The sequence below is a fragment of the Limanda limanda genome, chromosome 22 (genome assembly GCF_963576545.1).
Source record: "Limanda limanda chromosome 22, fLimLim1.1, whole genome shotgun sequence".
In the NCBI taxonomy this organism is placed as follows: Eukaryota; Metazoa; Chordata; class Actinopteri; order Pleuronectiformes; family Pleuronectidae; genus Limanda; species Limanda limanda.
In genome coordinates, this window is record NC_083657.1 from 5,105,323 (window position 1) to 5,380,715 (window position 275,393).

Consider the following 275,393-nt stretch of genomic DNA (forward strand, 5'->3'; position numbering starts at 1 on the left):
GTTGTATAAATGGATTTTGGTTCAGATGACATGTCCATGGTGAACCCTGCCAAAGGATACGCGGCATAGATAATGGATGGATGGAACTATTTGCTCTTATTTACCGATCCTAAAAGAAAAGATCCATTACTTTTTCAAAACCCCAGTGATGTAAAACCCTTTTTCTTGTCTCGCCGCACATTATTCTGACTTCCAAAGACATTTTGGCGAATCACCTTTAGCCAATCGTTGCCGTGGAGACGCCATCGCTCAGGGAGCCGCTCGCCGAGCTGGCGTCCGGTGACCAGGACAGGTACGGCGTTCGCAGGATCCCGGCTGCAAAGGTCAGCGCCGGTCCCTCCAGGGCGAGGATTTATATTGAACCTGATGGACCATGAGAAGTTCACGAGCTGGCCCCCACCCCACCCACCTTTTCCAAACTCAGCCACCTCCCAGGGGGGACATTTAGATAACATTAGATCTTTTGGAATAAGATCGCCCACCGTTACGTAAACCACCCACTGCCCGGCAAAAAGCCATCTGGAGCCGATTCTGAGGACGGACGTATATCAGGGGTATATTTTGAAAGTATAGAAATGCAGATTATCTAGTCTGTGCCCAAAATAGCTGTAGCACAAGGGAGGGCCACGAAAGAACACGGTGTTCCTGACTGGGTGAAGAGGCGGCCGGGAACGAGATCGGACCAAACTTGATTCTGGAGCAAGCATTGACTTGTCATTCAGGAAATTATGATTACGGCTCTTTTCTTTAAAAATAATATATGCTTCTGGTACTCTTTTAAAAGATGTATTAACCTTATACCGGCAGTTGTTTGCTGTATGTGTTTTACTCCCTCGCCTCCTCTGCTGCTGAAGAGGTAGAGGAGAGAGAGAGCGAGCGGAGGAAGAGGAGACGACGCTGCAGATGATGAATCCCCCTCTGGACTGCATCCTTTCTGGCTGAGTGCGTCCGGTGGGCCAGAGCCAGGTCCTGGAATCTAGCTAATGAGACACACCCCCCCGAGGGGCCCGCGCCGTCCCATTGGCCGAGAGGCTGGCGGCGGCCGAGGCGATTGGCTGATGGCGTCCTGTAGCGAGCGGCTGTCAGAGCGTGTTGCAAATCAAAGTCACAGCGTTCGTATCCAGCGTGGCACACAGTAAGGAAGCTAAATGAGTGGAGGGGAAAGTACAGAGGCTACACTCAAACTTCAAGCTGACAAGTTCCTCTTCTTCTAACGTTACGTCGTTTTCTGAGGGTGATAATTCATTTGAAGTCATTTAAAATGTGTTTTTATTCATAAATATCAGTTTTAACTCTGCAGCAGTCGTTCTGTGTTTGATCTTTCACGTGTTTATCTTTCCTCTTATGGCAGAATGAGATATGACGCCTCCACAAAGAATCATCACCACACTGCTATTTGTTTTAACACAAGACATCATCATGTGACTGCTAACTTCCACCGACTGCTAACTAAAAGAATATATATATATACACATATGGATTTTATTTATTCAGTGCGATATCTGAGGAGGGCTCTTTGACACGGGTCTTTGAGAGCAACATGCTTTGTAACTCGCAGCATGAATAAAATATTGTATTTTTAACAATGTGCAAAAGACCGAGCCTCTCATCTGGAAAGTCCGACAAATATATCTCGTTCCTCAACATGATGTGGACACATGCAACATCCTGAGCCCTGACCCACGTTGAAAATCTTATGAATTATGAGGAAAGAATCACAAATAAACAGTTTTTCAGCGTTTGGTTGAGGCCGAGAGGTGCAAGACGCGTTCGGAGAGATTAGAAAAGTACTGAGGTCCGGCAAGGGACGTGAAGAAGTGAAATCTGCCGCTTCTTCACCCGACATCTTGCTTCTCGGTCTCTGTGGCCCGGGAGCTGTGAGGCGAGTTCAGCTGAAGGTCGGGATGCAAGAAGAGGGGATGACGATCAGTTGTGGTCTCTGATCGGCTCCTGGTGGCTGACGCCTGACGGCTGAGAACAGGCAGGAAGTACAAGGGAGCGAGGGCAGGAAGAGGAGGGGAAACAGAGGAAAGAAAGAAGCCTTGTGGCAGATTTGTGTTCATTTTGTGTTATTTTATCGTAATCTTATGTCTACATGTGTGAACTTTGTGCTTCTATAATCATTTTGCATCACTATAAGATGGTTTGATGATGATTAGACAGGAGACCGTGATGATTTAACGTGCATCCTTTACTGGGTGTTTCACAGGGCAGAGAATACCCAGCATGCAATGCAGATAAACAGTGGGGCATTACGGAGGCCCCGAGGGAACAACTTAATAGAGTAACAATACACAACATTCCTCCCCCTTTACTTTTAATTCCCCCTAAGTAAAAGTAATATTCACTGTATTGATTATTATTTTATAACAATCTTAAACCTTAAAGAACTTTCTTTTCTTTTTAATATAACAGTCCCTTTCTACTTTAACAATATTACAAAATAACGTTTAACAAATTAACATTTCCTGAACTAGGGAAAGAGGGTAGACTGCCTCAATCCCCAGACTTAACCCTGGGGTGTATTCTGCCCCACTGTTGGAGGTTAGTCTCTAGACCACATGTTCAATTTGTCTCTTTTTAGCCTTTTGATCGACATTCCTACAAGAAATGCTTTCAGTCACCCACAGAATGTGTTTTGGGCCCATGGGCTTCCTGATCCTCTGGAACCTCTGGAACCTCTGGAACCTCTGGACCCTTTAGACCTGTTTGTCTACCCTCAGATGATAAACAGATATAAAAAGAGGGTTGATGCAGCAGAAGATATATATTCACACATCTGGAGTCGTGGCTGACGGACAGGAAGCTGCTGTGCGTTTGAATCCTCACAGTCAGAGCAACATGTCGAGCTGCATCCAGCGAAACACATTCACATCTATTACAGCTCCTGTCAGCTCCTCTCCGCCGTCTCCTCCCACGTTCCCATCTCCCTCCTTCTCCTCTGTTTCATACTTTGTCAATTTGGATCACGTCTCGCTCTCTCTCCGTTTGCCCGCCCCCCCTCCCTCCCTCCCTCCCTCGAGTCCGGCGGAGGCTCTGTCCTCTTGCGGACGCTCATGGAGTCAGTTTGTGGAGTTTGCATTCGGCTAATTAATCAAAGCCCGGAACACGTAATAACAGATGTGATGTCGTCTGATTGGCCGGCAGCAGGGGGTCAAAAGTTCACAGGAGAGGAGCGCCCTCTAGTGGCGGACTCGCTGTCTGTACAGTCTGTTCTGTCTGTACTCTGTGGTTTGCTCTTTTATAGAACCACGCATGCATGAACATACACCCCCGGGCCCTTCATATTATATTTGCATTATGCTGTTTAGTTTTTTTAATATTTTTTTTTATCCTTCTCCGCTCTGTACGCCGTCTCTTCTTGTGTGTTCTCTCTCACACAGACAGACACACACAGACACGCACACACACACAGAGCCTAATCCACAAAATCCTTAAATGACCCCCCTCCATTGGCTTTATGTGAGCTACATTATATAAGACGGAGAAGAAGAAAAAAGCTTCATATGACGAACTAGCAGGGAATTACATGGCGGTACAAGCTTATTACTACACACACACACACACACACACACACACACACACACACACACACTTTCATGTCAGCTGCTGCGAAAGAACAAAAGAATATTTTAACCTCGTCTGAACTTTCCCACTTTCTTAATCTGGGCGATGTAAAAAAAAGAACAAGCTCCACAGTGTGTTAGTACACCGTGTGCAGGTTTGTACAGAACAGACTTAACTCCTGACGTCCTGGACAGACGCACACACACACACACCATACACACAAACACACACACACACACACACACACACACCCACCCACACACACACACACGCTCTCTCTCTCTCCAGTAGAATATTCTATTGGAAAACACTTCCTTGCCCGTTTGCAGTACATTTAGGTAGAAAAGCTCGTTCTCCGTCTGCCACCTTGACACTTTTCCTCCGGGATTAAAATGGAAGACGCAGTTATTCCATTTCTATTTTATCTCGATTACCCCGATGAAACTTTGATGGGCCTGACAGAGGAGGCAGGAGCGGCTGCTCTGGAGGGAGGTGATGAGCAGATTAAAGATTGATTGTGTATGTATAATGAAGTCAGTGTTGGAGGGACAACTTGTCTCCTGCTTAGGTCAAAGAGTCTGCAGAGAACTCCAGAAGATGCTGGACTATTTCTAGATTTAAAACAAGGCCTTTTACAGAGTTCCTGAAATAAAACAAGGACACCAACAAAGACAGGAGACTATTGTCGTTGGTAAAAAGCGGTTTCAAGCATCTTAACGTTTTATCCACATTGTTAATTTTGTGTAAACTAAACACACATTTAAATTTGTGCCTTTACATGATGCAGAGGTCAAATTTGAGCCTCACATGGATCTGATGCATTCTGCCTGTAGAAGGCAGATTTATGAAACCCCCTTTACAGCCCAGCAGGATCAGATGAATTCACTGGACTGTGGTTACAAGATTAACTGCGGCAGCTTTGAGACATTTGGAAACAACTTGAATCCACAAAGATTCACAACATGAAACAAAACCTTTGCTCTGGAGCAAAGCCCGGAAACATCGAGCAGCGAAAATAAAGAAACATGATCCGATTGTGTGTTTATTTTCCATCAAGAATGATTTACATCCGCACGGAAGTGAGGGAAGACTCTCAGGTCGGAGGATGAAGCCGCTTCACAGGACACTATCACACTTTACTCTACGTTGCTTCTGATATAAGAGCAGATGGTTTATATGTAGGAAATATTTCTGCAATTTCTACAATAATGCTTTTCTAGCAGAAGAAAAGTCCAAGGTCCGACTCCACACGGTTCACGACTGGTATTAAAACGTTTTGAGTATGATTGAACCTTTTCTGTCGGTAAAACATTGACCTCAATACTTAGTATTCACATATTGCTGCTGTGTTTCAATGGCTCCTCATCCTCTGTTTGTATATATAAAACTATTAGTTCATTATAGTTCCGCCTGAGGCCACATTAACAACACGTTTCGCTCGTTGCATGAAGGAACACAGCGTTGGTCTTCTGCAGAACGCCGTGACATCAACGCTCCGCAGTGAGAGACGGCCATGTGAGAACAGCTGGTCAACTACATGTGTGTGTATGTAGAGCACGGAGCCTGCAGCCTGGGAAGAGCGTGCAGAATCCGGCCCCGGTGGTTACTGTAGCATCGCTGTGACTCACTCTTCTGCTCCGAGCCATTAATGCATATATGCATCCTGGTCTGTCAAATCAACTCCACGGTCGGTTCAGCTTTACACTATTTAACGTACACAACATTACCGCTATTAATTCCTGCCGCGGTGAGATTTGCCGCGGTCGTGGGACCTGTTGCTTATAAAAGATGCACGGCCGCTGAAATATCATCCCGGTTATGTACAGAGGAGGTGGAGACACAGTTTATCCTGCATAGTTTCAACATACATGGTGTGTGCGCTGCTGCAAAAGCCCCAGAGCCCGAGAGTGAAGTCAATTGTTCAACCGAGTCGGCGCACATCATAAAAAATGCATACAGTGGCATATGGTGTGCCAAGCTGCGTTAGAGGCAGTACAGCTTCAGCCCATACACTCATAAATCCATATCCATTACTGCTATTTCTCTGTTTTTTTTCTAAAAGGCAGAGGTCAAGAGTTCACATCCCATCACACAGGAGAATCCCCTTAAACATCTGCTTCTGTTGCCATGGCAACGGCCTGTCACTGCTGCTGCTGCTGCTGCTGCTGCTGCCGAACAACTGGAGGGGGAGGATGAGGAGGACGAGGAGGATGAGGGAAAGGGAGACCGATTATTATTTATTTTTTTCATAGCTGCAGGTGCATTTTTAAAACGTGAGGACACAAACTGTAGAGCAGCGACGGTTCTCGACCGTTCCAAAGGTTTCTCCAGCTCATTGAAAACACATGGAATTCACCTGCGTGTCCAGAGGTGAACCACAGCAGTGCAGACCAACAGATTCAGAGCGCTCATATAAACTAAAGCTCAGGTTGTGTATTCGATGGACTTGTGCTCTGCCTCTCATACAGACTCAGCTGGGATTGGCTCCGGCCCCCATGCGACCCTCAGAGGACGGTACAGATAATGGATGGATGGATTATACTGCTCCTATGATGTAAATACTCAGAATTTCACTCAACACTATCATGTAATACTCAGAAGAATGAGTACAATATTTAACCAGCCTAGAATAATCTGGAGCAGAGTTGGACAATTCTCTTTCAGAACAACCTCTAGAATTGAGCTGAGTAATATTCACTTTCAAAGAGCTTTATTGGCAAAATATTATATTAAAGAAAAATAAGGGATTAAATGAACAATAATAATGAAACCAATACAATTAAATAATTTAGTTTAATTAATTATAAAGTACAAATAATGTAAAAGTATACATGTATAACAATACTCTCTAGAATATAATTAAATCCTCCAGAATTAGTTCTGTTGTAGAACAGGAGTTCTCCTGGATATGTCCGCTCATGAATACTCAGGAGATTTAAAAAATATATAGTTGAATGATTCTTTAGTGCAATGTTCTCTTAAAAAAATCTATATGTTCTATATAAATTTTAAATGTAGCTGCAAAGCGTGATTTTATCTTAACATTTACTTGAATTCAAATCTGGAAACACAACGATGACATCTGAGAAATCCCCCAAAAAACTACATAGAGGGAAAATATCTACTGAGTCATGAACTTAATGTGACCTAATTATGTTTGGATTCTGCCTCACCACGTATTAAATTTCGTTTAACGCTTCACTGTAAGGCACACACTCACCTCCTGGCTGTTTGTACACACACACACACACACACACACACACACACACACACACACACACACACACACACACACACACACACACACACTAATACACACACAGAGATAACACACACTAATACACACACAGAGATAACACACACTAATGCAGCCGTAAGGGCGACTGTTGTGTGTGTGTCACTGCAGTCACAGCTACATTAATATGATAAAAACATTTAAATTAGTAAAATATGAGGGAATAATACAACTCTGCTGCTGCCTTATGTGATGATTAGAATAAAATATTTTCTAGGTTTTTTTCTTAAATAGAGCAAATACACATAAAATCAATACATTTATCAAGATTTGTTATCATTGCTCTATAAATGTTTTATTTCAACATCTGTGGAATCACTTCTCCTCTAGACTGAAATATTGGCATACATTTTTTAGCAAATAAATTGAGCTATTGCACAAATTAATATTTACTGCTGTTAGATTTTAAATTAATTTGCCTGTATTTGTTTTTGAAACTAACAAGAGGGTTAATTCGGGTCTATTTTTTTTATTCTCTCTCACAATAAATTAATTTAGTTTAATCGCACGCACCCGAGCTGGGAATAATGACAATAAGAAGGACGTTAACAGGAACGATAATAATGAAAAGGCACCAATTAGCGTGTGGCTCTGACTGTGTGATGAATTATTTATGAAATCAGAGTAAACAGGAGGGCGATCGGTCAGTGAGGAGGGATCCGTATAAAGACAGGACACTCGGCTGCCTGTTCTCAGAAGACACACGTCTCCTGCTGCTGCTGCAACTGGACTCACAAGGTACTTTTTTAAATTTAACAAATATAATAATGTGTCTTTATAGCCCTGCAATTTAGTGTAATTTTATTTATTAAAAAAATTGCATTGTATTCAAAACTGCCTATTTCACAAGTATGTAGATTTTCACTGCCTATTTATTTAATTTTTGTAATTTACATTACAAAAATACATGTTTTTTATATCCAGAAATTTCACTTGCATCAAGTTGCTTTTTAAAATGTATTTCTTCTAAAATTGTAGAAAATATTAAGATTGGATTCTTATATTTCATAGCCTGCCGCAGCTTGTTAATATTTTATAAATTTGTTAAAAATTTAAACCTTCTCAGAGGCTGTTTGGTCGAGAGGGATTTCACGTTTCCCTTCGCGAGCACAAATTACAGATAAAGTACAATGATGAATTAAAATTTTTTTTATGCTTTTCATTCAGCTGCCTCATCTTACACAGGAAAACTTAGAAATTATTCACAACTCCCTCAACATGGAGGAGGAGGGCGGGGGGGGAGAGAATCTGCCCTGAAAAGCGACGGAGCCCAGGACCCAGCAGCCTCGGCGTGGCCGGGGTCCCAGCGCGCAGTGCATTCACAGTTCACAGGCATCTCGACCTAAATGCGATGTGACGGGAGAACCTTTACTGAAACAAACGAGAATATAGTATCAGGGAAGGCTGACCGAGCTGTGAACCGCGGCCTTAGCACAGAGCAAATTAACATCAGCAGAAAATAGCTCGGTGTTCTCAGATCGCTTCTGTGCCAGGCAGCCAAACGCATCGAGCTCTGCCAGGTCATTTCAGCTCACAGATGTTTTAAGAATGTGAGGTGGGGGTCGGGTGGGGGGGTCATCGTCCTCCAACCTCCGACCTCAGAACCGAACCGACTCCCGAGGTGCTGGAGCTCTGAGTCCCGCGGGCAAACGTCCCTGGCTCTGAGCTTTCAGTCCCACTATCGTCCATCATGAGATCTCTTTCGTGATGTCTCCCACTGAGTCGAGTCGGCTAATGATGCGGATCTCTGCTGCTCAGCAGGAAAGAACGCAGAGAAACTCACTTTCGGGCTGTAGTTAGAGGGTAGAGACCATGGAAGAGCTTCTCCCTGCGTGACCCCTGGACTCTGGTCGTCCAAGGTCAACGTCTGCTGCCTGGGACAGTGGTGCACGGCCGTCAGACCACAGCCCAAGGTTTGGACTGACGGACAGGGAATCACCAGGCTGGACCGGGCTTAGGTCGGATAGCAGTTGTTTGGTTTGGGGAGTTTCATTTGAACTGATTTTGTTGACTCTCAGTAATGGTTTTGAATTAAAGAGGGGAAGGCCTGACGCAAATCCAGAGTGCAGTCGCCCTTTAGAGATGCAAAGATACAGGTCGACCTGAAGACCAGCTTCCTTCAGCTTGACCCCCACGTCAATCTGAACCAGGAAAAATACTAGAGGCCTAAAAATTTGTTTTAAGGCTAAACCGTGTCTGCATGTGGATATGGAGAAATAAGATCGCCCAGAGGCTGATTCATTGTCAGACGAGAGCTGACGGGCTCTAAGATTGGGTTTAGGCCTTCAGTTGTGTTAGTGAAGTCTAGGGTAAGGAGCAAAGGAATGGAACATGTCGATATCGTCCCCAAGAACGTGTGATTCTCAGATTAGCTACAGTTTAATAACCCAGAATTTAAATAGTGATGTTTTTCGCCTCTCGCATTTACACTGAAAAGGACGTTTGGTTCCAAAGGCTCCAGAACTCTGATATACGTCCATAACTTATCCACGATGTGTTTTTAGGGCCAAAAATACAGAGCACAGCCAAATCACAAATTTGCCGTTTTTAGAGGTTCTCTCCAGGGACATTAAACCAAAAATACGAGGGGAGAGACATGCAGAGAAGGAAAGAAAATGGAGATAAAAGGTGAGAGATTGTCGTCGTCCCCCCCTCCTCCTGTTTCACAGCCCATTAGGTCAGAGCAGAGCAGGGAGTGCGGCTCTCAGGTGTAATGTCGGAGGACGAGGCCGAGGGACGGGCCGGGAGGTTTTTAAAAGCCTGTGTTATCGGCCGTGCGTCGGAGGTGAGATGTAATTTCCTCTTGCGCCGCAGGGATATAAAAGGCTCCTCGGCAGCTGCTGACGGGTGCAGGGACCCGGAGGAGAACAGGTACATGGTGAGGAGGAGGAGGAGGAGGAGGAGCAGGAGGAGGATGAAGGTGCTGATGTCTGCAGATCACAGAGATGTGGTCAAATTGAGCTGCTACTGACGGGAATCTGCAGCAGAATTATGTCTCAGTCGCTTGTTCACTATGTGTCTCTGTATCCTCACGCTATCCAGAGATGAAAAGGAAATATACATTTATAAAAATATATTTACCTTCATGTAAGTTTTGCTCCAAATATTTCTTACCCAAGCTATTTCAGGGTCGGAACTTTCGATACAATCATAACTGCAGGTGTTCGGTTGTTTTTAAAAGACCAATTAAGGTCATGTTAAAACAACAGTTCATCGAAAACACAACACGATTACATTTCCCCTTGACCAGAGTCCGACTATAATTTGCTGAGGTCATAGGGAATTATGTGGGAGGGGTGGGGTGGGGGTGGGGGTGGGGGGGGCATGACCCATTACATTTTGGAATGGATCCAGATAAACGGCTGAATCCAGGATGTGTAACAGAGCGTTGGAGGAGGCGTGAACTCTCCGAGCTTCCAGCTGGTTTATACAAATGAAAAACTAAAAACAGCAAAATCAGCTTAATCAACAATACAAATACTGTTTTCACACTGAACTGCAGTAAGCTTCAGTTTCCTCCATTACTCTACACTACAATATTCATGTGTGTGTGTGTTAGTGTGTGTGTGTGTGCACATTAATTATATATATACATCTCCTTCCATGATGTCATGCAACATGTCACAGTAGATCTCCTCTGTTCATATCCATGTACATGTGTGTGGAGATGTGTTCATACAGAAGCTTCTCAGTATATATCTGCACCTCGACGATTTCACGTTGCTTTCATCACTCTGAAACGTTGGTGTTTGAGACGATAGAAGGAGAACGACAACAAGAACAGTCTTTGTTCTTTTGATTTGACGGAAACATCCTCTCAGGATCTTCTCTGATCGTCTCTCCGCACATAAGCATAATCTGAGGTGTGTCGACACCTGAGAGGCTGAGGAGCCAGACTCTGGTCGGGGGTGTGATTTAACTCTGATTTCACGTGCCCAGACTTCTTTTTCACACTTCGATCACGGTTGCGAAAGGCGTCCCCGGGTCAAGCATCTGGAGGTGACCTCGCCCTGGATATGGGAGGGGGGGGGGTGCTGCACTGAGCATGCTCACGGCCTCGTTTGTGGGTCATATCTCTCACCCTGAGGGCGTTCGAACACATAAACAAGAAGAGAGACACACAGAGGAGACAGAGGAGACAGACGTGAGCGCACGAAGGCGTCCGAACAACTCGTTATAGATCATAGAGCCTATAACACACACACACACACACACACACACACACACACACAGCCTGCCTTCCACAGCCATATGGCCCAACACCACATGTTGCAACTGATATTAATGTATATACAAGTGTGACAACAGGGAAACACATGGAGATGTGTGGACGTGTTAAAAAACATGTCTGGTGTCACGGATACAAAGACACACACACACACACACACACACACACACACACACACACACACACACACACACACACACACACACACACACACACACACACACACACACACACACACACACACACACACACACACACACACACACACACTTGAGTTGCACGAGCACAATACACCCAGCCCAGCAGGTGCCCTCGTGCAGGCTGAGAAAAGCAGAGAGAGCCCAAACATGCCAGACGGCATCATCATCCGCTTCTCTGTGCCCCCCCGACGCCGGGACCCCCGGTAAGAGGAGCCGGACGGGAAGGGTGGCAGACCTCGGTGTGGACACTGTGGGGGGATGCCAGGGGAGGTGAGGATCACACACACTGGGCTGAAACACACACACACACACACACACCCTCAGACCTATAGGTATGTGTGAGGGTGGAAGTAACATGAGAGAAGCTGTGGTTACAGAGTCTGAGAAGGTTTTTCACATTAGAGGCGATTACCTTCCCTTTAAGGCTGATCTAATTCATATTTTTATATAAGCGGTGAGTCACGTTAAATGTGATTCACACAGAGATAATCGTTCAGTTGAAGAGGCAGTTTAGTGTCTTTCAGTAAATTCCACATACAGAAAACATCCGTTTACAGCAGAACAACGCTCAGATGAAATGACTGAAAAGCAACTGAACAGCAAACAGACCAGAATGTCCCATGTCCCCATAAATCAAGCTTCTACATGCTCCAAGATGTTTTCATCAATCCATAAATTACTCCCTGGGAAAACAAACAACCTCACAATGATTGAGAAAGTGGAACAAAATCCTGGATCCTCCCCCTGCTCCAGATCCACAGTTCTTCCTTGACCCTTCACACGTCCTTCCACCAAGTTTCATGGAAATGCTTTGGTGGAGGTCGCAGCTTTTAGTATATTTTAAAAAACGTGTGCTAACAGAGGGAAAAAAATAACTCATCACTGCTTGAAACAGCTACAAACTAATGTCATTTTTCATTTATTTTCATTTTGTGGCTGTTAAAACAGAGGAACATGAAGTACAGAAATATTCAAGCATTCTATCGAAGTAAAAGAAAAATCCCAAAAGAGGTGAATCACCAGAAAAAGCACAAATAAACCTTCCAGCTGCTGCAGATGTGTCAGTTAATATCTATAAGAATTCAGCTCTCTATTACAAATCAGACTTCATTGATCATTTGCTTTTGCTGGTTTTCATTCGACTAAGTTCATCTGCTCTTTTCTTTTTTCCAGTTGAAGAACTTAGTTTGAACTTTGTGTCCTCCTTGCTCCGCAGCGGTTTTAACTCCACCAGTGGTTTTGTGTTTACATCTGCTGGATGAAGAATTCCTCCACAACCTCCTGAACTTATGAACCCTTTTCATAATCAACCCCATAATGTCACAAACGCTCGGCTGTCAAAGGTGAAGAGTCAGAATTTTTAGATTCTTCCCTGAAGAGATGGACGTTCTCTCTTGAGACCAACAATCATTTGAATAAAGGTATTTTTTGAAGTACATTTACTTCACTCAGGATTCTCAAACACAAATGAACTATTATATATATAGAAATTAAATATATGCATGTGTCCAGGCTGCAGCACTTCTCATAAAAAAACAATATATGAATTCCACATTATATTAATTTGTCTGATTTACGTGCATTAGAAAATTACCTCTTCGGGGTTAAGTTTAGGTCTATTCCAGTGTCAGTTGAGCTGATAAAACACTCATATGCAGCATCAATAATACAGTGATCATGTTGTACACAGGCTATGAGGCTCCATCCTTTTAGTCCTGTCGCTCCAAATGGATTTCAGTGTCTCTGCATGTAGCTGCCCGCACCGCTGAATTATTTAAGGTGGTAATTAGGTGATTGTGGCTGCTGCGCTGTGCGTCTCCGGAGGCCAAAGTAACTGTCGGAACAATGGTAGTGTTTTTTTTTAGCATTAGGTCATCAGATCAGCTTTCTATCCGTCCATCTGTCCCAAAGACAAATCTCCCTCCGCCCTCCTCTCCCCTGGCGGTGTTTATTTTGGCCTAATTCCAGCTCCCCGGCTTCGTGAAATGAGCAAAATACAAGCACTTTGATTGAATAGATATAAATCCTCGGGCGAAAAACAGCATTTACACTAGAGAGTGCGTTTGTGTGTGTGTGTGTGTGTGTGTGTGTGTGTGTGTGTGTGTGTGTGTGTGTGTGTGTGTGTGTGTGTGTGTGTGTGTGTGTGTGTGCGTGCGTGTGTGTGTGTGTGTGTGTGTGTTTGTGTGTGTGTGTGTGCGTGTGTTTCCCTTCCCATTGGATCTTGTTTATCTAGGCAGAGTGTGCGCACATTTATAAAGTGGCCGACTGTCCCAAAGCTGTTGTGGTATCGCTGTCCCGCTTGCATTTGCATCTCTGCGTCATGTTATCTCTACCCACTCCAGATTTTATGAATATAATTGGGATGCGTGTCAGGGGAACAATGGGTTTTGTGAAGCGTTGCCCCGCTGATGAACCAGGATGAGCCAATGCTCCGTGACCTGGATAGAGGAGGAGAAAACCGCCACATTACGAAGGGTCACAGTGTCAGTGGCAACACACATTCGTGCAAGAGAAAGCAATCACACGCACACACTCACACACACGCACACACTCAACGAATCGCGTGTCGTTGCCTTTAAGTTGCTTTGTGCTCATGCTGCAGGTTAACAGTGCAAACGATCCGTGCTGCTGTCGGGAGCGTGATCCTCCGACAGGGAAACCGGAGCCCGGATGAAGTGCATGTAAATTCCACCTTGTTAATGGTGTCGCCGAGGCAGTTGATCTTTGCAGCTTTACACACAAGCAGAGTGTGAGTTCACACGGCGGCTGAACCGGATGATTCGGAGGTCACGGCCGAGTCCAGAAGGTTCACGTGAGAAAAAAAAGGGGGGAAATGTTCCCTGGAGCTCTGGAGACACTTTCAACAGGAATAGAAGATGTTGCTTTAATGATTTTTTATTTTTCTTAACCTCGCTTTGGTCTCATTACATCACAGACGTGGTTTAAGACGAACACTGTGACAAACAACTAACATCCGGGTTCAATTTCCTGGTTCCTGTGTCGCCATGTCCAATAATCCTCTTATGAATGGAGTCAAAATGACCCAAAAACTCAAATTAGCTTTTCACTTAAATGTCATCATCTGAAAATCTCATCATCTGAAATCTGCAATGATAAGACCAGTACAATGTCATTATTGAAGGAAAATTATTATAATCAATGAATTCATTTTTTATTAAAAGCTCATTCATGGCTTTTATTGTGGCTAAGAGAAGTCCAGCAATTGTCACACCTGATTACAGGTTTTTGGGCATTTAAAGAATATATTTTATAAAGCATTTGTGTATCTATAGTTATTTCTAAAACCAAGATGGCGCTGGACAAAATACCAAAACTTGACACCTTTATAGTATGAAAACTTTGATTTTGCCAGTGATAAAATATATATCTGCCTTGTGTTTAACCATATAATATCTTAAAAACCTACATTAGTAATTAATAAATTATTAATGTCAATTCATTTCAATGTATAAACCCTTGAAGATTCTGTGTTAAGACATTATATTAAAAACAAATGTTGTTTTCCACAAATTCCATATACATATTTCCATAAACTGGCTGCTGCAGTTACTCAACAGAGCCGGTGTCCTGGCACATTATTTAATTTTTCATTCCCCTGCCGTCTAGATTGAGCTCAGGTTGCTCATGGAAGCGTCTGCAGAGCGAAAGTCGTCTTTAATTCTCTGCTGGTAGCTCACACTCATTTATTAAATTAATCCCACAGATTAGAAGCGTATCATATTGTGTGTTTGTGACCTTTTTTCTCTCAGGATGTTCATCACTGCTCATCATGTAACTTGCACCAAACTAGCTCTCACTTGTAATCAGAGTAAGTCCACTACATTTAATCCAAAGCATCTGTGTTTGTGCAACAATTGTTAAAGATTAGAGGACGAATCACAGCGCTGCGGAGCTGGAGGACACCAGCGGTGCAGCCTGTAGGACGATGTGGGGACAGATGGACAGACGCTCCCTCAGGTTGGACGGAGGAGAGACGTGCAGCCTTGTGGAGAATAAGCTCCATTCACATATAAATAAAAAGGGACAGGTCTGCCATGAGCTCTAGAGCATCTCCACCCAAGCGTGGACGATGTGCACACGTCTCTTTTCCTCTCCTCTCTACCTTCCTCACGTTGACCTTTCAGGCCTCCTCTCTCCTTTTCTCACTATCTTATCTCGCGCTCCTTCCCTCTGGTCATTGCCGCTGAGCTGTGAGAATTGAGAAGAATGTGTGTGAGGGATATGGAGAATAAAGCCGGGGATCATGGGAAGGTGTGAAGGCAGCATGCATGTCAGGACCTGGGGGACGAAGAAGCAGGGGGCGGGAGGGGAAAAGGAAACGACTGCAGCAACGGACACGGCTGGAAAACAACTCTTCTTCCTCCTCTTCCTCATATTTGTGACGCTGCTTTCAAGCCTGCACTGAAGTTTGGAACTATATTGGAGGCCGGGTGTGCGAGAACACAAATGTCTGAGTCAGTTGATCCTATGGAGTAAATGCACACAGAAATGAATACATGCGCAAAAAAGATCCACAAATGTATTTGGGGATTTATATATATAGGTGACTCAAAACACAAATACATTTTCAATGCACACACAAATATGTTTCATTCCATTTATAAGTAAAAAAAAATTCACATGTAAAACATAAGATTCATAAACATATTTGTGTGTGCATTGAAAATGTATTTGCGCATGTATTCATTTCTGTGTGCATTCATTCCTTTTGAGACTGTTCTGGCTCCATAGATCCGGACATTTTCCAGAACTTTCCCTCTCATCAAGTAAAATATCCAAGTGAGAAAACAGCAGGAGAATTCACAGTGTTGATGTGAACACGTCTGAGTCCGGATCTTTTTCCAGAGTTCATGTCTGAAAACAGCTAAACTGAGAGATGGGTGGAGGAATCAAACCCTGTTTTCAGACATGAGCTCCAGAAAATGGGAGAAGTTGTAAGTTGTGTGTTTTGGGGGGGGGTAGCTTCGCCGGCACTAACTTTAAAAGTCGAGGTTTTAGCTCAACTGTTTGATCATCAACAGGTGTAACACGTTTATTTTCCTATAAGAGGACAAATACACGACTGGGTGAATAATCCAGTCACAGAAACATTTCTCATGTTTCATGCTCTAAAAGCCGCACACACACAAACGCACACACACACACACACAGTACCTCCTCTGAAACTGTGATAATTAACGTGTGGCACAAAATGTCTTCACAGAGGCCATCTCCTGTGCTTTAACCTTTCTCTGCTGGCAGTTTATCTCACTGTCATTTGATCTGATCCTACCCGTCAGCGTTTGGAACCGTGCTTCATCCTCCTCTTCCATCCCTACACCCCGAACACCCCTCCGACCCATCGACTCCATCCTAAACTGGCCCTGGTAGGTGCAGCACAGCGGCCTGTGTGCATGTGTGCATGTGTGTGTGTGTGTGTGTGTGTGTGTGTGTGTGTGTGTGTGTGTGCATGCAGCGATGATGCTGAGGGAGGTCGTCGTGCGGTCACTGAGCAAAGCCTGGTCGCATTGTGACTCGGAGCTGCAGAATGTGCCATGGTGCATTAGCGCGCTGCCGCCTGGCTGAGCATGAGGCGTGGAGAGGAGGAGGAGGAGGAGGAGGAGGAAGGCAGGATAAAGAAAGAGAAGGAGGAGCTATGAGGGACGGAGAGATCGGGGAGGCGAGGAGGAGCAGAGGAAGAAAGAGGGGAAAGGAGGATAAGAGGAGGAGGAGGAGAAGTGAGGTCATCAGCACACTTACACACAGGCAGAGTTCAGACGCCCCAGGGGCACGGGGTCCTTGTGAGAGGGATCATCAAATATGAAGGAACATGGAGGCCGTGTGTTTGCTCTGGTATCTCCTCCTCCTCATCATCTCCTTCTCTCTCCTCCACTCTCTCACTTTTTCAACTCTTCTTCTCTCCCTCTCTCTCTTCTAGAACACGTTCACCTCACCGCAGTGGAAGAGGACTTTTCTAAATCAGGGGCCTTAAGGGGCCACAATTTACATACACAATAAATAGTTCCTTATTCAAACACATTGTGTTTTTCAAAAAAGCAACAAAAACACAACAAATTATCATATTTATTATTAGTATTATTAATTAGTAACTTAAAAAATGAAGAAAATAAGACTACGCACAGGAAAGGGTCACTTTCCCCCCTGACCCCACCCTTGGATCCACCCCTGCCTCTTGTTCTACGTCCATTTCTGCCTCAATATTCTAATCTTTTCAGGACATATGACAAATGAAATGTGGATTTTACAGTGAAGTCAAAGGGCTTTCATTCCAATTCGAGATCCATTATTGTGAAGCTAAATCCTGACAAAAACCCTGAAGGATTGTTTTTGCTTGGCTCTTTTTTGTAGTAATCCTTCTTACCATCTTTAAAGGCTGATATACAAAAAAATAATGTTCAAACTTAAAAGAAAATAAACGCTATTTGATGGCAGGATGAGATTTTATACAGAACGAGTTATAAAACACGTATGAATGATATTTTCTATGCATGAGAACAGCTGAGTGCATCTCTATCCCTCTTTGCAATGTGACCTGATGGCCAATTGGTCAGGTGCCACTAGCCCGGCAGAAGCCCGTATCGTGCCGCCAATTAAAAACAGATGGGGTGCGATTGGATGATGTAACCGACCAATGGGATTGCCCGCCAGGAGGATGCTGGGACATGATCTCATTTTCATCCTCGCCCTAAGCAGGTTTAGACAGCTCTGATCGTCCCGCTGCTAATCTGCCCTGCACCAACTGCATGTGCTGGAGCTAAAGCACACACACACACAAACACACACACACACACACACAAGCACGTTTCATTGTATTTTGGTTTTTTTTGTAACGTGCATCGTAGAGATGGAAAGATGAAAATCCAGAGCGCACATAAACAGTTGCTCTTGTCTAGATTTCTTGGTGAATGAGCAGCAGGCCGTCACACGTCAGAAAGCTTTTAAGGATTTGGAGCTTTTAAAAAGTACACAATCACATGCAGAGCACAATTGACAGTACATGGACAATCACAACACACACACACACACACACACACACACACACAACTGTCAGAGGAAAGAGGTCATGTCGGAGGTCGGCCTAATGGGACTTGTGCTGAAAATCAAACATGAAAGAGCTCTACACCGAGGGCTCGGTACAACCTCCCTGTCATGTGACCGAGGTCTCAGGAAGCCACTGCTCTTCCCCTGCTAGTGACCCTCACACACACACACACACACACACACACACACACACACACTAACACACAGAAAAGCACTGGGTACACACCAATGTGCATATGCTTACACACACACACACACACAAATTGACACATGGACTCACTCTTTCCGTGTGCTCACATGCATGAGTCACTGACATGTCTGCGTAGCCGTGTGGTGATGGAGGCGAAGGCTCTGGGGGGGGGGGGGGGGGGGTCGCTGGCCCTGGGGGTCGCTGGCCCGTCCTTGACCCTGATGGACACACAATAAAAAGGAAAAGTCACAAATTAAAAGGCTGGAATAAAAAATATACACACAATGTAAAGCGATACATGGCGTCTGAGTTGTTGAGTGCTAATGGTGTTGTGTAAAGAGCAGTAACACAACCATATACTTAATTATAACAAGAGATAAAACTAGCTAGGGAATATTTCTAGGTCATGAATACAAATTTCTTCCTGCTTGTTTACCCCTGATTGGTCTTGTCACCCATGAGTTGTATTTTGGAAATAATCCATTGAAGTGAAGGAAACAATATTACAATCAAATATTTTATTCTCCCCAAGGCGAGGCAAGGCAAGTAAAAGGAGACAAAAGACAAGTTACAGACATTCACTTAAAAAATCCACAAGAAGAACAACAATAAAACACAATAAAAAGAGCTGTTGAATATCTTTTAATGTACAAAAGGTCACAAGCTCATACAACTGCTCTCCATCCCACTCAGTTCAGCCAGGGGTCAATATCTATGACCAGAGAGGCCTGATCCTCCATGAGCCCATCGACCCTCAGCCACACCGACACAGAGAATATGAGGCCTGGCTGCCACGCGTGAGGCATCGAAACAAACGCTCCTGCCAGGCCTCCACGTGCAGCGAGGCCACGAGATCGATCCGCTTTACCACCGCTGCGTCAATACCGATACAGGCCCAGGCAGAGATGGAGGAGGAGAGAGAGGGGTACGAGGATATGAAGTATCTGTCCTGTGAAGCGTGATTGTTTAACCGTTAAGAGAAGACGAGCCGACACTCAGTTTAGTCAATCAAAGTATTTATTTAGGAAAGCAATGAACAGGTTACAGCAAAGCAATGGGCCTCCAGTAGGTTAGTTGTGTCAGAGCGCCACGAACATCCGGCGTCTATCCATTTTTTAACAGTAGCTCTTCGTTCCTCCTCCTCGGAAGTGCGCACCCGTAATCCATCCTCCAGGCTTTTGGAATACGGAAGTAGACAGGGAGACACTCCCAATGACTCTTTAGTGGCTTGGCAACCTGTTTACTTCATAAAAGGCCTTGTCTCAGCAGATGCCATGACGGCCAAAGGTGTTTACAATTGGAGAAAAGATTATTATGTTTTCTGCTTCATCAAAAACAATCCTGACTGTAAACATTCGGATCCTCGAAAACAAAGCAACGAAACAGGATTAAGTCAACAGAGTCGCTCCGTCCGACCTCCAGAACTTTATCAGACAGCTCCTGGAACTCTATACGATGTTGAATGAATCCAAGGGAATAAGCCTTTAATATCAGAAGTTAGAAATGAGAACAAGTGAAAGATTCATTATTAACACTAAGCAGCAACAGTTATTCAAATCATTTGTATGAAGGCATAATATCTAGCCAAAACTACTCCTATCTTTATTTGGTTAAGAGTTCAGTCAACACATAGAGTATAGTTAAAAATTTGAAATCCTAACAGTCGTAAACACACGTTACTGAACACATTAGATCAAAGAGGTGGGGCTTGTATTTTCAGGTTTATCCAATGGGCCATTTCAGGCTGATGAACGGAACGAAGAAGAAGAAGAAAGGCTTGCATCATACTTCGTCTTTGTTTGGTTAATAGGTCGGTGGTAACCAACATCAAGGTGCACTACTACTAAGAATCCATAGAAGTGAAGGTCACAATATTACAATAAAATATTTTATTCACCCCAAGACATTTTATTTTAAGGCAAGTAAAAGGGGACAAAAGAAAAGTTACAGACATTTACTTAAAAAAATAGACTCACAAATGTAAACACACGTTACTGAACACATTAGATCAAAGAGGCCATTTCAGGCTGATGAACCGAACAAAGAAGAATAAAGTTTTGCAATCATACGTCTTTTTCTTCTTTGTTTGGTTTATAGGTCGGTGGTAACCAACATCAAGGTGCATTACCACCGCTACATAGTATGTTTCAATATCCTGCTTATGCCTATATATGTGTCTTTATGGATTCCAAGGATTCTATAACAGTTGGTGCAAGTTTCCCTTTGATGTATAACCCACGACCTCTTTACCTTTGATGCATCTCCATGATACTTTCTAACTTCTAACTATACTAACTTGTCAAAGTGAAGTAAAAGTATCCGTCAGTACCTTTACTGGTGTTGTGGGGTTTCACTCCCACTTGAGGAAACTATCGGGACACTTGCTCCGACTCTGCGAGGGGATGGGGGGGGAGTCAGCGTTGCCACGGCAACCATGGAGCCTGGCAAGAAACACGGAAAACCGAGAGGAAAAAGGTAAACGACGTTCTTTATATCAACTTCATATACGAGACGATTTATCTATATTATATTTATCAAGCTGATTTCGCTGTAGTTGGATATATTTGCGACCATGAACCGAAAAAGTACACCAAAGTTTTTTTAAAGCAGTGATTTTGAGCATTTTAAAAAGTGAACTTACCACAGAACGTGTCTTGTGCCTCATACTGAGGATTTTAATGGTCGTTCGATGTATTAACATCCGGTTTCTACTCGGTTCTGTCAGCAGGGAACTGGCCCGACGCCTCCCCCGGGACAGACACCTGTTCCCGGTTGCTCTTCCTCCCAGAAGCCGGCCCCGGGAGCTGGATCTCAGCGACAGCTCACAGGTACACACCACACACTACTGCTACACAACACACACCACACACTACTGCTACACACCGCTGCTACACACTGCACACTACTGCTACACGAGTTCAGTTCAGAATCAGAATCAGAAGGTATTCATTGCCAAGTTAACACCTACCTGGAATTTGCTCTGGTTATTGGTGCATACAATGAACATAGAAATATAAAAACACAATAAATACACCACACATAAGAAAAACAATAATAATTAAAAAAAATATATATATATATATACTCACTAGTTACTCACTTGTTCTAATATTTATACAAGGTAGCATTTATTTAGACATAAACATATCTATAAAAAAATATATAAAAGACAAAAGATATAAAGATATAAGATATTGATGGAGACACTCAGCGAACTCATGCAAAGTGCAGAAAACAAGAAGCTCCTCAGCTCCTTGAAGAGCAGGTGTGCTCAGATCTTCAGGTGGCAGCTGATTGGCTGAAAATGAATCACTTCCTCTTTCACTGCATTAAACAAACCTGAAGCTGCATTTACAACTCCCCTGGAAATCCAATTTTCCAGAGTTGTGAAGTTGTCGTTCCAATGTTCCCGAAAACAAGGATGCTGCAAACAAAACGTGTTTTATTTGTGTGTTTAGAGCAAAGAACAAATGTGACAGACCCACAATTGTAGTCCCACAAACAGTTTATAGTTCCCAGACACACATGAACTTCACATCAAATCCGAATAACAACTGGACAACTCAGTGGAAACGTTGGTACATGCGTTGCCAGGCTGCTGACGTCATCACCTAGGAACCAATTAACCTAATTAAATTAAAATTTAAACAGATTTAAACAGAACACTAGCTTATTTTGTCAACTTGTCAAATGTTACACACTTGCAGCAGACACCAAACATTTTATTGGAGACGTCATCGCATCAGTAATTCCTGTGCCTTGGTTAGGATCTGTGGAAAGAGCCTATGGGTCATATGGGTCAAGGCAGTTTGACTCAGTGTGAGCTCATGGAGGTTAAGGTTTTACAAATGAATCAGACAACGACACTGAGACGACCCTCTCTCTCTCTCTCTGTGTGCTCTCTCTCCTCCAGGGTCTGTCGGAGCTCCACATGGCCTGTCTCTACGGCCAGCTGGCTACTCTCCAGCGCCTGATGCGCTCCATGTTGGACCGGCTCGACAACGGCGATCCTCTGGGGCGCCGGCCCGTCCACCTGGTCATGTCCTCCTCCAACTTCCGCAACGCCGCCGCCTGCCTCAGATGCCTGATAGAGAACGAAGCCGACATCAACCTGTAGGAGCCTTATTTTGAAATGTTCCTCAGAGATGTCAAATAGAGGGAATAAGAAGTCATTGATTCAGTATAAGACGATGAACAGCCACAAATTAGATAATAACAATGTTTTTTTTGCATTTTTTGTCATTATGACCAGAACCACAGACTCGGGGTTGACGCCGCTGCACATGGCCGCCGCAGAAGGCCTCATGGAATGTGTAGAGATCCTGGTGCAGGCCGATGCAGATGTGTTGGCCCAGGACGACATGGGACACACACCTCTGGATTTGGCTCGGGTCTGGTCCCACAGAGACGTAGGCAGGTAACAAGCTGGAGGAACAATTCACTGCAAAATCCATTTTAAAAGAGTTTCAGTTTCGCTTAAACCACGACTTGTGTGTGTGTAGGTATCTGAGAAGATGCATGTGGGAGGCAGAGAAGAAGAAAGAAGTGGAGGGGATGAGTCAGGCTCGGGTTTTGTACAGGAACCTCGTTGCCCTGGCCAAACTGAATGTGGTCGACAAATCGGTACGTTGCAAATCAGTCAAATAGGATATCACACAAACACCTGAATTCAGGATTTCAGATTTCTAACTTCACTTCCTCTATATGTGCTTTCAGAGTCTCATAGAGAAGAAGATGAAAGAGTGGGCGGCCTTGAAAGGTATTCCCCACATCAAGCCTGCCCGCCCCAAAACCCTGCCGAGCAAGTTCCACACAACGTGCCACTTGTCCAGTCAGGACTGGTCTTATGTGGGCAAGCACGAGCCGAAGCTGAACGAGTCCAGGTCGGTGATTGACCTCCGGGACGTTGTGACGCTGTGGAGGGACAGCAGTGGCCGAGGGCCGCCTCAGTACAACACCAGGTGGGACAGCACGCCGCGGGACGCCCCGGACCTGCCCCTGGCCGTCCTCAGGACCGTGTTGTTCCCCAGAGTGCTGCCGTCCAGGATCAACTCGCCTCAGGACTTCTACACGCGGGACATCAAGTTGGTCCCGCACAGAAAAAGCCCCATGGGGTGGAGCACCTCCCACTGGACGGAGGTGGCCAAGCTCATTGGTTAGAGCTGGAAGAAAGTCAACTGGATGTGTCAAATGCAACTCTAATTAAAACCTACATCTTTTTTTAGCTTCAGGTAGAAATTGCTTCATAGATTGTCACAGATTTCAGGAACACGTGTATCACATAGAGGTCTGACCGAGTCCTAACAGGCATAAATAGACGTTAAGAGCGGGATTATCCTCGTAAAACATCCGGCCATCTCATGACCTCAGCTCCGAGTGACAAAAACACAAAATGCCAAACTCTCCAGAAAGCAGAGGAGGAGAAACCCCTCGGTGAACTGGGTCACCTGTCAGACGTACCCCTGCACTTCCACTGACCCCCCCCCGGGGAAGTGAGCAGGGATCCAGGTGAGGGCTTGTCAACAGGGTGTGTGTGTGTGTGTGTCTGCGAGCTGTGGCCTGTCAACTGAAGCCAGGTGTGTGTGTGTGTGTGTGTGTGTCGTGGTTTTGTCTTGTCCCTTTACTTCATGAAGCACTTCACACCTCAGTGGGGGTCAAAGTGCACACTGGCCTCAGCCTGGTGCACCCACTGTGACCAGGTGACATGGGACTTGGGTTATTTAACGTCATTCAAATAAACAGTCTGACACACACACACACACACACACACATTCTTGGACTTCTATTTCAGTGAGGACACTCGTTGGCATAATACATGAAAATCTTTACATACGACAGAGATACACACTCGACTGAGTTACGTCTATTTCCTTTGACACAACCTGTGAAAAGAACCATTTAATCTTCCAAATTATTTCAACAAAATCTTTTATTTTATTTTACAGTTGTGTGTTTTAACAGGCGACAATTATTCACACTCGAGAAATTGTTAGAAAGAACTTCAGCCTCTTCAATCGAACTTTCCCCGAACCGGTTTGAGCAGCTTAGTCACTGCACAGGTTCGATCTTCAGACGGGGTTTTTTTTCCCATTCGTCTTTGACAGCGAGTGTTTATAAAAAAATCAGTTTGTTACAGTGGTTTCTTAAAAAAAGAGTCCAAAAAAAGGTGGGAATCTGAGGAGTAACGGGAACGAACTCTCACACCGTGCGTCGTGTCCGTGGTGAGACGTCGATGACTTCCTCTCTTGTCGTTCACCGAATTCAAAGTGAAAATGAATCCTATCCAACCACCTTCATTAAGACCCTGTTCATCAAAGTGGTGCGACAGGACAGGGAACTTAATTCATGTCATACTTTGCAATAAAAAAAATGTACCTCCACAGATCAGAAGCTGATTCCTTACAAGTTAACTACAGACTGATCTATGTCATTTTAGGCCAAAGTGCTTCAGCGGCTGATTGGCTGCTTTTATCCTTTTTCTCGGATTTCCAAACCAAAACAACCAAACACGGACGTCAGTATTAAGACAGGAAGCACCGTGAAACTCTCCCAACCTCCAACCCACCTTCTCAACAGTTGTATTACATCTCCTGAACTATTGTCACCACTACTTTGTGTATCGACTCTGATGAGCAGCGGGATGTCGTGTCAAGAAGAAAACTGATAATGATTTATAGATTTGATGTCAATTACAGGTTCTTTGTTGGTTATTAATGTTAAACCTGCATATTTGTATCCTTTGTACCCACGATTTAAAAATGGAGTCACAATAATAAAAGCGATGCGCTAAAGACAAGTTCCCGTTGGCAAATGTCTCTGGTCGAGGTCGTCAGTCCAGACAGAGACAGACAAACGCTGCCTGTGTAAACTCCTTGGCTCGTCCAGCAGAAAACTCTCCTGTGTCCATTGGTCCGTCCTCTTCGCTTCCTCTCCCCCTCCCACCCCCCATTTTGTCCTCTGCTTCGTTTTAGTCCAGTCCAGAAAATGTCACAGTCATTCCAGCCTCCCCCTTAATCTCCGACACACACTCTCACACTCACCCCTGACCCCCCCGAACCTGCACCCAGAGTCTGAGCTCCTCAGTACATTTTCTGCCGGCTGGGCAGCACTGCCTCCTTGAGGAAAGAGAACACGATGAGGATCCCCGACCTCTTCCCCCTCTTGCCCTTCGTGAAGTAATTAGACACCACGTCGTCTGAAAAGGAAGAAATGGAAACCGTTACTAATTATAACACGTGAAAGTAATCTGTTTCCAAGTCTGGAAGTTAGGACATGTAACATGTATGGAGTTACTGGTTGTAATGTGAAATATATTAAACCAAATGACAATCGGCGTCATTGGCCACGTTTGTGTACATTTACAGGTCAGCTGACTCCAGTTTTACGTTGCAAATAATAAATCAGAGTGTTCAGGGGACACAGGGACGGTGAGAAAAGGAATGTGCGCCCAACGTGGGGCTCGAACCCACGACCCTGAGATTAAGAGTCTCATGCTCTACCGACTGAGCTAGCCGGGCGGGTGAAACGTCCCTAATGAGCAGTTCAGCCAGCTAACTAACAGAGTAGACTTTAGCTGTTATAGATATCTTTAAAATTGTACTTTTGATACATATTAGAAGTTAAGAATTGTCTGACTCAATTGAATTCTTATGAATTTAAATGTGTTTTTCCAGGGGACAAGTTTTTCAGCTGCTGTTCACCAAGAAATAAGCTTGAAACCTGTAACTACAAATGTGTAGCTGAAAGAACGTGGATTCAGTCTGAAATCAAAATTTTGTATGTATCTTCAATAGTTTCGGAACCATATCCAAACAAAGATGACAGATTTGGTGTGGAATCCCATTTTTTATCATTTTAATTTAGCCTATGAATTCTTACGTTATGGAAAAAAACTTGTTTTCTGAGGTCATAGTGAGTTCGACCATTTACCAGCTAATTTTAATCACTTTATCCTTAAGTCTTGTACATTTGAGCCACATTTTACGGATTTCCCTTCATATCACGCTCACCAGAATGGGTCGAACACAACATAAAACATGATAATGAATTCCTCTGGTAGCTCGCCAGCGCAGAGGCATAACAATCTGTTTCGCTTTCCCCTGAAGAGACGCTCACCTCCTTGCTGTACGGTGGACGGCAGCACGTTCTCACCCGCTGACAGTGACACGAAGAAGGCGAAGGGGATCACCCAGAGGCAGATGGTGAAGTAGGCCAGCACCTGAGGCCACAAAGGATTAAGTGGAATATGTTTATACGGAATGATATGTAACAGCAGAGCATTTTTCACCATTTCATTAGAAAAAACAGCTTGTGACTGAGCTGATTTATCTGAATATGCGATAAACATATACATGATAATACTGGATACGTATACATTTGAGATGTAAAAATGCTGCCCGCTCCAAATCCTTACCTCTGAAAATGGGTAATACTCTTGTGCAAAGTACTGGAAGGCCATGTAATGGTTCGCCACTATCAACACTGCGGAGAGAGAGAGAGGAAGCTGTTACCAGTTCATCTGAGGTGAAGCTGTTTGCAGGTGCTTTGCTTCTGAGGTTGTCATACTGACCGCAGGAGAGGATGAAGTTGGGGGAGCTCAGCAGGATGTAAGGGAACGTCTGCAAGAGGCCGAAGTACACCAGGTTGGTGAAAAGGCCAACTCCCACCATCAACACTGGGAAGCCGTCAATAATATAGAGGCCGGCCAGCACACCTGTAGAGAACTGGACACAACCACACGCAAAGTGACTTAGCAGTTTGTGATCAGCCGTAAATACGTCATTTGTTAAACTGAACCTACTCACCAGAATCATGTATTTTATTATTCGACTGGTGGCTACTGTGTATTCCTCTATTAGTTCTGCCAGGTAGTACAGGCCAGCAGCTGAGGGAGGACAAGGGATGAACAGGAAACAGAAAAGTCACAAAAAGCAGATGAACAGGATGTACGGTTGGTATCAAAAATGTGCAGAGAATCAATATTTAAGTAAAATAGACCAGGAAGCATCAGTCTAAACAAAGAGCACCGGCTTATGGACAGTTTGTGTCACACTAAATCAATTTAAACTTTCCAAAAGATAAGATGACAGTGGCAGCAAGCCTTTAACTTTCAAAGTCCAAATTTGTCAAACACTATCCCTAAACTTTATTCCTCCTCCCAGCACTTCACAGTTTAACTTTTAAACAACATAGTAGATAGTATGCAGTGATAAATGTTAATAAACCGGTAATGAAACAGATGCTTTGTTGCTCTTTTCTTGAATTTATTGACGAAAGAAAAGCAAATGTAATGTTGGACTAAAGGAAACCGCCCATTTACTGTTCTTATTAATGCACTGGCCTTTATTGTGCTTGTATAAAGTATTCAATCACTGATTAATGTCTGACAACTTATCAATCAACCTTCAATAAAGGTAAATGTATCACACATTACAATGATTACACCTCATGTGTTTTGACCTTTGAGTCACAGTCAGCTTAGCAAAGGTTTAAAAGTGAAGTCGATTTGCATCAGTCTCTTTATTTACTTCTCTCACAGTGACGTGACCGAGCCAGGCAGCAGGGGCCACACCTGTCAGCTGCTCAGTTACGTGGACACACACAGGCTCTTTGCCACGTATCACGCAGACGCTCGGGAAGCGAACCAGCAACCTCCCCTGAACCAAACCCACTGTGGAAGCCGGATTCTCCACAGAATGCATTAATGTAAACACATGAAACCTCCACGCTAACTTTGTGGAAGCAGTGACGCTAGCTTGTGTAACCTTTGCACCGTGCACACTGCCGCCGGGTGCCACTTTAAATCACTTTGCTGCAGACGATGTGAAACACACACACGTTGTTTGCTGACACAACAACTGACTGGCTGGTTTGCATTCTGTAAAAACCAGTAGAACCCAATCAAGGGAGAGATAAACAGCGCTAGCACCAGTTAGCACACATTACTTCAAGCTCAACAGTTGCCAGTGTCATTTAAAACCTAAAAATGAATTGAATAGTGTAGATTAAACACTAATACATGTATTCTACGAATTAGTTTTGTGTGAAAATTAGGTGACGTTGTCATGTTTGATTAAGGGAAAGAGATGCACAACTAGCCAGCTAGCTGACTAACTGCAGAGGGGTTATGTGATTTAACTTCTTTAAACTTTATGAAGTTTAACTTTTTACACGCTTATCTCATTAACAACACAATGAATCAATGCAGAACTAGTTTTTTTAATTTATTGATAACCAGCTGCGATGACGTTTACTGGCCGAACCCTTTAAAAATGCTAGTTCTGGTCCGCTAGCGTTAGCTCTGAGCAGATCTGAGCTAGCCTAGCATGCTAGCACTCGCAGGGCTTGTCACCGCTGCACTTACCGATGGCGAGAGTGACGAAGGAGATGTGCACCACCAGCGACAGCCAGCTGAGCAAATAAATAAACCACATGGCTCTGCGTGAGGAGACAACGCACACAAATAAAACAGAAAGAACACACGGACAGCTAGCCCAATGCTAACTGCGCTAGCTTCCTCCCTCGGTGGTTTCCAGTGCGAGCTGACGAGAGCAGGCAAGAGGGGACATAAGGGAGTGCAGGGCTGGAGCAGGCTTCAGCGCCGCCGCGGGTATGGAGGAGAACTGCAGTTGTGTTACGTGTTTCAAATATACGTTGTGTTGGATAAATTCAGGGGGACAGAATAAAATGGATTAAATGTTAGATAAGATGAGAATAAGAAAATGTATACTGCAAAAATAAAACTTCTGTTTTTTGCTAACTTTGTTCAATACTGAAAATTATGATTTGTTTTGGCTTTCCATACCTGGGATCTGTTATTTTGTTTCTAATTTAACTTCTTATTCTAACCCTAAAACCAAGTCTTAACCCTCAAACAACCCATTGGATGCGGAGGATCAGCCAAAATGTCCTCACTGTGATGGTATTGAACCAACATTGGTCCTGATAACTATAGAAAGGCACACACAGACACAATCACACAGACACACACACACACTAACACTAACACACACACACACACACACACACACACACACACACACACACACACACACACACACACACACACACACACACACATGCGCACACACACGTCTCCATGACATCAGAGGTGATTGACTTACATTGAGTTCTTGGAAACTTACTCGAACCTTGACCATAGTTACTACCTTCCCTAACCTAAACCTAAACTCAAAAATTAACTTAAACCTTACCTTAATCTAAACCTTAACCTTAAAACAAGTCTTTACCTTAACATGTAATGATTTATGTCATAAGGACTTCATTTTTGTCCCCATAATGTGACTGTGCATACAGATGTCGGACCCCACAACATGAGCAATACCCGGACCACACACACACTCGCTATGTTGTGTATGAACTCAACAACACGGAGAAGGTGGCGGCCCCCATTATTGTATCTGAAAAGCTCACACCTTTGAGATTGAGGCGGGAAACGATAAAACATGTATGGCGCAGAGTGAAGAGGCAGCGGCTGCGGTAAAAAGAGCTAAATAAAGTAAATATATAATGTGAAACAGTGTGAAGACACTAAAATGGTGTCGGAGTCGAGGGTGAGAGTAATTTCATCCCCTTTTCACATGCTTTTAACAAAGGCTCAGAGATAAGATAGCCGGCCCGGTGTGAGGCTGTGTGCTCACTCATGCATGCATGCACACATATATATATATATATATATATATATATATATATATATATATATACAGTATCTGTGTGGAGGTGAGAAAACAAAAGGCGACCCGTTGCATTTAAAGAGACTTTCAGGAGGGAGTCACCTGAGGCTCTTATCTCAGCAACACCTCTGGGGTCCGGGTGTGAGGGCTTTAATGGGCCTTAATAAAATGGCAGCCGCCGTCCGTCTGCTGGATCCAGCTTTAAGAGGCCGACACCTCGGGAGAGAAGTGGCCGAGGTGAGCGTATCCCATTCAAGGGTGTCTTTTTTTAATGGCTCGAGCTATTTTCTACCTGTATTCTCCGGCATTGAAATCCCTGTAACTTGCACTTAGATCAAATATAAACCCAAGCAGCCAAAAAGAATGGTGTCGGACATTAACCACGGCTGAGGGAGCTCCATTTCCTTTGACACGCAACAAGTCCGGGCTCTCAGTGGCAGACTTGGGTTAAATGGAATTTGAAAAAAAAAGGCATTTCTTTGTTTCTCTTTGACCATGAATGTGGGTTTGATGGTTGTTTGCGATATGCTCCACCCGTCTGGGGCTCCCAGGGAGTTAAAACAAACATCAAGAACTGTTTTCTGACTGTATCTGATCCAGAGGTGAAATCTGCTTTTAACGTTTTTGACAGAAACAAAGACAAACCACTGGTTTCCTTACGTTTTATTGTAAAGGATCCGGAATAGGGGGGTTTTCAGTGCAAAGAAAGTGTTTATCCTCATAGATCAATAAACACTTCATCATCGTATCGAACATAAATATCCATGTTCCTCTGACTGATTTCAGTTTTCCTGGACGACGACCAGTGTAGATGCTCGGATGCGAGAGTCTCTCTTCTCCCGGTTCTGCCTCAGCCTCCGGAGCACCGGGGTGCAGCCGCTCTCCTCTGCCCAGGGAACGTGTCCTGCTGCTGGGCCACACAGAGCGCCGGGCTGGGGGTCTAATGGAGAGATCAGCCCATCGTCTTATTAGGCACGAAATCCCCCAGAACACAAAAAAGAACTAGCAAGGATGAGCTGAACACATGTGATATAACAAAGCTCTGGTTATAAATATCACTGAGGCTTTTCCCCTGCAGATCAGAGGAGGTTAAGCCAGGAAGTGATCTGATGTTTGTTTTTGATTCTTCTATCTTTTCCATTTAAAACATTTAAGTGAGTGCGTGTGTGTAGCTTTTACAAGTCAAATGTCAGTGCATGAAAACACTGTATATAAAGAGCATTAGTAAATACTAATGCAAACTAATGGAATCGACCTGGTACGACCCCTCACATGTGCAGCACTGTCCTCAAACTACATTTTTCTCAGATAAACTGTATGAATAAGAGACATGAGACCCGACAGGACTTCGTACCCTGTGTTTGGGTCGAGGAGGACGAGTCCATTTTCTCCCCCATTGCTCTCCTCCTCCTCTGGAGCACCTGCAGCAGCTCCACCTCCCCCACATTCCGGCCCATTCTCCTCCTGGACGGGAGTCTGCGGTGCTTCATGGTGTCCTGGTGCGTTAGACGGTTAAAGAGGTTTCAGAATGCAGTCGTTGGTGCCACCACTTTCAGTAGAATGGTTATTATAGTATAGCAGAAGAAAATTAAATTACTAACCAGCATTCCTTTCAACTCCACAACTGCTGATTTTCTGTTTTCACACCTCTGGTCCTGTGATAAGATTTGAGATAAGAAGAAGCTGTGAACAGAATCACATTTATTTTATAACAAAAGCAAAAAGGAATAAAGGTATAAAGATACTGACCCTCCATGAACTGTCGTCCTCCTGTGAGCAGAGAAGGTGAATGGATGGTTATAAAACATTTTTCTTTGTCACTTTAGATTTTGCTCTTAGTGTAGGTTTTGTAAAGAATGTTCTTTGAGACTAAATCAATGGGTTTCATGCAACAACAGTTCGTAGGCTTTCACCAAATTTTTCATATTTTGAGTTTTTCCGAGACATGTCATAGGAGTCACGTGAAATTAGTTTTTCCCTCGTGAATTAGGTTTTTCAAAAACACAACCTTTTGCCCCGTTCGCTAAAATACGCACAGTACGGAGTTCTTCATTGTTTACTCACCGTACAAACACATGTCAGAGAAATTAAAGATATGAGAAATGTTCTGCGTGAAGCTTGAAACATTAATTTCAATCAGAATCAAACTGTTTTTCCACCTGAACTCTTTTCATGGGCCTCAGGACGATTCCTTTTTTTATTCTCTCCATCATTTCATCCACTGCTCTTGCCTTCAGGTTGGGAGAGGGTGCTGCTTCTAAATGTTGAAAATAGATACAAATAGTTAATTTATTATTAGTTGATTGTTGGGGTTTCTGTTCCTCAAGGACTCATATCTCATATCATCACATTCACAGTATTTTTCATAATTTGAGAAAATATCCAGTATGTGACGTTAAAGTAAATTCAGTTAAAGGGGGAATGAGAAACTCACTGTTTGCATCCTCTCTACTGGCTCCAGCTTTCCTCCTGCTCCTCAGGAAGTCAAGTGAACTAGAGCGAAGAAATCCCAGGTGTCAGATTTTCATATTCAGAGGACTGTTGTTTTATAAATGGATATTTAATTTTACAATGTAAGATACTAAATGAACCCCTAACACATAAATGTATTATTTCTAATACTTAAAAAGCCTCTGAAACAGCATCAAAATGAGCAGGTACTGAAACTTCAATCAGTTTAATGTCAGAAGAAGCTCTGAGTTACACGTACTTGTCGACAGTAGTGGGAGGTGGAGGAGGAGGAGGAGGAGGCGGAGGAGGTGGAGGTGGAGGTGGAGGAGGAGGAGGAGGAGGAAGAAGAGGAGGAGAAGCAGGGATGGATTTCACAACTGGTTCATCAGTCAAATTCCTCAGCGCTTCTTGTAACTTTTTCACTGCAGAAGGGGAAATCAAACCAGAATCACAACCTGAGGGAGAAGTCGTCCAGAACGAGCAACATCATATTGAAACGTGTGTAAAAAAACACTTTTATATTAGGATGCATTCACTTTACTAAGCTAAAAGAATGTAGTAATATGCATCACAGATCATTTCCAAATGTGTTGTGAGTGATGGGATCTTAAACATGTCCTCGATGTGTCGTGGCTGTGTTCACACCTGAACATCAAGCTGACAACTTCTGAGCAGATCACTCAGGACAGATGTTAATTCCAGATCTGAACGGAACAAGACAATAATATGTGTCTCCGCTGAGAGAGACATTCTTTCAGGACCACGGCTGCAGACTTGTGCACTTCCTTGCCTTCACAAATTGGTCGTGGAGGTTTTTCCATATAGTCTACTGAGTTGATCCAAATCTGAGCAGTGAGATGGAGCTGAGCTTGATTCTGTTGGAATTTCAAACTTTTAACTATAGGTTGTGTCTGATTGTACTCCAACCAAATGAAGACAGAAGCATTTCATATTAGTAACTGTACTCTTGACAATAAAGATAGGTTGGGACAGAAGTAGTTTTAGCTAGATATTAGGCATTCAAAAAAATGATTTTAATAATAACCTTTCCTTCCTAGGGTTAAATCTACAAATTATGAATGAATGTTTCATTAGTTCTCATTTCTATTAAAGCGTAACTCCCTCAGATTCAACATCATATAGAGTTCCAGGAGCTGTCTGATAAAGTTCTCGAGGTCGGACGGAGAGACTTTGTTGACTTCATTTTGTGACATTGTTTGGTTTTGAGGATCCGAATGTTGACACAGTCAGGTTTGTTTTGATATAGCTGAAACATAATATTCTTTGCTTCGCTGGACAACAATTTTGCCCCACATTGCATCTGCTGGTTCAAGGTCTTTTATGACGTAAACAGGTTGCCTAGCAACTATAGCGTCATTGGGAGTGTCTCCTTGTTCTACTTCCTTATACCAAAAGCCAGGAGGATGGATTACGCGTGCGCACTTCCGAGGAGGAGGATTGAAGAACTACTACTATAAAATAGACAGACGCCGGGTGTTCAGGGCGCTCTGATACAACTTATGTACTGAAAGCCCATTGCTTTGCTGTAACCTGTTCATTGCTTTCCTAAATAAATTCTTGATTGAACAAACCGAGTTCGGCTCGTCTTCTCTTAAAGAATAAAAGAACACGCTTTTCACAATTCTCACCCAGCACTTTTCAACCAGGTTAAACATGTCTCCATGCAGTAGCTCCTCTAAAGCTTCAATGTCTCTTATTTGTGGCCCTTCAACAATCAATCATTTGCTTCTATACTGCAGTTAACATAAACGTGTTTGCTAACTGAGATGTCAGAGCAGTTTCCTCTGCTACCTTCCTCCTGCAGCTGAGTGACGGTTCTGTTGGCCTCAGACAGCTCAGTGTCCAGAACCTTCTTCTCCGCCTGCCTCTCCTCCAGCTGCTGCCTCAGCTTCTGCAGCTCCGAGAGGACGCCGCTCTCTCCCACACTGCTCTCCCTCTCTTTTACCTGGACGAGACAAACAGGGGACATCGTTAAGACAATCCACATACCCACGTCTGTCCCTTTCATCAGGTCCACACACACCTGGTCCTGGTAGTAGCGCTGGATGTCGGTCAGCGCGGTGCTGATGCTGGAGATCTGCTGGAGCGCCTGCTGCAGCTGCAGGCCGGTTTCTGAAGCCTGGGTGTGGGCGGCGTTCTGCTTCTCCAACATCTGAGAAGACATCTTACTTCACTTCCTGACCTCTCAAACACATCGCAACAATTATCTGCTTACGTGGAAACATCAGTGACAGTGAAACACAATATCAGAGGAAAGAGGAATAGAGATCTCCGAGGCTAGTTGTTAGTTCCCTCCACCTCTCTCTCCCCCCCCCCCCCCCGTGAGGCCGTCACAATGCAGAGGAGATGATTTCAAACCGCTGCACGACTCCACAATGACTCGGAAGCTTTGTTAGAATAACTCGTCTGCTTCATTGTCTGGGAAAGTGTCAAGCTTTACCTTGATTCACTGGGGAAATTCTACGCATAGCTCACGGCACTATAAACAAACCTTTTGTTAGGTTTGATGTCGCGTTTATATCGATAGGTTAATGTGGCTAGTGATCATTCAGATGAAAGTAGAAATCTGAATGAATCTATAACCAAAGGAAAACAAGAATAAGGTCAGAATTTATATATATCCAATAAAATGACTCCAGAATCAAGATTAAGAACGTATCATATGTAATATTCAAATCAAATGAAATCAAATCAAATCAAATCAAAGTTTATTGTCACATGCACCAATGACAGCGTCATTAGAGCAGTGAACTTCTTGGGACATGGCAGGCAGCATCTACACAGTAGACGGGCTTTACAAAAATTAAAAAAATTGACATACCATATAACATATAACATATAACGTATAACATATTAAAATGAAGCAGTAGTTTACAGGGTGAAAGTTAGGGGTATATTAAATTAAATAATATGAATATATGTGAGGTAAGTACCTATTAAGTGTGACCTGTGACCTTGTGACCTGGCAGGCAACATCTACTTAGTACAAAAGCAGCAGTTTACCGGGTGAAGGAGTGGGGAATATTACATTTAAAAAAAATATGAATATATATGTAGTAAGTACGTAGTAGTTGTTGTAGTCATTAATCTTCTAATCCTCCTAAAGGGCGTGACTCCGGTGAACTCTTGTGCTATTTGGTTCTTTAATCGTCTCTGTGACGGGTTGGAGGAACGTTTCTTGGGAACCGGTCCAGCATAAGAGAACAGGAAGTGTGAAAAGAAGTGGTTTTCATTTCTGCGTTTCCACCGAGCGCACGAACCCCAAGCAGCCGGTTGGGTGAAGCTCGCTCTCACAACACGCTCGTTGCAAATTACACCACTCTAATCCCTGCTCTCCCTTCAGCAGACACCACTTTTCACACAGCAATTAGTGCAATTATTTAATACATACAAACACACAGGGCCCGGTCGCACACAGCAACACAAAGAGACACACACACACACACACACACACACACAGAGAAAAAGTCCAAATTGTTTCCTGTTTGAGGCCCTGCATCATTATACCAGCGCGCATCACAGAGGAGAGGTGTGAATGGTTGGTGTTTTCAAAACACATGAAAACAGACAAATAGTGGTGCATACAAGAGGCATTCAGCGCCGGGGGGGGGGGATTCTTTTACCATGAATCGAGAGTAAAGGGGCTGAATAGTGTGAACAGTCGGGGGTCCTTTTCACAGGTAAGGACCCCTGCGAGGCGGCCCTTTGTGCGCCTGTCCGGTAAATGGAGGACGGCGCGCACAAAGGCGACAATTGCTATATGCTCGGGCAAAACATAAAGGTGTCGGGCGAAGACAGGTTGTGCTTAACGAGCGCTATTCTCCCTCAGCCGCGGTGATGACCGCTAATTATGGCGAGGGGGAGGGGCCAAATGGGAACAGAGAGGCGTTTTTTTCTGAAAGAAAGGGCTTCATTATGGGAGCAGGTGGGGCGGCAGAAAAGTTTGGTTGTGTGTTTGTGTGTGTTTGTGTGCGTCTGTGTGTGTTTTCCCCTGCCTGCGCACGAGCGGGTTTCAGCTTTTGTCTTTTGTGCGTGAATGCGCACACAGGGTCGGACCAGAGTGTCATCGGTGTGAAAAACAGAGAATGGAGCCCCCTTCTCCCGTCCCAGCACATCAGCCGCTCCCTGACAGAAGCAGTGTGTGCCCCCCACACCTCCTCTCGCCGACGCCCCCGAGCCCCCCCCAGCCCCAGCCCCCTCCCCCCCAAGTGTCCGTCAGCCGCCCGAAGGTCAGTGCCAACACTCCCGCTCCCTTCCTGTGGCCCGACCTGTCACCCCTCCACGTCTATAGGTGTGAATGTACGACAAAATGTTCCGTGCCGTCCTGAAAACACACAACCACACACAACCACACACACACACACACACACACACACGTATATATATGCCCCTGCCATGCACTCAGACCTGGTGGGCGAAGACTTCAGCGTGCTGCCGGAGGCCCTCCTGCAGCTCCAGTCGCTGAGACATCTCATCGAACTCCTCCGTGACAAGCTGGGAGACTGTACACACATTCACACACACACACACACACACACACACATTCACACACACACACACACACACACACACAAAGAGAGAGCAATGTGGTACAGCTGGAGAGGATTCAAAGGGGCTGTTGGGCCTTGGCGGGGGGGGTATGAACTCTACTGAGAGCAGTTCTAGTTGTTTAGTTGTTGTTGTTTATTGTGAAATCCAAATAACATTTCTTTGTGGTTGGGATCAATAAATTATCAATAACCCGAACTAACCTCTTTTCATTTTATTCATGGTCTTGTTCCTTTTGGTCATTTTCCTCAGTATGGCTTCCTTCTCCTCGACCTCCTGAGCCAGCTGTGAGAAGAGATGTCTGAGGTAAGGCACGCTGGTCTACACACACACACACACGCACACACACACACACACACACACACACACACACACACACACACACACACACACACGTACTTGCTCCCTGAGTTGATGCTGCTGTTTGATCAGATCCTCTCGCTCCTGCTCCAGCTGCAGCTTCTCGGCCAGCAGACCGTCCACTGACGCCTGAAGCTCTGACACACAAACACACAAAGATGATCAGTTAAATACACAATCAGTGAGCTCTTATCACCATTAATACACGATCAGAACATGACTCGTCAATCTGAGCCGACCGATCAAAACCTGATTCCAACTTTTAAGGGAACGAACCCTTAAAAGCACCTTGTAATGGTTGTGTTGAAAGTTGTGTCATGATTAATCACATTATTATTATATATTTATTAACGTTTTATCTTTTAAAAGTTTTTTTAATCAGGTGAATTCCCGTCCTGAGTGGTTTGGACTAACCGGCGATCTTGGCCTGACTGTCCAGCAGCAGCGTCTCCTCCTCGCCACCACCGAGATCCTCCGCCTCGCCGTTAACTGCCGGGTCAGCATCTGGGTCAGCATCTGGGTCAAAGGTCACAGCGGCCGCGATCTCAGGCAGCTCGGAGATAAGTGGCATCGGCATCTGGCTCCTCCTCTTCAGGGCTTTGTTCTCCTTGGTAACCTAGGCAACAGAGGAGGCGATGGTGAGCGGGCGAGGATCCTGCTGCTGCTGCTGCTGTTATTTATTTTATTGATATAAAAATGACAAACAAAGGTGAGGTGAGGATAGATGGAAAGGAAAGGAAAGGAAATGAAGGAAAGGAAAGACAATAGACACCTTTACAGCCAGAATCTCAGCGCTCTCCCTACAGGACCGTTCAATCTGGAACTGCAGCTCCAGTACATTCATCTCTTTCAGGAGCTGATTGGAGACTGTAAACGAAGGGAGGCGGGTTGTTAGTCAAGGTCGTCGCAGAAAAATACGGAAAACGTGAATGAATTGAATTAAAATTGCACATAAAGAAGTCAAAACTCTTTAAAAACCTGTATTTTAGGAACTTTACGTGTTAAATCTGAACATCTGTATTTGTTCTACCTTCCTTCCTTCTGTAAATTTGTGTGATTTTCTATGTGAGTGCTTTTCTGTCTGGGAGTTGGGGAAAATCAAATAAGGCAACAGATGTGATTTCTCACCTTCCTCCAGCTCAGACAGTCTGTGATTGGCTTCATCCCGCTCCATTTCCAGCAGCTCACACTAGATTAGATTAGATTCAACTTTATTGTCATTGCACAGTACAAGTACATATACAACGAAATGCAGTTTAGCGTGTCTAACCAGAAGTGCAAAAAAGTGCAGAGTATTGTGCATATTGAAGTGAAAATGTAAATAAACGAGATCTTTACAGTAGAAATATATATGGAATATTACAGTATTAACAGGAATTGTAAGATATAAGGACGATGAATACACGATGAGCAGGATAAAAATATAAATATATATAAATATGAATACCCTATAGGCGGGGTAATACAGTATTAAAAAAAGTAACAGTAGTGCAAATGTACAAATGTTGAAATGATCAGTGGCGGGAGGAGGGTGTGTGGCAGTGTGTGGCAATAAGAAGTCGATGAGTATTGTGCATATTAAAGTGAAAAAGTAATAAATAAGATCTGTGACCAACACACAGGAGAAAGAGATCAGTTCGAAAACCCACAAACTGACAGTCAAGGCTCGACAATCACGTGTATCTCATCTAATCAGATTCGTGCACTTTTAATCTGAAATGTGTTTTATTTACTTTAAACATTAAGTCTTTTCTCTGATTAAACACTGAAGGTTGGGATAAGTGCTGATTGTCTCTAATGCACATTAGGAAGTGGCTTCGATGAACAAGTCATTTACTGCCTGTCACTATCAGTGATACCTGAATGTCTCCCTCGTCCTCGGAGGATGAATCACTCTCTCCATCACACTCTGTGGGAAACAAACAGATGCATCCGTCAAACCGGAGAATGGAGAACACAGAGAGACACAGAGTGGGAGTCCACAGAAGGCTAAGATTCTCATATCCTGTCATGAGAGACTGAAGAGGAACTTCTTCACGAGGCCGTCTGAAGGAGGTGGGCCTGAGGCTTACAGGAAAGGGAAATCCTCAATAAACTTCCACTTTCCACTTTCACAGCAGTTTCCAGTTTCTACCTTCTCCAACTACCTGAGAGCTTTGTAGTTCACACAATGCAACTCCACCTCCGCCTATTTGGATTCAGGCCTGTTGTGCTCATGACAATAACTGTAGGCGACACCACGATACTGGGGCTTAGCTTCAAATGGCTTTTTTAAATGAAAGTGATCTCCTTTCTCCAGATGAACGTTTTAGCTCCAGGTCAGAAATCATCTCCGTCCGTATAAACTGACCTAAAAACACATGTCACATGACTATTCAACACACAAAGTCTGGGGGCGTAAACAGGAAGCAGATTGTCGACTCGGGCTTTGGTTGCTTAGTAGCAGAAACAAGTTAAGGCCGAGGAACAACAAGGGTATTAAAACAAGGCCACAGGTCAGATTAAATATATATTCTGAAAGTTTCTTCTGTGAACTGACTTTGATGCATGAAGTTCCCCCGATAAACAAAACCAATCAATTGACACTGTTGCTCAATTCTAAAACTATATCAACTAATCAACTAAATAAAGACATCTATGGAAAATAGAAATGTCATACTGAACATTTACAAGCACAGAAACCTGAAACACTAAGATATGATATAACAAAATAGTTGATCTAAAACCTCTTCATTATCTTACTTAGATGCAGAAATCAGTCCATAATGAATCATGTGACCTATTTAGACACTGAGAAGTCTTTTAGACCCTGCAGCAATCATCATGTGACTCAAATTAATATCTTTCTGAAGTCCTACCTGCAGCAGCACAGCCGTCGGCCTGGACCCACATCACGTCGCCTCTCAGCTCCTCACTGCACTAACTTCAGCTGAAAAGGGAACCTGCTTTCTCTGAGTAGCTCTGGTCTTTACTATGAGGGAAGCAAGTGGGAATTTCAGTTTACACCCTCCCCCACTGCCATGATTTAAAAAAAAAAGGGAACTTATTACTCACATTGGTTAAAAGACAGTTTTGACCATTGTCTTCTAATGTGGATTTCAAGCTAAACGAGTATCTATGTGTTTCTTTGCTGACGACACGCTACTCTATTGATTGTGTTTGTTTGGTTTTGCTTTGCTCTTGAAGATGCCAGTGAACTCGAAGGGGAGGAGGTGAGTGAACTTTTCCCCCCCCTGTTGTATGTACAGTGAAAAGAGGGAAATGCAGCCTCTGTCCATTCATGTGGTCTCTGAGGGACGACACTGTCTCCGTACTACAAGATCAATGTCACTCAAGCTGCCGGGGCGAAGGCAAAACTGCTTTTTATTCCTCTATCAGCATCTGAGCTCAGAGTTCGCGACCTCGGTTACGTCCCCGACCCGCCATGGGAACCGAATTCTGGGCGATAAATCGGGAGAGGAAGTCGGGTGGCAGCGGAAATGTTGATGACACACATTACTCCACGATGAATAATTTAAAAACTTCGAATTTCTCATCCCTCAATCCTGATTTATTCATTGGCCCACCTTCCAGGAGTTGATCTCTGGGACTTCAGCCAGAGCTCGTACAGAGTTCAGCACTTCTTCTTTGTCGGAGTTGCTTTTGCAAATTAGTTGGAACATAAATGAGAAGAGACACAGCGGCTTTTGTCAGTGAATAATCACTGAGATCAGGGACAACAACCTGAGACCTAAATGGGATAAACCAAACTCATGAGATAGTTTCATTCGTTTAACCACTGTCTTTTCCAAGCGGAGCCTTATTAGCTACAGTTCTAGAAAGTATAGCAGCAAAATATAGGATGTATTCGTGGTAATTAAGGGTTATCGCTTCTTTTATCGTCAATGAACCATAGTCTAACAATTATCCAAGGTTGTAGCTTGTGGAATAAGTTCAGCCAGATGACAGATGACCAAACATTCTTCGTTTGCGCGGAAACATTAATAGCGGCCTTGTATAGCCGCTTTTTTGATATTGGCAGCGAGATTTCTTTATTTGCGACACAAACACGGGACAATTACGATGTGTAATGATTCCCGGTGAGAAATAGGTAATCTAACATAATCAAAAGACCTCATTGAAAGAACGTTGACATGATTTTTGATGCTTTTGAAGCCGAGCAGCCTGCGTTGAAAAGCTGCCGTGAATCATGGCGGTGACGTCCTTGTGATTTAATGAGTCTTTTCTCTCCCAGTGTGTTGCTCTCTTCACAGGCAGCACCTGAGCAGCCGAACCTCCCGCAGCCTGTCACCCTGACCTTTACTAACGATTCTCCATCGTGTTAATAAAGGTGAAATTGTCACTTAACATCAGCTGTTGTTCGGTGGTTCTAGCAGTGGGCAACATTGTCAGGAAAACTCGCTCCTCATTAAGACTGCGGCTCCAAATTTACGGTTAAATAGAAGCAGATTACAAAGGAGGAAGCGTTTGATTTTTGAAAAGACCAAACAAGGTTTCGGTTCTCAGCGAGCTTCTGGCCTTTGATTCTCTCTTCTTGTTTCGTTTGGAGAATGATTAAAAAAATAAAAAAAGGTCTCTCTGCCGTTTTAAAAGCACATCTTGATTGCATTTCATTTAAAATGGTGATTCAGAAACATGCAGGAAACCTGCGAGTCCTTTATAGTCCTTAGCATCTATAAGCAGTGCATTAATATTAAAATTCTCATCATGCTAAAAATATAACATTTATTTATGTATTAGCAGCTATAACTGCTGCTGTAGGCATCACTGGAGGCCGATGCATGAACAGATAAATAACACAAGAAAATAAGAAAACTGTTATATAATCTAACATATGTTTATAAAGGAGTTATAAATGCTACTTTAAAAAATCCTTATAACTGCATTATAATGAGTCATTTGTGTTGTATAATATCGTGACAAAGTTATGACATGGTGCAGATTTCCCATGCTGATTCCATCATAATGAAAATATATAAATAAACCAACAACTTAACATTTCCCCAACCATCATTTATTTAGATTAAATAATAAATACGTTATAATTATGACGTAATAATAATAAATATAAAACCAAATGGTCTATATTTAAATTTTGGGAAATCAAATTAACAGTCTACACAATAAAAAACACTATTATCATTATTATTGCTATTGTTATTATTTAAAATGTTATTAAGTGTCTCGTTAAATAGATTAAAAATAAATTATATGATAAAAGTGACACTGGAACTATTAACAATAACTAATTTACAGCTCAGTGTCTGTGTTGTATTGGAATAATAATCTTTACTCATCTTCTCTGTTTCTGCTAAATGAGCTGACATGTGAGGGTGTGGTGCCTTCAAAATAAAAGCCTCACCCAAACCGATCACAAAACAACACCCTCGATGTTACTGAAAAGCGGAAGTTACCCGCAGTTATCCGCAGAGTTTCTCTGTCACGTGGAGGACGTCATCAGGAGCGAATCAGAAAGAGGTTTTGAGACAAAAAGAATGTGTCAGAAGTAGGATTTGAACCCACGATTCCAGAGGAGACTGCAACCGGGATCAGTCGCACCTGCGCATTCAGTGGTTCGAGTCCCAAAACATTAAAAGAGTTTTATTTGTGTCTAGGCAGCTAGAAATACATTCAACAAATAGAAATAAATACAATAAATCTACTTTTTCCTCCCTTTCTCTCGAGCCTGAGATAAACTACCCGAGACAAAACTATAAAACAGCATTGAGGCTAAACTCCTTCTTGTTTTTAATTGTAATTAACCAGGTAGATTCTTGGAGAGATGGTAACAGACAATATTAGACCCAATTAAAAGGTGTTGGCAACATCTTATTATATTTCCATTTCATTTAGTTTAAATGTTTTTGCACTTTGAAGCTTTGACAGAGAAGCCTTTCTTCAGAGCAGCTGAGATCACGATGTCTCCCTCAGACTCTGCTGTTGCTCTGGAGTCCAACAGAAAAAAGAAGGCAGCCTCATTTCAGCGCCGCCATGACACCCCCGCCGCGTTCCTTTCATCCTGGAAATCTCCATCCTGGCAACAGCCCGTTCATCTGCATCCTCACGTGTTGTTGGCCCAGGTCTCGGTTTTTTAAATCAGAGGTTTTAATGACGCTGAACGCAACCGATCACGGGTGTGACTCCGCCAACGGCATCTGGTTGTTTAATACTCGGCAGCACGATCGCACTGAGGTGACAGATTTGGTTCCAACGCCACTGATCTGATGTGTTATTGCTGCACATGGCAACAGGGGGGGGGGGGGGAGGCTACGATTATCTGCTGGCTAAGTCTCTGGTGTTTGTGTGTGTGTGTGACATGAGCAACAATCTAAAGGAAGATTATGAGAGCGAGAGCAGCACACACACACACTCACCTGCTCCGGCTCTGGCCTACTCAGCACTAATGACTGTGTGATTGGATTATCCGGGCTTTTAGCAGCGCCACAGCTGCAGCTGACAGAGGCGCTAACCTGCAAAGGTCAAGCTGGGGTCAACGAGAGGTCGGCGGGGCCGTGAACTCTGCGCGAAGACGAGAGAAGACGGAGCGAACAGTAGAGTGATAAGAGGAGGGTGGTTTTTATTCATATAGGTTTTAATTTCTAGGGGATTGTGAGAGGAGGAGGAGGAGGGAGGAGGCGGCGGGAGAGGAGGGTCGGGGGGGGGGGCTGCAGCTCGCTGGGAGGCGGGAGACACGATGCGTTGTGACAGAGGAGCCTCGCAGACACTGCTGGCCTCCTGGTGACTCCACTGTACGCTGCACACACAAACAAAGGGGGCCGTCAGCGCCGCTACCACCCACTTTAATGTGAGACTCTCCTGTTTTCTCCCTCACACTTTCTCCCACTCGTAAAAAAAAAAGAAAAGCCTCGACCGACCCATTACGATTTGTCCAAACAAACGGAAACGCTTCTTTGTGCTAACATTTTTTTCTTCCTTTCCCCAAACTATATATTTCCAACCATTTGTTTGGAGCTAGCAGGAATTTTCCTATTAACAGGGTATTTAATATTGATTGATTGATTGATTGATTGAATATTTATTTAAGCCTCAGAAAACACATTGAGGGATAAGACCCTCATTTTCAATGGTGCCGAGGGTACAATAAAGAGTTGATACATTGAAGAGTTAATACATTGAATAAATAAGAATGAAATAAATATGCATATATATATATATACAGTAATACAAGGTATAAAACAATTCGTCAGTATAAAATACTATGGCCAAGTCAACTAGCAGTTACAATCACTGCAGGAGAAGTCAGCTGTACATGAGACCAGACTCGAGAACTCCGTCAATGAAACAAATGAGCGCAACCTTAAAGATTTTTGGACCTCATTCCAAATGTAGGGTGCCTTATAACAGAAAGCTGACTTCCCTAAGTTAGTCTTAACACGAGACAGATATAATGAAAGCCAGCTCTGGGAGCGGGTATTGTGGGTGTTACAATTCCAGCTGATGAGAGAGGAGAGATATAGTGGCAGTAGCCCAATGATTGTTTTGTAAATATAAATCTTCCAATGACCATCCCTTTTTTCAGACAGGGCTGGCCAGCCAACCTTGTTATAAAGAGTACAAGGTAAATATGTGGGCCATGTTTACGGATAGATATTATCTCACCGCAGAGCTTTACAGGGCATTTGTGTTTCACGATTCACTGCTAAGTTGTTCTCACACATGAATATTTGAGGCTGCAGGTGCAAATGAACAAGTCCAGTTGGAATCTACTGCGTCGTCCCTGAGAATATCAGCCAGTGAGTGGATTCTCCCACCGGGCGTTTGATGACCAGGTCGCTCAGAGCGAGTGAATGACAATATTCTCCTGTGATTAGTTGCACGACACAGAGAGCGGAGGGGAAATATTCACTGGCTTCTGCTGCTGCTGCTATTGATCCTGCTACCAACTCCACACAATAACAGGTTCAACAGGTCAATGTGTGTGAGTTTAAATCATTAACATTTCAATTGGATTTCTATGGGATTTGATTCATTTATCTCACTGAAAAGCAGGTTTATTGTCCTTGTTATTTTCTATTAAACGTCCATCATTGTGTGGTGTTTCTAAACCTCACTAGATTTTGTGATTATCAGGAAAAAGTCCTGATAAATGGTGATAAATTGCTCAGAGAAATTCCTGCTCTTGTTCCCTATTTATCTTATCAAATATTAAACATACTGTAACATGTCCCTCAGGTTGCCCACTCCCATGAACCCTTGCAGCCTTTTTATCTTTTAATCCCCACACTCGTAATGTTTTGTATTTTTCACACAGTTTCCGTGAGAATTCATTTATCGTGTGTTGCTCACAAATTGACAAATTCAATATTTTGAATTTAGTTGAATTAACTACGTATGACCGTATTTAATTCGGAATGAAATTCTTGTGATGCCTCTTCATGTTATAGATAATTAATTTAAACTCTGCAGTGAATTAGACGTTTTTGTTATCCTGTTAATAATAAAAAAGGAGATCGATAAAAACATTAATGGTGATGCTGTGGAGTCCAAAATCCAGGTGTAATTAAAAAATTACTCAGTACTGCTTTTTATCTTTGAGAGAGAGGGATGGACAGAAATTAAATATAGTTATTATTATTATTATTATTGTTATTATTATTATTATTATTGAACAGTATAGATCAAATTATAATTTAAAAAAATATCATTAGAATGCCAGAATTAATACTTTTCTAATGCACTCTGTTTTGCCAATAGTATTTTAATTGATGTCATGTTATTAGTTGTTTCTCTGTGAACATTAACCTGACACCTTCAGGCTGTTGATGGCTCTGAACTGAATGTTTTTCCCTCTTTGCTCTGTAGGTGTCGCTCTAACTCTGTCCTCCGACACCTGTTGCTCTGCCACATTCCTTCAACAAGTTCCCTCTGCTCAGCTCAGACTCCTGCGACTGAATGAGGAACACAACTGAACTTGGGGATTCGAATGGGAAAAAAACCTGAATAAGACACAATGCAAATGAAGCAAGTACAATAAGAAAATAACGGTGCACCATTCAAAGTAACGGTGGGATTGTGCTTCCATGTTCAGGACTGTTAATCACATTTAGTCCCCAATAATTATCCACTTGGAGGTAACGAAATAATCAGTGGATTCTAATATTTTTTGTTTCATATTGCACCTCCGTTATTTAATTTCTCTTCTCCCATTGGCCTGAATTCAAAGTCTGGAGGAAGACAAACACACGTCAGCCTGGAGCCAGCAGCAGACGTGATGTCATGGTCCGAGTGCAACGTCACTGAGCTTCTTCTTCGTCTCCTGGAGCTGCAGCTACATCACCATCACCATCCTCCCGGTGACGGTGCAGGAGGCCGGCACCGGGTGGCACAGACCGGGGATCAGCGGCCGTCTCCCGGGTCATGACAGGAGAGGAAGCGGGGTGTCTGGTGGTCGTGGTGGGCAACACACTGTGGCACTGTCCTGAACACACACTGGACACACACACACACTCACACACACTGGACACACACATGATCAGCAGACTCTGGCCTGATACTGATGGAGGCATCTCTCTCTCTGGCTCAATGAGAATTGTTTTTGCACATGTTGAACAGAATAATTTAGCATAAATCTTGTTGCTATGAAATTTAGATTTATTACGTTTCTCGATCAAATCACAACCGTGTGTGTTTCAACACCTCGTCCTGATTCCTGCTTGTTTTCCTCAGCAATTACATGATTGCTATAAACACTTATTTTTCTCCAATCATGTATTTTCATCTCAATTTAAATTGCGAAAAAGTTCCATATTTATATCCCAACCTTTTTCTTATATTGTAAAAGCCAACTTCATTCATTATTATTTAATAATTGGGTCCTAGAGGAAAGTTGGCATCAGGTTGTTATTTGGAATTCTGACAAAAACACACAAAACAGCCCAACATCAACTTTAGTTTTACCAACGAACTTTTAAAACTCTTTAATGAGAAAATCGTTTATCTGATTGTCCTTATTTATCTCATTGTCTCATTCAGATTAAACTACAGGAGATGTAAAACTGTTTAACATTTGTCTGACATAAAGACGTTATTATATATTTATGCAAAACGAAATAAAATGCTCCAACTGTATAAATTAAAGCTGAATAAATTAATAAAATTCAGTGGTTCCATAGTTTAAAGAAAATTATTTTATATCTAAAAATGAATTGACTGAAATCTGCTGTTTATGGACCAATGTATCAAATATTTATTTCTTGAAAGTAAATATGAATAATACTCATTTTACACAGCTTCATTTTTAAATATATAATTACATCATTTCCACTAATGAAAAAATTGTATATACAGGCAAGAATATATCTGTGGCCTAATGTATAAAATACATTATTTTATAAGCTCACATATTCTCTAAACATTCCTCTTTAAGGCAGTGGAATTTATGTAATTTCGTATATTTAACCGATGCATTTAAGCGTTTAGCACGTGAAGAATATAGATATTTGGTATTTTCTGTCATCATCTATATAAAATCCTCCTGTGATCTCACTCAGTTCATCTCCTGTTTCCTGGACTCTCAGAGAACGTACAGAAAATACAGCTTTGCAGAGGGATGTCGCTGTGAGTGACGGAAAAGAGAGATGGACTCCAACGTGTTCATCACCAAGGCCACCCCCCCCACCCCCCTCCACACTCTACTCCTCTCACTATCTCTACATCCTGCCATCACTCCTCCCTCTGTGCCTCCACTCAGTCCCACACGTCTCTCTGACTGTTTCTTTTCTCCTGTCAACTGCCTCAAAATCTTCCACATCTTGTCTTTCCTCTTATATCTTATCCTTATTATCCCTCTTTTCAACTTCCTCTTCCCCAATTACGAGTATTAACACCTTGTTCTCCCTCGAACTCCCTTCTTAAAATATTCTCCCCCAATGTTTTCCATGCTCTCCTCCCTCCGTCACCCCATTTTTCTCTACACCTTCACTTTTCCTCTTTTTCCCTCTACCTCTCTTTCCTCTCCCTTCCTCCTCCTCCTCTTCGTCCTCCTTCATCCTCCTCCTCCTCCTCCTCCTCTCGGAGCAGCTGGTGGAGGCCCTTCCATTAGTCCTGACATGCGGAGGCACTGATTCTGTAAAGGTCGTGACCCCTCGCAGCGGGTTTCGCCAGGGCTTAGTCCTACACACTCACACATCTGCCTGCCCACTGCGTGCATCACTATGCCTCTACACAACACACACACGCACACTCACACACACACTGAGCTGCACCGACAGACACTGTACACATACATAGCAACGGTAAAACGCACAAATACGGATCTACACACATGCACGCACACACAGGTTCACACACAAACTCTGGCCTGCTTTCATCATGCTGACTTAACCTCTGCCTAAACAGCACCAACTGACTGCACAGCTGCTGTGTGTGTGTGTGTGTGTGTGTGTGTGTGTGTGTGTGTGTGTGTGTGTGTGTGTGTGTGTGTGTGTGTGTGTGTGTGTGTGTGTGTGTGTGTGTGTTTGTGTGTGTGTGTGTGTGTGTGTGTGTGTGTGTGTGTGTGTGTGTGTGACATGCAGTAGGAGAAACCCTGGTTAATTGGACCTCTGCAGGCTTGGGAAAGACCCACAGACACTTTCTCTCTCCTAGTCCGTGCTCTTCCTCCACGGTCCTGGTATTGTCCTGCGTCTCTGTGATGAGCTCCAGCTGCAGGTGGGCTGTGGGACCACACTCAAATGTTAAGGAGAAGAAGAAGCTCAGAGGCAAATTACTGATCCTCATCATCCGAAAACTAGCATTGCAAGGCAGCTTCAACGTCCGATTTCACTTTATATCTATTTTTATTTAATTTAAAGCTTTTATGATATGATTTTATGGACCTTGGAACATTATTACTTCAAGTGATGTCTGAAAAATGCCATAGAACAACAAATTTCAATGCAACTGCTAGAACGCTACAGATAGTTGATGATGTTGGAGCCTAAAATTAATTTCAGGGCAAGTTTGGTAATGTCAAAATAATCTCCATTGCACCTGCATAAAGACTTGAGGGAAATAATTACATTTTTAATTAAAGTGGAAAGTTTAAACCTGGGAATCAATAAATAAATGTCGAGTGGACACACTGAGTATACTGATACAATTAAAATAAGAACAATACATTAAAATAATATGTGAATTTGATATGGTATACTAATTCCTTCTAATTATGAACGTGTGATATTTCTTCACAATTGATGGTTGACGTTGTAACTTTATAATCAAATGAGAGTGTTTAATTATTAAAATATTGAAAGTTTAATGTTCCCTTTAGTTAAGAAGTGACAGAGTTGTTTTGATTGATGATGAGCAATAATCTTAAACGCTGTTCCTGTGCATGTGACCCGTCTGTTTAAAAACCTTCACACCCTTCACAGGGTCCCCCCGCCTCCTGGTGTTTGTGAATGAAACCTGCCGACTCTGCAGATTTCCCTCCACAGCTCTTCACCCCCCCCCCCCATCATCATCTCTTCTCTCCACTGAGCATCCTCTTCCTCAGCTTGCATCTCAATCCTCTCCCTCCCTCTCTCTGCCTCCCCCTGGTCTCCTCCTCTCCTCTCCTCTCCTCTCTCCTCCACGGTGTCCTCCTCCGCTCCTCCGCTCCTCCTCCCCCCCCTCCCACTGCTGCTCACTGTAACTGGCAACTTTGCTCCTCTCCCCCCATTGTGGCCGTGACAAAGGGGGCCGCTGCCCTCTCGCAGGCTATGTTACAGGCTGTCACATGAGGCGGACACTCTGGGACGGCCCGGCGTTATCTGCTGTGACAACTCAGATTACTTCCACAGCCTCCCATCTGATCAGCACATCCAATTCAATTAGTGGCAATTAGTCCTGGTCCCCCCCCCTACACTCTTCCTCCTCCTCCTCCTCCTCCTCCTCCTCCTCCTCCTCCTCCTCCTCCTCCTCCTCCTCCTCCTCCTCCTCCTCCTCCACCTCCTCCTCCTCCTCCTCCTCCTCCTCTTCCATCCTCACCCGCCCGCTGAGTCTCTCCCAAAAAAATCTAAAGCTGCCCGAGCTTTGAGCAACTCGCTCAACCTGGCAGGCCGGCTGGCGAACAACTTTGTAGCGACTTGTAGCCCCCCCCGACCCACCCCCCCTTCGTCCTCCAATTACCCTCACACACACTCACAATGACCCATTCACACATTCATACTCCTATGCACCGCCAGAGCACATATCCAAAGTGACACATCACATAGAACACACAGCGCTCTGCACAGAAACTCCCACCGATCCGATACACGGTCATGGACGCAACACACAACCTGCACGGACACACACATTACTAAAGCTCGTTTAATCAATAGTTGTGTAGAAACAATGAATGAAATCGCTCGTGGGCACAAAACCCACGAGGAGTTAACACCTGACGCTGTAGCTCCTGCATCGTTAGCATCTTGTTGTGCAAGAATTGTACCGGATAGATGATCACCACTAAACGGTCAAAGTTAGCAGTTAGCTTGTTAGCATAGCGAAGGACTTAAAGTAAGTTAGAGACCAAAACAGAGTTTATAGGGGATTTATATTTTTATTCTATTTTATTCTATTTTGTTATATATTGTTGTTTTTATATTGTTGTTTTATGTTCAGTGCACCAATGACACCAAGGCAATTTCCTGTATGTGCAAATATACTTGGCAAATAAAAGAATTCTGATTCTGACCAGGTGGTAAAAATGCTAATGTCGTCTGATGGAATTACTCAAATATGATTTGGTAACGGGTTTTTTCCCCAATGTGTACATGTGACGAAGAGGTTTTGTTTACGTCTGCTTTTATTTTGTAGTTTGCAGGATTACTACCACTGGACGTAAAATGACAAAATTTAACTTTCCGATTTTAACATTCCGATAAAGATGGTGTTTTTCAAGTTCATGGGTCTTTTCATTGGGACCTTTTAATTTAAATGTGGTTTCATACGGTATGGCGATGGCCAAGAGGCATACACTTTACAAAGTCCCGGTCAGCTTCTATGTGCGATGGATCTATCTCACCGTCATCATTTCATCTTCTGCATCCGAGCAGTTCGCCGAAAATAATTCCTTCTATCATTAAATCATTTTTTTTTGCGGCCTAAAGAGGCGAAGTTATCCAGAAATTCACATGACCCCTTTGTCAGCCACTCACCCTTTGTCCCCCCCCCCCGCCCCCCTTACAGTGGGTCCACGCACACCTGGCCTTGGTAAATTAGGGGACGGGGGGGCCGGGGGGCTGGGGGGGGGGGGGGTTTGGACGACCGGGGTCTTTCAGCAAATTCCAACGGAGCAAAAAGTTAATGACGGCCCTATTGTGTTGTGAGAAGCCGGCCGGAGGAGAAGTGTTGGAGGGAATCACCGCCTGTACCAGTGAGCAGCGACAAAAGGGGGCCGGCCATAAGCTGCGTTGAGTTTTTGAGCATATTTATATCGCTTACATGGTCACTTTATGTGCCCGGAACGGAAAAGAGCCACCGCTCGTCCTCGCCGCCGCTAGCGAAACAACGGGAGCGAGTTCAGAGCGGCGAATAACGAGCGGAACCAAACGCACAGAGACAAACGGTTGATTCAGGAAGTAATAAAGTACTCGTGTAAAAATGTTTTTATTTCAAATTTTATCCGGTCACTTTCTCGCTCCTTAGCTCCCTCCCTCTCCTCCCTCTCTTCATGAAAGCCGCCCTCGCACGCCCGCCTTCCCTGCAGGCCTTAATGCAGGCTGACAGCTTCCCTCCGTAATTGGTGATCACACCCAGATGGATGCTTCCTTAATTTGCTGTTCCCAATAAAGTCAGAGCAGCTCAAGGGAAAAAAGGGGGAGCAGCAGGGGTGGGGGGGGGGAGTTCAGCTGTGGAGGTGGACGTGGTAGTGGGGAGGGGGGGGGGGGCGCTGATCCTTGATTTGTTGGTTATAGATACAAGAGCAGTAAACACCCTCGGCCGCGGCCCGACAGTTTGACCAAAGCTTTTGTTCACACGTCCGTTGAAAAGCAGAGAGCCCCCCCCCCTCCGCCTCTTCTCCTCCTCTTCTTCCTCAGACCCCCCCCTCCTCCCTTTCTCTTCCTCAATAATCCTCTCTCTCTCTTTCTCCCTCTCTCTCCAGCTCCCTCTGTTTTTTGGTCCGGCCCGGAAAAGAACGCTGCGTGAGCACTGGAGGACGTGTGTGTGTGTGTGTGTGTGTGTGTGTGTGTGTGTGTGTGTGTGTGTGTGTGTGTGTGTGTGTGTGTGTGTGTGTGTGTGTGTGTGTGTGTGTGTGTGTGTGTGTGTGTGTGTGTGTGCGTCCTGGGTCCGAGCCAAGGGCAGGACAAGGAAGTGATCTCTTGTGTGCATGTGTGTCTTTCCCCTTTTCATTGACTAAACGGATTGCTGCATTCCCAGTGAACGTCTGAATGGAGGTGAAGTTCCCGAGGTGAGAGGTTAGGATCTGGGTAGGAACCTTGGTTCATGTGTGGTCATTTTGTCTCCATTAGGGAGGACACAACCAGGGTGACGGACCGGGTTTGAGGCCGAGACCTCCTGCTACTAATGAGGGCAACCTGCCGTGACCCGGGGGGTGGGGGGGTCAAGCTGAGCCTGACGGAATGATCCAAGAGAAAAGCAGAACTGAAGATTTAATATGAGACACCAGCTGCTCGGAAACTAAATGAACATACAACGTACTTTGGACACTTTATTAAAGATAACACTATATGAAACCACAATGGATGAACCACGAAATTATCATTTTAGATTGAAAAACACTTTCTGTTGACTTTGCCAGGAGTTAAATGTAAAATGTGCCTTTTTCAGAAAAATGACAATTTGATGCATTTTTACACCTCAATTAAATTCTGTATCACCCAGATACCCAATTAATTCATGACCTTCCCTTTATTCAATATATTTTCTGCATAACTTGCACTTTGTCTATACTTTACAAATACATATCTATATTTTAATTTCTGTTGGCCAATTAAAACCTGCCAATATGAGCATTTCACATCAGTATTTGTGCTTATGTTCGATGAAAGTGTGACATTTTTTTAATTTAACAGAATAAACACTACAGAAAAAATGTGATTTATTTTAGTTTAAAAAATCATATGTATTTTTTTATATTCTGTATGTTTGTTTGCTTTTGTGTTTTCTTTTTATTCATGATTATTTCTAATTAAGTTTGTGGTTAACCTGTAAATACCAAGTCTCAATTACATTAAACATACATCATGGCTAATATATCAATATCAGAATTTTATCGGCCCCCAAAAATCTATTTCAGATGGTTTCTAATATTTAATCCCTGCAGATCTTTGAAAATGCAGTTTCTTTGCACTTTTATTTTGAAAGCCATGAACTTCAGGTGACCTTTCAACTTGACACTACAGGTACAAACTCACAGTTGTCTTCCATCACCAGAAGAAGAAGAAGAAGAAGAAGAAGAAGAAGAGGAGACAACGTGTTTGGGAGTAGAAGTTCAGTGAAAAGCCGTTAATCTAATCTCAGCCACTTGAAGAGGAGGTGAGACAGGGGAGGACAGACACGTCTCCACATGACAGACAGACAGGAAGGACGCCGAGGTGGATGAGAGGGGATGGTGCCATGCAGACAGATGCCCCGCCCACCTTTGTGATGTCACATGGGGCTCCAGCTGCTAATGTGTAAGCAACAATACCATCAGACGTCAGCTGGGGGAGAACACACAGAGAGGTTTCAGCTCTGATGGGGATTGATGAAGACGATGATGATGATGATGATGATGATGATGATGATGATGATGATGATGATGATGATGATGATGATGATGATGATGATGATGATGATGATGATGATGATGATGATGATGATGATGATGATGATGATGATGATGATGATGATGATGATGATGATGATGATGATGATGATGATGATGATGATGATGACGATATGTGATCACGGTGGAGAATCACCTGAAAACACTTCTAGAAATGATGTCAATCAATATCTGACTGAAGAGACGGTGAATACAGATGAAATCACCTTTAACATGGGACTAAAGACACAGTGAGGAAATATAAGTATATAATAATATAAGTGTCCTCAAGCTTTTAACAAGATACTTAAGTACTTTCTTTTCTCTCCCGCTTCTTCACGACTCGATGCTGCAGCAGCGTCTCGGCTCCTCCTCACCTCACCTGTTGTTTCAGAAGCACTCCTCTCTTGTGCCGTCGAGCTCTGAATAACATCTTCCTCAGCTCCTCTGAATATGTATCGTGGCTTCGCCTTGAAGTCAGCTCCGTGAGACTTGAAGCATGCAATGATGATAAAGTATCGGAGGCACGTGACCTTGCACTCATTAGTCGGGGGAGCACTCTGCTGTGCATTAGCGCTCTACATCGCCCCCGCTGGATGTAAGGCGAGGAAAGGAGAAGGAGACGGAGGACACTATGGAGGATTTAAAAGCCGAGTTTATCAAGTTCCCTGTAACTCGGGAGGAGTCCAAGGTTTCCAGATTGTTTGTGTGGTTAATGGTTGAAACAGGATTTCTTTAGAGGCCGGGTGCATTATGCTCCGGGAGACAAATGAAGGGGCCATCCCGTGTCCTTGAGGTGTTATCACTTTCTGAAAACCCACCGACCTAATCAGCGGAGATAAGCGCAGGAATGGCCGCCCCAACAAAAGCGGCTTTATACCCAAGGACAAGTCTGCCAAGTCGATCTGCGTCTCTGTCCATTGATTCACGGCACAATACAGAACGGCGCCGGAATGTTGCTGATGCACTGGATGCTTGTTTCACATAGTGTCACAGCCGGCCGATATGAATACAAACCAAACGGTCATAGAAGTAGAAGCGGAGGTGAAGAGGTAAGGAGGTGATGCAAAGATGCAGAGACAAAACAGGAGGAGGATGGACGTGTCCTTGAGTCCTGCAGCAGCTTCAGGTCGTGAAAAGGAGATTTAGGCAGCAGAGGTCGAGTCATCAGGGAGAAGAAGGAGAAGGAGACTCGGGCCTCTCCTCCCGTTACACCGATGCTCACAGTCATTGTTCGGAAAAGGCAGAATAAATTGTGTAATCTCCACTTTTGTGTGTGTTCAGCTGCGCTCCTTTGATTGTACGGGGAAGATTCGTCCACCTTTGTGAAGGTTGGAGAAAAAACATGAAAATGGGAACAGAGTCGCAGCACAATGATGTGTTGTCGTGTGTGTGTGTGTGTGTGTGTGTGTGTGTGTGTGTGTGTGTGTGTGTGTGTGTGTGTGTGTGTGTGTCACAATGCCGCACAACACAAGTGTGATGGGTCATCTCAATTGTCTGGTGTAAACGCTTGTTTGTCCACATGTTGAGCTTTGTGTTCAAACCTTCAAAATGAGCACAGAAAATAACACAAAGCTGCTGCGAGTATTTCTGCAGACAACGTTTTATTAAATCAAGATATAAAATATGCTCATTGATAAACATTTAGACTCATTCATAACGACAATATGATATATTTATATTTATAGTTAATTTAAATGTAAACATTGAGTTTCAGTCTTTAAAGGGAAGGTTGGAAGTTCAGGTTGGTTCATTCACTTCCTGTCCTGGTGCTTTTGATCGTGTCACATGATCTTCATCAGGAGACGTAACTCACCCAGTTTTGTTTATCTGCTGTTTCCAAGGTCAAGAAGGAAGTTTACACGTTGTTAAATTTTAAAAAGAAAAACTTTTCAGCCCTTAAATGAACATTCAGACAAATCAAAACGTGCAAACACAAACACAGACGCACAAAAATAAGAAATGTAGATTAAAAAAACACCTCCTCCTCCAGCGAGGATCCGCTCCCCGGCGACCCTGAGAGGATGAGATTGAAAAGAGAAATGATTATATACATACATTTGACTGCAAATGCAATTAAAGGTGGAGTGTTTTCATTTCGATGCAGAACGCCACAAGGCCAAACAATCCGGTAAATGATTGTTTAGTTCTAAAAGTAGAAGTAAAGAGGAGAACTGACTTGTATAGCAGGAGGAACACAGGTGTGACTGGTAATGAACAGTTTTCTATTCATGTCCCCGTAGCAGCTTGTAAAGATGGACGACATGACAGCTCCCAAGAGTGAAGCCAAAGCGTCTGGATCGCCCCCTGGTGGGCGGCTGCAGTAGAGGTCACAGTCCCTGCCTCCTCCATGTTAGTGGACCAGACTAAAAAGTCAAATAAAGTCTCTCAAAGATCTTCCTTCATTTTAACATCTTTCTTATCATCCATGTTGGTTAATGGTCAATGGTCATGAAAGTGAGAGAACATGACGGCACCAGGACCCTGAAACTCGAGGCACAAGGGACTCAACCGTCCGTCCTCTCAGTGGTCACACCTGGGCTCCTCCCACTGTCACAAGTCAACGTGTGTTCGGCCTAAAACCCAAATATACAAAACTCCCTGAAGCCGGTTGTTTCTCTCTCTCTCTCTCTCTCTCCTTCTCTCTCTCCTTCTCTCTCCCTCTCTCCCTCTCTCTCCTTCTCTCTCTCTCTCTCTCTCCTTCTCTCTCTCCTTCTCTCTCTCTCCCTCTCTCTCTCTCTCTCTCTCTCTCTCTCTCTCTCTCTCTCTCTCTCTCTCTCTCTCTCTCTCGCTCTCTCTCTCCTTCTCTCTCTCTCTCTCCCTCTCTCTCCCTCTCTCTCCTTCTCCCTCTCTCTCCTTCTCTATCTCCCTCTCTCTCTCCCTCTCTCTCTCCTTCTTCCTCTCTCTCCCTCTCTCCTTCTCTCTCCTTCTCTCTCCTTCTCTCTCTCTCCTTCTCTCTCTCTCTCCCTCTCTCTCCTTCTCTCTCTCTCTCCCTCTCTCTCTTTCTCTCTCCTTCTCGCTCCTTCTCTCTCTCTCCTTCTCTCTCCTTCTCTCTCCTTCTCTCTCTCTCTCTCCCTCTCTCTCCTTCTCTCTCCTTCTCTCTCCTTCTCTCTCTCTCTCTCTCTCCTTCTCTCTCTCCCTCTCTCTCTCTCCCTCTCTCCCTCTCTCTCTCTCTCCTTCTCCCTCTCTCTCCTTCTCTATCTCCCTCTCTCTCTCCTTCTCTCTCCCTCTCTCTCCTTCTCTCTCTCTCCTTCTCTCTCCTTTTCTTTCCTTCTCTCTCTCTCTCCCTCTCTCTCCTTCTCTCTCCTTCTCTCTCCTTATCTCTCTCTCTCTCTCTCCTTCTCTCTCTCCCTCTCTCTCTCTCCCTCTCTCCCTCTCTCTCTCTCTACCTCTCTCTCCTTCTCTATCTCCCTTTCTCTCTCTCCTTCTCTCTCCCCCTCTCTCTCTCCCTCTCTCTCTCCTTCTTCCTCTCTCTCCCTCTCTCCTTCTCTCTCCTTCTCTCTCTCTCTCCGGCTCTCGGGTGCGCTTGGTTCTCAGGAATGCAGCTGTGAGTCTTTTCGCCCGAGCTTAAGCCGACTCTTGTGTGAATCGTGTCAAAACAAGCGCACATCACTTAGTCCAGGAGAGCTGAGCGGAGCTGGGAGATGCTGAGAGGGGGGGTGGATGGGGGGGGGGCCTCCGCTGAGCTGTCCGGCCCTTAAGGTCACCTGGCAATTAACCTCTGACCCGGCAGCGGGACCCCGCCCTCGTTTCTCTGCATTTCTTCTGCGCTGTCTTTCTCGCACTTGCTCTACTTGTGTGTGTGGATCCTCTCCCACCTCATGGAGACTTTGGTTTTAAAGTCGGAGGCTGGTGCTCTCGGGTAAAAGATGACAGACACCTTCTTCTTCACTCACACCATGCTTCTGCTCTATCCTCTGTGCTTTAAAACACTTTCATGGGCGTCTTTGTTATAAAATGTATAAAATCGACACCTTGCATCTCAGGCTTCATCATAAAAACCCATCTTCGAGTCGAGCTTTTCCCTTTCTGTCGTCTTTTCCTCCTGCAACCCTTCTCCTCGTCTGCCCGGCCAAACTAATCCCCCCCTCCTCCTCCTCCTCCTCCTCCTCCTCCTCCTCCTCCTCCCCCTATCCCCCCGCCACCCCTGACCCCGCGCACCTCTTTGAATGTCACATGACCGTGCAGGTGTGGAGGGGTCTCTGCCCCGGCCGACCCCCAATTAGTGACCCTAATTAGTGGAGGGGCCCCCCCGATGGGCCGCTGAGCTGCTTTATGGGAGGGAGAGGGAGAGAGGGAGAGAGGGAGGGAGGAGAGAGCGTGGGAGGAGAGGGGGGGGCGGCAGGACAGTGATGCATTCCTAAAGGTCTGTGGACCCTCCAGAAACACACACAAACACGTCCGGCGGCGGCTGAAGGAAAACAGAGAGAGCTGGTTTGTTGACGCACAACAAACAGCTCCTGAGTGCTGATCTGGAATTGATCCGGTGGTCGCGTTACACACAAGACTTTCAACATGGGGCCGGTGGAACGCATCAGGTGCACATGCCGGGATAGTTCATGCATCCGTTATTTTTATTCTTTCATTTATTCAGACCCTCCCTCGCCCGGTTCTTCTGTTCTTCTTCACAGAGATGGCATCGAAAAACTGTCTTTTAGATTTACTGCGACAAACTGTTGCGACAATAAGAAATCATATGGAAGTCTCATTTCAGCTCTCTGGCCGATTTTTATTCAATAACCGTGTTTTTTTTAGTTTTCAGCACTGTGGATCCTGTACAACACTCCATATACACTTACTTCACATCATATGTGATATGTGTTCATATACACCATATTGATATTATATATCATTTTATACAATAATATTGTCTTTTGCACACTCTGTCTACATATTCTTAGACTCTTAGTATATTATATTACCTATTGTATAGTCAAATACTTATATTTATACCTCTACTATATATATATCATACTCTCTGTATATTCTTGTTTACGTAAGTCTATATACACATATTTATACATGTGTACATGTTATAATTACTATTATTATACCGCCATTACTATTATATATACTGTTGCTGCCATTATTACCATATACTGCTTTTATATTGGTATAATTACTATCATATATAAATATATATTATGTTATATTATATACTATATATACTGTACTATTCTTATATACTGTCTAACAATACCATTACCATCATATCATCAGTACTTTTACCATCATCTTGCCAATGCACCTTATCTATCTATTTTATTGTATTCTAACAATACCATTACCATCATATCATCAGTATTACCATCATCTTGACACTGCACCTTATCTACCTATTTTATTGTATTTTATCTTGTGCTTCTGTTTTTTATTCTTTCTACCTCAATATTTTTAATTTTATTGTATTGTATTTTATTGTATTCAAATATACCGGCTGCTATGACAACTTAATTTCCCTTCGGGGATGAATAAAGTACTCTATCTATCTATCTATCTATCTATCTATCTATCTATCTATCTATCTATCTATCTATCTATCTATCTATCTATCTATCTATCTATCTATCTATCTATCTATCTATCTATCTATCTATCTATCTATCTATCTATCTATCTATCTATCTATCTATCTATCTATCTATCTATCTATCTATCTATCTATCTATCTATCTATCTATCTATCTATCTATCTATCTATCTATCTATCTATCTATCTATCTATCTATCTATCTATCTATCTATCTATCTATCTATCTATCTATCTATCTATCTATCTATCTATCTATCTATCTAAAAGCAACACAGTTCAGGAGGTTCAGAGAATAAAGGCCGATTTACGCTTCTCCGTTTTTTCTAAAACGGACAGATAAGACCGCCCTATCCGTCGTGGAACGCCCTCTCCGAGCGCCTCGGAGAGCTTTTCGTACACCTCTGATCTTTCTAACTGTCCGTGTTTATTTCGGAGACCCCACGGACAGACCTTGGCTGTGATTGGTCCGCGAACGTCATCATTTCCGTACAACGTCATTTCCGGATTTCACATTTCCGGACCTCAAACTTCCTGCTTCTTTCCCTCATAACAAACACAAACACAACTACGATTCTACGATTAATGTGACGTGTGTGTTAAGCCAGCGGAGTTGTCCGGCTGACGGTGGCTCGTTAGAGCACTGAGGGCATGTGTGCACGGTCACATACGGTTATAACGAGCTTTCAAAACGGCGCTAGCGGGCTAGGCTAGCGGGCTAGCAACCATGCTAACTGCGGTGGTAACAGTGCAAGAACCCGCCGTCACGACTTTAATTCACCTTCTATCATGACACTGTTTCTATAATACCGTCAGGTTAGAAGCAAACACTGGGTAGTAGTTAGTGTCGGGAGTCCCTGCTGACTGTGTGTGGAAGCTGGGAGGGAAGCTAGCTAGCTCCGTGTAGCTGCATTAGCTGTTGCTAATCCCAAGACCGGGGAACCGTTGCACTAAGAAACGATTACATCAGCATTTTGAGCACTTTATTTTATTTAGTTGCCATCGTAGCCTACACTGTGTGTGAGGAAAGTGGGGAGTAAGTAAATAAACAGCGTGGACTTCTGATTACTCGTGAGGTAGGCTTCTCCAAGCTTGTCTTCCGTTGCGCCACCTACTGTTCTGGCGGTGAATTGTTTTCAACACGGAGAGGTATAAATTAAAAAGTATGCGTCCGATCTGTCCGTCCGTTTGTCCGTAACGGATTCGTAGAAGCATAATGGAGCCTTAACACACAAAGAAGCAACACAACAACTAAGAATCTAACATGAAACAGCAATGAACGACAAAGTAAAAACAAGTAATAAAACAATACGAAATTAAATTCTACGAGTGTATTTATATCGATGGTCAACCAGATCTAACGGAGCAGATTCTTATTGGTCCGCTGAGCTGTTGCATCATTGGTGGAAATCAAGGTTTTTAAGTGGTCGATAAATAAGTCATTTTTAAAAGCACAGCTGCCAAACACATGTGGCTCCAGCCTCCAGATATAAATATAAATAATCACTAGTCTAAAGAACTATTTCTATATGTTAAACGGGAGTAAAGAGCTGTGTAATGAGTCATGTCTGTTGATTATCTCTCTGTTATCGTTGTGTAGATTCTATATAAACGTGCAGTTGTGTGCTCCTGTATGTTCTCTTGACCTGCTGTGCTCTGACTGACCAGGATATTGATTGTAATTAATTAATTGGGAGTGGACGCTCTATTTCTCCTCTTGTAATAACGATGATTATTTTTATAATAACATTGACAGAACGTACATAATAAGGCAGCTGATGAGAGACTACAGGTTCAAAACAGCAATAAAAACCCAATTAGTGTGGCTGGTCAGTGAAGCTGTTTACCGCCACAGTTAGTTCCTGTGCTGCGAGGCGGGGGGGGGGGGCTGTTCCTTCTGTCCGTCCCCCTCCCCACCTTTAAAATACAGCCCACCCATCTGGTCTCCTTTCTGCCGGCTCTCTCGCCTTTTCCTCGCTCAAATAAAGGTGCCAATCACTGTAATTGGCTCCCTGCGGATCAATTGTCCCCGGCCCGGAGAAGAAGTAGTGCCCCATGCTGAAGTCTGGACCGGCCTGGTGGTGGTGGTGATGGTGGGGGGGGGGGGGTGGTGGTGTACATGAAGTGTGCTACTTTCACAGGCTGGTTCTCGCGCTGCAGATTATTCTGAATGTGACATGTCGCTGGTAAAGTTGTGGTTAGGAATGAGCAGACGGTGATGCGGCTGACAGGTAGGAGGCTCGGAGCACTGAGCTGAACTGTCCTTTGTCTTTTCACACAATGACGCCGGGCATCAAACAGCCGAGTGGTGGCTGTGGTCACTGTGGTCCGGCCACTTGCCGCTGCATCGTGAAAGGCCGACGCAGACCAGGGCTCGTTATCGTGATACTGAACTTTCAGAGACATTAAAAATGTGTAAAAAGAAATTGAATCCGTCTTTAATTAGTGAAGAAAATCATGTGTTTTTGTTACGAGAGCAACTGGAAAACATAATAACTTTCTTATTGGAGGTTTTTGAGTCAAATACATTCAATTTGTTTATTATTATTGATATGATTTACTTTGAAATGTCACATTTAATCATTTTATATAGAACACGTACAAGTTATATGTCTCAGTGTTTCTGGAGTTAAAGTACACAACATAAACACGATTAAAGGTTGTAAGAGCGAAGGGTTTTCTTGTTGAATTATGTTTATTCTAACATTTCAAACCCACTCCTGCCTCTTGAAAACTGCTTAGGAAGTTTGCACCATGTTGCAGAAGCTCTCAGGGATGTGTTGCACTAATATTTACTCAGTGCTACTTCCTCCAGTGCAGTGTTGTCCTGATAATGCATCAGATGAGGCAGTAACACAATAATTCACTGATGGAGTCGGAGGAACCTGTTGGAATTGTTTGCATTGACTTTCATGGTTTGCTGATAGAAACCTTTTACGTCTTGTATTCATGAGCAGACGTTGCCGGGGTGGATGTTGGTTTAAAAATAAAGATTTTGCTTTTTTTTATCAGAGTTTTTTCAACAACTGCCCCGAGACGGGTCGTCCAACGTGGTTTAGACTAAAGCGCCATAACCACAATGTCCACAGTTTGAGTCTTGGTCTCCGACGTGTGTAGCATGTTTCTTTGTGTGTCAACATGTTAAGAAAATGCTTCCTTTGAGAAAACAATCTTATTTTGCTTTTAAATCATCTTTCAGGTCCTTAGATTTTGTGGAAACTTAATCTTAGGCTTGGGAATAGAAGCCGAGTTTGTTTTGGAACCATTTGGTCAAACTCTTACTCACGTTTGAATCTGGTAAAACAGATTTTTGGTCAAACTGTTCTACTCAAAGAATTTCAATAGAGGAGGAGAAGCAGAACGTGGGGCAGAAGGATTCTGCTCTGAACTCCAGGAGCGACCTCTGGAACCTTAAAACCCACTTTAGAAACCTAAAATTATAATTATTGTGCAATGTCAATCACATTCAGACCTTGTGTCCCTTTACAGGTCATGAAATAAACTTGTAGATTCACCTTCGACATCCTGCCGCCTTTTCCCTAATTTGCCAGCAAACAACCTGAGTCGTTCCACATTCGCACAAGCATATTTTCACATTTTCATCCAATCTCTGTCCCAAGGGCGCGTCGGTTTAGCAATCTGCAGCAAAACAAAAAATTTAAAGTGCAATGTACTAACTGGCACAGAAAGACCTGCAGAGGTGACACGTCCACCGCCTTGCTGTTTGTGCCACGGCGGACAAAGAAGCCAAGGTTGTTAATAAAGCTGCGAGCACGCCCAAACCCAGAGAGTGAATAGAGGAAGCTCAGACATGCAGAAGTCACTCAAACACAAAGAGAATCTCATATTTCCCCTGAAAGGCAGTTTTGGATGAGCAGCTTTTTCTGACTCGCATCTTTATTCCGTTACAAACAGCGAACGTTTGAAATCACATTTTCTTCCTGATTAAGTTGAAAAACGGAGCATCTCCGTGGCCTTGAGGTTTGAGAGTGAGAGACGACAAGAACAGAACACAGGAGGCAGAATACATAGACATATATTTATATGCATATGAATAAAAATACATATACATATTGTACAGTATCTGGGCCGAGCGTGAAAACAGCTCTGTCAGCCCAGAAACAGAAGTAAGCCTCTTTAAATAAGTGCAAAATGTTAATGAGACAAAGAACTGTAAAGCATATAAAGTCTTTTTTTTTCTGAACGTTCCTTCGCATTTTGTTTTTCCTGTTAAAATCACACGGAGCGGACATGGAGATAACTTGTGCAAAGACCCATTTATATATATATTTATATATAAATTTATATCTATGTACATAGAGTTTGTTCATCATAAGTAGTAGCTGGTGCCATTAGCTTGACATTAACTTTTACTGCTCAAAGAAAAAAAGACGTTGCAGAAGTTGTGCATAAAGAAAAAGTGAACCTAGAAGAAGTGTATTTTTTTTTTCTTTCTTTAAATAAAAGGAACATTTCACACAATCTGAGAAGGAGGTGTCCATCCAGAGGGTCGTGGTGTTTCTGAGGTGTCGGCAGAACAAGTGCAGGATGTCACAGATTGCACAAAACAAAAAATAAAGCAACAGAAGAAAAGCAGAACCCAAGAAAAAGAAAGAAGGCTTGTGTTGAACTGATGCAAAGTTTCCCTGGAGCTGGATCCTTCCGCCCGCAGCCCAGGATCTACTTTGTGAACCACCAGTAAAGTGACAGAATGTGGAGACAGTGCTGCAGTTTGAAGGAAATCAAGAAAATGGAGAGACAATTTTTTTTTTGTAACGACTCAAAATACAAAAAACAGTTTCTCGAACATTCTAAACCTCCTCTTGTCCCATCGATTGAGAGACAAGTGGGAACACGATGAATTCCAAAAGGCTCCTTCATCTTCCTGGTGTGGAGAGTTTGGACTTTAAATCAACGCTAAAGCTACAAATCAAAAAAAAAATGGAATATTCCAGTTTAGAAGTCTGTGTTTTGCTCGCAGCTCAGCGGGAAAGCAATTCAGCAAAAGGAAAAAGGAGAAGAGGGTTTGTGAAAGAGGTGCATCCGCCTCACATGAGAAACCAGCCTCCTGACCTCTCGGCTTCATCTCGCCCGCTCAATATTTGATGTCGCAGCGTGTGAATTATGGATGGTGCTTATAGAAAATAATAGTGTTCAACAGCAGCACAGGTGCAGCGCTGCAAAGAGCCGTGAGTCGATAACAGGGGTCGGAACACAACAACAACAAATCTCCCTCCGCCCGCTGCGGCGCTACACGGGCGCAAAGAGGCCCGGGCGAGGGGGGGGGGGTTCTCGAACATTTTCACAGGCCGAGGTCGGAACCTGTCTGTGCACTCTGCGAGAAATGTTTTCACAAAATGGAAACGGGCGCTCAGCGGGTTTTTCGGCGGCGACCCGGCCTTGGCTCGGTAGCGCCTCGGTTTTGAATGGATGTCATAGGAGCGGCCTTTTCTTTTCGAGTCACCTTCGGCAAACGTGAGCGAGCGAAGAATGAAGAGAATGAACTCCAGACCTATGAATCCATACATGGAAATGAAACGGTGAAAAGGGTGGGAATGACTCGTGTGACACGTGGAAGCTGAAGGTCGCGGCAGGTGAGTCGGGAGTTTCTTTGGACGATGAGGAAACGTGGACGTATGGCATCATAAAGGAGAAAAATATAAAACGTAATAATAGAGCTGAAGCTTCCTTTATACGCGTTTTCTGAATCGGAGGTCGATTTCGGTTCAAACCAATTGACCGAGGTCGAAGCTTATTTAACAAATAACAGATTTTTTTTTTTGTATCCAGAGTAAATCCGGACTTTTCCTGATTTCAAATAAAAAGGGAAAATACAAATCTGCAAACATAAAGTGCTTTTCGACGGGGGGGGGCAAGCGGAGGAGAGAGAAGACGGGCAAATCAAAATCTATACGAGAAAAATGGAGCAAACACGAAACTATCAATTTAAGAGAAATAAACGACAAAAGAGAAAGAATGTGTTGCCGACTTAAAGAAGGTTGTTTTCTTTCAAATTAAATTTAGCGAGAGTGTTGATTTATAATTTAATAACTTCGTACAGTAAAAGTTACAAAGTCGTTTAGTTTTATTATGGATATGACCTGAAATATGTTGGATAGCTGCTGCTGTTGTGATGATGACGAGTTCAAAATATACCAGAGAAGAAAAAACATTTGAGATGATGGAACGTTTGGTATATTTCTGCTTGAGAACATGACGGAATACTTCTGTCGATCAATGGAATCATCGTTTGTAGCTTCGGCCCGGAACCACAACTCCGACTCCAAATTTTGTCTCATTAAATACGTAACGAAAAACCGTAAAACTTACGCGTCTGATTTACTCAACGTCTTTCTGGCTGTTCGCTGAAAGAGAAACCGGGACACCCGTGAGTCGTGGATTCACCCGGGGGTTCAAAGGTCGTTTCTCTCGACCTCGACTGACTGGAGGACACGAAAACGCTTTGGCAGTCGAACCATCTTCCTTCCTCCTCCTCCTCCTCCTTGTGTTCTTTTTATATTAATCAGATCTAGATATGTGATTCTGCATCGTTGGTCCAGATCCTACCACATAAACAAACACAACCAAATCAAGAATTTACAAAAACTACCGCTGGACACCAAACAGACTGATATTAAAAATGCTACGATTCTTTTTTTTTTTGTTGTTGTCATTTCTTTTTTTTTCAGTGTTTCTTTCCATTTTGTGATCAGCACATCAACTAAAAAATCAAACATGGCCACTTGAAGAGAAACGTGAACAAGCTGCTGGATTTGAAACGCTGCTGCTCTTCTCCTTCAGATACTGATTCGATCCCAACGTGTCAAGTAATCTTTTTTTTTTCCTGAACAGCAGATGACGGCCTGTAAAGAGAGAAACGAACCACACGTACAAACTCACTGGACAAAAAAAATAAAACCCACTGCGAAGTCATTTAAACCCACTGTGAAGAGAGCGGTGATAACAACGTCTGTCAGCGGTCACGCAACACACACACACACACACACACACGGCATTTTGCAAAAAAGAAATTCACAAGTTTTTTTCTTCTTTTTTTTTTTTTTTATGTGGGAGAGTCTCCGTCACATCGCGTCCTTTCCACCATTTTGTGTCAGTGTGCCGAACAGTGCTGTGGACACAAAATGGTGCCGCAAGGAAAAGCCACCTGGTCTCTTCCTCTCGTGATCCAGGGGGGTGTCTTAGCCCCTTTGCCCCATTCAGTGTCAAACAGGCCGAAGGGGGAGGGGCCGAGGAGGAAAGCTCTCACGAAGACGAGTCCCGGTCCCCTGGCGTCCGCAGAGACGGACGCGTGACTTAAGAAACCGTCTTCTTCCCGCCCAGGTCGGACTCCTTCCTGTCCAGCCGCATGTACGGCTCAAAGGCCGAGGAGCCGCAGCCGTAAGAGGACGTCAGTTCGTGATGAGCGCCCCCCAGCAGCGGCATGGAGAAGCACAGGGAGTGCGGCGGCGGGAGGCCCAGCCGCGGCGATGGCGGGGTGCCGCCCAGGGACGGCAGCGACAGCCCGAATGTCCCCCCCGATAGGCCGGACGGGGTGCTGCTGCTGATGCCGGGGGAGGAGCCTCCGCCCGGGCTGCTCAGCAGGGAGCCGTTGTGAGGCCCCAGCAGGGAGTTGTGGGGGGGGGCGGGGCCGGCCAGGAGGCGACCCTGCTCCAGGAGGCGCAGGATGTTGCAGGTGGCCAAGGACTCGGAGGTGGAGGAGGAGCGTTTGTCCGAATCTTTGGTGGTGTCCTTCTTCTGCTTGGTCCGGCGGTTCTGGAACCAAACTTTGACCTGAAACAACAAAAAGAAATGTTCGTCATCATTTTTGCTCCAAATAGAAACTTTGTCTGCGGTTGAAGCCGTGAAATGAGAACTTAAAAGGAAAGAAATATTTGCAGTAGTGGCCGTCAAAGAAGAAATATGAGTTTTATGTGTTTATTTGTCAGAAAAGCAACAGAATCTTCAGTTTTTATGTCATTTTTTGAATCCTGAAAAGGACCACCAATGGTTCTTCTGCTGCATATGTGGAACCTCATGAAGTATCCACGTGTGTTCTCTTGTTTTTAACGTGCAGATCCTGGATGTTTCAACAAACATTTACATAAAACCATCAGGAATTCTTCCCCTGAACCTTCATATGCCTCAAAATTTGAAGTTTTCCACAAGCTGAACTCTCACATACGTGTACGATTGACTTCTCTGTGACCTGCGCTCGCTGCACATCTCCCGTGTCGCATGTTGAGCGCTGCGAGCGGCGAGAGCACGCAACGCCTCAGCCACAACCCGCTCATACGTGCGTACCTCCGTGCCGAACACGCGGAGATGCTGTAATCCCCCGGCACCAGCCATCGGATCAACGCGGTTGTTTTTCTCTGCACATTTGATCATGGTGGGTCCTGAGCGCTCTCTCCTCTCTCACACTCCACAGCTCTAACAGGCCGGAAGTGCACATGTGGGAGAGGTGGGGGGGAGTCATATACTCGCGCCGATGCATCCTGCAAATATGATGCGAATGCACCAGGAGCTGAGATACTGGTGCAGGAGGCTGCAGAGGTGAGAGAAAATACAAGAACTCATGATCTCCATCGACATCTGCGTCTCATCACGGCAGCGAACGTTGAAGTTCCACCTCCCGAGCCGTCACGCCACCGGCAGCGGGTCGAGAGGAAAGCTCGCTGAACTCTGCCTGTCCTTGTCGGCCATGTTTAATTGATGGCGGCACAGCGTGGCTTCGATGTATAGCGTGTGGTGAAGTTGGTGCTGATTGGAGGGCACGGGGGGGGTCACGGGAGATCGCTGCACGGAGAGCCGCCTCCGATTGGAATCACACACATGAAAAATGGATGCGAGCCCGGGCCGAGTTACAGCGGCCTCATGCAGACTCTTCATCTCTGGCACTGTGGCAGCGGGATAATTAAACGCTCCTCTTCTTCATCTTCTTCACTCCATCACAGCTGCAGAAAAACACACTTATCTGCACCGATGCTCATATTTGAAAGAGTGGACGGAGGTTTTTCTGGTGCAGATAACGTAATGTGGCCTTGAGCTGTGAGGCCTGAATGAATTTAAGGGGACTACTGGGCCTTGGTATGTGTTCTACCGTCTCACGTTGCCATTTTCTCAATAAATCAATTCATAATTTGGTTAAAACAAATGAGAAAAACAGTTAAATAGTGAAACAACGATGTTATTCAGTCTATATGATCCAGATTATGCAAAAAACAGACTTTGAATTACACATTCTCTCCATTAAAGCTGTAAATGTGTCCTATCTTATAGTAAAACATGAATTCATGTCATAAAGCCGTGTCTTTATGACTGGATGTCACCACCTGATCAGCAGGTTTCTTTCCTCTCGTTCCTCTCGTCTTCACTGAGGAAGTTCAACCAACAGTGAACTGAAAGTTATTCGGACGTTTCCATCGACCGCGTCACGATTTCTCACAGAAACCCAGTCGTCTAATCCCTGAGCCGAGGAATTAAAACCTTCAACGGGTTGTTAATTAAAAAGAAACTCACAAGACTGTGAAACATCTCGGGTTTAATTTAATGGAATAAAAAAAACTCGACAATCATCGTACGACGGCGAGACGACACGTGGAAATACACACAAATAAAGGAATAAAGTGTTTAAAGACTGGGTGAAGGTGCAAGGCAAGCACAGCAGGAGTATGAGGACACACACACATTCACAGAGAGGTCACATGTGAAGTGGACACACACACACACACACACACACACACACACACACACACACGCTCGCTGTGAAGTCATCTCACATGACCCCGTGTCTCAGTAAAACCCTCGACTCTGCTCCAGTACTTTTGGATGTAGAGTCAAGTTTTCAGGGGGTTGAGATATTTTAAGGTTTCATTTGCACAAAAGCAACAAACTTCAAAAAGCATCTTAACTTAAATTTTTATTACAAAACACCGGATGAGCAAATTCCTGTAGTTTCCTCTCAGCTCTGTTTTGACTGGAGAGAAGCAAGCGGCCTTCAAGCAGCCGGCATCCCTCAGCTTTGAGTTTAAACCTCTGTGGGCGACACGGGTTAGAACTCAAAGCGTAGCCGTGGATGGCGTTGGGAGCTGTCGGCCCGACCGGTGTTAACCACGCCATCAGAACAGTATCAGTGCGGCGTGCAGGCGCGGCTCAGCGGGCAGTGAGATCATAGCTTCAGCCACTGACCACGACGCAAATAATGGGATCGAAGAGAGGATCCCACGGCTCAGAGAGGAGCACTGACGCCAGCGGGTCTTACTGCCAAGAGCCGAAAGAGGCACAGAGGGGGGGGGTGGTGGAGGTGGAGATGGAGATAAGAGGGGAGGGGCGGCGGGAGGGCGGGGCCAGCGGCGGTAAACCGTCTGCGTCTCCCTCCTCTCGGCCTTCACCTCTTCTCCGTTCACACTAACATCTCCTTCTGCATTGGACATAAAAGGCTCCAAATGAAACCGCCGCCTCCTTTACCCCCCCCCTCGCCGTGGGCGGGGCTCGGCCTCGTGCTCACACCACGGTCCTCCTATCGATTGCTGAGGGGGGGTAGGGGGAATAAGAAAAAAGCTTGATGGTGTTTCACAGGGATTTGATTCGGGGGGAGAACTGATGAGGAGAGAAGAAGGCCGAGCTGCCTCTGGTGCATCTACACTATTGGATGTAAATCCTTTGTAATGGGATCCAGGGTTCAGAGCTGGGGCAGAGATTACCAGGGGAGATCCAGATCTGCTGTGACCTGCATTTGCCCCGACCTCGCCCTCTGCACCCCCTCAGGTGGGCGGGGCTGAGGCGCAGAGGCGGGGCCGAGGCGAGGCCAAGACTCAGGAGGAAAGTGATGAGCAGAGCAGGGAAACAGGAAGTTCACATACTCTCTGTGAATTAAAATCCCTGTTGCTATGTTTGTAGGTCAAACGTCCATTAGTGTAAACAGTAAACGTCCTGTCATCAGTCTGTTGGTGTTAAATCAGTCGGTGACAAATCCCTTAAAAACCTAAACTTACTGTTCGGCATCAGAAACGTTATCTTCTACTGAGGATATACACATACAAATACTTCAAAAAATATACTTTCCATGTATTTTACTGACATATTTGCATAGAATATGTCCATGTTGTATTTTTATCCTATTTATTCTGGATTCAGTTTCTTTTTATATTTTATTCTTACATTTGTGATGCTACTTTTGAGCAGCTGTGATCAATAAAGGTCTTTCTTAAAAACAGTCATTGTAATTTACTACAAAAATTAGGGATAAATAAAATAAAATACCTTAATTAAATGTAAAAATTAAAAATGTTTTGTTATCTAATAAAACAAACTTGGGATCCGTTAATATGAGGGATCAGTCGTATTGGATAAGGGTTCATATTTCATCTTTATAAATTGATTGTAATTTAATTTACAAAAAAAATAGAACGACGGCCATTAACATTGTCAAATAGGAGTAAATATTTAATTTATTAGGATCTATGTCCTGCTGTGGATTAATTCACATTTAATGAACTATAATATCACAGCAGGACAGTGAAATACAATAAACTACAGGCTCCATACAAATAGAAAATACTTCTATATTATAAATTATGAATTTATATCTGTTTTTTTCTCTGAATTAGTATTTTTCTTGACAATAACAAAAATAAAGAATATTACAAGAGAGAAAGAAAACATGTTCCCATTTCTTTCTCATTTATTTGTCTCGTTTTCCTCCTTATTCTTAATTTCTCCAAAGACCTTTAGATCACAGTACAAATTATACTTATATAACAAATATATTCACTGTGTCACAATAACGTCAAGATTGCAGGAAAACTAGGAAAATGTTGATTTATATTTTTTTAAGAAGACATCAGGAATATAGGATGTATGGAACTTTTATATTATTATTGATATATTGATGAAACTAACTTTAATCTAATTGGTTTCTAAGTTTCCTCCGTGTGTTAAATCCCACTCCACTGTTTCAGACCCAGGTAGCTGCAGTGTAATGGAAACACGTGTTAGGGGATGAAAACCCAAATGATGGAGGGTGAACGTTGACGCGGCCGGATGAATTCAAGGTCAGGGCGGCGATGATGAATCCGTCGTCCTGCTTGTAAACACCGCCCAGTCGGGCAGAGGTCAGCCAATCGGAGGCCTGCGCCGCGAAACCAGGCAGCTGCAAACAGAGCGTCGGCGAACTGGGCTAGAGGTAGAGAGGTTAAGCCAGATCAAGACCCAGTGCAGAGAGCATCCATATGTGAGATCCATAAACCAGCTGAGCTCCGCTGTGTCCCAACGTGAACCTCTGATTGGAGGAAGTCGGAATAAAGACGTCGATTTAGATGTTTTTTCTAAATAATTCTCACTGTTGTTTTAATTTGTTTTGTCCCTGTTTCCGTATCACTCGTGTTTTTAATCACTTGATTTCCCTGCTCGGCCTCGAGGCTGAACCGAGCTAAGCCACGACGACGTGAAGCGTCAACATGAACATAAAGCCATAAAACCCCTCCTGCCTGTATGTTTTAATACCCACAATGCAAAGTGAAATGCAGGATTTGAGCGGTAAAGACTTTAAGGAGGACACTTGGTGTCTTTCACACTTTCCATGACCCCTCCAGCCGCTCGGTGATCCCACCCTGACCCCGGGCAGACCCCCTGATCCCAGGCATGTGATGAGCCGCAGCAACACAATGAAAACTCTTTTCCGTGGAGACTGTACCAGGTGGACCAGCGGGTAGGCCACTGTACGTCACGTAGAGGACTGATGGCAGCCGGTGTGTGTTCAGCTGCAGTGTTTGACAAATTTTCATATTTCCTGGGATATTTAAATAAAGTCTCATGAGTCATTTGTGCATTTGATTTAACTTTGGAATGTTTCACCTTTCACCTCATTTTACATCTATTTAAATGTAGTTGAAAACTTCTCTGGACTGACATATTCTGATATTTCTGTCCGTTCTCTCCTGGTATTCTGCTGCTTCGTGACATTTTTTGTTGCATGTTTTTACTTTGACACATTGTTTAGCCTCACCTTGAATCCAAGGTGGGGTTACATCACGGGAATTTGGATAGATTACCTCTATATTTAAAAAAATACATTCAAATATGAATCAAAACAACATGCAGGGTTCTTTCCAGATAATAAAAAACGAGTTGCACAGATAAAAACATAGAAAAATGAACGAATTAAAAAGTGAAATTACAGATGCTCCATCCTTCTCCTTTTAGTATTCCCCTCTCTCTCAGAATCTGAACAGAAACTGTACAAAATGAATCCATGTTGATGTCAGTGTTGGGATTATAACCCTGAACCAAAAACCATCACTGAGGCAACTTCCTCAACAGCTTCCTCAACAGCTTCCTCTTCCTTCCTCCACATCTCTCTCCTTGCTTCCTCTCCTCCTCACCTTGACTCCAAACCTCACACCAAAAAACCATCATCACCACCATCACCATCACCATCCACCCTCCAACCCTTCCACCGCCGCAGCCCCCCCACCCATCACCTAACCCCGCCCGCCTGAACCCGGTCTGGTCCTCCATGGCTGCAGCACATGTCCAGCCAGGTTCAGCCAGGGGTTAACGCCGTCTTATAGAATCGCTGGTAGATATGGCCGCCTAATCCTCCTGAGCACAAAAGCACTTGGGACTGTTATGAGGCCCACCTCTTTCTACGTCCCTCTGCCCCTCCCTCCCGCTCTCCTGTCCATCCCTCCATCCATCCATCCCTCCAACAATCCATCCATCACTTCATCCATCCACAACAACCTATACCTCTGATGAGCTACACTCATTCAATAAATATAGAAACCAAATCACCTTCTCCAAAAAATATGTCTTAACCATAAAATCTCATGATGCATAAAACTCTGTATACTGTTTTCTATATTTTTTATATTTAAAATTGAAGGAAGACAAATACATAAGAGATTCAACAGTCAGAAAATCTACACGTTAATGCCGGACTGATATGAAGGTTTGGGGGCCGATAAATATTATTATTATTATCTAACTTATTGTAAACGAGATCTCTGCCAAGGCCCAACAGTCCACTTATGAAACCATATTAGATCTAGATTTTATTAGGCTCTGCACCAAATTAAACACAATCATAAATATCAGCCCCCTAAACATAACTGATTTTTAGAAATCAAATGAAATGGTTAAAAAAACGAACAATCCCGCAATGTTAAAGAAAGGGATAAAAAATTCCTGGATCTGCCTCCTGAACGGAATCTAATTCAAAATTCCACAGGTTGTCAATAGGCGTTTGTCGCATTCTTCTACCAAATTTCATGGAAATCGGTTGAGTAATTTTTGCAGAATCCTGACTAACAGATGAAGGCTGATGAAAACATAACCAGAGGTAACGAACTATAAATAAAAAACAAATTCAAACAAATATACAGAGCTTGATTAACAAACCAAAATGAATGTGTGCATTTTTTCTCTATTGTTTATTAAATGTGCTTCTTTTCTCTATTATATATTTGATCTTTTAAGTTTTCGTACGTGACATTTTTTGTACGACCCTGGAGGAGGGATCGCTTATGTTTTTGCAAAATATGTGATTTTGTCACAGGAGAAAATTATATTAATTCAATATTTAAATTTTCTGCTTCTTTATACTACATTTTTAAACCAACAAAATGTATCTGATAGTTACTGTGACTTTTTCAGATTCATATTTGACATAAAAATCATGTTCAGTTCCTGGAATATGTTGCAATTGGTAAAATTGTGAATAATTTATATTGTTTAAAAAAAATCTAGAAATAAAATAAAATCCCTTTAAATAGACTTTATTATTGTTTAATTTCATAAAATTTTCTGCTGCATTTGTTTGTATAAATAATCCAAAAATATTTACACAATCTAGAATTGTTCTACATTAATGTTTTGACTCGTTGTGATTAAATACTTGTTCATTTTAAAGGCCTCAGTGTCATTATTCATATATTTTGGTTCCTAACTGATTTTTCTTGTATAAAACTGATACAATATGAAGTCAGACTGATGTGTGAGCTTGTGATTTTATAAAAAGTGGTTCAAGTTTAAAGACGTAAGTTTAAATGAGGACTAAACAAAGACAATATTTGAATTGTAGAAAGGCCTCGATCCAAGAGGCTTCCAACCAGCACTGACTCCAGCAGCTGCAGCGTTTAACTCATCATCCATAACATTTCAAACCTCATTCTGCAGAACAAGACTATTGTTTCTTAGAAATGCATGTGTGAATCATGAAAATATGGACGTGCTGTGTGAACACATGGTGAGGACTCAGACTTCCCTCTCTGCCGGCAGGTGTTGGTAAGCTGCCGCGCAGGTAATCCTCCGATTTAATTGCATTACACATTTTGCCAAGCGAATGACACAAAGTGGCTGCATGGAAAACCTTTGACTGCACCGATGAGGTCACACCCAAGGCTCTCGGTGTGTGTGTGTGTGTGTGAGTGTGTGTGTGTGTGTGTGTGTGTGTGTGTGTGTGTGTGTGTGTGTGAGAGAGAGAGAGAGAGAGAGAAAGAGAAGAAAAATGAAAACCTCTTGTTTCTAATTTTGCTGATTTTCACGTCAGTTGTAGGATTACATGCTCCTCCATATGTTCGAAAATTAGACCATCCTCACACATACACCCACACACTCACTCACTCACCAACACACACACGTCCATACACACACACACACACACACACAAACCTCACTCTGCCAGAAGCTGATGAAACAAGTCAATTCAATCTGAGAGTAATTAAGGACAAACTACGTCTTCATGGCCATTATGTCCTCTGAGGATCTAATCAGCTGATTGACAGGTCGTTTCCTGACCGTCCCTGAGTGGGACTGAAGCTCCTCCCCTCGGGACGACGCTCTGGAAGCAGTCAGAGGAAAGAGTTGGTTTCTTTACAGTACGAAGACCAAACATTTGCTCTGGAGGCACAAGGCCACAAGTGTCTGTGCGTCCGTCAGCGTGTCTGTCTCTCTTCCTTTCCTCTCTTTCTCCATTCACACCGTGGGGACAATCCTCGCCCTGTGCAGCCGCCTCCCTGCTACATCTGCACAGACACACGTCATGGCCGGGTCCTCTACGGCCCAGACGGGTGGCCAGACACCGGCTGTCTGGGCCCATCATGGAGAACAATACACACAAGGAGGACATTCAGTGAACGCAGACCCACACAGGAGCACAACTTGTCCTCTTGTCTCCGGCGTCTGCAGACGGACACAGAGATGTGGGGCCTTCTCTCCAGTGTGTGGAACCAAAACCACGTTTTCCACGACTTTAAATTGGAAACGTTTGTCTCTTTTCTCTTTAAATCAGTCGACAAATTCAAGTCCATCACATTTCCTCTGTTTCTGATCCTTTACATCATATTTTACTAGTGCAAGGATGGATTTCAAACCCTGACAAGAAGCTGTAACGTCTCAACAAAGGAATTCAGAATGATCCTGTTACTTTAAACACTTTTTTAAATGTATTTCTACACTCAGTGGTCATATTGTCTTGATCCATTCTGCCACAGAGTAACCACATGTAGAGGGATGTGAGGCCTGCACCCTGCTGCCATCACCAAAGCTTGGTCTATTGACATTATACTGACAGTGGCATCATCCGCCTACAGTTCACAGATCTGTTCTTTCTTTTACGCCTTTCTGCTGAACATACTAAAAAATATGAGCTGAGAAATACCTGTCAGCCCTCGTCTGAAAGTTTTCACAGCTTCCACTAAACTGGGCCGGAGGCGGTTTGGACTCAAGTATTTGTCGGACTAATAGAAACGACAGCAGGCAGAAGACGAGGGGAAGTGTCAGCCTGATGTCGGGCGACGTAAAGACCTGTCGCCGGGCGGCTGTGTCACATTCAGGTGGGCGGTGATTCTCAGATCAAATCCAGCAGCTGAGTTTATTAACCTAAAATGTGTCGCGGGAAGGTGCTTCAGGAGGTGGATGAACTCTGGTGGCACAAGAGCATCTGTATGCTTTCATTATACGTTTTTTAACACATTGTCAAATTTGTCCCTGCAGGCCACCGTACACCCTCTCTGACTGTCGGCCAGGAAACAAAGAAACTGTTTTAAAAAAGCCCAAAAGAATAAATAAGATCTATAGTAGAGGCCTTATATAAGAGTAAAGTAAGAAATGCATTTTTAAATAAATGTCAAAGGACAGATGTGCAAACTTTAAAAAAAAATGAAATTAGACTATTTTCAAAAAGATCAAAATGTTTAGTTTTTGTTTTTTTTAAATCTATTGTGACAAAATAAGGGGAAACCAGATGCAAACATTCAGCCACATCTGTGCAGCCGGCTCTACATTAAAGATTTAACATGGCCGAGCTCCCTCCCATTTGCTGCAGGATTAAACCAGTTTAACTCGGCGCAGGGGCCATTAAATCCATAGCTTCTCCATGCAAGAGCTGCAAACAACAATGGGCTGATACAATGGCAGCGAGTAACGTCAGCTGCACTCAACTCAGGACGACTGTGGAGGAGCTTAAAGTGACCACACAGTGTCCTGGAGCCTCCTGGAGCCTCCCACTGACAAACCAGTCCGAATAAAGAATGAGAATGAGAAGAGTTTTGATCTTTTCCTACATTTTTGGAACTCAAATGTCCGGCAAAGTTTTAAAATCGATAAGAAAGTTGGTGTTTGGGTGATTTGAACACATTTTCACATGGAACTACATTGAGAAAATGTGTAAAATAAGGTGTGGCTGTTCCACATGTGGTGATTTACTATAAATTCATGTGTGTGGATGTGAAACTAGAGATGAGGAAGGTTCCATTCAGCAGTGAAGGATTCACATGCAACATACCTTCACAATAAGAGCTGGAGCCTCCATGAGCATCCACAGGGTCCCCAATAAGAATCTGTGTGTGTGTGTGTCTGTGTGTGAATGTGTGTGTGTGTGGGCACCCCCACTCCTGCTGTGGTACCCTGTGGGGGGGAGCCACCTTCAGGGATGAAGGGACAGCTCTGAGCTGCAGGTAATGGATTACTCAGTAACCGTTACACCAGAGTGTTAAGTGAAAAAGAAAAAATAAAGTTATATATTTTCTTGGGCAAAAAAGTGTGCATACACATGTTTTATTTATTTATCTGGAGAGTCAATATCATAATAAACCTTCAGTCATGGAATTGAAGAGCAAGTCGATTTTTACTTTTGAATATTTCTGCTTGGATCGATGACATAAACAGAATAAATAAAAGTCTGCTCCATCGAAATTTTTGGGTTTAAAAGCGTTGGAAGATGAAAAATAAAAATTAAGATATTTATTGGAAAGAATTTCTGACTGATATCATCAGAAAAGTAACGAAGAATGAGCCATGGTCGTGTTTGTGGCGCAGTTTCACCTTAAAAGACAAGAATACCGTAAAAATATGACATCATTTCCCCAGAGCAACGTTTGCAATCGACAGTTTATTAATCCAAAGGCTGCGCGTCATGACGAGAAACGCTGGTTCCATAAGTTTAATAATTTATAATAATATATTTTCCCATGAATAAGTAATTTGTCCATCTATTTTCAGAAATATTAACAGGGAAATGTATTTGTCTTAAGCTTCTGCGAAGGAATCTGTTTGCGTGCGTAAAAGAAAGATTTAAAAAACTTTTAAAGTTTCTGTACGAGTCTCTTTTTTACGTGCGTGCGTGCATGTGCTTCCTATGTCTGCTGCCTCATTGCGTGATCCTTTTGAATACCTCACCAAACTAATTGGAGTTACACCATGGGTCAATGACCAAATCCCCAAACATTGTTAAAAAAACACTTAACGATCCAACCTCTCTGTAATTAGTATTTGTCTTTTCAGTCCCAGAGAAAGACGCCTGTCACGTTTATATAGGCTAAGCATGTAGCCTGAGGTTTATATAGTCTAAATAGTATTGTTATATTTATAGCCTTTATATTTGTTTAAAGTGACTTTGGAATTAGTTGGTTGCTATAAACCTTAGAAATAAAAGACGAAATGGGAGTTGAGTTGATTCTGGATTTAGTTGAAATAAGGATCGAATCTTATTGGCAGGATTTGGTTGTTTTAGCGAAACTAAATGAAAAACACTTCACCAGGAATAACATTATCCCACTCAAGATGTTTCCATTTAATCAAACAGACTTAACGAGAAACGAAGGAACATTTTCCCAAAACGTAAAGAACACCGAGCATTTAACAACATGGTAAGAAACGCAAAACTCCAAACTAAACTAAAACAGAAAATCTAGAAAACAAGAGCAACAGGCCTGAAGGAGCTTCTCTTTATTATTAATAATGTTTAAATAACTGAAGACGCTGTTCAGATAGATAGATAGATAGATAGATAGATAGATAGATAGATAGATAGATAGATAGATAGATAGATAGATAGATAGATAGATAGATAGATAGATAGATAGATAGATAGATAGATAGATAGATAGATAGATAGATAGATAGATAGATAGATAGATAGATAGATAGATAGATAGATAGATAGATAAAAAGACGCTTTAAAAACCATTTTAGCGTCAGAATCCAATTAACTGCAGTAACACGCAGAGATGAATCCAAACAAGCTGTTTTAAAAGCATCCACATGTTTTTAGCGTCTCCACCTTTTTCCTCCGTTGTGATTTTCCATCAGTAGATTTGATTTGGTTCATTTGCATGACGCGTGTTTTGTCCCCGAGCAGAAAGGAAACGATAATAAGACACAACTCGCCACTAATGCCACGAAAAAGCCTCTTTGATCGCGTTTAAAAGCTGCTTCGATAGCAACGCAGCATTAAGACGTTTCTGCACAATGGCTCTAATATCTCGCTCCGCCATCACCGAGGAGACTTTTATTATTAACGTGTTGTTCTCACTTGAAGGTCAGACGGGTTTTCATTCAGCCAATCCTCGGCTGCAGCAGCAGCAGGAAGCTGGGGCCCTCCCATTAACACCCCTAGTGTCAGCACTAATGAGGGACACAGTGGCTGCTCTGTGCTCCACACACACACACACACACACACACACAATCACACACAGACACACACATACACACCACCCCATCACCTTTATGTTTGAGTCCTGTTTTTTTGTGTGGTTAGATAATACCGCTGCTTTATGGTGGTGCGTAAATTCCTCCATGTGTTATTTTACTTCCTTCAACAAGTGTTAAAAGAAATGTCTGCAGCACAAAAGGCCCCGGAAACAAAACCCTGCTCTTTATTAGAACGAGTAAGAACAAAATGTGCAAACGTCGAAGCATTTTCGACGCTTTTACTTTATGATATTTTACTTTGAAGGTTTGTTTTTACGAGGTTTTCGTTGTGAAACACGTCACAGTTTCCAAATAGCATTATTTTTCATAATCGGCCCCAAAAGGACATTTTAACACAATATATGATCATAATATAAGCATTAGTTAGTTATAACTTTAAATGGTTCTGTTCTAATGTTGTAAAAAACCAAGACCATGAAAGTGAAGCAGCTAAGTGGAACCAAGCCATCGTTCATTTAATTATTTGTTTATCTGTGCTTTTCCTACTGTAGCGTGTCTGTAACTTTATACAACGTTTTTGTCAGTTATTTTATTTTGTCTACAGACGTGTGAGTAGGTAGAGTGTGTGTAGGTTTCCCGATGGATAACAAAAGTTCAGCGATTCGTATAAAATGCTTTAAATGTTACGTGACGCAGCTGAATGCGCACGATTTACGCTGCTTCATATGAACTCCTCTACAAAACGGAACTGATATTTAAAGGACACAACATATGAACCTACAGTGTGTTGAATAAATAGTTTTTAAATTGTTAAAGACCCTCATTGTCATTAAAATACCGTTTGTGGAAAACTGTGCACTTCAGCCAAATAGAATGTCACAATTATTTATTTAATATTTGTAAATCTAAATAGGCTAAAAATCTAGAAAATAATATATTATTGGTTGGTCTGACACTTCTGGTTAATTGCTCCTGCGTCACTTAACTCTTCTAGGGGTGTCCTATATATAGGCCATAGCGTGTGTGCGTGTGTGTGTGTGTGTGTGTGTGTGTGTGTGTGTGTGTGTGTGTGTGTGTGTGTGTGTGTGTGTGTGTGTGTGTGTGTGTGTGTGTGTGTGTGTGTCCATTTTATGACTAACACAGAGGGGTGGGGCTCGTGGCGCTGCAGGAGGGTTTGAATATGTGTGTTCACACTGAGGAGCAGATACAACAACAATACCACAACAATAACAACAACAATAGCCACAAACATCCAGAACGTGACCATGTATATTTTAGTAAGTGATATACACAGATCTGCTCAGTGTCTGGGAGACTAAATAAGAATGAAAGTGTTTTTTAATTTGTTTTTAGTGGAAACTGATCACTTGTAGGAAGTGGTGATTATTTCCCTCTCATTCAAACATGCTCATGACGTCAGACCTCACTGGAATGACTGGTGCTGCTGAACTGGGATTCAGACGGTGACAGATATTAATAAAGACAAGTTGACTCATCTGATTTTGAGGCTGATGCAACCCACTGGATTAAAAGCGTTTTTTAATAATGTATAAATTCCATGCATGTATATATATATATATATAAATAACTTATTTTAACTTCAAATTCAAACATATATGTACAAAGATTGAAATTGAAAATGCAAAACTATATTATATTAAACTTTAGGCCTCTAAACTGACTTGTTTAGAGACTGAGTTACATTGTTTTCTCTGATTCTCCACCTCCATACAGTTGCCTGTACATTCACATTAAACACACACGTGTTTGTGTTGTTGGACTTTAAACCTTCACTTGTTCATTTAGTAGAGGTGGACAGTAGAAACCTGTGTTGGGCGTGGCAGCTACGTCTCCTGTCTCCTCTCTGATTGGCTGACATGCCAATTAAAGCCTCTGAACGAACCAGAATCACTCAGATAATACATAATAACACCTGATGGATTTGGCACCATAATTCTGAACTAGCACTTTAAACTACTTATGAAAGTTATTAGCTTGTGGCTACAGAGGCCTAATGTGGGTATTTAGGTGAATAAAATAACGGGCTCACATTTGGTGGAAACGTTCTTATTGGTATTAGAATATTTAGAATAAGTTTTTGTATTTCTTGGCTTCTTATCCACAGACAGTTCCCTCAGACGAGTCCCGGTCCCGGTGGGTTCTTACCTGGGTCTCGGAGAGGTTCAGCTGCCGGGCCAGCTCGGTTCTCTCCCGGCCAACCACGTACTGGCACCGCTGGAACTCGAGTTCGAGCCGGTACAGCTGCTCGGCGGTGAAGGAAGTGCGGGTCCGCTTGGGCCGGTCCAGGTCGAGGCCTTTGGGAAGGACGATCTCCCGGATGGTGCCTTTGGCGTCTGTGCAGAGGAGAGAAACGCAGAGAAACACAAAATGTCAGTGGATTTTCCTACAGAAAAACAACAAATTCAGATCATACTCTGCTTATTGTGAGATATATATTATAATACAGGTAGTTGGAGCATTTATAAGAGAATAAAATCAGAAACAATCCAAATGGACGCACTGGTTTTGTAGTTTTACGCACACACCTTCCTCTGGCTGGAGTATGCGAAGGCCTATAAGAGCTAAACTGGTGTGACACTGGGACGATGTGCGTCTTTGAGATACACAAACTACTCATTTAACACGAGGGCTGGTTCAGAACTTGCTCTGTGAGAAAGATGCATATTCACACACGTCAATTGTAAATAGCAGATCTAGTCTGTGGTGTGCTTTTATCAGTGGCTCATACTAAAGCCACAGTCTTGTAGTTAACCGACTTCATGGTCTTAAATCCACGCAGATTAAAAACTGAATCACCGGTTGAAGCTTCGTGGCCAAAACTCAGACTCAGATAAATTCCGCTTGATTTCAGTCACTGGCTACGTTGGGAATTGCACGTCCTTGTTCTCCTGGTGCCAAGTGAAACGGAGTGAAACTAAAGATCGCAGGTGGAAAAGACTTTATCCCAAACTTTATCTGGCACGTCATGTTGGAATGACGATAATAACACTGTGCGTAAACCTGCTCGGTGGAGTCCTGACTGTGAAGCTGTCTGTGTGTGTGTGTGTGTGTGTGTGTACACTTGTGTTCTTGTTATTATTATTTTTTAAATACTCTTCTTCCTTGGTTGAGGCGTGTTTTTGTTAGTGTTGTTGGTTTGTTTCCCTCCAAGTGATCTACTATCAATTTTATTTATTTATCTGCCTCGATATGTTCACCCTGGTATGGTTTTCAAAAATAGCAAAAAAATCTGCTAAATCTAAACCAGTTTAAATAATAGAAAACATTAAAAAGTACAAAAACTACACGTTTTAAAAAATTTAATTTATGATGTATTAAATATTAGTGATCCTGGACGAGGGGGTCAGAAATGACACCCCGCACTGGATCCACAGACCCGGTGCGTATAAAATAAATATGAGAGAGAGAAAATAATATAAAAAATCGTCATGAAGTTTTGCCATAATCGACAAATGACGTCTTTTTACAATAAAAAAAACTCCACAGCAGCCGAGATTTGTTGGTATTTATCACATCGAGGCCAGACACGACCTCCTCTTTGTCCAGGGTTTTGAATTCATGAAATATGCAAATCCAATAAAATATGAAGAGTCCTGAATTAAATATGAAACAATACTGATTGAGCCAAACATCCAAACTGCAAGAGCAACAAACACGGAAAGTTCAAATAGACTTTCTTTATTTATTAACACAATAAAAAGGCACAAATAAAACCTTCCTTATATTCTGTAGTCGTGGAGATAAAAGTGTTAAAACGTAGCAGGAGCTTTGCAGGAAGCTTTGCGTAAAAAGCGTAAAATACGGGAGAATTAAAGCAGATAATGAAACTGTGACTTGCTCCGTTATATTCACGCACTTGTCTCAACCTCTGCGTTGTAGTCTCAAGTGTTTATTTAGCCGACACACGCACGAACCACGCAGTAAAAACACGACAGATCTCCATCTTTACGCACACGCATCACGGCCGTGCGTCATGTGTCCCCATGGGAAGTGTGTTCCTCACTACACAGGCTACAAACCGTCCTCAGATCACACATGCACGTTCATACACAGAGTCGTACATGTTTTAATATTTTTTTATAGTTGTGGCCAAACCCAGAGAAGCTCAAGCTGTGATGGAAACATGCGCAACGAGAGAGGGAGTGGGGGGGGGGGCTGCGCAGACCTGCTGACCTCCCGGTGACCTCGGCCTCTCTGCGGAAAACACGAGCATCCAGACTACAGCTTTAAAAAAAAAAAAAAGAAAAGAAAAGCCCTGACGCTGCAGGCCCTCCAGAACGAGCTGTGCTGTCTGAAACCCAAAAAGCACCGAGTCGTCCCAGGCCAGCTCCTGGTGCATGAACTCCATCAACCAGCATCTTATGGAGTCCCAGCTCCCAGGTTCACAGAGAGGAACCGTGCGAGCACCTGCCTGTGGAGAACCACAGCAGCAACGATAACCTGGACTTTGTTTATGTGGAGAAGGAGCAGGAACGAGGACGAATAGAGGATAAAGCGAGTAAAGGTCTCACTGGTGCAGCAGCAATATCTAACAGGAGTATTTCTAATAATGTGAATAGGGGAATAAAAATAACTTAATATATGTGTATTATTATTATTTCAGCTGCTTCAAATAGAGGCAACATCTCATATGGAAACAAGGACGAATAGAGGATAAAGCGAGTAAAAGTCTCACTGGTGCAGCAGCAATATCTAACAGGAGTATTTCTAATAATGGGAATAGGGGAATAAAAATAACTGAATATATACGTGTTATTATTACTATTCCAGCTGCTTCAAATAGAGGCAACGTCTCATATGGAGCTGATTCCTGCTTTTTATTTTTTCATTTTAAAGCTGCTTCTTCGTCATTTCTCTCGTGTTTCTGCTCCTCTCACACCCACATCATCATCCTCCTCCATTTAAAACCAGCAGTGACATCAACACTACCCTGGTGTCCTGTGCTGACTGAGCTGCTCCTGCATCAGGACACAGCTCCGTTCAATACAAGATCAAACCAACCAGGCAGCGGCCATCGGACCCACAGCGTCCGCCTGCAGCCGGGAATTGATAGGCCGACATATTGACTGTGTCCAATGCAGCCAGCAGCAAAAATAACACACAGCTTGTAATTTAATTTGATCATATTTTTCTTTTTTTTTCTAAATAAACCTTTCCAGGCAATTTTGTTCCTGGAAAATCAAAAAAGGCATATATACAAGCAGGAAACCTCCTCATATATTCCTCATGTTATATATATTCTATGTGTTTCCTCATTTGATCGCTAACAATATTTATATTTACGCGCGTTAAGAATATTAACAAATGTCCTGAATGAAAATAACGTTGTAAAACAAATACACATGTATATAAATATAAATATGTTCTCTTTGTGTTTTTAGAACCTGATGCTTTTTAAGATTTTCTGTTTATATATTTACTGCACAGACTATTATATTTTTTACAATTTAATCTGCTAATATAAAAATACATTTTAAATACCCACAAATATCTAGGGCATTTTAAGGTGTGATGTGACTTTAATAGAATATTTAATACAAAATAAATAAATAAAAACAAAGGCTATAAGATATTGTTAGAGATTATTGTGTGTTTGCTGATTGTATAAATGTTTATCTGCGTAATGTTTATATTTTTGTGTATGTTTCTGGGACGTGGGTTCAACTCAGAGACCAGTGCCCTCCTGCGTGAGGGCGTGGACACTGTACACACACTGCATTAAATATTATTCTGCTGTTCATTAACGCAACGTTGGCACACAAAGGCAATCAGCCACTGACATGTAAAATAAAACACACTCACACTCACACACACACACCCACACACACACACACACTCACTCTCTCTCTCTCAAACACAGATTCATAGTGTTTGCAGATGTGTGTTTTTCTCTCAGCTCTTGTGTTGGTTAACAACACAACGATGAATTTCACTTACTCTTCATCGACTGTTGTTTTTATATAATTCATGTTTTTCTTTGTTATCTCGTTTAAAAACCTACAGAAACATACATGTGCTATTTATAAATATTCAATATATATATAAATGTGTATATTTATTATGAGTAGACACAACAGCAATATTTCAGAGGCTTTATTTAATTATTTTGAATATTGATTAGACCAATTGATTTGTATATGAACAAAAGAAATTGATATAAATGGGACAGGTTGTGCCAAACGATAATTCTGTGACTTCTGCAATTCAGAGAGCTGATTATATTTATTATTTTAATTTTATATTATTGTTTTTTTCTTTAGGAGTGGTCTGTTGTTACAGTTTGGTGTGACGGAAGTGAAAGTAGCTTATTGTTAGCACAGCAGATGCTTGTTGTATCCAGCACCACAGATATTTACATCTTATGTTTGGGAGCTTCAGTCAAAGTTTCACACACTATTTTACTTATTATTCACCAATACAATAAAGCTCAGGATATTTATTATAACAGTCCTATTGTTTTAGTAATATTTAAATGGGTAAAGCAAGGAAATAAATCTAAATAATGTCATTAAAATTCAGTTTTACAATATGTATTTACTGTTTGGGTTTAATCTGTGTGTAGGTAGGAAGTAAAATCCTGCTTTAATTATGTATATCTGAAGTATTAGCAAAGTAAAGTATTAAAAGTAAAACTACTTATTATGCAGAATGGCTATTTTTTAGTAATGTATACTTTACTACATGATTATTTGTGCATTTTCTTGCAGCTTCAGATTATGACCTGTTATTATTTCTTTCATTCTTTAAACCACATTATTGTCTCTGAACCAGCAGTGAATTTAAAAATCTCTTTTGCCATCTTGTGGATTTGAGTTTTTACGCACAGAATCAAACCGCTGTGGGCTTTGTTGTCGCGCACTTACCCCTCACTAATATCCTCCGACAGTAGTCCGGGTCCACTCCCAAAAGTTTGTCGTGCCCGTCCTCGCTGGAGGAGGTCGGCGTGGAGGCGGAGGTCCCCGGGGTGTCGCTGGAGCTCTGCACCGGGGACCGGGACCCGAGCGGAGCGGGTCCGCAGCGGAGGCTCCCATCGCCCATCGTGGTGGCCTGGTCGAACATCTCCAAGTCGGATCAGTCTCTCCTCGGATGCTCGCTCTCTGTCTCTGCTCCTCCTGTCTCTCTCTCTCTCTCTCTGTCTCTCTCTCTTCCTCTCTCTCTCTGACTCGCTACACTTTCTTCTGCATGCCCTCCTCTTCCTCTCCCAAAAGGAAACAAAGTAGATCCAGTTACAAAGGAGCCATGCGGTCCAGGGAGAGCTTCAGGTGTCGCGGCATGATAAGCTGGGTCCGGAGGTCCAGAAGCGAGGAGGAGGAGGTGGAAGGAGGTGGAGGAGGAGGTCGGATGAGGAGGAACCTCGGTGTCCTGCTCGATCTACAGCAGCCAGGAGGAATGCATGGTGCAGAACTGCAAGGTGCAAAGGGGGCAAGCAGATCTATGGAGGAGCGGGGAGGTGCCACAAACACACACACACACACACACACACACACACACACACACACACACACACTGCTTAGAAATTAAGTGAGAGGCGGTGCGCAAAACCCCCCCTCACACACACACACACAGACACACACAGCTGCGGTCACAGTTCAACCTGCACTAGCCAGGAGAGGAAAGTTCCTCCTGGTTCCTCAGGAGCTGCAGCCTGTTACTCCAGCCCCGGGTTCATCCTCTGCTCCTGCGGGGTCTCGGCTGCTTGTGGTCGGTGGATAAAGAGAGAGAGAGAGGGAGGGTCGTGTGTGTGTGTGTGTGTGGAGAGGAGGTCTGGGTTCGAACCCTACAGGAGTGGACCAGGGGGAAAAGAGGGAAATGGTCTCTAATAGAAGCTCAGTGGATTTGTGTGATGGTGTTTTTGCTTCACGTCGGGAGGAGCGAGGCTGGCGGAGGGATCAGCCTCTCGGATCCGGGAGATGTTGTGTGGTGTGGGTCACATTTGTGGTGACACACAGCAATTTACAGTGGCAGGAACCCGGCTACGTCACTTCCTGCCCACGCAGGCTCGCCGCTGATTGGTCCGCGGGGCCGGGCACGTTTTGACAGGAGGATGCAGAGGAGCTGCAGGAACCGGGATCAGGCGGGAGGACATGAGATGATGGACACACACACACACACACACACACGCAGATCTGCATCAAGTCTCTGTTTTCTTATATTGTTGTTGTATGTATGTATGTGTCCTGTATGTGCAAATATACTTGGCACATAAAATAATTCTGATTCTGATTCCACCATGGAGGAGCTCCAAAGCCCAAAGTGCACTCCCCTCAATTTAAACCCTTTAAACGTCTTTAAGGCAAGTTATAACAATCTCCATATAAAAGTATTAACTTGAAAGAACATCACTTGGCAAATGAACAAATACACGTATGCACATCTCATACAAGCCTTTACATTTAAAGATGTGATGGAAGTTTCTACATAAACAGTTTTACAGCCAAGCGGTAAAAAAATATATAATAAACGTGTGTGTTTGCCCTTCATTAAAATAAGTAAAGACCCTCAGAGGTTAGTTTTACATGCTCATATAAAGGGTGGGATATCAGAGGATGTCCTGTGTGGTCAGATGAGACACATTTGTGGGTTTAAGCTATAAAAATAAATCTGATTTGACTCTAATATTCACCAAACTAGGTTCTTCCACAGTACAAAGGTGCAAAATACATAATTCTAGTCTTTTTCATTCTAAGAAATACGCTTACCTATATATCACTTTTTGGTCAGAGTAAAATATGAATGGCAGAATAAACTGTCAGTTTAAAAACAAGTCTTTGAAGCTATTATATATGAACCAATATAAATATATATCCTGGACTGATGTGAGGTTACAACATAAACATAAATATCCATGTGGTATAATTTGTTACTCTAAATTGACCTTCACTAAAATACATCATTAACCAGTTGGTTTACTCTTACACGCACAAATAAAAGGTGGAAGGACGGATGATGTCAATTTCAAATCCAGATAAGATAAATTTGTGCTTTTGGGCTGTAAAGACAAATCTGATTTAAGTTGAATACATTATTCCAGCATCAAAAGGTGTCAAACATTAAAATGAGTGGTTATGATTTGACTTAACTGTCAGTTTCCACTGTGTTTCATAGTTTATCACGTCCCGATATAGTCGTACAGATGCTCATATCCTTATGAAAATAAAATGTATTGCCTTCCTATCAGCTTTTGAAAGATAAATGTCTGAAGAAAATAACAAGCAAGATTGAAAAAACAATAACTGGTTCTTAAAAAGCAACACATCCACTAAATCATATAATCCAACACAATCCACTGAAGTTCTATAGAGGGAACAGGTGTTCCTATTATTTTGTTGTCCCCCCCCCCCCACTAACCACACACAGTCTTGTCCTCTGAAGCGATGACGACACCTCCGGCTCGTACGGACACAAAAATGAGCTGTTAACAAACAATCTGCACATGAAACGTCTCATTCAAAGTCGTTTTACTGTACGTGGGCATGAGGCCTTCATCTCAGTCACTCACACACACACACACACACACACAGACACACACACACCAGTCCATTTACCATCCCAGCAGATTCATGTTGATGCTGCAGCCTGCGGTTTGTTGTGATTGTGAGATAATTTCCGTCGCAGGAAAACGACTGAAACACCGGCTGGAATTTCCTCTTTACAGGTGGAACATCTTTGAGAACACCCAGGGAGGCTGGGGGGGGAGGAGGAGGAGAAGAAGAAGCATTTTACTGCTGGATTATATAATTATAGTTTTGCTGTGTGTGTGTTTTTCCTTATTTTTCTTATCCGAGGCCGTAATTACTGCACACAGCCACGGGTCGTTACTCCTTTCAGCTGGACTAATCTCACACAGGGTGAATAGAAACTGTCAATCAGAGGCCGCACTCAGCAGCAAGACAAGAGGGGCCTGATTGCTGCTGCTGCTGTGACACACACACAGACACACACACACAGACACACACTCCTTCTCCTTCCTCCTTCCCTCCAGTGTTTCCACCCTCTCTGCTTTTTACTGACGCACGACTAAAACCCTTAAAAAGCAGATTTTCTCCGTCCTTAACTTCTCCGAACGCTGCTCATGTTCATGTGTTTCAGTCCGGAGGCGTGTTCAGGAAACCATATTTGTGTCACTCACTCGTTCTGTGTGTGTAGCATCAACAGCAAAAACTGTGGGGACACACACATGTTGCGGCTGCTTTTGTTGCTGTGGAGGATGTTTGATGCATCATGTGACGCCTCCTCATCCTCAACAGCCTTTTTCTTTATGCATAAAGAGAAAATATACTCAAACAGGTTGGAGTGATTCAGAGGAAGACAAACATGTAAGTTTGAGTCACTGAAACGTAGTAAAAGTATTAAAGATTTTCCTGTTTCTTTATAATCATGCCGCAGTTCAGGGTAAAATGTTGTACTTTTTTAATCCCCTGTGTTTATTTACAGGAGAAGGAACCAACTTCTACAGCTTCTTGTTTTCTATACACAAATATATAATATCATTAAATACAAAAATACACATATGTTTTCTGCAAACTTTACATCTTCATTTCCCCACATTATAAGTACTTAATTGCATCCTTACAATGTTTATTTACACTCTTATATGTTCTTATTCCTTATATTTTGTGTCGTTCTGGTGAAGTGTGTTCTTATATCTTTTGTATTTTGTGTAGTGTTTGATTTGTAATAGGAATTTCACATTTCGGATCTGTCTATATATGTGTAGCTGTGCATGTGAGCATTAACACTTAATGAATATAATTATGTAAGGATTTTACACAATAAGAACAAAAGTGTACGAAAATGCTCCAATAATCATGTAGTAAAGTGTTAATTATAACAATAGCCATTCTGCATATAAGTAGTTTTACTTTTAATACTTATCTCTGCTAATACTTGTACTTCAGATATACATATTAAAAGCAGGATTTTACTTCCTTCATATAAACATCATTTTTACATCAGTTAAACCTGTGAATCTCTCCACCATCACAGAACTTTACTGTTCACACTTATAATAACTATTATAAATAAAACAACAGACTAATGAACTAGTCTGTGTTAGTGACTGGGACAGAAGATCTTCTCTGACCACTTTATCACATTTAAATTTGTCTTCATATTATTATTCCTTCTTCCTTCCTTTATATTTTCCATGACAATGAAAAGTAAGGATACAATAACCCACGTATACAACTAATTATTATAATCATTGAATAAGAGTTGTACTATTTCATACAGGTTCTGGCAGAACTCCCTGTATCAGTGAACTTTAAAAAGAATTGTACTAATGCTGCAGAAAGTTTTAATGATGTGAAATCAACAAAATCAGAAGGAAAAACTTATTTATTCTAATCTCATCCTCATATATCTGCTAAGATCTAAAAATGCCACATGTATTAAATCACCGCAGATGAATGAGCACACCCACACATAAACACACACACACACACACACACACACACACACACACACACACACACACACACACACACACACACACACACACACGCACATCTCTGTCTGTATCTGTGCCCACGGGCCAGAAAACGCGAGGATAATAAATTGTGTATTTGCACCAACACACCAACTGCTTCCGCTCCGTGTACTGCAGGCATGTGACTGCGGCTTCGTGCAGATGAAGCTGATCAATCAGATCAATCAGCAGAGATTATACAGTATCCCGGGGTCACGGGGGGGGCAAGAGGTCACGCAGAGTTCACGCAAAGCTGTGGCGGAATGGCACAGATCTGAGCGCGTAGGGGGGGGGAGGATGTATGAAACTGTAAAGATGTTGTATTATTATGATGATTGTGAATATTACGATGATGCTGAGGATTTAACATTAACACCATTTGTATTATTGACCTCATTTCAGAGGCAGGTGCATTCAAATACCTCCAGTGCGACGTTCAAGGCTCCTGCTGGCCAGTTTTTTACAGTTTCACACCAAATCCGTGTATTCACTGATTTCACAACCTTTTATATATCGTATAAAATACCGCTTGGAACTAGTTTCTGTGCCCATTTTCTATAGAAGAGCGCTTTATGTTGATAGATTCAAGGTAAATCGGAGTGAAGTTGCCGTGTGGGCAGCCGGAGGAGGTGCCGGGGAGGAAACTGGACGCGCACACGCAGAGAGGTGTTTTTATTCTCTTTGGGGAGGAGATAGTGAGGAGAAAAATCCAACGCATCTATAGAAACGTGTCGGAGTGAAGCATTGAGGAGGAGGAGGAGAAATGCGGAGGAGGAGAAATGTGCAGGAGGAAAAATGCGGAGGAGGAGAAATGTGCAGGAGGAGAAATGTGCAGGAGGCTGTGCGTAAAAACGTGGGAGATGTGGAATGAATCCAACTTTACGCACCGGTGTGTTTCTGTTTTATTTTGCACATTAACAAACACACTGGGCTTTGTGGTGACATGGTGATAAAAATAAACTGTTGAGAAGAAATTAAGCCTCAGAAAATATTTATTTCAGTCTTGTTGTTTGTCAAATTCAACCAACTTTTGCCTTTGTGTATTTTACAGAATAATAATTTGTAGTTTTTTTGCTTTTCGTCGTGTAATCTGCCACACAACTGAAGTAATGATACACAATACAGGCTGTATAAATAAATCTATAAGTTTATATAACACAGAATTTGTGTTTAAGGGCTAATTTCATTCCAGCCAATGATTTAAAAACCTGCCTGCGGCGACTTCAGCAGAGCCAGTGTCTAAAGAACTGCGAGTAATTTCATCTAATATTAGAAATATATGATTAGTTATTGAAAGAACATTAAGATTAGTACTTACTTCGTGCTGTGGATACATTAGACTCGTGTCACGTTGCTTTTCTCATCTGAGTAAAATAAACAGAAGGAAGTTATCGGCAGTTTGAGTTTATTTTTTTCCTGACGCTGCCGATATCATTTAGGAAAAAGCTTACCAGAGAATTTTAATTTACACTTTTTACACAATAAATAAAGCATATATTCTCTCACTTAAAGTATTTTAAAGATCTGCAAGTTACAAGTTACACGTCAAAATACAAAGATATTTGATCTTTTTACCATTAATTGACAAATTCTCCGTTTAAAGTAACATTTAGGATAAATAACTGTGAAATAAAGTATTAAGTTGGTTATTTTATTTTGTGTTACCTCAACTTCGCAGCTCCGCGTGATAACAATATACATTACAAACACACACAACACGTGAATAATTCAGACGCAACTTAACGTGTGTTTCTGCTGCAACAAGCTCATAGTTAATGTATGTTGTACTTTAGTTTTCTACACATGAACCAATACGGTCACTGCAGTACCTTTACCACCACAAATACTACCATTATTAATAATAATGATACAATAAAAAGGTTTAAAGCTTGATTCAGATACTTGTTTTATAATTTAAATAATAAGGATTTAATTTAATGGCAGGAGTCAAAACGAATAATGCATCTAGATTTTTTTTGGGGGATGTTTGTTCCTATTTTCTTACAGAAATTATTTGCAGTTTATTCTTCAAAGCTACAGACACACGTTCTCCTCCTGCAGCAGCAGTGTGTGGAGGAGGTGGTGGAGGAGGAGGTGGTGGAGGAGGAGGAGGTGGTGTCTGTGTTCCGGTTGAGTTCAGGACACAAACTGTCCCAGAGGAGCAGAAGAAGAAGAAGATCTCTGTGTCCCCAACAACACTTCCTTCAAACTTTACACTTCTCTCTGTCTGAGACCGTCCACACACACATGACGTCACACAGGAAGCTGTCCCTCACTATAGGTTTTATTTCACACACCACTAATACAAAATACATGAATGAAATGTAAAGGTATGTGTGTAGTGGGCTTTTTCAAATTAAAACAACACATCATGATGGAATATTATATTTAAAGAAAACTTTTTTGTGCAGTTGTGTCTAATTTGTGTTTATTAAAAGTAGAGGTTATTTAACATGAGATATATTAATGCTGAAAATGAGCCAAAGAGAAATAAGGACTCTTCACCGCGACTCCAGATCAGTATTTTTGCAGTTTGATATTTAAAATGTCGATCTTTATTTAACTTTTTATATCTAGATGTTGATTAAACCATTTTGAGGAAATGCAGCAACATGACAAACTGTTTCTTTACATGATAATAAAATTAACTTTATCTATATAAACATCCATAATTATCTTTAGACACTGGATTTAAAAATACAATGGATGCTAAATCTTCTGTAAAACTTATATTACTTTAATATCAATACATGCACACACAGACAGTGGTTAGTCTGTCCTCTCCTGAGACTCCTGCTGCTGTGTCCTCCTCTTCATCCTCATCTTCATCTTCCTTATTTAAGGCCTTAAACTGGAGTGACAGTGAAATGGAAAGTTAAAGGTAATTTGTGTAAAAGTTGCTGTTGCTGCACTTCATCAATTTCCACTTATTTATCATTCATGAGGCTGTAAAGTCTCTGTCATTTATTCTGACAAAACCTGCAGGATTTCATTGAAGTTGAATTACTCCTCGTGAAATAAGTTTGAACCTTTGACGACTTCTGATTTCTAATAACTGCTTTTGAAATATAAGTGTTTTTTATGTTTATCCGTCTCTGAATCAAATATTTACATATACAATTTCATACCTTTCAGACGTGGTTTTCCTGAAAGAAACAGAAAATGTGAAATACATTTATATTTACAAAAGCTGATGAGAGACTTCAGCAGCATAATAAAAATGCTTCTCGCCGCATCTCCCTTTGGATATTTGAGGGTTAATCTGAAAGTAAGTTGATTTTTAAGGGGGGGGGGAAAGGATGCGATGTGCTTTGACTGCAAATGAATCTCTGAAAAGCAAAGAGCAGCAAATGAATTCACACTTTATTCATCATCGCAAAAACATAAACCAAAGAATAAAGAATATGTGCAACAGAAACTTTAAATTGTGGTTTCTGATGTTTTATGATTGAATCTTTTTGTGATTGATGGATTTCTGACGAATAAAGACTAAAAAGAAACATCGAAAAGGTACAAATCCATAATAATGATAATTATACTGACGATATTAGTGTGAAATAGCAATAAAAGTCTGTTTGAGTCTCAAACCAACTTATTGGATTATTAAAAATGTCTCTTCCAACAGTCCTCCCACATGTTGCATCCTTTACTTCTTAGGCCTCTGAACATCTAATGAAGAAACATTTAATGTACCAGAGGAGCCATGAGGAGAAGGAACAGGTTGCACAGTGTGTCATGGTGTAGACTGCCCCCTGGTGTTCCTGCACCGAACTCGCCGGAGCTCACAAGAAGCAACACAACTCAAAAGACAGACACATTTTTATTCATCATTTTTTCAAATCAAAACACATCAATCACTCGCACAGGGAGCAGATATCGACACGTGAATTCAACGTTAGCTACAGAGCACTTCAGTTTCACACCGAGAGGGAACAGACCGGGTTCTGACCTTTACACACGCAAGCAAACATCTAATAAACCTGTGAACTCTGTACGACACCAGCAGCTCACAGTCCAACACGGAGAGGAACCACACACAGTCATTTGCTTTAAGGCTGAATGCATTCGGTGGGAGAGGAGCAGAGGAAAGAGAAGGGATGAAACATGAGGAAGAGGAGGAGGAGGAGGAAGATGTCAGTGGAAGCAGATCATGGCACTTGCTCACAGATGTAAACTGAGCCAAGGTGACAGGACGTTACGTTACTGAAGGAACCTGGTGGACGGGTTCCAAGCAGGAAACACAACAAATAAACTGAAACACTTTTCTGTCCCACGTTCTTTCTCTATACACCTGCTCCAAACAGCTGCATGTGTGTGTGTGTGTGTGTGTGTGTGTGTGTGTGTGTGTGTGTGTGTGTGTGTGTGTGTGTGTGTGTGTGTGTGTGTGTGTGTGTGTGTGTGTGTGTGTGTGTGTGTGTGTGTGTGTGTGTGTGTGTGTGTGTGTGTGTGTGTGTGTGTGTGTGTGTGTGTGTGTGTGTGTGTGTGTGTGTGTGTGTGTGTGAGACGAGCAGAGAGATGGTTAAACAACATCAGGCTCGAGTGAGGGAACAGGACGGAGGCGCGAGAGGCACTTATGTCGTGTCTGTGTGTGTGTTTGTGTTTTTGTGTGTGTGTGTTTGTGTGTGTTTTTCGGAAGGCTTCATGAAGTTAAACAAAATGTTGATTGGACCAGCTGCTTTCTCACAGGGAAGAAAAATCCACCAAAACTTTGGGTTAATACATTAATACTTTCAAACGTGTATCAGGATATTCAAAATAAAACTTGCTGATCTTAATTGTGTTCCTACGAGCACGATGGTGTTTTTAAACATCAGATTTTTGTTTCGACAAACTCTCCGAAACAAGAAAAATACTTTTAGAGCTCAATAAGAACTATAGACGCTTTATTTTTCTTGCTTTATATTTTTTGCAGGGGCAAATCTTCACATCCAGTGTTTGGGACTAAAACAAAATTTAATATCTAAGCAGAGGTTTTCAGGGCATGTTGAGATAATGTCCATTAAAACTTCAGACATGTCTTTCATCATGTGAATTCTAGCTATTATTATTATTCCTATTATGAATTGCACAGTTGGATTTTACTATAAATGCAAATTCGCCTGCAGTGCCCCCTCGTGGTGAAGCTGAGACATTACAGGTCCCAGCACTTCCTCTCAGCTCATCTCTATTTCCCTTGTATGTGCAGATGTTCTTCTTTTCGGGTCGTTCTAAATATTTTAAAATTTATAAACCATAATTCATGAGGGATTAATTTCTTCACATCAGGAAACGAGACGCAGCGAGACAGGGAAGCTGAAGCCGCACTGATTTACAGAGCTCTGCTGCCCCCTAGCGGATCAACAGACTAACAGCACGGAGGGACAGGATGGACAGAGTTGGAGGAGTTGCAGAAAGAAGAAGAGACAACACGTCTGTCCTGCTGCTGTCGGTGATGAGGAGGAAGCAGAGGAATGTCTTTGCATCTAAATGCTGTCAGGTCACATGACGTCCACTTCCTGTGACGTCCGGATGATGTATGTGTGTGTGTGTGTGTGTGTGTGTGTGTGTAGATGTGTATCTTCCTATGACGACAGGTGGTTGTGTGTGTGTGTTTAGTGTGTGTTTGTGTACTTCCGGTGGGAAAAGGGAGCAGGAAGTGGGGGTTCAGTCGAATCCCTGCCAGTCGCTTTGCTCGGAGTCGTACTCCAGCTCCACCCCGATGCAGCGCACCCCCTCCAGCAGCATGGGGGTCCCGTGGTGACGATCTGAGGGAAGAGCCACAGACATCTAAGGACACGACGACATCAACCCCCTTTATAACCGAGAAGGAAACTCCGAGCCCCCCTGAGAGACCACATTTCAAAATCACTAGATCTACTTTATGGTATATGCCTCTACTTTCGAACATCAAGCATTGGTGGTTCAGTGGTAGAATTCTCGCCTGCCACGCGGGAGGCCCGGGTTCGATTCCCGGCCAATGCAACTTCCTTTTATCTTTTCTTCCATAAATATATAAAAACACATATTATTACCGTTTTCACCAATAACTGCTCTCTATTGTTTAAAATGTAATAAATATACAACTTATACATATTTAATTCCAATAAACAGTTCCAAAGTCATTAATAAACTTAAATGTTGAAGGTTAAAATGTTACTTTTGAATATATCACAACAATTAAGACAAGCGTTGCACCTGCAAAAAATACAAGCGTATTAATAACGCTTTGGCCAATTGTCGCTTTCTATTGTTTAAAGTTTAATATATATATAATATAAATATTTAATTCCAATAAAATAGTCCCAAAGATATTAATAAACTTAAACCGTGGAGGTTAAAATGAATCAAATTTTGATTGAGCTTTTAAATATTACAACAATTACGACCAATAACTGCAGGAAACGTCTTTTATATTGAAACCCGTTAAACATTGTGTATTCAGAGCAGATGGTTTAACACACAGTGATCAGATCTCTGAGGGTAACGGTTCAGCAGTGAATCATCGGAGCCGAGGGAAATCTTAATCCTTTGATCTGGCTGCCGCCGAGGCCTCAATTACACACAGACATCTGGACAGATGTTCAAGCTCTGCTCTGAGAGTAGAAATAAACCACACAATGCCAGTCGTGCTCAAACAAACACAGACACACATGCAAACCTATAGAAACACACACATGACCAAATGGAAACGCCCCGTGATTCTCCATCTGCTGACACAAGAACCCAGCAGCTAAAGGAGTCGCACTGACACCGATTCAAGTGGAGAAGATGTAAATTAATTAGAGGCTCTGATTAGAGCTTTATGATAACAGACCCCAGAACAACAGAGCTACACTTCGTTTGTTAATGTTGCATCTTTATATTTCCATCCACTGAAAAACCTTTTAACAGCTCTAAAGCAATGATGTAACAATTTGTCTGTTTTCATTATTAAAAAACTGTGTCTGAATAAAATGTAAAAGTCTTTAGTGGTTGTTGATGAATAACTTGTGAATCTGAGGCTAAACGCAGGCTCACCAGCAGGGGGCACCAGTGCTCTGTTGAAGGTAAATTCAGGTCTGTCAGTTTGTCCTTTGAAACTATAACAGGCAGAGATGACTTGTAGTCAATTAAACTCATTGCTATTTTGTTAAATCGATTAATGACTCATATATTTAGGTTTCTGATTTGTGAAGTTTAGTTTTTTTTCTTGGATTCATGTGGTAGTGAATCAAGTATCTTTGGGTTTTTCGACTGTTTTTTTTCCAGGAATGAGGCTAAAAATATTCCAGATATGAAATGATCAGAACTGCCCAAAGTGACAGAAACCATCTTTGAGAAATATAATTTAACGTGTACATTGACTTTTAAGTTGGTGCATGTCCCAGCCACTAAAATGGAGGAGGCAGGATTTAGATTTATGAACTATACTGTCGTTAACCACCAGGTAGACACTCAGACTTCACTTATAAATGACATATATATGGCTACAGTATAAAAAACATAAAAGTAATGTTATGCAAGTCTTTAGCCTCGACCGTGGTGCAATATTCCTGAACAAAAATGAGATCATGTTCACTTTTATTGCGAAACGTGGCCTCACCCATGACTCTGGCCTGAACCTTGACTCTGACACACACGTCCTCGTTGGTCTCGCTCAGCAGCAGCACCTCCTCACACAGAACCCCCTCCTGCTGGGCCATGTACTCGCACGTCACCTTCAGACCTCCTGGAGAACACAAAGAGGAATCACACAGAGGAAACAGATGGATTAGGTTACCTCACTCTTGTATGGGCAAGTTTAGGTCAACACACAGGAACAAGTATTCTTTGTCTCTCTGTGTGCGTGTGTGTGACAATGACTTGATCAAGGATCAGACTCGAGAGGCCACCTGCAGGCTGAAAGAATAAAATGTCTGATGAATCATGAATAAATACAGCTGACATTGAACACACACGTAGACAAACATAGACCTGCAGCTGCCACTTTTAATATCAGCTGACACACACAAGACTGCAGTTTTGCAAACTATGACACAAAAGAGCACAAGATGTTTCCCAACGAAAAGGGGAAAAGGACAAACTGCAGCGGCAAACTTTGGAAGCTGAAGAGATAACTGACAAAGTTGACGAGTTCAATGTTGTATTTGTTTTTCAAAGACTTTAACCTGAACCAGGCCAAAACAACAACGGTCACAATCATCCCTTCTTTCATAATCGATATTGGGAAGAAAAAACAGAATCGGAGACTCACACACATTCAAGTCTGAGGTTTCTTAGCCTTCACAGGTGCAAACAAGGAAAACACACGAGAGTCAGTTTGAATGATTCCTCAGAGACGGATTGCTGAGCCAGCACTTTGAGTGAACTGTCTGATGCGGTCTTCCTCGGACCATCTGGTGCAGCCTGTATCTCTGCTGCTGAGACGCACGTCCACTCAGATCCAACTCCCACAACAAGAATCACATGCTGAACTGGTTTTTACATTTGCATATTATATTTGCCTTGGGAATATAAGGTATTTTGCAGTTTTACATAATAAAATTATGGAGACAAGGCTTTGTTTTCCACGTTCCTCTTGTGATCTTACCTTCTGGTGCAGGTGTGATGTCAGTGATGCGGAGGTGCGGACTGGGCACAGGCGCTGGACACACCTCCTTCCCCAGAGCTGGGACATCGGGCAGGTTGAACACTATTTCATATCGATGCTGCGTCTTCAGGAAGCCGACCTACAGTGAGGGGGAAGGAGATTTAAATGCAAGTACAGACTTAGAAACTTTTAGGAAAGATAATGCTGCTTTCTCCTTTCTATAAATGGACTAATAGGGCCATGGGGAGAGAGGGGTGGGCCCATAAAGAAGTAATGGCGAGAGAGGGATTCATACAGTTAAAAGCTTGGCCTCAGATCGAACTCTATTAGTCCAATACAGCTCAATCAATACAGGATGAATGATTCATGGATAAGTAACTCTCATAAACACAACGCTGCTGCGCTGAGGTTTCCTTGAAGGAATCGTCTAATTGAAATCATTACTTATTTCTCTGGTGGTTTTAATCCCCTCGCTTCAACCAGATCGCCAATTTTTTAGCCTGAGGGGAAATAAAACCTGAATTACTTTTTGGGGTTACACTCGACTTCAGCAAAATCTTTCTGTAATACTAATCCCACGTGAAAAGGTTTGTCGGCAATTCTAGATTTTAATCTGATTCATGGCAACACCTTCTACATCAGGCTGCAGGGGAGACTCTCCAGGAAGTGGGAAAGTTCGGACTTGTGTATTCGTGAGCCACTTTAAACATCACATCAAATTCTGAAAACCACAAAGAGGCTGTATATATTCACTGTCCATCTTCAAATTGACGAATGCATGAGTGATGTAATCACGCTGTATTTACTGCACTTCGCACAAAACATGCAATTCCCTGTACCTATAAAGAAGAGTGAGACATGGGAGAGAAGCCGCAACAGAGAGGAAGAGGTGTGAGGACGAATCTGCCTTGGATTTAACAAACAGAAAAATTCATGAGAGGATTCACATCACAGAGAGGAGCGAGGGAAGCCTCACAGAGGAGACTGGATGAAAAGAGAGAGGCAGCGAGGGACAGGAGGAGGAGGAGACAGTGGGGAAGTGCAGGCGAGGAGAGATAAGCCTCAAGCCCCTCCAGCTAGAGAGAGAAGAGAGAGGGAATAGTGAGGGAGCCGCTGCAGAGAAAAACCAATAACCATTCTGTGAGCGCAGTACCACACTCGTCCACACGCTGTGAACAGCCCCCGAAATGTGATTTAATAGGAAACAAAAAGTGACAACTGATATGAAACATGTCATTTAATAAGCAGAGTTTGAAGTGATTCCTGTTTATGAGTCTGCGAAACTGTCAGAGAGCGACACACCCAGTTCATCCGAAGCAATGGTGTAACTCTCCAGTCAAGTCGAAGGGAACTACCAGACATTTTATGAAGTTGTGTGTCATATCAGTTCCCAGAGGAGGTTCATTCAGTGCATGTTCAAAGAGGAGAGGATGTTGAGTTATGTTTTGTTGCTTTTTCTGTGACTGCCTGTTCGTACAGGCTCTGAATGTCCTTGTATTCTTTCGTTCTTTCTCTCTTCTCAGTTTCTCTCTTGTCGTCTTGTAATTCCTTATCCCAGGATGCTCTCTAGGACCGACTGGAACAACAGTATCGCTCTATGGATTGTCACTGCAAGCCCTGCTTTCAAAATATATATATACTGCTGCTTTTAACTACAATTAAAACCCCAGAGTAGCCTTTTCACGTCTCCCTTTTCTTACTGTAGACCAGAGTTTCCTGCAGCCAACCTCATGTAATCTGGTTACTCGGAGTAATCTGATAATCGAGTGCATGTAAACCTGATACGGTTCTGCAGCGTGGCTGTGAAAACTCATAAGAACGGCCTGTTCTGCGTCACTCGCAGTAATGATCATTTTAAGAAACGTGTGGCCTCTGTAGGCAACACGTCTGCGGTGGATCTCCGAGTTCTGACAGCTGCTCATTTCCATGTCCTGCCATCACGAACCAGAAGGAGCACAAAGACAAACCATTATCGGTTGCAGGACCCACGTCTGTTTGTCAAAGTCTCACAACCTCCCTGAAAACTGCTATTCATACAGCTGCTGTGAGCATGCGGCTTCCGTCCCACGCACTCCCACCTCATCTTTGGTCTGCTGCCCCTCCACCCGGCCGTTTCTATAGCAACACCACCCCCCCCTCAGCTCCATGATAAGCCACGACGCCGGGCTGGCAGTAGCCCGTGCCCACTCTCAAGTACACTTAAAGAGCTTTGAGAAACACACACGCACACAAAATTAAAACGGGCCGATCTGTAACTGTGAAGGTCGCGGCCAACTTTTCCGTCCATCCACACGTGCACGTGCAGCTTGTCGGCAAATTGATTTGGCTGCGAATAAGTTTCAACACTTGGAGAGGCTTCGTTACACCGAGCGTGTTCAGAAATTCCCTTTGGGATTCTGGTGCGATGGAGAAACTGCGGAGGAGGAAAAGGTCGACTGGAAACTGAAAGGCCCCTAAAGGTCTTTATTTGGCGTCAGCACATGAAGTTCTTCTCCTGGCAAAGATTTAACTGCTAAACTAATTTCTGTTCCTGAAAACAGTTTGCTGAGTCACATATATGTATTCTAAATACACCATATATACCAAATAAATGTACCTTTAAAACATGCCGGCCTGATAAATAAAATATAGAAAGGAACGAGAGTCCTTCGTTAAATTGACAAGCTAAAGTGAGCAGGTTCAGTTTATTCAGCGACAGTGAAAGGGAAACAACATGAGTCCTTGTGTAATATTGATATAAAAGATTCTAGGACGCACTTTATCGTCAGGTAAGACATCTTTTCAGAATTGGCTCCGAATATGTGAGCTGCTGCGGATGCACTTTATTTTCTGTGCACTACACTTGGACAGAAACAAATCCAAGGTCTGTTAGATAAATCATGAAGTGGCTCCTCTGCCTGGTGCATAGAATCCTCTCAAACTTTTAGATCAGTGCTCTCGAGGTTTTCCACCTCCTCCATGTTAGTGGGTGGGACATGGCCCCTCCCCAAAGAAAAAGGATAATCAGAGAGAGTTTTTCCACAGGCTCTGATTTCTACAGTTTATGAGGTTATGGAGACTTTGGCACCTGCAGCTCCTGAGCTGAGCACCTCTGGGGTTTCACAGCCGACAGATGAGAAGTCTGATATCATTGTTTTGGGCCTTTATAGCCGACAGAGGAGATTAACAGTGATGAGAAAAGACTTTAATCTCCTCCTGGATGTTTCGCAGATAAAAACCGAGGCTCAGGAGGAGACTGTTACCTTCTAATGTTATACCCACCACTTACAAAGACTGTAACTATGACCAGTTACAAGTCAGTGGTAATGTGTTTACCTGTGTCACATGGTGTAACACACCGCCGGCACACAAACGATTACTGACGTTATAAATCAAGGAAGAAATTTCAGGCACTTTGCCACATTATTATTAGGATCTCTGGAGTTTTCGCTTGAAACTTAAAAAAGTAAGATAAAAGTGAGGAAAGGTCGACAGAAACTGTCGTGTATTCACTAGAGTAAAAGATTTTAGCATGTGTTTAAATATAATGACAGGCTGATATTTATGATGTCTATTTTGGTGACTCTCAGACATTCTCAGAGAGTCTTTCAGCTGTTTATTCAAGCAGGTCTTTCCTTCTTTGGAAGGACCTTTGACCTAGGGAATGACCTCTGACCAGCTAATAGATGGCTGTAGAGGGAAGGTCCTTGACCATTGTATTTTCATCTTCATGTACAAAACACTTCCTTATTAGGAGGCCTTAGGTGAGATGACATGTTACCCGAAGCCATGGGCGGAACTAACCTCTCTATATAATGTGTGTTTGACCATGGCCTGTCAGACCTCACCATTTGGCCTGGGTGATTTCTCCGAGTTCTAGAGCTCGTCCTGACCTGTGAAACCTCTGTGTAATAAACATTATTATACTTGTAAGTACTGGGTCCGCGTTCCTTTCCTTCATCATCAAACTTCTACAACCACATCAACCTCTCGGCTGACCAGAAATACACTTCAAAACAAAAAGAAGTTACCGTGTCTGTAACATCTATCCACTTAGTTTTTAGAGGGAAAAGCAAGAAAACAGGTCTCATTCATTGGCTGTCAAGTGTGAGGCTGATGCAAGGTCAAACCCACCTTGACCATGAAGTTGCCGTCGTCCTCTGGCGTCACCATGACAACGGAGTCATGCAGCTTTTCGTCGAAGTGGACATGAGACGGGGCTCCGGCGGCGGGGGGGACCTCTGAGAAGCGCACGCCTCCCGACTTCGCACAACCTGAGAAAGAGGGAAGAGGGAAGAGGTCAGACTTGGACACACGGACACTCACACTCACTTCTCTACACTCACACTCACTGAAGGGAGAGAGGACGACGTGTCAAGCCGCCGCAGTCGACTCCTTCTAGTGACATAATGGAGTGTACATGCAGCAGAGCACTTTACAATCACTCAAACCTGCTGCTGGAGACTGAACTGAACACACATCGTATAGTGTTCAATGCTTTCATCGTGGGAACATCGCTGAACGACAGGCAGAGGGAGAAAGAGAGGATGAGACAGGGAAAGTGAGGTAACAGTTGGGGAAGAGGAGACGAGTCAAGTAGATCTGCATCTACAGGAGTATTTTAAAATCACAGATGGACATGAATATCTGCTCTTTTGTCCATTGGTAATCAGCAACACAGGCTTCAGAACAATGCTTGAGTGCGGACGTCATGGCTGCTGATTGGAGGAGCAACCTCTGAAGACAGGATTGTAATTATAGCAACATACGACTAATTACACACACACACACACACACACACACAATCCTCCAAAGAGTTTCCATGAGAAATGACCTTTAGATTCAGAAGATGAAGAAGTTCCAGTGGCCACAACCTTCTATTAATAGAAAATTAAACATGTCAAAAGTCGTGTGAGTGCAGCAGAGCTCCAGTATTTCACTGTATTCTTTGAATCTTTGAATTGTTTTCCTATCTGTTCTGCTTCCCACTCCTCTGAGGTCTGGAGAACGATCCTCAATAACAAGACCGGACGCCCTTCCAGCTGAAATACAGACAAACTGTCTGTTGTCTCAGAAAACCATCACCAACGTGGGTTTATTTGGAGAACAAGCTTCTGCTCTCCCACACTGTGCCGGAGAACAATAAATATCAGCACGTTTCAGCGTCATCGGAGAACAGTAAAACCTAAAGGGAAATAATGTGCTCAGCTTGTGAGCCTAAGCCTCTTTAACACCATTACACAGAGGCTCCACAGAGACAATGAGGCATTGAGGACTGTGTAAAGTTATATTACCTGGGAGAGGAAAGTTTGTTAGAACACTGGGTTTTCTTTCAGGATTAAGATCACCTGAAGGACATATAGGGTTTGGTTTATTGGTTTTAAGATTGTTGAGGTGTCTGCAAAACTTTCCTGAACACAAGGCTGATGTAGATCCATCCCTGGAACCAGAAAATACTCCTTTAACTTAAATCATCAGAGGAGAAATGTGACTTTCTCCATTTGATGGAGTCGGAGTCGTCTGTATGAATTATTCAGCCGACAGAAGCGGAGCCTGATCATAATCAAACATTTATCTTGAAGATCAAACCGATAAAAACATGATGAACTAATTGTTCCCAACAACAGCACGTGTATTCTGGGAGTGTGATTAAATTAAACATGTCTTACTCTTAGTTGGAAAGCAGGAGAATGATATATGCAGGTAGAATTACATAGAACTAATCACACCCCAGTGTCTAAATACTCGAAATGTCTAGGTACATTGTGGTTAAAAATAGAGACATAATCCTGTAGTGCATAATTGCTCCCGCCCATTTAAATGAACTCATATGTCCCTGCACTATATGAAGCACAGGCCATGTGGGCGCAGTTCCATTAAACTTATATTCAGACTCATATTAGAGATTAGAAATCCTTCGCTATCAGCAATGTGGGTCACAATAATGAGTTCAGGAGTTATGTCATGTTCCATATGTGCAGGATCACGGGTCAGGAAATAGAAAGTGGGACTGAGGAATGCTACTTGCAGTCTGAAGTGCAGAAAACCTTCAAGAATCTACAAAATCCCTTAATCAAAGCTCTAGTGTGAGATTTGTTAGATGTGAACTTAAAACGGAATTTATTAAAGTGCAAATCTCTTCCATCACAGATCAATGATAACTGAGTCTTCTCATCTGATTACGAGCTTCATTTCAATTGGCTCCGAGTGGAAGGCAAAGAATTTTAGAGCCTCTCAAAACACCACGAGAGGAAGAATTTAAAATTACTCGCAAACAAGAAATATTCAAAGATGTGCCACATAACCACAGCTTCCATGATTTGATTCTGGTCAAGGACTTTTGTTGCATGTGCACTTCCTGTCTTGTCTTTTCAAATCAAATAAAGAAATGAAAGCTTATATAAGGGTGTGTTTCTCCTTCTCAAGAGGAAAAACTCTATATGCAGTCTTAAAGCTTCAAGGTAATGATTTGATCCCAGGACCTAATAATGATAAATAATTATAATTTGTAAAGCGCCTTTCAAGACACCTGAAGACGCTTCACATGCGTCACTGGGGACAAAAAGAGAAAAGATCTGTTATTTCAAGTTACGACTCTAAGGACTATAAGAGGCTCTTTACGTGAAGCAGAGAAGTTCACACAATGGCGCTCGGTGACGATAATTACATTCACTTGGCAAACACCGGGCTGGATAATGACAGGCTTTGTGAGGCAGTCTATCAGTAGCTGGAGTAGAAAGGGGACATTATACCATGTGAAGAGATGAGACGTACGTTTGTAATGAATCCACTATTAAAGGGAAACTCATCAGAAGCATGAACTGAACGACTCGGCCTGGCTCCCTCACAAGGGAGAAACATCTCGATTGTATGTGTATATCTTCAGAAGAAGAATTAAAACACATTCTGCAGAACCAAGGTGTTGCTGCTCTTTTAATTTCTGCATGTGTCCATTTTCAGGAATCGTTCCGATACCAATGTGTGCATAGAGCTGAGAAGAGTTTAAAGTCTTGATTTTAACAATAACACAACACAAATTCACCATGCAACTAATAATCAGTTGCTCTGTCAGTTGAGCTTTCTCAGTCCCTTCATATCTTCTATTGATTTATCACATTTTAAATGTTTACTGCAAAAGAATGTTATGACCCACTTTTACATTTACGATGGCTTTATGTATTTGTCTTATCTGAAGTGGACGTCAGTTTTCCTAACAGTAAAAATCCCTTTTACAAGTTTTGCTTTCAACCTTATCTCCAATGTTGTCGGACAATAAAATGTGTCACAGTTTTATCTGTTCATGTTATGAAGATGGACGACATACTATCCAGAACTGAAGACAAAATATCCGGGAATGGAAAACTGCCATTACTGCATTGTCGGGGTTGCCTCATTATTTTTTCAAAACTCTCAAAGCACTGACTTTTGCTCTGTTACTTTCTATTTGTATAACGTGTGTACTCTCTCTCACTCACAGAAACACACACAGCCAGTATTACAGCTGTGTAGCAGAGATTCTGGTCCAACCCTTTGTGTCTGGCTCATTATCACAAAACTCTGCTCTGTGGCCTTTTAGTTGCCTTTGATAATCCCAGACAGAGCAAGGACACACACCCAGACTCACCCTCACAGTGGCTGCAGACCCACAAACAGACGGACTCACGCGCAAATTAACGTGCACACCCTCCTGAACTGGCTTATTTCAGATTAATCTGTCTGTTTCTGTCCCTCTGCTAATCTATTTGTGAGTGTCTCTGCTTTAGCTCTGCTGAAAATGACAGTTTTCTGTCAGTTTAAAAGCCTTTTTCTCTCTGAACTCTTGATAAAATGAAATAAATCTCTGCCTGTTTGTGCAGGAAATATGAGGCAGTCAGTTCCAAAAAATGATTGACCACACATTGATTGGAATTCGATCAATGCAGCGTTTGCAGCTGAACTTTTTTTACTCCTCTCTCAGCTGTGCCATCATGTGACAGCTTCACCAAAAAATACATTCTCCTGAAACGTTCCAAAGGATGAAAGGAGACTTGCACGTGGAAGACGACAATGAAGACGTCAACAGGACAACGACATTTAAGAGCTTTTGTTCATAAGGGCTGTTCTGTAAACATTAACACCAGATGAGACAGTCCATGTTTGCTGTATGAGAGTTGAAGACAATTTGTCAGTATATTCAAAAACCTTTCCACGTTCACATGCCAAGAAATAAGGGTTTTCAAAATGTGTTTTCGGTTTCCCACAGCAACACATGCCTCCCTCTCCCCGTGAAAAAATAAAGCTTCACTCTTCCTGTGACATTTCAATCCTCCCGAGACACAAGAAAATACAGTTTTTTAAAAATGCCATCAACAGGAAGTCAATACAGCGGCTCCCTTTGCGACAGCCTTCATTCGGTGACCTTATCAAAAAGGACAAAGGCCTGAGGAGCGGTCGTCAAAGACAACAAGCGCCCTTCACTCCACCGGGTAATAGAGGCGACTTATTCATGATTATGATTAGGGCTGGTGTTCTCTTTCAGCTTTTGAGAATAAATTAGCTTACCTCAACAACACAAATCTGTCATGAAGCTGCTGATATTGACTCGCCACCACTTACACACTGTTTTCCCAAGAAACCCGACTGACTGAAGTATTGATCGTGAATTTTAAATTAACCGAGGAACCTTCCAGGAAATCCTCCGACTCGTCTCACTGGTGAAAAGGTTAATTCGAGGTTCTCTGATAAATGATAAATTCATTTTTGCTCTTTCCTTCGATACAACAGTGGATCCCTCCAGAGAAACACTGGACACAGATTAAGGAAGTCTAATTCACCCACAGCAGATTATAGGATAGAGCTTCAAACATCACAATCACCTCCTGGATCTGTAAAAGAGCTTATATGTGAGGGAACTAATCCACAGGAATGCAACAATTCCCTGAACGTAATGCACCTGTAAACTTGAGATATATTCCTGTAAATCACTGCTATTAAAACACAATGCAACTCAGGATATTTAAGTGTAGTTGATTCTGGACTTTCAGATCAAATGTCCGGAGATGTGATGAAAGAATTAAGAGGAGACTGAAGGTCTAAGGGAAATCAGATCTGGGCTTAACAGCTTCCTCTCTGGGGGTCAAGACTTTGAACTCAGGGAAAATGTGCTGAGAATTGAGTTTGCCTTTGACATATGAAGAACACAGCAGGAGATCATCCGAGTTTTTTGTCTGACGCATGTTAGAAACGTTCCAGAAAATGTCCAGAGCACCTTAGTCAGACGTTTGTTCTCACTTAAACCTCCTCTGTAAAATTCCAGGAAAATATCCAGTTCAGCGCAGGTCTGAATGCAGCTTTAAGTCCATTTGTGCAACCAGTTTTCTAGCCTGTGGGCAACAGCTCTGAATTATTCAAGACAAACACAGACCACTTGATCCTGGGACACACACACATTTTGATCCTTGTAAATCTCGGCTATCTTCACCCTGAATAATGAGTTGTGTTTGTCCTGTCTGTCTCAAAGGGTTTCTTCTACTTCCCAAATGCCAAAAATGTTTATGAGAACATTTAAGTTAGTGAATGTTAGTGAATATAATAATAATGTAAACTCACTCTTCTTTGCAGCGGCCATGTCTCGGGGAACGGCTCCGGTACAGACACACTTGGACGCACGCTGTCACAGCCCAGTCATCTCAGCAGCGCGACCTCCGAACGACCCCTGCAAAAACAAAGTTAGGATCGAGAGGACAATGAGGAGAGATGCGTTTGGCCCCCGGACGAGCGAAGAGAGACGGATCGAAACACAATGGGCGATAATTAAATCAACGGAAGGAGCAGGAGAAAATAATGAAGGAGGTGAAGGTTTAATGTGAGAGAGAAATCTATCGGTGGTGGTGGTTGGGGTGGTGAGGGGAGGGGAGGGGGGGGGGGATAACCGCTCGCCACACAGTAAGCTCCACTGGGTGTTTTCACTTTCTAAATCCACGACCCCAGGTTCGCCTGTATTTCAGCTGAGAGGGCAGCTGTGCTGTAACAGTCGAGCCGCGAGCGCCAGAGAGACTCCCGACAGAGACTTCAATTAAAGGAAAAACAACAAAACAGTCTAAGAGGATTATCCAGGGGCTGGAGCTGCGGCTCGTGGGCTTCGCACAGATGGAGAAACGTTCATCACATCTCTGGGAGGTGCTTCATGTAAATATGGACGTATAGAAAACACTCAGTATATTTGTTTGCGGTAGAGTTGCATGACAACAATGTATTGGCAGCAGATAAGTGAAAGAGACAATTCGGGTCGATTTAATCTGCAGTGGAGATAATAAAGCAAGAGAGCACTGTTGCTTTCAGGCTTTACTGTGGTTACACAACACGCTCACTCGGACAAGTTCCTCCAAAGCTTTATATAATTTTAAAAACCAAGGGAAAGTGTTTTATGACCTCAAATTACTGAGCACATTTTTTAAAGCTCCCGAAGTTTGAAAAGCACACACACGGTGTCGTCCGGTCTCGAATGTGATGAATAACGACAAGGACGTTTTCTTTTGTGGAAAAAACATTTTGTAAAGATTTTGGATTTGGTGATTCCATCATGACTTTTTCTTTTCTTTTTAAAAAGTATTCGATGATATCCTTTTGGTTTCTGGATGAGTTGTAATAACTGACACTCTCATCCATAGTCACCAATATTTAGTATATTATAAACTGCTATATAATATATGTTTTTCAATGTCTTTGAACACAACACCAGGGGGGTAACATATCTAAGCAGCCAATTTTTGACCGATAAATTTAAATTATCACTAGGCTCAACAAGGAGGAAAACAAATAACTTCACTATAAATAAGATAAACATTATAACGCAGCAACACAAACAAATAAGACCGTCAGATTACCCAAACAGCACTGTTAAGATTTACCAATGACCTTCTCATGGCCTAAGATCCTAGATCTGTCTCTATATTTGTCCTGCTGGATCTTAGTGCCACACATAGATCATAAGATTCTGTTACAGAGACTAGAACAACATGTGGGGATTAAAGGAACAGTACAAGACTGGTTTAAATCAAACTTAACTTCCAATTTTTAAAAGTAACAATGACTCGTCCATGCACACAACAGTGAGTCATGGAGGTCCACAAGGTTCTGTACATGGAGCAATACTAATTGCTTCCTTAAGGCAGATGACACCCAGCTGTACTTATGAAACCTGATTTATGTAATCACTAGGGCTGTCAGTTTAACGCGTTATTAACGGCGTTAACGCAAACCCATTTTAACGCCGTCAATTTTTTTAACTCGAGTTAAAGCAGAGCTGCAGCTGCAGCTTCAGTATCTGTGTTCGCCTCCAGTCTGACCTGCTCTCGCTTTTTGTTTTAATATTTCGCCACCTAAAATATATATTTTAAAGCTATTGTAGCGTCCCACAGGACACGGAACTTCTTCGTGGTTTAGTAACTGGTATTTTCCTCTACACGAACATGTGCACCTCTCGCTCGTACTCCGTCACTCGCAGACATCAACAACACTTCACTTCCTCATTGATCCCCGATCCCCCCATCCTATTGGTCCAAACAGTCACATGTCCCACCCAGACCCCTTCAGTGACCGTCAGACATCAGAGCGCTCCTTCAACAGTGTTTTACTGAGCATACGTCAAAACCAAACATAAACATAAACCCAGTCCGTTACACTATTAGGCTGCAGCTATATGTTTTTATTTATTTAAAAATAGGGTACTTCTTATTTCATACATTTTCCACAAATATGGGGAGGACTCAAATAGCCCTACAAAGTTCTGTGTTTCATTTATTTCAAAGTAGGCCGACACCTGCCTGTGTATTTTGTTTGTTTGTTATTTGTTGCTTGTCTGTTTGAGTAGCTAAGAAGTAGTAGGCTTACCTTTTATTGGTAACCTAACTGTTATGGTTCATTGTTTCTGAAATAAGAGGACTGACTGCTATGTTCACAGCAAACTTGAAAAAAAGAAAATATTAAGCCATGGTTTAACTGCACTATAGGCTGAGTCCTTGTTTACCTGAAATGTGCACTTTATAATATTATTTTGTACCGCCCTGTTTGGCAATGTTGTTTTTCAATAATATAAAACATTTGCATAAAGCAAGCCAATCCACTTTTCCATGTTGATAAGAGCATTAAAACGAAAGTAAAATTATGGAAAAATAATAAATGAAGGAACATTCTGAATAGATACAAATTTGCGATTAATTGCGATTAATCGCGAGTTAACTATGACAAAATGCGATTAATCGCGATTAAATATTTTAATCGTTTGACAGCTCTAGTAATCACCACTTCAGGAATGTGTTAAAGACACTAAGGCCTGGATTACCCAATACTTCATACTTCTAAGTTCCTTCCAGTTAATGAGGAAGCTTTTCTCTCCACAGGTGCCACAGTGCTTGCTCGCCATCATTTTAAAGTCTCAACTCCACTAGGTAAAGTGCCTTGAGATAATGTATATTATGATTTGGGACTTAACAAACCAGTGATGTCCTTCATGTACTCTGTCATTTACCTACTTCTTTATTCCCAGGCCTGATAAGAAATCTTATTCCAATCCAAACATAGGACAAATCAGATTGGACAGGTGTAAACAGGGTCGTGGAAAGTCAAACTGTGCCAAGTGTGCTGTTAAAATTCAGGTGATACTTTTTTTTGAGGGCATTTCTGATAAATGTTTTTCTTTCTCAGATTTTTGAACAGGAACCCCCCCCCCACATCTGTGAGGCTGGTGACCCCTGGACTCACTCGTGTGACTCGTAGAGGAACATAGAAGCAGAAAACATAGTTTGGCTCCCGAACACAGGAGGGAAGGAGTCTCGCTTTATGGACGAGAAAACTCACAATGAAACATCCAGTGAGAATAGTTTGGAATCAGAGGCTGATCCGTTTTTAGCAGTGTGAAATATCAGAGCTGTTTCGACATTAATGGGTCGCTATGATTAGAAAACCACCCATGGGATTCAAATGAGCTCACACTCATCTGTGGGAGCAGTGATGGAAGAATAACTGTCTTGTATGAATCCTGTTACCAATAGCTCTGCCTGTGCTCTGAGCCACAGCTCACCAATTAAAATGGGAGAAGTCCCAGGGGAAAAGCAACAGGTACTCGTGCCCGGCTCGTGAAAAGTGATTTTCTTTCCTCTGTGTGAAACAGGAACCAATGGGCGTGAGAGGAAACACAACTTTCACTATGAAGCAAACGTTACATAACTGCAGCGATAGCCCAGTACAGTATAGCTTTACCAGTATCTATTTATTGAAGCAGATAATAAGCTGTGGGCTCTTTGTTAATACGGATGAAGCAAATACCTGATAAGTGGATTGACAGAAAATGTATAGCAACGATCGTCTTGATCAATTAATCCACTAACATCATCATATTCAACACTAACACGAGTTTATGATCTATACTGCAGTCAGCCACTAGGGGACGATAGACACGTTTAGGCGTCCAGGTTTATATACAGTCTATGAACTTAACTTATAACAGTTTGTTGACAATAATTAATATTTTATTAATAAAATTGAAAATAACCGAAAATGACTAGTTATCTCCAGTGGTGTCAAAGTGTAGTGTTGCAATATTTCCATGGATATATCAATAAAAATGAGAATACTCCACACAAATTTGGGTAAAATATTTGTGTAACTGTATTTAGTTGACTTTCCACCGCTAGATATAAACATAAACTAAAATTGCGATATTGCCATTAAAGATAAGGAGAGTAAACACAACACAAAGTTGCCAAACGTCAAATCTCCATTTCTCTGTTGTGTTGTTCTTACCTTCGTTCCTTCAGGAGTGAGTCCGTGTGTAGAGACGATACAACACTGCTCCTCTGTGTGTGTCTGTGTGTCTGTGTGTGTGTGTCTGTGTGTCTGTCTGTGTGTGTGTGTGTGGACAGCAACAACACCAGCAGCTCTCTACACGAACACACACTCCCTCTGCCTCACATATACACTCTGCCTGCTCTGCCACTTCCGCATTCGGTCACGTGGTTTGCCCCTGCGTCCCCTCCTTTGATATTTACAGCCTTTTATATTTATGATGATTAAATGTAATAAACGTTTATGAAAGTTGCACTGAAACCAGACGAGGATCGTCCCTCTGGGTTCTGAGCAGATCCGACAAACAGCAGCTGATCTCAGTGAAGCTCCGGCTCCACACACCGGTGCTTTTATTATGGTGGGGATGTGACGCCACCTGGCTGTGAGTTGTGCGCATTGAAGATTTTATAAAAACTTTTCTCAGCCCTCGGTAATACTTTAGAAATACTTAATTTAAACTCACACACTTTTCCTTTTATGTTTATTGCTATATTTACTTAACTAATAATCTGAATTCTAATTTACAATCAAATAGTTTGTTTATTATTAGTTGGTTAGTTATTAGTTTGTTCATCAGTTATGCTTTACCTTAGATTCAAAGGGTTATATCAGTATACAAATTAAAGGAATAAATTACAGAATACAGCGAAACAATTTTGAAAACAATCATCACAACTACACAGGGATTAAAAACAATTAAATACCATTTCTTCCATAATATAACAAAATAAAACACAATAAAACACAATAAAACACATTGAAACTCAATACAACTCAATGTAACATAACATAGCATAACATATTAAAACACAATGTAACACAATGTAACGTCACAGAAAGTTTTTTTTTTAACGTTTGTTTACCCAGCAGCCCACGGTCTCACTCCGCTGCTGCTCCTGGACACAGGATGAAGAAAGTAAATCATCTTTGTGTCGCACTTCTAGGACGTGAGACTTCCTCCAAACGTCTCCTGAAGACTAAATGTGTCCCTCGACTTAAAGACGGTTTGTTTCCAACTCGTTAACACGCGTGTTGTCTCATGTATTAGATCAAACTGTATTCTGTCTAACCAATTAATATTTAATTAAATCTCCGAGTTGCATTGTGACGCTTTTATTTGTGTGTTTTGTGTTAATTGTGTTTTGTTAACGACTGATTGGCAGAAAATTGAGGAAGAGGAAGGGCTAAAGTTAGCTAGCTTATGTTCTGGTTCACCCACAGGGGAAGCTGAGCTGAGGGCTGCAACCTGCAACTTCACCACTAGATGTCAGGGCCGTAAACGGAGGGCCATGGTCATTGGCTGAACGGTTGGCTTTGATCTAGTGACGTCACTTGAAAATGGAGAACGGACTCCACTGATTGGTTCTCCCAGCTCAGAGACGGAGCGCTGTGATTCGACGAGGCGACAGCTAATGGACATAGAGCTTACTGATTGACTGTTAGCTTGAGCAGATGCAGAGACGTGATTGGACGAGAGTAGACACTCCTCCACCACTTTCCCGGATCATTGAGCTTTACTTATGAGGAGCTCTCATGCTATTCATCCTTATTTACCATGAATACCTTTAATCAAAACTCAGCCATACTTAACACTATCTCCTAACTCTCTGCTGCAAAGTTATAAATAACTTAAATAACATAACTTTACCCTTGCAGACTTTTTTAGGTTTTTAGGTCACATTTTTAGGTCAAATATGGTATTTTCTAACAACTCGTTCGTCATAATTACTGTGGTGTATATAAAGTTACTTGTCTCACGGGGAACTCAGCCCGGCTAGCTCAGTCGGTAGAGCATGAGACTCTTAATCTCAGGGTCGTGGGTTCGAGCCCCACGTTGGGCGCACAAAAGTTTTTCTTTTCCACCTAAAAAAGAAGTTTAGAAATGCTGTTTATTATGAAAACGCTTGTCAGTTATTTTCCGTCATGACTTGCCTCACAGTGGTGAAGGCAAAAGGTTGTAAACACTTTCTTTTCAGTAACAGTTCCTTCTCCTTGATCGCGTCTTAATTCGAATCTTTATTGTTTCTCGTTCGTATCATTTTCTGTAAGTAAGCAAGTAGAGAAGCTTCCTGTTTACACTGGCACGGACATATGGAGGACCATACATGACATAAGTATAAATAAATAAATGTAGAAATATATACAGAAATAAATAAATAAATAAAAAGGGAAATAAATTAATAACAACAGAAATAAATAAATAAATACATTAATAACAACAGAAATAAATAAATAAATGTGGAAGACATTTATTTATTTATTTCATTCCCTCATTTCAGTCTATGGTCCCCCATACTTCTCTCTGATCTCGTCCTAATTTGAACCTTTATTGTTTCTCGTTCGTATCATTTTCTGTAAGTGAGCAAGTAGAGAAGCTTCCTGTTTACACTGGCACGGACATTCCTTGTGTACATAGTGTTTTCAAATTGTACTTTGACATAGAAGCGATTCATGCTGACAGACTGAAGACAGGTTCTTGTGCGGGAAAGAGAACTGCTTTGCATTCTACTAACAAGTACACACACACAGATACGTCTCTCTCTATTGACGAGTACAATCTAACATATTACAAATACTAGTTCTATATTTTTAAGTTTAGAGGAAAAGGCTATCGTCCCTGGTTGGACTTGAACCAACAACCTTTCGGTTAACAGCCGAACGCGCTAACCAATTGCGCCACAGAGACAAGTTGAGCATGCATGTGGTTTGCACGATTTTATTCATGGGTTAGACCTGAATAGCTCAGTGGGTATTTACTCATAAATGCGATAGAAACTATGTCCACAGTATAAACAGGCTGGAGAACAGTGTGAGTATAATTACAGTGGAACGAATTGCACAGACAGAATGACCTTTGCTCAGTTAAAAGGGAAACCTGAGAGCACCTGCAGAAATCCAAAATCCATTTCTTAAGCTGTCCCTCCCTTGATCTAGAGGAAGTTACACTGGCACGAGTCCACAATGTCCTGTGTACTGGGGTCAGGTCTCTGTATATCAGAGCTGTGGTACTCACCCCAGCATCAGGCTCATATTGTACGTGTTGACGTGCTCCACGATCCTGTCACGACCTGCTGTCTGTCTCGCCTTGATCCACCTGAGAGAATGTCTCCCCTTGTTGTTGTGATGGACCGATTGGACCAGGGGGAGGGGTGGTGGGGCTAGTGGTGAAGGTGGTGGGGTATGGAGGACCATACATGACATAAGTATAAATAAATATCGCCACACACTCGCGAAAAATAACCTGAACTAACCCTCTGAACTTGAACTAGTTAATTTTAAGTGTGAACCGGCTCAACACTGCAAACAGCTACTGGACACCAGTCAGCATTGAAAGGCAGAAGTAGAAGTGCTGGATCATTGCACTCCTGTGACCAATCCTGCATGAGACTGCAGCTAGGCTCGCCTTTCTCATTAGTATACCAGACTGAAATGAGGGAATGAAATAAATAAATAAATGTGGAAGACATTTATTTAGACATTTCTGTTGTTATTAACGTATTTATGTATTTATTTCTGTATTAATTAATTAATTTTCTTTTTTATTTATTTATTTATACTTATGTCATGTATGGTCCTCCATATGTATGGTCCTCCATAGTAAAGCGCTACATAAATACAATACCAGCGTAGTAGTCGTTCATCTCGCTGTCTCAGTCGGCAGTGTGTCTCCCACAACTGAAGAGCTGAAGTGCGACCAATGAGAGTGCTGGATCACGGATGATGTGTTGCCTGTAGTATGACGTATCAACTCCTTATGATTTATGATGATATATCATAAGATTCATCTTAATCAACATACCTGATGTGGGATGTGGCCGGATGAGTGGAATGCTCTGCACTCAACATATCTGATGTGGGTGGACTACTCAACGCAGTACATAAACAGCCTTAATTTCCTCGTGACCTCGAATACACTTGAAAACTCAACAAATTGTAAACCATAAATTGTTTAAAAACAAATTTTCATAAGGATCAGTTAAAGTAAATCGATGTAAAAACATAATAAATTATTCATTTAAGGTTTGAATACTTTAATGATTAATCAGATGATTAATCAGATGATAAATAGTTTTCTGTCTGATGCTCGGTTCAGGTGTAACCTCCTTTTTTAACCAGTTTCATTTTGAACTGCGTCAACACGAAACTCTGTGTACACTCCCTGTTCTTATTTAAACAAATATGTCTCATGAAAGAGGTGAACAGGATGGACCAGTCCAGAGAGGCGGTGACATAGAAGTATAAAAAGCACAGGTGATTATTCCCTGCAGAGGACACACAAAGTAAGGTCTGTATATTTGTACTCCTTTCTGTCATTGTGTCAAACCTTAGTTTGTGTTTTTCATTGAAGACAAACGCTGAAGACCAAAGAAATCTGTGTCACTTCCTGAATTGTGAATGTGTCTTTTATTGAATTGACTTTGACTTTTCCCGTCTCATATTTGAACATTTCGATCGAATCAATCTGATCAAGGAAACTGTCGAAGTTACAAAGAACAAACCCAGTAACAAAATTCTGCTTTAAGAAAACTCTAAACTCCAAAGAGACAAAACCCAAACAACAACTCAACTTCTCTCAAAGCATTTTTCTCTTCTCTTACTTTTACATTCTTCTCTCTATTCAACTCTAATGTCCTTTTAAATGCTTCTGTTTTTAAATGAGCTTATTTTGCTTTTACAGTTTCTCACGGTGTCTTATATATTTTATGTAACAGCACTTTGAATTGACTTGCTATTGAAATGTGATCTGTGATAAACCTGACGCGCCTTCACCTGAGCAACATGAGGACCAATCATTTGATTAACAAATGAGCTGAACAGGAAGAACTACATTCTACCTCTTACTGGAAACTACTTGTTTGTCGATAGGTCTGAATCTCTGTGTCACAGAGGCAGGATGATTCCCTGGATCCTGCTGCTCGTCATCCTGAGCGCCTATCTCTGTGGTAAGTTCTCACCTTCACTTCATCGAACATAAACTAAAATGAGCAGATAGTTCAGGTCCTCACTTTTCCCTCTGTGTCCCCTCAGCAGGAACATTAGTTGTCAATGTGAAGCAGCCCCACTATCAGGCAGCGGTTGACGACAACGTCACTCTGGAATGGACGTTCACAGCTGAAACCACCAGATCCTCCAACGCTCTCTCTATTATCTGTGATCAGTCGGTGAACCGGAGAGACTCAAAGATCCTGTACCACCTGCACAAGGGCATCGAGGTCCAAAGGTCTCAGGATCAACAGTTTTCAGGACGAGTGCAGTGTGACGAAGACATCCTCAGAGAAGGACGCCTCAGACTTCATGTGTCCAGAATCAGGAGTGAAGACTCAGGCCAGTACGTGTGTGAAGTCAACAGAGATCATCATGGAAACTATGGGAAATGTCAACTCGTCGTCATTGGTACGTTGTTTTAGTAGAACTCAGGAGAACAGTAACATAACACTTTGATCTTCTTTATATATAATCACAGATGATCTTTCTATAAACTCACTGATCACCTTTTTTTACAGAGGCCGCTGCTCAGCCCAGAACCCAGAGACCAGACGTGACCTCACAACCAGAGGGAAAGATGGAACTGTGCATCCCAGTGTTAGTGGCTGCAGCTGTAGGTCTCACAGCAGTTGTGATTACAGCAGCTCTACTGGTCAAACTCCGCCCTGCTTCTATTTGTGGTGGCAAAAAATCTATTAATAAGACAGACGAGCACCTAGCGAGACAAAATGTCAGTCACCCAGAGTGTGGACTTCTCTCTCACACTATGTCTCTTCACCCTGTTGCTCTGTGATCCTGCTCCAGACTCCTCCCACATTGGGTTGGATAAAACTCGTGAATGGGTCCGAAACAACAGGAGAGTTAAGACTCGTAGTGGCAGCTGGGAGAACCACAGGGTGACGGATGAATTAACTAACTTAAATCCAAGATTTAAAGGAAGAAATAAACATTAACACTACAGTGATTTACTAAATCAAAATGAATATGAAGCCTACATGGAAAATAATAAATAGTCTAATAAAATCTATCATTTTGAACAGCAGGATTTCCTGAAAGGATGAAAACAGCCAAAGTGATTTCACTTTATAAAACTGCAGATAAACTACAGACCAGTATCCTGGCTTCCACAATTAAAAAAAATATTACAGAAACTACTTAACCAGGTTTGACCAATTCATAGATGGATACATTATTTTAACTAGCAGTCAACATAGTTAGTGGTGATAAAATGTATTTGCTGTAAATGAAAGTGGGAGTGTCCGCGGCGCAGAGAGCGGCATCCCCTGAAATCTTCAACAACCAATTAGAGAGCAGCCTCAGGTCACGTGGTTGTCAAAAGTATCAGGACCCAGTGTATTCTGTTTGTGTATGACACTATTTTATTTTACTCAGGGAAAGATTTGACACAGGTCCTTGAAAAGGTTGAAAAAGAATTGGACAAAATGAAATAATGGTTTGATATAATTAAATGATCAACGAATCTTGAGAAAACAAACTTTAGGAGTTAGTTACCGATTTAGTTACTAACTTTATTTAGTAACCGAGGCAAAAACTGTGATGCATCAATTAATATGGAAGTAATGGAAATTTGTAGAGTAAAATAAAGTGAGTTTATATATCTTTAAAAATGTTGTAGCACTTAAATGGCACTTACTTATAGCACTTTTCAGTTTGGCTTTCTTTCTTGATTGTCGATGCACTTATTGTGAGTCGCTTTGGATAAAAGCTTCAATAAAATTAAATTTACTTACGTGACTAACTGTAACTGAGATTCTAGGTGTTGTGATAGAACGGGAAATAACATGTGAATTACCTAAAAGTGAAAATATATTAAACATTGTTTGTTTTATAGAAAGTACTCATTTTAAAGCTTAAGAATGCTTTATTTTGCATTTATAATTAAAAAACAATCTTTCAGATCATGTTCTTTTACTGTTTCAAATGATTATTCCATATCTTTTCAATGATATTAAACGGGGACGACTCAGCCCCTGAACCCACAATCACAAGCCTATATACACAAAATATACAGCCAGAGGTTTTCAGGCGATTTTGAAGGGAATTGATGGAATACAAAACTTAGATATTACCAAATATAGCGTTAATTATGTTTTAGCTTTGTTGTTGTGGGTTATAGATGATGGCAAACATACATTTAATTATTTAAATAAATGTCCTATTTCGAGAGGTGAAGGGGAAAGACACTGGTCCCGTCCCCTGATCTGGATCTGCCATGACACTATGTTTACACAGCGCCCCCTAGTGACCTGAATCTGAATTCAATGCAACGCTACATCAACGGTCGTGAGTCTTGGTTCCAATAGCTCATCAAGAGGAAAATGAAACTGTAAACACTCACATCTGTGGCCTCCATGTTTATTACAGACTTCTTCTGCTTAAAAATAAAACTATCCTGTTTCTGCCTTTTAGTCCAGACTGCTGGTCCTTGCAGGATGAGGACATGAGGAGGAGAGTTATCAAGTTGATTGAATCTGATCTCATTCACTAAGGCTGCTCATACAACTAAAATCAATTTGGAGGCAAATGCTGACATCTAGTGGAATACAATAGTTTTTTTCCCAGCTGGATAAGAACATTTTAAATAACTCACCAAACACAAGAGATCATTTATCTGCAGGCTCACATTTAAATAAAATAACAAGGAAAGTAAGTTTTTGCAAAATTAACTTTATTTTACTTGAATGGCTCCAGTGCATTGAATTTTGAATATATACATTTTTGTTCTGGTAGTACAAGCTGGTTACATACATACATACATATATACACTCTATATACACAAAATAGTAGTTTTTTGCAAGCCCAGCTCATGTATTTACATTACAATATATTACATTTCATTTAGCTGAAGCTTTTATCAAAAGCTGCTCACAATAAGTCCATCAACCCTGAGGGCACAAAGCCAGAAACAAAGTGCTATAAGTAAGTGCTGTTTAAATGCTACAACATTTTTTAGAATAACTAAAGTTTACATTTTACCGTGTTACACTGATTTATTTGCAATATATGAGATTTGAAAAAAGGGGAAATATTCCCATTTAACGTTTATTAGTCAATAGCTTTGAACACTAAGAATAACTCTGAATAAACATTGAAGTTGAGAATTTGTGTTTTATTTTACCTGAAGTATAAAGAGAGATGTCGAGATATATTTTGAAAAAATAATCAGACACTGGACAGAAGCTCCGGCCGTCTGTTTCATTCTTTCTCCTGTTTGTACAGGAAATCTTATCTGCTTATGGAATTTCAACCTGAGACACTGACGTAAATGTTCTAAGAATCTGTCAAATGTTTGTCCGTTCAGATATTAGATCAACCACCAGTGCTTCTGTAGATTTGTTTGCAAATCACCAAAACACATGATGGTCTAAATGTTTTTTTAATCTTCGAGAGAGAAGAAAAAACATCAGCCACATTGAAAATATCAAAAATATTGTATATAGTAAGAGTTGTCATTTTGTGACCTTCTGTATCTGCTGATGCTGTCAGACCTGCTCTCTGAATTTGAGTGACAGGAGCCAGAGTAGATGAGGAGCCAGGGAGCTGACAGAGCTGCAAACACTGATAATATTATCGATCCTCCCAACAACAATCCTAATACTGCTGCTTCTGGTGCAGTCGCTGTTGCTACAGCTATTGAATATACTATTACTATCACTACTACTGCTGCTATCACTACTATTACTCTTATCACTACATTAGCCACTTTCCTTCCTGCTGCTGCTGCCATCCCTAATATTATGATTCCTGCTGACATTACAAGTGCACCAAGTAAGATGTAGAACCTTTCCTCACCCTGTGGCTCTGGACTCACAGTTGGAGTCGTATGTTGTTCCTGAGCAACAGTGGCTGTAAAGGAAAGAAAGTGCAAAATTAAAATGTGGCCAATTCAGGTTTAAACCTAATTATCTGTTTTCAGTTGCAGTATATTTTTCTGTGCTCATGAATGTCGAACTTAACAAATACTGAACTCTACTGAATCCTCTTACCAGTGACATTGAGCCAGCATTGGTCATCACTCTGGCCATATCTTGTCTGCACCAGACACTTGTACCGGCCTGAGTCTTCAGTCCTGAGTCTGGACACATGAAGTCTGAGTCGTCCTTCTCTGAGGACGTCTCTGTCCCACTTGACTCGTCCTGAAAACTGTTCATCCTGAAGCTCTGAGACCTCAAAACCGTCCTCTAGATGTAACACTGTAGGGCCTCTTTTGTTTGTTGACCGGTCACACGTGATCATAAGTAGGTTGGGGGATCTGTCTCTTCTGGGTGTGAACGTCCATTCCAGAGTGATGTTGTCGTCCTCCTCTGCCTGATAGTTGGTCTGTTTCACTTTCACAACTAATGTTCCTGCTGAGGAGACAAAGAGGGAAAGTGAGGACCTGAATTTTCTGATTATTTTAGTTTATGGATGATGAAGTGAAGGTGAGAACTTACCACAGACACAGGAGATCATGGTGATGAGCAGCAGGATCATCTTCTAATGTGAAATACAGGGGTTAGGAACCTTCTGTATAGAACACAGGGGACAAGGGAGAGGAAAATAAAAGGCAGAGTCCTGGTTAACAGTTTGGTTAGTGAAACAGTAAAAACGAAATTGTATGTCGCTTCGTGGCTCAGAGAAAGTTTTTTTTATTTTTTATTTGTTTTAGTATGTAATTGTGTTCATTTATTTTACATGACTAATGATCAGACCTCAATCTGAGTTGTCACATCACTTCAGTAAAGAGTGTGTGAGTTAAACTTCCCCACAGACTCGGTTGTGTTCAGTGACAGGGTTAGCCTGTTAGCTAGTTCAGTAAAGTTGGAAAGATTTTCACAGATTCGGACTTCCCCGATCAATAAGTCAGAACGAAGGGGAAGTTAAATCACAAAATGTGCCTGCTGTGAAGATTGCGCAGGGACCGTCCACAAAGTGAAACACCGAAAAAATATATTACAAAACTTTTCAATAACTTCACTCTATTACAGTATATTCTCACCAATATTCTGTCACAGGTCCAGGCTCACCTGCTTAGTTTGCGACAGAATTTAGTTTCGAAAAAATATATTTTGCATAAGTTTGGGTCAAGTCATCAACTGCAGTTATTAAATATTTTTAATAAAACATATTTCCCAAAATTATACAAAACCACATTTCCCCAAACTAAGTACTGCAGCATAGCCGGCAGGAGACCCTAGACCTGTTACATGATTTTGGTGAGAATATACAGTATTACAGTGAAGTTATTGAATAGTTTGTAATATCTTTTTTCGTTGTTGCACTTTGTAGACGGTCCCTGCCTGAACCGGGCTGCAAGTTAAAGCTACAAGTTGCTGTTGAGGGGAAGTTCCTCTCTCTGTGAGGCATGTCTGCAGCGACACGGAGCACAGACGTAAAAGAAGTACAAAAGAAAGACATCGGGGCGGCTGTGGCTGAGCGGTAGAGCGGTCGTCCTCCAACCTTAAGGTCGGCAGTTCGATTCCCAGTCTTCCCCATCTACATGCCGAAGTGTCCTTGGACAAGAGGCTGCACCCTGAATTGCCCCTCATGGAACAGGGTGCTGCTATTAGATGCACTGTGTGAATGTGTGGGTGAATGGGTGAATGTAAAAGTGTACTGTACAGAGCTTTGAGTGGTGATCAAGACTAGAAAACCGCAATATAAATACAATACCAGCGTAGTAGTAGTAGTAGTAGTTCGTCTCGCTGTAGTCGGCAGTGCGTCTGCAGTGGCAAGCTGCTGCAAGCTGATGTCCCACAACTGAAGCTGTGCAACCCCACTCCCAGAGCTGAAGTACGTGTATGTAGTATTTCCACTGTACCATCACGTTAAGATCCTGAGTGTGATGTAATCATGTATGTAACTGTAAAACAGGTTGTCAGGGATGTTTCAGACACTGTCAACGTTTCAGGCCAACACCCAGGTTGGCAAGTTGGCAGGGACACTGTATTTCTAGATATAAATGGGTAGTTGACAAATAAGGGTGTAACAGTGTTTTTTTAAACAAAGATTAATGAGGATTACAGTTCTATGAAATTATAATTTTCAAATGCTGAATTTTTTTAAACTGCTAGTGTTCCATGGATTTTTTGTATAATTTCATTGTGGTGTGACTGGCTGTCACACCGCAGGACATTTTCATCCTTGTGGCCATTTTAAGTGATTGCTATACAAGACTGAACTTAGCTATTATGCTAACTGAATAATAACACAATTTAACCTTAATATGTTTAATTAAAAAAAATGTAAAAAATGTTTGTACAATTTTTTTTTTCCAAATTTTTAACTACAGCCGTCACACCGCAGGACTTTCAAAAAATGACACATTCATTGTCTGACAGAAAGAGTGAAATTTATGAAATAAATCAGAGGTTAACAGTCACCTTTCAACATACACAGTACATTCCAACATCTGGGGGGCTTCCTGGTAGTGGAATAAACTAAGGGCCCCTATAGTTGTCCATGTAACTGCCGTTTCAAAAATCTGATTTTCCATGTCACACCGCAGGACAGCATCTGTGTTACGAAAGTTATTTTGCTGTAAAAGCTAATATACTAGTTTTGTGCATATTAAAACCTAATATTAATAAAGTCATTATATACAATATAATGCCAAGGCAGTTATTACCTGCTCCAGATATTTCTGGTTTATTTTGTTAATATGTAAGTTTAATGCTTCACCTATGTTACGGTCACACCGCAGGACATTTTGCGTATTCACCTTAAAATATAATCAAAACATAACAGATATTTCATACAAAATCATAAGTTTTAAACAAAGTACCATAATATGCATCACATCCATGTGTTGTTTAAGTGGTTAAATACATATAAATAGACATTCACACTTAGTTACATAAAAATCATGTGTCATGTCATCCACCCATATTCCTGTTGCTGATGGTGCAGTTCTCTTGTTGCTGATCCATGATGCAGTGGAACTTTGAACTGCATCGAAAAGTAAGGTGTTTATATTTATACTCTTTTGTGTCATTGTGTTAAACCTTAGTTTGTGTTTTTCATTGAAGACAAACGCTGAAGACCAAAGAAATCTGTGTCCCTTCTTGAATTGTGAATGTGTCTTTTATTGAATTGACTTTGAGTTTGCTCGTCTCATATTTGAACATTTCGATCGGATCAATCTGATCAAGGAAACTGTCGAAGTTACAAAGAACAAACCCAGTAATAGAATTCTGCTTTAGGAAAACTCTAAACTCTAAAGAGACGAAACCCAAACAACAACTCAACTTCTCTCAAAGCATTTTTCTCTTCTCTTACTTTTACATTCTTCTCCTCTCTATTCAACTCTAATGTCCTTTTAAATGCTTCTGTTTTTAAATGAGCTTATTTTGCTTTTACAGTTTCTCACGGTGTCTTATATATTTTATGTAACAGCACTTTGAATTGACTTGCTATTGAAATGTGACCTGTGATAAAGCTGACGCACCTTCACCTCAGCAACATGAGGAACAATTATTTGATTAACAAATGAGCTGAACAGGAAGAACTACATTCTACCTCTTACTGGAAACTACTTGTTTGTCGATAGGTCTGAATCTCTGTGTCACAGAGGCAGGATGATTCCCTGGATCCTGCTGCTCGTCATCCTGAGCGCCTATGTCTGTGGTAAGTTCTCACCTTCACCTTATCGCCCATAAACTAAGATAAGAAGATAGTTCAGGTCCTCACTTTTCCCTCTGTGTCCCCTCAGCAGGAACATTAGTTGTCAATGTGAAGCAGCCCCACTATCAGGCAGAGGTTGACGACAACGTCACTCTGGAATGGACGTTCACAGCTGAAACCACCAGATCCTCCAACGCTCTCTCTATTATCTGTGATCAGACGGTGAACCGGAGAGACTCAAAGATACTGTACCACCTGCACAAGGGCATCGAGGTCCAAAGGTCTCAGGACCAACAGTTTTCAGGACGAGTCCAGTGTGACGAAGACGTCCTCAGAGAAGGACGCCTCAGACTTCATGTGTCCAGAATAGGGTTGCAAAATTCCGGGAATATTCAAAGTTGGAAACTTTCCATGGGAATTAACGGGAATTAACGGGAATATACGGGAATTAACTGGAAATGTTGTGGGTAATTTATACTAACTGTATTTACCTTGTCATATACAGACATAAATATAAACATTTTGTTTTGTCATAGGCTGATTTGAGCCCTGAGGAAACTTTGGGCTGTTACAACCCTGAGGTTGTGTGTCTCCCTCTCCCTCTCTCTCCCTCTCTCTGTCTCCCTAGTGTGTGTGTGGCCTGATTGATGGCAGGTGGGACCTGATGATTGCTGCTCCAGGATTGGCCAGACTGAAGAGAGGAGCCTACAAGAAGCACGGACTGACTGCAGTCTCCCTCTCTCCACTGAATCTCCCACCTCCAACCAGGACCAGTGTTTGTATGCCGTATTGTTCTGTTGTATATATCTGTAGTAAATGAGTGTTGGTAGTAGCCCTGTAGGAGGGAGAAGCCTTTTCTTTTACCCCTGTTTTCTCCTGAGTTTTCCTGAGTAGGAGTTAGATAAGCATTTGTCTTTTTGTTAACAGTTTTGTTTCATCGATAGGAACGTAGGGAATAAGATTGTTTTGTTTGTTGCGTTGCCCTTTCTCCCTCTGAAGCAAATAAAAGCTACCACTAAACCAGAAATCCTTTGTGACACTGGCCTGCTTGGGAGTGGGAAGAATGGGGAGAGCACCACATGGCACGTCTCTGGGTTCCCCTAGACCCGGGGCGTAACAGGGCACTTGACTATATGCTTCTGCATCGTTGTGTCATTCTTAACATAGGTCTTTGCACAGTTTTTGCAAATGTACACAGCCTTTCCTTCTACATTGGATGGGGTGAAATGTCTCCACACATGAGATAGTGCACGTGGCATTGTTCTGTAGAATAAGATGAAAAAAAAGTTTGTAAAAAAACACCAATGCAATGACAGAGATATAAATAGTTAGCCAAACAATTGGAATTGTCTGTAAACATATTTTACAACTGATGGATAAATGAATGGAAATAGGCTAGATGAACAGATGAACAATCCTCAATCAGCATGCTAATATATTTTCCCCAGTAATATCATGGAAACTTACCTGACTAGTCCTGCACACTACAGCAGGCCTCAGTAGCCCTGCTGTAGAGTGAAGGATGCTGGGAATTATCTGTGCATGTGATGGAAGAATGCACAGTGGAGGGTTGAAACTCAACGTGCAGTGTGTGCTGCATTCCATACATCTTTAAAATAGAGTTTTGAATGATGTTTTTATTGCTCAGCGTTTAATTTGCGTAGTGTTTGTTTTTTTCAAAATTCCCAAAATTTTGAAAAAATGCGGAAAGTTTCCGGAAATTTACCGGAAACTCTCCGCCCCTTTGCAACCCTAGTCCAGAATCAGGAGTGAAGACTCCGGCCAGTACGTGTGTGAAGTCAACAGGGATCCTGATGGAAACTATGGGAAATGTCAACTCTGTCATCGGTACGTTGTTTTAGTAGAACAAAAATTTACATTCTTGATTGTCGATGCACTTATTGTGAGTTGCTTTGGATAAAAGCTTCAATAAAATGAAATTTACTTGCGTAACTAAATGTAAACAGCCTTAATTTCCTCGTGACCTCGAATACACTTGAAAACTCAACAAATTGTAAACCATAAATTGTTTAAAAACAAATTTTCTTACTTTGCCTCATGTTCATAAGGATCAGTTAAAGTAAATCGATGTAAAAACATAATAAATTATTCATTTAAGGTTTGAATACTTTAATGATTAATCAGATGATTAATCAGATGATAAATAGTTTTCAGTCTGATGCTCGGTTCAGGTGTAACCTCCTTTTTTAACCAGTTTCATTTTGAACTGCGTCAACACGAAACTCTGTGTACACTCCCTGTTCTTATTTAAACAAATATGTCTCATGAAAGAGGTGAACAGGATGGACCAGTCCAGAGAGGCGGTGACATAGAAGTATAAAAAGCACAGGTGATTATTCCCTGCAGAGGACACACAAAGTAAGGTCTGTATATTTGTACTCCTTTCTGTCATTGTGTCAAACCTTAGTTTGTGTTTTTCATTGAAGACAAACGCTGAAGACCAAAGAAATCTGTGTCACTTCCTGAATTGTGAATGTGTCTTTTATTGAATTGACTTTGACTTTTCCCGTCTCATATTTGAACATTTCGATCTAATCAATCTGATCAAGGAAACTGTCGAAGTTCCAAAAAACAAAGCCAGTAATAGAATTCTGCTTTAGGAAAACTCTAAACTCCAAAGAGACAAAACCCAAACAACAACTCAACTTCTCTCAAAGCACTTTTCTCTTCTCTTACTTTTACATTATTCTCCTCTCTATTCAACTCTAATGTCCTTTTAAATGCTTCTGTTTTTAAATGAGCTTATTTTGCTTTTACAGTTTCTCACGGTGTCTTATATATTTTATGTAACAGCACTTTGAATTGAGTTGTTATTGAAATGTGATCTGTGATAAAGCTTACGTGCTTTCACCTGAGCAACATGAGGACCAATCATTTGATTAACAGATGAGCTGAACAGGAAGAACTACTTTCTTCCTCTTACTGGAAATTATCTGTTTGTCGATAAGTCTGAATCTCTGTGTCCTCTCACAGAAGCAGGATGATCCCCTGGATCCTGCTGCTCGTCATCCTGAGCGCCTGTGTCTGTGGTAAGTTCTCACCTTCACCTCATCGCCCATAAACTAAGATAAGCAGATAGTTCAGGTCCTCACTTTTCCCTCTGTGTCCCCTCAGCAGGAACATTAGTTGTCAATGTGAAGCAGCCCCACTATCAGGCAGAGGTTAACGACAACGTCACTCTGGAATGGACGTTCACAGCTGAAACCACCAGATCCTCCAACACTCTCTCTATTATCTGTGATCAGTCGGTGAACCGGAGAGACTCAAAGATCCTGTATCACCTGCACAAGGGCATCGAGGTCCAAAGGTCTCAGGATCAACAGTTTTCAGGACGAGTCCAGTGTGACGAAGACATCCTCAGAGAAGGACGCCTCAGACTTCATGTGTCCAGAATCAGGAGTGAAGACTCAGGCCAGTACGTGTGTGAAGTCAACAGAGATCATCATGGAAACTATGGGAAATGTCAACTCGTCGTCATCGGTACGTTGTTTTAGTAGAACTCAGGAGAACAGTAACATAACACTTTGATCTTCTTTATATATAATCACAGATGATCTTTCTATAAACTCACTGATCACCTTTATTTACAGAGGCCGCTGCTCAGCCCAAAACCCAGAGACCAGACGTGACTTCACAACCAGAGGGACAGATGAAACTGTGCATCCCAGTGTTAGTGGCTGCAGCTGTAGGTCTCACAGCAGTTGTGATTACAGCAGCTCTACTGGTCAAACTCCGCCCTGCTTCTATTTGTGGTGGCAAAAAATCTATTAATAAGACAGACGAGCACCTAGCGAGACAAAATGTCAGTCACCCAGAGTGTGGACTTCTCTCTCACACTATGTCTCTTCACCCTGTTGCTCTGTGATCCTGCTCCAGACTCCTCCCACATTGGGTTGGATAAAACTCGTGAATGGGTCCGAAACAACAGGAGAGTTAAGACTCGTAGTGGCAGCTGGGAGAACCACAGGGTGACGGATGAATTAACTAACTTAAATCCAAGATTTAAAGGAAGAAATAAACATTAACACTACAGTGATTTACTAAATCAAAATGAATATGAAGCCTACATGGAAAATAATAAATAGTCTAATAAAATCTATCATTTTGAACAGCAGGATTTCCTGAAAGGATGAAAACAGCCAAAGTGATTTCACTTTATAAAACTGCAGATAAACTACAGACCAGTATCCTGGCTTCCACAATTAAAAAAAATATTACAGAAACTACTTAACCAGGTTTGACCAATTCATAGATGGATACATTATTTTAACTAGCAGTCAACATAGTTAGTGGTGATAAAATGTATTTGCTGTAAATGAAAGTGGGAGTGTCCGCGGCGCAGAGAGCGGCATCCCCTGAAATCTTCAACAACCAATTAGAGAGCAGCCTCAGGTCACGTGGTTGTCAAAAGTATCAGGACCCAGTGTATTCTGTTTGTGTATGACACTATTTTATTTTACTCAGGGAAAGATTTGACACAGGTCCTTGAAAAGGTTGAAAAAGAATTGGACAAAATGAAATAATGGTTTGATATAATTAAATGATCAACGAATCTTGAGAAAACAAACTTTAGGAGTTAGTTACCGATTTAGTTACTAACTTTATTTAGTAACCGAGGCAAAAACTGTGATGCATCAATTAATATGGAAGTAATGGAAATTTGTAGAGTAAAATAAAGTGAGTTTATATACCTTTAAAAATGTTGTAGCACTTAAATGGCACTTACTTATAGCACTTTTCAGTTTGGCTTTCTTTTAAAAAAATGTACTTTCTTGATTGTCGATGCACTTATTGTGAGTCGCTTTGGATAAAAGCTTCAATAAAATTAAATTTACTTACGTGACTAACTGTAACTGAGATTCTAGGTGTTGTGATAGAACGGGAAATAACATGTGAATTACCTAAAAGTGAAAATATATTAAACATTGTTTGTTTTATAGAAAGTACTCATTTTAAAGCTTAAGAATGCTTTATTTTGCATTTATAATTAAAAAACAATCTTTCAGATCATGTTCTTTTACTGTTTCAAATGATTATTCCATATCTTTTCAATGATATTAAACGGGGACGACTCCGCCCCTGAACCCACAATCACAAGCCTATATACACAAAATATACAGCCAGAGGTTTTCAGGCGATTTTGAAGGGAATTGATGGAATACAAAACTTAGATATTACCAAATATAGCGTTAATTATGTTTTAGCTTTGTTCGTGGGTTATAGATGATGGCAAACATACATTTAATTATTTAAATAAATGTCCTATATCGAGAGGTGAAGGGGAAAGACACTGGTCCCGCCCCCTGATCTGGATCTGCCTTGACACTACGTTTACACAGCGCCCCCTAGTGACCTGAATCTGAATTCAATGCAACGCTACATCAACGGTCGTGAGTCTTGGTTCCAATAGCTCATCAAGAGGAAAATGAAACCGTAAACACTCACATCTGTGGCCTAAGTGTTTCTTACAGACTTCTTCTGCTTAAAAATAAAACTATCCTGTTTCTGCCTTTTAGTCCAGACTGCTGGTCCTTGCAGGATGAGGACATGAGGAGGAGAGTTATCAGGTTGATTGAATCTGATCTCATTCACTGAGGCTGCTCATACAACTAACATCAATTTGGAGGCAAATGCTGACATCTAGTGGGATACAATAGTTGTTTTCCAAGCTGGATAAGAACATTTTAAATAACTCACCAAACACAAGAGATCGTTTATCTGCAGGCTCACATTTAAATAAAATAACAAGGAAAGTCAGTTTGGCAAAATTAACTTTATTTGACTTGAATTGCTCCAGTGCATTGAATTTTGAATATATACATTTTTGTTCTGGTTGTACAAGCTGGTTACATACATACATATATACACTCTATATACACAAAAAAGTAGTTTTTTGGAAACTCAGCTCATGTATTTATATATTTTTGTCAAACTAAAGTTTATTTTTTTCAGTATTTAACTGATTTAATTGCAATATATAAGATTAAAAAAAGGGAACTATTCCCAGGTAATGCTTATTGGTCAATAGCTGTGAACACGAAGAATAACTCTGAATGAACAGAGAAGTTGAGAATGTGCGTTTTATTTGACCCGTTTGAAAGAAAGTGTAAAGAGAGATGTAGAGATATATTTTGTGTATTTGGATATTTGTATCGGTAAGATAACATTTGTATAAATAAAGAATCAGACACTGGACAGAAGCTCCGGCCGTTTGTCTCATTCCTTCTCCTGTTTGTACAGGAAGTCTTGTCTGCTTATGGAATCTCAACCTGAGACACTGACGTAAATGTCCTTAGAATTCTGTCAAATGTTTGTCCGTTCAGATATTAGATCAACCACCACCACAACACATTGAAAATATCAAAAATATTGTATTTAGTAAGAGAAATTGAGATCTGATGACTGTTTTGGGTCATTCCTGCTGATGCTGTTAGTCTCGCTCTCTGAACATGAGGTGGTACTTTTACAGGGAGCTGACAGAACTATATAAAAAACGAATAAACACAATAATCCCGACGAAAATCCTATTCCTGCTACTGCCACTGCTGTTGCTACTGTTATTAAATATATTACTATCGAGACTATTACTATTATCACTACTATTACTGTTATCACTACTATATATTTTTGCATATCTAGTTGGACTGCTGCCCACCCTAATACTGTTACTAATATGATTCCTGCTGTCGTTATTACTGGAACAAGTGATATGTAGAACCTTTCCTGACACTTTGGCTCTGGCTTCACAGTTGGGGTCGTATGTTGTTCCTGATCAACAGTGGCTGTAAAGGAGAGAGAGTGAAAAAATATAATGTTGCCAATTCAGACTTGAACCTAATTACTATCTTATCAAATACTGAACTCTACTGAATCCACTTACCAGTGACATTGAGCCAGCATTGGTCATCATCCTGGCCATATCTTGTCTGCACTAGACACTTGTACCGGCCTGAGTCTTCAGTCCTGAGTCTGGACACATGAAGTCTGAGTCGTCCTTCTCTGAGGACGTCTCTTTCCCACTTGACTCGTCCTGAAAACTGTTCATCCTGAAGCTCTGGGACCTCAAAACCGTCCTCTAGATGTAACACTGTAGGGCCTCTTTTGTTTGTTGACGGGTCACACGTGATCATAAGTAGGTTGGGGGATCTGTCTCTTCTGGGTGTGAACGTCCATTCCAGAGTGATGTTGTCGTTCTCCTCTGCCTGATAGTTGGTCTGTTTCACTTTCACAACTAATGTTCCTGCTGAGGAGACAAAGAGGGAAAGTGAGGACCTGAACTTTCTGATTATTTAAGTTTATGGATGATGAAGTGAAGGTGAGAACTTACCACAGACACAGGAGATCATGGTGATGAGCAAAATGAAGAAAAATCAGTCTCACCTGTTCTCCGTCTGCAGCGTCTGGTTCTTCAGCAGGTTGGTTTCACATTCACCATCATTTCATGTTGTTATGATTTATTAATGGTGTCACCCACACACACACACAACCACACACCCACACCCACATGATGCTTCCTTCCTAAGGGATTTGGTCCTTTTGTTTTCATCTTCCCCGGGATTTCCCAAGTTTTTTTGTTTCAGTTTCTCTGCAGCTCAGCTTCATCAATGAGCTCATGTGGACTCCAGGGTTTACTTTATTATTTTTCACATTTTCATTTTCTGGAGGGAAACAGATCAGTGGAACATTTACATATGAAATAAATCAGAAATTCAATAGAAATTCACTGAGATGACGTTGATATGCATGACTGATGTCTACAGATCAACTCTGCCTCCTGCTGGTCACACACAGACAGTACAGCCGACAATCTACAATTTTCAGAGCTACAATAATTAACAGAAAAGTACAACATATATATAATGGCTACAGGTTCTTAACATTATTTAATCAATTTGAAGTTATTCTTAATGATGATGTAAATCACAAATATTTCTTGAACCACTGAGGAATCATTAAAGTTAATATATAAAAATCAAACCGACGTCTCCGACCTTTAAGTGACAGCTCACAAAAAACCCAAATGTGTAGTTTGGGCCCTGTGTCATGTTTGTCACGAGTTTCCCCTTTGACATTTTTCAGTTTCATTTTAATAACTGTGGGGTCAAATGTTAAAGGTCATAACATTTACTTTAATCCTTTTTATTGGAGACTATTTGTTAATTCCATGTTCTCTGGATAAAACAGATAATATGACTGAAAATGTTAACTTCTTCCCTCTAAGTGATAATAAAGGAAACAAAATCACAGCGGAAATAAAGTTCTTATCATGGCGAGAATAATAAAAATCAGCACAAACACAAGAGATAATTGGCCAGGAATAGGTTTTACATAAAATTTGAACAGTGGATACAGAGGCGATATGTGTATAAAAAAATACATACAATAAAAGTAAAATAAATGAATCTTATCTTTTCTATTTTGAGCAGATGTTCAAGTTAGCTGATGAAATGTAAAAGGCACTAAATGTACAACATTCCAGTTTTAAGGACGTTAAACAGGCCAAGGTCACTTGGAGATGAACGAAAAACAAAAACAAAAAATTTTCACCACTTTCTAACTTTCTGCAAATTTTGGTAAGAAGTTGAGCATGTTAAAGCCCTCAAAAAGCCAATTCATTTGCCTGAATAATAATAATAATAATAACGAGCACATCCATTTTGAAGCGTTGCATGCTTTTTGTCTGAAAAAACAAAAATAACCAGTTCTGAGAGAGAAAGAGACGTGACCTTTGCAAGACATAAAGTTTCCTTTGATCTAGGAAGACTGAAATCAAAGGATTCATGGTCCATGTATGTCCGCGTTACAGAACATCGTGTTTTAATGGCGTGTAATCAAATTTTGACGCCACGCCACGGTCACACCGTGTGATTAAAAAAAAATCCGTCAGTCAGTTTTTATCTCCATCTTGTTGTGATGACACTCATCTCAATTTGAAGTTGATCCGATGAAAACCCTGGTACAAGTGTATCAAAGAAAAAATGTGGAATATGGCCAAAATGGCCACTAAATACAAAATATCAGGCTTCCTGTTTTGTTTTTACAATTGCACCCAGAGACTTTTTTGTTTGTTTGGTCATGATACACCTGTATATCGATTTTTGTGAAGATAGGTCAATGGGAACACCTTCCGGGGGTCTCGGGGGGTCTCGGGGGGCACCGTTGAGCCATTTTGCGACGCCCATTGAAAATTCCTTCAGAATACGTAAATTTTCACCACTATCTGACTTTCTGCAAATTTTGGTAAGAAGTTGAGCATGTTAAAGCCCTCAAAAAGCCAATTCATTTGCCTGAATAATAATAATAATAATAATAATAATAATAATGAAAAAACAAAAATAACCAGTTCTGAGAGAGAGAGAGACGTAACCTTTGCAAGACATAAAGTTTCCTTTGATCTAGGAAGACTGAAATCAAAGGATTCATGGTCCATGTATGTCCGCGTTACAGAACATCGTGTTTTAATGGCGTGTAATCAAACTTTGACACCACGCCACGGTCACACCGTGTGATTAAAAAAAAATCTGTCAGTCAGTTTTTATCTCCATCTTGTTGTGATGACACTCATCTCAATTTGAAGTTGATCCGATGAAAACCCTGGTACAAGTGTATCAAAGAAAAAATGTGGAATATGGCCAAAATGGCCACTAAATGCAAAATAGCAGGCTTCCTGTTGTGTTTTTCCAATTGCACCAAGAGACTTTTTTGTTTGTCTGGTCATGATACACCTGTATATCGATTTTTGTGAAGATAGGTCAATGGGAACACCTTCTGGGGGTCTCGGGCTGTCTCGGGGGGCACCGTTGAGCCATTTTGCGACGCCCATTGAAAATTCCTTCAGAATATGTAAATTTTCACCACTTTCTAACTTTCTGCAAATTTTGGTAAGAAGTTGAGCATGTTAAAGCCCTCAAAAAGCCATTTCATTTGCCTGAATAATAATAATAATAATAATGAAAACCCTGGTACAAGTGTATCAAAGAAAAAATGTGGAATATGGCCAAAATGGCCACTAAATGCAAAATAGCAGGCTTCCTGTTGTGTTTTTCCAATTGCACCAAGAGACTTTTTTGTTTGTCTGGTCATGATACACCTGTATATCGATTTTTGTGAAGATAGGTCAATGGGAACACCTTCTGGGGGTCTCGGGCTGTCTCGGGGGGCACCGTTGAGCCATTTTGCGACGCCCATTGAAAATTCCTTCAGAATATGTAAATTTTCACCACTTTCTAACTTTCTGCAAATTTTGGTAAGAAGTTGAGCATGTTAAAGCCCTCAAAAAGCCATTTCATTTGCCTGAATAATAATAATAATAATAATAATAATGAAAATTCCTTCAGAATACGTAAATTTTCACCACTTTCTAACTTTCTGCAAATTTTGGTAAGAAGTTGAGCATGTTAAAAACCTCAAAAAGCCAATTCATTTGCCTGAATAATAATAATAATAATAATTAAAGCCCTCAAAAAGCCAATTCATTTGCCTGAATAATAATAATATTAATAATAACCAGAATTTTCCTGTGGTGTCAGGAAGTGGATGAGAAAAGCAAATCAAGCAAACGCTGCCGGTTTGTTGTCTGAACATTAGTAATTGGATTATCGCAGGAGGAAAGCAACTCTGACAACTAGCATCTGCTAATGTTGTGGCACAAAATGTAAGTCTGAACTAAAATATATGAAAATAGAACATTTTTAGGGCTGCAAAGCAGCACTGGGTGGGCCCGAGCACATCCATTTTGAAGCGTTGCATGCTTTTTGTCTGAAAAAACAAAAATAACCAGTTCTGAGAGAGAGAGAGACGTAACCTTTGCAAGACATAAAGTTTCCTTTGATCTAGGAAGACTGAAATCAAAGGATTCATGGTCCATGTATGTCCGCGTTACAGAACATCATGTTTTAATGGCGTGTAATCAAACTTTGACGCCACGCCACGGTCACACTGTGTGATTAAAAAAAAATCCGTCAGTCATTTTTTATCTCCATCTTGTCGTGATGACACTCATCTCAATTTGAAGTTGATCCGATGAAAACCCTGGTACAAGTGTATCAAAGAAAAAATGTGGAATATGGCCAAAATGGCCACTAAATGCAATATAGCAGGCTTCCTGTTGTGTTTTTCCAATTGCACCCAGAGACTTTTTTGTTTGTCTGGTCATGATACACCTGTATATCGATTTTTGTGAAGATAGGTCAATGGGAACACCTTCCGGGGGTCTTGGGCTGTCTCGGGGGGCACCGTTGAGCCATTTTGCGACGCCCATTGAAAATTCCTTCAGAATACGTAAATTTTCACCACTTTCTAACTTTCTGCAAATTTTGGTAAGAAGTTGAGCATGTTAAAGCCCTCAAAAAGCCAATTCATTTGCCTGAATAATAATAATAATAATAAATAACAATACATAAGGTTTCCTTTGATCTAGTAAGACTGAAATCAAAGGATTCATGGTCCATGTATGTCCGCGTTACAGAACATCATGTTTTAATGGCGTGTAATCAAACTTTGATGCCACGCCACGGTCACACTGTGTGATTAAAAAAAAATCCGTCAGTCAGTTTTTATCTCCATCTTGTCATGATGACACTCATCTCAATTTGAAGTTGATCCGATGAAAACCCTGGTACAAGTGTATCAAAGAAAAAATGTGGAATATGGCCAAAATGGCCACTAAATGTAAAATAGCAGGCTTCCTGTTGTGTTTTTCCAATTGCACCAAGAGACTTTTTTGTTTGTCTGGTCATGATACACCTGTATGTCGATTTTTGTGAAGATAGGTCAATGGGAACACCTTCAGGGGGTCTCGGGGGGCACCGTTGAGCCATTTTGCGACGCCCATTGAAAATTCCTTCAGAATACGTAAATTTTCACCACTTTCTAACTTTCTGCAAATTTTGGTAAGAAGTTGAGCATGTTAAAGCCCTCAAAAAGCCAATTCATTTGCCTGAATAATAATAATAATCATTACAATTTCAATAGGGTCTCACCAGACACCTTTGATGTCTGTGCTCGGGCCCTAATAAAGTTTCCTTTGATCTAGGAAGACTGAAATCAAAGGATTCATGGTCCATGTATGTCCGCGTTACAGAACATCATGTTTTAATGGCGTGTAATCAAACTTTGACGCCACGCCACGGTCACACTGTGTGATTAAAAAAAAATCCGTCAGTCAGTTTTTATCTCCATCTTGTCGTGATGACACTCATCTCAATTTGAAGTTGATCCGATGAAAACCCTGGTACAAGTGTATCAAAGAAAAAATGTGGAATATGGCCAAAATGGCCACTAAATGCAATATAGCAGGCTTCCTGTTGTGTTTTTCCAATTGCACCCAGAGACTTTTTTGTTTGTCTGGTCATGATACACCTGTATATCGATTTTTGTGAAGATAGGTCAATGGGAACACCTTCCGGGGGTCTCGGGCTGTCTCGGGGGGCACCGTTGAGCCATTTTGCGACGCCCATTGAAAATTCCTTCAGAATACGTACATTTTCACCACTTTCTAACTTTCTGCAAATTTTGGTAAGAAGTTGAGCATGTTAAAGCCCTCAAAAAGCCAATTCATTTGCCTGAATAATAATAATAATAAAAATGAATAATAATAATAACTAAAATTTTTAGGGCTGCAAAGCAGCACTGGGTGGGCCCGAGCACATCCATTTTGAAGCGTTGCATGCTTTTTGTCTGAAAAAACAAAAATAACCAGTTCTGAGAGAGAAAGAGACGTGACCTTTGCAAGACATAAAGTTTCCTTTGATCTAGGAAGACTGAAATCAAAGGATTCATGGTCCATGTATGTCCGCGTTACAGAACATCGTGTTTTAATGGCGTGTAATCAAATTTTGACGCCACGCCACGGTCACACCGTGTGATTAAAAAAAAATCCGTCAGTCAGTTTTTATCTCCATCTTGTTGTGATGACACTCATCTCAATTTTAAGTTGATCCGATGAAAACCCTGGTACAAGTGCATCAAAGAAAAAATGTGGAATATGGCCAAAATGGCCACTAAATACAAAATATCAGGCTTCCTGATTTGTTTTTACAATTGCACCCAGAGACTTTTTTGTTTGTTTGGTCATGATACACCTGTATATCGATTTTTGTGAAGATAGGTCAATGGGAACACCTTCCGGGGGTCTCGGGGGGTCTCGGGGGGCACCGTTGAGCCATTTTGCGACGCCCATTGAAAATTCCTTCAGAATACGTAAATTTTCACCACTTTCTAACTTTCTGCAAATTTTGGTAAGAAGTTGAACATGTTAAAGCCCTCAAAAAGCCAATTCATTTGCCTGAATAATAATAATAATAATAATAATAATAATAATAATAATAATAATAATAATAATAATAATAATAACAAGATCAGTCAGGCCAATACTTATGACACAGTTTACACATTTCTCCTAAATTGAAAATTCACAAAGATCCCAGTATAAACTTTTATATCAAAATAATAATTAGCTGCATTATTCGATGTATCTCACTCCTCAGCAATTCAAGACTAATTAAAGCCCTCAAAAAGCCAATTCACTTGCCTGAATAATAATAATAATAATAATAATAATAAAATTTTTAGGGCTGCAAAGCAGCACTGGGTGGGCCCGAGCACATCCATTTTGAAGCGTTGCATGCTTTTTGTCTGAAAAAAACAAAAATAACCAGTTCTGAGAGAGAGAGAGACGTAACCTTTGCAAGACATAAAGTTTCCTTTGATCTAGGAAGACTGAAATCAAAGGATTCATGGTCCATGTTTGTCCGCGTTACAGAACATCGTGTTTTAATGGCGTGTAATCAAACTTTGACACCACGCCACGGTCACACCGTGTGATTAAAAAAAAATCTGTCAGTCAGTTTTTATCTCCATCTTGTTGTGATGACACTCATCTCAATTTGAAGTTGATCCGATGAAAACCCTGGTACAAGTGTATCAAAGAAAAAATGTGGAATATGGCCAAAATGGCCACTAAATGCAAAATAGCAGGCTTCCTGTTGTGTTTTTCCAATTGCACCAAGAGACTTTTTTGTTTGTCTGGTCATGATACACCTGTATATCGATTTTTGTGAAGATAGGTCAATGGGAACACCTTCCGGGGGTCTCGGGCTGTCTCGGGGGGCACCGTTGAGTCATTTTGCGACGCCCATTGAAAATTCCTTCAGAATACGTAAATTTTCACCACTTTCTAACTTTCTGCAAATTTTGGTAAGAAGTTGAGCATGTTAAAGCCCTCAAAAAGCCAATTCATTTGCCTGAATAATAATAATAATAATAATAATAATAATTGAAAATTACTTCAGAATACGTAAATTTTCACCACTTTCTAACTTTCTGCAAATTTTGGTAAGAAGTTGAGCATGTTAAAGCCCTCAAAAAGCCAATTCATTTGCCTGAATAATAATAATAATAATAATAATAATAATGAGAGCAAAGGAGGAAACCTCTTACCTAAATGGACATTTAGTAGATACCTATGTACGTGTGGGCGCAGCTGTTAAAAAACTACTACTAGTGAACATTGAAACATTAAACTATTAAATATGCGATAATATGGCTTTATCAATACATCTAAATAAAATACTGTATAGTGTAATATCAGTTTTGTTGGTTGAAGTGTTGCTCTGTGCCATTAATGAAACCTATTATGACAGACTTTTTACAGTCACTGTGTCCTGTAGTTGTTTTGTTAAATTTTAATAACAGCGACGTAGGAACACACTGTTACACACTGGTGAGTTGTGTTCAACTACAATTGCATTAAGAATTTTGACAGCAATGCAACAATAATAATGTCTATTAAAGCCCTCAAAAAGCCAATTCATTTGCCTGAATAATAATAATAATAATAATGAATAATAATAATAAATATAATAGCAGTATATAGTAATAATGGCAGCAACAACAGTATATATAATAATAGTAAATATAATAATAATGAAAATAAAATTTTTAGGGCTGCAAAGCAGCACTGGGTGGGCCCGAGCACATCCATTTTGAAGCGTTGCATGCTTTTTGTCTGAAAAAACAAAAATAACCAGTTCTGAGAGAGAGAGACGTAACCTTTGCAAGACATAAAGTTTCCTTTGATCTAGGAAGACTGAAATCAAAGGATTCATGGTCCATGTATGTCCGCGTTACAGAACATCGTGTTTTAATGGCGTGTAATCAAACTTTGACACCACGCCACGGTCACACCGTGTGATTAAAAAAAAATCTGTCAGTCAGTTTTTATCTCCATCTTGTCGTGATGACACTCATCTCAATTTGAAGTTGATCCGATGAAAACCCTGGTACAAGTGTATCAAAGAAAAAATGTGGAATATGGCCAAAATGGCCACTAAATGCAAAATAGCAGGCTTCCTGTTGTGTTTTTCCAATTGCACCAAGAGACTTTTTTGTTTGTCTGGTCATGATACACCTGTATATCGATTTTTGTGAAGATAGGTCAATGGGAACACCTTCCGGGGGTCTCGGGCTGTCTCGGGGGGCACCGTTGAGCCATTTTGCGACGCCCATTGAAAATTCCTTCAGAATATGTAAATTTTCACCACTTTCTAACTTTCTGCAAATTTTGGTAAGAAGTTGAGCATGTTAAAGCCCTCAAAAAGCCAATTCATTTGCCTGAATAATAATAATAATAATAAAGATAGGTCAATGGGAACACCTTCCGGGGGTCTCGGGCTGTCTCGGGGGGCACCGTTGAGCCATTTTGCGACGCCCATTGAAAATTCCTTCAGAATACGTAAATTTTCACCACTTTCTAACTTTCTGCAAATTTTGGTAAGAAGTTGAGCATGTTAAAGCCCTCAAAAAGCCAATTCATTTGCCTGAATAATAATAATAATAAAAATAAATATATACAGGAGCAGTATCAAATGTGATTCAACTTGTAACAAGAATAATATAAAATTTTTAGGGCTGCAAAGCAGCACTGGGTGGGCCCGAGCACATCCATTTTGAAGCGTTGCATGCTTTTTGTCTGAAAAAACAAAAATAACCAGTTCTGAGAGAGAGAGACGTAACCTTTGCAAAACATAAAGTTTCCTTTGATCTAGGAAGACTGAAATCAAAGGATTCATGGTCCATGTATGTCCGCGTTACAGAACATCGTGTTTTAATGGCGTGTAATCAAACTTTGACGCCACGCCACGGTCACACCGTGTGATTAAAAAAAAATCCGTCAGTCAGTTTTTATCTCCATCTTGTTGTGATGACACTCATCTCAATTTGAAGTTGATCCGATGAAAACCCTGATACAAGTGTATCAAAGAAAAAATGTGGAATATGGCCAAAATGGCCACTAAATGCAAAATAGCAGGCTTCCTGTTGTGTTTTTCCAATTGCACCAAGAGACTTTTTTGTTTGTCTGGTCATGATACACCTGTATATCGATTTTTGTGAAGATAGGTCAATGGGAACACCTTCCGGGGGTCTCGGGGGGCACCGTTGAGCCATTTTGCGACGCCCATTGAAAATTCCTTCAGAATACGTAAATTTTCACCACTTTCTAACTTTCTGCAAATTTTGGTAAGAAGTTGAGCATGTTAAAGCCCTCAAAAAGCCAATTCATTTGCCTGAATAATAATAATAATCATTACAATTTCAATAGGGTCTCACCAGACACCTTTGATGTCTGTGCTCGGGCCCTAATAATCATTACAATTTCAATAGGGTCTCACCAGACACCTTTGATGTCTGTGCTCGGGCCCTAATAATAATAATAATAAATAACAATACATAAGGTTTCCTTTGATCTAGTAAGACTGAAATCAAAGGATTCATGGTCCATGTATGTCCGCGTTACAGAACATCATGTTTTAATGGCGTGTAATCAAACTTTGATGCCACGCCACGGTCACACTGTGTGATTAAAAAAAAATCCGTCAGTCAGTTTTTATCTCCATCTTGTCATGATGACACTCATCTCAATTTGAAGTTGATCCGATGAAAACCCTGGTACAAGTGTATCAAAGAAAAAATGTGGAATATGGCCAAAATGGCCACTAAATGCAAAATAGCAGGCTTCCTGTTGTGTTTTTCCAATTGCACCAAGAGACTTTTTTGTTTGTCTGGTCATGATACACCTGTATATCGATTTTTGTGAAGATAGGTCAATGGGAACACCTTCAGGGGGTCTCGGGGGGCACCGTTGAGCCATTTTGCGACGCCCATTGAAAATTCCTTCAGAATACGTAAATTTTCACCACTTTCTAACTTTCTGCAAATTTTGGTAAGAAGTTGAGCATGTTAAAGCCCTCAAAAAGCCAATTCATTTGCCTGAATAATAATAATAATCATTACAATTTCAATAGGGTCTCACCAGACACCTTTGATGTCTGTGCTCGGGCCCTAATAATCATCTCAATTTGAAGTTGATCCGATGAAAACCCTGGTACAAGTGTATCAAAGAAAAAATGTGGAATATGGCCAAAATGGCCACTAAATGCAATATAGCAGGCTTCCTGTTGTGTTTTTCCAATTGCACCCAGAGACTTTTTTGTTTGTCTGGTCATGATACACCTGTATATCGATTTTTGTGAAGATAGGTCAATGGGAACACCTTCCGGGGGTCTCGGGCTGTCTCGGGGGGCACCGTTGAGCCATTTTGCGACGCCCATTGAAAATTCCTTCAGAATACGTAAATTTTCACCACTTTCTAACTTTCTGCAAATTTTGGTAAGAAGTTGAGCATGTTAAAGCCCTCAAAAAGCCAATTCATTTGCCTGAATAATAATAATAATTAAAGCCCTCAAAAAGCCAATTCATTTGCCTGAATAATAATAATAATAATAATAATAACTAAAATTTTTAGGGCTGCAAAGCAGCACTGGGTGGGCCCGAGCACATCCATTTTGAAGCGTTGCATGCTTTTTGTCTGAAAAAACAAAAATAACCAGTTCTGAGAGAGAAAGAGACGTGACCTTTGCAAGACATAAAGTTTCCTTTGATTTAGGAAGACTGAAATCAAAGGATTCATGGTCCATGTATGTCCGCGTTACAGAACATCGTGTTTTAATGGCGTGTAATCAGATTTTGACGCCATGCCACGGTCACACCGTGTGATTAAAAAAAAATCCGTCAGTCAGTTTTTATCTCCATCTTGTTGTGATGACACTCATCTCAATTTGAAGTTGATCCGATGAAAACCCTGGTACAAGTGTATCAAAGAAAAAATGTGGAATATGGCCAAAATGGCCACTAAATACAAAATATCAGGCTTCCTGATTTATTTTTACAATTGCACCCAGAGACTTTTTTGTTTGTTTGGTCATGATACACCTGTATATCGATTTTTGTGAAGATAGGTCAATGGGAACACCTTCCGGGGGTCTCAGGGGGTCTCGGGGGGCACCGTTGAGCCATTTTGCAACGCCCATTGAAAATTCGTTCAGAATACGTAAATTTTCACCACTTTCTAACTTTCTGCAAATTTTGGTAAGAAGTTGAGCATGTTAAAGCCCTCAAAAAGCCAATTCATTTGCCTGAATAATAATAATAATAATAATAATAATAACAAGAGACTTTTTTGTTTGTCTGGTCATGATACACCTGTATATCGATTTTTGTGAAGATAGGTCAATGGGAACACCTTCTGGGGGTCTCGGGGGGTCTCGGGGGGCACCGTTGAGCCATTTTGCGACGCCCATTGAAAATTCCTTCAGAATATGTAAATTTTCACCACTTTCTAACTTTCTGCAAATTTTGGTAAGAAGTTGAGCATGTTAAAGCCCTCAAAAAGCCATTTCATTTGCCTGAATAATAATAATAATAATAATAATAATCCTTACAATTTCAATAGGGTCTCACCAGACACCTTTGATGTCTGTGCTCGGGCCCTAATAAATATATTTTTGCTCTATTGCCCTTAACTGGGTTCGTTTATGAGATTATAATTGTAAACCAGACACCTTTGATGTCTGTGCTCGGGCCCTAATAATAAATAAATAATAATAATAAATACAAATATACGGAGGAAAACTTCAGTTTGGTTTTGTTGCATTTAATTGAAATTTGAATAAAAAGAAAGGAAGCGAACAAGGAGGAAACAAGGAAGGAAGATAAGAAGCGATGGAGAAAAGAAGACAATACAACATTAATATTAACTAACATTTTTAGGGCTGCAAAGCAGCACTGGGTGGGCCCGAGCACATCCATTTTGAAGCGTTGCATGCTTTTTGTCTGAAAAAACAAAAATAACCAGTTCTGAGAGAGAAAGAGACGTGACCTTTGCAAGACATAAAGTTTCCTTTGATCTAGGAAGACTGAAATCAAAGGATTCATGGTCCATGTATGTCCGCGTTACAGAACATCGTGTTTTAATGGCGATTAATCAAACTTTGACACCACGCCACGGTCACACCGTGTGATTAAAAAAAAATCCGTCAGTCAGTTTTTATCTCCATCTTGTTGTGATGACACTCATCTCAATTTGAAGTTGATCCGATGAAAACCCTGGTACAAGTGTATCAAAGAAAAAATGTGGAATATGGCCAAAATGGCCACTAAATACAAAATATCAGGCTTCCTGTTTTGTTTTTACAATTGCACCCAGAGACTTTTTTGTTTGTTTGGTCATGATAGACCTGTATATCGATTTTTGTGAAGACAGGTCAATGGGAACACCTTCCGGGGGTCTCGGGGGGCACTGTTGAGCCATTTTGCGACGCCCATTGAAATTTCCTTCAGAATACGTAAATTTTCACCACTTTCTAACTTTCTGCAAATTTTGGTAAGAAGTTGAGCATGTTAAAGCCCTCAAAAAGCCAATTCATTTGCCTGAATAATAATAATAATCCTTACAATTTCAATAGGGTCTCACCAGACACCTTTGATGTCTGTGCTCGGGCCCTAATAATCCTTACAATTTCAATAGGGTCTCACCAGACACCTTTGATGTCTGTGCTCGGGCCCTAATAATTATCCTTACAATTTCAATAGGGTCTCACCAGACACCTTTGATGTCTGTGCTCGGGCCCTAAAAATCACAGGGCATTTGTTGTCTTTGATACGCAAGACATAGTGCAGGTTTTACAACAAAACATACCAAACAACTCTCAAATAACACACAACTATTTACCATCGAAAGACACTAAGTATGCACTCCCAGTCCCCAAAACGCTGCGTGAGCTCGGTCCGGTTGGAAATTGTTCATAATTTATAGTTTACGTCACAATTTCTAACGACAGCACTGGAACACGGCAACAAGTCAGGGAACAGGAGCAAAGTGACCAGCAGTAAAAGGTTTGTCGGTATCATACAGGTTTGTTTGCCTGTTGAGTCGGATATGTTTTGAATGTTGTGTTTACTTTTGTATAATGTTGAAAACTCCATAAACAGATTGTCCGGTCATCAAGATCCATGGATTATTCTCAGAGAAATCATGTCAAAAAGTTAAATAAGTGTCCTATTTCGAGAGGTGAAGGGGATAAACACTGGCCCCGCCCCCTGATCCGGATCTGCCCTGACACTACGTTTACACAGCGCCCCCTAGTGACCTGAATCTGAATTCAATGCGACGCTACATCAACGGTCGTGAGTCTGGGTTCCAAAAGCTCATCAAGAGGAAAATGAAACCGTAAACACTCACATCTGTGGCCTCCATGTTTATTACAAACTTCTTCTGCTTAAAAATAAAACTACCCTGTATCTGTCTTTTAGTCCAGACTGCTGGTCCTTGCAGGATGAGGACATGAGGAGGAGAGTTATCAAGTTGATTTAATCTGATCTCAGTCACTGAGGCTGCTGATACAACTAACATCAATTTGGAGGTAAATGCTGACATCTAGTGGACAATTTTAAGAATAGTTTTGTTGTTTTTCCCCAGCTGGAAAACCATATATATATTTTAAATAACTCACCAAACACAAGAGATCTTTTATCTGCAGGCTCACAATTAAATAAAATAACAAGGAAAGTCAGCTTTTGCAAAATTAACTTTATTTTACTTGAATGGCTCATGTGCATTGAATTTTGAATATATACATTTTTGTTCTGGTTGTACAAGCTGGTTACATACATACACATATACACGCTATATAGACAAAAAAGTAGTTTTTTGCAAGCCCAGCTCAAGTATTTACATTACATTTCATTAAGCTGAAGCTTTTATCAAAAGCTACTCACAATAAGTGCATCAACCCTGGGGGAACAAAGCCAGAACAACAAGAATCAAGAAAGTGCAATTTTCTTCGAGAAACGACTACAAAGTCCTATAAGAGAGTGCCATTTAAATACTTCAACATATTTTTGTTTAACTAAAGTTTTTTTTTTCAGTATAACATTTATTTACAATTTATATTTATATATAAATATTCCCAGGAAATGCTTATTGGTCAATAGCTGTGAACACAAAGAATAACTTTGAATGAACAGAGAAGTTGACAATGTGTGTTTTCATTTACCTGAAGTGTAAAGAGAGATGTCGAGATATATTTTGAAAAAAGAATCAGACACTGGACAGAAGCTCCAGTCATCTGTCTAATTCTTTCTCCTGTTTGTACAGGAACTCTTATCTGCTTATGGAATTTCAACCTGAGACACTGACGTGAATGTCCCTAGAATCTGCAAATGTTTGTCCGTTCAGATATTAGATCAACCACCAGTAGTGTGTGGATTTGTTTGCAAATCAACGAAACACATGATGGTCTAAATGTTTTTTTGGATCTGCGAGAGAAGAAAAAACATCGGCCACATTGAAAATATAAAAACTATTGTAGTTAGTCAGGTGTCATTTTGTGACCTTCTGTAGCTGCTGATGCTGTCAGGCCTGCTCTCTGAATTTGATTGACCGCAGCCAGAGCAGATGAGGAGCCAGGGAGCTGACAGAGCTGCAAACACTGATAATATTATCGATCCTCCCAACAACAATCATAATACTGCTGCTTCTGGTGCAATCGCTGTTGCTACAGCTATTGAATATACAATCACTACTATCACGATAACTATGAACATTATTCCTGCACCAAGTAAGATGTAGAACCTTTCCTGACACTTTGGTTCTGGGTTCACAGTTGGAGTTGTATGTTGTTCCTGAGCAACAGTGGCTGTAAAGGAAAGAAAGTGCAAAATTAAAATGTGGCCAATTCAGGCTTGAACCTAATTACAATCTTACCAAATACTGAACTCTACTGAATCCACTTACCGGTGACATTGAGCCAGCAATGGTCTGAACTCAGGTCAGATTTTGTCTGCACCAGACACTTGTACTGGCCTGAGTCTTCAGTCCTGAGTCTGGACACATGAAGTCTGAGTCGTCCTTCTCTGAGGACGTCTCTGTCACACTTGACTCGTCCTGAAAACGGTTCATCCTGAGACTCCAGGACCTTAACACCGTGATGTAGTCGATATACGACAGAGACTCTGTGATCTGTTATTAGTTCACAGATGATAAAGAGTAAGTTGGGGGATTTGTCTCTTCTGGGTGTGAACGTCCATTCCAATGTGATGTTGTCGTTCTCCTCTGCCTGATAGTTGGTCTGTGTCACATTCACAACTAATGTTCCTGCTGAGGAGACAAAGATGGAAAGTGAGGACCTGAACTTTCTGATTAGTTTAGTTTATGGACGATGAAGTGAAGGTGAGAACTTACCACAGACACAGGAGATCATGGTGATGAGCAGCAGGATCAGGATCATCTTCTCTCTGTGAGAGGACACAGAGGTGAAGACTCATAAACTCATGGGCACAGTAAACCAACCAATATACAAACTGTGGTATAATGTGAAATACAGGGTTAGGAACCTTCTGTATAGAACACAGGGGACAAGGGAGAGGAAAATAAAAGGCAGAGTCCTGGTTAACAGTTTGGTTAGTGAAACAGTGAAAACGAAATTGTACCTCGCTTCGTGGCTCAGAGAAAGGTTGTTTTTTTTAAAGTTGTTTTTTAAATGTAATTGTGTTAATTTACCATTTATTTTACATGACTACTGATCAGACCTCAATCTGAGTTTTCATATCACTTCAGTAAAGAGTATGTGAGTTAAACTTCTCCACAGACTTGGCCGAAAAAATATATTACAAAACTTTTCAATAACTTCCCTCTATTACAGTATATTCTCACCAATATTATGTAACAGGTCCAGGGTCACCTGCTGAGTATGCCACAGTATTTAATTTCGGAAAAATATATTTTGCATAAGTTTCGGTCACGTCATCAACTACAGTTATTGAATATTTTTAATAAAACATATTTCCCAAAATTATACAAAACCACATTTTCCCAAAGTAACTACTGCAGCATATCCAGCAGGAGACCCTGAACCTGTTACATAATTTTGGTGAGAATAAACAGTATTACAGTGAGGTTATTGAATAGTTTGTAATATCTTTTACCTTGTTGCACTTTGTAGTCGTTTCACACCCATGTCCCGGTCCATCACGGGGACGAGCAGGCAGCAGGATAGGAGCTGGAGCGACGAGCTAACGGTGACTTCACCTGTCCATCAATTAATAATTATTCATAATTTCAAACCTCTTTATAATTTAAACGAGTGAGTCACAGTTGTCACGAAGGAAGAACTAAGTGATTGAGACTAAAACCGTTTTTTGAACCAGGCTGCAAGTTAAAGCTACAAGTTGCTGTTGAGGGGAAGTTCCTCTCTCTGTGAGGCATGTCTGCAGCGACACGGAGCACACACCTAACAGAAGTACAAAAGAAAGACATCGGGGCGGCTGTGGCTGAGCGGCAGTTCGATTCCCAGTCTTCCCCATCTGCATGCCAAAGTGTCCTTGGGCAAGATGCTGAACCCTTAATTGCCCAGACTCATAGAACAGTGCTGCTAATAGATGCACTGTGTGTTAGAATGGGTGAATGTAAAACTGTACTGTACTTAACATTAGAAACGCGCTATATAAATACATTACCAGCGTAGTAGTTGTTCGCCTCGCTGTCTCAGTCGGCAGAGCGTCTGCAGTGGCACGGCAATATGACACGTGATCCCACAGCTGAAAGTGAACTGTGGATTTAGCCGTGGTTGCATACTCATTGTGTTAAACCTTGCTTGCGGTTGAGGAAGTTGAGTTAGCCGTACCGGTAGTCGGCGTATTAGTACGACTACCCACACAGGAAATGAATGTTTGACTGACTGGAATCTGACTGAAAACAATAAGAATTTGTTTAAAAAACAAATGTTCTTATCTCATGTTCATAAGGAGTTAAGTAAATCATTGTAAAAAAAAAAGATTTGAAAACTTCAAAAAAAAAGAGCCTTTCCTCACCCAGTGGCTCTGGTTTCTCAGTTTGAGTCGTATGTTGTTCCTGAGCACCATTGGCTGTAAAGGAAAGAAAGTGCAAAATTAAAATGTGGCCAATTCAGGCTTGAACCTAATTATCTGTTTTCAGTTGCAGTATATTTTAATGTGCTCATGAATGACAATCTTACCAAATACTGAACTCTACTGAATCCACTTACCAGTGACATTGAGCCAGCATTGGTCATCACCCAGGCCATATCTTGTCTGCACCAGACACTTGTACCGGCCTGAGTCTTCAGTCCTGAGTCTGTACACATGAAGTCTGAGATTTGTCTCTTCTAGGTGTGAACGTCCATTCCAGAGTGATGTTGTCGTTCTCCTCTGCCTGATAGTTGGTCTGTGTCACTTTCACAACTAATGTTCCTGCTGAAGAGACAAAAAGGGAAAGTGAGGACCTGAACTTTCTGATTATTTTAGTTTATGGATGATGAAGTGAAGGTGAGAACTTACCACAGACACAGGAGATCATGGTGATGAGCAGCAGGATCCGGATCATCTTCTCTCTGTGAGAGGACACAGAGGTGAAGACTCATAAACTCATGAGCTCAGTTATACCTCTAAACCAGAATTAGTTGGTATACACAGGTTTTTTAAACGTGGGTGAACCAACTAGGAGAAGTCGGCTGACTCCTTTCTCATCGCCAGTAGAGGAGTTTGCCAGTTTAGTTATTTCCCCCAGTGCTTAATTTTCTTAGTCACGAACTGAGGCTCTTTCTCACCTTGCTGCCAAATGAGTTCACCAGGAAGTCACATTTCCATCACTGCCGATCAGAGCCGATAAGAACCTGTGTCTCCTGCAGAGTCAGTGGTCTCTGCACCTGAAGGCACCGTCAGTCTCCACCTGGATCAGAGGAACCAGCCAATGAGCACACCATCCAACCAATCAAACAACCAACCAATCAAACAACCAACCAACCAACCATCTCACCATCCAGCCAACCAATCATCCAATATACAAACGGTGGTATAAAGTGAAATACGTACGCACATAATCATCCATTCTTCCATTAAACTGGTCACATCATTATTCACATTGAGGCTCTCTCTCTCTTTCACTCGCTCGTACCGACGCGCACACACACACACACACACGCACACACACACACGCACACACACGCACATGCACACGCACACACACATGCACGCACACACACGCACACACTCACTCACTCTCACTTACCCCATTATACATGTGTGTGTTTGTACTTATTACCCTCTGCACAGCGCCGTCTTCACTGAAACGAAAGTAAAAAACTTTCAACACACCGTCGTTTCAAATACTACTACTATATATATTTAAGTTTAGAGGAAAAGGTTATCGTCCCTGGTTGGACTTGAACCAACAACCTTTCGGTTAACAGCCGAACGCGCTAACCAATTGCGCCACAGAGACAAGTTGTGCACATCTGTGGTTTGTATAAATATATCCATGGGTTAGGCCCAGATAGCTCAGTCGCTTCATACTTATAAATGCCATAGAAACTATGTCCACAGTGTAAACAGGCTGGAGAACAGTGTGAGGATAGTTACAGTGGAACGTATTGCACAGGCAGAATGACATTTGCTCAGTTAACAAGGGAAACCTGAGTGCGGTGGTGGCAAGTAACGAGGTAGAAATACTTTGTTTCTGTACTTAAGTAGATTTTTCACATATCTGTACTTTGCTTGAGTATTTCTTTTCCTGACGACTTTTTACTTTTACTCGTTACATTTGAACAAAAATATGTGTACTTTCTACTTCTTACATTCTCAAACTGGCTCGTTACTTGAGCAGCGGAGGTTGGTTCTCTCTCTCTCTCTCACTCTCTCTCTCTCTCTCTCTCTCTCTCTCTCTCTCTGATCTAGGGTTCAACATTTTTACATTATATACATTATATTCATATTGTTGCTAAAATGTTTCAGTCAGTTGAGAAAAATCTTGAGGAGAAACATTTTGGGTTGTTTTGTGTCTGTATAGGCCTACTATAAAAAGCACTTTGCATTTTTAATTTTGGTACTTGTACTTTTACTTTTGATACTTAAGTACAATTCAACACCAGATACTTTTGATACTTAAGTACTTTTAATATGAGCTACTCTAAGACTTTTACTCAAGTCATTTTCTGACGGGTGACTTCGTCCCCTTTCTTAACCTGTCCTTCCGTAGATCAAGAGGAAGTTACACTGGCACCAGTCCACAAAGTCCTGTGTACTGGGATCAGGTCTCTGTATGTCAGAGCTGTGGTACTCACCCCAGCATCAGGCTCATATTGTAGACGAGCTCAACGATCCTGTCAGGACCTGCTGTCTGTCTCCCCTTGATCCTCCTGAGAGAATGTCTCCCCTTGATGTTGTGATGGACCGCTCCATAGGGGGGATGTGTCCTCGGTGAAGGTGGTGGGGGTGATTGACTGCTGAGAGAAGGGCGTTGTAAGAGGGGTGGGGCAGTACTCTGGGGGTGCAGATAAGGTTCAGAATATTTGCCCACTTCTGGCCCCCTGCAGAAACGAGCCCCGCTCCATATATACTGTACTCCTCTGACCTCAGTAAACAGGACACCCCCCTCCCACAGGTCTGGAGGTGACCTGTGGACAAGAGTAAACAAGGCAAGGGGCAGGAGATAGTGAGGGGTAAATCTAGTCCACCACAGCTCCTCTCTGTCGTCAGTGCCCCACCAGTGAAACTCTGAAAACCAGTGAAGCTCTTAAGTGTTTCTCTTTTTCTTTATATTTCTTTTCTTTCATAATGCTCTGAAAAGCTCTTAATTTACCATTTACAATTTATCAATTTAGATACAAAATAAATAGAAATGTCTTGTGTGGAAACACTGGTAAACACTGCTGCCTGTGATCAGCAGGCTGGGAAACATCCCGTCCTCCCTATATATAGCATCAAAGCACATGCATGGTCAAGTTGTCTCTGTGGCGCAATTGGTTAGCGCGTTCGGCTGTTAACCGAAAGGTTGTTGGTTCAAGTCCAACCAGGGACGAAGATTTTTTTTTTCTGTATAGTATTAAAAACACAATAAGATGTTAATTTGTTTTACAGGGAAGAAAAAATAAATTAACATCTTATTGTTAATTAGATGTTAACAGTCCCAGTTGTTGGAACAGCGGCTGTTTCAGGCGTTTCTCTTCCTCCTGTAAGTGTTTAGTGGATTTTTTAAATTAAGCTGTTTATTAAAAATCTCTACAATCTGCTTTCCCCCTAAAATCTCACTTCTCCATACTTCACTCTATAGATGTAGAGAGATTATATCAAGAAATAGCTGTTAAGTGTTTTAATACGTTTTCACACATTCAGCTTTGTCGAAGTAGCACAAATTATTTTTTTATTACTCTGTCATTGGTGATGTTATGATCACATGCTTTGTTTCACTGTATTTGAAAGAATATTGAAAAAAAAACACGTCGTCCCTGGTTGGACTTGAACCAACAACCTTTCGGTTAACAGCCGAACGCGCTAACCAATTGCGCCACAGAGACTGCTGGAGACGCAGGTTTGAAAGCACACTATTTATATGCTCACTCTGTGGGAAAGTGGGTCAGAGGTGACAGTGGATTGTGTTCTTTGATATTACTTCAAAGGAAAGGTTTGTGCTGACTGGTCTCTTCTCTCTCAGCCTCTAGAGGGCGACCTAGGGGGTTGGCTTCACTTTATTGCAGTGGAAACTACTTATGATAATAATAATTTGAATACAAAACATCCCTGTGTGGGTATCGAACCATTGGAGACAGAGCTGGTGATGGTTCGGGGGCGTCTGGTCATTTATTAACAAATACACAAGTGGCAATTGTATTTCTCAGTCATTTATTCAGAATGATTGTCATGGGACTTGGTTCTTATAAAACATTAATGTTGCAGATACATTCATATATTGTAGATCTAGCTCAACATGCAAAGAGTCACCCAATGTTATTTTAAAAATGAAAAATATATATTTTTCATTTTTTCAGACTTAATTCCCAACACTACTTGTCGCATATTACATCATTTATTACAGCATTCAAATTTAGTTTGAGGATATTAAAAACCTTCATGACTTTTTCAAGTGTCTACACATCTGATCCAGTTATAAAGGCCGTCTGATGTCATTCCAATAAATTAATACCTACATGTGGCTGGAATCACAACAGTCATTTAGCATATAAACTTGTTTCAGGTCTTTATCATTATTATGATTGTAAATTGTTAAATGTAGTAGTGTATGTTGCTGGTAATTGTTATTATGTTATTTATAATTAGCAACACATACTGGCTATGATTGACAGTTCCTAAAAAAAATACACGCTGCACACCTCAGGCTCTTGGAAAATGTTGAACCTAATTCATGATCATCTACAGTGGTTGTCGACTTTGTTGCACATAAACCATACACCGCAAAAAAACAGTTTATTGACCTCGAGCCGTAAACGACAACACATCTGAAGCAGTAGAGGATAAAATTCCAGGTGTGTAACCAGTCTAGCAGAGCACCACAGTGAGGGAGTGTTTAAAGATCATTTTCTACGGAACCAGACGTCCCTCACGAATCACAACACTCCTAATGGCTCAAGCTTCCTCCTCAAGTTGTGTCCCTGCTCCCGTCCGTGTCTCCAGTTTGAGCCGATGTGGTCGGAGTCTTCTGTGACGTGTCTAGGGCCAGCTGCATAGCCCAGATGCTCAGAGGCCTCATGTAAGCCAGTGAGCGGTAGATGCCCTTCTCGCAGTAGGCCTCAGGAGTCTGGAAGGCCATGCCCAGTCTCTCCCACACGGTGCGGTAGCAACCCTCGGCCGTGCGCATCCCTTCATCACGCATGCCCTGGGGGGGGGGAACAGACACAGAGGTGTGAGGCATTTATATTCAGGATGTCACAAGACCCAAAACTTTGATACCAAGTCAAAGCCAAAGCCTAAGTACTCTTTATTTTGTTTTTTACAGTATCGGTACCGAACAGTACCGACCCGCCGCTGCAGGATGGTTGCTTCCGCTGTTGGAAACAATCCTGGAGGAAACACTGATAACTTGAGAATTTTAAATATTTAATGTTTTAATGGCTAGTCACTGCTACTGTAATAACCTACTGTTTCCAGTCAATATAACTGAAATCTCATAATTCTCCTCCATACCACTGATCTGTTCTGTAATGTTAATAGTCTTTTCTTTTTATTTATTACTTGAAGGCTATATAGCCACTGATGTTTCGTTATATGTTCAAATATTTCTATAAAAAGGAGTTTATGGTGAAGTACTTTGTTTTTGTTCCTTTTTTTGCTGTGGTATGCAAACGGGTATCTTGTTTCTTTTGACTGTAAATGTGAATCAGATTCTAACATGGACCCACACTAACCTCGTGGATCATAGTGGCGGCCAGTCCGTACACGACTCCGGTCCAGACCTCATCCGATTGGACGCTGGAGCGGTCGGGCACGCCCTCAGGACGCATGCCGTTCACTGCCCCCATCTGGCCTCCAGCAAAGCTCATCACATTCAAGTCGAAGACAGATTTTAGTGCACTCTGGATTTTTTCTTTTGGAAAAGCCTAAAAAGGAGAGATAAGGGAAAAAGAAGGGCCGTATAAGACCATATAAGTAATACATTTGACTCTTGGTTGAATTCTGAAGGTACTTTTAGAGCCCAACCTTGAACATACTGTTGATACTACCCATGTATGTTATAAGAGTAGTCAATCAAGAAACATTAGCTGTGACTATGCACACATTTCATTAAACAAACAATAAGCACTGCCCAGTATCAACCCTTCTGTTAGATAATTAGCTTTGCCTGGTTTTGTTTGTAAACTCAAAAAAACCATGGACCTCTGGGAAATCCAAGGTTCTTTGCTTATGGCTGAAAGATGGGAGGTGGTGGGCATGTGTGTTAACTCACCTGGAAGTCTCCCTCCCCCAGCCCAGATGCCCTGAGAAACCAGTGGCCAGCACACTGGTCAGACATGACACTGTTGGAAAGGTTTCTCCCACTGCTGTCATAGTTGTAGTACTTTCCTAAAAAATGATAGGAAAATGAAAAATGAATAAACAAAGGTTCAAGTTGCTAAAATGATGTCAGAACATTTAACATATGAAGAATGTAGCAGGCGACTGTTCGGGTCAGACACTTTCACAACAACAGGAAATTGTCCCAAACCTCCAGGTGAGAGGTGGCGTCTGTTTTTGAACTCACCGTTCCACAGCAGTTTGTCAAAAGCAGCGCTGCCTCTGTCCAGGATGTCTCTGTAATGTTGGTGCGTGTCCTCGCTGTCCACCAGTGTGGCCATCTTACACATCACACACAGGGACGCCAACCACAGCCCACCGCAGTATGCACTGTAAAGTACAAATAGGCAAAATGACACTGGAGATATTAAGCTTATACTATAGGTTAAAGAAGGTACTTTTAATATCCTTTGGTAGGTGATGCAATAAGATCCCTGAGATAATTCCCTGAGCTCTCACCTTGGTCCAGTCACGGGCCAGCCATCATAGGTCTGGTCGGCGTAGCCAGAGTTTTCTATTAGTCCATCTCCATCCAGGTCAAACTTCATCTCCGACTCCATCACCGCCTGGTAGATGGACCAGAACAACACATCTGGGTTGGACGTATTCTGAGCAATACTCAAGTATTAGCTTCTTAGATTTCATTATTTTAATAAGGTTAACATGTAGAGGGCACTCAGGCCGATTGTTTTTCAGAAGCTGGGGACAATGTATGTGTGAATCTGTTTGAGAACTGAAATGAGCACTGTAGTAGGACTGGGCCTGATACCTTGCAGATGGGCCACATGTCCTGGAGGTACTGTCTGTCCTGGGTGAGATGAAAGTCCCTGTAGACCTGCAGGACAAACTTCAGGTTCAGGTCCTTCCAGTCGGCCGTGTCGTGAATGAGGTAGGCGTTCACCCGCTGCCAAGGCTCATCGTCTGGGGACAGAGTCACCGGATAGAAGTGAGACCTTTACATGACAACAAGAATGTCACGAGTTCTACACGTTTTGCAGGTTATTCCACACGCGGGTCTTTCTCCTACCTGGGTCACCGATGTCATGAGGCACCACATTTTTGACCTTGACAGGAGAACACAGCCCGTTCATCAGGTGGAGCCTCACCGTCGGGTCCGGTCGAACAACACTGCCGGCTGAGAAGAGAGTAATGCTGTGATGTCTGCTGCTGGATCAAATACACACATGCTTGATATGAATCATCACAATAACAGCTCTGCACTCACCAATATCGTATTGCACACTCAAAGCAAGTTTGGGCCACAGCATGATCAGTGCAAAGGAAGCGTAGAAGTGCACATCGTACGTGTTGTACATTCTGTACTCCTGACCTGGAATACATATTTATTATTGGTTATAAAAAACAGTTTGATATATTCAGATTAGGGCTGGGCAAGTTAACTCGTTTCAATCGAGTTAACTCAAGTGATGAGTTTTACTCGATTAATTATTTTATCTCGCATTAACTCAGGTTTGATTATTTATTGTTTTATTGTGAAAGTCAGGCTTTTATTTTGTGAAAGTCTGTTGCTGACTGCTGCAGAACAGGAAAAAAGAAAATAATTGGCGGATAAACAATCGAGTTAACTCATCACTTGAGTTAACTCGATTAAAACGAGTTAACTTGCCCAGCCCTAATTCAGATCCCTTTTTTTTTTTTTTTACCAATAGTCAGAATTCAAAAGAAAAACTAAATTTTGGAATCTGGAACAAAGGATATTTACATTTAAGCTTGAATATGTCTGAGTATCAAAATAGCTGCTGATAGATTTTGGCTTCACCAGTTGTTTCAGCTCTACACTGCAGTCTCTAGTCTTGCTACCACCCGTGTTCTCTTGGCGTTTACCTTCCAGGTAGGCAAAGCGGCCGTACTCTTTGACCACAGCCGGCTGAGCTGGAAGCCCCCCCTCCTCGCTGCGGATGCCGCCGCTGACGTCGGCGTCCTCTGCCAGTTCCGTCCACACCGACCCCCCGTCCGCCACGAAGTACAACTCGTTAAACAGGGCGGATTTATACCAGGATGGTAGAGTACTGTAACACCGAGAGAAAAACAAGGTCAAAATGGTGCCAGTTAAAAAGCAACTATAAGCTTGAATGAGTTCTCGTCCCAGATTACTGTCGGTAGATCATGTTTTCATTGAACCTACAAAGCTTTTAGAGCTGTGAGCTACCTGTCCTGCAGGATGGGTCTCTGCCACTCCTCGATACTCCTCTCCCACTGTTTGTAATGTGTCAGCGCGTAGTGGCTGAGAGAGGGAGACGCATCCCCTTTGGTCCCGAAGAAACGAGTGTACCTCCTGGAGACAGAGAAGCCACAAGCCGGTGATGTCAGCACGAGAGTTCATCAGCAAATAAACAGCAATCGTTGTATTAGGACTAAGTTAACGTCTGTATTCCATTACTAGATCGGTTCTGTTGTGTCTTATTTTCTAGGTTTGTCATCTTCAGGCGGGCGTGAAACTTTAAAGTAAGACACAACAGTGAATGAGTTAGGTCATCTTTAATCATAGACCTTTTATTAAGGTGAGAGGAAATCAGAACGAGAGATTTTTAGTAGAATACCTGTTGATCTATTTCAGATTTTAGACATTCATTTAATGTAAAATTCTAATATACCGAAGGAAACCAGAAACTTAAGCTGTGTACCTCACGTGTTCCCTCTCTCCAGAGCCGAAGGTGATATTGGGCATGTCCCAGGCCAGACTGAGCTCCAGGGTGTTGTGGCCCTGGGCCGGCACTGAGCAGCCGACAGCCAACGCTGCTGCCACCGTCTCTCCCTTAGCGCTCGGTGAGCTGGAACCTGCAGAGGTATGATGGAGAATATGACAGGTTCTATTTTGTTTGTGTTTTTGAGGAGTTACGTGTCTGAAAAGAGAGTCGACAGCTGAGAAAGGACAGGAAACGAGGGTAGAAAAATGGGGAATAACAAGCAACTATTTCTAGTTTCGTTTTGAACAATGGACAGTTTCGATCCCAGGTTAAACCTCAACTAGCTGTCAGGGTTTCTGTTTGATTTAGTCAAATTCTCTCTTTCTCTCGTCTAAATCAGCCTTTGTGGCCCAAGATATCTGGTTACAATGTGTAAACCTCACGTGCTGCTTTATGCAACTTCCTCATTCTGAGTGAACAACAGCTTTAGACATCTGTTCCATGTCTCATCAGTGTCATCCCTCCACAAGCTGTGTTTAAGCACTGACCTGTGGGCGAGTCCAGTCGTCCATCAGTGATGAGGTCACTCCACAGAGCGCTGCAGGTTCCCTTTGGACTGAACGCTGTCTGGTGACTGACCTCCCTGTCCGGCTGTTCAGAAACAAAACAAAAGGGAACTTACACTCTAAACCTAAAACCTCATTAACTCAGCAGATTTCAAAAAGAAAAGCTGATCATTATAAATCTGGTTCCAGAAAACAGCAACTATTGTTTCTAGTCTTTAGATTAATCCAGGGAGTTGATTGAGCAACTCATGAACTACAACAGAAGCCTTTTTGAAACGGCCACAGTCATCAAATCAAACCACACCTGCTCTCGGGCTGCGATGCAAAACGTGTACGGGTTCACGGGGGTGCGTTGATGCAACAAGACCCCGGACACCGTCTCCCCCTCCTTCTCCAGCTGGAATGGTTCGTTCCAGTGTCCTCCGCTCTTGTCATTCTTGTGCCCGGATCCATTGACCATAGTAAACATGATGGAGACGTCCAGATCATAGTCATTCTTGTTCTCTATGTCCCACACAAACACGGCCACTGGGAGACTGGAGTCCTGAGGGAAATAATTATTAGATGTGTATTATTAAAGGTGGAAGAATTATAAAACATTTATAGAACATGTCAAAATACACTCGTCCCAAACCAATGCTTTACCATAAAATATTCATTTGACATATTACTGTAATTTGAATTTTGTGCAAATGTCAATATTAGCAAAGAGCATTAAATAAAGTTAAAGAAAAAAGTTTTCATAATATAAGTTTGGCACAGATCCTTATGTTCTGTTCTGAAAGATCCTGTTATTTATCAGCAAATTAGACAGATTGATCTGCAATTAAATAATAATGAGTCAAGCCTGGGTTTTAATGACCAGGATGTGATGCTTGAATCTGGAAAATACAATTATTCAGAACCGATTTAGAACCACAAATACTAGACAAAGAAAACATCATGACCCATTTTGGACTGAATGAACTCCAGGGGTGCTTCAGTCACCTGGTAGTCATGGGGGATGACGGGGGAGATCTGCCTGCAGGTCAGGGTGACGTTCTGGCCCGGCAGGTGGTAGACGCTCCAGGCCCGGGGGTACAGGGCGTGGTAGAAGGCGTACTCCCCGCAGTAGCCCCAGTTCCAGCCCTGTAACGTGGGGGGGCGCTCCACAGAGAGCACCTGCTGGTAAACCGTTTGTCCTCCTCGACGCAAGCAAACTGTGAACTAACAGAGAGAAGAACAACGTGATCATAGAGTTGTGGATTTGTTGATGTTCATATGAAGTATGTCATTCAAACGCACTGACAAATGTCTAAAGGCCAATTTATGCTTGTACGTCTTTTCCGAGCGCCTCGGAGAGCTTTTCGTACACCTCTGATTTTTCTAACTGTCCGTCTTTATTTCGGAGACCCCACGGACAGCCCTTGGCTGTGATTGGTCCGCGAACGACATCATTTCCCTACGACGTCATTTCCGGATCTCAAACTTCCTGCTTGACAATAAACCCAAACACAACTACGATTCTACGATTAATGTGACGTTTGTGTTAATCCAGCGGAGTTGTCCGGCTGACGGTGGCTCGTTAGAGCACTGACGGCATGTGTGCACGGTCACATACGGTTATAACGAGCTTTCAAAACGGCGCTAGCGTGCTAGGCTAGCGGGCTAGCCACCATGCTAACTGCGGTGGTAACAGTGCAAAAACCCGCCGTCACGACTTTAATTCCACTTCTATCATGACACTGTTTCTATAATACCGTCAGGTTAGAAGCAAACACTGGGTAGTAGTTAGTGCCGGGAGTCCCTGCTGACTGTGTGTGGAAGCTGGGAGGGGAGCTAGCTGGGATGGGACCTAGCTAGCTCCGTCTAGCTTCAAGCTACACGGAGCTTTAAGCTGTGGAATTAGCAACAGAGTTCGGAAACAAGACCGTGGGAACCGCTGCGCTAAGAAACGATTACATCAGCATCTTGACCCGCTGGGTGTCACTTTATTTAGTTCTGTTAGTTGCCATGGTTCAGTGTGTGGGAGGCAGGCTAACATGTAAACAGAGACACGTGGACTTCTTCTTCCCATAGATGGGGTAGGCTTATCTGAGCTCGTCTTCCGTTGCGCCACCTATTGGTTTGGCGATGAACTTTTTTCAACGTACAGTCGTCGGAGATGTAAAAATCAAAAAGACTCTCGCTCTCCGTGCAACCCTCTCCGAGAAACGGATACGTAGAAGCATAATGGAGCCTTAAGGACATGAATAAACCTGTTATCCAACCCACTATAGATCAAATAGAGCCAGATAAATATGTTTAAACTAAGTCAATCTTTATGATGTGTGCTTTTACCCCAGTGACTTTAAGACCTTGTATACCTGATTTGCTGTCACAGTTTTGTATTGGTACATTCCCGGGTTAAGTTGCCATCTACAGAACTCCCCCCTCCAGCCTCTCGTGATGGTTCCTCCTCCAATGCCACCGAGCGGAGCACCTGCCAATCAGGAGTATAGAGTCAACACTGAACAATAAATCGGATGGATCAGTACTGGCCATTCTACGGGAAATAGTAAAATACTATTTTTCATTTTATATCAATGTGAAGTCAAGGTAAAAACGGTTTCCACAGAGATCTCTGAAATCAGATTTGGAAAATATTTTTTACTGTTACTGTTGAGGTGATAATTGGTGAAATCAACAGGTCAGAATATGTTTATGTTTTATTTAAATTTGGTGTTCAAACTTCTGTTCCTCTCAAATTCTGCATGAAACTTGACTGACAACTTAACTTGAATAATATAAATGTTGTTTTTACAATGGACCTGTACTCACCATATATTTGACGCAAGGGTTGGGCACCAAACATATCAATGAACGGAGCTTTCTTTTCCACTTGGGTCTTCCTGTACCACCACTTGAGATACCTGGTTGAACACAGTGGAGGTGGAGAGGTGCAGGAGTGAGAGTTAGATGTGTAGTAACTAGAGCTGTCAAACGATTAAAATATTTAATCGTGATTAATCGCATTTTGTCATAGTTAACTCGCGATTAATCGCAATTAATCGCAAATTTGTATCTATTCTGAATGTTCCTTCATTTATTATTTTTCCATAATTTTACTTTCGTTTTAATGCTCTTATCAACATGGAAAAGTGGATTGGCTTGCTTTATGCAAATGTTTTATATTATTGAAAAACAACATTGCCAAACAGGGCGGTACAAAATAAAATTATAAAGTGCACATTTCAGGTTAACAAGGACTCTCCCTATAGTGCAGTTAAACCATGGCTTAATATTTTCTTTTTTTCAAGTTTGCTGTGAACATAGCAGTCAGTCCTCTTATTTCAGAAACAATGAACCATAACAGTTAGGTTACCAATAAAAGGTAAGCCTACTACTTCTTTGCTTTAAGCTAGCTACTCAAACAGACAAGCAACAAATAACAAACAAACAAAATACACAGGCAGGTGTCGGCCTACTTTGAAATAAATGAAACACACAACTTTGTAGGGCTATTTGAGTCCTCCCCTTATTTGTGGAAAATGTATGAAATAAGAAGTACCCTATTTTTAAATAAATAAAAACATATAGCTGCAGCCTAATAGTGTAACGGACTGGGTTTATGTTTATGTTTGGTTTTGACGTATGCTCAGTAAAACACTGTTGAAGGAGCGCTCTGATGTCTGACGGTCATAAGGGGGTCTGGGTGGGACATGTGACTGTTTTAACCAATAGGATGGGGGGATCGGGGATCAATGAGGAAGTGAAGTGTTGATGTCTGCGAGAGACGGAGTAACAGCGAGAGGTGCACATGTTCGTGTAGAGGAAAATACCAGTTACTAAACCACGAAGAAGTTCCGTGTCCTGTGGGACGCTACAATAGCTTTAAAATATATATTTTAGGTGGCGAAATATTAAAACAAAAAGCGAGAGCAGGTCAGACTGGAGGCGAACACAGATACTGAAGCTGCAGCTGCAGCTCTGCTTTAACTCGAGTTAAAAAAATTGACGGCGTTAAAATGGGTTTGCGTTAACGCCGTTAATAACGCGTTAAACTGACAGCCCTAGTAGTAACACTATAAATCAACAAACAACAACTCAAAAACAGTCACATAACACCGTGAAAATGAAGTGAGAAGACAATACACACCCTGTGTACAGGCATGTGTTAAAGGGAACTGATTAGCTGCTCTTAACCTTATAATTTACCATCACAAGCACATGCTATCTGTTATTGTGCTACTTCTCCACGCTTGTCAGTTAGATGCAGCTACAGCTCTTTGTTAGCCTTTTCGTCTTCACAGCACAAACACACACACACACACACACACACAAACAAACACACAAACACACCCAGAGATACACATAGTCACCGGTCAGTTCAGGGGACTTTTCTGCAGACTTGCATTCTTTTACTGGACTTCAGACTCTGCCCTGTACCAAAAATCCATGCTTAAATCAGCATTTTCCCAATTAGGAATTGTGTAAAACCAGGCAAAACATCCACCATTAGTCTGTAGGGTAGCCTATGACACAGAGACACACACACACAAAAGAGGGAAATGTGCAGCTACGTGAAAGACGCACTTGTAACACGAGAGGAATGACGTCAATGTGGTAACTCGACTTTGTCTGGTTTGTATTTACTGTGTAGGTGTCTGTGTGTCTTTGTGCAGCACCAGCTATTGCACACCAGGATTGTGAGTAAAATATTAATTAGGCTACGTTACAAAAGGTCTCAAGCGGCTCCTGGAGCCTTAGGCCAGAAGCTCGGGAGTTCATCGTCAGAGTCACTAATCCGTTTATGATCAGAACTCGATTGCTCGATTTTCTCCTAATATGCTGAAAGTATAAAGCTGTTCATTGTTTTGATGAGTTTATTGCATTAGACGGGTCATCAGTTCAGCACTGAACTGGCTGCAGGGCTCATAATGACCCTTGTTTCATGTGGCCTGCATGGCTTTAGCTTTTAGTCTGTTTCTATATGATAGCCCCTCTTTTATTTCACGTGAGGTAGCCTATCTCCTCTAAAATGCACTGAAAACCAACCGTGGTGTAGATATCAACTATGTCAACAGGAGTCAGTTGGCAGGGAATGGGAAAGGGAGGAAACAGTGTGCATACCTGAACAAGCTATAATCGCTCAGCCACAAAGTTTTTTACTTGTGAGAACATTTCTGTGCAGCACCTGGCCGAGCTACAAACAGTAACCTCCCACAACAGCTCAGTTCAGAGCAGCACCGAGGCCGTCGATACAGGAGATGAATGGGATCGGTTAAAGCTCGTTATCTGAACCCGGGGCAGGTTTACGCTATTGTCAGGATTTTGTTGTTCTGCAGGTCAGCTGAAATGCAAACAGAGGACCTCACGGTGATTAAAGGCTGTATAAGCTAATTTAACGCCCATGTCTGAGCTGAATAACCCAACATTCATAAAAAGATGAAGATGTGTCTAGTCCTCCTCCCCCTGCATAACTGCTGTCATAGTAATTTGGGATATACATAAGCAAACTCAGACACACCTTGGATGAGAGAGTATGTTTGCTCTACCAAAACATTGCAACCGGTTTTTGAGAAGTTGCCTGGAAGGTTTGAAAAGAAGAAATTAGTCCAGGTCTGATATCTGACACCGACACTCCTTCGACAATCAACGCTCCAGATTGCAACGATATGAAAGGTAAACGGTCCGTGAGCCGAATCGTCTCCTGAAGCTGAACATTGTACAACTTTTCCATCTCGGATGTCAGCAGGTTGTTGCATAAACAAACTCAAAAAGATCAACACACGTGGAGATGTGTGCTAGATTGTGTTGTAACTCTCTGTAGCTGTAGGGCCCGATTCAGCCGTTCAAGCGGATGCAGTGTTTCCTGTCACGTTCGTTGGACTGTGAATGAAAGGCCACCTCGAACCTTTCTGCATTTCCTGTAAGGAGGTCACGGAGGAGAACACGAACAACACCTTGATCTTGACACTTTAAAGACGGGTCAACCACATGTGCACTGCATCAAGATATAACTCGACAACCTTTACAGAAAACAGTACCGTGACTATTATCGTCCAGAAACTGAGAGCCGTCAATCATCTTTACACCTGCACTCAACACAATGTCTGAGAACATTGTGAAAGAACCTGCCACTGCCATATGTCCACAGAACTATTAGTAGCGGCCATCTGAGTCATTTATAGAGTGTAAAGGTTAATTTAAGAAGTTTTGTTCCATGGTAAATGATTTAGGTTAATAATTAACACACCATTAATTCATTTTTAAACTGTTTTAATGCTTCTTTTGGTCTAACTGTGATGAATTAAAGTGCCTTAATGTGATGTCGTAATTGTTTTATTTTGTCCTCTATTGGGGCTGCATGGAAAATTAGAAAAGATGAGCTGTGGTCCCATCAGCTGCTTCAAGACAGGGCTGCATCAAACACCTGCTCTCGCTGTCTCTTATTCGTGGGTTGAGAAATATGACACCGTAGGATAATGGCTCCGCAGGTTGCACACAATTGAAATGTGCAGAGGGGTTAAATGGTAAATATTGAAGGTTGCTATGACATATGGAAGTTTAAACTGAAACCGCGAGTGTGAGGAAAAGTCTCCCGGGTGTTCAGAGAGCGTACGCACAAAAACATGTATTGTTGTATGCCACTGCCAAGGATTAGTTTATTAGTTTGGCACCACGTCAAAACCATAAAACTAAATTTCCATTTCAGTTGGTGGAGGGGTGGGGAAAGGGGAAGGCCGATCTGTTAGATTTGGAAGTGGATCTGGATAAACTGGTGAATCCAGGAACCTATTTTCACTTTGTAAGACAGGGCGTGAGTCCCGGCAGAGGTATGTGACCTCCCAGGGTTTCCACTGCTTCTCCTTCGGCACCTTCTCATAATGAAAACACTTCTCTGCTCCCTCTCACCTGACTCCGAGGCCGACGTGATCCCAGATGTTGGACAGCGACACGTCTGTTGCTTGTAGTGGCTTCCTCTTCTCCTTGAACTCGTGTGCCAGACAGATCCTCCAGCCCTCCTCGGGCACGCCATATCCCGTTTCCTTGGAGACATACCTAGTCATGAGGTCCGCTGTGGACTTCTCACCCCACTCTGCAGTCATTGTAGCAGTGTTTCCAGCAGCTGGGAGCTTCAAGAACTGAATGGGAGCAGGGAAATTCTCCCGAGCACAGATCTGTCCACACCTCTTGTCAGAGATGATCTATCGTGCCTTCACCGTGGCGCAAACACCCAGAGGTGGTGGCTGCATGTGGCTTAGAGGTCTTAAGGTGGATAAGTTAACGGCAGAGTTCTCCCTGTGGGGCAAACTGGTTCTCTGGCAGGCTCTGAATACCCAGATGAGTAGTCAATACCAGCTCCTTCATTCATTGGTTATGTTATCACTGTCCACATGATCCTTCAGTCTCTACAGATCCATAGGTTCATATCCAGAGGGTCTAATTGGCCCCTGTATCTTAGAGAAGACAGAGCCCTTTGTGCGGAGCCTGGAAGTGGCTTTGCCCTCAGCTGTGGCTGCTGAGTGGACGAGTGGATGGAGGACAGCCGGAGCAGCAGGACCCAGGATCTCAGTCATTCAGCCGGGACACCTACAGGGAGATCAAACAGGACGAGATGATTAAAAACAAACAAAAGGGATCGCTTTTACCTGCAGGACATTAAAGGAGTACGCTCACATAATGGCAGTGGCAGCTGGTAGACTAGAGGCACTTACGATGTCAACAGGAAATGCCTGTGATATGTAAAGAAAGCTGCCTTTGATGTCACTATTTGACATCTATTGCACTTGTGTCCGTGAACATGAGTCTCTGAGGTTTCTATGTATTTTTACCTGTTAAAAGGGGTTTTAGTAGTTTGTCCTGACTCTTGCTGAGGGTTCAGGACAGAGGACGTCCCACCATGAGACCCTATGAGACAAATTGTGATTTGTGAATATGGGCTATACAAATAAAACTTGATTGAATGATTGATTGATGTTTCACCAGATGAATTATTCTTGGTGCTCAGACCAGTAACACGTCACAAACAAACCGCTGGGAACCACTGACAGCGAGAACAGCCTTTACAAAATCAGTGACATTTGCTGCAGCCACCGTAAGTGCCCGCACACCGGCTCTCGATCAACATTGTTGCACCTGCATGTAGCGTTAGCTTAGATCTCCATTTGTTTATACAGCCTGCTAGCATCAGCAGCTAGCTCAACATGCTAACTCACCATTTAGAGGCTGCTTGTTGTTGAATGCCGGAGCGACGTCGTCCTCCCTCAGCAGCTCGGACCCGACCCCAGCATCATGAAGCCTCTGCTAGCACAGCTGGTCCCAGTGCTGCCCTCGGGCTAGTCTCCCAGGCGGCTAACCCTAACCCTATTCTACAACCAAGCTGCTAAACTACATTAAATCATAACCCAGGGGTGAAGACTCGCTGCTGGAGGCCGCTGGAGTCAGGTGTAATGTTTGCCTGACAGAGAGAACCGGTAGAGATCTGATGTTTGCCTGACAGACCTGCCGTAGGGGCGTATTTTCCACTTTCCACTTGGGCTGTACCACTTTGAGGAACGAGGAGGGGTTTTCTTCATGTCGACATGTTTTAGTTCCCACTCAAACGACCCTTTGTCGCTGCATTTTATAAACATAAATTAATAAACGTGTATTTAAACTGTTTCTCTGAAGTGTGTCGTGTTTTTTAGAGACACACGACGATCCTGCGTGTGTGTTGATTTCACGGCTCCCGGGTCGTCACCATAGCAACGGCTAACCCTTCGCTCCCCCGTGCCACGTGACGCATTTAAACGGCCAAAGAACAACTTTACCGGAGTTTTCCTGTTTTTGTTTTAGTCGTTTAAAAAGGACAAATTCAATTTTAAATTTCACTCGGACTTTTAGTTGAAAGTTTATCTAGAATTTAACGGATACTTGTTGATTTAAATATTTATATTGGTTCCGGTTTGTTTGTCCCTTGGTTGGTTCTTGGTCGCACGTCACCGGATGTAGAATTCCTCCACTCAGTCTTGTTTACTGTAGCCGGGCTTGTGGCTATCTGGATCAAATATGGTCTATTTCCTGATAAACACAGTCTGATATCGACTTGTTTCGATCAATAAGTTTATTTAAGTTCCATCTTTGGGATAAGAACAAGTGACTGACTCGCTGCTGCGTCCCTACAGATCAAGGTACGTGTTTAAATGATCCTGAGAAACGAGCTGTTAGCAAAACAAGTTCCCTGCAGCCAGTCAACACGTATTTAGCATCTGGAATCAACACAAACACGGGTTGTTGACAGTTGTGTTATTGTTGTGTGTCTCGCTAACGAAGCCTTGTGGTTGCAGATGATCGAGGTGGTGGCCTCCATGGCCCGAGGCCCCGTGCTCCTGGCCGGGGAGCTGATGGAGTGTCTCATAACCTTCACCAACCCCATGTCCCACCTGTCCACCTCGGCCAGCAGGTAACACAACACCCCCACCACCACCACCATGTCATGTATGTGTCGATCACACACACTTAAATATAAATCTGAGATCAGAATAGAGAGGATGAGGGTAGAGGTGAAGAGTGTTGGAAGTTCAAACTTTTAACTATAGCCTTTGCTGACTGAACTCTAATCAATAAAGATAGGTTGGGACAGAAGTAGTTTTAGCTATATATTAGGCATTCATACAAATGATTTTAATAATAACCTTTCCTTCCTAGGGTTTAATCTACAAATTAAGAATGAATGTTTCACTTGTTTTTCATTTCTAACTTCTGATATTAAGGGCTTATTCCCTCAGATTCATTAAACTCACACAGAGATCCAGGAACTGTCCCTTCTGGGGCAAAGTCAGTTTGACATTGTTTGGGTTAAGTTGTTGCGAATGTTTACACAGTCAGGTTTGTTTTGATATAGCTGAAACATAATAATCTTTTCTCCAATTGTAAACACCTTTGGCCGACATTGCATCTGGGGTTCAAGGATTTTCTTGAGGTAAACAGGTTGCCTAGCAACTATAGCGTCATTGGGAGTGTCTCCCTGTCTACTTCCGTATTCCAAATGCCAGGAGGATGGATTACGCGTGCGCACTTCCGAGGAGGGAGGAACGAAGAGCTACTGTTATAAAATGGACAGATGCCGGATGTTCAGCGGCTCTGACACAACTAATGTACTGTAAGCCCATTGCTTTTGCTGTGACCTGTTCATTGTTTCCTAAATAAATACTTTGATTGAGCAAACCGAGTTCGGCTCGTCTTCTCTTAAAGGATAAAAGAACACGCTTTCAACAAGAGGAAAGAGACGAGGAAGCGATATCTTTAAAATGCTGTGAAAACTGGAACGTGTATATGTTTAAATTTGCCAATAAACACACACACACACACACACTATATTGTGTAACTCTTGTGTTTCTATTGTGTCCCAGTGAGATGTTGGCCTGGGCCAGCGCTCAGATCCACTGTCAGTTCCACGCCAGTGAGAACCGGGTGGCTCTGCCGACGCCGGGCAACAAGCAGGACGTCCAGGCCGAGAGCGACACGGTGCTCATTCCCAGCAGAGGTCAGTGGGAAGGAAACATCACAATAAGTTATATTTAATATTGATAGAAGGGTATTTACCTCAAGTGGTTGGCAGGTTTTCCTACAAATTAAAACAGAGCAAGTTTTCAGACAAAGATTTGAATAGACCTCGATTTTTTAATTCTTGTTTCAATAGCATCGTGTGGATTCTCTGCAGCACTAATTCTTGTCTTCCACAGGAGAGCGAGGGCAGTGTGTGCTGGACACACCCCCTAAGATTCTGTTCTGTGACCTACGTCTGGACCCCGGGGAGAGCAAAACCTGTACGTGTGTTTCAATGCCTGAAAAACGTGTATTCACAACAATCCACTAGTTCAGAATGAGCTAAAACATATCTTACTCTTAGTATTTGTGATGAAATATGCAGAATTATACCTCCTTGGTGCATGTTTCCCAGATTATTTAGAGTTACATATTAATCATACAGTTTTTATTAACCCATCTTCTTGTGTTTGTGATTGTCTCCACCCCAGATTCGTACAGTGAGGTCGTGCCCATAGACGGGCCTCCTAGCTTCCGTGGTCAGGCGGTGAAATACGTCTACAAACTGACCATCGGCTGCCAGAGAGTCAACTCGCCCATCAAACTGCTGAGAGTTCCCTTCCGAGTGCTGGTGCTGCAGGGTGAGATGACTCGGCTTTAAACTCCTGTGTTCTAGACGTGTCACTGAGATGTGAAACCACAAGATGATGGTGAAATGCTTACTTCTGCTTTACTGGAGCTGTTGGTGAAGATTAGAATGAGGAAAATTCCAGCAGCAGCTAAACAAATGGTGTTTTGAGTGAAAGGAACCAGTTCATTTTGTTATCACCATCTGGCGTCCGGGGGAATAAAGACTCTCGAGTCTCTTCCTGTGACTTCTATCTGTTGTGCACGTGTATTTGCTGACGTTTTCCTGTCTGATCTGCAGGCATGCCCGAGCCTCCGTTTCCCCAGGATGAGGAGGTCTCCCCCTCCAACCCGTTCCTGGAGGAAGAGGAAGCGAGCCGCAGGGATGCTCGTCCTCTGGAGAGAGCACTGGACATGCTCATGGTCACCACCTCCAGGCGATGCCCACGTGAGTCCGATTCTCAGGGGGTTTCAGACCATAGTGTCCACTTTTCCACCTTTTTTATCGTGGATTTCCACTTTGACCTGTTTGATTCTGTTTCCTTCAGACATGTTCAACATCACCAACATGCGAGGGAAAGTGGCAAAGTTCTGCATCTTCAAGATTGTTTACAGACTCGGGGAGGACATCGTCGGCACGTTCAACTTCTCAGAGGGAGACATCCCCTGCTTACAGGTGAGTCCTGGTGGTTGCACAGCGCCGCACACTTTGCACATTTAGATTGAATCATGGTGTGAATTATGACTTCCTGTGTGTTTCCAGTATTCAGTGAGCCTTCAGAGTGAGGAGGAGATCCAGCAGCAGTACCAGCGGCGTCCTGGCCAGGCGGTCAGTGTGACCGGACACGGGCGACACATGGAGTCGTGCCTCCACACGGCGTCCAGCCACTTCTCCCTGCCCGTCCCCCTCAACGTCACCCCGGGCTTCAGCACAGACATAGGTCAGTCACCAGCAGACACAAACACCACTGATGTGTAACGACTCCAGTTACTTCCCTTGTTTTTATTTTATGATCCCAATGATGACATGTTCTGCCCAGTTTCTCTGATCAGGACGACAGGTGACAAACAACAAAAATGGCTTTTATCGGTTCCATCAGTTGTCAAATGCTCATCAATAATATTCAGAATTAAGTCAAACATGAACTTGAGACCCGAACCCTTATCTCTCCGTACAGTATCTCTCCGCTGGCGCCTGCACTTTGAATTCGTCACGGCCCGGGAGCCTATGGAGCCACCCACCGTTCTGCAGAACCAATCAGAGGTCACGGTTTGGGCGGGGGCGGAGCACGTGGACGTGGACACCTTCAGCTGGGATCTGCCGATCAAAGTCCTGCCCACCAACCCAGCCTTGGCATCCTACATGTCCCAGTTCACAGGGACCAACAGGATTAATATCTGACTCTTGTGTCTCTGACGTGTCGACAGATGTTTTCATGCTCGTGTGTGAGACACGGAGAGAAACACAAACTTTTTGTGTGTTTGTTGTTGTTGTTTTTTCTCTCCAGATGTGGACCATTAGCACAGATGTGCAAATTTCTGGAACAGAGAATGTGTTTTTTGTTTCACTGTATATGCAGAGTCAGGGATGGAATGAATTTGTCAAGTATGCAGCCTTTAATTTGCCTTTTGTCTCGTGCATTTTGCGATGCATCCTAACGTTAAAGACATTTATTCCTTTTTAGGAAAACTGACGCACATTAACTGTGTGAAGTGCAACTCTCTCTGTGGTTTGTTGTCTATATTTATTTCAGTTTTTCTTTAATTGTCCTGCACACTTTATTTCTGCTTTTATGAGACAGCTTTTTCTTATCCAAGATATTTTTACAGTGTAACAGTTTTTCTTTTAGCTCAGGACAGGATTGAGGTGTATATATATATATACGACAAGAGAAATTAAAAGTGTGATTAAAATGATGTGTAAAGACTTCATCGGTTACTTCACAGAACTCGACTTCATATCTCTTTATAAACAAGAACTTTATTTGTAGGTTAAATGAGTTACAGCAGAGAACAGGTCCACTTCAGCAGAATTTGTATATATTAATGCATGTGTATAAACTGTGTTTATATTTACAAGAAGTAATTATTGGACATTCAGATTAATGTGAAAATCTCTACAAACTGATTTCTTTACAAACAATCTTTGGCACAAGTCCACACTGTATCTAAAGACACAAGTTAGGTCTGAAGCTTTGAGCCACTAATTGCAGACTGTACGTACTCTAATAACTAATGTAAATTATATACTGAAAAAAATTTGATCTAAAGTAAACTTCAATCTTAATTTGTTTCTGTTTCATAAAATTCTCTGCTGGAAAATGCTGCAGTTTCAGTTAAAAAATACTTTCACAGACGAATGTCACATTTCTGACGATACAAACACTGGAACTTACACATGCTGTTAATGTTTTATATTGGTTCAGAAGTAGTTACTGGTATTTAACTGGGGTGAGTATTGGATTCACAGATCAGACAGATGGTTGACTGGGTCGGAGCGGCTCTCTACCCTTCCAGCTGGTTCTGCAGCTGAAGCGATCCGTGGCTCGGGTCGTTGAAGTCTCTGCCGGGGTAGCAGGGCAGCCGGGGGTCGGCCGCCTGCACCAGAGACAGTTTGCAGGTCACTGACTCCACACGCACCTGACACCACGCCGGGAAATCCACCGGCCGGTGCACCCTGGAGGTAAAGGAGGAGACTTGTGGCTTTTTGCAGCTTTTAAGACACTTTCAAAGCTTCAGACCTTAAATCTTAACTTTATTGCGAAGACTGGAAACACCTAACACCATCTGACTCAGTTTCTGTTGGTTCACGGTGCAGCTTTAGAAGAATCAACAACTATGGTGGAACAGTCAAGACTCAACATTTTGAAGAAAACACCCTTAACAAAAAGAAAGGAATTGTTCTTGAGCCCTAAAATACCATTGGTGGAAAGTAACTAAGTACATTGATCTGAGCGCTGAATTTTGTAAGTGTCTGTTTCTCCTTTTAATACTTCAGTAACCTTTGCTGCTTCTATCTCTGTTCTTTAATTCTTCTCTTGACAGAGAAATAGCAGGCAACTTGGAGTAAATGTTACCCATCTTTGTTTCAGGCACAAAAAAAAATCATATTAAATCTGATGGTCAGAAATTAGAAAAGACCTTTAGACCTGTGAAAAGTAACTGAGTGGAACATGAAAAGCCGTCTTTTTGTTTAAGATCATAAACTGCGTTTGGTCAGTATTTTTGAGTTAAAAAAACCCTCTAGTCTACTGTACAATAAACAAAAGCATCTGTCCGATATCCAGTTCTCGGATTCTTTGGCAAGTTTGTTCTCTTGTTCTAAAACAGAAATTAGATGTGGTCATTTTGCCACTTCTGCTTCACTAAAGGCCCTGAACACTTCTTCCTCCGCTGCCAGATTTCAATTCACTGCTGCCCAGAGGCTCCCCATGATGCATCAGTTTAGATTCAGACCTAAATTCACTCAGACTCTCTAAAGCTGCAGTGTTCTGGACATTAAACCACACAGGAGGTTTGTTCACTCACGTCTCGCAGCAGCCGACTCCAACCGGGTGCAGACAGGTGCACTGCATGCAGGCGTTGTCCATCCAGGTGTCACCCAGAGAGTATTGTCTTCCCTCAAACACACACAGAGCTGGACCAAGCAGATATGGTGTTAGCTCATTACTCAAATAGCCAATGAGGTTTTAAAGTGTAAGGGTCTCACCTCTCGAGTCGAAGTGGCACTCCATGGGCGCAGCAGAGCCTCCGCTGCTCCACAGGAGAAACCCCACAGCTGCCAGCATCCAGTTCACCCTTGAAATCTCCATCTTCATCTGGTCCTGTTTGCCTCTGGTTCTTCTTCACCCGTTTGCACCCTCATTTATACACCCTGACTGCATCCACAGCGGCGTGGAGGCGTGGTTTCTTCTCCCAGTCCTGGCCTGGGAAGGCGTCGGGGGTGCCATCCACTGGGAGCGAAGAGGAGGTGGTGGCGGTTTGCGTGGAGCAGTCTTGGCACCGCCTTGGCTCTCCAGAGATCAGCTCGCTGCGCTCCAGCAGGCATGAACCTCCAAAGTGATAGAAAGAATGACACATCGCTGCTGTGACTAAGAGAGGGAAGGGTAAGAGAGAGGTGAGATGGAGGGCAGGGAGACAGAGAGAGAGAGAGAGGTGACGTCCAGGGAGAGGAGGAGAAAGAGGAGGAGAAGGAAGGGTGGAATTATCAAAGATGATTCATCTCCATTCCACCTCTGCTGGGGTTTTGTAGAGCAGGTCGACCTCCAGAAACTGAACATGAGACTCATACACATGTAAAACACTGATGTGAATTTGAATAAAGACAAAACAAATCTTTAGTTTATATGTGAATCCACAGCAGGGAGCATTGATCTCCTTCACCCTGTGTCTGACTGCACAGTAGTAACAAGAGGCCCTCACTGGTCCGGATGCACAGAGCTGGATAAATGGAGACAGATGCTTCCACTGATTGCTCTGACGTTTATGAAAATAGTATGAATCATGAGCTTTGGCCTTTGCGTCACGACTGAACACCTATGGAAGATGTCTTCATCGAGCGCGCACACCAACACAACCCAGGGAGGAATTATCTCCTGGAAACATTTGGGTCATATCTCTCGGAGAGTTTGAGAAAGTCGTTGAACGTCAAGGAAAACTGAAGCCGAACACCTAACCCTGACACTGTGGGATTTTCCTTTGTCATAAAACCCACTTTTGTTCTTTTTCTATTGACCTTTCGTTTACAACACATGTTAATATTCCAAGACCCCAAGAAAATAGGAATAAGAAATAGTAAAAATTGGCCAAATAGCAAAAACAAGAGCAAAAGTAAAAGGAGAAAAATGCTCATCACTTATTTCTTAAAGCAAAAGTATTGTCTTCAATTCATTATTTTATCCAACTTACATCCCCAAAACTAGAAAGTATTAAATTGGCAATGAATTTAGAGAGAAAATCAATAAAATCTTCACAATTTGCAAAAGACCACGGTATGCTTGACATTTTTGGCAGGAACATTGACTTGAAATGATAAATCAATAATCAAAATAGTTACCTCCGCCATTGAGGTTCTGTTTTCACCCCTGTTCATTTGTTTGAATTACCTGATGGATTCCCACTTACTTGGTGAAAGGATGGAAGATGGGTCAATAAAGTACATTTTGGGGCATCTACATTAGTATTTTTATATATATATATATATATATTAATCCTGGATATCAGTTTGTTCTCAGCCCCAAAAACTGTACGATCTGTTTAAATTCTAGTATGTTCTGCAGGAGTGAATATTTCTGTAAATCTCTGTCAGCCCTCTTAGTTTCACCCCCGAAAAAACTTTGACCTGACGATGCGGCGCCATCTTCCTCCCTCGGTCAACAAAACATTATCTCATCTTCTTCCACTTGTTTACTATCTGCAGAGCGACAAGCGCGATCATAGGAAAAATCCTCCCGAAGCTCTCACAGGAGGCCTCTGGGGCAACATAACGTGGGCTTTTACGTGCCTTCTCTCCGGTACCCCACAGTAGTCGGAGAGTGTTGATAGGTCCTCCTCATCGGGGGGGGGTTCTTTGTCTCTAAGTTCTATGACTCACATTTGCCTCTCTCCGGCTCTGCTCACTTTTTCTGTCATTAATTTGAACATACAGTTAATTATATTATAACGGCCCGATGGAAAAGTTTGGATATTTCAGAAGTCTGTTTACTTATTCATTTATAATTATTATAATTTGTTTAAAGTGTTATTTCTACTACTCTAAGTTCAGATTTTTATCTCTTTATGTCGCCTATAATAAAGTGAGGATGAGTTCATTGTCCGATTTGTCAGCTCGTTGTCGTCAGCACCGAACGAGAGGGAGGAGCTCATCAAAACAGAAGATGAGGATTTTCCGGTCACACGCCTGTTTCCCTTCACGGACGTGCACTTAATTGGTGACAAGCGCATTTTAATTGGGCAGAACTTTCTGTTAAAATTTTACAAGGCTGTCGTCATGAAATCATTAAACTTGGAGAGTGGAATCTTTGATAAGACGACTTTGTTTCACTGCTTATGTCACACGGACAATCCGTCATGTTGACAGACTGCTGACCAAGTAACATGAACGGCTTGAACACGCATCATACATGTCTTTTTATACATTAAATACTTCAGTCAATTCAAAATATTGACTTTAATTCCAAAGGTAAAAACAGGTACTGTATCATTCTGACACCAAACTCAAATTGCTAATAGTGGAATCATTAATGATGTTCAAATTTGATTAAAAAACGGCGTCATTTACACCAAGTCTTTTGCGTTTCGAGTTGAATCTGAATATTGTGGCTTTCGGACACATAGATGAACCAACAGGAGCAGTATGGAGGGATTTTATGTTTTTTTGTTTGAATAAATTTACTTTAATTGTAACCCTGTTTACGCCTGAAACTCCCAAAGTGTTTATTGGACTCAAACACTAAATGTACTAAGTAGTTAAAGGGACTCTTACCTTTGTTGCATTTTTACACTTTTTTTGGATAAGGTTAAATTGGTATTAATAAGGTAATGACACTCTAAAATGCAAGACAGACCCACCAGGAGTAAAAACAAACAATTATTTCACTCTCATAATATTTAGTGAAAACTTCAACCAATAAAATTCTTCGGACCGAAGGACCTTATTGGCCGACAGACCTGACTGTTTGCTGCATGGACATGCAGGTTTTCCGTCTGCTTCTTGTGGCGCATTCGGGCCCGTCATCATATGTGAATGTAAATTTATATAACTTACCGGTGCTTCTGAATCTGAATCCATTGCTTTGGTAAACAAAAACTCACGTGCGTGCGCGGAGGCAGTAGGTCGTAAGTCTGCTTGTAAATAAAGTTTCTTCAAAAAAACACCGCGGATGGGAACGAGGGGGTGGGGCATTGGAGGAAGGCGGGATGATTTGAATTTGCTGTAATTCTCAAATGCAACAAAGGTAAGAGTCCCTTTAAAGAGTGCATTTTAATTTCTGGGTGAACTCTCCCTTTAGATATAATTTGGGTGTACTGTTCCTTTAAGAAGCGTGCCGGAAACCCCGCCCATTCTCCACTTCCCACTTCTCCTGAACGAGGCCCGACCAATCGATCCCCGATCCGTCCACGGCCGGCGCTCCGCTGCATCCGGGTTCGATGCCTTCCCCCTGGCTGTTAGATGTCAGTTGTGTGTTGTTGTGTCTCTCGGTGAAACCACCACATCATGCCCGAGGAGCCGTGCGTTCGAACCCCGACTTCACCGTGACCACAGCGGCTCCATCCGCCGGTGGCGACCCGAGCGAGCTCCGGTACCGAGTACGACCGAGTCCCGCGGTGCGTGAGCCGGGTCCAGCCCGGGTTTCAGAGCGCTGATCCGGGGCCTTGTCTCTGACCAACCGACCGACCGGGGACCGGGAGGGGTGGGGGGGTTGATGGTGGCGCTCCACTGGTTCCAGTGATTCCCAGTGAAGGGAAGATGGACACTGATAAATTCAACTATGTTTACAGCTGCGACCTGGACATCAACGTCCAGCTCAAGATGTGAGTTCTCCCGTCTCCGGACCTGACTGCACACCGACAATCCGGGGACACTACTTCCCTTAAGGGGGACAAAAGCTCACTTAAGTCCCCTAATCATTAGGTTTAAGGTTTAACACTTGGTTTAATGTTACAGGGACATGACTGTAGCTCTGTGTACTTTCCTCTTAATGATATTCTCTCTTATAGACGCTATTACGTTTGTTGTTGTAGCTTCTAGAGCTAGCTAACTAAGTTGTAGCTAAAAGTGCTACTGTCTGTACAAAGCGGTTTTAAGTCTGTTGGGCAAGGTTTAGAACACTTTAATTTAGAACACACACGTCATACACAGAGAGTCACAACAACACAGAGGCAAGATAAAGAAGAAAACATTATAGATAGATAGATAGATTACTTTATTCATCCCCGAAGGGAAATTCAGTTGTAATAGCAGCCGGTATATTTGAATACAATGAAATACAATACAATTGAATAAAATAAAAAATATTGAGGTAGAAAGAATAAAAACAGAAACACAAGATAAATAGGTAGATAAGGTGCAGTGGCAAGATGATGGTAACAGTACTGATGATATGATGGTAATGTTATTGTTAGACAGTATATTAAAATAGTACAGTATATATAGTATATAATATATATTTATATATGATAGTAATAATTATACCAATATAACACGTTTTTTATAAACTTACAGGAGTGAAAATCGAATCTGTATATTCCAGTTTTTTAGAGTTGGAATACATTTCCACTCACTATAAACAAATACATTTCAGCTAATTTTCCCTGACTAACTGAAATCACCTGACTGAGCCAGTAAGCAGGATGTTTACTCCACCGTGACCCAGACAACACGAGGAATTTCCAAGCACCCTTAACGAGATTCATGTGTGTAGCTTGTGATTCTTGTTATCGCACAACAATCTACCAACTCTATTTTATTTTATTCTATTTCTTATATATTGTTGTTTTTCTTATATTGTTGTTTTTATGTTCAGTGCACCAACGACACCAAGTCAATTTCCTATATGTGCAAACATACCTGGCAAATAAAAGAATTCTGATTCTGAACTTATTTGAAATTGACATAAAGCACAGCCAATACATTCGGAACTTTAAACAGACAGTTTAAAAAGAAGTCGACCATGAATAAGTCTCAAATAACTTGATTTAGTTGTAAGAGGTTGAGTCGTGTCCGTCTTCACGACATCAACAACCAGCCTCTTTGTTTCTCCCTGACTGTTTCTCCCCATCTGCTCTCTCCTCCTCCTCCAGAGGCAGTTTGGAAGGAAAGCGAGAGCAGAAGAGCTACAAGGCGCTGCTGGAGGACCCCATGCTTCGGTTCTCCGGCCTCTACCAGGAGAACTGCTCGGACCTCTACGTCACCTGTCAGGTGTTCGCCGAAGGGAAACCACTCGCCTTGCCTGTTCGCACCTCGTACAAAGCGTTCAGCACACGTTGGAAGTGAGTCCGGTGGTTTCTCCTCAGGTCGCAGATATATAAACATGTTTAGAGATAACATATTCATTTCTCAACATTTATCTATTCATGGGTGGATGACATGACGCATGATTTTTCTGTAATTAAGTGTGAATGTTTATTTAGATGCATTTAACCACTTAAACAACACATGGATGTGATGCATATTATGGCACTTTGTTTTAAACTTATGATTTTGTATGAAATATCTGTTATGTTTTGATTATATTTTAAGGTGAATATGCAAAATGTCCTGCGGTGTGACCGTAACATAGGTGAAGCATTAAAGTTACATATTAACAAAATAAACCAGAAATATCTGGAGCAGGTAATAACTGCCTTGGCATTATATTGTATATAATGACTTTATTAATATTAGGTTTTAATATGCACAAAACTAGTTAATTAGTATTTACAGCAAAATAACTTTCGTAACACAAATGCTGTCCTGTGGCGTGACATGGAAAATCAGATTTTTGAAACGGCAGTTACATGGACAACTATAGGGGCCCTTAGTTTATCCCACTACCAGGAAGCCCCCCAGATGTTGGAATGTACTGTGTATGTTGAAACGTGACTGTTAACCTCTGATTAATTTCATAAATTGCACTCTTTCTGTCAGACAATGAATGTGTCATTTTTTGAGAGTCCTGTAGTGTGACGGCTGAAGTTAAAAATTTGTTTAAAAAAAGTGTAAAAAAAAATTCAATTTTTTTTTAATTTTTTTTTTTTTAATTAAACATATTAAGGTTAAACTGTGTTATTCTTCAGTTAGCATAATAGCTAAGGTCAGTCTTGTATAGTAATGACTCACAAGGATGAAAATGTCCTGTCACACCACAGTGAAAATATACAAAACTCCACGGAACACTAGCAGTTTAAAAAAATTCAGCATTTGAACATTATAATTTCATACAACTGTAATCCTCATTAGAACTTTATTCAAAAAATACTTTTTCACCCTTATTTGTCAACTCCCCTCTTATATTTGTGTCAGTTAAATCTTTCATCTTAATTTAGAAGCAGGAATGCTGTAAAGATCTTTTTTTTACTTTGCAGCATCATGGATTCTTTATGCCTCCCTTAGTGCCGTCATTGCAATGAACCCATTCAGCATATCAATATACTTTTCTCACACTTCCTCTCGTCTTTTATTCTCTCCGTTCCCTCTCTTGTGCTGCGCAGCTGGAACGAGTGGCTGCGGCTGCCAGTCAAATATCCAGATCTTCCCCAAAGTGCCCAGGTGGCTCTCACAGTGTGGGACATCTACGGCCCTGGCAGAGCTGTGCCCGTGGGGGGGACCACTGTCACTCTGTTCGGCAAATATGGGTGAGTCGGCTCTCGTGCCATTATTTTTGCTGTTGTGTGTAAAAATCAGGCCACAGCTGCAAAGTCTTTTATGCTGATGTGTGCAAAAACACTGATATGTAACTCTGAAACACGTCCTGCTGCCTCCGCCCTCCTCTAGTATGTTCCGACAAGGGATGCACGACCTGAAGGTGTGGCCGGGCGTGGAGGGGGACGGAGGGGAGCCCACCACCACACCGGGGCGCACCAGCAGCAGCCTGGCAGAGGACCAGATGGGCCGGCTCGCCAAGGTACAGTGTGGACCGGAGAACAGGGTTAAAAACGGGAGAGAAAGAAAGAGAGAGAGAGAGAGAGAGAGGAGTGTAATGGTGCATGAGAGGACTGAGAAGGACTGAAAGGACGAGAGAAAGGAAAGAGATAAGGGGGGGGGGGGGAACGGAAACAATGTGTAGGTTGGATGAAGAGAGAAACCCTCCGACGCAAAGCCCTGTCTAAACAATGATCTGTTCCAGGGCCCTGACCTGGAGGTACTCGGTGATGTGAGTACAAGGGGAGGAGTTAGTGTTGGGCGATGCAGAATGTGTGTGTGTATGTTTGAGTTGTGTACTGTACGTGTGTGAACAAGACCTCGGACAAACTGTATTTGCACTTTTCACTTATATCACACAGTGTTGGTGCATTTAGTAGAAATGATTACAAATACACTTTGACCCGGGTTCTGGTGTGAACACATTGTGTTCTTGGAAGCATCACACACACGTTTTCTGCTTTTGCCATTAGTTTTTATATATTTTTTGCAAAAGTGTTAGTGTATGGCTACATCCATACTAATCTGTTTTCAAAGTAAAACAATCTCAGTTCACACAAATGTTTTGAATCCATATCAGTTTTACCAACAGGCCCCTGGAACAGACCCACTTGTTCCTACATCTTTGTTATTAACACTTAGTGCAGTTGACTCTCAGGTCGTTTCCAGGTTTTCATCCCGATCTATAAAGAGTGAGAACTAATTCTAACCTGCTGAGTTCTGGGCTTCCTGCTCGTGGCCAAGTGTGTGCTCACATCCTGTCACCCACACTGACCAATGAGTGGATTGGCTACTTAGCGTGTGGGTGTGTGTGTTTGTGAGCGGAGACGCTGGATTGGCTGCTGGCACATGAGTCTGTGCATGATTGGTCGAGCTGTTTGCGCACCAACCACCAGCTGTGACCAGAACCTCAATCTCTGTATATTTTACATTCTCTTATTTTTGTGTGTATCTTTTAGTAAACTGCTCTCTCTTTCTCGTTTCCCTGCCCTCTTTCTTCTTCCCCTCTTTCTTCTTCCCCTCTTTCTTCTTCCCCTCTTCCTCCATCTCCTGTGTCCATCCAGCTGACGAAGGCCCATCGGCAGGGCCACATGGTGAAGGTGGACTGGCTGGACCGGCTCACCTTCAGAGAGATCGAGATGATCAACGAGGTTTGTTTTCATGTGTCTATACCCAATGATATTGGAAGAATATGTTGTCTTTTGGTTTTTAATGTTTGATGCGTGTCTCTGCAGAGTGAGAAACGCAGCTCTAACTTCATGTACCTCATGGTGGAGTTCCCTCGTGTCAAAACTAATGACAAAGAGTACAGCATCGTCTACTATGAGAAGGTATTTAAATATATTCTTAAGCATTTAAACCAGCTCATATTAAGTGTGAACTTTGTGATTGATGTGTACGTGCCCCCCCCCCTCAGGATGGAGACGACACGTCACCCGTTCTCACCAGCTGCGACATCGTCAAAGTTCCTGACCCACAGATGGGCATGGTGAGACGATGAACACTATTTTATTATGACTGTGATGTTGGTGAAATAAATATTGAATTCCGTGTGTTTTCTTTACATTTGCCTTGCAGGAGAACCTGGTGGAGAGCAAGCATCACAAACTGGCTCGTAGCCTCCGCAGTGGACCATCGGACCACGACCTGAAGCCCAACGCTGCCACTCGGGACCAGCTCAATGTGAGTGGCTTCAGTTGTAAACTAGAGATACAAATCCAACTAGAAAATACGTTTATTATTGTATATAACATATTTAAAGGGAAGATGGCACAAAATGGCTCCCAATACTACGTACAGATCTATAATCTTGAGGGGTAAAACATAAACTAAACCTTAAATAGGCCAAACAGTCACTTAATGAAACCACGTTTAAATACACTGGATCTGCACCATATTATACAAAAGGGCTTTTGGTGCAGGTAATGACAATGAATAAAATGGATATATAGGCCATTCTTAAGCTTCTTTTAGAGTGTCATGGGTTTTACAGTTTGGAGTCCCAACCTCTCAGCCCCCGGATCAGACTTCCTCACAGACCCACTCTTGATGTGGGATTAGAGAAGCTCTGCTGCTTGGGTCACACGCTTCATAATATGTTAGAGAATTCCTTTCATGGCTGAGTATCAGAACACACTGTCCAGATCTCACTCCTCCGGTTTGTTTGCACCCTCAGATCATCGTGAGCTACCCTCCGACCAAGCAGCTGAGCTCCGAAGAGCAGGACCTGGTGTGGAAGTTCAGATACTACCTCACCACTCAGGAGAAGGTGGGCGTGTCCATAGTTTATCCAAGGATCTCTCCGAACCTCACTTCCTGTGTGACCAAATTAATTCCTCCTCCTCCTCTTGCTTCAGGCGTTAACGAAGTTCCTCAAGTGCGTGAACTGGGATCTGCCCCAGGAGGCCAAACAGGCGCTGGAGATGCTGGGGAAGTGGAGGCCCATGGACGTGGAGGACTCGCTGGAGTTGCTGTCGTCCCAGTTCTCCAACCCGACGGTCCGACGCTACGCCGTGGCGCGGCTGGAGAAGGCCGACGACGAGGTAGGCGTGGAGGAACATGTGATGTAAATGTATGGGTGTGGGTAGGGTTGCAAAATTCCGGGAATATTCAAAGTTGAAAACTTTCCATGGGAATTAACGGGAATTAACGGGAATATATGGGAATTAACGGGAATATACGGGAATTAACGGGAATAAACTGGAAATGATGTGGGTAATTTATACTAACTGTATTTACCTTGTCATATACAGACATAAATATAAACATTTTGTTTTTTTATAGGCTGATTTGAGCCCTGAGGAAACTTTGGGCACTTGACTCTATGCTTCTGCATCTTTGTGTCATTCTTAACATAGGTCTTTGCACAGTATTTTCAAATGTACACAGCCTTTCCTTCTACATTGGATGAGGTGAAATGTCTCTACACATGAGATAGTGCACGTGGCATTGTTCTGTAGAATAAGATGAGAAAAAAGTTTGTAAAAAAACACTAATGCAATGCCAGAGATATAAATAGTTAGCCAAACAATTGGAATCGTCTGTAAACATATTTAACAATTGATGGATAAATGAATGGAAATAGGCTAGATGAACAGATGAACAATCCTCAATCAGCATGCTAATATATTTTCCCCAGTAATATCATTGAAACTTACCTGACTAGTCCTGCACACTACAGCAGGCCTCAATAGCCCTGCTGTAGAGTGAAGGATGCTGGGAGTTATCTGTGCATGTGATGGAAGAATGCACAGTGGAGGGTTGAGACTCAACGTGCAGCGTGTGCTGCATTCCATACATCTTTAAAATAGAGTTTTGAATGATGTTTTTATTGCTCAGCGTTTAATTTGCGTATTTTAGTTTTTTTTCAAAATTCCCAAAATTCCCGAGCTAAACTTCCCATGGAAAGTTTCCGCCCCTTTGCAACCCTAGGTGTGGGTGGATGATGATGATGATGATGGGTCAGTTTCAAATATATCTTCATAGTGTTTTTAAATGAGTGTCTATCCATCACTTCTTTCAGGACTTTTTAAACTATTCATACTCTATCTGAATAATACTTTGCATTTAAATTCCTGCTCTAGCACCATCGCTATAATTAAATCCTCTCTCTCTCTCTTCCAGGACCTGCTGATGTATCTCCTGCAGCTGGTTCAGGCACTAAAATATGAAAACTTCAGTGATATCCAGGGAGGCCTGGAGCCAGGCAGCAAGAGAGACAGCCAGGGGCTTTCAGATGACTCGGCACTGGACAGGTCAGCACTTGGATCAGAAGTTGGAACAGCTTCTCCGGTTGTGGATCATTAATAAATAGTTTAAAAATGTAACCGAGCGGACTGAAACTCTGGGATTTGTTTTTCTTCCTCACTTTGTTTTCAACAGCCTGGGTCTAAATTTATCCCCAAATACTTTCACGTGATTATTTTTCTTTTATAAAACCATAATGAAGTCATTGGTTATTGTGATTTTTACTGGAAGAGCTTTGGCCACAATCTTTTGCCGTCAGCTGGAGGCGAAGAAATTCAACTCTGTGACCGTGTCGACCTAAAAAAGAATCGACCCTCACTGCTCAAACACAGCTTGAAGAAAGTCTCGGTTCTGTTTTTCATCACGTTCTCCGACAGGTTTGTTATTAATCTGTTCTGTTTTCTTTCTCCCGTTTTGTGTAGTTCTCAAATTCTCTCTGGAACATCTGGATCCTTCTGTGCTCCGCAGAAAGGCAAAGAAGGAGCCGACAGCGAGAATACGGAGGTAAGGAGAGCTCAGAATACTAGTTCCATAAGATAATTCACTGCTGATCAATATAAATCCATGTGTCACATAGAGAAACCCACTTTAATGAAGCAGATTCCCTGGGTCGTCCAAAACTCAAGAAATCAACTCAAACGTTTGTCTCTTTGCAGCAGGACCTGTGCACCTTCCTCATCTCCCGCGCCTGCAAGAACTCCACTCTGGCCAACTACTTGTACTGGTGAGAACAGCTCGGATTTTCCTTCTGACCCTATTTCCCAGTTTCATTACGAATGAGTGTGTGTTGTAAGTTTGTGCGTCCGTCCAACAAACCAAGTGTGTCCTCCCTCAGGTACGTGATTGTGGAGTGTGAGGACCAGGACACTCAGCAGAGGGATCCCAGGACCCACGAGATGTACCTGAACGTGATGAGGAGGTTCAGTCAGGCTTTACTGAAGGTCGGATATCTCTTCATCACAGGAACATTTACCACCTTCATCTCGGTCTCTTTTACTCCACCTCCAATCCTCACCCTTTCTCTCCGCTGCAGGGGGATAAGTGTGTGAGAGTGATGCGCTCGCTGCTGGCCGCGCAGCAGACGTTCGTCGACCGGCTGGTGCAGCTGATGAAAGCCGTGCAAAGGGAGAGCGGGAATCGCAAGAAGAAGGTAAGAACAGAAGAGAACTCAGTAGAAGGCAAACGTCCACCAAGCTTTTTGCCCAGGGCCACGGAAAGTCCATTGAAACGAGCCTGGGCCCCTGATAGACTTTAAATTCAGGCGTCCAGTAGGAGGCCTAAGCACAAACTAACCTGTCTCAAGAAAAATTACTGCAGCATATGTGACAGTAACGGACCAATAGAACACATGTCAACAACATAACTAGTAGATTTCTGTTCAACGTGACCGCAGTTGATGGTTTGGTTTGCAATCATAGAAGTGAGCCTTTAGATCGGACTTCAGACAAATGGAAATCAACCTTTCTGGATTGTTAGTTATGATCAAACTGGTTCCTGAAGCAAAGCTACAGCTATAACGACATTTTTAACATGGGTCTGAGGTTCCCAATCACTGGAGATGGATAACAAATCCAAGGAGGTTATGTTTTCACCCCGTCAAGAGATTTGTACAAAACTTGGTATTAGAATGTGGTATGGCTCAGAACCTATTACATCTTGGTGCAGATCAGGGGCCGGGTACAGGATGTTTTTCCTACTGTCTTTAACATTACAAGAGAGGGAATTTTGCTACATTTTCACAAGTAGTAAAACATGGATCATTTAGGAGAAAAACCTCAATCAAGTGTGTGGAATATGGTGCAGCAACTAATCTGAAACACAATCAAAATTTAAACCCATTAACATCTGGCTTTGTCTTCGATGATGTCTCTCCCCTGTGTGTGTGTGTCTGTGTGTGTCTGTGTGTGTCTGTGTATGTGTGTGTGCAGACGGAGCGGCTGCAGGCTCTGCTGGCCGACAACGAGAAGGTGAATCTTTCGGAGATCGAGCCGATTCCTCTTCCCCTGGAGCCTGAAATCCGGATCAGGGGAATCGTCCCTGAGACAGCGACGCTCTTCAAGGTACAGAAAAGACATTTACACAGTTCAACAGTGTTTTTTATTTTTCAGTAAGATCAAATATCTTTTTTTTTTTTATAATTTATTTTTAAAGAAACAAAGATACAATGAACATACATACATGAAACGAAACGAAACGAACAAAAAGAAAGAAAAACACTTTTTGGTCACCTATACAGTTTTACAGATGGTAAACTGATGATGATAAATGTCAATTCATATAGTACCAGGTCTTGATGATCCTGTGAGGTTAAAAACACAATCCATTTTCCCCAACACTGCAGATATTTGTCAAATCGTAGATTCAGCGGAAAAAAAAAAACATTCTCTCCATATTTTGAATATCAGTAACAGTATCTATCCAGTCAGTCTCTGTTGGGGGTTCCGCCTGTAGCCATTTTCGTGTTACAGCTTTCTTGCTGGCTGCTAATAGTATCTTTAACAAATATTTGTCTTGCACCGGGTGAGCTGCGATATTGCCCAAATAAACTGTAGAAAAGGAACAGTCAGATCCATCTCCAAAAACAGTCCGTATTACTTGTGTTACCGCCTGCCAGTATGGCTGAATGGCTGGGCAGCTCCAAAATATATGGAAATGATCTGCCAGCTGTTCTCCACATTTCCTCCAACATAGACCCGTTCCTACCTCACCTGTTTGTACACATTTTAATTTGGGAGTTATGAAATATCTCATCAGATTCCGCCAACAGAAATCCCTCCAAAGACCCGAGCTGGTGGAAGTGGACTGCACAGAGCACATATTTGACCAGTCCTCCTCTGAAATGACAAGTCCAGATTCTTTCTCCCATTTTAATCTAACCTTTTCTGTTGAGTGTTTTCTACTGGATTGAATACTTGAGTATAATTTTGAAACAAGTTTAAGATCAAATATCTGTGTGTCACGTTGTTGACGAGTCCTTGTTCCTGTGCTTGTGCGTCAGAGCGCTCTGATGCCGGCCAAGCTCATCTTCAAGGCTGAGGACGGAGCCATGTACCCGGTGATCTTCAAACACGGAGATGACCTGAGACAGGACCAGCTCATCCTGCAGATCATCTCCCTGATGGACAAGGTGAGAAATGACTCTCGGGATCTTTTTGGGTTTTAGGTCAAAATGGTGGGAACAATTTTCACTTTAAATAAATGTTTATTCAATTTCCGTCCTAAGCTTCTGAGAAAAGAAAATCTGGACCTGAAGTTGACTCCCTACAAAGTTTTGGCCACCAGCACCAAACACGGTAAAATCACATTTTAATCTGGTAAAGAATAAATTCCTCTCAAAGACAAATGTGAGAGGACATTTAGTTACTCGCAGATTATTGAAGAAGGGAACATTTGCTCTGGTTCCAGGTTTCATGCAGTTTGTCCAGTCGGTCCCTGTGGCTGAAGTCCTGGCCACTGAAGGCAACATCCAGGTCAGCAGAGACACACAACCCTCACACATAATCCCATAATAATCTGCTGTGTGGAGGAGACGCACAAAAATAATCTGTCCTTTCACTCGTCGGTTTCCACAGAGCTTCTTCAGGAAACACGCACCGAGTGAGAAGGGCCCGTACGGCATCAGCTCCGAGGTGATGGACACCTACGTGAAGAGCTGTGGTGAGTGTGGTGTGTGTGTGTGTGTCAGGGTTCGTACGGTCATGGAAAACCTGGAAAAGTCATGGAATTTTAAAATGTATTTTTCCAGGCCTGGAAAAGTCATGGAGAAAAATAATCTTCCGACATTTTTGGAAAAGTCATGGAAATTTGTTATATTCACATTTTCATGACGTTCATTTTAGGGATGGGCATTATTACTTGACGATCGATTAAGACAATTTAATCGAATGCCCATCCCTAGTTCATTTACGCTGAGTTTTAAATAATTCATATGCTTTTAAAGAAATACGCTCAAAATATAGGCAGGCATACTTGGGTTTGTGTCATTTAAGGTATACTGAATGCCTTGGAATTCTCATTGTAAGTTTGAATACTACATTTTGTCACTTTTTCGTGTATACACCGAGATTTCACAAAATGTCCGGTCATGGAAATTTGGTTTAAAGTTATTGAAAAGTCATGGAAAAGTCATGGAAATCCACTGGTCAAAATGTGTATGAACCCTGGTGTGTGTGTGTAGCAGCCGTGGGCTCAGTGGGTTTGTGTTCTGAACATGAACTGACTCCGCTCTCCGTGTCCTTCCAGCCGGTTACTGCGTCATCACCTACATCCTGGGAGTCGGGGACAGACATCTGGACAATCTGCTCCTCACGAAGACGGGTGAGACAAACGTCTTCCCTCACTTGGTGTTTGACTCCTTCCCCCTGGATCAGTTCTGAAGATCATTCTCTCCTTCTGCAGGGAAACTCTTCCACATCGACTTCGGCTACATCCTGGGCCGGGACCCCAAACCGCTGCCCCCCCCCATGAAGCTGAGCAAGGAGATGGTGGAGGGGATGGGGGGCATGCAGAGCGAGCAGTACCAGGAGTTCAGGAAGCAGTGCTACACCGCCTTCCTGCACCTCAGGAGGTGGGGGTGCTCGGACAGACACACACACACACACACACACACACACACACACACACACACACACACACACACACACACACACACACACACACACACACACACACACACACACACACACACACACCTCTGTCGTTTACTTTGTTGTCGAGGTGACTCATAACTCCAGTTTCAAACTTGGATTGAACACAAAGACTTTCCATCATTTTCTGGGTCTAAGCGAGCTTCCATTAAATAAACATGTTTCATTTCTTTAAGGGAACAACTGGATGCTTGACTGGGAAACTTATCCTTTACCACAATTTTAATTTACATGCGTTCCTGTCACAATTGTTTCAAAGTAAAAGTTTCTGTTTCCTTTTTTCAAGGAAGATAGAATAATATGTATAACATGTATTTAACCACAGAGATAAACCAACCTTCCTTTTCTTCAGATACTCCAACCTGATCCTGAATCTGTTCTCTCTCATGGTGGACGCCAATATTCCCGACATTGCTCTGGAGCCTGACAAGACTGTTAGGAAGGTAGGTCACACTGAACTGAACAGGGACAGGTGCTGGGACATTGGGAATGAATCCGTCCTCCCACTATAACAAACATCTTTAAACAAGACGATTCGTTGTTGTAATCATCTCTTTACATATTTAAACCAGCAGAAATATCAGTGTTATGAGTTTTTACTCTAGGAACGAAACTTGTGAAGGAAAGAACAACATTATTACGTCTGTGGAAACTTATCGGCTTCACTTTTTATTAAGAATAATCAACGATTGATGAGTGATTCTGTAAAATGTATAAAAAACAAGACGACCAAATCAAACTAAATTGATTTAATTAGATTAATATATTTTTTAGAAATTTAAAGTGATAAATTAACCTAAGACGGGAAGTGACTCTGAATCTAAATATCAACTGGGACTTTATTATTTAATTTAATTAGTCTGCTGTCGAGTGGAGACTTCTGTCGTCAGAGTTTCATTCCAAAATACTTTAATATATATAATTTATATGTTGTTCTGGAGTCTCATCAGCATTTAGATGAATGAACCTGTTGTTGTTTGTCTTCAAACAGACGAGTTGTTTCCTCCTGAACAGAATGTTCGGTATCATGGCTCATGATATTAGGTGGTTTCTGAAGACACACGCTGGACTTTCATGTGGTTTCCGACATCTTTCCATCCAGTAAAAGAATCACTGAGGACCATGTGGTTTTGTTTTCTGCCTCCAGGTGCAGGACAAGTTCCGATTGGACCTGTCGGACGAGGAGGCGGTTCACTACATGCAGAGTCTGATCGATGAGAGCGTGGGAGCTTTGTTCGCTGCCGTGGTCGAGCAGATACACAAGTTTGCCCAGGTGAGTACACACAAGTCACACATTTAAAAAGATTGGCGTAAGAAGAAACTTTATAACATTTCAGAAGCGTAATTGATCTCTTCTACATTTTAACAAATGGGAATTGAGCGTTTTTCCCCAAAATGCAGGCTCCTTCAAGTCCTGAACAATTGCTGTAACTTCTTTCCTGTGTCTCTTCAGTACTGGCGTAGATGAGCAGAGACTTCTGGGCCGAGGAGATGTGGACCGAGTGTTTGCGGCAGGAACACGGACACAACTGATGCTGTGTGAGAGAGAGAGAAAGAGAAGAAACTTAATAACACTGTTTTTAAAAAAGGCCGAGAGTGCACTGCCAACCTTTACTGCAAGTCGGCCGAACAAGGACACGGACCTCTTTGTTTGCTCATGTATATATCGTGTATATTAATTATTGAATGATTGAAATGTACGGCCAAAAAATAAAAGACTGTTGATACAACCGCCCGTTCTGCTCGTGTGTGTTTTCGTGGTCGAAGCCCAAAGAAAGTGCCGCCACGCTGCGTTTATGAGGCGCGACGCGGTTCTTAATTGAGCGTCGCTGACCAGCTGTGGCCGGTCACAGTGTCGACGCTGGGGGCCGAAACAGAGCCGGACCCCCAGAGGGCCAGGGTGAGTCAGAGCTGGTGACTAAGCATTTCCTGCCAGACCCAGAAAGACGGGACACACGTGGTTCACATGTCATTTAAGAACAAGATGTACGTTTCCTCTCGTCAGATAAACACAGCAGCTGATCTTATTAAAGCTGAGTATGAAAATAATAAACTCATGAATTTACATCCAGTAGAACAAAGTCACCTGGAAAATGGATTGTTCAAAGTTTTAAAATATAAAATGTATCTTATGGTAAAAAAAAAAAACTAAATGGGCAATTCACCTAAAACAGGAAATTGCAGTTAAATATTGACTCATATTATATATAAATATTGTTTAATATCAAAATGCTGTAAATATCTAAAAGGTTCAGTCAAAACACACAGATCATGATGCAAGATGTTTATTATGTATTAATAAAACACTCGTGCTGAAAAATAGATATAATTTATCCAAGTCAGGAGAACAAACTACAGCTGCCAGTAATAATATAGAAGAAATACAGTTTAAAGTTTCTCACAAATTACTGTTCGTAAATAGTTTTATGACAAAATAAAGCAAACTTAAATGACTGTTTGTAAAACTTTTATTTTGTAAAGATAAGAATGGTTCTTATGGTTTAATAACCTTGGTGAACTGTTATATGTTTAGTTGTGTAGATAACTCAGTTTAACAAAGTCACCTGGGAAATGGGTTGTTTAAAGTTCTAAAATCTAAATGTATCTTATGGTTAAAAAACCAAATTGGCAATTCACCTAGAACCAGAAATTGCAGTTAGACATTAATATTATATATAAGTATAATTTAATATCAAAATGCTGTTAATATCTAAAAGGTTCAGTCAAAACACACAGATCATGATGCAAGATGTTTATTATGTATTAATAAAACACTCGTGCTGAAAAATAGATATAATTTATCCAAGTCAGGAGAACAAACTACAGCTGCCAGTAATAATATAAAAGAAATGCAGTTTAAAGTAAAGTTTCTCACAAATTACTGTTCGTATATAGTTTTATGACAATGTAAAACAATCTTAAATGACTGAGCTTGTAAACCTTTTCTTCTATAAAGATAAGGATGGTTCTTATGGTTTAATAACCTTGGTGAACTGAAGTGAACTGACATTTTTTAGTTGTGTAGATAATTCATCTTGTACTTATTTATTCAATTTATTCTTATTAAATCTTAACCCTAAAACAGCCCTTTGTAAAAGTGGGGAGCAGCTAAGATGTCCTCACAGAGATATAAGTATGATTGCACACACATTCACATAATGAGCCAAATTAAATGCATCTAAGTGGAGATTTTCAGAAAAGCTTCCTGATGCCGGAGCCACCAACAGCTCTGTTGTGTAGTCAGGTGTTCGATTCCCCCCCCGGAGCCAAGTCCCAGCTTCATCCATGAATCACCTCATGTCAGCGCCTTGTTTCGTATTAAAACCCCCGGTCGCCCGCCCCCCCCAGGTCTCTGTGGACTCTGGAGGAGGCCGGAGGGGAAACAAACATCCCTGGATGGCCAAACCGCCGATGTTCCTGAAAGAATGCAGCATCAGCAGAAAACAGGAGGCCGAGCGGCGAGATGGCGAGATGTTCCCGGTCGTCATGCAGGACGCAGAGTCACGGGGGGGCAACTGTGAGTCAGAGACATTACAGAGGGGCATGTTGGCTGCAGCTCGGGGGGGGGGTCAGGAGTTTTCTTAGTTCCTGTTTATGGAGATGATGGTTTGGACGAGCCTGTTGAGTGACACTGGAGCTCGGCAGCGAACGCAGAGCGGGAAGAACCGCAACCAGATTTAGATTTTGCACCGAATCCGCGGACGAGCACACGCAGAGAAGAACATCTCGTTCTGGAGCCGTCGGGTAAACTCTCTCCGCTCCACTGGCAGATCTCACTCACCAGTCCATTCCCGGACTCGAGTCGGAGCCAGAGAAATGTGCTCGTACAGAAACAGTTCGATCCAGAAGACGGGAACATGATGTCTGTGGTGAATGAGCTCGAGGAAAGCGGAAGGTCAGAGGTCAGAGGTCAGAGGAGGAACTGGAGTGGTAAACGGGAGAAAAGTTCATGAAGCCCAACGTTATCTCTTCTTATGGATTATTTTTTCCAAATAAAACTTTCAAAACTAAAAAGTATTACATTTAATGTAGGAGTCCAGAACAATAAAATACATATAACTTCAAGGCTGTGGAGGAATATTTGACTTTTTTGCCATAAAAGTTGACTTTTTTGCTTAATTGATGATTAATCAATGATCAAATTAGTGACCTCCACCAAGAAGGTTATGTTTTAGCTCTTGTTTGTTTGTTTGCTTATGAACAGGATACTGCAAAAGCTACTGTATGAATAAGATTAAACTTTGCAGAAGGATTTGACAAGTGCAAAGAAAGTATTTATTAAAGTTTGGTGCAGATCAGGATCTTCGACTGTAAAGATGGACGACACGGCAGCTCCCTGTAAGTGAAGCCAAAGCATCTCAATCGCCACCTGGTGGCTGGCTGTCGTATAGCTTATAAACTCCGCCTCCTCCATGTGTGCAGATGAGACATGGACACTGTTCTCCAGTGCTTCTTGAATTTAAGGGACAGTTGGACGTTGGCTCTCGATCAGTCTGTCTCCAGGTCATTTAAGGAAATCATGTCTCCACATACTGAGCAATACTTGTAGAACAATATAAATAGCATGACATGTAAATAACAAGGTATTTGGACATAGAGACAGTGACTCAGTCTGTTTGAATCAGTCTCATCTTGTCACACGTCTCCTCAGAGGACTGAGACGCAGGCGGCAGGATGAGACCAGAGTCCAGGCCTCGCTGCAGCTCCGCCCCCCCGCTGTCCCAGTACGCCGTCCCACAGTCTCGCTGGAGAGGACTGCTGGTCCAGGTGAGGTCCTGGCTGGAGGAGGGGAGGCTGGAGGACGTCTCCATGGAGATGTGGTCCTCAGGGAACTCAATGTGGATGTCACAAGGGTCGACTGAGACCGGGGAGAGGGGGTCCAACGAGACGGGATCACAGGCAGAGGACTTGAGGAAAGAAAGAAGAGAAAGATCTGTCATGTGAAAGCAGATAGAGTGTTGTACAAAGAGAAAGAGAGAAAGAGAGAATTAAACATCTCGTACTGGAGTCTTCGGTGGAGGTTCAGTGGCTGCAGCTCGATCTGGGTTCTTCAGAACCACGAGGAGGAGCGGAGCGAGGAGCAGAGCCGCCAGCAGGACGCCGAGACCCAGCACCGGGAGGGCCGCTGTGGCAGGAGAACACAGACAGTAGTGAACACGCTGAATCCACAGGGAGGCTGCAGAGCGACCGAGCCAGAACACCAGCAGGAGATTAACTGCACCTCTGGACTCGGGTGTAAAACAGGGATTATGGAACAAACAAAGACACGTTGGGTGTTGAGATATCTATGTTTTGTTCTCTATCTTATGAATATATTTTACTATATTTTACCTACATTTATATCCTGTGAATCAATATAAGCTGTGTAGTCTATAGAATTAACAATATTACAACTGTTTCTTTCATCTGGAGTAATGTATAACTTCTGGACTCAGGTACAGGGTCAAACACAGAGCGCAACCATCTGAGTGTCAATCTGACTGCAAAGTACAGCTTGGAGAGAAGTGTGAGAAGTAAATTTATCTTGAGATTTGAGATAATGAAAGCACAGATTCTCAGGACGGAGAGAGGACGTGACAGGACTAACACAAAGAACCATTTTCCAAATTATTATGAGAAAAAGATATTAAATCCTCCTCTAAAGTCTAATCTCCACTGTGAAAAACTCCCTTTTTTAATAAGGGCATTATGGGGGGAGACACCTGGTGGACTGGACCTTCTCTCACAGAGATATGCTTGCAAAAAACTGCACTTTGAGAGACAGTATACATCTGGCCAATTGCTGAGTGTCCTCAAGAAAGTAAACGCCTCTGTGTTGCACTCTGTGTCTTTTACAAATACTGTGGACTTGGGAAAGTGGGGGTTTTCTCCTCGACATGATCCAGTGACCTGGTGACGTGTCCAGGAGAACTCCAGAGACTCTCTGTAAGTATTGTTCTTATACAATAAACGTATTACTGAGAAACTTTTGAACACTGATCTTGTCTAAATTATTAACCTTTCCCACTTGAACCTCGAATCAACGAACATGCTGTCTGGTCCTGAAGGGACCGGGCTCGACATGGGTCAAAGGAAAGATCCAGAGTTCTGGACCAGGACCAGATTCCTTTTGTTTTATAGTGTTGTGACAGATCTGATAAATGTCAGGTCCCGACACATCTGCCTCAAGGTTAAAACTTCTATATAACACGATTGATCTTTCTTCCTCTTTACACCTGATATGGAGACGATCTGGACGCACTGAGGTCTGGACTTCGGAGACGCCGCCATGGAGAAGGCCGGGAGGGAGAAGTTGGCCACGGCGCAGTAGTTCTGACCCGGAGACAAACCAGAGAACTCCACCAAGGTCACGACCTCCTGGGTCCAAACCGTGCGACTCTGAAGGGAAAACAAAACCCAGACTCGTCAAAACAAGAACCACAGATTCAACAGATAAGAAACATTTCCCTGACAACTATTTGATCAATTAGAAGTTTGACAAATATATATATTTTAGCATGAGTCAACCAGGACGATCAGGTCTTGTTGGACCTGATATTCTGAGCGGCGGCGTTTGTTGAACACAGTCACTGTCGACCAGGAGTCAGTCAGTTCAGAGATGGGGCAGCAGCTCTCCGGAGAGCACCTCCTGTTGGCAGCGCAGGGGAACCGCACCTCCACCAGCAGCCGCTCATCTCTCTGAGAGACCGAGACCGAGGGACGACTGAATCCTGGGAGAGAGAGAGAGAGAGAGAGAGAGTCACACAGTTATTCACACTCCAACATGTGACTCAGTCCAACTGTTCGAAAGCAGCAGTTTCAAATCCTGTGCCACAGAGTCGGATGGTTTCCCTCAACCAGAGCAGCTGGGACTGGAAACTCTGAGTCACAGATTTCGAGACCATTGCAGTCAAGTTGCTGCAGATTCTTAGATTCTCTATCACTGACTGAAGTCGCTGTAGCCAAACTCGCGTGGTTTGATCCACACGGTGGCGCCGGGGCCGAGGTGGACGCCGAGACGAATCATGTTGTAGAGCTCGAAGTCTGAGAAGGCCCGAGACAGGTCACAGCTGCGGGACGAGAGCCGGACGCACCAGGACACGTCCTGCCAGGGGACGTCCTGCCAGGGGCCCCTGCAACCAGGAGCCCACAGTCAGAGACTAGAATAAGGTCAAATTAATAAATAAAATATGATAAAAGTAGATTTTAAGCTTTGGTTTGAAGGAAGTAACTGAGTCAGAGCCAAGAAGCTCTTGTTTCAAAAGCTCTGCCCCCCCGTTAGTCCTGAGCCGATAAGACTCTGTAAAGCTCACAGGCTTTGTTTAATGAATTCTTTCTCTTAGTCTCTTGCTTGTTCTTTTCAAGTTCACAGAAAACTGAAACCATCTTTAAACCAGGACAAGTTCGTGAGTTTTTATTTAACCTTCCTGTTGTTCTCAGGTCAGATCTGATCAGAAATAAGGTTTATATCATCTAATGACCCTAAAACAACATGGATGGTTCCATTCTACAAAAAGCCAATGGCCACTACTTTCATAGAATTCGATGTTTAATGCGATTTAACATTTTTAAAAGGTTTTGAAGCTATATCCTGTCAAAGTTGTGACCTGTACTCGTCTGTGATAATCCATCAACACGTTCCTTTAATCATAACTTTAGTCATATAATTAAACACTAAATTAAAATAAGCAGCAAACACTGAACACTACACACCAACATAAATAAGAACAACAAGTTTATTCAGCCAAAATTTTTTTTTAAATAAGTGACGAGAAAAGATGAAAGTTAAAATACAAAACTGCCTTTGAGGGAATTAAAGCAAAAGGTGTCTAAGGGGATAAATACAAATGTGAAGTTTCATTCACACACACACACACACACACACACACGTCTCCAGGACTTCAGACACTACATTGATCTCCTGGAGACTGACTCTAACCTTAACTCAAAGGGTGAAGCAAGTCGTAACCTTGTTAGGACTTGATTAATCTAAACCTTTAAACATGTCTGCACCTGGGGACTTGCTTTTCGTCTCCATAAGGAAGACAAGTCTGCATATAGTCCAGGCAAAGTAGCGTTTTACGACCGACTAATTGTAAAAGAATTTTTTTCAGCATAGATCATTTGTATGAGGTGTCCAAGAACAACATACTAAAAGTCCTAAGAAATCCTAGTTGAGGAAATATGTTTAATTCTCATCAATGTGTGCATATAAGGCCCGGCAACAATACACCCCAAAAAGACTATTTTTTTCCTTTACTCCAATCAAAATGAAACTTTACCCAATGAAAGTAACCATGAAACGTAACATTTTTTGTATTACAAGTTTCTTTTGAAATTAATTTGACAAGCACATGAGCTCCACACTTATTGAATATGTCCTAATTTGCATAGGCAAACACCATTCATATGTATTACAAATACATACATAAATTCATTTTCAAAGAAACTTGTAATACAAAAAATGTTACGTTTCATGGCTACTTTCATTGTGTAAAGTTTCATTTTGATTGGAGTAAAGGAAAAAAATAGTCTTTTTGGGGTGTATTGTTGCCGGGCCTTATATGCACACATTGATGAGAATTAAACATATTTCCTCAACTAGGATTTCTTAGGACTTTTAGTATGTTGTTCTGGACACCTCATAGAAATAATCTATGCTGAAAAAAATTCTTTTACAATTACTTCTATTTTTGGCTCCAAAATGGGTTACTTTGCCTGGACTAATAATGTGAACATGGAAATGTGCTTTTGGTCCCCACAACATGAGGAATCCCTGGACCACCCCACACACACACACACACAGAGAGAGAGAGAGCCTCACCCCTGTGTCTTGGTCTGGACGCTGTAGGTGGCGTTGGCGCTGGCACGGGGACAAGTCCACCGCAGGAGGCAGCTCAAGTCCAGTGATTCCACCGCAGTGTAACAGACTAACCCGCTCGACCCTGGAGAGGTCGCACATAGAAGCCGTACACTTAAAAATAGCACACACACACACACACACACACACACACACACACACACTGATGCTCATTGACCCGTTAAGTCTGATTATCACTACACTTCACTACACTTGGACGGATGATTGATCAGAGGAGACGACTTCGTGCAGGAGACTCACAGGAGGAGGAAAAACATTTCAACTGTCCCATCATGTCTCACACTCACCGTTAATGAGGACGACCACCACACACAACGCCACCGCCGACCTCCACCCCCCCGGGGCTTCACCTGGTGTCTCCATGGCGACTCTGTGACCTGCGGATCAAGCGGGACGGTCTCAACTCCGACCTGCAGCCGGACGGGAGGAGACGGACTTCAACACAAACCCACAGAGACAGAGGAGCAGGAGGAATTAGCTGCGGAGGAGGAGGCTTAATTGGAGGCTGGTGACTTTGTAAGAGGGAGAAGAGGCTGTAAGCCACTTAGCAGGAGAGCAGGAGTCAACAGATGAGTGAGAGGAGAAAGTTACTCTATCGCTTTTTAAAAAGGTTCATCTTCAGGCAACAGTAGATTAAATCTATCTGTAGGGATATCGAGTGTGACATTTTTATTTTATTTTATTTATAATGTTATTATTTTACGTAGGTATGTATGTTTGTGTGCGTGTTTATCTTATTTATTTATTTATGTATTTTTTTTTTTTTTTGTATGTATGTGTATGCAGTGAAGTTCGCATGCATTTCATCGTGCAACTTGTGTGGTATGTGTCAATGTGTCTTGTAGGTTCTTATTGGAAATTAATAAAAAAACATTGTTCAAAAAAAAAAGGTTCATCTGCTCATGTTTTCAATAAACTGAAGATTTAAAGATTGTTTTCTGACCAAAAAGTTTCAAACTATTAGAAGTTAAAACCCTCAAACAGGAAAATATGAAGAGAGAGATGTAACGAATCTTTTAACAGTTGCAACTTCTTTTATGATTTTATTCTCGTAAAAAGTGTTCATCCAGTATTTGTTGATTATATTCCGACATTTATAAATAATAATTATCTGGAATGATAATCAGTCTCCTTACAAAACCACATTGTCTTTTATATATTTTTATATAGATATGTTTATGTCTAAATAAATGCTACCTTGTATAAATAATATTAGAAAAAGTGAGTAAATAGTGATTAAATATATAGTGTTTTTTTATTATTATAATTGTTTTTCTTATGTGTGGTGTATTTATTGTGTTTTTATGTTTCTATTTTCATTGTATGCACCAATAACAAGAGCAGATTCCAGGTAGGTGTAAACCTACTTGGCAATAAATACCTTCTGATTAAATTCACCAGATCTTCATCGGTTGAGTGTTTTTTTTTCATCAGCAAAGGTAGAAATCAGATCCACGTCCGGACAACTTCACTGCATTCTATCATTTTATTTCAATGCCATGTTTAAATAATAAGAATCTGTACATCTCTTAAGCAGGTCTTCGACCGTTCATTCTCAAAAAGTAATAATAACATCAACAGCTTCCTTTTTAACAACAGTAATACAGATGAAGTGCTTCACCAGGAGGGAGGACACAGATCATACAGAAACAAAAAGAGTCGGTGTACAGCTCTCACTCACACACACACACACACACACATTCACACACACACACACATATATATAACTCTCAGCAGTGCACTATACACCTTGATAATTAAAGACACAAAAGCAAAAACTGCCTGTTCGTTCAGAAACAGCACCAAACATCAACAAATCATTGCAACAGTAATAATAACACTAAGCTTAACATTCCTCATTCCAGCGTCGTCATCAGTCGTAAGAATCTTGACAATCTGCAAAAAAAATACACAGGATCGGAATCGACCGCCCCCCCGCCCGCCCGCCCGAGTGTTCACATGCGGAAAATCGGTCTCGTCGGTCTCATCCACGCAGGCACAGCCGACGCCCTCAGCCCAGCAGAGGGCGACACACACACAAGAGAAAGTCAAGAGGGAACAAGCTCCCAGTCCCACCACCACCACCTGGAGGAGAAGCAGAGTATTGCTGTGTTCAAATATGTGCAAATTCAAAGAAGAGCCGCTTCACTTCCAGGGAAGATCTCTCGGTGCTCTCGGAGTCTCCACCCGGGTGTTTGGTGTGGAGGAGGCGGAGCTTATGTCTGCGCCCCCGGCAAGGCGAGGCCCGGCTCCCGGCTGGTGGTGGTGGTGTTGGTGGTGGAGGTGGGGGGGTGAGGGGAGGGCGGCAGACCCTTGGGTCCCGGGCCGAGCAGCCCCCGAGAGGCCGCGTGGTCCCCGTTCAGGTTCTTGTAGGGGTTCCTGCGGGGGGGCGCCCGGAGACACAGCGAGGGGAAGCGGAGGCCGGCGAGGCAGCAGCCGGGACACGAGACCACCTCCTCCTGGTCCAGGGAGTGGCCGCTGCTGAAGGGGGAGGAGCCGGAGGCGGGGTCTCCGGGGGAGTGGTAGCCGTTGTTGTTGACGGCAGCAGCGGCGGCGTTCGGGGTCGAGCTGCTCCAGCCCAGCGGCCGGCTGACCACCACGTTGTTGTTGTCCAAACAGGAGAGGGGGGGCAGGCACGGGGGCCCGTTGGAGATGGCGGACCCCCAGCCGTTAGAGAAGGGAGGGGTGGAGGGCTGGAGGGGAGTGGAGGAGTGGGAGGGAGGAGGAGAGGGATCGGAGTACGGAGAGGAAGTGCTTTCGTCCTGTGTGTCCGGAGAGCTGGTGCAGTCCATAGGCTCCTCCTCTTCCTCCTCTCTCTCCTCCTCATCCTCCTGGTCGAGGGACAGCGGCTCGAGAGACAGAGGAAGACCCGAGTCTCCTGCCAGCTCCGCCTCCTTCCCCTCCGACAGGGCGTCTTCGTAGCTCTCTCTATTTATCTCACCTCTCCTCTCGGGCGGCGACTCCTCCTCGGTGAGGACGCTCTTCGGCGCCGACGTGATGTGGGGGGGCGGCGTGCACGGCAGCGAGTGGCAGCGCCGGTGCCGCCGGTGCAGGTTGACGCCGTCCGCCTCGGAGGCCGAGGGGTCGTCGCAGTCCGGCGGGGGGGGCAGCGTGAAGGTCAGGGAGATGACCGACTTGCTGGGCGTGTCGAACAGCTTGATCTTGCCGCCGTTCAGGTCCTCCCTCTGAGAGAAGGGGTTGACCCGGGCCGGGGGCGCCAGGTGGACGGAGGGGGGCGTGTCCTGGGGGTGGAGCATGTCCGACTTGCTGCGGGAGAGTCGGGGGTCCGACGGGCGGAAGAGGGAACTCCGCAGGGGGCCGACGGCTGGAGAGACGGCTTTGAAAAGAGAAAAACAATAACAATAAATGAAGGAACATTTCAGGAAAATGAATCGACGCTCAGGTGACGACAGACGACTGACCTTTGACCTCGTCCTTCTGCTTCCTCTCCGCCTGCCTCCGCTCCAGCTCCTCTGCGATTTGGGAAAAGGACGGACGGAGCTTTGAAGACATCTAACAAGGAGAGAAAGAATCACTGAGCATCGTGGACGAAGGAGACAGAGCTCAACAGAGACAGAGACACACTGAACCAGGAGGGAGGAGCTGAGCTCAGGGTTCATACACATTTTGACCAATGGATTTCCATGACTTTTCAATAACTTTAAACCAAATTTCCGTGACCGAACATTTTGTGAAATCTCGGTGTATACGCGAAAAAGTGACAATGTAGTATTCAAACTTACAATGAGAATTCCAAGGCGTACAGTATACCTTAAATGACACAAAGCGTTTTTTGAGCGTATTTCTTTAAAGTATATGAATTATTTAAAACTCAGCATAAATTAACTAGGGATGGGCATTCGATTAAATTGTCTTAATCGATTGCTGGGAGAATTAACGATCGATTTTCGATTAATCATTAATATTTTTATATTAAAACTCACTATTTATAGGCTATATTAAAATGCAGGGAAAATAGAATAAAATAGTTTTCATCGATGAAAACGAAATTCTTAATTATCAATTAATCGATCGTCTATTAATTATGCCCATCCCTAAAATGAACGACATGAAAATATGAATATAACAAATTTCCATGACTTTTCCAAAACTTTTGGGAGATTATTTTTTTCCATGACTTTTCCAGGCCTGGAAAAACACATTTTAAAATTCCATGAGTTTTCCAGGTTTTCCATGACTGTGGGAACCCTGTGAGCTGCAGAATGAACAATGGGAGACGACCGGGGGGGAATAAACCAGAAATGAGTGACGGGAGTTTCTTACATTACAGCAGGTAACGGCCAGTTCCAGGAAATCAGAGGGACAGTCGCCGACCATCTGCTGAAAGGCCTCAACGTCCAGACCAAAGTCCTGCAGAGACACAAAGAGAACAACACCAGGGTTTAGATTCACGTCTGTACGAATGTTTCCCCCGGGGCTTTTTTTCTTTGTGCTTGTAAATTTGTTTCTCAAAATCACACAGCATAAAATATATATCTTTTTGCATCAGCTTTTCGTTTGATGTCGAGATGAATGAGACGACGAAGCTGCTGAATTATTCAACGGACACGAGAGGGAGAGAAGCTTCTGTTAGAACTTCAAAGCTTTGAATCAGAGTTCAACGGATCCCGTGTCCGGTCTACACCGGTTATTATAAAACACAAAACTACAGTGAGTGAACCAACAGCTCCACTGTGTTCAGGAAGCTGAGGATCATGGATAATACCCACAGTTCAGTTGGGTTTGAGTTCAGTGAGTGGGACTAAGCAGTCAACAGAATCCATCCCCACACACGACTGCAGAGGGCGCTGTTGCTCAGTAAAATCAACATGTTATTGCTTTAAATGCACATAACTGGGATCATAAAGAGGTCATCACTTAAGTTTGAGCCCTCAGCAGTTACAGTATTAAGTCATGTGATTCTCGGTCCTGCAAACTCAACTTCCTTTAACAACAGGTCTTTTATTCTAATCATCTTTCCACACAAGGTCGGACGGTTATATAACCAGCGGCTTAATGAAATGAGTATGTGATGAAGAGGAGGAGGAGGAAGAGGAGGGGGGGCATGGTCCGTACCTCGGCGCGTGGCAGGATGTCAGGGTCGGCCTGTATCCTCGCGATGACCTCACACAGGATGATCCCGAACGCAAACACGTCCACCTGCGCAGAGGGAGGAAGAGGAGAGGAGGAAGATGAAGACAAGACACACAAAAAAATATCATAGTTAAAGGGTGACTTCACATATTTATGTCTATCGTTAATTCTGGATCTTACATTTTCTCAAATTTGTCTCCCCAAAAAATGCAGGAAAAGAAACTAATATTTAGTCTTTACTTTCTCTCTGGTTTCACTTACATATGCTTGACTATTATTTAGACACAAAGGTCTGAAAACAATATTTTGCAACTGCTCAATAAAACTTGAACAATATAATAATCACTTAAATACAACAGACGTAATGAGGATTTCCACCAAGCTACACAGAGAAATACCATTAACCCCTCGCAGGACGAGCAGCTCTTATGCAATTAAATTACTCACGAAATCCCTGTTTGCTTTTGTGACACATAACTGAATTATTAAATATTTGTCGCTCGGCTTCCGTTCTTTGAGCGGCTATCATCACGTCACACCCACTGTGGACCTTGGACCTGCAGCTGCACATCGATGAAGGCAGGGATCTGTCGTTACCTTCTCATTGTAGACTTCTCCTCGGAGAACCTCCGGGGCCATCCAGTAGGGGGAGCCGACCACGGCCAGGGGCTCCTGGTCTTCATCCTCACTGAAGGGAAGAGGATGGATGGAGGAAGGAGGAGAGAAGGAAACACACAGTTTATCAATAATGGAACTCAAAGCACTTTACATAAAGTAGAAAAGGCTTCATGATAGAGAATAGAGGCAATAAAAATATAAATTAAACAAATAAAAGGAAACAGGAAATGAGCACTTAGAGGATCCAAGTTTGAAAGGATCCAAGTATCAAAGATCAGCGTTAGAATAATAATGTTTCTAAATCAATTAAAATGTGACTGAATATGAAATTATCACAGAAAAGTCAACAACAACACACCGACGTTTTAGAATAGTTTTTATTGAGGTTCATCTAAAACAACCTGAAATAAAATGTTTTTGTTTACGACAACAAACCATTTCTAACAAACACATTTGATTCTTAATGATTTAATCGACTTAACACGCAGGATTTTAATGCTTTTCATTGTGTCTTTGTTTTTTCAAAGCACCTAAGCACTGGCTCTCTGAGGAGAAACTGCTCGGTGTCGGTTCAAACTTCCTTTTTATCTTAGAAACCGCAGTGTTGTTCAGTTATCTGGAGATATGGTTGTGAAATTTAACCGAATAAAAAAAAAAAAAGGAAGGAACCCAAGAATGTGCAAGGACGACGTGCCTGCACACACATCTGCACTCGCACACAAACACACACCCACAAACACACACACACACACACCCTGCTGGCAGTTACTTCCTCTCCGGGCTATTTCCATCTGCTACTGTGGGCTATGATACTGCAAATTTACAACAACCACGGGATGGCAGAGGGAGAAGCGAGAGAGAGAGGCTCCCAACGTAAACAACATGTGGAGGAGTGGAGCGAGAGCAGGAATCAGCAGAGAGAGAAAACTCAGAATAGAACAAGACTTAAGAAAGGGGGAAACAGAGGAGGAAGCACGGGAGGGTGAAGGATAAGAGTGACTTGTTATACGAGCGGCCGAGAGAGAGATCCAGCACGACAGAGAGCTGGAGGACGACTGGAATAGTTTGACCTTATTTGGAGTGCTTTTCCTAAACCCCCGCCATCTCCTCTCCTTCCCTCCTTCCTTCCCTCCCTTCCTCCCTTCCTTTCCATGCCACAAGCACAGTGGCAGCACTAACACAAAACACACACACATTCAATACGTGTCAACATCATCCATTCTCTGCCACAGGATATCCCCGTGTTTGACTGGAATGAAAAAGCAAACATGAACTCGGAAGTGAGAGAAAACTACAATCACCAGCTGCTTGAGAGAGAGAGAGAGGAGAGAGGGAAAGAGAGGGAGGGAGCGAGAGAGGGAGAGAGAGAGAGAGGCTGGAGCAAACAGAGGAGTCATATCGGACAGGTGCAGGAATGCAACAGTGACACACACGCAAAGAAAAATGTGGTTTTTATGATTACAATTGTGCATCAAGTTCAGTAGGAAGTAATAAAACCTCAGAAAGGAGATTATGATTTCATTGCTTTGTGTTGAGCTGATTGTCTGCAGGTTCAAAAACTACCAGTTTAATACTGAAGCAGATCCTTATAGTCCAGGCAAAGTAGCGTTTTACGACCGACTAATTGTAAAATAATTTTTTTCAGCATAGATTATTTCTATGAGGTGTCCAGAACAACATACTAAAAGTCCTAAGAAATCCTAGTTGAGGAAATATATTTAATTCTCATCAATGTGTGCCAATAAGGCCCGGCAACAATACACCCCAAAAAGACTATTTTTTTCCTTTACTCCAATCAAAATAAAACTTTACACAATGAAAGTAACCATGAAACGTAACATTTTTTGTATTACAAGTTTCTTTTGAAATGAATTTGACAAGCACATGAGCTCCAAACTTATTGAATATGTCCTAATTTGCATAGGCAAACACCATTCATATGTATTACAAATACATACATAAATTCATTTTCAAAGAAACTTGTAATACAAAAAATGTTACGTTTCATGGTTACTTTCATTGTGTAAAGTTTCATTTTGATAGGAGTAAAGGAAAAAAATAGTCTTTTTGGGGTGTATTGTTGCCGGGCCTTATTGGCACACATTGATGAGAATTAAACATATTTCCTCAACTAGGATTTCTTAGGACTTTTAGTATGTTGTTCTGGACACCTCATAGCAATAATCTATGCTGAAAAAAATTCTTTTACAATTACTTCTATTTTTGGCTCCAAAATGGGCTACTTTGCCTGGACTATTAAGGCCTCTCCACACTCACACTTCTCATTCTACTTTAGCCGCCGGCTTTACAGATGAACCTTTTGCATTGATAAAAATTCCAATTCAGGACTTTTTCCAGTGGAATATTTCCCCCAGCGAAGACAAGAATGTGATCATCCCACACTGAGACGTGTCGTCACAGGAAAACCAGCTGAAGGAGACAAAACGCACACGTCAGAGGAGCGTTGTCATTTATGGTCAAGCTCAGGCCGGCGGTGAATTGATGGCGGAGAATAAAAACACGCCACATAAATGTCAGCTGCATGTTGAGGAGGAACACGCAGCTGCGAACACACGGGAGGAGGCCGAGGGGTTCGAGCTGCAGATTCCACTTTGACAACACCTCCGAGTCGAGCTGCTGTTTGTCCGACCTCCTCCGCGAGTGAGAATCGTTCCACAGAGAGCGAGAAGACGGAGGATTAACCACAAACTGTGGAAAAGGTGACGGAGTGAGTTCTCGTCGCTGTGACTCAGGAAGGAGAAGCACTTTGCTCAGAGAGATACGAGAGATAACCGGGAAGGAGAGGAGCAGAGGAATGTTATCGAGCCGGACTTATCTAATCACAGCGTGTTGATAGAGGCTCTGATGAATGGGCCGTTGTGGGACTGACCTGTAATCTGGGATTTTCTCCGCCAGGCCAAAGTCTCCCACCACGGCCGAGCACACGCCGCTCTCCCAGCGCACCAGGCAGTTCTGCACACGGGGTCACAGAGGTCACACATGTCACTTTAGTACCGGGTGTTTCAGCGGTGATGTAATCTCCAGCTCGCTTTCCAAACATGCATCAGAAATGAGTGGATTTGCTGTGTTTTAAAACATTGAGGGGATTATTTCACAACTTCTACTTCTTAGCATCATGTGACCACGACTGCAAGTCAAATCTGATTCGCAAGTGTAAAGCAGTTTACAGGATATCAGCTTTTCATTTGTAGATGTGACTGCTCGGTTTCAAAACATCTACTTTACTTCAAAGTTTGTTTGTAGTAAGATTCAGAAACTACTCAACACATTATGTTTCTGGTGCAGATCAAGGAATCTTGCATCACTTGACCCAAGTTGAAATGTTTCCACCTCAGCTTGTGTTGGAACATGTAAAGTGACTGCAGCTAAATGTGCATTAGTGCATGTAACACATACATAGATGTATGTATCGCTGCCTTAGGAACAGAGTCCCAGTGGAGCCCGAGTCTGCAGGTGTTCAGTGATGCATGAGTGTGTGTGTACTGTATGTGTGTGTACTGTACATGTGCACGTTACCTTGGAGGTGAGGTCCCGGTGGAAGATGCCCTTGCTGTGCAGATACTGCAGCCCGCGGGCGATGTCCAGCGCCAGGCTGAGGCGCACGCTCCACGACAGGTACACGTTGCTTCCCAGCAGCTGCTCCAGGTTCCCGCCGTTGATGAACTGGAGCATCGGGACAAACACAAGAGGATTATTACTCCGGCTCAGTGAGCGTCACATTTATAAACTGTGTTTCATATCAGAGAGCTGCTTCAGATATTGTGTGGGGGAACTGGGACCTATATTACCATGATTATCGGCAACATGGTTTTGAATGGGATTATCAAAATGATGCTCAGACTGACTTGGGACTTGAAGTATTAAAGTAAGGCCCCTTAAGGTGATAATCCCAGCTGATATTTCACTCACACGTCTGCTCAATCTATATTCTACTGTTTGTAGGGTTTAATAGAACAGCTTTCTCCGAGTGATCCAAGGAAACTCATCATTTTACCAATGAATAATAATAAAACCACTTATTTTTCAGTGACTTTGTGAAAGCTGCCGACCTCTTGGATCAATGACAACCTAATGAAAAGAGGAGTTCAGGCGTCAGAGCATCGAGTCGCCGTCTTATCTGCCGATCGCTCTCCTTTTCACTGCTCGGTTACCACGGCAACGTCAGGTCAACCCATCACAGGTGTCCGACCCGGGTCTCATCTGTCGGTCGCAGAGCGTATTGAGCTTTCCCAGTCTCATCCACCACTCCAAGCTCTTTACAGGACAGGTCACAGTCACACAGCTCTTCTATACGCTGCTCTTCTTCTAATCACAAACCATTCATCTCAAGGGGAATTTGGGGATTCAGTATTTTGCCCAAGGGCACTTCAGAATGGACGACCCGCTCTACCTCCTGAGCCACCAGTTATTTTACAGGAAGAGTGCATAGTAATGACATTTCTGCAAATAGGTCTGAGCTAGCAACAGAGGAGAATTTTCACCCGTGATCTGAGAAGTGACTTGATAAAAATAATAATGATTCCGGTTGTTTCTATATTTCACTTAAGACGACCTTAACCCTGCCTCTCGCTCTCTAACGTCAGCTGGGATTGGCTCCACCCCCCCAGCGACCCTCAAAGGATAAGTGGTCGAGATAACAGGGTTTTTAGGGACATGATCTCAGAAAGTCTTAAAAGTTGAATCATTAAATGTTTTGATGAGATCTTTTACTCGTGACAGATTTACTTGAACTTTAAGCATCTTGTTCGAAGAAATAAAAGCAACTTTCTATTCATAATGAATAAAATCCTGAACATCTTGCAGCAGATTAACAGCGTCTTACCTCAGTGAGAGCGTGGAGCTGCCCCTCGTGCACACACACGCCTATAAACCTGGAGGAGGAGCAGACGCACACTTTATCAACAAGGAGGAAAAACAGCTTTTAGATGCACAGAGACGAGAACCAGACGAAACAGATCCATCACAGGAAGGGGAAAGGTTTCAGGTACCTGAGTATGTTGGGGTGGGACAGTCGGTTCATGAGCTGCACCTCCCTGAGCATGTTGGCTCTGTTGCTGGCCAGGATGTTCATCTTCAGGGCCATGACCTGACCCGACACACGATGCTGCACCTGGATCACACATTAAAAACACAACAAATAAGTTATTTTGATCGACTGGAACGATTCACAAGAGGAAGAGATTCTCAAAAGTGCCAGCTCAGCACAGTTTGTGTAGAAACGGGTCAGTTGGGGTGATGATGCAACTCAAACCCTCTGGACTCGATTTATTGCTCGTTCCACTTCCCACAGAAACATAACAGTCGATGGGAAGCTCCATTCAAAACAGCCCAGGAGGATGTTTACCATCAGGACAGAACAGGCCTGCAGCTCCGGATTAATGACCATTTAATACAAAAACACACAATCACATGATTAAACCACCACACACTGATGACATATTAATATTAGTAGGGAGTCAGCTGAGTTCTTCTTTATTTGCTTTGGCCGCTTCTCTGCCCAGACAGAGTCTCCGCCTGGTGTGGTTACCATGGAGACGCGACATGCTCCCCCCCCACAGGCGTGTTTGCCTGAATAAACTTCTAAAAGAAAAAGTATGTGAGAAAAGCAGTGATGTGTGGTTAAATTGTCTAAGTATTCTTAAATTATTAGTAATTTTGAAATTCAACCTGTTGAAGGGGCTGATCTGTAATTTGCTTTGACCCTGAAAATTATAACTATCTTGACTTGAATGATAAGACTTGAATTTATTGATTTATTTAATAATCCGTAGAGTTCTAAAAATAAAATGATCTTATATAGAAATATCTATGGATAATTCATATGCATCATACAATCCACAAAACACTACGGCTGATATATGAAAAACAAAGAAAAGCCAGAATTAAACACTAAACCCGATAAAAACAAATCAGAATCAAACAATACAAAGCTACGAATATGCATCTGAGCTAAATCCCATTAAGTGGAATATCAGTATCAGGATCTTTTAATCCCTCAAACCAAAAGAGCCACATCAGTGAGGCTCTAATTACAAGTGCTGCTCTAATTAACAGACCTGTCAATCAACTGGAGTGACAGCTTGTTGCTAACCTGTTGTTTTGGTTTTGAGGTGATGACACTGGACCAGGAATCAGACTTTTACTGCACAAACATTTCCTACGAGCTATTAATAAAGTTGAAGTGGCACTGGAGGGTTTCAGGTTGTGTCTTCATTAGTTACGTGAGAGTGTAACGACAGACATGAGGGTGTGTGTGTGTGTGTGTGTGTGTGTGTGTGTGTGTGTGTGTGTGTGTGTGTGTGTGTGTGTGTGTGAGTGACGGAGGTCTGAAGTCACAGCTGTGGGGGCTGAAGTCCGTGTGACACTGGCCTGCATCTCAGTGGCTCAGAGTGGTGATGGAAAAAAAACACAAAGCCAATTAGAGACCAGACTAGACTGCAGCAAGTAATGCCATTAACACACACATGCACGCACAGACCCACAACACACACAACACACACAGAGGATGTGCAAGGCCCTCTACCTCTTAACAGCAAGTCAATGAGACTCCATCTCTGCAGCACTAAATCCTTTCTCCACAGATCCACTTGAGGACGTCGGCCTTTAGCAAAGTGCTGCCACACATGCATGGACGCACACATGTAAATCACAGACACACACACACACACACACACACACACACACACACACACACACACACACACACACACACACACACACACACACACACACACACACACACACACACACACACACACACACACACACACACACACACACACACACACACACACACACACACACACACACAGTACAGTAGCAGGCTCATCTTGCAAGTGTGAAGTCCGAGCAGAAATGTAAACACCTCCAGCAGGAGTGTGGAGGCGGTGCAGACTAATCTCTGCTTCTCTCGATGCGTTAACACAACTCGGAGGATGAGGCTGTGTAGCAGATAAGGACCACCACCACCCCCCCCCCCACACACACACACACACCACCACAACACAGACACACACTCCTGCTTCTATTGACACACATTTATCTGGCAAACACGACTGTGGATTTACATCACACTTGTCCGCAGCTCCTCTGCACACATCTGCCTTGTTGCTTTTTGAGAGGAGTGTTACATGACACACACACGTACACACACATGGTGACTCACACACACACAGACACACACCCAGGTTATAGTGCAAGCGTGAGCCAACTGCTGATGATTTTAGGCTTGGTGTGACACTTTCTCAGGTGTGTGGGTGTGTTATTAAAAACTCTGGAATGAGGACACAAGAAGATTACTTCATACTTCATGCCAACCACTTCTCTGGTCTTCTCCACAGACTTGCCACTGGAATGAGAATGTCCCCGCCTACACACACACACACATACACACACAGCACCTAGGACAGACGTCTGCTCACAGGCTCGGACACTCCCTAAAGCTCTCGCTCAAACGACCTCGGCCTCGGAAAGTCCTGCCGTCAGCAGAGGAAAGGTCACGGCAGCGCTCTGGCTCGGCGCCGCCAACATGTGCAGCGATGTCTGTCATTAGCCGGCGGCCCGATGTGGTCGACTGATGCACAGAGGAGGAAGAGGAGGAGGAGGAGGAGGAGAAGGATTGGTCTGAAACTGCAGAATGAGGATGCACATAAGGGCAAGAGAGACGTTTGTGTTTTGTTTTTTTCCATATCTGGGATTTAAAAGCTTTTCCGAACTCGATACATGAAGATTACATTAGGAGGAGGAATCCCATTAGCTTTAGTTTCAGTTTCACAAAGTGTAAGGCTGTAGATGAGAGATGGAAAGAATCTATGTGTATTCTTTTTGCATTAGGATGTTTTATTAATGTTTCTGTGCAAAGAGATGTAACCGGGGTTTTAGAAAACTATAGATGAGTCCGAAATGTTATTTTTCCACATTTTCTGATAACTCCGATAAATGACAGGAATACAATGTTGTAGAGGAAACAAAATCCCATTATCTTTTATTCATGTATATCTGTATTCCCAAACACAGTCAGACCAAATGCTGTTTACGTGAATGTGGCCAAGACTTTGAGTATGTGTGTAAAACACTTTTCAGGTGTCCACATACTTTCACCCTGTAGCGGAGATTCAGACAAACCGAAAAACTCTCTGCAGGAGAAATTACACGCTGCTGCAGTGGTGCAGAGCAGGGGTGTGACCACACAACCAACACAACCAACACACACACACAACCAACACACAACCAACACACACGCGTATGACTTTGCCTGGAGACACTGGGTCAGCTCTGAAGGCCTCCTGTCCCCACATGGATGTCATGGTTACTTCACACACTTCCCACCAGCAGGAGCCATTGTTGTCGTTTCAGCAGCTGAACATACACCTTCATAAATCTACATTCACTTTGAGATGAGGCACACTGGGGAAGGCAGATGAACGGTGGTGAGGATATACAACAATAAATATTCAAAATTACCCAACATAAAACAGGATCTGCTCCTCAAACAGTAACATCAGCTTCATTAAATACACAACTCCTGCAGGATTTAACCGGACTAAACCACAATTTGCCTCAGACGCAGCATTTGTGACACAACCAGGGGAAACCTCGGCCAATTTCACACCAGAGCGTCACGCTGGAGTGAGAAGAGACTGGGAGTAAAGTCCCTGAGGGGGTGAACTCCACTCACTCTGGGAAAATGATTTCTCCTACACAACCACTCGGGGCCCAAGCCATCGCCTGAGGCTCTCAGTGATGGCGTGAAGGAGAGAGTGGGAGTGTCAGAGCGAGCAGAGCGTGTGCAGGCGATTTGGTTCAGAAACGCCACCGCAGCACGAGGAGGAGAAGAGTCCAACACGGAGCTGGACACGCCCCCCTCGAGTTCATACATGTACGAATACACGTTTGGTTTCTCATCAACAAGCGGCTTCATTTTAGTCCAGGCAAAGTAGCCCATTTTGGAGCCAAAAATAGAAGTAATTGTAAAAGAATTTTTTTCAGCATAGATCATTTGTATGAGGTGTCCAGAACAACATACTAAAAGTCCTAAGAAATCCTAGATGAGGAAATATGTTTAATTCTCATCAATGTGCCAATAAGGCCCGGCAACAATACACCCCAAAAAGACTATTTTTTTCATTTACTCCAATCAAAACAAAACTTTACACAATGAAAGTAACCATGAAACGTAACATTTTTTGTATTACAAGTTTCTTTTGAAATGAATTTGACAAGCACATGAGCTCCACACTTATTGAATATGTCCTAATTTGCATAGGCAAACACCATTCATATGTATTACAAATACATACATAAATTCATTTTCAAAGAAACTTGTAATACAAAAAATGTTACGTTTCATGGCTGCTTTCATTGTGTAAAGTTTTATTTTGATAGGAGTAAAGGAAAAAAATAGTCTTTTGGGCTGTATTGTTGCCGGGCCTTATTGGCACACATTGATGAGAATTAAACATATTTCCTCAACTAGGATTTCTTAGGACTTTTAGTATGTTGTTCTGGACACCTCATAGAAATAATCTATGCTGAAAAAAATTCTTTTACAATTAGTCGGTCGGAAAACGCTACTTTGCCTGGACTATTTGTAACCACGTGGAAAAACTTGAGAGAGGAGATGGAGATGTGTGCTTCCCAGCAGCAGGTCACTGGTTCACTCCACTGACGCCTCGGTGCCGGCTCTGACCTTATTAAGCTGATTGGCTGTAAACCTCGACACGACCAATCCACATTAAACACAGTTTCTTCTTCAGTGTCATTAACTTTTATCTTTCTGCCATTACTCCAATCCATTCACAGCCGCTGACAGATTTAAGGACCACAGCGATCCTGTTGCTTTTTAAATTATAGAAACATCTGTATCCGACTCACAGCTCAAAATATTACTATATAATATTTCTAAAGAGGTAAAGTAAAAAAAATCTAAATGGAATCACTACCATGCCTGGGAAGTAAAAATTGAATTACAGGGCAGCATTGCATTATGGGAAATGTAGGATCCAGTGTGGTGAAGCGTGATTCATTCATAAACTGTATAAAAAGATGGAGAACATGACTGCTGCCTAAAAGTAGAGGTAAAACATCTTGATCGCCCCCTGGTGGATGGCTGCATTGTCGCCCTAAACACAGCCTCCTCCATGTTAACTCATGGGACGAGGACCAAATTAAAATGTATAAATTGTCGTTTTAGGAAGTTCTTATCACCTCAGTTTAATTTTCCAGAAAGTTTGGTGTGTGTATTCAAATATTATGCTGTTTCAACTGATAAAGATTCCACTTCTAAATGAGCCACAGTTTAAAAACGACCATTTCCATTGCATCAGGGCTGGAGGCAGAGACTTCAAATGAACACTGTTTTGTTTTTTTGGCGTTTCAATGAACTGACTCTTCAAAGCTCGATGGGACGGAGCCAATAAAAACAGCCGAGCTCCGCTGCGCCAGAAAAACATCCAACAATCTTTGTGACACTGGCGAGACGCTCGTGCAAACACTGAGCCGCTTGTTTACCCTATTACAAGGGAGTGGCTTTCCTCGAGGTCGGAGCCCGAGACGACCACACTGACAACATGTGGACGGGAGGAAGCGCTCATTGTGCGACGATGTAAACACAACACGAGTCGTCTGAGGAGATGCACTTTGTGAAAACACTGATAACTACGAGAGGAGGAGGAGGAGAAGGAGGAGGAAGGATCAGAAAATAGATAATTGTGCAACTCTTGCCCAACACTTCCCTTTTTCAATCCCGGGTCCAGCTGAAAGAGTTTTTAAAAGCGATAAACAAGGTGGTTCAAGTGAAGACAGGCACATCAGCACTCCTTGTGTTTGTGTGTCTGTGCAGAACATCAACACAACCACATACCTGCACAGTGAATGGCAGGCGAGCAGGCCCCGACTGGAGAGAGGGAGCCGAGGGATAATGAGGGAAAGGTCCTTACGCTAAGCCCCTGATGTTCAAGTCTGCACTGGCTCGCCCATTCCAACGCCACCGCCACCCAACAGCAACACACAGACACACACACACACACACACACACACACACACACACACAGGCTCCTAATCCTCAGCGCTGAAACTGATCATACGCACAAAGGTGACAGCTGATGATGGACTGAGGTTTGTTTGTGTACGTTTTTTTTCCCTCCACCCTCCTTTGTTGTCGTTTTATCTTCCTGGAGTAGAAGCTGCAGCAGATCGACAGATCGAAGGAGTCTCTCTGTCTCTAAAGCAGAGATTCACGGCTGAACCGAACCCTTAACCAATAAAGATTCACATTCTTTTCCTCTGATGCATCATGTATTTAGTTACTCATCTCAAAATACTTCAGTCTGCAACAACTTTGATGATTCAATTAAACAAACTTAAAACAATTTCACCTCATTTCCCCCAGGATCTCTGCATCATCAGTCAAGAAGTTCCCAAACATGATAAATAAAAAAACTCATCTCGCCACTTAAGTCGAATAAACTCCAAAAGCTTCTCTGCCCATATACAGTCATAACCTCCTTAGTGGATTTAAAAATTAAGCCTCAGATAAACTGATAATTAAATTATTCATTAGCTGCAGCTCTAATGACAATATATCAAAATAAACTTATTAGCAAAAACACAACACAAGTTATGTGTTTTGTTTTCCAGATACAACTTTTTTTCACACATGAAACTAAAATCATCACAGTTTAATTCATTAGTTTGTAAGAGGACAGGTTAGAAGAAGACGTGTGATGATTTAAATAGCCTGATGGACTTTTGCCAAGCCGCTGTTGTTGACAGCAGATGAAAACGAGATACACACAACACAGACACATGCGCGGGCACACACACAGACAGACACACACACACAAAAGCACTGGCACCACAGCAGTGTTTGGCAACGCTTCTCCTTCACATTACCGTTGTGTCACAAGCAGCTGACACACATGCTGACACACATACTGTACACACCACACACACACACACCCACACCCACACCCACACCCACACCCACACCCACACCCACACCCACACCCACACACACACACACACACACACACACACACACACACACACACACACACACACACACACACACACACACACACACACACACACAACACATGCACAATCATGTTGACAGTATTTGTCCTCTGGAGACTTCTGTCTGTTTTTAATCCTCTTTATCCAACTACTCTTTCAACTTATTATCACATAAAGCTTACCCCCCCCCCCCCCCCCCACCACCACCACACTAATAACAGCTGATTTGACAATTTCCATGACGAGTAGTTTCAATATTAAGAAATTCTATGACTCATATAAACGTGGCCTTTTCCAAATATAATTTCCCGCTTCCTCTTTTTTCAACAATCACCAAAACAAACAACCGTTAGCCGTTAGCAGTTAGCCGTTAGCTAGCTTACTGTAAATACAGTAACGTCTATCCTGGCTCATTCCTCAAGTAAATAAAACAAAACAGCCTGAAAACCACAACATGCTACTTTTACACATTTGTACAGATTAAAAAAAGATATGTTAATTAATAAGCTTTAGCATACAGACAACGATCAATCTTCTCACCCAGCTTCTGACAGGAAAGTCAATAACTGATTTCCAAAATGGTGAAACCACTTCTTTGAGACGCATTTCAGAAGTCTGTGTAGCTAGAGATATTGTTTTGAGATATTTGGTCCACATTTGTTATTTTACATTTAGTTTTAATATATTTTCTACTATATTTAAGCTCATATCCATGTCGTCGGGGGTCCTAAAGACCGATATGGACCCACAGGTGAGACTTTAGGTTCTGATGTTGTCTCTGACCGGACGGTGACGCTCTCCTGGCTTCTGAAAACACCGTCATGAGATCTTCATGTCTCATGTAAATGATGGAGACAAATGAGAAACAAATGGGATAAGAGGCCTGTTCTGTGTTTCCTGCTTCCTAGAAAAGCAGGTGCTATCTGCGTTAGCAAATATAACATCTATAATCAGGAGGGGAACAGCTGGAAAATGACGCACTAACACAGAAATCAAATTAGCAATTAAACCATCGTGTTTTAAAAAAAACAAAACAGACAATTAGAACTTCCTGTGAGTACTGGTTCAATTTCTTTCTGAGTGGTTTTATTGCTCGAGCTTTCAAAAACATGCAAACAGACCAAAACAGGAGTCTCACAAGGCCAAAGCTGCTCACACACACACACACAGACACACACACACACACACCATGAACTCCCTCTGAGCATATTAAAGATGAAAAACAACACCTGAAGGATTTGTCTCGACACGCATGTTGCCTTCCTTTCCCCCGCGTTTTTTGTCTTGCACTTTTATTTTGTGTTTCTTGCAGGGTTGCACAATCAGAGGTGAATGTCTGCCTGCAGAGCGCCGCCATTGATCTGCACTGAGGACTGAAGCTCCACACACACACACACACACAACCGGCAGGAGGCCAGATCCTTTGTAGCCCAGAGCAGGACGTCCATTTCAAAGCCTGAATGTAAAGTGCTCACAACATACACACTTCTTCAGTTCACGTCGAATCTAATCAACAAAAAACCTGGGAGAGGTTTCTCAGCAGAACTTGAAGCCGTTTCCTCTGAACTGAAACAGGATCCACGAACAGTCGCTCAGTCAACAACCTTTTTAATGTGGGACTGATAACTGCGGATACATTTTTGCATTTTTATGGCTCGATTAAAAAGGGCGAGTTGATCCAAACCTAAGTGCCAGTTGTAAACATGGTCACATTTGCATGTTCATTGGTCATTCAAAGGGCAAAGCGGAGGGAGTGGCTTCTGGAGGGCAAAAGAAAAGAGGATACAACAAGTGGAGGGTCGACTCGGTCGTGTAGTTTTAAGACCAGATTGTTCAGAGAGCAGGTTTTAACTTTAAATGGATGAAATGTCCCAGTCCTGTAAATCCACCATCTCTCGATATCTATGAATTACTGTTGACAGAAAGGAATATGACTCTTCTATGCTGCCAAGTTTAATCTTTGCATGTTACAGTATCTTTCTCATTAACGCCAAACATTCAAAGTGGATCACAAAACAACATATGTAAAATACAAACTCCGAAAAAAGGTATACCGGACACGTTTTCCCGAAAGGTGTCGAGAGATAAAGATCGTTGCTTGCTGTGATTTATGACAATAATTATGAGCATGGATGAAATCTAATCTGCATCTATTTCTGAAAGTAATATCATTTCAAGCCACAGCGTCAGAAATGAGCCAATTTCCCGTAAATCAAAACGTGGAAATTCCCTGTTTATTTTCCCAGTGAAGTCGTCACCTTAGACCCACTTATCACAAACTCGGCTTCAAACCCATAAAGCAAACAGCTCCGTACATAAAGAGGAAGCAGGAGAGGGGGGGGGGATAAATAATAAACCACCAACAGGTCACATGTAGTCCTGCGAGTCTCGGCCTTGCTCCCACGATGCTGCTAATAATCTCCTATTTTGGATTTTGAGGGAATTACAGTTTGAAGTGAAGAGTCAGACTAAACACACGACATGATGATAATTACTGGAGCGACTCAGGAGACTTGACTTTGGTACCCAGACGTTTAGTGAGACCGTTAATCTGTCATCAAACCCGCCTCCAACCCCCCCCCCCGATGCAGAGTTCAGCCTGTTATTTATGACCAGAGAGAAAGTCATTATATCACAGTGTCCGTCCTGAATACTCCATATTCAGCTAAATGAAGTAAATCATCCTTAAATCAAATTGTGACTGTAAAGATGTAAAAAAGGAAACACACCAATATAAAAAATAAGCCACAAAACAATAAATATAAGCAAAATAAAAGAGGAAATATTACAAAAACTATCCAAGCATACAAATGATCAATTAAACCCAATAGTGCTCGAGATGAAACCATCATAAACAAATTAATAATCATTATCCTTTAAAACAAGCTCTCTTCTCAGAGATGATTCCCACCACAGGAGGATAGGAGACCACCCGTCTCTAATGAGGCTTCCCCGGGCTCCCAGTCTCCAAACCAGTGACAAAGAGCTGCTGGTCCCAGTAGAGACCTGAGTGTAGGGTTACCTGCACGTGTGCCAGGATCTACCCGTCCTGAGTGTATCCACTTACACACCACAACACAACACACTGCAGTGACCCACATGTTGTGCAAGGCTGGACACAAACACGTGTGGAGGAGGAGAGGGGACGAGGAGGAGGTGAAGTGATGCCTGTCAGAATATCAAATATACACCATTGCCGGCTTCTTATTGGTGCTGAGTCTGGGATGTTGGCCTTATCAACAAGGCCCGGGACCCCCTACCTCCACACCTCAAGGATGTGTTAAATTTAGGGCTGGGCAAGTTAACTCGTTTCAATTGAGTTACCTCAAGTGATGAGTTAACTCGATTAATTATTTTATCTCGCATTAACTCAGGTTTGATTATTTATTGTTTTATTGTGAAAGTCAGGCTTTTATTTTGTCAAAGTCTGTTGCTGACTGCTGCAGAACAGGAAAAAAGAAAATAATTGGCGGATAAACAATCGAGTTAACTCATCACTTGAGTTAACTCGATTAAAACGAGTTAACTTGCCCAGCCCTAGTTAAATTAACACATATTGTATTATATTATACTGCTTACATTGCATATTGCAATTTGACACTGTTCACTGTTTTTGCATTTCACTTTTTACTTCACTTTTTATATCTTTTATCTTTTATGTATTTTTATATCGATATGTTTATGTCTAAATAAATGTTACTTTGTATAAATATTAGAAAAAGTGAGTTAATAAGCAGTAAATATATATTGTTTTTTATTATTATTATTGTTCTTCTTATGTGTGGTGTATTTATTGTGTGTTTATGTTTCCATGTTCATTGTTTGCACCAATAACCAGAGCAAATTCCAGGTAGGTGTAAACCTACTTGGCAATAAATACCTTCTGATTCTGATGCTCTGGTTGCCATGGTTCTGGAGATGGTGAGAATCTCAAGTTGAGTCAAGTTAACAAGTTGACTTCACACTTTGTCTAATCAGCATAAATAACCAAACCCAGACCGGAAGGATGCTGCGTTTCCATGGCGACCCGGAGTATGTGACACATTGAATCTTAATCTGGAGCACTTCCCACCAAAAAAATGAAAACTCAACCATATGCATGAACTTCTCAGTGCGATGAGGACTCCCTCTCTCTCTCTCTCTCTCTCTCTCACACACACTCTCACACTCTCTCTCTCTCTCTCACCTTGAACACCTCGGAGAAGAAGCCGGCTCCGATCTTCTCGCAGCTGAAGTCGTCGATGCGCGCCAGGCTGCTCACGGCGCTGCGCAGCGCCCGGTAGGAGGACGGCCGGGTCCGGTTGCTGCCATGCACGCTGTGCATGGGGGGCTCCACGGCGGCGGGGGGGGTGGTGGTCTCCGACTCCATCTCGGGACGGCCCGGGAGGAGATAGTAGGGAGGAGGGAGGACGTGGGAGGATACGTGCGTGGGGTTTAAAATCCAGCCCGGCTTGTGTTTACATGTCCCATGTCCGCGGCCAGGCCACGGCACTCAGCAGGGGGTAAGGGTGGGGGGGGGGGGGGGTAGGAAGTGGGTGGGGGGGTTTGGGAAGTGGGTGGGTGGGGGGGGGGGGGTGTCGCAGCTTGGGTCGGATCCCTGCAGATGTGCGTGTTCACCGGAGGCTGCAGCGGAGCATCCTGCAGGAGTCAGTGCGCAGTTTGGATGAAGTCCGTCATGCTTCCTCTGTGAAGTGCGCAGGCTGCTACTCCTCCTCCTTCTTCTTCACCTCCTCCTCCTCCTGCTCCTCTTTCACCTCCTCCTCCTCCTGCTCTGGTGTCCTCTCCTTCTCTCTCTCTTGTCCTCCTCTGCTCCTCCTCTGCTCCTCCTGTGCTCCTCCTGCTGCTGCTCCTGTGGTCTCCTCTGCTCCTCCTCCTCCTTCACCTCCTGCTCCTGCTCCTTCACCTCCTTCTGCTCCTGCTCTGGTGTCCTCTCCTTCCCTCTCTCTCCTCTGCTCCTCCTGCAGTGCTTCAGGCCGGGGCTCCCCTCGCTGCTCCTGGACTCTCTCTCTCTCTCTCTCTCTTGCTCTCTCTCTCTCTCTCTCCGGTGCGCACGGAGCTGCCTCACTGCTGCTGCAGCCTATGGAAGCTGTGGAGGGACAAACAGTCAATGCACTAAATCATAAAAGTGGAGTGTGCGTGTGCGTGTGCGTGTGGTGAGACCCGATCTGCTCCCGGTGTCGCACTTGACTTCCCGGTGCAGAACGAGCAGCTGCAGAACCACCAGGCGCCATTAGGGCTCAGATCTAATAAACCTGCTTTAATGTGCGTTGCATGAGAGTTGGAGTGTTTCAATGGAGGCTGTTATCCGGTGATAAGAGAACCTGGATCCTCGGCTGCACTTTGCACACACGCACACGCACTGTCTCTACCTGATCCAATCACCCCGGGGGACAGTGTCCACACCGGGCTGCAGACTGACTGACTGACTGACCGAGGATTGTAAATTATAGATGAGTCGAGTTCGTGCAGCTGAAGTCGCCGGTAGAGACGCACACGCACATGCACAGTGAAAATCGCTGACGCACAGCTGGATGGAAGGGGGGGGGGGGGACTCACCTGGATCTTCTCCCCCGGAACCGAGCTCCAGATCCGGTTACCGACAGCTTGGTTCTCCTCTCACCGGTGGATCATGTCCGCGGTGGTTTCGCTTTCCGGCTCCTCCGCTGCCTCCTCCTCCTCCTCCTCTTCCTCCTCTCTCCTGGTGGAAGAAGAGGAGCGCTGACTTTTGGCTGAGCTTTATAGGAGGCGGGTCCACACGTGACCGGTGCAGCAATGCACCTGTGGGGGGGGGCGAGGACCGGCCCACTCACCTCCTACGTCACCTACAGGGTCCCCCCAGGGCCGGACGCAGGGGGGGCCACAGGACCGGGTTTGACCTTTGTGCCCTCAATCAATCAATCAATTAATCAATCAATCAATCAAATGTTATTCGTATAGCCCATATTTCCATATCACAATTTTTCTCATAGATTAGATTAGATTAGATTCAACTTTATTGTCATTGCACAGTACAAGTACATATACAACGAAATACAGTTTAGCATCTAACCAGAAGTGCAAAAAAAGGCAGTAAAAGTGCAGAGTATTATGCATATTAAAGTGAAAATGTAAATAAATAAGATCTGTACAGAAGGAAATATATATGGAATATTACAGTATTAACAGGAGTTGTGAGATATAAGGACGATAGATACACTATGAGCAGGATAAAAATAAAAATAAATATAAATATGAATACACTATAGGAGGGATAATACAGAAGTAAAAAAAGTAACAGTTAGTGCAAATGGGCTTTAACATGGTGAAGTATCCTCTGTTCTTAACCCTCAGCAAGAGTCAGGACAAACTACTAAAAACACTTTTAACAGGTACAAATACGTAGAAACCTCAGAGAGACTCATGTGAGGATCTGTCTCCCAGGACGGACAGAAGAGCAATAGATGTCAAGTGTAGGAAAACATCATCAGGATAAAGGTTTTAGCAGCATTTGTTTATTTTGTTTATTTAGAAGGATCCCCATTAGCTCTACCCTAACCCTAAGCTACTTTTAATGGGGTCCACATTTAAGACATACATACAGATATCAAACATTTAAAACATACATTACAATACCAATATCAAAACATTTAAAACATACGTTAAATTACAAATATCAAAAGTTAAAATACATTAAATGGATTTGTATTCATATAGCGCTTTTCTAGTCTGATGATGACCACTCAACGTGCTTTACAGTACAGTTTCACATTCACACACACATTCATACAGTGCAGCTACTTGCAGCACTTTGTTATTCTATGGGGGGCTATTGAGGGTTCAGCATCTTGCCCGAGGACACTTCAGCATGCAGATGGTTCAGACTGGGGATTGAACCGCCGACCTTTAGGTTGGAGGACGACCACTCTTCCCCTCAGCCATGTAGATGGCCTGTTATAAATTTGAAGACCAATGTCGTCTGTATGAATATGAGAATGAAAGAACAAGGAAATGTTTTGGACGATCTGAAGTGGTACATAGCTGTTAATATTGAGGTGATATAATATATAGTAATTGTTGATTTTCAATCATAAATACTGACGTCTGTAAAAACACACTTAAATATATTTCCCATATTATAACACTCATTCTTGCCAGAAGTCTAGCCTTTTGAGTACTTAATGCTTTATGGACTAATTTCTAGATATTTTAACATTAAAATAATGATCATACAATTTTATATTACAGATATCAAACATTAACTTAGTGGTTATGCAATTTTACCTTTGTCTTGATATAAAACACTGATCTATCCAATTTCATAGAAGCGAAAACTGCAAACCATGTAAGAGAATACTACACATTTATGTATAGTACATCACCATCTAGTGTCACAAGTATGACCAAGTGTTTCATTATTTGCTTTTTATTATTATGTGCTTTTTGAACATACATTTACGTGTACATTTTGAAGGATAACATCAATGCTATATGTCAAGCAGTCCTGCTGCAATCATCAGTCTCTGGTCAGTCTATCGTCCTATAGGATCCACTCTAGTCCTCCGGTGTCCTCAGAGGGAGGCCTGTGCACAGCTCATCATCACTGATCACTTCCCCTCTGGGCTCCAGATGCTGATTTGTGCTTTATTTTGAGAATCTGTGGGATGTTTGAATCCGCTGACATCATCACATCGTGCTCAAAAACATGTCATCACCGAGAGACAGCGGATATTCGAGCTGCAGGTGGTCATTCTCGGTGTCTGGATTTTGATCACAGTTATTACTTCTGCTGAGGAGGAGGTTTTGTTTTTGCCCCGGTCCATTTGTTTGTTTGTTTGTTTTCAGCAGGATTAGGCAGAAAACTGGGCTAAGAGAGGAACTCATAAAATGTTGATGTGAAACTGGATAAAGGGGAAAATCCAGCCCTTTTATATTCAGAGTCTTTAACATTGTGAGATAGAAGTTTTCTGACATTTTCAAGGATCTCCCAGAAAGTAATTCATGGATTTTGATGAAATAAATCAGGTATATTTAGGGAATCGATTTCTACGAGTCTGCAATTGAAGCCGTCATATTCAGCCGGGTTCCCGAGCCCACCATGTTCACGATCAGGTGTGAGGGGCGCCGTCCTCTCACACCTCACAGCCACATACTCCACGTAACCACCGGCTGTAACCACACGCTGAGCCGGAGGTGCGTTGGGTTCATGAGCGGATCTGTGGCGTGTGTCGCTGCTTTATGAATAAAACATACAATCAGTTTATTGTCTCCGTCCTGAAGCCGAAAGGAAAAAAACCCTGAAGTCACACCACTGCCGCTGATCATAATAACTTCTATTTATTATTTAGAGCCGCTGATCACTTATTCATCAAGCTGACGGCTATATCTGCTTTGGGTCCAAGTTGAGCTTGTGTGTGAGGATTATGTGGAAGCAGTCATGCATGTATGTGTGTGTGTGTGTGTGTGTGTGTCTGTTTGTGTGTGTGTGTGTGTGACAGGGGATTATGTTGACCCCTGCTGACCCCTAGAGCTACTTTATCAACTTGTGAGGCTGTTTACTCCTTGATAGACTCACTGATCATAACTAAACTTGAACGGCACATCAGCAGAGCTCAAACCTAACAGGGTCCTGAAACACAATTCAGCTGCACACACTTTCCAATTATCAATGATTATTATTGATTATTGACGAACTCAAATCAATATGTGATTCTAACAGACTTGTTTACTCCTCAGAGATGGACTCCGCTCTGTCATTATAGTGAAGACTGTTTCCACAAGCAGCTTCAGGGCCGGGAATCAATGTGAATCCATCTTTCTTGCCTCCTATATAATACCTTATATATTTTAATGAGTCTGTCTCATGTGGTTTTTAGATCCACTGCTGCAAAGTTTTACCGACGCCCGGTAGGAGGAGAATCAATAACACCTGAGCTGTTCATGTTTCTTTCCACAGGACAGATCAGCGTCTTCAGAGGAGAACAGGAAACACAGGACTACACCAGAGCCACGAGCTTTTAGAGGAAATTATATCCTTACTTCCACATTTAGACATTTTGATTTGTAGTTACTTTTAGAGAATAATTCCTCCTTTGGTTCTTCTCTCAATTTTTTCCCAATCACATTACATCTTTTGTGATTCCCACTGACAATACCTCAAATCTCTAGAGTTCTGGTCAAGGACTCTCAATCTGAAACTTCAATTTTAATAAAACATCAAATGTGAGGCCTCCCTTGAATCTGTAATTCCAATTTCCACCTTTCCATCCAGGTCCGGACAGTAAAATCTATATCCTGTTCCTGCTGGCTCCCCCCCCATCTGACCATCCCAGTGCCGGCCCCTTGTTAGAGCTCATCTGTGGCTGCTAACGATCCCACTCTGGACTGCCGGCGGGGGGCCGGGGGTCTTTATAATTGGTTTTAGGAGAACAGCAGCTGCTTCGTACGCCTGCACGCCAGTCCCCAAAGGAGGTGCAGGAGTAAGGGGGTGGGGGTGGTGGGGCTGCCACATGGTCCACCCCCCCACCCCCTCCTCCTCAACCTCCTCCTTGCATCTTGGATGAAAGACTGCTGCCAAACAGATGAATACACTTCTGGAGAGGATCCTGCTGATGGTGCTGATGGTGGCGGTGGTGGTGGGGGGGGAGGCCTACGAATAAACTATATTTTTCTTAGACAGATGAAGTAAATATATTTTTCCATCTTTCAAACTTCCACAAATGAATCACACCTGGCATCAGCTGAAATCAAAGCCACATTTCTAAAATATTGTTTTTATTGTTTGGTGGAGGCAGATGAACAAACGCTCCTCATGTACAGTTTGCTCCACAATTCAATAACTGTGATCACATTAATGTGCTTTTACAATATAGAAATTAAAAGAAAAAGCCAGTACTCACTGATTGCCATCCCCTGGTGTCTGTCAATATCCAACATCTGCAGAAAAGTGAAAAAGAAAGAAATAGATATCAAGATATGATTTAGGGCAAAAACACGTCACTTTCACACACAGTAAAAAGCATAAAACCTCCTTATAGATCAACAGGATTCACAACTGTTTTTAAATCTGTCCAGTTCTCTAGCATCACACTGTGTGCATAGTTTCATGTATTCGTGACAAAACATTAAACATTTATATCACAAATGTCTCAAAACATGTAGCTGCAGTGTTTTCAGCTTGACCTCATTCAGTGTGTGACCTGCACATGTCTAACATGTTTTTTCAACATCAGAAAATGAACTCAAATATGGGTCATGATCCGGCCTCATAAAACATTTACAACGGCGAGAAGAGGTTTTTCCTCAATATTTTCCACATCTTCAAATGACGACGCATTTTGTTTGGATTTATTAAACCACATTTCAACACTCAGGAGCAAACTGAAGTGATCTAAGTTATCTGGATTTTAGAGGAAATTCCCTGGATGTTTGACTTACTTGTTTTTATCGAGAACATTTAAAAAAGAATCAAAGTCAAAACACTTGAACTGAATTTGAATTAATGAAAATGGTCACTTAACTTTCCCGTTCACCCCCAGGGGGAAACCCATCAGCCTTACTGGTCTCCAGGGCGATGGAGGTGCTGGAAAGTGGATCAGAGTGAAGTGCTGCTTCATCCAAAGGGAACAGTAAAGTAAATTAGTCTCCACTCAAAGATGACAGGGAGCAGGGCGGCTCTTTCACTGGGATCTCATTAGGAAAATGAAATGTGTGGATAATGCTATGTCCGGCCATTAGGGAGCAGAGGCTATAAAATGAAGAGCTAAAATTTTATTGGCCTCCTAAATCTTGGGTGTTATTACAAATTCTCTTTACCCTGCGTGTAAAAATGTGTAAGTCCGAACACTGATGTGTAGGTGGTTGATCCCATGACAACAGAGACACTAAAGAAGATGGAAATCAATGGAAAAGCACCCAAGGCCTTATCTGTTGTTCCCAGTATCATTTTACCCTGAAGGCCGGCGTTCACTGGTGGTTTAAAGTTCCAGTCGAACACAACGCAGCACACATGACTTCCTCACTGCAGAGAACAATCTGTAAATAATGTGCAGTTACATGCGATAACATTTACTCTTCCCTCTGAGCTCCAGCGGCCTGACACAGGGATTCAAACACTGTGTCGACTGTGTGTTCTTCTGCTCTCCCTGCGTGGTCTTCCCTCTTGTCCCTACACGCCCGGCAGATTTCAGAGCCTCGGGTTACACCTTACAGGTGAGGAATGATCTGTTTTTCTCCACTCGGCTGGGATTGTGATATGTTTCTTTTCCTTTTTTTCTGAACTGGGCGTACCCCCGGAAAAGTCTTTATCTCTGTGATTCTGCCAATGTCACTTCACTTTGTCAACAGAGGTATTATTTGCTCAAGATAAAGCCTCCCAGCCAGGTTTCTAAGGGGTTAAGAGGTTGTAGGTCTACGTTGGTTTGCGAAAGGATGCAGCCTTTTGAACTGTGAATAACATCCACGTCCCGCAGTCGACAGAATTTGATAAACGTCATCCTGATAAAATGTCCTGCCTCCGAGCCTCACCTCTTCATTTCAAATCCGGCCGTGAAATGAGGTCTCTCCTGAAATAAGAGGATCAATGAATAGCTCAGCAGGGTGTGTGCTGCCATTCTCTGGGTGTTATTGATTTTTCATGTCTCTTATTCACACACTCAAAGCCCAACCTGGAGTGTTTTCATCAATATGATAAGTGCACAACCTGCTCGCTCAATGGGGAAGCAATGATCAGGCAAGTTCAGCTGCATTTACAGATAAGATAGAGGCTGTAATACATCCATATTAGTCTAAATAAATCAAATATAGCTTGAGAGTAATTTCATTAAATAAGTTGTGTTTTAATTGCGACAATGCGAAGGCCCAATTGCTTTTCACTTGATTTTTCAGGAAATCTAATCGCATTTTTGAGGGCTTGAACATTCTCGAAAACTCACCAAACATTCAAAACATCACCACGATTGACCGACATGCGCAAAAAATTGGTAGCAACATGTTGACATATTATTTTTGACCATTCACACATGGATTCTATCAAAAGAGCTTTGATGACACAGAAGATGAGTCTTCTGTGTCATCAAAGGAGCCTTCCTCATTTAGGAGAGCTGGATTTCAAAGACACACTCACAACTCCAGCTTGATCCTGTGGAACATCAGCGATCAGAGATATCAGACTCAGAATCAACACCAATAATTGCCTCCTCACTTTCCTCATCCTGTTCTTCATACAGCATCGTTATGAACAGGATAAGCGTAAGTCTCAAATGATTGCAACTAGCCGTACAAACACTCTGGATAAAGAAAATCAAAAGAAACACATTCGTCTTTGAAGCAGATCCAGGGAACTTTAACATTTCGAGACACCGAATAATTCATGGGTCTTGATTAGATAAGATAATCTGTGGGGATCTGATTTCAAATGCTGCATATGAAACTCCTCCACCTCAGTGACGTGTGCTCGGTGTGATGCTGCTGCAGATTCTCCACTAACCCACTGACCTGCATTGCAGAGGCAGATTTTTTTTTTCTGTCTTAAAACGTGCTGTGTTTGTTTAAACAGGAAATACACTGTCTGTTTAGCTTTGCTGCCCTCTAGTGTCCACACACAGTTCTGCCAGTGGCACCTGTTTGGTTTGACTTCATATTATTTAAGTCCAAAACCTTTGAACCATATCAGTTTGACTCTTCCACTAGTGAGATCATTTTATTATCTGAAGAAAACAGACCTGAACAGTTAATGAATAGATGTGTCTGGGTGAATATATAACCCTGGTTTCCTGGGTTTGCTTTAACGGAACACCGAATAATTCATGTTTAATTCATAGGTTATTAATATTTGATCACCTGTGAGACAGAGAGGTCATCGCCCCTGCCACAACAAATGACATCCGGTCATTATTGTCAAAATAAAACAGAAAGGCAACACTAACATATTGATCATTTGACAAATCAAATAATCACTGTTGATATTTTTTTCTATTGTGTTGAAACTCATCAAATATTCAAAACTTCACCAGGATTGACTGACATGCACAAAACATTGGTTGCAACCTATATTTAATATTTGATCACCTGTGAGACAGAGAGGTCATCGCCCCTGCCACAACAAATGACGTCCGGTCATTATTGTCAAAATAAAACAGAAATGCAATAATGTAAGCTTAAAGGTTATAATTGACCCAGGAAGTAGTGGTTTGATAAATAACGAAAAACATAAAGAACACTCACACCTCCACCGGCATAGTTGTGAATAGATAACGAGTGCATTTAAATTTCGGGGGGGAGGGCTGAACTCGTAGATATATATAAATAAGGGTGAATTTATGTCCCTGGTTGATGTGGACCTGTGGTGGCTTTATTTTGAAGGGACCTAACAAGGTATCCGGTCCTGTGCAGGAGGTTCAGGATCACTTGGAGAGTTCCGGACAAGCGGCGGCTCTCAGATCGCTTCACGCCCGGCCAGGCCTCGCTCCCCCCGGCGACACCATGGCTCCGACCCGCCGGGAGAGGCTCCAGATCTGGCTCTTCCAGGCAGTGATGGGCGCCCTCTTCACGCTGTTCCGGCTCTTCTCCCCCCGGACCCCCTGGAGCACGAAGAAGCTGCCGCCGATCCGCAACGATCTGCTGGAGGTGTCCGCGACGCAGCTCGGCCAGAGGATCCGGAGGAGAGAGGTGTGTTCCCGGGCACAGTCCGGTGACAGCCCGGCCCCGGACCCGGGCCTCCGCTGCTCTAACTGTTACCTTATATTAATTTACTGATATCAATTAATGATCATTTGGATTTAAAAAGTTATAACGGGTCCAAAAGTCTGAATTCTGGTGTTAGATTCATCTGAGTTTAGTTTAGTATTAAATCCACCTTAATTGTTTTTTAAATTTTAAATTGTATATACAACACAGCTGCACATCCGGTTTAATATTTACGGATGTTTTTACAAACAGTTTTATTTTGTTGCTATAAACCCTGAAAGCAGGCACGTGCACAGACATTTCCGGGGGCAGGTGCTCAAACCAAAAAAAAGGGCACCCATCGCCAAAATTATTTATGAGATTAAAAATAAAAATAATAAATAAATAAAAAACACAGGATATTTTCAACTTATATGTTTATTTTTGTTAACAAACTAACTCAAATTATTAAATTGAATAAAAAAAAGAATAAATGGCAGAAACACACAAAAGGTCATATTGTATAACCAAATAATATGTTAAATAATCAAAAAATATTCTAACTTAAAACTAGGGGTCTATCTGTGCACGTGCCTGCCTTAAAGTGAATCGTGTAACAGATTCACTATGGATTGACAACACACATATTCTCCTTATATATTTATATTATACTCTCATAAGTCTACAAACCCTTAAATCTGTTACACCTGTGGATCAACTACACACCTATACTCCTTATAATATCACTGTATCCCTCTATCTGTATAAGCTGTTTAAAGTGGACACTATATCATATATTTTAGATACTTTATGTATGTATATCAAGAAGCTTAAATAGGTCAATGTGTTGTGTGCCTGCAGGTGTCGAGTGTGGAGGTGGTGCAGGCTTACATCGACAGGATCCAGGAAGTCAACCCCTTCCTGAACGCTGTGGTTAAAGACAGGCAAGAAAGAACCAGTCTTCCTCATCATCTGACTCTTCATCGTTCTCATCTGCAAATCAATTCATGATGGAAATCAGTTACAGCCCCTTTGAGCCCACATGACTGTCGTGATGTACTTTATTGTCCACATTTGACTTTTGTAATTCCCTCCTCATGATATGTACAACGCCGCCACATTCCACAAGCTTAAAATCAAACCTTTTAAATCAGAAATTCAACATCGAGTTTATTTCCCTCCGTGTCCAGGTTCGCCGCCGCCCTCCAGGAGGCAGCGCAGGTGGATAAGCTGATCGAGGAGGAGACCGGAGGAGAGGAGGTGCTGGAGGACCGGCTGCCTCTACTGGGAGTCCCACTCTCTGTCAAAGAGTCCTTCGCCCTCCAGGGTAACATCCCAGAAATCCAATCTCCTGTCAGCTACTTGAAACCAGGCTATTCTCTGATAGTGTACTATTTTTGAATATGCACCAGCATTTATATCATTTATCCACCCACACCCACTCACTGGACTCTTAGCAGCTACTTAAGCTGCTTTTCAGACTTGAACTCCAGGAAATGTCCAAACTTTGGCTTTCACAGAAGGTAAAAGATAACCAATTTATTGATTTAAGATCAGTCTCATTTAGATCTAGTTCACTTAGAAATCTCAATATTTACTATTACAGATTATATAAGGAACAGTGAAGGTTTATAGAATTCTTGAAAGTGTAGAGGTTGGCAAATTCACTTATGCAACATTAATGATAGAACATTTGTGAAAGAAAAAAAACATTTATTATGAATAATAAAGTATAAAAACACAAACTACTAACAGAGTACGAACTAAAACAAAGATGTGTGTGTATGTAAATTAGGGTTCTTTCAAGATGGTGGCTGGTCACAGTTCACATCTTGATTAGCATGATTTCACAATGGTGGTTTGGCCCACTAAGGTTAACAGCGCCCCCCCCCCCCGACATTTAGCGGGGGTCTGAGCCAATGAGGTGAGGAGATATGCGGGCATCTGTGTGAATGGTAATCAGATAATGGAAGAGTCTGTGTAGAGCGTAACTAACATTAACTCTCATTTAACTAGTAACCACAATAACACAACACATATCAAACTTATAATATAATAATAATATTAAGCCCAGTATGTTACCAGTCCTTAGAAAGAGAGAAAGTTGCTCCGCAGTTCCTGGGAGACTGAGGTCCTTGCCTTTCTCAAGACAAAAAACCCATGCTTGTTCCAAGGCTTTGACCACATGTAGGCCGAGAAATATGCTCTTGGTTCCACAAAATCCATATCTCAACACACATGTTTTTACCAACAGTTTTATTTTGTTGCTATAAACCCTGAAAGCAGGCACGTGCACAGACTATATAAATGTGGTCTACATGTGGTCAAAGCCTTGGAACAAGCATGGGTTTTTTGTCTTGAGAAAGGCAAGGACCTCAGTCTCCCAGGAACTGCAGAGCAACTTTCTCCCTTTCTTAGGACTGGTAACATACTGGGCTTAATATTATTGTTATATTATATATTATATAAATCCATATCTCAACACACATCAACACCGTTTCCACAAAGAATGAGAGGAAAAAGCATTTTCTACAAATAAGAATGAGGTGTTTCGTTCTGTACCACAGTTGACACATGTCCGTCTTGCAGGCATGCCCAACACCACAGGTGTGGTCAGCAGGCGAAGAGTGGTGTCCGCCGTGGACGCTCCACCCGTGGCCCTCCTGAAGAGAGCCGGGGCCATACCGCTGGGAGTCACCAACACCAGCGAGCTGTGCATGTGGTGCGAGTCCCACAACCACCTGAGAGGCATCACCAACAACCCGTACGACCTGGGGAGGATACCGGGAGGAAGCTCAGGTCAGTGGCTGTTGTGTCTGGAAGAGAAAAGAGGGGAATCAGACACTTGTGAAGTTCAGAGGTGAGACGCTTTGGGTTGGACCCGGTCCCTTTGTCTCCGGGAGTAGTTGTGGTTTTACCTCAGAATCATATTACACTTCACTTGTTCACTTTGTGCAGACACACTAAGACAGAGGCCCTGGTTCTTTAAAGGGGAACTCCATCGATCTTTTCTCAGGCCTTTGTGACAGAGGCTTTGTGTTTTCAGGTCGTCTGCTCCTCTCTTCCACTCGCTCACGAACACGATACAACAGGAAGGCTTTTAGGGAATTTCCTCAAAAAACATTTAACTGATCTGGTTTAAGTGGTCAAAGGTCGTGATGAAGGAGCGTCTACTCAGCTGACGACCTCTGACCCAAACAGACTGATTCCTGGAATTATAAGTAGGATGGGCAAAACTTTAACAAGAAGCTTTTGATGACGATGCTTCTACACAGACTCTATCGGAGTAGTTCCTATTTCGAAAATAGAAAAGAGTGTTCACGATGTAATGAATAGAATAAGAGAAATGGAGGAATAAAGCAGGTTTACTCTTGTCTTGTGTTAGCCGGATAGACCTCAGACAATAAACCTTGTAATGCGGGACACGTTATCCAATTAGCTATAATCAAACAGGACTGAGGATCAAGCCGATCTCGTTGCCAGATCCTCCGACTTATCTCCTTCCCCTGTGTCTCTTGTTTTCCATGGCCGGCCTCAGGGGGAGAGGGCAGCATCCTGGGAGCGGCAGGCGCAGTCATCGGTATCGGCTCAGACATCGGCGGCAGCATCCGCATGCCCTGTTTCTTCAATGGAATATTTGGCCATAAAACCACTCCTGGTAACTATAGAAACCTATCTTGGATTCCAATCCACTGATTTCACTTGAGGTATATTAAAAATGCCGGTTTTATTTGAATTTTTACAGGATAAGATGAGATAATCCTTTTGTCTCTGCAGGTGTTGTATCTCCTGAGAACCAGTACCCTCCTTTCTCCGGCACACAAGGGGACTACGTCAGCACCGGGCCCATGTGCCGCTACGCCGAGGACCTGCTGCCCATGCTCAAGATCATGGCGGGACCCAACGCTCACAAGTAAGAGCTCAGCTAGTGTCTTATTCTCTCTCTACTACACTGAGAAGGTCTGATAAAGTCGTTGAGGTACGATGGCTCAAGACCGGCGTTGGTTCCCTACTGGTGATCTAACTCGCATTTGCTTTCACGCGTTTCACAGGTTGTCCTTAGACACGAAGGTCGACCTAAAGAAGGTTCGGTTCTTCACCATCCCTCACGATGGGGGCTCCGCTCTGTCGTACCCGGTCACCGAAGAGCTCCTGGACATCCAGAGGAAGGTGTGTTGAGTCCCTCTTGAACATAAAGTGTCTGACAACCAAACGGGAAGGTTTTTATAATCGATATCCTCATGCGATGTTCTCCAGGTGGTCGAGCGTCTGGAGGCCGATCTTGGAGTAAAAGTGGAAGAAGTGCAATTCCCTGAGCTACGCTACAGCTTCCAAATTTGGGACACCTACATGAGTCTGCCTGATCAGGAGGGAAAGGTGAGTCCGTCCAGACCAATGTCTCCAGGCATGTTTGCACAGAGAAGCTGTCGAACAACAGATAACCTGTTTTTTTTCCGCTTGTGGAATGAAGATAAACAGGAAAGACGGGAGAAAAAACGGCCGTTATTACTTTGCTGCTGCCAGAACTCTGGTGTATTCACATGTTTCTCAGGAAAAGAAAGCAGATCAAGCCTTGGCCGGAGCTTATTGTGGTCTGCTGCTGAGAAATGGTTCACTAATCTGTTCTCTCTCACTCACACACACACACAGAGAGAGAGTTGTGTTTCCATCACCTCACGTCGATTTGCATTTCCTGGAGAGACTTATCCTACAAATTTAATTTAAAATGTATTAGCTCCGTCAAATAGGTTATGATTTGGCTGCTCTCTGTTTGTTGGTTCATTAGTTTAACAGCAGGACGACACTGAAGCTACTGAAACGGGTCGAGAAAGAAACCTTTATATTCTTGTGTGGATCTGGACAAACGGCCAGAGATTAAAATGGAAATTACACGATGCAGACTTGCTCTTTGTCCCCATAGGAAGTCAAATGTGACGGAGCAGATGTGTCCCGACCACATGAGTTATAAAACCACACGGCGGATCCTTCGGTTTAACTTATAATGTATATATATTACCACAGTGTCATTACTTATTCACAGTGTCTTGACATGGAATATTTTAGATTCAGCTTCAGACGATTGTACATTTACTCAAGAGCTGTACCATTTTTTTGAGGTACTTGTAGTTCAATTAAGGATTTAGGTTTCATGTAACTTTATACTTCTGGACAGTTATTTAACAGCCGCTGTCACTTTACATGTCAGGTTAAGATTAAACATAAAGATAAATATGATAGATAGGATGTGACGCCTGACAGAAAACTGTATTTTTTTCAGTGTTGCCTTAAATAACTTGAGTTTCCTTTTCAAGGTTTGCAATTGAATGAAAACATCACTTTGTATTTTCACAAAGAATGAATATAAACTAATGTAGAAGAAGACACATTTATTAACTGAGCCACTTTCTGGGCCTGAGATCGAGGTTGGTAACCACTCGACTTCTGAATTTAAAGTGAGAATCCCAGACTTTCTTTACAAGGTCTGCAAAGTGAAGTGTTACTGCAGTGGAGAACAGCTGGATTACACACAGCTTATGACACAATAACCTCTTTGTTCTGGCTCCTTTCTCCTTTTACTCTGAGCTCAAGTGGATTTTAAATTGAGTGTTTTAAGCATCAAAGCTTCAAGATGATTTCACAAAGAGAGCATGCGGTTTTTCTTTTTCTAATATTTTATGTGCCGAGTTTTATTTATGCTCTGGAGCATTTCATGACTGTTAAATGGCTCGTTTCAAATTTAAAGTCCAATTGTTGAGACTTCACAGACAGGGTGCATCCAGGGCATTAACACAGGTGAATGCTTCCAGCCTGATAATGATTACTCTGCAGAAGGAACACCACTGTGTGCCAGTTAAAGATGATTTACACACTCGGTGGGTCTTTCATTGTGAACTTTGAAACAAAAAATCTGTTTGTGTTTACAATGTGACCTGGTTTCAGCCTCCTAGGCCGTTTGCTGAACTGATGGGGGAACCAGGACGACCGGTGTGGCCTGTGTGGGAGCTGCTGAAGTGGATAATGGGAAAGTCCGAGCACACCATGGCTGCTATTGGTAAGAGGGAAAACATGTATATGTCTTAAATCATTTCAACCACAGACTATAGCATTAAATAACCAATTCACCAGCTTCACTATGAAAGAATTATATTAACTTTGTTTTTAAAATGTGTGTGTGTGTGTGTGTGTTCAGCTCTGGCCCTGCTGGAGATGGCCCACGCGTCCAAACCCTCGCCCTTCTTCATCGAGCAGAAGGAGAATCTTCAGAAGAAGGTGGACAAGCTGTTGGGCACCGACGGCGTTTTTCTTTACCCCCCACACCCGAGAACGGCCCCCAAGCACCACCACCCGCTTTTCAGACCCTTTGACTTTGCCTACACCGGTCAGTGATCATATTTCAACTCTCCTAACACGGTGTGAAGGGGTTTTTCCACTTACCTTATCTTTATTTCCGAACCATTTCATCCCTTCCTCTCGATCCGCAGGTGTCATCAATATCCTCGGGCTGCCGGTCACCCAGGTTCCTCTGGGCCTGGGCGAGGAGGGTCTGCCGCTGGGCGTGCAGGTCGTGGCCGGGAAGCTGCAGGACCGCCTCACCCTGGCCGTGGCGCTGCACCTGGAGAAGGCGTTCGGCGGCTGGAGGGAACCTGGAGCCGTGTAAAACTCAAGCCTTGTACCAAATCTCCACACGGGAGCCTGTAGTACACAATCAAACCAAGAGGGTCAATCAATGCACTGAATGTTGTAGATTCCAACATTACTTTGTGCTAATGGAGATCTACCACTCTGCGAGGTGATTCTACCGTCCGCCCTGTTCAGGGACTGTAATGTTGTGAAAATAAGCTTTAATAATCCTTACAATTTCAATAGGGCCCTAAAAATAAACCCGTTGATTCTTGAATATCTTAAATCAAACATTCACATTATCAAAGACAAGGGTTTTGTGCAGATAATGTTTTACTACTCCAGTGAAATATGGAACTCTAGATTCATTTTAAGAATTGTCTGTACACTCTGGTTTTACCTCATTTTTTTAAACCAGCAGCTGTACAGTTACACACACACACACACATGTTCAGTAGACGCACTGTTACTGTTCCAACTCTCTACTGGTCACTCCCACGATTCCAATTTAAAATGGCCCCACCCACACACAGGTTGTTCCTGCTCAGACTGATCAGCCCTGCCAGAGGCATGCTGGGAGTTTGTCACCTGACTCCTCAGACAAGTGACCTTTGTCCTCTGCCTGCAGGCGCACCTGATCTAGTGAGGAAACAACCGCCCAAGGTAAAGAAAGGTGTGTGTGGGACCTTTTAAACCCGTATCTAATACTCTCCATGTATCATACTGTTATATATATATATATGTACATATATATATAGAGAGAGATGATAAAAAGGAAAACTCACCGGACATCAATAATGGACGACAACAAATGTTTTTACACGCTGACGAAGTTGTGCTAAACCTTTGTTGTGTGATAATATGAATGTTGCACTGGAAGTTAATTGTGGCGCCGGTTTTTGCTGCAACTCGTTTGTTTCTGCAAATAAAATTAAAACAAATTCCGTCTGAATGTTTTTCTCTCGTTTATACAACTTCACATCTTCTTAATGAGCGGAAACATATTGTTGCAGCAGGTGCTCGGGTCCGGGAGGAAAAGGTCCGGGTGGAATCCCAGCGGCACCGAACCAGGAAGAAATATTGTTAATGTGAAGAGAGGTGTCCTGGAAATAGTTGTAAATACAAAGCACTATAGACAGAAATAAATCGATAAATGAAGCCTGGACTGTATAAAAAGATGGACCAAATCATCTTGACTGCCCCCTGGTGGCTGGACGCAGTATCTGTCAGAGGCTCATTTAATAGATGAAATCAAATGTGTCAGAAGCAGGAGATGATAGTAACTGTATCAGGGATATTTCAGCTTTACTTCTGTACAACAGGAGGTCAATGAGACGCGTCGGCCATCTTTGTACACAGTCTATTGTATTAACCAGTTTTAAGTTAGTACAGTAGATCCAACACTTTTTCTCGCTTTTCTCTTCGGTTTAATGTTGCTAAAAAAAACTGTGGCACTGTCTTTATGTTAATGAACAAGAAACACTTGTAGAAGAAACAAAACACAAATAGAGGGACTCGTTGACAGCTCAAAAAGCAAATGCTCAAATTGAGAAAGAACGATGAGAAATGTCCTCTTGGAGTCCGTTGTTTTTTTTTATTTTCTTCCCTTTTAATAAAAGGATAAAATGATTCAACATCTACCAGAAGCCTCGACAGCACTGAGAATTATTTACTTCTCATCTCTTTTTTTTTTGGTCACCTCTGGGGCGATGGTCATTATCGTTCTGTTTCCTGTCACAAACCCCAAGGTAGAATAAGATGAATGTGACATTAATACAAAAAAAAACCAAACACATATTGTCTTTCCCGACTCGAGATATGCTTGTACTCCAGAGTACAAAGATGTTGAGGTGCCTGCCGTGAGAATGATTCCTCTGCACAGACTCGTGTGACCCCTCCCGACCACGCTCAGGAATCGGAGGCCACTTTTAAAAAAAACAGAAACGATAAAAAGGGAAACAACCAAAACAAAAAAAGGTACAGAAATATTCTTCGGAGTCCTGCATTTTGGCGGTGCAGGAAAAGGGAGGATCTCTCTCTCCTTGACCATCTCTCACCCCCCCGCTGCTCGATTTGGCCCAGACATGATTGCAAATACTTGTATGTGTGTAAACATGGTTTTTTTCTTTTCTTTTAGAAGTGGATAAGAACTTTTGGGTGTGGGATTTTGTTTCCGAGCGATCGAGGCGCCTCAGGAGGTGTTGGTGATGGGTTTGTATTTCTTGAGGCGGGTCCACTGTCCTGTGGAGTAGTTCATTTCGAAGACCGTGTCCACCAGCATGGTGGTGCTGCCGGTGCCGTCGGCTTTGGGCAGAACCTCCGTGTGTTCGCTCAGCTTGATCTGGATGATGTCCCCCTGCTCCGGGCACGGGTTCTCTGCAGGACAGGAGGCGGCAGATGGGCCAGTGTTAACATTATGGAGGTACATTCACTGCAATTAATGGGACTCTTACCTTTGTTGCATTTTTACACTTTTTGTGGATAAGGTTAAATTGGTATTAATAAGGTAATGACACTCTAAAATGCAAGACAGACCCACCAGGAGTTAAAGCAAACAATTATTTCACTCTCGTAATATTTAGTGAAAACTTCAACCAATAAAATTCTTCGGACCGAAGGACCTTATTGGCCGACAGACCTGTCTGTTTGCTGCATGGAAACAGACAGGAAGCCCGTCTGCTTCTTCTGGCGCATTCGGGCCCGCGTCATCAAGGCGCGTCCTCAACTATAGGGTTTGTTTTGATTCCACGGCAGACAGTAGCGAGTAGCGACCGTATCGACCGTAGCGACTGACGATGGCAGACCAAAGTGGTCCACGGCGTACTGAAACAGCCGCTCCCAGGGGGAAAAACAAAAGAAAAAACACAGCGGATGGGAACGAGGGGGTGGGGCATTGGAGGAAGGCGGGATGATTCGAATGTGCTGTAATTCTCAAATGCAACAAAGGTAAGAGTCCCTTTAATGGACTGTAGTGAATTTATTTTGCTTTAAATTAAACAAATAAACTGCAGGGGGCGATGGTGTGTACCTCTGGATCCGGCCATGAAGCCCAGGATCAGGGCCTTCTCGGGTCTGGTGACCTTGTTGGCCGTCTTGAACATCTCCTGGGCCGCGTACATCTGGTCCCTCTGATGAGGAGAAACACGTGGAAGAGAATATTGATTTGATATTGTATAGATCAACTATAACCCTTTATGATAAATAACTATAAATACATAGTAACAACCAAGTATATAGAACTTGAAAACAAGTAAAATTGTAAACACTAGTTCACATATTTTGTTTATTTCGTAAACTCATTGACAGATTCAGTGCTGGGAGGAGAATATGTAACCAAACTCCCCCGACTCTTGTCCACCTTACCGTGAGTGAGAGATTCTTTTTGGGCTGGGGCGCTGCTGGTGTAGGGGTGGGTGCTGGGGTGGGCGTCTGCGGCGTGCTGGGAGGCTGGGTGGGGGTCTCCGGTTGGCTGGCAGTGGCAGCGGCTGGGGGCCCGTTGCTGGCGGGGGTGGACGCCGGCGTGCTGGGGGACGTGGGCGTGGCCGGGTTAGCCGTGGTGCTGGCGTTGTACATCGGCGTCCTCTGTTTGTACTGGCCCGGTAAGGTGGGGGTGGCGCCGGCGCCCGCCGTTGCCGACTCCTCCGGTTGGCGAGCCGACTGCAGCGTGTCTCGACCCGAGCCGCCGGCGTTCGCTTTGGAAAAGAAGGATGAAGAGAACGTGAGATAACAGGGAAAATCTCCTCTGTGTGGAAACAAAGAATAAAAAGCAGCGCGGCGGTGTCTGACCTGGCTGAGCCTCGGAGCTGGGAATGTAAGAGGAAGAGGGAACCATGCTGGGGGTGGCCGGCATGTAACTGGTTGACGGCAGAGGATTCTCGTTAAGTGCCCCGAGTTTCTGAAAAACAAAACAATTAGCAGGTTTGAAAACAGAACTGAACGATACGATGGGGGGGAAGTGTGAGACAAAGTAGTGAAGTACTTGTGCGGAGCCGAGGCCGGCAGCATAGTCCGGTGTGGTGTTCTCCACCACAGCTTCTTCTTTGGCTGCTTTCTCTCCGGCCTCCGTTTCTGCAGCAGAGAAAAAATATCAAGTACAAACCAGTTCAGTGACACATAGGGTTGCAAAGGGGTGGAAAGTTTCCACGGGAATATTAAGCTCGGGAATTTTGAAAAAAAAAAAAAACTATGCAAATTAAACGCTGAGCAATAAAAACATCATTCCAAACTCTATTTTAAAGATGTATGGAACGCAGCACACTCTGCACGTTGAATTTCAACCCTCCACTGTGCATTCTTCCATCACATGCACAGATAATTCCCAGCATCCTTCACTCTACAGCAGGGCTACTGAGGCCTGCTGTAGTGTGCAGGACTAGTCAGGTAAGTTTCGATGATATTACTGGGAAATTATATTAGCATGCTGATTGAGGATTGTTCATCTGTTCATCTAGCATATTTCCATTCATTTATCCATCAAGTGTTAAATATTTTTGCAGACTATTCCAATTGTTTGGCTAACTATTTATATCTCTGGCATTGCATTAGTGTTTTTTTACAAACTTTTTTTTCATCTTATTCTACAGAACAATGCCACGTGCACTCTCTCATGTGTGGAGACATTTCACCCCATCCAATGTAGAAGGAAAGGCTGTGTACATTTGCAAATACTGTGCAAAGACCTATGTTAAGAATGACACAACGATGCAGAAGCATATAGTCAAGTTCCTCAAGGGCTCAAATCAGCCTATGACACAACAATAAAAAATGTTTATATTTATGTCTGTATATGACAAGGTAAATTCAGTAAGAATAAATTACCCACAACATTTCCAGTTTATTCCCGTTAATTCCCGTTAATTCCCATGGAAAGTTTCCAACTTTGAATATTCCCGGAATTTTTCAACCCTACACATCTTCAGGAGAAAGATGTTCGAGGCGTAGCTGTGAAACTTGGAACGATGGAAGGCAGGAGAAAATAGTTACCCAAAGTCTTTCTTCTCCTCTTAGCTTCTCTTCCAGCTCCGACCACGTCCAGCTCGGAAATATCTAACAGCTGGAGGAGGGAAGAAAGAACAGGATGAGAAAACTCATGACCTCCCAGCTGCTGCAGGGACTGAGGGAAACTAAAACACTGTCAAATCTGTTCACACAGCATTTATGATGGGAACTTTAACAAGGAAATTACCTTGACCCCCCTCTCCTTGCGCAGGGGTGTCCGTGCAGGCGCTACTGGTGTGCGGTTACTGGGAGGGCTGAACATACTGGGAGCAGTGGGGCTGCGGAACGGAGCCTTGGGGATTCCCTTGAGAGGAGCTGTGAAGCAGATAGTGAGACATCATCTCTTTAGGCGCCTAAATATGAACTTAGAAATTCGATTTTCTCTTCAAATTAACCAATTGGCTTCAAAGAAGTGAATTCATTGGTCTAACTCACTTGTAGTGTCAATCTTTTTGACCAGTCCTCTCCCTTTAGCGTGAAAAGGCACTCCGGCTGTCTTCTTCAGCTGTTGGGCTGTTTCCGTGGCTGGAACACAGATAAATATACAGAAGATGTAACTTCAACATTACAAGTCTGAGGGAATCTTTTATACCACTGTGGTAGAAATGATCAACAGATGTCTTTTTACAATCGTAGCTGGTGCCCAACAACCAATCTCAAAATGCCAAAACCAGACCAAGAAAGGTCAAAGTTAGCAACTTACATTTCTGTAGCAGCTCAGCTCTGAGGGTTGCACTCTTCGGCTTCCTCTTCAGCTGGAAATGTTTGACGGGGGGTGTGAGGGGTCCGACCAGGGTGGTCAACGCACTCTTGTTCAGGTACTGGCACTCCAGAGGAAGCATGGCCGACGCCTCACACTCACTCACTGAGGACGATAAAGAAGCAACTGTTTATGAATATACAGCAGATTAATAAAGTTGATCCTTTAATAAAACAAGGAATCAACGTTGAGCCATCTCTTCCAAATATGCATTACACTCCTCAAATGTAGTTAACGCACACATCATCCTCTCTATAGACGTTTTATTAACCCTTTAATAAACTTGTTCACCATAAAGACTAGCAGAGCGTGTTTGATATAATTGTGTCATAACAGGTGATGGTTGTAAATAAACCTTGTCGACTCATGGAAGAAGTTTTCAGACGATCTCTTCAGCAGAAATGGGAAATTTATCCAACAGGTGTAAAACCTCCCACTTCACAAGAGGCTGAGGTGTATTCCAACCCAACTGTCCTACATGTCCAGATAAGTTTAATCTCTATCTACAAAGATCACCTCATCATAAACGTTAGCTCGTGTTGACCTGACATGACCTCTGACCTATGTAGAGAACACGTGTGTGACTAATTGACCCACCCACCCACCCACCTTTCTCCCTGAGCTCGCCGAGGATGTCCTGCACATTAGGATTCTGCTCCTCCAGGTCCAGGTTGAGCGAGCCGGTCTCGGGGAAGGACTTGAGGATGTCAGCGACCATCAGGACCCACGGCTCCGAGTCCACGGTGGCCAGCTGGATGATCTCCGACAGGGCCTCCTTCATCTGGAGAGAGAGGTTCCACAGCTTTAAATCACAGAGGATAAACTTACTCTGCATGAAAAGACTGTTTTTTATACGTTTTTTGAACAGATATAGTGATTTTTATTGATCACTATCGCTCCAGATTCACAATGAAATCAATTCACGCATTTTACAGACAAAACAAAAACTAATAATTATACAAATCAATAGTGGAGAATATTGTCACCTCATTATATATACTCAGTCACATTTTAGATGTTTCTTTACATGTGTGAACATAATTAGCGTTACATGCTAATATGTTACACCAAGTTTAGGGTGGCATCTTTTATCCTTGCCATCAATTATAGTCGTTCTATTAGTATATGACAACTTTTGTAGTCTTGGTATTGATCTTACTGTTTTATTATTGATAATTTCATCAGGCATGTATCTTCAGCTGCTTCCTTTTCCAGATTTAAACCATGTATATTATTAAATTGTTATGTTTGATCTTGCTTTGAACTTTTTAAACAACATCTTGCTGTTTAACCGCCTGTTCCTGTCTTTTTATGTTGTGTTTTAAGTAAAGCACAGAGGTTGTGTTATTGATCACTTTGTCCATTCTTTGTAATATAGTTAGTGGATATTTATACATGCATAGTTAATGGTTATTTATACATTCAAACATAATCTACATGTGTGTTTGTTATTGATGATTTCCCATGACAACCTGTGGGAGTTCCTCTCGCAGCGTGTTTACATTCCTCCGCCTGAATAAAGCTCCATCACATCCCGTCTAACGGACCGTGGAGCTCCCGGGTGTCCCGCTCCATCACTCCCGGGTCGGGTGAGGACATGCAGGGACCCCGGGGAGCGTGTCCCGAAGCCCCGGGCGGGTAGCGGAGGACCTGCGGGGCCGAGGCAGGCACCGCCCGGCTGGCACCGCCCTCCCGCCCGGCTGCTGCTCCGCTCCCCTCCGCCCATCCCACCACCATCATGTCTGGACCCGGGCTAGCGGGCTAATGTCTCCCGTCGACGCCGCTAAGCCTCCGCGGGGAGGAACCCTCTCTCATCCCGCAGATAAGTTAGCTGTGAACCCGCTCAACTTCTACATAGCTCGTTTAAAACCTTAACTTTCTTCATTTGGGAGTTTAGAAACTTTGAGATAAGTAGTTTGTAGCGTTTACTTTCAATTTTAACAGTCGCCTGTAGCCAGAGAGAAGCTAAGCTAATGCTAACTCCACATAGTTAAACGCGGGGTTAGATGATTTAAAATCGGATTGAAACACCTCCAGGAGGAGTAAGGGCTTCACAGGGAGCCACTAACCCAGCACAGGGGCTCTGCTTCCCCGCATGCATGCCCGGGTTTGCCACCCTCACTCCCCGCCAGGCTAACACGCTAGCTCCGCGGCTCACCTCGTCCACGGTCCGCCGGGGGAGGTGCAGCATCCCGAGCAGCAGCTTCAGCTTCACCGGCGGCGACAGGCTGGAGAAGCACAGGCGGATGTTGTCGATGACCGACACGGTGAGAAGGGAGGCGATGCTCGGCGGCGTCCACAGCTCGTCCGTGGAGCCCAGCTTGTTGTGAAGCCACAGGCCGGTGTCGCTGTCCTTCATCGACGCCATCTTGGAAAAAGAAGTGTTTTGAGTGCGGGCATTTTAACGGGCTACCTAAGAAAAACAGCAGTCAGGACCCCGCCCACACCGGGGGGGAGGAGGGAGGGGGGGAGATGTGCTCCATCAGCAGAGCGAGTGAAACATCTGGGTTCAGAAACAGCTGTAATTCAAATGTTAAACACTTTGACTGTGTCTGGTTTCATTGATTTGTTAATAAAGTTTTTCAACTGGATAATGCAGATGTGTTTGGGTTTAACCACTGTTACCTACCACTACATATTCTTATATAGTTATATACAGTGGTGTATAAAGTATTTGAAAACTATACTTGAGTAAAAGTACAGTTACTTACCTGAAAGTGACTTTGGTAAAAGTAAAAGTCCCCCGTCAGAAAATGACTTGAGTAAAAGTCTTAAAGTCGCTCATATTAAAAGTACGTAAGTATCAAAAGTATCTGGTGTTGAAATGTACTTATGTATCAAACGTAAAAGTTCAAGTACCAAAATTAAAAATGCTAAGTGCTTTTTATAGTAATCCTATACAGACACAAAACAACCCAAAATGTTTCTCCTCAAGATTTATCTCAACTGACGGAAAAATTATAACAACAATATGAATATAATGTTTATAATGTATAATTTTACAAATTTTGAACCCTAGACATGAGACAGAAGTAGAAAGTACAGATATTTTTGATTAAATGTAACGAGTAAAAGTAAAAAGTCTTCAGGAAAATAAATACTCAAGTAAAGTACAGATATGTGAAAAATCTACTTAAGTACAGTAACAAAGTATTTCTACTTCGTTACTTCCCACCACTGGTTATATATGTATATATTTTTGTTGTTTTATATATATATATTTTATTGTACTTTCCACTCCAGCAGCACAAGAACACTTCCCTACTGGACACTGACACAATCACATCATTGCATTCCATTCCTGTATTTGTAAATATTTTCTCCGTATCTGATTTTTGTATGTATGTCAGTGAGGTGTTTAAGTGTATAAGCTACTGGATGATCTAAATTTCCCTCAGGATTAATAAAGTATCCATCTATCTATCTATCTATCATCTAAAGTGCACGTCTTCTCATTTAGCTCTTTTTAAAAGATTAAATTAGAATCTTGATTAGAAACTGGTTTTACTCATGTGACTGGTTTGTTTACACACAACTGAAGCAGCATATGACAAGGGTGTATTTTTATCTTTATCATAACAACACCACGTCCATATCTTTTTTGTCACGATGAAACAGCAATAATAGTTGAAAGTCTTGAAAATCACCATATCTTGAATTATTACAGGCACTGACAGACAGTGAGGCCCTATTGAAATTGTAAGGATTATTATTATTATTTTTCTGGCAAATGATTGGCTTTTTGAGGCCTTTAACATGCTCATATTCTTACCAAAATTAGAAAGTGGTGAAAATGTACGTATTCTGGAGGAATTTTCAATGGGCGTCACAAAATGGCTCAACGGTGCCCCCCCGAGACCCCTGGAAACGTGTTCACATCAAACAAAAATCGATACACAGGTGTGTAATTCATGACCAGACAAACAAAAAAGCCTTTAGGTGCAATTGGAAAAACGCAACAGAAAGCCTGCTATTTTGCATTTAGTCGCCATTTTGGCCATAGTCCATATTTTTACTTTGAGGTACTTGTCCCAGGGCTTTCATCAGATCAACTTCAAATTGAGATGAGTGTCATCGCAGCAAGACGGAGATACAAAGTTACCAAAAGATTGATTTTTCGTCACACCATTAAAACACAATGTTCTGTAACGCGGACCTACATGCACCATGAATCCTTTGATGCTGAGCCGTAAACAAACAACTCCACTCCTGCAGTGACAGTGTCAATGGTCATAGATCAAAGGAATCTTAATGTCTTGCAAATTTGACATCTCTCTCTCTCTAATCGGTACATTTCTCAAACCTTGTAAACATCTGTCCTAACTCCAGTGTGCATTGTCCTATCACCACCAAACTTCTGTTTCATGAGTCCAAGCCTGAACAGCTCTATGTGTCAATATTTCATCAGTCATTATTTATTTCCTTCAGGCAAAACCATGCAACGCTTCAAAATGCATGTGCTCGGGCCTGCCCAGTGATGCTTTGCAGTCATAGAAATGTTATTATTATTATTTTTATGCATGTATTATATATATATATATAATATATTATGTTATAAGTTAGCAGTGGCCTAACTGAAGCTATGAAATGCATTTATAGTAGAATATTTATGTAAGTTTCTTGTCCATTTGTCGGTTGTTTGTTCTCTGTCTCCTTGTTTGTAATGTACATAGCCCTTTTTGAATAAATAAAAGTAATATAATATAGTATAATGAATAAATATCTGAAGTAGAAAATGGAAATACTCAAGAAAAGTACACCTCAGAATTGTTGAGCACAATATTTGAGGGTGCGTACTTCATTAATTTTCAATACAGACCAATCAAGATTTATAATTTGCAAATATACCTGCAAATGTGTTGTATTTTATGTCACGATAATCCCCAAAATATGCTCTGATATCCAAGAAAAGGAGCAATACTGTGTTTAAATGCAATTCAAAATACTTTACATCAGTACCAGTATTGCACATAAATATATATGATGTACACATTTATTTAACAGCTTTGAGTTTTAATAATATTGCAGTAATAATATAATTTCTTTAAACCAACAGTAGTGAATGAATGTAGTACAGGCTTGTTTTTTATTTGACTGAATTGATTTGATCCAGATATAATTAACTGATAACTTGGTCGAATCTGTGGTGAAAGCATATTTATCCAGGCTTTAATTCTGAATGTTCACCGGAAGTCCTGATTCTTGTCCCTGGAGCATTAATTATAGATGAGCCTCGCGCACGCGCACTAGCACTAACCTACATAAAACAACCCGCATCCTGCTGCCTGTGAGCATCATCGTGTGATTGGAGGTAGGTCTGTAAATACACGTCGGGTTTTCTGTCTATTCTGTGTTTCTTATCCTCAACGTGACGGTTCACCGAGGAACCGGAGTGTTTCCCCGAACAAAGCCTCGGATCTGCGGGGTTTCAGTGCCTCTCGGCCGGGGAGGACACTTGGCCTCTGCTGTGTGTGTGTGTGTGTGTGTGTGTGTGTGTGTGTGTGTGTGTGTGTGTGTGTGCGCATAGCAAACAGCTGCTGATGCTCGTGTCCGTGTTGTTAAAGGTGATCGACCGTCGCAGCAGCATCATGACGTCCAGATGTTCCCTGCATGCAGCGGTGCTGATGCTGATGCTGATGCTGCAGCTCGTCTGTGTCCCTGCAGCCGCGGAGGAGACTGGTACCGTCATCCCGGCAGAGAGTAGGTGCACCGGGGGTCCGTGGGGGTCCGAGGGGGTCCTGGAGGGGTTTGAACCCTCGTCAGGTTTCGTCTGTTCCGCCTCAGTCCGGTTCTCTGACGGCAGTAGCCTCTTAATGAGGACTGAAGGTCGTGTTAATTGGGGGAGACGATTCACCGTGAAATCCAGATGAAACTGGGCCTGCACTGAAACACACAGGAGGAAAGCACCTGCCTTTTCCTATACTGGACCTTATTATAAACATTTATATACTTAGTATTATCAAGACTGAAAACCCTCTGAAATGATATGAACATCTAGCAAAGCATTATTTTAATCACACATTAGTCTGCAGACCATAGCTTCATTAATCAACAGTGGTACATATAAAATAAAGATTTGTCACAGCTCATGATCTAATGTAAAAGCTTATTAAATTCATAGATATTCATAACTGTTATATGGGATCAAAATACTGAAAAATAATCTTCTGTCCAGTGACAAAAATCAATGATCAAAATACTCTTATAACCGAGTATAACATGTAATACTGTATATACTTGTATATATTTCTCTCCACCCACAGTGATCTGTTTCAACTGTTTGTTTTGTTCCCCAGAGAAATTCACTTTACCGTAATATATGAAGGAGAAAAGCATCAAACTATTGAAAAGCTGGAACATGCACATTTTAAGTATTTCTTTAAATCAATTATCAAAATATTTCTATTTAGTTTTCTATCCATCAACAAATTAATGCAATTGATACAGAATATGAAGAAACAACAGAATATTCTTCTTACTTGTTACAGATGACAAGTTAAATTCAAAAGCAATAATATTTTTCCTGTACAACCACATTTCTGGCCAAATGACTTAATATAAAAATATTTCTACTCATGCCTCACAACACACGCTGTGATTCGCACCTGTGGCCACAGAGGGCGCTGTGCAACCAGACATTCACAGGCTCAGGACTCAGATTTGAACTGATTACATTTTTGAGGATATTTTTCATAACATCAGGAAAATGTAAATGATTATTTCTTCATTCTGAAATGCTTTTATTCCCAGGTCGCCCGTGTGTGGACTGTCATGCCTTTGAGTTCATGCAGAGGGCGCTGCAGGATCTCAAGAAGACGGCCTTCAACCTTGATGCCAGGGTAGGTCCTGCTCCTCTGGAGGATTTCCCACTTGTTCAGAGTATTTAACAGCTGATGACGAGTTCTTACATTTTCACATAACCTTTATAACACATTACAGGAAAGAAAACAACAACATGTCTAGTTTAAATCATGTGACAGTTTTTAAATCTGTCCTTTTCAGACGGAGACGCTGGTGCTGAGAGCGGAGAGGAGGGCTCTGTGCGACTGTATGCCCACCAACTCGCTGCGCTGAGACCTGCACTCCACCACCAGCACCAGTGCACCCGAGGACACGTCCATCAGTCATCATTACCCCCCCACACCTACACCACCACCACCACCACCACCACCATTCTGAACCCAACCCAGCTCCACCCTCATGAACATTCTCATCTTAACTTATTCTTCACACTAGGCACTTTATTTTCTCTGTCCTCACGTCATCGTTGAGTGAAGCTTTTAATTTCAGATCATCTAAAGTCATGTTTTTGTCTTCGCCTTATTCTGGACGACTTTTTAAATACATGTTCTACAGATGTACTCCCCCCCCCACTCATGGGATTTGGTTCACCTGTCTCCTCTGAAACAAACTATTTTTTGTACTTTTTAGTATTTGACTGAATAATGTAGATAATAGTAGAATGCATTGGTCAAATTTACTTGTCGAATGTGTTGTATATGAGATTAATGTTTACGATGATTATACTCATCAAACTGTAGCATCTCATGGAATTTATTTACCTGCTTTGAATTAGTTGATTGACCTGTCAATAACTTCACACATTCAAATGATTTGATTTTGCAGCCTGGCTTCTTTTGCAAAAAAAAAAGGAAAAAGGTTTGGTAACTTCATAAAAAACTGTCTTTTTTACATTTTGTTTTGTAAAGAAATGTGAGTAGAAAAAAATCTATATAACATTTTGCAAACATTAGATTTTTTAAGGCAGAGAGTCCTTGTAGATCTTGATTTTAGCAAAGCACTGTAGCATGAATTTACTGCACTTTCTGTTCAAGTACTGGTAATATAGATTGTATGTATCCGTTACGTATGTGTACACGAGTACATGTAACGCAGGTGTCCACAGAGTTTGTCTACTCGGGTCTGACGGCGGTGAAGGAAGAGGAGTGATGAAGAGTAAAGAATCAGGTGAGCTGTGATATCAGCAGAGGGATCAATAGAAGGAAACTAGCTGCAGCAGCAGGAGATAGAAATAATGATTGTCTTGTTGTTTCTCGTTCATGAACGTTGTTCTGTTGACGTCACGTCACAGGAGGATCCATCTGTTGTCTCAATGTTGTAACTTAATAAAAACAATGAATGACCTCGACTGTTTTCTCTGACTGGGACTGAAACTGCACAGCGTCAGTGACGTGGAGCAAAGAAGCCGGAGGAAGGTTTGTGCTGCCGACGCTACGGCACAGGCAATATTTCATCTGTGGTGTTTTTATGTGGAAAATGTGTCTCAGTTTATACAAAGCTTCTCCCCAGGGTGGTAACTTTAAAACAGTGTTTTAAATTACTGATGTATTATTGATTTATACTCTTGATTTACCACTGGATTGTTTGGTCCATACAATGTATATTAAAAAATATTTCAAACCTCACAAGATCCCCAAATACAATAACTAGAAGGCTAAAGGAAATAGGTAGTGGCAGCTGATTTAGGTTTTTAGTTTAGATGGCAGGAATCCACTTCTGTGAATATTCAGTGGAACATGAGCAACACCCTGCACCACAGCAACACTTCTCCTCCGTGTTGATTCATCCAAGGAGCTGTTCTGCAGAGCAACAACCCCTGACAGAGCAGTGTGTGTGTGTGAGAGTCTGTGTGTGTGTGTGTGTGTGTGAGTGTGTGGGAGGGGATGAGGTCAGCTAAATCAGCAGGACCTCACATCACCTCTGCTGTGTGGTAGCCTATACACACACACACACACACACACACACACACACACACACACACACACGCATGCACACACACGCACACACCTCTCTTTATTTATATACACCAGGGATTACAGCACAGAGAACAGAAAACCTGCAAGACCCTTATCTACACCAGCAGGAGGAGCCCCAAGTAAAGCAGCTCCCCGGCTCTGTCGCAGTGATGCAGCAATCTCCACTTTTCCCCACAGATAAGGTGAAATAAGGTGAATCCGAACAGAAGAAGAAGAAAGAGCAGCAACACGGGCCCCTGAGGCGTCTGCAGTGACCTGGCAGGAGTCTCAGCCCGGAGGCTCCTCCATGTGCTGCCAGCTCCATCAAGGCAAATCCCCTCATCCTGCAGCACAGCACCGGAGCGAAGGCAGCTCCACTGCTCTGGCAGCTTGAAGCTACCAGGCTCCGGCTGCTGGGGGGGGAAGTTTCACTAAGCAGAGGAGAGGCTGAATCCCTTTAAAGAATCCCTGTTGTCTCCCCTCCCTGTCTCACTCACACTCTCCCACTCACTCACTTGTTCTCTCCACCGAGGCCTTTCAACAGTTCTCTCATCTGCTCCCGGAGAAGATGAGAGAACCGATCCGGCTGTTTGTAAATTCTCCAGCAGTGGCGAGCGAGCAGAGAAAAGCTCGATATCATCCTCCCTTCAATCCCTCCATCTCACTTGCTCTGACCTTGACACAAAAGTTTGTTCACCTCCCTCGAGTGTGAGGCTCATTTAGCATTTCAATGTAATTCAGACGAAGGACGACTGAGAGGAAAGAGAACTGCAGCTCAGGTTCCTGAACTTCTTTGCTGTCAAAACCACTTTATTCGCTTTTTCTTCCAAATTGAGACCATGACATGCAACGTGTTTCTGGGATTCAGGGACTTCCTGTGACCTCACGGCTTCAAACACACAACAGTGTCAATACTTTCCAGTCAGTTCGTTAGTTGAGGATCTGGACGCTGAGGATTTAAACTCAGCTGTCCGTGCAACAGTTCCAACCTTGTGTGTTAAATGTAAAAAATGTTTTTTAGAAGTGTAGAGAAACCTCGGTGCCTCTTGGCGTCTCTGTCCTTCGGCCCCCTGCTGGTTACTGGGCTCCCAGTAAGAGAATCACAGCAGGAGGCCGGAGAACTGGCCATGTTAGCAGGGCACCATGAATTAGTGATATGCATGATAATCCATTAAATATAAATATGTTTATTCTTTTGCAAGGCCTCCATTAATAACTCATGACATGACAATCTTAGAGAACTTTTTGAGCTGATCAGTCAACAAACATACGGACAGAAAAACACATTTTCCAGATGTGACCATAAATAATAGGGATAGAAAAGATAAAGACATGATCTGCCACTTATTTAGATCGGATTGCAGCAGGAGATCTGAATACACCCAAAATGTAAAACCATCATAGGTAATAAACTGCATGCTTAGATTGTATAAATAGAGCCACAAAACAATTAAAACTTCAACTACTTGTTCTGAAGTTTAAAAGAGTACTTGACTATATTTATCCAGCTGATACTGAGGTTTAAACGTCATTTAGCTCATTGTCTTAAGTCTTCATGAAGCCCAGGGGACTGTCATAAAAAACACATTGAGACAGATAATTGTTTGTCTTGCTCCTCCAGCTCTGACTGAGCTATAAACCTCGGTGCTGAATCAGCATGACGCTTGTTTAACGCCACAGGGATATCATGAGAGAAAAGAACAAACACATATTTACAACAATAAAAACCATTATATCTGAACATGACACTTAGGAAATAAAAGGTTTCTTCTCTTTTGTCGGCCGCGGCTTATTTAAACTGCCTCGAGGTGAAATAATGAAATGATGTGACGATACATTAACCTTCAGTGTTTCCCCCAGAAAGATGCAGGAGTTGCACAAATGAAAAATAAATCGTTCAAAGTGCAGCAATAATAATTCAGACATTAAACCACCGACTCTGTCACTGAGCAAGACTTTGAAATGTAAGCTGTTGTTTTTGCTTTTGCTGAATCATGCTTACTTTTAATTATATTTTTAATCTACTTTGCCATGATGTCATATTTTAAAGTAAAAACTAAAGGTACAAAGGCTTTTAGATTTGATGTGCTTATAACTCTTTAGAGATGTTCCTGCTGCAGTTTGGCTGAGCACTTTGAGGCTTAGTCATTGGGTTGCAAATGAAAATGATAAAGTAGTTACTATATTAAAAGTAAGACAAGGCTAATTTATTTACACAGAACCATTAAGACTCAAGGCAAATCAAAGTTCTTCTAACGCTACGTAAATACATTAGTCACGCTGGCAGCAGCTTCACGAACGATGAAGTTATTGGCTGTGAACTCTGTGTCGCCTACTGAGGGAACGAGTAGTGGTGAGGATGCAGCTCTTCAGGAGGGAGGCCACAGATCTGAAACATCATCACTCCCATGGCTGAGCTCCTGACTCACATCTGTACCTCTGACATGTGGCCACAAGAGGGAGACAGGGCTCCGGTAGTAAAGCTGGTTTTTTGTCACACAAACATAAACACAGTGAAACAGAATTACCTTAAAAAGACTTTGTATCCACCTGGAGTCCTGCACTCTTTATATTTGCCTTTTTATTCCTAAACCATGATTGAAGTTTGTGTTTATTGCCTTAAACTCCATTTCTGCCTGTAAACAAACACTAGTTATTCTACCCTTATCTTTATTTGCTCCTAAATACCAGATTCTAGGATTCTTCATACAAAACATATGATCAGTTTTTCTTATCAAGTTACATGATATTATGAAAAGTAGTTTAACAACTTGCGAAATGAACCAATCCCGTTTATCACTGTGGGAAACACTGAGCAGAGTCTCGCCGGCCTGTCTGGCTGCTGAGGGGTCAGAGGTCAGGGCAGGGGTGCTGCTGTGACCTTTAGAGGAGGGGGGGTGGGGTTCCTCGGCTGCAGCCACAGCGTCAGAGGTCAGATTCAAGATTATTGGAGCAATATGTGGGTCTCTGACTGGGGTCTGTTATTAAGGAGGAGGAGGAGGAGGAACACACAGAACAACACAAAGATGGTGATGTCAGTGAAACAAAGCTCCGAGGCCTAAAGGTTCCAGGGAGTTGACACAGAATTATTCATCAGCTTCTAATGAAGGGCTCCCAACTGGTCCTGGATCTGCTTATGATATTTATGGGCCTGGCTCAACAAAATGTCATGTGGTTGGTACATGTTCAGGGGAGCATGAAGAAGAGTGCTGTGTACGGATTGTTGTCTCAGTCCATCCTTGGGCCAAACTGAGAGGAGTTTGCAGTTTCATGGTTGTGACTTTACCGACAGTACTTGAAGGCACCACTAAAGAAACACTGCGCATGCCCGGAGCATCCTCCACACACACACACACACACACACACACACACACACACAGACACACACACACACTCCCGCTGCGCACAAATCCATCTTCTCGCCGCATCTTTGTGGCGTAAATGCCAAAACCTGTGTGAGGGCCACCTCGAGGCCCCTGGTCCCTCTGCGAGTTATCTCCTCCTCCTCCTCCTCCTCCTCCTCCTCCTCCTCCTCCTCCTCCTCCTCCAGGAGCCCTCAGGGTGGGAGGATGGGAGAGAGAGAGAGAGGGGAGGGGGGTACCTTGAGTGTGAGGGAGTGGGGGTAGGGGTGGATGCAGCCTTATCAATAGCAGGTTGGCTCCGGTGATCCAGTTCAAACTAGTTCTGCTCCACCCAGAGCGATGGGATCTGCTCACTTCCACAAAGAAGCTGAGAAAATATAAAGTAAAGTTTTGTCTGAGCTTTAATGGAAATATTCACTTAACTTTATTTTTTAAGGTATATATATATAAAATACAACTTCATAGAATTATATATTTATATGTACATTAGCCAATCATGTGCCAGTGATGCGTAAAAATGCTGCTTTATACTGAAAAGGACTCTTATTGATTTCTAACTGTGTTCAACTGTACAGCATCCTGTTTGTTAATATTAGGGATTAATAAAATAAATAACATTTATTATATTATATATATATATAACTTTCCCCGGTGGAGAAACTTCTGTTATAAACAATCAGTCTATTAAAGCTTCTTCACTCTCTAATTATAATTACATTGAGGATGTCAGAATAAAAGCACGCAAATAAAAGCATGTCACGGTTAATTAATGGGAGTGTCGCGGGACAACAAAGGACCAGATCGAGCATCATCATCATCATCATCATCATCTTCATCATCATCATCTTCATCATCATCATCATCATCATCATCATCATCATCATCATCATCATCATCATCATCATCATCATCATCATCATCATCATCATCATCATCATCATCATCCTCATCTTCCTCACCAGTCGTGCGTAAAAACCGGCATTGTCGCTGGTCGCACTTATGGTGCCATGCAGGCTGGTGGGCTGATGGTGTGTGTGTGTGTGTGTTTGTGTGTGTGTGTGTGTGTGTGTGTGTGTGTGTGTGTGTCTGGGGAGGGGGGTATCATCTCCATGCTGGGAACGCTGGTTGACAGGCAGCGGGAGGACCAGGCGAAGGGAAGCCGCGGAGGAATCACTGCAGTGCAGCAGATCTGTCAGTCACCGGGCGGAGGAGGCTCAGCTCATCCCACTGAGACCACTGATCCCACTGGGCAGAAACCAGTGCGACCACCGGGCTGGATCCCAGTCCCCCCATTGTGTCATTAAAGTGTCATGCGTGTGTTTGCGTCCCTTCATTGTGTGAGCTCTTTTTTTATCTGCGTAACGACGTGATGCATCCAGGAGCTCTTGGGTTAATTTACGCATGGGAATTGCCACAATCGGAGGTGGGATTCGAACCCATGCCGGGTGCAGTACCACTTCCGGCCAGCAGGTACCACTCCGGTTTGACGCATCGCCTCCGCGTTGCCTTGCGTCTTTGCGGCTGCGTGTCGCCTCCTCCCACGCCACAAAGCGGGGATCCTCCTTATCAAGACTCTCTCTCTCTCCCTCTCTCTCTCTCCATCCCTCCCTCCCACTCTCTCCATCACCACCCACCCACCCCCCCCTCCTCATGCATAGCTCCTCAAAATACTCCTCTCGCCGGCACACATGCACTGAGCCCGTTCAGAGTCGGAGAGGAGGACGAGCGAGCCTCTCCCTCCCTCCCTCCTCCCTCGCTCCATCCATCCATCAGCAGCACTTCCACCAATCTGTGAATCAGGAGGACCACCCCCAGCCCCCCCAACCCGGCGTCTACCCGCCCCTGCAAAGCCTATAAATACGGCTTGAATCGCACCGGCAACTCTTGGTCGTCAGAAGCGCGCAGGGTTGCAGCAGCACCCCCCCCCCCCACCCCTTTTCATCGTTTCTCTGTTTTTTTGAAAAAGAAAAGACCCCCCCTCCCTTCCCCTCCACCCTCATCCCATTTTCTCATCCCTTGTTTCCTCCTCTCGCCCCCCCGAGCCGCTGATTGGAGACCCCCGGGGATCCAGGTGCATGCATTGTGCGTCTCCCAAAATGGTTTGCGAGACTAAAATTGTTGCGGACGAACACGATGCCATACCCGGGAGCAAGAAGGAGGCGATGATGTGGAGCTCCCACCCGGCCGAGGCCAAGGAGGAGGCGGTGCGGAGGGACGAGGTGTTCATCCGGGAGTTCGAGCGCGGGGACCAGCGGGAGGTCCACCGCATCTTCTGCGAGGGCATCATGGAGCGGATCCCCAACACCGCGTTCCGGGGTCTCCGGCAGCAGCCCCGGACCCAGGCTCTGTACGCGCTCCTCACAGGTGAGTACACAGCTCTCTGCACACTATACACTGGGGCCGGTTCCCCCCCCACCCACCACCACCACCACCACTCCCACTCCCACAGACAATCTGCCGATGAATGAAAAAACTTCACTCGATTCATGAAAATGACCCTTAACGTGATGATTTGTGCGTTTTCATCCCCCCGGAGCTCCTCGTCACAAAATGTCAAATGTTTCCTCCCTCTCAGTGGGATTCAGGCTATTTGAGGATCTGCTCTTATAGATCCCAGTCATCCCAGTCCTCCCAGTCCCTCTCTCTCTAAACGCTTCTCTGGTCCCAGTAGGCGATGACCAGTTAAGTTCGAATCTGTTGCACCACCACATTGTGCCATGGCAACAAAAGAGGCATGGCACCGGTGCATGGTGCATGTGCGTAACCGGCTGCTGGTGGTGCTGCTGGTGCTGCTGATGCTGGTGGTGGTGGTGGTGGTGATGGTATTACTGGTGATGCTGGTGGTGGTGGTGGGGGTGTGATGACATGCCGCGGCCGTGAATGATTGGGTGAATGAATTTGAGGATACCACAAAGCATCCCAACACACACACACAGCTCCAGCAGCATCTCCCTCGCCACACGCACCGTGCACACCCCCCTCCCTCCCTCCCTCCCTCCGCCCCTGCACAGCAGTCAATGCACCAGTCATGCACTGAACTCGTTTGCCTTTCCGCCGATTGGAGCATCTTTACGCATCTTTACGCATCTTTACGCATCGTGCCATTTACGCACGGCGAATTCCAATCTGCGCACACAACTGCTACACAATCCAGTGCTGATAGCTGTGGTGTAAAACAACTACTGTAGGTTCGTGCACCGCCACGCAGCAACACGCTATGCAGCACCCAGCCTGACTGCTTGTTTCCCAGTGCGCCCCCTAGCGTCACATCCCACTAATTACTCCAACATGGACGAACATGAATCCACCAGTAGCATGTTCTCTCTCTCTCTCTCTCTCTGTGGAAAAGTGTGATGTTGTCAAAGTGTGTGTTCCTGCAGCTCACTTGCCTGACACTTCACATGTTTGATGAATGTTATTAATCCTGATCTCTCGTCACCAAAGTGTTCACAAAAACTGTTTCACATATTGATGCTTAGTTTAATATGCTTGATTTTTGCCTCTGTATGTGTGTTTGGGGTCAAATTCCGCCAAAATCCAACATGTGATTCTCTCTTCTGACAGGTTTCGTTTATTTTTCTCCCATTTCTCCATAGTAATGTGCTTTTTCGTGAGCAAGTCTGTCACGCTGACCTGCTGTGCGCCGCTGGTTCTCATGGGAGCGCGCTACTTCTACAGCAAGACGGTGATTCAGAGATATCTGGACTGTGCTCTGAACTCGGACATGGCCGACATAGAGGATTATTACATGAGAAACACAGGTAAGACGTGGGAGAGAGCTCCGGGATCTCACTGGCGTGTGCATGATGGGATGAATACATGTTGTTGGTTTTGCAATGCTCCAACACCAGAGTGGAAATGATGATAAAGACACAATTCAGATGTGGAAAAGTTAAGGTCTCTAATGTTGCTGTGGACAGAAAAATCAAACCCTCTTAAAGAAGCTCACTGGGAAAAGGAAATTGTGGGACCAACTTAAAAAATTAACCAAATCAATAAGGTTTCTTCATCTTAAAAGTTATATTGATTAATTGAGAGCTTTAATTTGAGGAAATGTAATTTATTAGTGTGTTAAAGTTGGTAAACAATTTCCTGTTGACTGTTCACTGTGGCACGTGGCCGGGTGTCCAGGCGTTGCAGAGGCAGCTCATCAAATATGCCTGTCTCCACATTCCTCTTCTTCCACCGCTCCTCCCCATCTCTCTCTCTCTCTCTCTCTCCATTCCTTCCCCCACTCGCTTCCTCTCTGGTCACAGGGGTGGGGGTGCATCAGTGGGGCAATTGATCAGGAAAAAACTGCTGATCCACTTTCTTCAGCAGGCCGCGGCGTTGGCTCATTTCCTCCACTCAGGCTCCCAATCAGGAAAATCAATCGGCCCCTAGAGTCGTCCAGGACTCGTTTGCTCCTTCAGTCAGTTTGGGGTTTGAGGAATATGACGGTTAATTACATGACACTTTTCTATCTAGCATCCCCCTGTTCTGTTACTTCCCCTTTTAACCCAAACCACATGGAGAATATAAAAAGCAGGTGTTAGTTAAGCCGGTCAAGTGCCCCCCTATTGTCTGGTTCCCTCTGACATTGTGCCCTCTGGCCTGGTAATCCGTTGCATACACAATTGCAATTTAGCATTCCCATTATTGCAGCCGGGCCACGATGGTTTAGAGGGGGTCAGGCACCAGTGCTCCTGGACAATGCTCATGATTGTATCCATGCGAGCGGACTGGGCCCAGTGGAACTGACACCTGGGCACCGGCACGGAGACCCGACCGAGACGCACCTCTGACTTTTTATTTGTTTCAGCGAGTGGCGTGTGCACAGGAAGCCACGGAGCCGAGAGCGATGATGATGTAAAGAACGCAACACTTAGTGCTCAGGAAAGAAGGCGTTGAACCAGTTTGAGTTGTTTTCTGTGTTCGTCCTCTCTGGTCTGAAGTGGGCGGGGCTCAGAAATTTGTTTTGCAAATGTCAACATCAGAGTTTTTGACGGCTGAAGTCTGTGTCAATGTCTTTTTTTTAATTATTATTCCAGAACAGTAACTTTAATGTAATAGAGGAGGAGAACTGTGACGTCTCAGAAATCAGAGTCCACAAAGAATATTGGTTAGGCCTACTGTTGGAATGAGCCATAATAATCAATGGTTAATTAATATGAAAGCTGAGTGTGAATGAGGGTGTGTCAGGGACGATGGTAGAAGTATGTTTGTGATAAAGTTTTCATTCTATTCTTTTAACAGTTTAACAAAGTGGGAAGTGAATAAAGTCTAATCAGCCGACTGACCACACTCGGGAAATAGACGCAGACAAACTGACTGACTGTACACAAGCTACACCAGCTACACAAATCAATACTCTTATCTCGTGTGTGTGATGTGATCACTCACTCGCCTGCCACTTAAGGCCAGCTGTCACCTTCTTCATTTGCTCCACAATAAAGCGAGCTCACCTAGGTGGAGGGGTTGTAAAGAAACCTCAGGCAACAATGGCTGAGGAGTATAAATGTAGATGGTTTGGCACAAAAAGAAAAGAGTAACGTCTTGTTTCCTTGGTTTTATGTATTTATACATTAATTTAAATCTGAAATTAAATTAAACTCTATTTTGAATTTAGCACCCTTAATGTGGATTCAGATTTTTCAAGTCAAGCTGACCTTTAAAAATCATTTTGGAAGGATTAAGACCATCAAACAGATCAATAACAAATTCAAAATGATGCAATTACCATACGTCATCTGCCGGCATGAATCTGGTTGGAAGAGAAAAAACAATAAAGAGTCAATTTGGCCATCAATACGTCGTCAATGGGCGAGTTAACAGCTGCACTTCCATCACAGAGAGAGAGAGGGACAAGAGACAAAAGACTCATCCTCATAAAAAAAAAAAAAAGACTGAAATTATTTGTCCATAAGCTTTTATGAATGAGCAGCTGACCCTAATTCCTTGTTCTGCATTTATCTAATCCGGTCGTGGTCTCGCATTAATCTATGTGGATGTGTTATCAGATACCGGGGGGGTATCTGTCTACTTATGTTTCCTCAAAATAAGAAGACAGGATTGATGAGTTGAACCTAGGGTTGCAAAATTCCGGGAATTTTCAAAGTTGGAAACTTTCCATGGGAATTAACGGGAATATACGGGAATTAACAGGAATATACGGGAATTAATGGGAATAAACTGGAAATGTTGTGGGTAATTTATACTAACTGTATTTACCTTGTCATATACAGACATAAATATAAACATTTTGTTGTGTCATAGGCTGATTTGAACCCTGAGGAAACTTTGGGCACTTGACTATATGCTTCTGCATCTTTGTGTAATTCTTAACATAGGTCTTTGCACAGTATTTGCTAATGTACACAGCCTTTCCTTCTACATTGGATGGAGTGAAATGTCTCCACACATGAGAGAGTGCACGTGGCATTGTTCTGTAGAATAAGAAGAGAAAAAAGTTTGTAAAAAAACATTAATGCAATGCCAGAGATATAAATAGTTAGCCAAACAATTGGAATCGTCTGTAAAAATATTTTACAATTGATGGATAAATTATAATGGAAATAGGCTAGATGAACAGATGAACAATCCTCAATCAGCATGCTAATATATTTTCCCGAGTAATATCATGGAAACTTACCTGACTAGTCCTGCACACTACAGCAGGCCTCAATAGCCCTGCTGTAGTGTGAAGCATGCTGGGAATTATCTGTGCATGTGATGGAAATTTACCTGAAACTTTCCACCCCTTTGCAACCCTAGTTGCACCGAAGTGATTTGGAAGTAATGTGACCTGTGTTCAAAAACGTATGGCTTCACAGCAGCATCAACTTCTCCAGCTTCAGCTTCTGTCACACATATAGAAACAAACTTTGACTTCAACACAACAACCGTCAGCTCTTATCTCATCAGGCTGTTTGCTCACATGGTTGTTCCCTTGTCTCCCTTCATAGGAAATGAATGGAGGCACAGTTGCTATGACGCCGAAGATGATAAAAAGCCTTTTCTGAAAAAAAAGGGAAACGACAGTAAACACAGAGAGGATGTTTCCAGTAGCCGGACGACAAACTCTCTGCCTTTAATCTGTCGCTTGGCTCGATCACAGTCGGTCGCTCTGAAGCAGCTTCAAGCTTAAGAAAGTGAATATAATATAATAATGATATAACGAGTTGCTGCATCAGACACCGAGCCGAGCCCCCCCCCCCAGGCTGGAAGTGATATCAGCTCAGTGACGCCGGATGTTTAATGAGGCGGCTTCACCACTGCAGGGTCTCATCAAGGCAGCAGGCATTATGAAACCTGCTGGTCAGCACCTCAGGGTGTGTGTGTGTGTGTGTGTGTGTCTGTGTGTGTGTGTGTGTGGGGCGAGTTTGAGCTTGACTCCAGGGAGAGAGAGAGAGAGAGAGAGGCTTCCTCCACCGCTACCTGCCGTGCTTATTTTAGCTCTGAAAGACAGAAAGAGGGAAGCAGACAGAGAGAGAGAGGGGGGGAGGGACGTGTGAAAGGAGGGAAGGAGGCGCACGCTACATGAAATGGGGGCATCAGAAGAAGAAAGGGAGAGGGGGGTGGGGGTGCAACTCCACTACAAGATATATATTTGTGTGTTTGTGGGAGAGAACTAAAGAGTACGCTGGTTAGAGGGTTCCCTGGAGGATATTTCAGACTCATCAGCTGATTTACAAGCCATCCCTTCATCTATCCTCTCCTCCCCTATCTCTCCCTTTTGTCTCCCACCTGTACTGGTCCTCCTCCTCTTCCTCCTCCTCCTCCTCCTTGTCTTCCTCTTTTAGTCTCATCACTGCAGCAGCCAACCGGGTTATCCATCATCATGTCAAACAGGAAGCAATGTTTCCTTCCAGCCAAGGAAACAGCCGTCAATATCTAGAGGAAAAGGAAAAGAGTAATTTACTACCAACTAGTGACAATATTAGATAATTAAATATATAAATTAAAAATAAAAAAATAAAAATGTTTAAAAATTAGAGAAATATCCCGAACCCGACCCGAAATTGTACGGGTTTTCCCCTGAACCATAACTCATCATTCCACCTAGTTTCATGGAAATACGGTCTTTAGTTTCTGTGTCATCTTACTTAACAACAAACCAACAAATTAACAATTGGGTGAAACATCTTTACTCAGGTTCTGCATTCGGTGTAATAACTAAAGTCTAAAAGTCTCATGAATGAACTTAATGACTCAGAATAATGAGGTATAGGCAAAGAGAACAGACGGACAACCTCCATGTTTGTCCTCTATAGTCTACACGAGTGTCTGTCTGTCCCGGTCAGTTCAGGAGGGAAAGTGGAGCCTTCACTTTGCTTTGCTTCGCTCTGCAACTCCGTGAACATGTGTATCTGTCGCGTGTTGTGAGGAAGTGGAGCCGCTCATTAATAATTTATTGTAATCTCACTGGCCTCTGGTTCACGTTCTGCTCAAATCAATACTGAACAAAGGCGCTCGCTGGAAAGAGCAGATGACGAAGGGGGCGGCGGCGTTAACTGCGGCGCTGGGCGATTTTCCCCCCCCGTCGACTCTCTGGTGGCCAATCACGAGGTTTGATTACGACAGATAAGTGTTTTTAACGCCTGTTGACGTCGATAGATCGATCAGTTCAGCAGAAATCAGCTTAATTCAAAATATAGAGAGCGATTAATATTGAATGGGCTGCAGTCACATTCTTAATGTCGTTGTGAAGCACATCCTGATGACCTTTGACCCCAGGGACTCAGGGCAAGTGGGCTGTAGCCAGGAGAACGATGGCATGTGCCCAGTAAAGAGTAGAATGTGTGTAAAATGTGCACATGTACGTGCACATGTGCACACAAACAACACGTTGATGGACAGGAAGCCAGTAAAACCAACAGTGAAGGGTCAGATAATGAGTTCCTCCGAGCTAATGGAGCCGTAAGAGTGTGAGTCTCTGTAAAGTGTGTACTGTACACACACACACAGACACACACACACACGTGATAACACACAGGTCAGTGCATCAGGGCCGAGTTGGGCTCTAAGGGCAAGTTAATGGCAAAGGCTCTTTTTTTTCAATACACATGAATTATTCATTGGTTTTAACGGATGTGTAAAGTTTGTCCTGTGTCACCTCCTCTCACCCCCCCCATCTGGAGAAGCTGCTGATGTGTTGGTTATGCATGACAGGTCACTCCATACTCCCAGCATGCACTCTGATCGGAGGAGAAGGGCGTGTCTGTGTGTGGAATTTAAAGAGGTTGCATTTGACCTTGCAGAATAGACCAAGCTGCACTTTTCTCCTTTACAGGGAAAAGTCACATGTTAAAGTGCAGTATCTCAAAATAAACATCTATTAAAACTAGGGTTGCAAAATTCCGGGAATATTCAAAGTTGGAAACTTTCCATGGGAATTAACGGGAATATACGTGAATTAACGTGAATTAACGGGAATAAACAGGAATATACGGGAATTAACGGGAATAAACGGGAATAAACTGGAAATGTTGTGGGTAATTTATACTAACTGTATTTACCTTGTCATATACTGACATAAATATAAACATTTTGTTTTGTCATAGGCTGATTTGAGCCCTGAGGAAACTTTGGGCACTTGACTATATGCTTCTTCACTTTGTGTCATTCTTTACATAGGTCTTTGCACAGTATTTGCAAATGTACACAGCCTTTCCTTCTACATTGGATGGGGTGAAATGCCTCCACACATGAGATAGTGCACGTGGCATTGTTCTGTAGAATAAGATGAGAAGAAAGTTTGTAAAAAAACACTAATGCAATGCCAGAGATATAAATAGTTAGCCAAACAATTGGAATCGTCTGCAAACATATTTTACAATTGATGGATAAATGAATGGAAATAGGCTAGATGAACAGATGAACAATCCTCAATCAGCATGCTAATATATTTTCCCCAGTAATATCATGGAAACTTACCTGACTAGTCCTGCACACTACAGCAGGCCTCAATAGCCCTGCTGTAGAGTGAAGGATGCTGGGAGTTATCTGTGCATGTGATGGAAGAATGCACAGTGGAGTGTTGAAACTCAACGTGCAGCGTGTGCTGCATTCCATACATCTTTAAAATAGAGTTTTCAAATGATGTTTTTATTGCTCAGCGTTTAATTTGCGTATTTTTTTTTTTCAAAATTCCCAAAATTTCCGAGCTAAAGTTCCCATGGAAAGTTTCCGGAAATTTACCGGAAACTTTCCACCCCTTTGCAACCCTAATTAAAACCCATTTTGGGTGAAAATCCTGTTTTTGTAAATGTTGACATGTCTCCCTTGTGCATTTTATGTGATGGGAGCAGTTCTATGAGCTAAATAAACAGTCAACAACATACTCAAGGGCCTGGTCACACATCGTGGGTCAAGTTCACAGAAAGCCCACGCTGCAGATTTGCCGTGTCAGAGGAAGAGGAAGTTTTCATCTCCTCACTCACACATTCACGTGTAAAATGTTAAAAAACCTAAAGAAACCAAAAAACAATAAGAAAGAATCCACAGAGAATGGAGCGGAGCAGCTTAAGAGCTTTCACCCGGAGCCACAGAGCTCAGAGAGCGTCGGGCTGACAGAGGAGTGAGTCGGTGTCTAGACTGAACGCCTATCAACCGAATTAGCCCTCTAGGTTTCATCTGCAGGAAAAGAGAATAATCTTGTTAGACGCAAGTTGGTGCTCCTGAGTGTGAGACTGCTTCACTTTGAGTTCTGCTTCACACAGGGTTGTTATCCCAGAGTCTGGAACACTCCCACCCACATGCACGCAGGCTTATTAATATCCTTATAAAGAGGAATCAGATGAAGAGCACACTCGCAGGGAGTGAGAATCATTACCGATGAGCTACTCCTTCTCCTCCTCCTCCTCCTGATTGACTGTATCTTCTTGTCTTCAGATCAGTATTGTCCCGGCCCCCTCCCCCCCGCCGTAATAACGGTAGATTTGCCGACCTCCCCTCCTCCCCCCTCTTGCGTTTGTATGCCTGAGCAGCAATAATGGATCCTTTCAGTCTCATCAGTACTACTGGTAACACAGATGCCTCCTCCTCCCTCCCTCCCTCCTCCTCCTCCTCCTCCTCCTCCTCCTCCTCCTCCTCCTCCTCCTCCTCCTCCTCCTCCTCCTCCTCCTCCTCTTTCTTCCCGAGACGACAGACGAACGACTTATTCTTCTTCATTGTTTTGTTCTCCTCTCGTTTTTTTATCACTTATTCGGACTTCATACGACTTTCTCTTACACAACACCGTGTCACTACTCTAGTTAATAAAAGAAACAGGAAGATTCATAATTCCTGCTCAGAAAAAAGTCACAGGAGGAAATAGTTTATGAATCGTTATCTGAAGTATTCAGCAGAAACGAGTGAAGGCTGAAAGGAGGAGGGCGAAAAGTGTTAAGGCGTGTTCGTTTATCCTTTAAGAGAAGATGAGCCAAACTCAGTTAGTCAATCAAATTATTTATTTAGGCGCCACAAACATCAGGCGTCTGTCCATTTTATAACAGTAGATCTTCGTTCCTCCCTCCTCGGAAGTGCGCTGGCATAATCCATCCTCCTGGCTTTTGGAATACGGAAGTGACAAGGAGCCACTCCAAATGACGCTATAGTTGCTCGGCAACCTGTTTACTTCATGAAGGGGCCTTGACCCAGCAGATGCCATGACGGGCGAAAGAATATTATCAATTGGAGAAAAGATTATTGTGTTTTCTGCTTCATCAGAACAATCCTGACTGTGTAAACATTTGGATCCTCGAAACTAAACAATGTCACAAAATGAAATCTATGTGAGTTTAATGAATCTGAGGAAATTATGCTTTAATACAGAACGAGAAAGGAGAACAAGTGAAACATTCATTCTTAATTTGTAGATTAAACCCTAGGAAGGAAAAGGTTATTATTAAATCATTTGTACAAAGCATAATATCTAGCTAAAACTATTCATATCTTTATTGTTAAGAGTACAAATATAATTTGAAATGATTCTGTCAACACAGACTATAGTTAAAAATTAGAAATCCTAACAAAAGCGAGAGATTGGGTCCATCCAAAATTTCAAATCTCAAAGTGCATTTCAATCGAGGAGTAACTTGCTGCTAAAGCTGGAGGTGACTTCAGGGGATCATTGAGTATGCTTCCTCCTCTGGGGACCATGAACATCCATATGCATTTCCACTATCCATGCAGTAACTGCAGAGATATTTCAGCCTGGATCAAAGTCCTGGACCGACTGGGAGACTGACCACTCCCAGCTCCTTTAATGAAACTCACTTCATATCACTGAGTGAACCACACAGCCTGGCAGTTAAGTGCCTTGCCCAAGAGAGGCTTTACAAAAGGCTGTTAAGGGAAAGAGGAGAGAAAGAACACTGCTTCCTCTAATGTTAGGGATTACCTCAACTATATATATGCACATATGCAGAAGTAGTTCTACTTTTTTTTGTATCAGTGGTGCATTTTCAATTTTAGATGTGCAGAGGAGAGAATCTGGAGCATCACATTATGGCTTTTCCTCTTTTCTTGAGCTAAAATACTCCTGTAACTTTCTCTCTCTCTCTCTCTCCCTTTGTTATTTCCATGTCTCTCTATCCATTTTTCTACCTCTCAGGAAGCGCAGCTCACAATAGAAATAGCCACGTCTCTCTTAATCATTGCAGTTTAACAGTGTCAGTGTTGGATGCGGCAGATGTGACGTTTCCTTTTGGAGTTCCCAAGGCAGTAACGGTTTCACCCCCCTGTCCGTCTGTTTGTAGGTTTCTTTGTTTTGCACTGAACAGATTTCCACGAAACTTGGTGGAAGGATGGGACACGAGAGAGAACCCATTAAATGTTGACGTGGATCCGTATAAAGGTGCAAATCCTGGAATGTTTCAAAACAAATCTCTTTCTTGATCGTTAAAGCATTTTTTGACATTTTCACCACTTTCCCAGGGAACAAATTAATGGATCTTGATTATATAACTCAGGGAAATGTAGGGATTTGATATCGTTGAGTGTTTAACTGTTAAGCCTTGATGGAGTAAAACCCTCTCTGGTGTTAGGAAGAAGCTTCCAGAGGAGAAGCAGAGTCACAGGTAGAGGACATGATTCTGTCTGAGACACACAGACGAGCAGAGAGGCTGCTGGGCGTCCTGTCCTCAGTCCTGGCACAGCCTCAGTTCAGACAGATGGTCAGGAGGCCTTTACGGAGGCGTGGCCCCCCCCTCACACCCCCCACCCCACTCCCTTCCACACCTCCAACACACTAACACATGCCCGAGCATCCTAATGCCGGCACAGCGCCACACGAGGCGACACCACCACTTTGACATCTGCCTGTAATGAAACATGGTTCTGTAGAATTAGCTCAGGCTCCAAGACGCTTACAACTTTACAAATCTGAGTCGCAGAGACGATCTCTTCAACGCTCATTCGCCAGAGAGTCGCATAATCAACTTGGCACTTTGCCGCTGAGGCCTCAGACGGCAGCGAGACGCGGCTGTTTGCTGACTCTGTCTCAGGGTTTTTCAATTTGCTGAAATTAACCGATGGAATTTGCAGACGACTATCTGACCCACATCTCCACAGAGACGGAGCAAACAAGACTAAATTCTTTCACATTCTTTTAATTTCCTGAGAGCGAAGTTTCCCACCAGTGCGTCCGGAGGTGAAACTACAACTGGGGTCACAGGGAATATCTAGGAGACCATTTTTATGAGTATTAATTATTATGAAGAAATCTCACCCCTGTAGCAGATTAGTAAAACAGTAATAGGTCACTGGTTTGACTGGGAGTTGATCAGGCTGAATCCTGCAAATGACAAGTTGTTTGATTCGGTAAACAGAAGCCTGGAGTCAGATCAGATTGATTCAAGACTACAGGAGCATGAAATCCCGTCTAACATGTGAGGAATCCAGCAGCAGCATGATGTCAGTGTGACTGTCTGTTTGTGCACGTGACGAACTGAGAGATTCAGCAGAAATAGAGGAAAGAAGCAGTTATTTGAAAAAAGACAAGAGAGAGTAGGGACAGAGAGGAAGTTAGGATTCAGAGCTCATGGACAGACGCACATAGACTCATCCGCAGCTCACAGGCTCATCACACTAACTTTATCTATAACAAACAGATTTATTCCGTAAATGCAGTGGACATTGATGGAAGGTTAAGTAAAAAAAGACAAAGAGGTTAAGAGCGTCATTTTCCTTCAAAGATTTCAATGAGTAAAGGAGTTTAAACGAGGTCACGCACCAGTCTGCTATTTTAAAAAGCTCCAAAAGACAAAGAGCCACTTTGACCCATGACTTTGTCCTCTGAGATCGTTTCTCTGCAGCTGTAGTCGGGTATTTCACACTCTGGTAATTCAAAACTTTCTCTGTTGGGAGACAGGTTCTCACTCTGAATCCAAACAGAAAGGAAATAAAGGTGTTTGAGCGAACTGAAAGCGACACAGACATTCAGAGGAATCCAGGGTTAAGAAGTTTAGCATCTCACTGGGGTTGATATTGAGGCCCTGTTCTCTGGTGGAGGAGCATTGTCTGCTGACTTGTATCTGTGTTGGTCTAACCTTGTTTGTCTGTCTGTGTGATTGTCTGATGCATCGCAGCAAGTCTCTGACACAGGATGAGCTGCTGTTAAAATGTTTAGTCTGTCTATGAAATTCTCACGTGACAAAATAAGATTAAAATTCTCTTTGTGATGGAATCAGATGTAATAATTTAAGGGTTTCTCCTGCTGCAGAAACTACTATTATACTATATATACTATTAAACTTCTACGTACATGTCTGTACTATCAGTACGTATAGAAAAATGTATCCTCAAATAAATGGCATTAAAGGAATAGTTTGACTTTTTGGGGAAATATGATTCTTCACTTTGTTAAGTCTGATTTGAGGAGCACTAGAATCTTTATAGTAAAACATAGCTCCCAGCAGCAGATAGCTTAGCACAAAGACTGGAAACGGGGGGAAACTGCTAGCCGGTCTTTCCAAAATCTCCAAATGAGCAAATTCGACATGTGAGTCAAACCAAAAATTCTCGTTCAAGTGAAATAAATGTTTAAATTACAACTATTTGAGGTTAGATAAAGATTTTGTGACCTCTGGACAAAGTTGTTTCAAGTCTTTATGCTAAGCTACGCTAATGGAGCTCTGGCTTCTCATTTAACTCAAAATGTCCAAACAATCTGAACCAATTTTTAGCTCCAGTCTTTGTGACACGACTCTTAAACTAATCTGACCGATGTTTCCTCTCCGTGTCTCCGTCAGGATCCTGCTTCTGGGTGGCGGTGCTGGACGGACGCGTGGTCGGCATCGTGGCGGCGCAGGGCCGCGAGGACGACAACACGGTGGAGCTGCAGCGCATGTCGGTGGACTCGCACTACCGCGGCAAAGGCATCGCCAAGGCCCTGGGGCGCCGGGTGCTGGAGTTCGCCGTTCGCAACAACTACGCCGCCATCATCCTGGGCACGACGGCGGTGAAGCTGGCGGCGCACAAGCTGTACGAGTCGCTGGGCTTCCGTCGGACGGGTCAGAGCGAAGACCACCGGCTCCCGGGGATGAGCCGCTCGCCGCTGGAGAGGCTGTTCTTCCAGATCCGCTACAGCCGCTACCGCCTGCAGCTCCGTGAGGACTGAGAGGTGACAGGGAGAGAGGGAGAGAGGGAGGTGGAGAGGGGGAGATGGAGAAAGAGAGGGACAGAGAGAGAGAGAGAGAGAGAGAGAGAGAGAGAGAGACCTTCCTTCACCCGAGAGCCTCGACCCGCATCCTCTCCTCCGACGGCTGTTATTTATTTCGTGTCACTAGATCAGTTCAACTCTTCTGCTCGTTCATCACCGACGTCTCCACGACTCTTCTGCCTTCTGTCGCTGTTGTTTCTGTTTTATACTTTTGACATTTTAAATAAGAGTTTGTTTCTTTTTCTGCTATTTTATTAATCTTTTTTTTTTGTACATTTAGTAACTTTAGTACCTTTTTTAGAAAAGAAGGTGCCCGTCCCTTTTCATTGTGGGATAAACAACAAACAAAATATGGGATGCCAACCAGGCAACAACCCCCCCCCCCAGCCCCTTAAGATCATGATAGTCAGACCACTACCCCCCCCCCCCTCTTTTCATTTCTATTGTTATTAGGGGGAATTCAGGTTTAAGTATTTTTGCCCAAGGACACTTGCATGATGGGAAAGACTGGGATCGAACCGCCCGACCTACTGGTGGGAGGACGACCGCTCTACCCCTTATCCAGAGCCGCCCCCTATATATACATATCAGTGTATGATGGATCCTTACAAGACAAACACACACACACAGACAAACACACACACACAGACAAACACACACACACACACACACACATCTCTCAAGACACCATATTGAAGCACAGCAGGTGTGTTGCTGACCCCACAGTGAGAGAGAGGAGGACAGGATGGTTACCGGAATATGTGTGTGTGTGTGTGTGTGTGTGTGTGTGTGTGTGTGTGTGTGTGTGTGTGTATTCTACAGGAATCAACACATTGCATCTTCCTCACAACACAATCCTCCTCCTCCTCCTCCTCCTCACTGGATCTCTCCTTCCTTTCTATTTTACTTTTCTTAGATTCACTATCAGTTAATCGCTCCTTTTCCTCCCCGGAGCTGTGGAGAGGGTCTCTGATTGGTCGAGGTGACAGGAGGGGTGGGGCCTTTCTTGCGGAGGAAGACAATATAGCTGCATGTCGGAGCTTGTGTATGTTTGTGCGATTGTTGGGAGTGTGTGACTGTGTGTGTGTGTGTGTGTGTGTGTTTGACTAGGACTTGGTCGGACGTACAATCACGTCTTGAAGAATCGAGCTATTTTTATTTTTTTGCGTGAACAGACACACACGTTTCTTGCTGATGATTCCAATAATAACGACACATTGATACTTTCTACTTGAACTTGTTTACTGACTGAATCAAAGTGAATCCTAACATTTTGAATATGTTTACTATTTTGACCGATAATTAGTAATTTTATAACTTTGAACACATATTACCACATTGTAATATGCAGTCTCCGCTCCACACACTAACTCCAGGTCACCGGGTGGAACAACTGGTCGACTGGCAATACTTCCTACAGAACATAACTGAGCACAAATAGCAAATAATGATTTAAACTAATATACTGGCATTATTAACCCCCCCCCCCTCTACCCATTCACCTATATTAATAGTGTTGAAAACTCATGTAGCTAACATCTCTCTCCATCTCCATCCTCCGAGACATCCCACCAGCAGTAGCTCCATCCATCCACTACTCTGAGCCCAAGTTGTGTCATTAAATCATTTGTAAAAAGCTGATTTTAAAACAAAAATACGACAAAAAAAAATCACAAAAACAAGAAAAATTGATTAAAAAAAACAACTGAATACAAACATACTCGTCATGAAGTTAGCACCGCCCCTCTTTTTCACTTTCTGCCCATTCCGCCCGAAAACGTCCCCCTCCCCCCCCCTGTTAATGAATCTGTCTGCAACCCTGGGCTAGACCCCACACCTTGCGTCGACCTCTGACCCGCCCTCGTCCCAGGCCTGACTCATTCCCCCCCCGCCCGCCCGCCCATCTCTGCATGCGCCACAGAGCCTTGCTGCACCGCTTTGACTCCATTTGAAGTTAGTTGGACCAACCTTAAACCCCGCCCCCCCCTGCTCCGACGGCATCTCGGCAGTATGGCCTCTGCGACAAATTAGTGGGAGGGGGTGACTGGTAGAATGAGTCAGTGTGTGTGTGTGTGTGTGTGTGTGTGAGGTTTAAGTTGCCCGTCAGCCAACCAACTGTAGAATGCAAAAAGCAATGCAAGTGTGGCATGCCTCTGTACCCGCTGGAGAAGTACAGGAAAAAAACAACAACTGATATATATATATATCAACAAACAATATATATATAAATATATTTAAAAAGAAAATAAGCTTCTTTTTCTTTTTTAGATGAAAATATAAAAAGAAATGTGTGTTTCTTTGTTTTGGAAACAAAAACAACTTAAAGTGTAACATTTGCATGAAATGTGTCTTTGAATGCAAATATCACTTTTCGGGGAGAAGCTCCTCGCACGTGGCATCCAGTGGAACCAGAGACTTGTGATTTTTGTGTTTTTTATAACAGTTTATTTTATTTTGAAATGAGAGGAATCCGGAGGAGGTAGCAAAAATGAAATCCCATTCTGAAAATCCTTATTTGTCTGCAGATTTGTGCGTCGCTGGCTGGAGGCCGGAGGCTAGTTTTGTATTTCTTGATCGCAGTGGGAGCGATGGGGTTAAACCAGCTTGTCGTCAGGTTCCCAGTCGATGGGCATTTAGTGGAAGATGCAAAAGAACTCACGTATTCCAATGCACAGGAAACGCAAGCAGTGAAGTCAGGTGTCATAGGAAAATCCTCCAAACCCCCAAAATGAACTGAAATCTAAAATATACCTGTTTTCTTTTGCATCTAACTTTGGATTAAACATTTTTAAATGAAACTCGACACACAGAGAAGAGGCTTAACTACCGGAACCTTCTTTGTCTTTTTTAATTTTTTTATCCAACCTAAGGTCCCACCCCCTCCCTTATGAAGTTCTACAAACGCAAGGGCAACAATGCACTGAAAGCATCAAACGTTTTTTTGTTTTCATGTGATGTTTTTGTATCATCGGCTTTGAACGTGGGTTGAGCGAGGGAGGGAGAGAGAGAGAGAGAAAAGAGCACCAGGATGTATTTTGTGATGTTTCTGAAGCAACAGCTTCATACAGCACTAACAAGCTTCCCATTAAAACCAAGCAGGAAATTAGAAAACATCCAAACAACCGTTTTTAACACTAGGAGTAAAAATCCGATATCCCAGCTGGAGGAGCTGGAGCCTCTGAGACGAGTTTGTAGCTAACGCTCGATGCTGAGCCACTTCCTGCTGCTGCCACTCTCAAGTGTTGTTTGCCTGATGAAATTTAAAATGCTCCTTCGTGTAGTTTTTCTTTAAGTGGGGGGGGGAGGAGGTATTATCGGTACGTACTCCGAACACAAAGGTATTCTTCAAAACGCCTTCGCCAATGAATGCCTCATGCCCTGGAACCAGACAAGAGGAACATATCTTTTTGGACTGCATGGCTTGAGGTTATAGCTCAAAGGTGATTCTTGAATTGTAAAGATGAAGTGCACTGACTATATTGCATTTATGTGTGTTTCTACTTCCTGTGAATGCTCTGCTGTACCCTCACCGCCCGTTTGACCCCCCGGTACGGCTACTTCAATGTTAGAATGTTAGAATTAAAACTGTATGCAACTTCTACCAGAGTGTAAATTTATAGACAAACCACGCCTCTGACATGTTCTGCTGATGTACAATCCAAGAAAAACAACAAAAAAACAATCTCACACTTTTTCTATTTGGGTTTTTTCTGTGATTTTATTTTGTATTTTTTTCGTTGGGGGGGAGTGAGAGTGTGTTTTCCCTGTCGGTTGAGGTTTTGAGAACTCGGCCACACGAAGGCTCCTCCAGCAGGAGAAGGCTATTTTGGTTACAAGTGCTTATCCCCAAAAAAAAAAAAACACAATCACGAAGCTCTCTCTCCGACACAGAGGCTCAAGCTGAGGCCGCTGACGTCAGCAGCTTTTATCTATTTCTGATGTGGTCACTGGGAGTTCTGGTGGTTGAAACGATGAAGTGAAACAGAATGATTAATTTGTCACAGAGGAGTGTATCATTCAAAACTGCACAAATGTACAGATCCTGTGTTGTGTTACTCTGACGGTGTGTGTCCGAACTCCATGGTAACACTCGCAGGCATGAATGTAAACTGCCCACGTGTTTGGTCTCAGAAAGGATCTCATGTTTGGACTCTTTTTCCTGGTTGTGTGTTTTTACTTTGTGGAAGAGAAGCTACCGGTTCTTTCATTTAGTGATGAATCCACTTCCCTGGACGTCAGGCATTCTTCTGTGTGACTGTAAATATCCGTATCACCTTTATCCCCGATGTATTATTTATCGCGACCCGTCATCTTCACCCCGATGGGAGTTTATTTTTGTCTCAGAAGATGGCCGTCGCCTGGAATGTTCCAACCCAAGGAGGAGGGCGAGGGGACGAGGGAGGAATGTACCACATGGGCAGTTTCAAGGGGGGTGGGAGGTCTGCAGCGTCACAGCTCCACAGCATGGACTCCCTCTCTCTCTCTCCCTCTGGGGCGAGTACATGCAGACTCACTCTGGACCGAGGCCACAGGTGCCAAGAACACATCAGCACTTGTAGCACAACTGTGTCTTGTTTTTGCTATTACAGTACAGGTAGTTTTTGATTTATTTATTTTTTTATATTTCCTACAAGAATGCTCTCCTGTGTTCCTCCCGACTGTATGTATCTGGAGCGTACATAATACACAAGTCGTGACACCGTCATATTTAATTCACACTCTGACCCACAGCTATTTTTGGAGGAGGACATTTTCCAGAGACGACAGTAGTTTCTGCATTTCTGTTTCTGGCTCTTTTGCTTTTTTCAACCCCGAGACTAAACTCTATTTGGTTTTATTTGGAAGAATCCTGCTCACGGTGCCATCTAGTCAAGCAATAAACACAAAAACCACAAACTAATGTACAAGGATATTATTAAAAACATGAAATGCTGCATTGATGTTAAATCCCTTAAACTGTACCAACCTTGACCACTCGCTGTATCGAAGCCTGGAGGGTGTGTGATTGTAAAAATGTTTCTGTTTTTTGTATTTTCTTTACAAAAATGTGTTTTTTGAAAAACTTAAAAGTTGAAGTATCTGTACAGACGTCAACAGGAAACGGGTGGAAATGAAAAGAGGGGGATAGTGATGCTAAAGAAGGAGCGGCTCAGGCAGACAGGGAAAGATAAGATGGCGTGAACCGGACTCTGAAAGTGCTTCG

At 42.6% G+C, this 275,393-nt stretch overlaps 16 protein-coding genes and 7 non-coding genes across 27 annotated transcripts; 10 read left to right on the forward strand and 13 right to left on the reverse strand.

Annotated features, from left to right (window-relative positions):
• Positions 1 to 20,976: 20,976 nt before the first annotated feature.
• ankrd53 (ankyrin repeat domain 53) lies at positions 20,977 to 23,702 on the forward strand. The gene is made up of 6 exons (XM_061066664.1): positions 20,977 to 21,017; positions 21,268 to 21,370; positions 22,456 to 22,655; positions 22,795 to 22,959; positions 23,045 to 23,165; positions 23,259 to 23,702. Exons 1-6 carry the CDS (start codon positions 20,977 to 20,979, stop codon positions 23,700 to 23,702), a joined length of 1,074 nt encoding a protein of 357 aa, XP_060922647.1.
• A 751-nt stretch (positions 23,703 to 24,453) lies between these two features.
• tex261 (testis expressed 261) lies at positions 24,454 to 29,071 on the reverse strand. Its single transcript, XM_061065990.1, has 6 exons — positions 28,906 to 29,071; positions 27,347 to 27,426; positions 27,112 to 27,265; positions 26,956 to 27,023; positions 26,658 to 26,760; positions 24,454 to 25,737 (listed from the first exon to the last, which is right to left on the reverse strand). The coding sequence occupies exons 1-6, from the start codon at positions 28,973 to 28,975 to the stop codon at positions 25,622 to 25,624; spliced, it is 591 nt and encodes a 196-aa protein (XP_060921973.1). The 5' UTR covers positions 28,976 to 29,071; the 3' UTR covers positions 24,454 to 25,621.
• On the reverse strand, positions 25,987 to 26,059 carry trnak-cuu (transfer RNA lysine (anticodon CUU)). The gene has a single exon. It is a non-coding gene; the product is annotated as a tRNA-Lys (tRNA).
• Positions 29,072 to 30,916: 1,845 nt separating the features above from the next.
• On the reverse strand, positions 30,917 to 40,542 carry shtn2 (shootin 2). The gene is made up of 17 exons (XM_061066276.1): positions 40,474 to 40,542; positions 39,475 to 39,524; positions 38,744 to 38,804; positions 38,388 to 38,482; positions 38,030 to 38,231; positions 37,655 to 37,752; positions 37,459 to 37,540; positions 37,115 to 37,209; positions 34,731 to 34,859; positions 34,499 to 34,652; positions 32,946 to 33,108; positions 32,670 to 32,728; positions 32,395 to 32,492; positions 31,985 to 32,005; positions 31,837 to 31,890; positions 31,590 to 31,731; positions 30,917 to 31,175 (listed from the first exon to the last, which is right to left on the reverse strand). Exons 1-17 carry the CDS (start codon positions 40,505 to 40,507, stop codon positions 31,018 to 31,020), a joined length of 1,695 nt encoding a protein of 564 aa, XP_060922259.1. The 5' UTR covers positions 40,508 to 40,542; the 3' UTR covers positions 30,917 to 31,017.
• A 26,649-nt stretch (positions 40,543 to 67,191) lies between these two features.
• On the reverse strand, positions 67,192 to 86,889 carry vax2 (ventral anterior homeobox 2). Its single transcript, XM_061066697.1, has 3 exons — positions 86,694 to 86,889; positions 81,976 to 82,163; positions 67,192 to 67,668 (listed from the first exon to the last, which is right to left on the reverse strand). Exons 1-3 carry the CDS (start codon positions 86,887 to 86,889, stop codon positions 67,192 to 67,194), a joined length of 861 nt encoding a protein of 286 aa, XP_060922680.1.
• Positions 86,890 to 95,904: 9,015 nt separating this feature from the next.
• Positions 95,905 to 152,990, reverse strand: adissp (adipose secreted signaling protein). 4 transcript variants are annotated; one of them, XM_061066572.1, is made up of 9 exons: positions 152,753 to 152,990; positions 151,735 to 151,756; positions 151,241 to 151,362; positions 150,972 to 151,024; positions 150,680 to 150,887; positions 149,601 to 150,539; positions 148,858 to 148,910; positions 148,411 to 148,773; positions 147,219 to 148,312 (listed from the first exon to the last, which is right to left on the reverse strand). In XM_061066572.1, the coding sequence occupies exons 6-9, from the start codon at positions 149,642 to 149,644 to the stop codon at positions 148,137 to 148,139; spliced, it is 636 nt and encodes a 211-aa protein (XP_060922555.1). In that variant the 5' UTR covers positions 149,645 to 150,539; positions 150,680 to 150,887; positions 150,972 to 151,024; positions 151,241 to 151,362; positions 151,735 to 151,756; positions 152,753 to 152,990; the 3' UTR covers positions 147,219 to 148,136. The 4 variants fall into 4 exon arrangements, with proteins under 4 accessions (XP_060922557.1, XP_060922558.1, XP_060922556.1 ...); XM_061066574.1 differs by lacking the exons at positions 147,219 to 148,312; positions 148,411 to 148,773; positions 148,858 to 148,910; ... (3 more) ...; positions 151,241 to 151,362; positions 151,735 to 151,756 and adding exons at positions 95,905 to 97,041; positions 98,859 to 98,984; positions 99,846 to 99,984; positions 103,959 to 104,098; positions 109,413 to 109,518 and having other exon boundaries at positions 152,753 to 152,842; XM_061066575.1 differs by lacking the exons at positions 147,219 to 148,312; positions 148,411 to 148,773; positions 148,858 to 148,910; ... (4 more) ...; positions 151,735 to 151,756; positions 152,753 to 152,990 and adding exons at positions 95,905 to 97,041; positions 98,859 to 98,984; positions 99,846 to 99,984; ... (1 more) ...; positions 109,413 to 109,518; positions 116,662 to 116,803.
• On the forward strand, positions 97,188 to 97,258 carry trnag-gcc (transfer RNA glycine (anticodon GCC)). The gene has a single exon. It is a non-coding gene; the product is annotated as a tRNA-Gly (tRNA).
• On the forward strand, positions 115,417 to 115,489 carry trnak-cuu (transfer RNA lysine (anticodon CUU)). The gene has a single exon. It is a non-coding gene; the product is annotated as a tRNA-Lys (tRNA).
• On the reverse strand, positions 116,261 to 116,334 carry trnan-guu (transfer RNA asparagine (anticodon GUU)). Its single transcript has one exon. It is a non-coding gene; the product is annotated as a tRNA-Asn (tRNA).
• On the forward strand, positions 118,524 to 120,267 carry LOC132996174 (uncharacterized). The gene is made up of 3 exons (XM_061066493.1): positions 118,524 to 118,591; positions 118,677 to 119,042; positions 119,153 to 120,267. Exons 1-3 carry the CDS (start codon positions 118,543 to 118,545, stop codon positions 119,425 to 119,427), a joined length of 690 nt encoding a protein of 229 aa, XP_060922476.1. The 5' UTR covers positions 118,524 to 118,542; the 3' UTR covers positions 119,428 to 120,267.
• Positions 121,757 to 123,127, reverse strand: LOC132996107 (uncharacterized). Its single transcript, XM_061066429.1, has 3 exons — positions 123,089 to 123,127; positions 122,642 to 123,004; positions 121,757 to 122,501 (listed from the first exon to the last, which is right to left on the reverse strand). Exons 1-3 carry the CDS (start codon positions 123,105 to 123,107, stop codon positions 122,077 to 122,079), a joined length of 807 nt encoding a protein of 268 aa, XP_060922412.1. The 5' UTR covers positions 123,108 to 123,127; the 3' UTR covers positions 121,757 to 122,076.
• On the reverse strand, positions 151,841 to 151,914 carry trnan-guu (transfer RNA asparagine (anticodon GUU)). Its single transcript has one exon. It is a non-coding gene; the product is annotated as a tRNA-Asn (tRNA).
• Positions 152,991 to 153,415: 425 nt separating the features above from the next.
• On the forward strand, positions 153,416 to 153,489 carry trnan-guu (transfer RNA asparagine (anticodon GUU)). The gene has a single exon. It is a non-coding gene; the product is annotated as a tRNA-Asn (tRNA).
• A 422-nt stretch (positions 153,490 to 153,911) lies between these two features.
• On the reverse strand, positions 153,912 to 153,985 carry trnan-guu (transfer RNA asparagine (anticodon GUU)). The gene has a single exon. It is a non-coding gene; the product is annotated as a tRNA-Asn (tRNA).
• A 308-nt stretch (positions 153,986 to 154,293) lies between these two features.
• gba2 (glucosidase, beta (bile acid) 2) lies at positions 154,294 to 168,105 on the reverse strand. Of its 2 annotated transcripts, XM_061066036.1 has the most exons (19): positions 167,871 to 168,105; positions 167,487 to 167,562; positions 166,567 to 167,244; positions 162,490 to 162,581; positions 162,036 to 162,151; positions 160,678 to 160,896; positions 159,995 to 160,234; positions 159,673 to 159,775; positions 159,122 to 159,275; positions 158,647 to 158,772; positions 158,322 to 158,506; positions 157,702 to 157,806; positions 157,504 to 157,611; positions 157,246 to 157,397; positions 156,936 to 157,042; positions 156,664 to 156,806; positions 156,370 to 156,485; positions 155,831 to 156,022; positions 154,294 to 155,301 (listed from the first exon to the last, which is right to left on the reverse strand). In XM_061066036.1, exons 3-19 carry the CDS (start codon positions 166,758 to 166,760, stop codon positions 155,065 to 155,067), a joined length of 2,589 nt encoding a protein of 862 aa, XP_060922019.1. In that variant the 5' UTR covers positions 166,761 to 167,244; positions 167,487 to 167,562; positions 167,871 to 168,105; the 3' UTR covers positions 154,294 to 155,064. The 2 variants fall into 2 exon arrangements, with proteins under 2 accessions (XP_060922019.1, XP_060922018.1); XM_061066035.1 differs by lacking the exon at positions 167,487 to 167,562.
• A 562-nt stretch (positions 168,106 to 168,667) lies between these two features.
• On the forward strand, positions 168,668 to 172,740 carry rgp1 (GP1 homolog, RAB6A GEF complex partner 1). The gene is made up of 9 exons (XM_061066037.1): positions 168,668 to 168,824; positions 168,981 to 169,096; positions 170,046 to 170,179; positions 170,379 to 170,462; positions 170,673 to 170,822; positions 171,110 to 171,256; positions 171,357 to 171,484; positions 171,572 to 171,749; positions 171,987 to 172,740. The coding sequence occupies exons 2-9, from the start codon at positions 168,981 to 168,983 to the stop codon at positions 172,208 to 172,210; spliced, it is 1,161 nt and encodes a 386-aa protein (XP_060922020.1). The 5' UTR covers positions 168,668 to 168,824; the 3' UTR covers positions 172,211 to 172,740.
• A 573-nt stretch (positions 172,741 to 173,313) lies between these two features.
• msmp1 (microseminoprotein, prostate associated 1) lies at positions 173,314 to 174,626 on the reverse strand. Its single transcript, XM_061095756.1, has 3 exons — positions 174,518 to 174,626; positions 174,337 to 174,445; positions 173,314 to 173,485 (listed from the first exon to the last, which is right to left on the reverse strand). Exons 1-3 carry the CDS (start codon positions 174,624 to 174,626, stop codon positions 173,314 to 173,316), a joined length of 390 nt encoding a protein of 129 aa, XP_060951739.1.
• A 3,348-nt stretch (positions 174,627 to 177,974) lies between these two features.
• Positions 177,975 to 191,552, forward strand: pik3c3 (phosphatidylinositol 3-kinase, catalytic subunit type 3). Its single transcript, XM_061095777.1, has 25 exons — positions 177,975 to 178,341; positions 179,611 to 179,799; positions 181,000 to 181,143; positions 181,283 to 181,412; positions 182,494 to 182,580; positions 182,665 to 182,760; positions 182,847 to 182,918; positions 183,008 to 183,112; positions 183,606 to 183,698; positions 183,787 to 183,972; positions 185,054 to 185,184; positions 185,599 to 185,680; positions 185,833 to 185,900; positions 186,012 to 186,117; positions 186,210 to 186,326; positions 187,105 to 187,236; positions 188,175 to 188,303; positions 188,400 to 188,469; positions 188,582 to 188,646; positions 188,749 to 188,833; positions 189,419 to 189,493; positions 189,575 to 189,743; positions 190,175 to 190,265; positions 190,970 to 191,095; positions 191,276 to 191,552. The coding sequence occupies exons 1-25, from the start codon at positions 178,277 to 178,279 to the stop codon at positions 191,288 to 191,290; spliced, it is 2,628 nt and encodes an 875-aa protein (XP_060951760.1). The 5' UTR covers positions 177,975 to 178,276; the 3' UTR covers positions 191,291 to 191,552.
• Positions 191,553 to 200,149: 8,597 nt separating this feature from the next.
• Positions 200,150 to 220,777, reverse strand: tesk1b (testis associated actin remodelling kinase 1b). The gene is made up of 10 exons (XM_061066069.1): positions 220,617 to 220,777; positions 209,404 to 209,525; positions 209,238 to 209,286; positions 207,932 to 208,078; positions 207,285 to 207,367; positions 204,374 to 204,464; positions 203,759 to 203,842; positions 202,967 to 203,053; positions 202,105 to 202,195; positions 200,150 to 202,019 (listed from the first exon to the last, which is right to left on the reverse strand). Exons 1-10 carry the CDS (start codon positions 220,752 to 220,754, stop codon positions 200,899 to 200,901), a joined length of 2,013 nt encoding a protein of 670 aa, XP_060922052.1. The 5' UTR covers positions 220,755 to 220,777; the 3' UTR covers positions 200,150 to 200,898.
• Positions 220,778 to 229,807: 9,030 nt separating this feature from the next.
• Positions 229,808 to 237,636, forward strand: faah2b (fatty acid amide hydrolase 2b). Its single transcript, XM_061095796.1, has 11 exons — positions 229,808 to 230,074; positions 230,933 to 231,015; positions 231,262 to 231,398; positions 232,661 to 232,870; positions 233,610 to 233,729; positions 233,849 to 233,984; positions 234,124 to 234,241; positions 234,329 to 234,448; positions 236,012 to 236,123; positions 236,262 to 236,450; positions 236,554 to 237,636. The coding sequence occupies exons 1-11, from the start codon at positions 229,889 to 229,891 to the stop codon at positions 236,727 to 236,729; spliced, it is 1,587 nt and encodes a 528-aa protein (XP_060951779.1). The 5' UTR covers positions 229,808 to 229,888; the 3' UTR covers positions 236,730 to 237,636.
• A 630-nt stretch (positions 237,637 to 238,266) lies between these two features.
• On the reverse strand, positions 238,267 to 244,848 carry nelfa (negative elongation factor complex member A). Its single transcript, XM_061095795.1, has 11 exons — positions 244,609 to 244,848; positions 243,060 to 243,231; positions 242,394 to 242,555; positions 242,126 to 242,215; positions 241,878 to 242,005; positions 241,676 to 241,745; positions 240,672 to 240,760; positions 240,479 to 240,587; positions 240,056 to 240,384; positions 239,721 to 239,820; positions 238,267 to 239,068 (listed from the first exon to the last, which is right to left on the reverse strand). Exons 1-11 carry the CDS (start codon positions 244,816 to 244,818, stop codon positions 238,884 to 238,886), a joined length of 1,644 nt encoding a protein of 547 aa, XP_060951778.1. The 5' UTR covers positions 244,819 to 244,848; the 3' UTR covers positions 238,267 to 238,883.
• A 3,142-nt stretch (positions 244,849 to 247,990) lies between these two features.
• Positions 247,991 to 249,524, forward strand: nicol1 (NELL2 interacting cell ontogeny regulator 1). The gene is made up of 3 exons (XM_061066666.1): positions 247,991 to 248,150; positions 249,201 to 249,289; positions 249,453 to 249,524. Exons 1-3 carry the CDS (start codon positions 247,991 to 247,993, stop codon positions 249,522 to 249,524), a joined length of 321 nt encoding a protein of 106 aa, XP_060922649.1.
• A 7,119-nt stretch (positions 249,525 to 256,643) lies between these two features.
• Positions 256,644 to 270,148, forward strand: nat8l (N-acetyltransferase 8-like). The gene is made up of 3 exons (XM_061066706.1): positions 256,644 to 256,932; positions 258,165 to 258,329; positions 269,781 to 270,148. Exons 1-3 carry the CDS (start codon positions 256,644 to 256,646, stop codon positions 270,146 to 270,148), a joined length of 822 nt encoding a protein of 273 aa, XP_060922689.1.
• The last annotated feature ends 5,245 nt before the right edge of the window (positions 270,149 to 275,393 follow it).

Coding starts and splice junctions, on each gene's coding strand:
- ankrd53 (XM_061066664.1), top strand. CDS start 20,977: ATGGAGCCTGGCAAGAAACACGGAAAACCGAGAGGAAAAAG. Junction 21,371..22,455: donor ATCTCAGCGACAGCTCACAG/GTACACACCACA, acceptor TCTCTCCTCCAG/GGTCTGTCGGAGCTCCACAT. Junction 22,656..22,794: donor AACGAAGCCGACATCAACCT/GTAGGAGCCTTA, acceptor CATTATGACCAG/AACCACAGACTCGGGGTTGA.
- tex261 (XM_061065990.1), bottom strand. CDS start 28,975: ATGTGGTTTATTTATTTGCTCAGCTGGCTGTCGCTGGTGGTGCACATC. Junction 27,427..28,905: donor CTTCGTCACTCTCGCCATCG/GTAAGTGCAGCG, acceptor GTCCTCCCTCAG/CTGCTGGCCTGTACTACCTG. Junction 27,266..27,346: donor TAATAAAATACATGATTCTG/GTGAGTAGGTTC, acceptor GGTTGTGTCCAG/TTCTCTACAGGTGTGCTGGC.
- shtn2 (XM_061066276.1), bottom strand. CDS start 40,507: ATGTGGGTCCAGGCCGACGGCTGTGCTGCTGCAG. Junction 38,483..38,743: donor ACTGTCTGAGCTGGAGGAAG/GTGAGAAATCAC, acceptor CTTCGTTTACAG/TCTCCAATCAGCTCCTGAAA. Junction 31,891..31,984: donor AGGACGACAGTTCATGGAGG/GTCAGTATCTTT, acceptor ATCTTATCACAG/GACCAGAGGTGTGAAAACAG.
- vax2 (XM_061066697.1), bottom strand. CDS start 86,889: ATGTTCGACCAGGCCACCACGATGGGCGATGGGAGCCTCCGCTGCGGA. Junction 82,164..86,693: donor TCGGAGGATATTAGTGAGGG/GTAAGTGCGCGA, acceptor TCCTCTGCACAG/ACGCCAAAGGCACCATCCGG. Junction 67,669..81,975: donor TGAACCTCTCCGAGACCCAG/GTAAGAACCCAC, acceptor TTGTTGTTTCAG/GTCAAAGTTTGGTTCCAGAA.
- LOC132996174 (XM_061066493.1), top strand. CDS start 118,543: ATGATTCCCTGGATCCTGCTGCTCGTCATCCTGAGCGCCTATCTCTGT. Junction 118,592..118,676: donor CCTGAGCGCCTATCTCTGTG/GTAAGTTCTCAC, acceptor GTGTCCCCTCAG/CAGGAACATTAGTTGTCAAT. Junction 119,043..119,152: donor ATGTCAACTCGTCGTCATTG/GTACGTTGTTTT, acceptor CTTTTTTTACAG/AGGCCGCTGCTCAGCCCAGA.
- LOC132996107 (XM_061066429.1), bottom strand. Junction 122,502..122,641: donor ATGCTGGCTCAATGTCACTG/GTAAGAGGATTC, acceptor TTTCCTTTACAG/CCACTGTTGCTCAGGAACAA.
- adissp (XM_061066572.1), bottom strand. CDS start 149,644: ATGGACCGGGACATGGGTGTGAAACGACTACAAAGTGCAACAAG. Junction 148,911..149,600: donor CGACTACAAAGTGCAACAAG/GTAAAAGATATT, acceptor GTCCTCTCACAG/AGAGAAGATGATCCTGATCC. Junction 148,774..148,857: donor CATGATCTCCTGTGTCTGTG/GTAAGTTCTCAC, acceptor TTGTCTCCTCAG/CAGGAACATTAGTTGTGAAT.
- gba2 (XM_061066035.1), bottom strand. CDS start 166,760: ATGACTGCAGAGTGGGGTGAGAAGTCCACAGCGGACCTCATGACTAGG. Junction 158,773..159,121: donor GGAGAGAGGGAACACGTGAG/GTACACAGCTTA, acceptor CTCTGTCTCCAG/GAGGTACACTCGTTTCTTCG. Junction 157,807..158,321: donor CCGCTTTGCCTACCTGGAAG/GTAAACGCCAAG, acceptor TATGTATTCCAG/GTCAGGAGTACAGAATGTAC.
- rgp1 (XM_061066037.1), top strand. CDS start 168,981: ATGATCGAGGTGGTGGCCTCCATGGCCCGAGGCCCCGTGCTCCTGGCC. Junction 170,180..170,378: donor GGTGCTCATTCCCAGCAGAG/GTCAGTGGGAAG, acceptor TGTCTTCCACAG/GAGAGCGAGGGCAGTGTGTG. Junction 170,823..171,109: donor CCGAGTGCTGGTGCTGCAGG/GTGAGATGACTC, acceptor TCTGATCTGCAG/GCATGCCCGAGCCTCCGTTT.
- msmp1 (XM_061095756.1), bottom strand. CDS start 174,626: ATGAAGATGGAGATTTCAAGGGTGAACTGGATGCTGGCAGCTGTGGGG. Junction 174,446..174,517: donor GTGCCACTTCGACTCGAGAG/GTGAGACCCTTA, acceptor TGCTTGGTCCAG/CTCTGTGTGTGTTTGAGGGA. Junction 173,486..174,336: donor GGAGTCGGCTGCTGCGAGAC/GTGAGTGAACAA, acceptor CTTTACCTCCAG/GGTGCACCGGCCGGTGGATT.
- pik3c3 (XM_061095777.1), top strand. CDS start 178,277: ATGGACACTGATAAATTCAACTATGTTTACAGCTGCGACCTGGACATC. Junction 185,681..185,832: donor CCGACAGCGAGAATACGGAG/GTAAGGAGAGCT, acceptor GTCTCTTTGCAG/CAGGACCTGTGCACCTTCCT. Junction 190,266..190,969: donor CTGACAAGACTGTTAGGAAG/GTAGGTCACACT, acceptor TTCTGCCTCCAG/GTGCAGGACAAGTTCCGATT.
- tesk1b (XM_061066069.1), bottom strand. CDS start 220,754: ATGCACAGCGTGCATGGCAGCAACCGGACCCGGCCGTCCTCCTACCGG. Junction 207,368..207,931: donor ACCGGGACCTCACCTCCAAG/GTAACGTGCACA, acceptor CCCCGTGTGCAG/AACTGCCTGGTGCGCTGGGA. Junction 202,196..202,966: donor TGGCCGTTACCTGCTGTAAT/GTAAGAAACTCC, acceptor TCTCCTTGTTAG/ATGTCTTCAAAGCTCCGTCC.
- faah2b (XM_061095796.1), top strand. CDS start 229,889: ATGGCTCCGACCCGCCGGGAGAGGCTCCAGATCTGGCTCTTCCAGGCA. Junction 232,871..233,609: donor GATACCGGGAGGAAGCTCAG/GTCAGTGGCTGT, acceptor GGCCGGCCTCAG/GGGGAGAGGGCAGCATCCTG. Junction 236,451..236,553: donor CTTTGACTTTGCCTACACCG/GTCAGTGATCAT, acceptor CTCGATCCGCAG/GTGTCATCAATATCCTCGGG.
- nelfa (XM_061095795.1), bottom strand. CDS start 244,818: ATGGCGTCGATGAAGGACAGCGACACCGGCCTGTGGCTTCACAACAAG. Junction 243,232..244,608: donor CCCGGCGGACCGTGGACGAG/GTGAGCCGCGGA, acceptor CTCTCTCTCCAG/ATGAAGGAGGCCCTGTCGGA. Junction 241,746..241,877: donor GCAAGGAGAGGGGGGTCAAG/GTAATTTCCTTG, acceptor TCCCTCCTCCAG/CTGTTAGATATTTCCGAGCT.
- nicol1 (XM_061066666.1), top strand. CDS start 247,991: ATGCTCGTGTCCGTGTTGTTAAAGGTGATCGACCGTCGCAGCAGCATC. Junction 248,151..249,200: donor TACCGTCATCCCGGCAGAGA/GTAGGTGCACCG, acceptor TTTTATTCCCAG/GTCGCCCGTGTGTGGACTGT. Junction 249,290..249,452: donor CCTTCAACCTTGATGCCAGG/GTAGGTCCTGCT, acceptor TGTCCTTTTCAG/ACGGAGACGCTGGTGCTGAG.
- nat8l (XM_061066706.1), top strand. CDS start 256,644: ATGCATTGTGCGTCTCCCAAAATGGTTTGCGAGACTAAAATTGTTGCG. Junction 256,933..258,164: donor TCTGTACGCGCTCCTCACAG/GTGAGTACACAG, acceptor ATTTCTCCATAG/TAATGTGCTTTTTCGTGAGC. Junction 258,330..269,780: donor TTATTACATGAGAAACACAG/GTAAGACGTGGG, acceptor TGTCTCCGTCAG/GATCCTGCTTCTGGGTGGCG.